Genomic DNA, 254,395 nt, shown 5'->3' with positions numbered 1-254,395 from the left:
CACCCATCCCCTCATCCCCCCACCCATCCCATCATCCATCCCTCATCCGTCCCCCACCCATCCCATCATCCATCCCCTCATCCGTCCCCCCACCCGTCCCCCACCCATCCCCTCATCCGTCCCCCCACCCATCCCATCATCCATCCCCTCATCCGTCCCCCCACCCATCCCATCATCCATCCCCTCATCCGTCCCCCCACCCGTCCCCCCACCCATCCCCTCATCCGTCCCCCCATCCATCCCCTCATCCGTCCCCCCACCCGTCCCCGCACTCGTCCCCGCACCCATCCCATCATCCGTCCCCCCACCCATCCCATCATCCGTCCCCCCACCCATCCCCTCATCCGTCCCCCATCCATCCCCTCATCTGTCCCCCCACCCGTCCCCGCACCCATCCCATCATCCGTCCCCCCACCCATCCCATCATCCGTCCCCCCACCCGTCCCCGCACCCATCCCATCATCCGTCCCCCCACCCATCACCTCATCCGTCCCCCACCCATCCCATCATCATTCCCCCCACCCATCCCATCATCCGTCCCCCCATCCATCCCCTCATTCGTCCCCCCACCCGTCCCCGCACCCATCCCATCATCCGTCCCCCCACCCGTCCCCGCACCCATCCCATCATCCGTCCCCCCACCCATCACCTCATCCGTCCCCCCACCCATCCCATCATCATTCCCCCACCCATCCCATCATCCGTCCCCCCATCCATCCCCTCATCCGTCCCCCACCCGTCCCCGCACCCATCCCATCATCCGTCCCCCCACCCGTCCCGCGCCCATCCCCGCACCCATCCCATCATCCGTCCCCCCACCCATCCCATCATCCGTCCCCCACCCATCCCATCATCCGTCTCCCCAGTCATCCCCCCGAAAAAAGCTGGATATGCCACTGATATCAGATAATCATGTTGCGTTCAACATCTTCTGCAAGTCATAAATTTCATAAGGTGGGGGTTTGAGTGGCGAGGATTGACGGCTGAAGAACCAGGTTCATGAAATTAAAACGATTGTTTTAATGAGGAATGTACCGGATGAGCAGCCAGGTCAGCAGAGGTCAGGGACTTTTGCTCCTAAAAGTTAGGAGCAAAAAGAAAATAATTAGGCCACATGACAGGAGAGACTAGGATCCGACAAGGAGCAGGGAACACAGGTGAGACTAAATACACACATAGTAATCAGGGACCATGAGACACAGCTGGGAGTAATCAAGGGCAGACCAGAAACACAGGAACTAAACTGACACAGAAAACCAAATCCAGAAAAAATTTAATCCTCAAAAATAATAAGTTACTATATATAGGATCTTATATATATATATAGTATCTTATGTATGTGTGTGTGTGTGTGTTTGCATGTGTGACAGCTTCCCCATTGCCCGTCCCATCATGCACACTGAGGAGGCCAGTTGGTTGAATTTTCTGGAATGAGTGGTTAATATAAATCAGAACAGTGAGCTTCCCTCTGCTCCACTAGTTCTCTGCATACTGTAATAAAACTCCACGTCAGTTTTTGAGCACACCCACTATGACCGTTCAGAAAAGAACTGGATTTGGTGACTTACCGCAGTAGAGCGCTGAACAGACTGTGTGGAATTTACAGTTTCTCCTCCTATTTATAGGCAACCAGTAGGGGGCGCCAAAAAGCACTCATCACATGGCAATTACAAAACATATTTTAGTGAGAATTTCACTTGTATCCATTATGAGTAGTGGATACCCGTTACACATGTATGTGCGGAGGTGTGTATGTATGTCCCCATATCCACACTCCTAAACCTTGAGGACAGCCTTCCCAGAAGCGCTGGAGCTGTTCTAGCTACAACGTCACATGGAACTCTATGGATTAGGAAAGTGATATTACTCATAAAACTCTTCTATTTGACATGGAGCATTTATATTTTTCTTCAGTGTGTATGTATATACTGAATGTGTGTGAATATGTGTGTGCAAAGTTGTTTGAAAGAAAGGCAATAAGAGATTGGATGTCAGTTTGTTCTTCTTTTTCCTTTGAAAAGATCTCACCAGTATGTTTCTTCATCATGACAAATCTGAGGCCTCAGTCCTCGACACAGACGTTGCGGGTTCGACTCCCGGTCCCCGCGACCTTTGTCGCATGTCTTCCCCACTTTTCCTCGTCCTCCTTCCTGTCTGCCTACTGTTGAGAATACAAGCACTGCAAAAACTCTTCGGAGAAAAAAAATGATCGAAAAAAAATTTAAAATTTCTGAAACATTTTAAATATCTTTCCATAGAGTTAAAGTTCCCACAAGTTCCCCACTGGACATATTTATGAAGCCCATATATAAACTACAGATTTTGAAAAATTCCTGTCGTCTTATTAGGCTGATGTTGTACAGAAATAAATTCTCTGTTATGGTACATCAATAAAGCATAATTGTTTCTTGTTTTTTTTTTTTTTTGCTATGTTGGACAATAACATACAGAACATCTGTAAATTTTCCAGGAATTATTGAATGCAGTTTAAGATTCCTGGAATTGCTCCTAAAAGTTAGGAGCAAAGTTTCTGATATTTATATAAGAAAGTTACAGTAAAGTTCTTTGGAGCCCTAAACACTCAATGTATGAAATGAACATAATTTTGATACATTGTATTTCAAAAGACATGAGAACAGTGGTGTTATCATGACATATGAGGGGTTAAATAATTCTAAAGATGAGTCTGAATTAATGCCCTGTGACAGCCTGGCGACCTGTCCAGAGTGACCCCAGTGTGACCCCAGAGTGACCCCACAGTGACCCCAGCATGACCCCCGGGTGACCCCACCTCTCGCCCGGAACGTAGCTGGAGATGGACACCGGCAACTCCTGACCCCACGAGGGACAAGGGTGAACAGAAAATGGATGGATGGAATAACAAAAATAAGTCCATCACAATTTTGTCATTGTGATGGACCCAAAAGTTTTGTTAAACCAAATAAGGTGAAGTGCATTTGAGACACATGAATTAACATGTCCAGGATTCATGTCCAGCTAAAGAACGAGTTTATCTCTGTAATCATCAGAGCATGAACATTGATCATTAAGCTAAAGATAATCAGTAATAATGGTGCTTGGAGGTTTTTGCCATGCTAACTAATTCCTATTTCACAAAAGTGCAGACTTTTGTTTTCATTTCCCCCTTTCAACAAGCTGAAAGATGTCCTGATTATCTGGATGGTTCTTAAGAATCTTAAGAACTATTCCTGCTATGTGTGCTATGTTAAGAGTGATGTGGTCCACTCGGAAGGACAGTGGGACGGACCGCTGCCATCTAGAATCAAGGTATCAGTTGAATTATCTTGGCCTGATATGAAAGCATGTGTGGTGTTCCCTGAGGACAAAGGCAGCCTGTTAAAGGTGACACAAACTGAAGGGGAATCCAAAATAAACACAAGTTAAAACAACTGCCATGACACCAGAAACTCTGGTGGATGTAGCAGTCCTTTGTAAAGTTTTTATTCTTCTTCTTCTTATTATTATTAAATATAGTCCACAAACTGTGGCCATTACTTCTTACTAATCAGTTAAGTTTGGTCTTGAGCAGGGCTGCTGCTGTGGAGTTGGTTGTCCACTTTTGGAAGTGTTTTGAATGACATTTTACTGTAAAAATTAAGGGAGTTTTTAAGCTTTTGCTCTGCACAAATCAGTGCACAGCAAAACTGATTTGAAATCACCATATCTATGGAACCATTTCCTGAAGAAAACAGTCTGAGTCCTAATGAACAAGTAAAAAAGATATATACTTAAAGTGTGGATGGCTTTGTAGGAGGTTCCTGTCCAGAGGAAAGGGATGATATGATATATTTCTTACATTTTTTTTTAGATCTGATTGTAGCAAATGTTTTTCTTTGATAGGCATTAGTGGTAGTTTGGATGTATTAGACATGTCTTCATTGCATTGCATTTTTAACTAAATGAAAACACTCGGCTGCCTTAATAAATACCGATAAAATGTTTTATGAGAATATATTTTTTCTCAAGAAATAGGATATTTTAGTGATAAGGTCTGAATCTGGATTTGCTGCACAGGGTTCCAGTTTCGTCCCACCGGACACTTGAGTCCCCTTGGTGGTGTCACTTTACCGACAGATGGCGGCTGGTGTTTCCAGGGGGGAATCCCCCCCTATTCGACCTGCTGGCAGAAACAGCCAAACAAAGGCAACAGGATTCTTATCAAAGATAAAGAGAGAGGAGAGAGAAAGATGCTGCTTCATCTAATGCCGTCATCATAGTCTTCTTCTTTTATGTACAAAACACAAGTCCTGATGGAGGTTAGGCTGACAGACAGTGTTCCCCAGATGTTGAGAGACTAACAGTTATGATCATAATAGCTGTGTACATTTCACCTGTTGCCAATGGAAACACGACTCTCTCTCTCTCTCTCTCTCTCTCTCTCCCTCTCTCTCTCTCTCTCTCTGTCCTTCTAAAAACCATTAAAGAATAGCAGCAGGGGGCCTGAGTGCATCACTGGCAGAGTCCCACTTTGAAACCCATCAGTAGCACTCTTCTGCTCTTGCAGGCCTGCACCTGGTTCCTGGTTCCTGGTTCCTGGTTCCTGGTTCCTGCACCACTTCATTCATTGCACAGGAGCATGATGTCAGATCGGTGCTCCTGGCATTGAACCCCAAGAAAGCGATCAAGATGTCCAAAGAAAGGCAGTTTAAATAAAACTGTCAACATTCCATAACTTTTGGGATGTCAGTTGCTAGAAACTTAGCAGTAAAAACTTCTTCCAGTTTCCCTCTTTTGCCTTCAGGCCTTTAATTCCTCCACTTTCCCCACATCAAGACCGAGACTAAAAACAACGCAATGTGCTCCTTTTCATCTAATTTCCACATCCTTTGAAACAGTCAGTAGATCAACATCTCTGATCCCATGTGGTTATAAACAAAGCAAAAAGGCCTCTTGACATATTTCCACTATTAAAGAGACCAAATTGCAGGCCTCGCAGCAGAGCCTTATATAGTCACAGCAAACTCATCCTCATGCTGCAGTGGCCCGAGGCAACCTCTCCAAAGCTCTGCAAAAAGCCAAAACAGCTGATGAGTTTTAGAAGAAAAAAGAAAAACAATGTTCAGACTCCTGAGCTCAAAAGGGAAATATGTGAAGAACAGCAGACTTCACTGTTTGTGAACAAAAAGATTTGAGAAAGAGATGTAGTGGGAATGTGACATGACACAGAAACTGAAAGCTCAGGGAGCAGTAGACAGAAAGCACTACTTAAAAATAACATTCAAATCCAAAAGTCAAAATGTGGTCGACTTGGTAATCTGCTTGTAAACTGAGAGGAATCTGGGCAAATGTGATGATTTGCTGGCTTAGCTTTTCAAGTTCTATATCCAGGCCTACATGTCCCATGACTTCATGGGAAGTACTGCTATGAAATGCAGGCCTGTATGACCTGCACTCTTCTGGCATTTTTGTTTCTTTTTTGGACAGGATGTGGTTAGTGACATTTATTTTAGTACAGTTTTTATGTGACAGATCATCTAAGTACAGCACTTTTGTAAAATAAAAAGAAAAACATTAATTCTTTTGAAAATGTTTGGAGAATAAAATCTGAGAAAAAGACATCTGATGCTCATGAAGTAACTCTGTGGAGACAAATGAATTGAAAAGTTCTCAGAACGTTTGCTGAAACTTGAAGTTGGGTTTTGCAACTATAGTTGAGATGCAGCAGTTTTATCCTCTAATGTAAGTAAGTCTTGCCCAGAAAAGATTACACTGCAGTGATCCAGCTCTTCCATCATGAAGTTAGGAAGACTTCACTAACAGAGCTTCTTCTGATGCTCTTAAGCACCACAAGTCTCTCATGCAAACTGTTTGTCCTCCTTGAAAACGTATTACAGTGTCCTTTCCTCCTTGTTTTTCCTAAGTCACACACACACACACACGCATGCACACACAACCACACAGCCCAACAGGGGGCTCTCTCATGGTTCTATAAATGCAGTTGTGGTTTGCTGGAGCCAGCTGCTTCCTCCATGTTCTGTTAAGCATCATACTCACCCCATGGCAGTGGACAGACGTCCTCGTGGTTCTACCATAGGAGTTTTCCTCCTGAGAGGTCTCCTCACTGTTTTCCCTCACTTTAGTTGCTTCCTTATCTGGAACTTTACAAAGTTTTCTAAATAATTGAAATGTGCTTCAGGTAGGCAGAGGAACCAGACTCATGCTGGGAATCTCTCGGTGTCTGTGGTTCTACCTCAGTTCCCTTCATTAATCTGTGCTTTCCCCTCAGCTCTCCTCCTCCTCCTCTGTAGCTGGGAGACTGCTGGCCTCCAGGAAGGCTGTCCACTCTCAGACCCTCTCCTCCCCTTCTCCCCAGGAGCAGGAATATGGTGGTAGCTAACATTTTTCAAAAACCAAATCTAATTACTGACAGACAACAATGAATTGTAGAAAATATCTGTTATTGTGAAATAACTGCATACCAATAGTCCTAGAAATTGCAGGATGATCAAGAATTGCAGACTCCTGTTTATTCACAGATTTGTCTGTAGAATGTGACTCCCAAGACATTTAGAGTTTATTTGCCAATTTGTGACATCTTTGTAGATTATATCTGAAATATCTGAAATAAAATGCAGCTTGGGATAAGGAAGTACTTTGGCGCAATGCTGCTTGACTTGCTATTGGCTGCTGTTTGCAAAGCAGCCAATCCAGAGGCCTCATTCATTTTGTTTGGCGCTGATTGGCTGTGTCCCCAAAGGTGGAGATAAGGACAAGTGTGGATGTTAGCATATCTGGTAGTGCTAAGATGTTTTCCACTGTGTGTATTAATGTATATAAAGGTATATTTGGTGTAAACTAAACTATAAAAAATATTCAACTGACATGACGCCACCTCCATGTGATTGTAGAGCAAAACTCAGACTAACAAACTGTGTTATAGTGATGGAGGTAGTTGAATTCAATGCGCTACTTGAGAAATTTTTTGACCAATTTTTGCCTTATAAGCTCACACTGTACCAAAGATAACATTCAAATGTTATCAGGCAAAAAAATTTTCCAAGAAGTCATACATCAGGTCTGTAAGGCTATTTGTGGGAATGTTGTGTGTTTGGGCACATTATAATTATTAATAATTTCTTTTATTTTTATTAATATTTGAATACTTAAAAGCAGCTGAACAAAAGAAAGTTTCAAGAAAATGTCTTTAAATAAAAAGAATGCTTGAACTGTCACTCATATATCAGTGTCCTCAAATATGTTGTGCCCTTTTTTAGACCTAACAGGGAAACAATAGAGAAATCACATTTTCAGTCACAGAAAGAAGGAGGGACAGTCTTGCTGGATGTGAGTGAACATTTTGTTGGATGCATTTTGCATGTACAAAGTATACTTTTATTGATCGAGTTTGGTGTAATGAAGTGACATCAGCTGGCATCTGGTGTGCCCTCCCCCTACTTCATTTGACTGATTGTTAGCTCCCCCCCCCCTGCCCCCCTCCCACACACACACATACTTGTAACTGCAATATTAAAATAAATAAAGAAATTGATCCTCAAGCATGTAATTTCATCCCCAAGTCAAGTTCCTGATAATAACCTCTAAACCAGAGTGCAAATCTCCAATTAGCTGTCTTCAGTCCTTGATTGTTTCATAAAATATCTCTGCAGAAGGAAAAAACACACAACACTACGAACAAGAAGATTTCTCCTATATTGACAGAAATTACAGCCTATTTGTTTAGCAGTACAACTATTTGCTCCTCTCTTTACAAAATGGAGGATTTATTACCATTTCTAGTGGCAAATCCTAAACAGTTGTATTTCAGAAGATTTCACACAGTCACAATCCTATTCTATTGACTTTCTATCTTTGAAGAGATTGGGATGACAACCTGTGGACTGAAAGACAACAGCTGTGTGCAGCTTTACCAGCAGTCAATACTCCATTAACTTTACAATGGTCACTTTAGTAGCCATCTTATTCTAAGTTGTCCCCATCTTGTTTCTCTTCCCTTTGGCATCATCTGCTAGTTTCCTTGGAGGTTAGCCTAGCTTCACACACTGTCACAAACACACGTACCAATAACCAACGCTTAACATTATCGTAACTAGCTTTGTAATTGAAATAACATCCATGTGTTTGGATGTTGTTTTGTTTGAAGCAATGTTTTGTGATAGTGAGTTTGTGTGTTTGCATAATTCATGTTTCTAATACAAGCGCTCCATTTGTTGTATATTTGGCAGGTGTGCTTGTTCAGACAGTGACCACCTGCAGTACTCTGTCTTTGATAACAGGAGATTAAAGCACAGCAAACAACACCTGCTGCAAACGGTCACTGATGGATTCAAAGAACATCTGAAAGGAAATGTTTTATCTCAGGCTCTCATCTGTCTTTTTTATGAAACAACAACTTCTGTTGAGACACATTAAGACAGAAACTCCTGAACCGCATCTATTTTATTCATTACCAAAACTATGTGTTTTTGGTAATATATAAGAAATGTATTTTTATTTTCAATATCCTTGTTAATCATTGTTTCATGTTTTCATATCAGAACAACCATAAAAAAGAATATAACATGTTTGTTTTCCAAATCTGCTTTACTTTAGGCATATAACAGTGAAGTCAGTTTGAATAATGTTTTCAATAACCAAATAATTCAACATTTACTAATGTCATACTAAAACTTTTTCAAAGAGCATTGCTTAAAGCAAAGTGTTGAGTTTTTGAAGCACTACAAAAAACCTTCAGTGAAATACATTGTAAGTAGTGAACACTTTGTCACTCGGAGCATCATGAGTGAAGACAGGTCTGCTTTATATGATGTCATCAGGACACTCCAATATAAAAACTGCTGGGTCAGTTTTTAGATTTTATTCTAATTCACCATGTAGTTAGTAATGTCTAATTCTAAATAACTAGAGTTATGTATTACTAGGGTTAGCTATTACTTGCTGTAGACATGCAGACATTTTACACACAGATTACATTGAGGAGGTATCCAAATCAATCAATAAAAAATTTCCATCTAAGTATCATCTCTGACATGAACACTGAACTAAGACATCTCTCACGAGTCAGGAGCTGACAGCGCATTGAAGAGTTATGGACGGGATGCTGTCAGAAAGCAGAAGGGACCAGAAAACATCAATTCAGTTCATTCCACTGGGGTCGCAGTCAGGAGTGGAGAAGAAATTACAGGTTTTCATCTGGTTGATGTCTGATGGCACAATGTTGATTCTCTGTTCAGCTTGTTGACTATTCATTAATCTGAATAGAAAATTAATGTAATTACATTTGTCATTATTTTTACTTATTTAGTGACAGATAACAACAGATTATGATAGAATTTTTTGAGGTCGTCAGTCAAAATGACAGAAGGAGGTTATGATATGTATCGGCTTGCAGATTTTCTTGTTATTGGTTGATTTATTTTCCTTTTTTGCTGGGTTCATGAAGGTTTTTGGGATCAATCTTATTTCATTTTGTGATATAGTTTTGAATACATAGAAATTCTCCTGAAGACAGTTTTTCAACACCTTTTGGATTTTATTGTCACTCACAGCTTTATTGTGCCTGAGGCAGTAGAAGTCAATGACAGTGCAAAGCTGCTCTGTGTGGTTGGCCCACCTACGTTGAAGCATTCTTCCTGTTGCCGCCAACTAAACACAAGTCTTTGAGAAAAGACAGAAAGCAAACCTGAGGAGTAAACACACACACTTCCTGCAGAACAAGTACAAGAACAGGATTTGTGTTCACCTGTATAAGAACAGCTTTACTGATTTACAACAGCAGCTAAAATAATATTCATTTGTAACAGTTTGAAAAGATATTCAACAAACAGTTTCATTTTTGTGATCTCAAAAATGTTTTTCCTGTACATTTAAAAAGGTATAGAAACATAAATCTGACAGAAATTCTCTTTTATGTTCAGCTTACCGTATTTTTCAGACTATAAGCTGTTACTTTTTTTTCCCCATGCTTTGAACCTTGTGGCCGCTGTGGCTATTCTGTGGATTTTTAATTGATGCTCTGTTGTAGGAAGTGAATCATTGGAAGTCAAAATTGGAAATCAAAGACAAGAGCACTAATTTTCATTTAGCACATGCTAACAGCAGGCATGATTGAGAAAATTCTTCAAACTCATACCCCCTCATGAAAAAGTTCACATAATGCTGCTTCTAAGTTCAGGGCTAATTTTTCCTTGTCTTTCTCCCAAGACATGGGAAAAATGTCTTGTTATAAGTGAAATAATCTGCCAGTGGAACTAGTAATTGATCAATGTTAAGGAATTTTTGACAAAAACAAGCTTGCTGAAAAGATCTTTGTAAGTTAGTTTTGTCTTATTTCAAGTGTAATGAGATACTTGCATTAGAAAGTAGACAAAAATACAAGATTTCATTACACTAGAAGTGTAATGAAATCTTGTGTGCTTTTGTTACTGCAATTTAAAACTGAGTTTTCCAGCTGAAACATTCAATTAACTTCAACAAGGTATCAGAATAGGGCCCAGCATTCGCTAGTATATTGTTTTACTGTTCAAATCAAATTTAATTTGTTAAAAGACTTGATTTGTATCTAAACAAAGGCCTGGATGGGGGGATTTGTATTTATCAAACCACTGAACTGTTCTTTTCATTGGTTAAAGAGGAACACTTCTTCTGTCATCACTAAAAGCAGCTCTTTAGATCTCCCCTTTTCCTTAAACTGTGTTACTTTCTTCTGTTTTGATGTTTCAATATAAAATCTGCTACTGTTGAAGTGAAAAAAGTCCAATATTTGACATTTCACTGAATGGCTTGGGGCTGATTTTTAAAATGATTCTAGGGGGCGCTGATGAAGAATTAGCCCACGCCCACCAAATATTTGACCAGATTCCTGTTGGTGGGTGAACAAGGATCGATCTCAGCTAGTTTGGTGCAGCTGAGATCTTACATGGGAAAGTTATTCCACCTTCATGTTTCATGGCAAATAGCCAGATTTGAGGCTTGGCCACGCCTACATGCTTTGATGGACGAAAATTGCTTTGACAACTATTGACCCTCAATGCCTCAAGACTGTGCTTACTGAGTTTGAAGCCTACATACTTCAAAGTCACTCAGCATACTCTTCAATCAAACCATGTGGGTGTGGCTAAGTGTCAAACTTTGACTATTCGCCATAAAACATCAAGGTGCAAAAACTTCCACATACTGCATCAGACTTCCTATGTCTCACTACAGACTAGTCCTCATCACATTCACGGGGTCAACTGATGACATGAGAACAGGAAGTGTCATGTTTTACTATGAACGGTCTCTATCTGACCCCTTTGAACATGAAACAGTATCCAGAGACAGAAGACATGTTGGATTCCAACCCTGTCTGGTTTCAATGGAGCAGGTGGGCGTGGCAGCGTGGCGAAGTGACCTGTAATGCCGTTGCCATACGTTTGGCTCTAAATTCCAGTTTCTAGCCCAACTGGATCAAACTCAGTAGGATGAATCCTTATGCAACCCCAAAAAGGAATCCATAACAGTCGTTGATGGGTATGGCCGAATTTCTCTACAACACCCAATATATAAAAAAAAAAAATTAGTCTCAAGTCATGCTTTAACCTACAAAAATGACACTTGGTACACGTGTATCGAGTAAGAACCTACAAAAAAATCTCTTGGAGCCATGATCCAAACCCAACAGGAAGTCGACCATTTTGGATCAAAGTTGACATGTTCCTTTTTACTGATGTCGTATCCGATCGAACTCGACCTACAGCGTTGGACATACAGACTTCAAAATCACTAAGCACACTCTTGAGGCATAATAGCTTAAAAGTTATCCTACAATTTTTTTGTACATCAAAGAATGTGGGCGTGGCTAAGTGTCAAACTATTCGCCATAAAACATCAAGGTGCAATAACTTCCACAGGAAAAGTCAGAACTGCATCATACTTTCCATGTTTCATTATAGACCAGCCCTGATCACGTTCACTTGGTCAAGTGGTGACATCGCCTAAACCCCGCCCTCTTCCTACAGAAAGTAACCTGCTTTGTTCTGCTGGATGTTTTACTTTCACTGTATGATTCAAAGGGGTTTAATCCTGTGCCAACTGACATAAAATGAAGTAATGATGAACTCTGTCAGTACTGGCTGCTGACTGAGCCATGTGGGCGTGGCAGAACCGTGAATTTCAGTCCCTCGCTGTTTGCATACGATTGTCTCTAAATCACACATGCATCATCCGATTTATACCCAAATTGTGATTGACTCTTGTGAATTTCTAGAGCTCATTAGCATTGCATTGTAATTTGACTCTAATGCGCCCCCTAGGTTAATGCATCAGCTAGCTATATCTCCTCACCACATCAGCTGATCTGCACCAGATCATCTCAGATGCAAGAGCATCGAAGGAGGTGAGACCTGGCACCACCCTCGGTGCCAGGTCTCACCTCCCTGGCACTGAGGGCGGTGCCAGGTCGCCAATAGGGCTGTGTGGCGCTGAGCTACGAGGGCCGTTCGAGGCTTTCAGCTTTAATTCTTGTTATGGTTTCTATACTTAGGTTCATTTTACTGTTCAAATCTAATCAAATTTATGTGATTAGCACATTTCAGCAACAAGGCAGTTCAAAATGTTTTATATCATAAAACACAAAAATCAATAAAACATTTTCCAAGTACCAACATTACACATCAAAATGATGGTCAATGTTTCATTTTTTATGATTCAAAAGCAACTCTAAGCAGGAGGGGTTTTAGTCTAGCTTTAAAGTAAGTCAGTGTTTCAGCTGTTTTGCAGTTTTCTGGAAGTTTGTTCCAAGTTTGTGGTGCATAGAAGCTGAATGGTACTTCTCCATGTTTGGTTCTGGGGATGCAGAGCAGAACCAGAAGAGCTGAGAGGTCTGGAAGGATATAAATATATGGATGCATGCATTTGGCTGTGACTATGTATGTATGCATGTAAGTGTATATATGTGTATGTTTTTTCACTATTAATTTTCTTTCACTATGTTTTGCTATTGGAGATGTTCTGCTTGTTTGTGTTCAGGAACAAACATGTTTGGAAGTTAGTTCAAAAACATATTTGTTCCTGAAAACATGCATCTTAAAGTCAATGATGTAAACAATTTGTTTATGGGAAACAATTTTGTATTAAAATATACTTGGTAAATGTTTTGGTTTTTGCAGTGTACCATACCTGCTCCAGCTGGCTAGTTACTGGTGCCTGTCTATCATTAAGTAACAGCCCTCACTGGGTTAACAATATTCTTAATTTTGGTGGTGAAATTGCACCATATTCCATTAATTTCTTGCACATTATATATAGCACTGACTCAATCCCAATCAGATTTACAAAAATAGGCCTAGGGTGAAAACAGCAATATAAATTTGATCATTTTTCCCCTGACCGCACATCACACACTGCTATTTAGAAAGTACAAAGTGATCAGCGAAAAAAACAATATAAGAGCAAGTCTTTCTTTATTGCACTCAAACATGGAAATTTTTAACAACAACCTTTTATTTATAGTTTAAAAAGTACCTATTCTTTTCATTTTAAGTATCACATCCCGATAAAAATGGTTTGGGGTTCAAAAGATTCTAAAATTATTATTATTACTGTATGTCATGAAGTGGTGAAGTGGAGATGGTGAGGCAGACGCTGGAGACCCAGGTAGGTGAATGGTGAATATTTAATGATGAAAAATAGTCCAATAACAACAACAAACAGTCAAAGACGTAGTCCGCGGCCAGGCAGCACGACTGAGCGGAAGCCAGGGCTCAACGCCGGTAGCAACTGGTCTTACAGGCGGCTAAACAACACAAAACGGCAGACAAAGGCAAAAGTACGACAAACAACGACAAACTGACAAACAACGACAAGGACCCGACGAGGAACAAAGGACACAGGAGGGACTAAATACACTGAGGGTAATCAGGAGAACAAGACACACCTGGGAACAATCAAGGGGAAGACAGGACAACTAGGAGAACTCAGGACACAGAAACTCAGAATTAAACACAGAAAAACACAGAACCTGACACTGTAGGACAATTGTCCTGAAAAGATTGGCTTCTCGTCTCTGAAATCAATATAGCAGCACAACTTAAATTCTGACACAATGTCGTTTTGACAGATGACAGCAAAAATGAGAGGTCTGACCATGTCAAGACGAAAAGAAAAAGAGCATTTCAGCAGAAACATCTCATACTAATGATCATGTTTATCTGCAGGCACAAGACTTGAATATCCTTTGTACACCAAAGTGTTTTAGTTAGTCCCTAGTCCATCTGTCCAACAGCTGGATCTGGTCATCAAGGGAACAATAATCCCCAACACAGCGGCTAATCAACAACAGAATGACTGGAGAAAAGTTCAGTTGTTTCAATGAAGAAGTCAAAGCCCAGATATCAGCCTGATTTAAATGTGGTGGGACCAATCACTGATGGGGTTCTACAATATCCAGTCAACTAGTTTTTCACAAACCTTATCCAACTTGGTTTCATCTTTGTTTTATAAAAGTACAGGTAAATCAATTCTATGTTTTTCCACACACATGGTTAGTTTCTAACAATGTTTGAAGCTGGTAAAGATTCAGTACGCATCATTAGTAGGAAATAGGTTTTTTACATATTTGTAAAAATTATCTTTGTAACAGTATAACATAAGACAGGTCATGTGTGAAAAAAATTGAGCTCCTCTGTCTTCTCCCAGTGTTTCCAGTACTAATGGCAAAATTACACCACTTTGTCAGACACAACCAATCAGAGCCAGGGGGAGGGTCTTAGCACTGTCAATCAGGTTAGTTACCATAAAAACAAGTAATAAATTGGTGGTGTTTCTCCACCATTAGCACATGAAGCAGCATGTACACAAGATTGATTGACAGCTTTAAGACCCACCTCCTGGCTCTCAAAGGTTGTTTTTGACTAGGAATGGTGCATTTCACAGATCATCTCTCATATTACTTTGTCAAGACACGGTGTCAGTTTTAACAAATATGGAAAGAATATATTTTTGTAAAAGTTACAAAAATAACGAGTTCACAGAGCATGAGCAATTCTTTTCTTTGCTCTCTTTGCTGCTCCACTTCTTTTTGGCTCCAGGCTTCGCTAGATATCAGGAAGCCTTCTTGCCTAGACTCTTAGCTTTAGGCCCAAAACTAAGAGAAGGAAAGAAAAACACACACATGTGCATACACACAGATATATTGAGACAAGTTCAAATGCTCCATACTCAATTCTCTGTAGGTGAAGAAAAATATGTAACCCCTTCCATGATGTGATGTGGCTTACCTGTTCTTCCTCCCCTTATCTCTGAGAGGACAGGCCTTCCGTCGGTGCTCCAGGCTGCCGCAGCTGAAACAGCCGTTACGCCCATCAGCCTGCTGACAGGGGTGGTCCGGCAGAGCGCAGCGGCCGCAGGATGCGCAGTGGCTCCAGGCTGATGTTGGAAAAGGTTTTTTTATTCTCAACATCCAGCACAAAAAAATTAGCAATATTAAAATATCTCATGTCTTACTTGGTTTTACACATTTCCCACATGCTGAGCAGTGCTTCCATTCACGGCCATCCTCAAATCACCAACAGAAAACAGACGTTTTATTATAGACTTTAAGAAACTATTGCATTTTTAGAATACATTTATGAAGAACATATGATACCTTGGATGGACAAAGATTGCATTTAGTGCAGTGTTTGTTCAGGGAGCACACATATCTCTGACACATGGAGCAAAATCTGCAGAAATAAATACATTATGGGAAACTCTGTATGAAACACAGAGTTTAATGATGTATAACAAATACAGTGGAAATCAGAAGTTTATGTACATTTTCTCAGTATTTGGTAGCATCGTTTTTGAACTACATGACGTGGATCAAGCACTTTGGGTTTCCTTTTAGAAATATTAGAAATTCTCTACAGGATTGAGATCAGGGCTTTGTGATAGCCACCAAAACATTGACTTTGTTGTCCTTTGTAACCACTGCTCATTGTCAATTTAACTTCCAGGTTGATGTCTTTTTATGTTGCTTCAATATTTCTACATGTTCTTTTCCCTCACGATTCCATGTGTTTTATGAAATGGACCAGTTCCTCCTGTGGCAAAACGGTATCCACATGAGACTGACACCTCCATTCTTTACACTTAGGATGGTACAAGCATCCCAGTTTTTCCTCCAAATGTAATGACGGTCATTATGATCAAACAGTTCTGCTTTCAGCCAATCATTTCTTTTGGTGTAATTATGTCTTCCTCTCTGAGTGGTCTTTCAACCCATGTCAGTACAGAGCATGTTTTATTGAGATAATGGCACTGCTTCAGCCAGTTCATCTCTAGGACATAGAGCATGTCTCCTTCCTGACCGCGGTATGATGGGTGGACATTCCCATCACGTCTATGCTTGCATATAATTGTTTGAAGAGGTGAACATGGCTCCAGTCTGTCAAGCATTGGTGAATTGTTCCCATGCATGAACTGGACTAGTGCAGCTGTACTAATTCGCTTCCTGATTTCTTTTGACCTTCCCCATTGTGTCAAACCAAAGTGCAGTGAGTTCTAGGTTTTTGGTTAGTTTCCAAAGCCATGACATCATTATTGTCCTTTCTCCTCATTGCTTGGAGAGATAGTAAGAGATGTAAACTTCTTATTTTGAAAACATTAAAAAATAAATTTCTGAAATATTCTGTATTGTTGAATTTAGCAAACAGAAATAGTTTTGGCAAGTGTATGTAAACGTCTCGTGTCAACGGCAGATGTAAAACAAAACTCTTTTGTATTCGGAGTCAATGACAAGTCGATACCTGTAGCCCTCCTCCTGGGGCAGAACAATGTGTTTGGGTAGAATATTAGTAAAGAGTCTGACAGGAGACTGCCTTCTGCCCGCCTTCCCGTGTTTATAGAGAGGATGGTTGTCATAGTCCACCTTGTAAAAAAAAAAAAAAAAAAAATACATAAATAAATACAGTAAATAAAGAGAAATGATGGGTGGTGACAGATGTACAGTTTGTCCAAATATTCCTGAGAAAGGGTCAAAAACAGACTACCAATATCCACATCGCTTTGGACAAGTCCAGAATGTGTAAAAGTGTGGCTGGTGTTTATTTGCATTGATCACATGTTGGGTCCAAGTTCTTTCGAAACGTACAATATGTTTTTGGACCAATGTACTACCTTAAATTGAGCAATAACATGCCTCAGACATTTTGAGGAATAATAAATATTTGAACTGAGTCTGATATGGATTCCTCCAAGTCCATCTGCATTTCAGAGAATCCAAGTTGGTATCCAAGAGCAATGGATAAATTCTAAACATTTATTCTAATCATTTTGTGTCGAACCTACATGCCAGAATCTTATCCACAAGGGAAGTGAAAGGACCCAGAGGAAAGCAAAATGTCAATAGCAAATGCCTGAAGAACTGTGATTTATGGATATCACATTTCTGTACCAGCTATTCCTGTGAACTGCTGTCTACATAGAGATCATATAATAAATGTATTCCTTTTAGGTACCGAAGATTGAAATCTGTATCTGCTAAAAGGGGAGCAAGTATGACAATTTGATACTGGAACAGATGATAATAACTGTACTTTTAAAGGACCTTGCCCTGTGTATTTTCAGTTCATTTTTTTGTTTGAAATGAAAAACCAAAAATTTTTTGTTTATCACAACAAAATTGGATAAAATCGGCTCAGCTCGTCATCATGTTTCCCATTTAGTGCACAAAATGGAAAAAACAAATGGCGAGTGCTCAATTTTGATTTTTGACACGTGGTCTGACCCAGAAGCTCCCTTTTACTTGCACACTTTGTACACTTGTCCAAAGCAGCGTGATACCTTCACAGAGCTTATATTCTAACTTTGTTTTGTATTTAAAGCTAAAGTTGGCTTCTGAATGTAGCCTTCAATTCAGCAAATGGCTAAAGGGCTAGTCCACTCAAATTTTTCCAACTGACTCGAACTAGAGTCTTTAAACTGCTCTAGTTTAAAAACTATCAATCAATCAATCAAATTTTATTTGTATAGCACATTTCAGCAGCAAGGCATTTATTTCAAAGTGCTTTACATCATAAACACAAAAACACAAAGTCATGCAATGACTACAATTCAAGATGCTCAAACCGTGACAAGAACATTCTGCAAGCCAAACAAACCCTACAGTTTTTTAAATTTTTTATGAATAGCATAGCAGTTGTAAGATACACATGAATTAAATAAGTAACTATTGATGTGACCGATGATCACGTGGCTTTAATACTTAGGTGGTGGGTGTGTCGGTGTCCGTCACTAGACTGAATGGCTGGTTACTGGTGCACATTTGTGTCAGGAAGTTGGGTTCACAGGCTCGTCATGATTTCTGTTGACTGTGTTATGTTCCCTTATCAAATTAGCTCTAACGCATTACTGGCCTGGTCAGTCTGTGTCTCAGTCCTTGTCTCAACATCCACAGCAAGAAAATCTAAAACTAAATTGATTGATTGAACAAAGAAGTGACCTGGAGTTGGTTTGAAACTGTGTCAGACAGTTAACATTTCCTGAGTTTAACCCGCTCCGGTCCTCTTCCACCACTAACATTTATCGATTATGAAATGTTATGTCACAAACACATATGGAGAAAAGTATGATTATCCAAAAGATACAATAAAAATGTAGCTTTTTCCCCATATCTACCAAGCAGGAAAAGTTTGAAATAATGCACTAAAGATATGAGATTATTAAAAGCTAAATAAATAATAATCTAGGAAGAGGATTAGGGCCACGGATGAAAGTCAGAATTCTGACTTTAATCTAAAAAAAAAAATTATAATGCTGGTGTTAGCTAAATGTTAAGGGGCTCTAATCCTCTGCCGTGGTTTATCACCACATGATACTTTTTCACACTTTTACCAGTGAAGTATAGCTATCCAACAAAATATGAAAACCTTTGTCCCCTTCATCAGATTTGCTTATAAATTATTGGTCTCAAATGACTAAACATAATTAACTACTTTTGAGTTGATTCTCTCCATTGTTCCGTCGCTCTGGATAAGCAAGACACAAAATAATTATTGGGGCCTGCCCATAGCAATGCATTGGGAGAGGAGTGACTGACGCGTCATTGCCTCCATGCACTGGAGGGAATGACGTCTCTGTCTTTATTGGGACCTGCCATAAAAATGTATGGCAGGCACCTATTGTTCTTCACCTCCTGCCACTTCCTAGTGCCATTAATGTGGCCTGCACCGCTGCGTGGTCCCTGACAATATATATATCAAAAGCTGCAGCTCGGTCCCGTGAGGGGAGTTATTACTTTTGTTGGCATTTTGAGTAACTATGGTAACATAATTAAGAAAAAAACGAGCCAAAAACAAAAAACTAACTGACCCAAAACAGTGTCAGTTACACTCAAAATGGATAGAATTTTGTCTCCCTCTGAGCTGCTCTTTAGAACTGCAGTGATGGCAGAATGTCAGAATTACATTGTCTGGGGTTAGAATTAGCAATAGCTTTTTATCTTAAATAAAAATTTAGTTTTATCTAAACTAATAAAATGGTTATTATAACTGGCTTTAGAGGGAGTCAACTATTTGCATATATAGCTATTTGTAGGCAGTTGTGATCACAAAGCCCATAATACTGGGGGTCTGCTTTACTTCAGGTACAGGATAACATTAAAACACATCTCCTGGGAATGAAAAGGTATATTTTTCAATAAGCTGGTACCTGGTAGTCCAGCATGGTCAGTCCAGGGAGACACTCCAGGATGCGAGGCTCAAAGAAGTACGGAAAGATCCAAATGATGGGAATGTCAATGTTAGAGTCACCTGAACACATAGAGGTCAGAGTTCAACACAGGAGTTCCTGCTTTTAAATCAGATTGAATCTGGCTAACATCCATTTCAATGTTGAATGACATTTCAATGCATGAGAGGTTAAAGCAACTTTTCCTCTTTCTGTAGGCATTAGATCAAAAATGTGTCTATATTCAGTTGACAAGGGGAGCTCAAACTTTTTGAGACCAAGATCTACTTTTTCTCTCACCAGCAGACTGAGATCTACCTCATGACATAAAGACATGAAAATTAAATATTAAACCCTATTGATTCATTTTCTATGCAAATATACTATACATCAGTTATATCAGAAATGATAAAGTGATAGAAAATCGAATGCAGTTTCTTCCTCAGTGAGATTCTGACACTGGGAGCAGGTTACTGGTTTCTCAGTCAACCTGAGGTCAGCGAGTATCAGTCAGTTATGGTAAATCTGAAATTTGGTTTGACGTCAATATGAGAAACTACAGACTGATAGGAGGAACCAAAGACCTCTGCAAAGACAAATCTTCTGAATATGGGATATAATTCATTTAATTTCACATAATTATTGAGGTAGAAGCCATTTGTTTGCTAAAACTTAATCAAATATATTTGTCCTATTTGATGTTTATTTATGGCACGTTTACTGCAAGGTAATTAGTCCAAGTTTGTCATTTATTGAACGTTCAGAAACTCCAGCGGCTGTGATGAACCACAGCAAAGGTCAATAAAGGTGAAACAACTTGAACAGGTGATCAACTCAAAACCACTCGCACCTTTTTACTCTCCATCTCTCTTTATCGTTCAAGCACACCCGTTGACATGGCAACCGCATGCACCACACAAGCCGAGCAGAGATTACATTTAAAATATGACATTCAGCCCGTTACAATATCAGGTTTCCAGGCTTGATTATTAACATACTCTTGTTGTGAGAAATAAACATGTGGCAAGGAACTAAAAAACTGCTAACCAGAGTTCTGCAGCTTCCTCCACGTTTGAGAAATCAAGGAGAAACTGTTGGCCAGAGGTTTGACCAGTCCGCCGAATGGAGGGTCTGCTACCATCACCACCTGCTCCCCATCCGCCTCTGTCAGAAATGCATCCAAAATAGCTCTGGAGGCCTGAAAGAACAACACTCCATCAGTCAGAGCTGAAAACTGCCTTAAGCTAGATCTGCAAACTCAACTCTTACCTCTCCGCCAAAGAAGTGATGATTAAACATGTTGTAGTGACAGAACTCGCCCTGACTGTAGAACTGAGCATATCTGAAACACACAAATAGTTCTGAGGCATCATGGAACCCTTCTAGACTTGTCTGTGTCTGACTGTGTTCTAGGGAATGCACACATAAAAACAGAATCACTGAATGTACCTAGGAAACCCGTGCTAGAGGCTGAAGCTTGAAACAACACAACCCACTCGGTCCACAATTCTTTAGAGAAACGCCAGAAACGAGGTGCTGTGATCCAGGTAAAGCCCAGTTCACACTACACGACTTTTTGACCCCATTTTGCCCTTACAACAATCTTAGAACATTCTGAGTTCTAAGATTGTCACTTCCTGTAGTGTGTGGTGTGTTACGACTGATCGGGTCCAGTCGGTAGAACGTCTTTACCACTTTGATCTAAAATCGGGGATATTCAACATGTTTGATCGTCTTGGCTCGTTCATCGCAGTGTCTGTGGCGTTCCCCCGACTGGGAGCGAGAAGGCAGCCTGGTGAATGTGACACACAGCCAATCAGAAAACGCTGTGACGTAAGAGCAAGATGTTAAACATTATTTTTTACTGACGGGCTCTCTGAAGAGTCAAAAGCTTAGCTTTACGGTGGTGAATTACAATGCCCTTGATGAATGAAATTGTCATAAATTTGTGGAGTGAGTGGTGGTGAGGCAGACGCTCACAGACCCAGGATATGGTGAATGACAAAGATTTAATGACAAAACAGTCCAACAAACCTGGCAGCACGGCTGAACGGAAGCCAGGGCTCACACCGGTAGCACAAGTCTAACGAATGGACAAGGCGACGACAATGACAAACAGTGACAAGGACCCGACGAGGAACAAAGGACACAGGAGGGATTAAATACACTGAGGTAATCAAGGGAACACGACTCACTTGTTCCCTTCCTGTCTTCCCAAGGGAAGACAAGATAACGAGGAGACTCAGGACACTGAAAACTCAAAATAAACACACGAGAAAACTCTGAACATGACAGTAATGTGCTTTAAAGGTAATTAGATCTCATCAAACCAGAAGTAAAGCTTTATCCTTGTTCGGAGCGGCATGCTATTGGATCGTTTCTTTTTAAATAAAGGACAGAAAAATGATCAAATTAATGCACAGAGTACATCTGGTTTAGAAGCGCATTCTAACCTCTGGTTGAAATGGCGCATTTGATTTCATTCTGTAGTAATAACACAACAGAGAAAAATACAGAAATTGTTATGCTGTGTCATTCTCTTTGTAGTCTAAATACAGGAGCAAATAGAGAAAAAGATATAAGTGCAGAAAACTGACCAGCGCAGAGCTGCAAAAATACTGTGCGGCTTCAGGAGCGATGATAGAATAATTACCATTAACTCCCCATTTGGGTTTCAATTAAAGGAGCTGGAATACGTTAACCTTTCACTGTCAGTTGGAGGGAAAAAAGGATAACTGCCATCTGATTTTCTAAAAACGAATAAACAGGAATTGCTTTCTTCTAGTTTAAGCTACTCTGATGTTTCAGTCATTGAGTTTCTGAAACAAGATCCAGTATACGCAAATATTCTACAACAACTTCAATACAGCCATAGATTATAACATTATAAGTAAACGGTAACGGTTAATTGAACGACAGAACCGAAAAAATTGAATAAAATTAAAAACAGTATTTGTTATGAGGAAAAAAAAACCTTCCACATTGTGGTACAACAGTTACAGTTCTTGCTCTCGATGTCTCCAGTTCTTAATCAACGCTTTGATTTTTGGTTACGTCCCTTTTGGGTTAAAATAAGTCCACAAACTAAAGTTACAGCTTCAACGTCGTTGCCCATGTTGGTTTACTCTAAATTCAAGTATGCAGAATTTTAAGGGATTTCGTAACTGGAAGTGGAATGTCCTTGAAATGGCTTGTAGCTGAAATGTGCTATACAAATAAAATTTGATTGATTGATTGATTGAGTGAAACCTCACATTCTACCATCGAACCCTACGATTTTAAATCGGCTCGTGTGTGTTCTCTCACGTTTTAAGAATCGGCCGACTATTCTAAAATCATGTAGTGTGAACTGGACTTAAGAGTTCTTTAAAGTACATTACTTTTTATTTTTTTAGAAGCAGCTTTTACCGTCTCCAATACTGAAGAGAAGCTTAATGGTCAGCTTGAAATGAAAGGAAAAGAATAGTAGTAGTCTAGAGATTAGAAGTCTAACACGATTACACAAGTTTTATGAAACGGGAAGTGATTTACAGTCCCAGGAAAAAAGAGTTCACAAAGACCTTTTCATTTTTTTTTTCACATTAACAACCTAAATTCTGTTTATTTTTTCAGTATTTGACAAGACAAACAAACACAATGTAATGCAGAATAATTACTTTTTACAGATCAAAATTAGGAACGTTTAACATGCATTGTTAATGAACCCTCTTTATTCTGATATCCCAAATAAAACCCTAGAGCAAATGATTGCTTTCCAGTTCACCTATGTATGATTTAATCCAAGTTTACTTTTTTTTTCTAAGAAGGTTACTCATTTCCCACAATTGTGCATAACAGACTTAATTTCAAGTTCCATGCAGATTACAGATATAAAAAATCAAGATGACTCTCTTTTGAGGGAACTGAGAGGGTAATTGCAGGTTAACACACATTGACCATGGTTTGAGACTTAGAATGACATCTCAATTTCACAAATGACATGATGGATCCCTGCATAAGAAACCCACTCAGTCCAGACAGAGTGGACCGGTCTGGACCACTCAGTCCAGACAGAGTGGACCGGTCTGGACAGAGTGTTTCAGTAGATGAAATCTGGTATAAGACTTAAAAGTATCACCAGGAATGTTTTAAACAAGAAAATACTAACATATTAATATTGACATTAATATAATCAAAGAATGAATTTAACATTTTTGACATATTTTGGTTAATTTTCAACTAGCTGCAGTTCCTGAGAAATGGCTGAAAACAAAGCATTTGTCAGTAATGGACAGCCCATTCAGGCAATTTAAGGTGAGCTTTTGGCTCCCTCTGCTGGCCTATTTGGCTTGCTGCAGGATGGAGCGAGCTTCACTCTACTGGAAATCCAGCCTGTTCAGCCTTTTCTACAATCACCCAAACGACAGTGGAAAGCGGCCAAAGATGTCCAGCCCTCTCAGGTAAATATGTGTCCGAGTTCCTTCAGGCTCTAAAACCTGGGTGGTGATTTGAAGATTTGGTTGTGTTCAGTGGCGCAAAAAGTGGGTATGCGCCCCGATGTGTGCAATGCATCGGGGCGCTGCACTAGAGGCGGCGCCAAAATGATGAGGAAATTTTTTTCTAGTCAGCATTTTCTGTATTAAACAGCTGTTTGAGCATGCATGAAATGATCTGAAATAGAGGAACGGCACTGATTAGGCGACCCCCCTCCTCATACCCTGTTCTTTCACCACTCCTCTAGTCACCCCAGCTGCCTCTCCCTATACACCCATACATAACAGGTAGCTTGGGCACGCGTCCCTTAGAGATCACACCAAGGCACGTTTTTTTTTCTTTAAAATTGTTATGGTAATGCATTTGACAACATGGATCTAAAGATGGGGCGGCAGGAAAAAAAAAAACTGGGGAGCAAAGTCAAATAAGGAAGAGAGAGAGGGATAAAGATGTTGGAGGGATGAAGAAAAGCTTTTCAAAGTGGTTGACAGACAGAAAGAAAATAATGTTAGTGTATCAAAAGGAGGGTTGTAAATATTCAGGTTAGCTTAAGCTAGCTAAGATGACAGGCGGCTGTTGTTGTCTTGTTAGGGTTGACTGTTAATTGTTGTGTCCCATATTGAACCGATACCGGGCACAATTTGTTCCGTATTTTTATACATGTCTGACAGATGCACCTGTCACACAGACCTCAACAATTATGACCAAAACAAAACACAAGAAATACTAGTCAGCTAAATTGTCGTGGCAGGAGCTGAATAGGACCTCCACATGCTGTTGTCATGGTTGCCTAGAGACGGACACTACGCAGCCGCGGTGAGCTGCTATTAACCCAGGATGGTGTAGTATCCGCCCGACACTATACCGTCCTTGAAGCAAAACCTCTGGAAAAAATACAGATGTGAGGAGGAAGACAGACATTCCAGGCTGAGTGAAAGTGGTGAAAGTCTTCCACCATGTCTTGGATCTTTCTCTTGAATATCCTCACCAGAAAACCTCAGCAGTGTGGAATTCTCTGGTGAGAACACCCCACTAGAGATATGAAGATCTCTAGTGAGAACACCTCACTAGAGATATGAAGATCTCTAGTGAGAACACCCCACTAGAGATATGAAGATCTCTAGTGAGAACACCCCACTAGAGATATGAAGAGATATCTATGGAATAACAACTAGATATGGTGCCTGATGCCCCATATCTAGTGCATCAGGCACTAGACATGGATTATCCCTCTAGTTGCTGGGGAGAGGGAAGATTGGCATTCTCTGCTAATGCCTCAAGATTTTAAAATTGTAAACATATTAAAATATACCAGGTGCAAAACTAATAACCGACTGAGCTGACTTGTCTGCAGGAGCTGCTATCCCAACTTCTCGACGAGCTAAAAGATGACAGAGCCAAGACAGACGTGCACATCCAGTCTCTGAAAAAACGCAAAACAGATCTCTGTGAGTATGGGACAGAACACTGGCAGAACTTAAACATATGATCTGCTTGCATTTCAACCACAGAACTATAACATCTGTCTGTAAGTCGTTTCCCCATCAAGCGGAACACAGAGGTAATGAAACACCAGGTGCAGGAGCACTTCAAAAACATGCTGTGTGTCCTAAAGCAGGATGAGAAGGCTGTAGTCAACTCTCTGGATATGGAGCAGAAACGGACCAGAACCAGGTTGGACCATATACTGAAGAACTGGGTGAACCATCAGGAGCAAGTCAACTGATGTCTTACTTCCACATGTCCTTCTTCTCAAGTGTCAGTCAGAGATTGTCAGGTAAGTTAATCATGTTAACTTAGAAGGTTTTATTTCATATCACCCATTGTGACGTTCCTCCGGATAATCACACATACAGTCCTAAAAGGCCCGATGCCGCAGAGAAGGATATCAAACTTAATGACAAGAGATCTGAGAAGCTTCTGAAAATCCTTTCCTCCATCTCCAAAACCTCAAGCCCTAACTTCAGAGGAAGACTATTCTGTTAGGTATTTCAAAAAAGCTTCCTTGCCCATTTTGATGCAATTAGTTTAAAATAAATTGGAAAGTGACAGGGTTATGGGTCTCCTGCGCTCTGGGGTCATCTCCTGTCACCGAAGGTGTGAGGTACTGCGAAATTGACGTCTGTTGTTGCTCCACCTGGGCAGTGGGTGTGGCCTACGGAAGCCTGCAGATGAAGGGCCAGGACAAAGGTGCCAAGCTGGGTCGGAATAGGAACTCCTGATGCATGGAGTTCAAGAAAGACAATCTAACATCATGACACAACGACCGACATGTGGTGTGTCAGGGTGCCGGGCAGAGCCCACCAGGGAGAGTGGGAGTGTGGATGAATTATGATAATGGTCAGTTGATGTTTTATGATGCATATAGTATGGTTTTACTGCAAAGGCTTTCAGCAGCCTTGTCTCCAGTGTTTGACAGGGCGCATCACCAGTTCCCAGAGCCATTGTTCCAATATTGAAACCAGCAGAGAACCAGAATTGCCCAAACCATCTAGAGTTCTGTTATTCCCTTTAAATCTACAAGTCCATTGTGAATCGTCACGAGGATTCACCAATTAACAGTTTCTCCCTCCCTCCTTTTGAGATCTCTGCGGCACAGTTGATTTTTCTTGAAATGAACATGATAATGGTCAGCTATGTTTTTGAGATTCATATAAACTTCAAGTGTTAATGCTGTTGTAATTACCTTTTTTCATGCGTTTGTCAAACCTTTTTTGGCCTGGGTTTAGTGTTCTCAAAGATCTCCACACAGTATCCAACAATACTCAAGACAAAAACTATTTTTAATAAAGATGTGTTTTTTTTAAATGCTACTTGTTTGTTAATCCAGTCTTTCACAAATATTCCCACCCATTGTGTGTATTTTATCCCATGCTTTGTGATGCTGGATGGACATCAAAGATAGACAGACACTTCAGATGCTGCCGCCACAATGCTGCACCACTGTGAAGGCACTTTCTCATGGTGTTTCCTAGGTTAGCAGCAGACCCTAACTCCTTACCCTGACTTTTTATACTTTTCATATAATAGCATTACCCTAACCCATTTGCTCTAGAGCACAGATGTCAAACTTCAGTCCTCAAGGGCTAATGTCCTGCAGTTTTTAGATGTTCCACAGGTACAAAACATTGGAATGAAATGGCTTAATTACATCCTTGTGTAGATCAGTTCTCCAGAGTCTTAGTGACCTAGTTATTCTATTCAAGTGTTGTGCAGTAGAGGTACATGTAAAACGTGCTGGACACCGTCCCTTAAGGACTGGAGTTTGACACCCCTGTTCTCCAGCTTTTTGACAAGATCACAAATATGTTTTTTTTGTATTGAACGGTCTAAATAATTTCCACCAGGGGTCACAATAACAGAATATTTTCCCACTTTTGACTGGGGTTTCTTAAACGGAGAAATCTGAATGACTGAACTTATGAACAGGAAGGTTTAAATAATAGGGGCCACAGATACTGGCTGTTAGGGGTTAGGTTTGCCTATTGAGTTTTGAAGTCTACATTGTTATTATAATTGACATTTTCTGTTCTTCAGTGAATTATTAAAATTAATTCATTGTCTAGTACTAAAATATAATATATTTCAAAATATTCCAAGAGAAAAGTTGAAATGTGAGTAACTCTCTCAAAGCAGCCTATTCCAACAGTAAAGTATAGGAGGGTTAATGATTTGGGCTTCTAGTGCAGCAATAAGACATGGGGAGCTTGCTCCCATTGACAAAACACTCGAAAAAATGAACAAATAAAGAATATAGTCAAACCTACCTGAAATCAATGTCCAGCAATAAACTCTTCATTGGCTCCAGCTTTCTCAGCTTGATCAGTTCCTGTAGTCTGGCACAAACCGCCACAACTGTTATTAACAATGTAAGATTAAGATTTCCATAGTCAAATTTTTGTAGCATGTACAGTGGCCCAGAAGGATCAAAAACCCAGTAAAAGTCACAACAGAAGTTGTGGTATTCATTGTTTTATTGTGGTTTTTACATTTTGCTGACACTCCTGGCCCACCATAGATAGTATAATACAAATTTATACTATCTATATAAATTTGTTATGACATATGAGTTATGACATATGATATGAGTTATGACATATGATATGACACATGCTCATAACCACCCTGTTTAATTTGTAATGAAAACAACATAGGGCCAGGAATGGAACCTTTCGGAACTCCTGATTCCCTGTCAAATCACAACCTGTGAAGGCAACTCGAAGCCTTGAGTCATTTTGTGATTTCAATAAAATTACTCAAAGAAAAGGTGTGCCTGCCTAATGCGGTGAGACCCTTAAATGTAATCTGTCTCACCTAGGTGTTCCCACACACAGCACCTTTTTAAATCCCAGACCAGCTAAAGTATCCAGCAGGAAGTGTGCACTGCGATCGGTGAACAGGTACTGGGCGTTGCTCTTCTTATTGGCTAGCGGACGCAGCAGGATGCTGGGCCTCCTCAGCTGGGCCGCAGTGACCACTGTGGTCCTGTGGGCAGAGTGAGCGCTGTGCTCTGCAGGCAGGAGAAGGATCTGACAATCCTCACAGAACTTCTTCTCAATAAATGGGAGCAAAGCAAACTGCAGAAACCTGAGGAGACAAGCTTTGGTCAGTTAATATTCTCATTCATTTGTTCATTCATAAAGTATCAAAGACAAGACCAGTTCGGAGCTTATGAGAACAACTCTTACCTGCTACAACATTCCTGCTGAGTGAACCGAGGCCTCTTTGACAGCATCTCTGCTTCTCTGGACAGCATCCTGGCTTTTGACACCTTTAATTGAAATGTATCAAAGTCATTTACCTGCAACACTTAATATCCAAACATTACAAGTAACTTTTACATACCTTTTCATCTTCCCACTGAAAAAAGCCGCAGTCTTTCCTGTCACGACAGGCTGAGCATGCATAAAACCGCCTGCCCTTATTGCCTCCATTGCCAACCTTCTCAAAAAGTAAAGTAGGACCTGTTGAAACACAGGATGTGATGTCACTATCATTTTATCTCTTAGGTACCTGGCTAATGTTACGAGTGGAAAACCAATGTAATTGAATCAAGCTGCACTGAGCAGGTACTAGGCTACCAATACATGCACCACTAGTAAAGTCAATACTATTGTCATTATTCTGCTGAGAATCATGACAAGAGATTTGCTAAAGAAAACCAGCAGATCACGGAACAGCATCTTTAAATATTCTAGATTTGCATCTTGAGAAATAAGCCTAGACTCTTTAAAGTTCACTGATTTCAAAACGTTTTTTAAATATGAACACAAAGTTAATCACTCAGAGCTATTGATTTAACACGTGCAGTTTTCGAAACGGCCTGTTTTGCTGTTTTTGCAGCTCTCCTGTCCACTCACCATGCGGACAACGAGGCGCTGTTTTTCCCTCCTCTGGAAGAATCACTTCTATTCCACAGCTGTCGATATTTGCCTCGGTAACCTCCATGTCTGACTTGTTCCGGTTCCTAGCTTCTCCCCACAACTTCAAATACAACAGCGAAAATACCAGAATCAAAGTTCTAAGTCGCGCCCATTTTACGTTCTTCCTGTCGGAGATGTCATTGGAACAACACGTAAATCTGGCCGCCATATTGAAAAGGGAGACAGAGACCATGTAACATTAAAAAAACGGGGCTTTTTGATAGCAGCGGCAAGATATGAGCACTTTATTTCTGACCAGTTTTCCTGTTCCTGTAGGTAGAGTGAACTAGAAACACGGTGCAAACTTGGTTTTAAATAGAATTGCTTTCTCTTTATAACATTCATTCATGTTTGTCTTCTCATGATGTAAAGACAGTTTTCATCATCAGCGTTGATTGGTCCTAATAGGAATCTTTGACATGAAAACGTGGTTGTTATACACAGTTCTGACGAAAATAACAGACAATTAATATGACATTCTCTGTTATTGAACAGACAATATCTGCATTTTTAACATTTTTCGATTTGTATGAGCGTTATGAGATACATTAATCTCCATAATTCATATGAAACTATGAACACAATGGTTTGCCAAATGGAAGGATGAGGAACAAAATATCAACATGCGTACAAAGACTTTGACGGATGGACGGACGGACGGATGGACGGATGGACGGATGGATGATGGAAATTGATGGATGGATGGATGGATGGATGATGGATGGGCGGACGGATGGATGGATGGATGGATGGAAACACACAGTATAAAATACAAAGGGATCTGAAATAAAGTTTTCACGCCCTCAGATGTTTTACTCATTTTACTGCTTGTACAATTTCATCAGAATCAACCAAATTTGTTGGAGTTTTTCTTTTCTACATAAAAAGGACTGCTGGAGCCAATTGGTTGTATCTCAACTGAATTGAGATACAACCAATTAGTTGAGAATTATTTGAGACAAAAGGGGTAAACATTTATGTAATCTCATACATTTATTTAACTGTGTCTCAGTATGTTGTAGAAGTCAGTTTTCATTTGACATTAATCGGTTCTTTGTAATTATTTTTTCTCAGTTAAACATTTTTTTGACCTTGAGTGTTTTGTAAAATAAATGTTAAAATTGGGGGTTGCGGCCTGCAGAGAGAAATCAAAATTCAATCCAGGTCAAATAAAGTAACATAAAAACAAATGTGTCAATGAAATTAAATAAACCCTTTATCATTTTTTATAGACTACATCTCCCATGTTTTCTATCGCCAGCAGCAGAATGGCGCTGGATCCTCTATCAGATCGCTTTCTGTTACCAACACGAAACCGGAAGCTTGGTGATATGTTGCCTCCAAAATAAAATTCAGAGACTGACGAGCGGTTAGAATGTTTGGAGGAAAAAGAGGACAAAAACAAAAGTTAGGTCAGTATGGAGGACCAAAACTGACATATTAAAAATGATAGCAGAAATAGCACAATAAATAAATTATATATATATATATATATTTTTTTATTTTATATATATATATATATATATATATATATATATATATATATATATATATATATATATATATATATATAATATATATATATATATATATATATATATATGGATGGATGGATGGATGGATGGATGATAGATAGATAGATAGATGATAGATAGATAGATAGATAGATAGATAGAGATAGATAGATAGATAGATAGATAGATAGATAGATAGATAGATAGATAGATAGATAGATAGATAGATAGATAGATAGATAGATTAATGTGAAAGGTCATGGCGGAAGCGACTACATCGATGGCAGTCTAACTTGACTCCAGCGGCGCTGCCCCACGGTGCACCCACACCCAGCCTGCGCCTTGTGCTGATCGCGGGGGGAAACCGGAGCAGCTCCGCAGTGGATCCCACGCAGGACATTGTGTTGTTGATGCGGCTGTTGGTGGAGGTCTGAGCGGCCTCAGCAGACAGGGACACCCCGGAGTCATCCCCCTCTCGTCCCCATCACTGCAGACTGCTGTCTAAGGCTGCTGCTGCTGCTGCTGCTGCTGCTGCTGGCATCATCCATGTAGGCTCATTGTGGACGGAGTTGTTTACTAAGCATCATCTGATTGACGAAAACATCTGACTGCTATCATGAGCAGCACTGGTAAGAAAGTCATTGCTAAAGGGTTTGACTGCTGGTAGAATGAGGGGAATTTCATTGCTATTTCCATCAGATCTGGTGTTGTGTTGATCAGCACTTCGTGTGTTGTTGCTCTGTCATTGTTTATGCTATTTTTCGTTTCTTGAGTAAACATTTTGTCACACTTATGCACAAACATATTGTTTGTTAATCATATTTCTTTGACAAATCAATCATGTTTGCTCATTACAGAGGATGTGGTGTACAGAGCTTTTTCTCTAATGGGACACTGCAGTCACTCCTTGTTCAGACTGAACCCCGGCAGGTCTCTGTCCTGGTGGGCTGCTGCTGCTGCTGCTGCTGTCACAGCTGCTTTTGTCTCTGTCGATCCTAATGGAACAAATAAAGGGAACCTTCATCTAAACCCTGCCCCACTGCAGTTCTGAAAGTGCACAGTAATAAAAATGCACGTTTTAGTCAATGCTGCAACTTCCACAATATACACATGACAAGAAAAAAATCTAAACATTTTGTCACATTAGAAGCACAAATGTTGATATATTTGATTGTATTTTATTTGACAGACTAAGACATGCAAAAGTAAGGTGAGAGGAAGATGTTTTTTCTCAATAAAATTTGAAAAGTGCAGCACTCATATGTGTTCCTTTTATCTGGCACTCCTAAATAAAATCCATCCTATCCAGTTTCATTTATAAGTCTGAGAATGACCAAATACACAGAGTTGACTCTGTGTGGAGTATATTGACCTGTTTTGGGATCCATTCTCAGTCTTGGGCCACTTGCTACATGACTTCCCTTTTTCCTGTTATTCTACTTTTCATTAATGGCCACTAGTGGCAAAAAAAAGAAAGTTCAAAATGGAGGTCACATCTATCCATTTTAGCTTCCCTTTATTGACTCCTTGTTTAATCCAGAGTAGAATTTCAAAGTCTTCTTCTCACATATAAAACACATAATTATCAAGCTCTGTTATATATCAGATTGTTCCAGATGTTCCATCACTTTGCTCTCAGACTTTATGTTTACTGGTGGTTCCTAGAGTTTCTGAAAGTAGAATGGCTCCCAGTTATAGTCCATGAGGTAGATATCCTGTCTACCTTCATTATAAAGCCTATACTGGCTTAGCTAAACTGTCTCTGAAGTTACACTACAGGAGGACATGATGGCCCCTTTTCCTAACTGCTACTTTCTCCTACTGCTCTCCAGTCTTGCATTATTAGTTGTTATTCCAGTTTTTAACTTCATATTCTGTGTTTTTTCTTTTCATTGAAGCTATGTCTGCTGTAGTGTTTAGCTGTGAATCCTTCCTGGGTTAACATAGAAAGTACTCCTAGATCAATGGCTTTGTTTTTATTGTGTACCTGCTTTGTCTCTTTTCCACATTCTACATGAGAGAATACTACAAACATCTCAATGTAATCTACTGTCCACTTTCTCAGAGCTGCAAGTCACTGGAAAGCTGGAATAAAAAACTGAAAGTGAATACATTGTTTCACAACAATAAAACTGGAGTATATATCAGATAGTGTAGTGCCGTATGACAAGGTATGAAAACATTAGATATTTAACCTAAACTGAAGCGTTACGGTACTGTGAAGAGATTTGAGGCTGATTCAGAAAAAAGATGATTTGTACAGATAAAGGCATAATGAAGAAGGTTTCTGTTAGACAAATTCATGGGATTAAGAGAGCAGCTGTTAAAATGTCCATACAAAGCAGCAAACAGTTATTTGAAGCTGCTGCTGCCTCCAGAGCCTCAAGGTGGAGGATCCTCCAGAGGCTTGTGGTGCATCAACCTACTATTGGGCCTCTAACCAGCTCACAAGCAGAAACAGTCGCAGTAGATTAAACAGACATGTAGATCAATTTTCAAACAGACTTGTTCACTAATGACTGCTGTGCAACCCTGGATGGTCCAGAGGGACGCAGTAGTGGATTGGTGGTGGACGGCCACCACGTTCCAACACAGCTGTGATGTCAGCAAGGAGGAGGTGGAGTCATGCTTTGGGCCCAAATCATGGGGAGAGAGAGAGAGATGGTCGGCCCCTTCAGAGCCCTGAAGGTGTTAAAATGACCTCAGCAAAGAATATGGATTTTCTGACTGATCATGGTTTAAAAAGAAGAGCCGTACCTTCCGTAGCAAAATCATCTTCATGCATGACAATGAATAAAGCAAGGAATATCACTGTGTCACTGGCTGCTATGGGCATAAAAGAGGAGAAACTCATGGTGTGGTCACTATCCTCCTCTGACCTCTGACCCTATTGAGAACCTTTGGAGTTTCCTCAAGCAGAAGATCTGAGGGTTGATGCAGTTCATATCAAACAGCAGCTCTCGGAAGATATTCTGACATCCTGCAAAGAATTTCAAGCAGAAACTTTCCACAAACTCACAAGTTCAATGGATCAAGAATTGTTCAGATGATATCAAAGAAGGTCCAATGTTAATATGTAACTTGGTATGTTAAGATGTTTTTGATTGAAATAGCTTTTGATTTTAATACAAGTGACCACTTAATGCTGCACATTCAAAGAATGACCGTTTGCAGTTCTTTATAATCCCTAAAATATTTTGAAAATTTCCTGTGCATAATAATTTTCGCATTTTGAGTTTTTTATTTTTGAAATGGGGAGCTTTGTTCAGTAAAATTTGATTTATATTGTAATAGTTCTTGACATGAAAATTATACTAACCATCATTTGCATTGGCCATTTAATAAAATCTGAGAAAATATCACTTGCATAATAATTTGGAACACAGTGTGTATTTTTATGAATCTCTGCTGTAAAGCAGAGATTCATGTTCTGCAAGAATTTGATTGAATATATGTATGTGCACACCAGTTTCCAAAATTGTATAGCCTCATTGTATTGTTCCAGTCTTCTCCTTCATGCTGTCCTGATTCTCAATCTCATTTTGTTTGAGCCAATAGATTCACAGAAATCTATTGGCTGAAGAATATCTAACCTAGTACAAACAGTGCACTGTAGCCTGATCCTCTAGGAATCCTGTCCTGATCCTTTCTTGGTGTTTCCTCAAGTCTTCACAAAGCGTTACATCCTGTCTTGAGCTTTCCATCTACGCCTGTTTCGATGTGTTTGTTTCACCTGAATGTGAAACACTTCACCTGATAAGTCTGCATAAAACAGACTTGGCTGGATGATGGTACCCACAGCTAAACCCTGTAGTGATCTTATGACTTTCTGTGGGCATTCTGTCAGGTCCTACAGTCTAAAAAGTGTTTTTGACTGTCGTTCATTTTATGGACCAATTTACATTAATCTTATTTAATTCATTTGGTTTAGTGATGACAACTTTCCTAAGTCGACCAACTCCATTTACAACTCAATTTATTGAGTTGGATGATCAATTTACCTATTTGTTTAACTTAATTTCTTTAGCATTTTTAATATGACAAATACAAGTCACTCTTTCTTAAATCAATTATTTTTTCCAATAATTCAAATCTATGACTAAATTATACAGAAAGTGAACTCAAACTTTTAAGTCATTTCAAACTAAACTAAACTATCCAAAATTACATTATCACTCATGTTGTACTTAAAATACAACTTGAATTTAAATCATTTTAAATGCATGTTTTAACATGTTATTTTAGTTTTTCAAAGATCTTGTACATTGAATAAAGAAAATAGCTGAACCAACTTCATTGTATGGCTTCAATTGGTAATGAGTACCATATTTTCCGGACTATAAGTCACAGTTTTTTTTTCATAGTTTGGCCGGGGGTGCAACTATACTCCGGAGCGACTTATGTCTGAAATTATGAACACATTATTATTTCATATCACATGTTGTTTTCACACTCAACCACAAGATGTCACCTGGTTTTCCTGTTATATGTGTGTTAAAAGTTCGTCCGTTTGTGTAGCCTTACATTTCAGATGGTACATCTGTTCATTTTGTAGTTCCACTTTTATGTAGCTTAATCCCGTGTGTATGAAATGTGTGTGCATTTTTACTATGCAAGTGTACATTTTCATGTCCGATATTTGCATTTATATCAGTTATTAGACCAGGAGGTGAAATCATCCTCATGTTTCTCGAGCTACCGATAATCCAAGAGTTTACTTACAATATCTGAAGTCCTATAATATACTTGCCAGATATATATTGTCATTATAGTTGTATGTGAGTAGATGTACCGTTAATTCATATTTTTTGACAGCTTTTGTCACTTGCATGTTTATTGCATTTGACCGATAATTCATATGAGGTGTTATGGTGCCCTCCAGTGGATTTCTGTGATACTACAGGACATTTTCATCCTGCATCTATGTGTAGCCAGTTTTGGCTATTAATATGCACCTTTATTGTTTCTTCTGTTTCAGATAACCACACACACATATATACACACACCCATGTTAGAGGGCATGTTAGTCTTCTACAAAGTATTAGTTTTGCTCTATTATTTAAACAGTTTTAATCATGTGCAGACTGACATGAAATGATAAGATGATGAACTCTGTCAATGCTGGCTGCTGGCTGAACCATGGCAAAATGACGACTATCAGTCCCTCGCCATATTGATACGATTGTCTGTAAGTCACACATGGATCATCTGATTGGCACCAAACTCCTTGGTTCACCTCTAAAGAGTCCAATAGCATTGAAATGGGATTTAGCTCCACTGCGCCCCCTAGGTTAATTCTTCAGCTATATGTCCTCACTACATTGACCGATCTGCACCAGATTTTTTGTGCATCGTTGGGGAGCGCTGCCGAATGCGTCAGTGAGTATCGCGTGGCGGACAGGCACAGAAACTGCATGAGAACTCCCGCGATGGCGAGCGGGCGGCGGCGCTGGAACCCCTGTGGAGGCCAATAAGCCCGAGCGACGCTATTTATTTTTTTATTTTATTTATTAATTTATTTTGTTACTCAAATTCAAAAATACATTAATCCCAAAGGGAAATTAAATGTTGTTTTTACTCAGTAATTTTTCAGAGCTATTGTTGATGGTGATGGTTGTTGAAAGGAAAGATTTATTGCAGCAGTCTGTATTACAGTGAATCTGAAGAAGCCTCTGACTGAAGACTATTAATATCACACTATGAGCCACTACGAAGCAATAACAGGCAGCGGGAAACGACAGAAACTTGCCGAGATCAGGCTGTGTTTAGCGGGGAAGACACATCAAATGTGACCCAATGTCCAGGTTGCATTCATCTAACCTGAACGTCACTGATACTGGACAAATATTCCTATCCTGCATCCTGATACACTCAAGCAGGAATGAAAACCACAATCAATGAGTATCAAGTTGCTAAGATGCTCCTCCGGTCAGACAACAAATTCAAAATCGTAAGCTTTGCTCCACCGTTAGCATCCATGTTTACTTCTGCAAACACTGAGCACTTCTTCTTTTTGTGGCAGTTGGCAGAACACTGAGAACGCTGATGTTATTGCGCCCTCTACGGCGCATGTAGGACACGTTCAGGTGGTTTGCCTGTTCACTCTGGAGAACACATACAGGTCGCGTATATTTGGAAGTGTGAATGGCCCTGGCAAAAATAAAATCTGATTTGACAAAAAAATCAAAATCAGGTCACTTCAGGCTGCAGTCTGAACGTAGCCTTAGATTCCTCAGGAAATACAGTCTGCTCTGTGTCTTCTAATAGATGCTTCACTGTCCAGTCTGTTGTCCAGATGGACACTGTGGTATTTAAATTCCTCAAATGCCTCCAGTTCGTCTCTCAGGATGGATATAGAATTTAACCTAATCCTGTTTTCCTGAAATCAACAATTATTTCCTTTGTTTTGTTCACATTCAAGATGAGATGATTGTTTCTGACACAAAGCGCTCCACCAACTTTCTGTACTCAGCTTCTCGTACACCTGACAACTGCAGAGTCATCTGGAGATTTCTGGAGATGACAGAAGTCAGACTTGTGCTGGAAGTCTGAAGTGTCCAGAGTGAAAATGAATGGTGAGAAGCCTCCCTCTGTTTCTTCTGGACTTTCTGAAAGAACAGACCAGACTGATTAGTGTTAAATGCTTTAGAAAAATCAAAGAACTCGATCCTCACAGTGCTGCCTGCTTTGTCCAGATCACAGAGGGTTTGTTGGAGGAGGTGTACGATGGCATCATCAACTCCAAATCCACAGCAATGAGTAAACTGCAGGGGGTCTTTATATTTACTTGTCTGCTTAGTCAGGTGGGCCAAAACAAGACCTTCATGATGCGGGTTGTCAGGGCAACAGGTCTGTATTGATGACAGCTTCAGGACTCTGGGTTGACACCATCTAGACCTTGTTCCGGTTCAGTCTCTCCAGCTGCTCTTCATCTGACTTCTAGACACAGAAAAGTGGGATGGGGAGGTAAAGGGAGCAGCAGCATGTTCTGAAGTCAAACTTGTGGAAGCAAAAGAGTCCATGACTGAGGTGGAAGATGAAACACCTGAGGTTTGACAGGAAAGCTGTGGTTCAGAGGAGGGTGGGATGTCTGTATGGATGGGGACAGGAGAGGATGATGATGATGAATTTGTTCCTGAGCTGAACCTGTTTAAAAATGTGTTCAGCTCATTTGCTCTGTCAAGACTTCATCTATCTGATCCTCCTTTTGCTTGAAGCTTGTAATTTTCTTCATCCCTGACCACACATGTCTAATGTTGTTCTTCTGCAGTTTCTTTAGACTCAGAGGACAGTATTTCCTGCTCCTCTGTGGTCCTCTCTGGTTTTTTCTTGTGTAACCTTCCTGGTATCTGTGGCATTTTCAAGGCTGGCCTCAGCTCCAACCACTCACCTACAATCTGTTAGTTCATCAGCAGAGGGCTTTGTCTTCTTTGCAACCTTCTCTAGTTTTTAAGCTTCTGTATCTCACTCAGTAGTAGTCAGTCCATCTTGTCACTTTCATCATCTACCTACATCTCATCTCTCCTCTCATGTCCTTGGTATTCTCCTCTTGTCTCTGTATTTGGAGTAATTTGGTTTTTTGCAGTTTCCCCTGGACTTTCCCATTTTTGTAAGTTTTTGTTCTTCATATTTGTATGAAATTTTCAACAACACCTGACATCTCTTGCCTGCTGCATTTGGGTCCCCACTTCTCCCACACATCATGAAACAGCACAACACCATCTTGGATATTTTCTAAAGCAAACGTGGAGCGTGTGACATAAGTTTTTATGCAAATATGTCACAAATTACGGCAATGGATATTTGAAAATCCAAGTAATTGAACTACTGAGAAACAGTTTTGTACAAGAACCGGTTCTCGATTCCCATCCCTATTTTTGCATTATAATTTGTGCAGTGCAGAGCAGTGAGACTGAACTGTGCAAATGTCTGTGTGAGCGAACAAAGATCTGAGATGTGTGACTTTAAATCTCACAAACACTCACTCAATAGAGTTCTGATACACACTCAACTTTGACAACTCCTGTTCTGCCACATACCTGTCAAATTCAGATGCCTTGTTGGCTTCATTTATGAGAAGCTAGGCGAGTTCTGTCCAAACCTGAAACTGAAACATAATTGAACAAACCATCAGGACTGGAGAAAGGGAGATCTGTTTTTTTCTTGACTAAAAATGTATTTTTGCTGAAATGTATTTTTACTCAATAGCGTGCTTTAAATGTCTTTATATTTATTATGTTATTATGATTTTTATAACTATTATGATTTTTCACTACTCTGATTTTTTGGTGTCCCTACTGCCCTTAGTTCCCTCAGTGTAGTGTGTCATGCATGTGAGCAGCAACTGGAACTGGACTTAAGGGTGTAAATTATGTTCATAGCTGTAAAATTTGTTCTTGGGTTTCTCATAGAAAAAGCTGCAGTCTTACAACTAGCATAGCTAGTCAAATATAGTTAAACATTTAGGATATGATGATAAAATACTGTGTATGACTATTTGCTGGTCTTATTTCTAATCTAACAAGTTAAAAAATTCATTCTGAAATAAAATCCAACATACTACAGTTAAAAGACAAATTTGACTGGATTATTTCTGCAGTTCATACCCACCAACGCCAAGTGAAAAAGCAATGGACACAGCTCCTGTGCATACGCAGAGAGGATGTCACAACCTTTTTACTGGGTAAATACGAACTGAGCTCACTGGTACAAACCCCTAAGCTGGTGTTTCTCACAAACACACTCAGAGCAGTAATTAGACCTGGAGTCTGGTGTTGGTTCGTGACATTTCCCTTCACCCTGCTGTTTTACACAGGCCTTTGATGATGTGGGGAATGGCATGTTGTTTACCCTCTCACTAGCAGTTTGTCCACATGTGACTTTTCAGAGGTGCGAAACATATACTCACCAATAATCACCAATAAAATCAATTTTGACTCAACACGTCAATAAATCAACCAATATTTGTATTTTTTATGAAGATTTTGGTAATCAAGTCACTTCAATGATTTTCTGCACAGCAAAGTTTGTTCAAATTCATAAATACTTCATTAATCCCAAAGGAAAATTAAATTAGTTAGCACTAATTTAGCTAGGAATATTTTATGACTGGGAATGGGTCACAGAGTGACAAAAATAGAAATATAGGCTTGCCTTCACACACATGCAAACTTGTGTTATTCCATATATCCAGGGTTTAGAATGGATACCCACAGCACAGCTAGTACAGCTTCAACTTTTCTGACAAAACCTTCCACAGGATTTAGGTGTTTTTAGGAATTTTGATATTTCAGATCACATCTGCTAGGTCAGATACTAATGATGGTCGAGAAGGCCTGGCTTACAGTCTCTGCTCCAATTTATCCTGTGTTGTTCTGTGAGGTTCTGTTCAGACTAGAGAAGCTCCTCTACACCAAACTTGTTCATCCATGTTTCTCTAAACTGTGTAGCTCATTAATCTATCAAAATCTATAATCTATCGAGTTACTGTAGACAGTGATAGCTGTTGGCAGGAATACAGACGCTTGTAGAAATTTGTATCACAGTGAATCTGAAGAAGATTCTGAGTGAAGATACTCACAGCCTTCCCCAGCTTTTTTACCCTCTGTGGCATGACTTTTTGATTTTTTGGGAAAAAAGTATATTCCTGTATTCTTTAGGAGCTTAGTGGTCCCTAATTATATTTCAATCATAAAATCAGACCCTGACACCTCCCAGAATCAGATTTGGGTTTGTTGCCTCAGGGCAACATTGTGCTACCAGAAGTCTGGCAGAGTTAGCATCACGGAAGATGTTGCCATCCGTCTTTCTCCCCTATTATGTGTAAAACATCAGGAAGAAATTGCTTCCTGATGTGAAAAAGTGTCAATCACTCTTCTGGTACTTGATTATTGACATACCTGTGAATCACCATCTGTTTATGTGATTATCTATGGGTTGTAGTAACCAGATTCACAACTTGTCGTTTGGGCTCCAAGTTCTTTTTTTATTTTTTTTAAAAGAATTTGTAGTTCTGATATATATATATATATATATATATATAATATATATATATATATATATATATATATATATATATATATATATATATATATATATATATATATATATATATATATATATATATAGGGTTTTTTTTGTTTTTGTTTTTTTTGTAGAATTTGAGCCAAACAGGAACATTTCCACCAGCTCCCATTTCTGATAGATTTGGTTGTGGCATGACTTGCCCTGTGTAGATTTTCTAGTTGTATGGAACACTATCTGCACTAATAATCCATATAAAGTACCCTGCGGCCCCATTTCAGCCTTTGCCTGCCTTGGAATAGGGCCATTTGTTCATTGATGAGCAGCTTATCACCCTTTTGGACTGAAGTTAGTTTTGAGGATAAACAAACAATGAAATAATGGTTGTACAGTGGATCCTCATGTTTTCATCGGAAAAGACCCCCAACTTATGAACCATGCACCTTTTGTCCATTAAATGATCTTGCATCCATCTCCTCTTGCTGTTACTTATTAATAAAGTTAAAAAATTGGCTGTGATAGGTATTTTGTAATCAACTGCAAATCAGTGCACTAGAATAATATTGTCTGAACAAAAGGGCCTCAACTGTGCAATGTTGCCCTGAGGCAACAAACAAAAAAACACAGTTTTAGCATATAAATTATACATTTTTTTAAAATGATCTACAAAGCTTCTTCACATACTCACAGTAAAGAGTATTTTAGTTAGTTACCCAAAATTTAAACATGAAGAAAAGTGACGTATAACTTACAAGTAGGAGTTAAGGTGTACCATGCAACTCTGCTTCATAAAAAGGACTGCCCCTCTTCCAAGTAAATGGTCACATGAACCTCAATGCCTCTTTTAATTGGACAAAAATATGTCTGGTGGTACTTTAACCCCCCCACGAAAAAAAAATTATAATAGGAATGGCAATGTGAAGGTATGTGGTTTGTTGCCTGAGGGCAACGCCATGCCATCGAGGGTTAAGCCTCTGTGTCTCACCCACTAGTCAACAATAGTAGCCACACAGGCACACCTGCTAGAAAGAAACAAACTCTCCCAGTACAACAGTTTCATTCTATTATCTGAGAGATTACCAGGCGACTGTGCTAAAAGGTGTTTCCAAAAGTGAGTAGAGAGTCCGAGCAGAGAGACGTTTTGAGTACAATCATTACAAGTTTTGAGAAGAAAGATATGAAGTCCTGCTTTTGAAATGAAAATGTAAGCAAAAGTATGAGTTTTGAAAGCAAAAGACATGAAATCCTTCTTTCAGACTGAAAATGTATATTCTTGGATTGCAGCAAAAAAAAAAAAATTCCCCCATACAACTTCCTGTTTGGTGTAGGGCATGGGAGCAAGAGACTTTTCTGTAGACCTTGAGGTGTATTAGAAGTGTACCAATTATCATGTTTCTACAATGAAGTAAGGTCAATGCATATAGTGTTTCGAAAGTTGCCAGGCAGCTTGTTAACCTGTTTCTGTTGTGATTTTTCCAAATTCCCTTAAAATACGTAAATTTCACACAAGCGTAATGACTGCCAAGTTTGGCGAATTTTCACATATGTTAAGGCCTCCAAAAAGTCAATTAATTTGAAGGAAGGTGAAAAGAAAAACATTATGGTTTCAATTGGCCTTCACTGCACTCAGCTGCTCAGACCTAATGAATGGTGCTTCCTGGCTGGCTGCTTTGCTAACACCAGCGCAGAGTGTGTCAAGTAGCATTGTGCGTATGGTTTTCATCTGTTTAAATTTATGATTATTTTTCTGTTGTTTAGTCATACCAGCATATTGTCTTATCATTTCATGTCTGCATTTAGTTTCAGTATTTCTTCAATTTGGTTCTTTGTGTATCATGCATGAGTTTTGTTCACTCTCAAAGTAATATGCCAACTACATTCTACACTACAAAACATATTTAACAAGGTCACGCACTTGAGGATCAATCATAAGACCAGTCAGTAATGGTGACGGTCCACTCCTTCAGGACATGTGATTCAGTCTTGTCTGGCTCCCTGCCTAATGAGTTGGAGTGGGTAGTTTACTGTTATAGAGGTGGCCATTGTTCTGTTGGAGACTTGAACCTGGTCCAACGTCATCATTGTTACCCTAAGGTGACCCTGTACCAGCTGAATGAAGAATGAAGTCATTGTTTTCCCACTCTGTATACAGTATTGTCATGTTAGGATAAAACATGTAATTGCTCTCTTCAAGAGCAATTGAAGAGAACCTAATCATCTTCCATTTCTTCTTTAAAAGCAGAACTGTTATGGCCGTGTTTTTCTGTGGGCTTATTTTGAGTTTCTGTGTCTCTGAGTCTCCATGTTGTTCTGTCTCCCCCTTAATTATTCCCAGGTGTGTCTTGTTCCATGATTACCCTCTGTGTATTTAATCCCACCTGGTTCCTTTGCTCCTCGTTGGGTCCTTGTCGTTGTTTGTGTTCAGTCGTATGTGTTTCTGCAGTCCATTGGTATACCAGTTGCTACCGCCGTTGAGCTCTGGCTTCCGCTCAGTCGTGCTGCCTGGAGTTTTGTATTTTGTATTTTCTTCATTAAAACATCATTTCATTTCACATCAACCTGGGTCTACAGCATCTGCCTCACCACTTCACACCACACCATATGACTAAAACACTGGGTTCTTTTGTGCTAATACACAAAAGTTTCAATGGAATGTTGCTGGGATGCCTGACTTGCTTTTGTCTACTTCAAGTGTTGGTTGTTTTATAGATGTTGACTGAAGATAGTATGTCCATATTTCATCAAGAATGGCACATGCGTGTCATTTAAAGTGCAGTTTAGAGAAGTTTTTGACTTGCTTCCTGTCATGTTGGCTCCAAGTTTTTTAACCCACATGCAAGAACACAATCAGGTGAGGCATTTAAGAACAATAATAATTTATTGAGTCCGGGGAAAAAGGAAAGGGGAATGGGTTCTGGAACTGATGACCGGTTCGTCTGACTGCCAATGAGATGATACAGGTTAGTAAGAGGGTTTGAGAGAGTCTGAGAGGTTTGAGAGGGTTTGAGGATAAACAGATTAAGTCTTACTTGGAGGGTGTGAGTATGATAGCTGGCAGAGCGCTGGAGAAGATGGCTGGGTTGGAGGGCGGACAGGTAGTAAGTGGTCAGAGCGGGATCCGCCAAGGTCCAGGTCAAAGAACCTCCAGGTGGAGTCGGGCTCGGTCAGAAAATCCGGTGGTTTCTCGGAGAGGCGTCCGAAGCAACGGAGTAGCATAAGTTGCTCAGAATTCCGGGGCAGACGGCCCACTTGGGGAACAACTAGGAGACGGCGGGTTCACCTGACGTGAGAGAAACAGGAAGTTAGCTCAGAGTAGATCTCAGAAACGATCGTTACCGAGGTAAACAAAACACTCAGGCGGAGAGGAGTCGTTCCACCGCTCCTATATACACCCAGGCACATGAAGCCCCAGACAGCATCGCTCTTAGGATCATTGGGGCACTCAAACCCCTCCACCACGATAAGGTGGCAGCCCGAGGAGGAGCTAAACCGTTCAGTAATTTATAAACTAACAACAATATTTTAAAGTCTATTCTTTGAGCTACAGGGAGCCAGTGGAGGGACTTTAAAACTGCTGTTATGTCTCTATCTTCCTGGTTTTAGTGAGAACAGGAGCAGCAGCTTCTGGATCAGCTGCAGCTGGAGGATTGATTTGTTGGACAGGCCTGTGAAGACGCTGTTGCAATAATCAATGTGACTAAAGATAAACGCATGAATGAGTTTCTCTAGATCTGGCTGAGACATTACTCCTCTAATCTTGGATGATGATAGAAGGCCGACTTTGTAATCGTCTTTATTTGGTTCGCAAGGTTCAAGTCCGAGTCCATCACTACTCCCAGGTTTCAGGTCTGATCTCTAGGTTTTAGTTGTAATAACTGAAGCTGTGCATTGACTTTAGATCTGTAGCTCTAGTTCTATAGCTCTAGATCATTCCTCTTTAGGTCCAAAAATAATGACTTCAGTTTTGTTTTTGTTCAGCGGAGAAAGTTTTGGCACATCCACACATTTATCTGTTCTAAGCATTTATTCAGTGATTGGATGGGGTCAAAGGTCACCTGGTGACATCGTAATGTAGAGCTGTGTGTCATCTGCATAGTTATGGTATCTAATATCATTTTCTGTTATAACTTGAGCTAGTGGGAGAATATAAATATTGTATAAGAGGGGTCCTAGGATTGAACCTTGGGGTACCCCACATGTGACCTTTGACCTCTTTGATGAGAAGTTTCCAATTGACACAAGTAACAACCATATCTATTGAACTGCTAATTGTACATAAAGTAATATACTAATTTCTGATGATTGTCCCCAGCTATATTATTAGATCTCTCCCCTCCTGGCAACTTAATGCAAGCCTTCTTATTGACAACAACTTTGCTAAAAATGTAACTTCAAAATGAAGGAACTTTGTAGAAATAAATTACAATAAAGTATCTGATTCCATCTTATTGGAAGCAATAAAGACCATTTAGTGTGGTGATATCATTTTCTACACCTCTGTTCTTAAAAACGAAGGAGAAAAATGCCTGTTTTGAATTCAGCAGTGTTCCCACCAGTTTGGAAAGGAATTCCAAATTTCTAAATCACCATGCATAAAGCCTGCTTGCGCACAAAAATGTGTGGCGTCATATTTTACACACAAGTCGGCATGTACAAAAATTTACTGTGCGTCAAAGTTTGCGTAAATATACGCACACTTTCGCTGGCAAGAAAATGAGCAGCAGCCACGCAAACTTTTTCTGTGGAAAATGTCAAACTACATAATGTAAAAACTCATCTAAATAGCCTAAAATTTGACCTGATGGTCTTTTAATAGTTTTCATATTTATTGTATGAATGTAAATGTAATGAAGGTCTTCATTAATTCAATGAAAACACTTTAAATGTGTGGTGAAGGATAAAAGACAGATACGGATTGAAGTATTTTATTGTTTGAATTTTTATGCAGTGGCATCTCAGCTGGAACTGAGGGTGTCCTGTTAAAATGAAACAAACAAAAGAAAATGTGGTAACTGTTGAAATGCATTAAAAGGCGTATGTAGATTGTGGCTGACCTCGTTCTTACCCTGCAGGGTGTTCAGGCTAAAAGATTCCCCAGGAGCTTGAGCACTTCATAAAGGTTCCAGAAGAGACCAAATATAGAGGGGACCAAAGTACTATGCATTTTAGAAGTTTAATGATTGGATTTATATTTATAGAAGGGTACTTTTAGAAAAGAAATGACTGCTAAAAAATGAAGAGTGGGTGGTAATATTATGTTGAAGATTTACTTGTTTTGTTAAGTTTATTTGGTGGATATGTATTTTGTCCTACCCTGTTTCTTGGTGGGTTTGTTAATTGGTGCAGCCAGGGGCTATAAAAGCCTGCATGTTGGCCACATTGGGGTTAGTAGGTCTGGTTGCTGCTGAGATCCATGACCATTGTAAGCAGGAATGTCTGTTTGTTAAATGTTGGAGATTAAACACCTGGTTGGTCTGCACTATTTCTCTGCCTCAAGACTCTTCTTTAAACCTGCCGCTAAGGGCCATTCTTACAATGATATTATCCTAAGACAATAACATAACGCACACAAAATAAATAATATAAAAATAAATATATTTGAAAACCTCACTCGAATGTAAAGTAAATTTCTTCAGTTTTTGTCACACAAAGATGTAACACGTTGGACACGGAGTTGGATGAGCAGATTAACTCTAAACAGGTATTTTTACTGGGTTCTGTATGGGTGGCTACAGTGCAGACCAGCCGCTGCGCTCCATTTACCCCAAATTGGGATTTATAAAGGAAAGGTGCATACACATGGTTTTATACATTTGAATTTTTTTGTGCATGACACTTTTCTAAATTTGTCCATACATCAAGTTTTAGTGTGAAAGCTGTGAACTCTGTTATACATGAGGCCCCTGATGAGTATAGGGAAATACTGAAACTTAAATTTGAATTCAGGGGTGTTGGTTAGTACAGGTTAGTAACTTGCTTTGGAAATTATGACAAAAGAATTTTGAGTTTGGGGATAAGCCTGGGAAGCTGCTGGCACAACAACATAAAAATATCCAAACCACATGATGGGTTTGTATCATCAAATCTAAAACCAGAACTCTTTTAACCAACCCTGCTGACATAAAATTGAAGATTCAAAGTTATACTTCTGAGAATAATGTGACACAATCTAAACTGAATAAACTTGATAGGAACTGTCTTGAGTCTGAATTAACTCTTCAAGAGGTCAAAGTCACAATAAACTCTTTACTTTTCCTTTAATGTGATTAATGCGATGACCCAGTTCACAAACCTCTACAAAAGAAGAAGCCAGTTCGACTTGACCATGTCGGATAATGAACATATAGTCTAGAACCAGTAAGAGCCATAAAAAAGCACCAGCCTCATACTGTGATCTTATGAGAGACATTTAAATAAACAGCTTAGGCATTCCTACCTAACTTGTCATTTGCCATCGATATGTTCACTGACTATCTTTCAGTGGCACTTTTCAGAATGGCCAATATTTGATATTTGTCAATTCAAGTTGATGATTTTCCTTTTTTTTCTGGCATTCTTAATGGTTAGGTTATCAGTGAGCTGTCAAAGTTGAGTGCTGTGTGGACCAGGAAGACTGGGGCACACCCAGTCGGAGCTCATCAGGAGGAGGTGACATTCTCTTTGAGCTCTGCATGCTTCTATTTATAACAAATATTTGCCATAACTCAGAGAGGTGGGAGAGAGAGACAGTCACATGACCTCCAGCTCATTCCAGAGATAGTGGTGGACAGAAAGCTCAGTCTGTGCTTTTCATGACACCAGAGCTTTGCTGCATGCAGAGGATGTGTTCCAACACTGTCAGTGGACTCTGAAAAGATTTCTGGGATTTCACCTGTAATTCTTCTTCTTGAAATACAAAAACTGTTTTTAGAATTTGGAGCAGCTGCTGAGTGACAATGCCAGAAGAGAAAGGTAGAAATGACTTTCATTAACCTTCAAAGATCTACTCTCACAGGGAAAGAGGGTTAAAGGAAGACTTTTCTTTTTGCAAATAAGCAAAAAAAAAAAAGTCCTTAACCTTATAGTAATGTTGCTTTTGTTTTTGTTCTAAGACACAGTTTACACAGGAGCATCATTCTATACCTTAATGATTAAAGTTTGTGTGGAGCACTGACTCAAAACAGTTTGCCTTGAAATGCTGCTCAATGTGTTTGTGTGTTGCGTAATTCCAGCCTAAAGCTTAAAGTGCTTTCCATGTGGATGAGACAGTGGTAGAAACCTTAATGTCTTTGCTAGAATCTTATCCTGGTCCCTAACCTGCATCCCTAATTCTGGAATATTAAAGTACAAAGCTAAATGTTGCTCTACAGAAATAAGTACTCCACAAGTTATAATCTCACAGGAGAGTCTTGATTAGTGAGGTATAAAACTAAATGTTGGTTCTTGATGTTTGATTGTTGTTCAGTGTTGCTATTAATAAGTTTAAAACCAAAGGTTGTTCCCAATTGTTCTGGTTTGTTAAATAGATGCTATTTTCTACATTTGTTCTATATTTGTAGCTTGTTAGTTTCTTACATGTACAATATAGCTTTAGTTAGTTATAGTTTTTCCCTCATTAATTACTATTTTTCATTTATTTCAGTTAACAAAAATGCTTTCTGAATTTCAGTTTTTGTTATTTCATTGGTAATAATATATCTGTAACTGTATAACCTTATATAAACTGTCCAGGCCAGGTTATTATGTTATACATAAATGGTTTATAATTTTTCTGCACCAAAACATTAACCAAAGGAAGACAAAACTAAAACAAAACAATATTTAAATAATAATAACTAATAAAAACTAGCAAACACATTATATTAACATATAATAACATTGGTTTGCAGGAAAAATGTTTTCATTATTAGCTATGAGAATAAATCTGACTTGGTGACCATACTTACTTCCTTCTCTTATCCCCAATCATTTTGCTTGCACTGGTAACCTCGATTGTTTACTACCGTCTTCATAAAGGGACTTACGTTACTTTTGTATAGTGCAAAGTGTGTCTCTGTTCACCACAATGGCACAAAACCTGCTTGCTGGTGAGCACACACTCTATATTAACTGTAAGCATCTGATTTGATTTATTTCTTGTGTAGAATTGAAATACTTTTCTGCAATGAAAGTGAACACAACACTATGTGAGAAGTGGCTTGTGAGAAGATCCGAGGTGCCGACACAGAGACGCCCTGCACTATTTCAGACCAAACTGTAAACAGACCATCTACCCATCTGTTTACTACCAGCAAGGGCACTGCCTTGCTAAAGTGTTGACACCCTCTACTCCAACTATTAATGGCAACAGAGTGACAAGACATGAACAGTATTTAAAGTATTCAACCCTCTTTATATTTTTCACTTCTTGTTTAATCAATTAGCTAAAATCCAAAAAGTTGACATTATTGCTCATGTGTGTACACTCAGCATCCCATCGTCACAGAAAAAAACAAAAATGTAGACATTTTTGCAAATTTATTAAAAAGGAAAAAGTGAAACATCACATGGTCGTAAGTTTTCAGACCCTTTGCTGTGACACTCATCTTGAACTCATGCTGTTCAGTTCTTCTGATCCTCCTTGAGATGGCTTTACTCCTTCATTGGAGTCCAGCTGTTTAATTCATCTGAATGGACTTGATTAGGAAAAGCACACACCTGTCAATATAAGACCTCACAGCTCACAGCGCAGGAGAATGAGAATCAGGAGGTGGAAGAAACTACCCAAGGAGCTCAGAGACAGGACTGGATCAGACTGGATCAGGCCAAGGTCACTAAAGAATCTTTGCAGCCCTCAAGGTTCCTGAGGGCACAGTGGCCTCCATTATCCTTAATGGAAGAAGTTTGGGACGAGCAGAACTCTTCCTCAACCTGGCTGTCCAGCTAAACGGAGCAATCGTGGGAGAGCCTTGGTGAGCGAGATAAAGAAGAATCCAAAGATCACTGCTGAGCTCCAGAGATGCAGTAGGAAGATGGTCAACAATCACTCCAGCTCTCAGTCGGGGCTTCATGGCTCGACGGAAGCCAAGACATAGGAAGGCCTGCATAGAGTTTGCCAAAAAACTCATGAAAGACTCCCAGACTATGAGAAATAAGATTTTCTGGACTGATGAGACAAAGATAGAATTTTTTGGTGTTAATATATATATATTTTATATTTCTTTCTCCAAGGTTTTTGTTGGCTCTAGTGGACCTTATTTGAAAGTAGACTGACAGTACAGAGGGTAAGGAGAGAGGGGAAGACATCCAGCAAATGTCGCCGGGTTCAGGAGTCAAACCTGCGACGGCCACGTCGAGGACTAAGACCTCCAAATGTGGGCCGTGCTAAACCCCAATTCGGCGTTCATTTTAAGCAATATGTGTGGAGGAAACCAGGCACTGCTCATCACCTGCCCAATACAATCCCAACAGCTGCAGGACAGGATGATCTGTTACAGTTGAAGCAAAGATGAATGTGGCCAAATACAGAGATATCCTGGAAGAAAACCTCTTCCAGAGCTCAGGACCTCAAATGGGTCAAAGGTTCACTTTCCAACAAGATAATGACCCGAAGCACACAGCTAAAATAACAAAGGAGTGGCTTCGGAACATCTCTGAACATACTGGACTGGCCCAGACGGAGCCCTAACCTAAACCTAATTGAAATAATATGAATTTAGTAAATGCCTGCAATGAAACAAAGAGTGAAAAATTTAAAGGGGTCTGAATACTTTTGGTATCCACTCCAAGTTATTCAAACACTGAAAGAGGCAGAAAGCATCGTTATAACTGAAGGGTGGACATCTCAGGTACATTGAGCTAAAAAACAGTCACAGCACACCATCTATGGCTGCTGGGACATGTGCTGCAGAATACTCATAGTTGAAGCACTCTCCTGAGGTCTGAAATAAAAATAGGTAAAAAAACATAATTTTTTTTGAGTTTGTGGCAAAATGAAGACCTAAAAGAAATACCTTTATGAAACATAAATTAGATTTTTTAAGTTTTCTTTTAAGCAATTTAAAAATTTCATCTGACTTGTATTATAATTGATCACCTCAAGGAAGCGGCAGTGGCGTGTTGAAGGCGCTCTGCTCTCAGAGGACGTCATCCAAGTATGGTGTCTTGTGTTGTGAGCTGTGTTGTGAGCTTTAGGTATCATAAATCCCCTTATGTTTAGTTTTCACCTCATATGTCAACCTGTATCTACCTCCAATGATTTTGATGTGATCTCATGTGATCAGAGCATCTCTTTCTACATGTGTATATACAACACATGTAGACATTTTCTGCATTTTTTGTAATATTGTATTAAATATTATTCTAGGAAGTGACATAAGCATGAGTTTAGTGCAGTGTTGCCATGTCCTTCACAGCATCACCAACTAGTACTTCTGGTTCAGTTCATTGTGTTTTTCAGTGGGTGGGCTGTTACAGTTCTGAATGTTCAGGTTGAAGCTCTGAGTGTTAAGTTGATGAGTGAAAACAGCTGGCAACATAGAGTATCAAGGTGAAAATAACCCACTTAACAGTTAAAACGGAAGTATGATGTGTTCCTTCATAACACAAGACTTCCATGACTTACGATTGGTATATTGTTATGCAGCCAACAGTTTAGTAAATTGTTGGCTGCTTACATAACCTATCGAAACACAACAATGGAACATCTGCTACAATGGATGTGTTCTTACAACTTTTCAGAATTATGGGCGTCTTCCTTCTGATTTGTAGGTTTGCAGTTGTTGCACACTCTGTTCATCCAGAGAGTCAACAGTGCTTTAAACATCCCGGATCTTTCTGCTTTACTTCTCGTCTTTATGGTGCTTTTTCTTCTTGAACAAAAGTGCAACACCTGACGACATAAGTGATGACTTCAAAAGGTGGAGCAATGTGTTTCAAGTATTTGACATTTGAGTGTTGGACTATCAGTAAACATATGAGGGAATGTGACAGAGGCAATGAGATTACATCAAAGTCAATACTTGATGGAGGTTGACTTAAGTTCCTTTGTGTTTTTGGCTTGTTGGTACTGGGGGAACATTTGGTGACCAACAGCTTCTGCACCATGACTGTTTCAGCAACCCAAGCCAGAACACACTAAAACAATAACTGGATGTGAGCTCCTGGGTTTCCTTACACAGAACTTGTTTAACTGATTAAAATAAAAACCAGAACTTGACTGCATTGTTTGACACCAGGATCACTTGGAATGTTTGCAGTGATTTGGACTCTGTCTGTATGATTGAATGTTTTTGACTTTATTGTAATTTGCCTTGCTTGTTACTATATATTGTTATTATATTAGTTGAGAATTGGCACAGTTTATAGAAACTGACTTCAATTGATAAGTAGGTCAATCAATCTGACAGAATATTTGTTCTGTTGGTACCCACCTGGTACCTGTTATTGAGGGATAATTAATAGAGCCTCAATATAATGCTTGCTATGCATCATTGCTAAAGTTTAGATTTAATGACTCTGCAGTGTTAAAAAGACTTTATTTACTTTTCCACATGCATTTTTGAAAGATATAAATTGCCTGTTTATGAGAACCCTGAACCTTTCCACCTTACATTTACAGTGTCTTATAAAATTCTTGAATCAGATTTATTAATTTCCAGCCAGTTTAAGTGCATTTTTATTGTTCTGACATCTAACACAACAGAGAAAAACTATGTAGAATTTACATTTGCTTGCAAAGACTACAAGGTGACAAAGAAATAATAAATTTAACTTAATAATACATGTGGGCCAAAAACTAAAGTACAGACACAAAAACATTGAACTTTTTTGCTGAATTTCAAACTTGCACAAAGAATGATTAATCAAAGCAAACAAAGGGACTAATGTATTAGAAGTGTCAGAATATCTTAATGTTATCCTAATGTTAGCTTAAGAGTCAGGCCTTTTTTGCTTGCAAGTTTAATGATGAAGCCTGGGAAGTCATAGGTTCTAAGTACAATGAAAACTGATGAAAGATTTCAGATTAACATTTAAATCAGATGTTTATATTGCAACCTGCTTATCGTAAACATTCCTAGTGTTTTCCTTTCTGCATTGAATTATTGCGTCTGATTACTATGCGCACCTGGAAAATCTCTGAGCTTTGAGCCTGGACTGAAAAGTCAGTGTGTCAAAGCTGCTAGATAACAGCACCATAATAATGTCTTATAAAATGAATTTGACAACAACATACATTTTTATAAAATTGTACAAACAATTTTTTTTATAATCTGATGTTTTTATTATGATCCACTAATCAGTTTGTTCATTACTGTCCAAGTTTGGTTTAATATTTACTGTAAGAAGCAACATAAGCTCTGATTTTCATTTCATGTTGAAATTTCCTTCCTGTTGCTGGTTGTTTTGGCAAACTAAATCATATTTTTGACTTGATTAAAATTTTCAGCTTTTTATTTATGTGATTAAACGACATTGTGTGAAATGACTTGGGCATCAACTCAACTTGGGACTTGATGCAAGACATTGCTGGAGAAGCTTGAGACTTACTTGTAAGTTGCAATGACTTGATCCCACCTCTGCTGCTCACTGTCCCGTCTCCCTCAGAGGTGCTGAAGCCTCTTGGTCTGAGATTGTCCATCAAACAGCTGATAATGGTTTCCACAGAGCCTCTATTCATAAGACATGTGGTTTCACTGTGGGCTGAAACACACGACCTGCAAAATAGACAAATCTCTGCCACCATTTTACTTCAACTCTTTCATTCCTGCTAATCCTGACCTGCTATGTGTGGTAGCTAAAGACAGAGTTTCACTAGTGTGTTCATATCTCATAAAATGTCTCACATTTTACAACCATAAAGATATAGGTCTCTTACTAAATGCACAGTTTGGGCAATCAAAGAAGTCACAATTGTCTTGGATGAGCTGCAGTGATGCAAAAAGCAAAGCTCTTGACTTACTGCTCTGTCTTAGTGCAGAGCCTTCCCAAAGCTAAAAGCAACTTTTAGCTACTCTTAGTTATGTTGTATTATTCTTACAATTGTGGTTTTGAGGATAAGATCCTTTAAGGAGTCACATGAGAAATATTTTAGTATTACATTTTTCATTGAAATTTTGGAGCTCTACACTGTTCTGAAAGCATGTCGACTTCCTGTCCTGTAGTTTTCTGTAGTTTTTACTACAAAGAACTTGAAAAGTCTTTGAACACTTAACATAAAATGAAGCAAAAACATTATTTTTTGAAAATGTAAATAACATTGGTTAAGTTGGGCCAAATACTTTGAGAAGATTCATGTTGTCTTGTGTCTTCATAAAAGCCGATTAAGTTAAGTTGTTAAAAGCAAATTAACAGCTCAAACATGATGTCAAAAAAATAAAGCAATGTCACTTTGTTTATTGAGTATTATTATGCTGCATTATGGTGAAAGGCGTGTAGGGGAACCATTCAACAATGAATAAGACTGCTTTTGATGACAATAAATTAATAATGTCATATTATGCTATGAAATTTAGACAGCCTTTGCTTGTGCCATTTTTCCAGCCTAACTTTTAACATATTAATGGAGATAGAAAAGGTCAGTGTTCTGCATTGTTTGAAGAGATGGTAGTTTGGCATGGTTGATAAATCTGGAAAGGAAAGAGAACAGGTTGTTTAAACGTTTGCTTGAGGTATCTGATAGCAAAATGATATCCCAGAAATTAAGCCACAATGCACTGTTCTGACTAGATTCGCTTAATGCTAAAAGGTGCAACATGCAACAATGATTAAGCATCATTTCTGACAACAGTTATGTCAGAAAAATCAAAAGAATTCAACTACAACACCAGTTAAAATTTCTACGACGGTGTATTAGAGCCAGTGTTGATAGAAAAAAGTCAAAAAATTTGCTAGAAATAAAAAAAGTTCAGACTGTTTTTCTCACAACTTTTTATCTTTTGGAGCTCAGAAATTTCCCCATGTTTTCTTTTTTAACCCCAAAATTTTAGAGTTTTTTGTTATTTTTCTATCTCCAATGGCCCTAATATCCTGTCGTAAATTTTCACCAAATTTTCACCGGAAAGGCAAACATGCTCTCTCAACTGTCCAGTCCAAAAAAGTAAGTCTTTATCTCCTGAATCTTATCCAGGTGTATGTTGGTTATTTTTATCTTCACGGTCACATAAAACTTGCTCAGGCTTAAGACAGTGAAAGACCTCAAGTTAAAGTTTGGACATCCTAAAGTTCTGATCCTTGGTAATGTCATCGTCTTGATGCTCATCCACTAGAATGCTGCCAACCACCATGCAATGCCTGTGAGTTAAAGGAGCTATTTTTAGTAGGCTTACAAGTATGGCTTCCTGAAAAGGCATTTGACATATAGATATTTGAGCCTTGCACAGAGCGGTGGCCTGTGGTATAAATGTCATGATGAGATGCCCCCAAGCAGTTGTATGGTCATGTTATGTTTGAAAATACCTCTGAAAATACCAGATGTGTTGCCTACATTTCCAGGTAGTAAGCCTGTGTGGCCAGTGTGGTGCTTCAGAGGCTTCTGGTGGTGTTACTATACTGTATGTAATTCTGACATGCAGTACTGGATTACTCAGATGGCCGTGTGCCTTTTAGCCTGAACCACCAGCCCACTGGCTGAAAGATGATATGTATACTGGCAACAAACCATGAGATAAAATAGGTCTGATTAATGAATATAGAAATATTAATTGGGAAGAATAATTTAACCAATTCTTATGTAAACAGACATTGTAGTTTACCTTTATTCTTTACAAGTAAAAATATGGTGATGTAAATTCCATTAGGAAAAAGATAGAAGTATTATGATAGGTAATATGATATGAATATTACCTAAATATGAATTTAGGTTTTAAAAAATAACTTTTGTTGAACTTCAACCATCTGAATCAAATGTGTTGAAGAAAGGAAACTTATAAAACATGCATCAAGAAGACTATTGGAAGTAAAATACCGGTCAAAGAAGACCAAAGGTCCTCTGGGAAATGTCTCAGCAAATGCAAGACTGCATTTCCACCAATTCCCATTTTGAACTTGAGTGAAGGTATCTATTCAATGTAGATTTCAAAATCCAGCACAAAGCCATCTGGACTTGGAAGAACAAACACCATCAGTCCTGTTGGATTTAGCTTCCCAGATAAGAATGGAACAATACAGAACTATGTTGGTCTTGGCAGGTGGTGGCAACCTTGGAGAATTTCTATCAGGAGTTGGTTTGACTTTCCACAAAATAGTTTTTTTCATCTAGTTCATGAGCCAATTTCAATGAAGAACCAATCTTGTAAAACGATGACGTATCACTGAATCAACTACACTCAAAAAAATGAACTTTGGGGGTTATTACATTAACAAAAGAATATCATGTACTTTTAACACAATAACTGTGCTATTCTCTAGCTCTTTGTCCACAGGAAATGTGGACTCATGACATTTGAGTTTACTGACAAGAAAGGGAAAACTTTGAAGGCAAGGCTCTTCATTGTGCACAGAACATCCACTGATCCTAATTTTGTTCTCTTTTAGAACTAGAATGAATGACTGTACCATCAGTGAAGTACCATCAGAAAGTCTCATTGAGAATGTGAATGCAGCATTGAGAACGATCCCTACCAACACCATGACAGAAACCAATGAGCTGATCTACAACTCAGCATCAGTGATCCTTGAGATACTTGGCTATAAGAGCAACCATGAGACCCAATACCCACCATGGAAAAGACGGTTAGAGGCTAAAATCAAGGTAACAAGGAGGGAAGTGAGCCAACTGTCAGAGTCCACAAGGGTACAATGAAAAGACCAGTACCAGAAAGTACAGCCAGATGCCCATACCTGAAGCACTCGAGACTGCCAAACAGAGGCTCCAAGCCTTGGCCAGCCGCCTAAAGAGATACACAAGGGAGAATGAATCCAGAAGGATTAACCGGCTCTTCTCCACTCAACCAGCTAAGGTGTACTCTCAATGGCAGGGTAATAACAACAGAGAAGAACCACCAAGGCTGGAGACTGAACAATACTGGAAAGGCATATGGGAAAGGGAGGCGTCCCACAACAGCAATGCACAAGAAAGAGTCTCAGGTATGAAAAACTGGACAGCACCAGGGCCTGACATGATCCATGCCTACTGGCTGAAGAAACTCACTGCCCTCCATGAGCGACTGGCAGCCCAAATGAACCAGCTGCTACAAAGTGGGACTCACCCTGAATGGTTAACTGAAGGGCGGACAATCCTAATCCAGAAGGATCCATCAAAGGGTCCAGTCCCACCCAACTACCGACCAATAACCTGCCTCTCCACAACCTGGAAGCTCATGTCAGGCATCATAGCGGCCAAGTTAAGCAAACACATGGATAAACACATGAGCACGGCACAGAAGGGTATCGTGTAAATACCAGAGGAGCCAAACACCAACTCCTCGTAGACCGCACAGTTGCCCGAGACTGCAAAACCCGACACACCAACCTGTGCATGGCTTGGATTGATTACAAGAAAGCCTATGACTCAATGCCTCATACTTGAATGCCTAGAGATGTATAACATCAACAGGATTCTGAGAGCCTTCATTGCAAACTCGATGAGGCTGTGGAAAACCACCCTTGAAGCCAACTGCAAACCACTTGGACAAGTGTCCATCAAATGTGGCATATACCAAGGAGATGCTCTGTCCCCGCTACTGTTCTGCATAGGCCTGAACCCCCTCAGCCAAGTTATCAACAAGACTGGCTACGGATACCGACTCAAAAATGGGGCCAACATCAGTCACCTTCTCTACATGGATGACATCAAGCTGTACGCCAAGAGTGAGCGAGACATCGACTCACTGATCCACACCACCAGGATCTACAGCAAGGACACTGGAATGTTATTCGGACTAGAGAAGTGTGGTCGGCTGATCACAAAGAGGGCTAATGTGATCCGCACAGAAGGAGTCTCACTCCCAGAAGGAACAATAGCAGACATAGAGGACAGTTACAAGTATCTAGGTATACCACAAGCAAATGGCAACCTCGATGAGGCCACAAGGAAAGGAGCCACAGCTAAATACCTCCAACGAATAAGGCAAGTCCTGAGAAGCCAGCTCAATGGCAAGAACAAAATCCGTGCGATAAACAGCTATGCCTTGCCAGTAATCAGATACCCTGCTGGAATAATTAGCTGGCCAAAGGAGGAGATAAAAGCCACAGATATTAAGACTCAAAAACTACTAACCATGCTTGGAGGGTTCCATCCCAAATCCAGCACCCTGAGACTGTACACGAGCCGCAAGGAAGGAGGCAGAGGACTAGTGAGTGTGAGAACCACTGTCCAGGACGAAACAACTAAGATCCATAAATACATCAGGGACAAAGCCTCAACAGACAATGTGCTCAATGAATATGGACTGGAAACCCTGAGATCAAAGTGGGAAACACCCCCAAAGGTGGTGGAGAACACCAGAGCTAAGATCCTGTGGGACTTCCAGATCCAGACAGACAAAATGGTAATGGCGAACCAACCAGACATTGTCGTAGTGGATTAACAACAGAGGAAAGCCGTTGTGGTAGATGTAGCAATACCAAGAGATTGCAACATCAGGAAAAAGGAGCACGAGAAACTGGAGAAATACCAGAGCCTCAGGGAAGAACTGGAGAGGGCCTGGAAGGTGAAGACCACAGTGGTGCATGTGGTCATCGGGGCCCTCGGGGCAGTAACCCCCAAACTGGAGCAGTGGCTACAACAGATCCCAGGAACAACATCAGACATCTCAGTCCAGAAATGTGCAGCAGTCCTTGGCACAGCCAAGATACTGCAGGACCCTCAAGCTCCCAGGCCTCTGGTAGAGGACCCGAGCTCAGAGGATAAGAACCACCCGCGGTGGGTGAGAAGGGAATATATATATTGCTCGTTATTTATCCACTGCTCCAGTTCGGCCCATTGAGGGCCCCGATGAACTCAGGCACCATTGTGGTCTTCACCTTCCAGATCTTTTCTAGTTCCTCTCTGAGGAACTGGTATTTCTCCAGTTTGTCATATTCATATATATAAAGAAAATATATTTACTGTATTTTAAAGGACTGTATTTTCAAGAGCGGCTGCGACTGAAGATCCTTCCAGCCCACAGTATGATTCTCTGAACACACTGAAGCAAATGAAGATTCAGATTTAGATTCATTAAGTTGAACAGACATTACTTTAAAAGAATTATTCATACCCCTTGAACCCTGTCAGTTTTCAATATTGTCAGGCCTCTGTGCATTACTGTGAAGTAAATGGAAAATAAGTAGTTATATAATTGTTTGCCAATAAAATGAGGAAACAGTAGAGTACATTTGTGGCCTTTACTCTGATACTGTCAAAAAAGGGTTTTATAATCAGAACATAACTTCAATTGCTAAATCCAGTTTAATTCTGTTTGTGGACTCAGAAGTTTGTTAGCAAACACTGGGGGACAAACACTGGGGGACAAACACCGGGGGACAAACACCAGGGGACAAACACTGGGGGACAAACACCGGGGGACAAACACTGGGGGACAAACAGCATCTTGGAAACCAGGGAACCATCAGGAAGGTCTGGGAGAAAGTTGTGGAGAAGTTTCAAACAGAGCCAGGTTTGTTAAATGTCCAGCATGTTCAAACCCCAAAGACGTTTTAGCTGGACCTGCAGAAAACTATTTCTTTCTATCTCACAAAGATACATCACTCTGTGTTGGAGTATGACATATTTGTCATGAATATTTCTGCTTGTCATACTGGACTGTTGTCCACACCATTGGTATGAGGCAAATATACAGCGTTGTGCAAACTGTGGACCAAAACGGGATGGTGATTGAAAATAAGAGAATCTGCACTTGGCAGATGGTGTTGTTGAATCATTATATTTAATGAGGAGAAATGTGTTTTACAATATGATATGGTTTAATATTCAGCACCTCATCATGGTGCTCAAATCGTACGTTATTTATTCACTGTCATGATTGTTATATATGCTAGTGCTGCATAAACCTTACAACATGAGCTGTATGTAACTATTCCTGTGTTCTGTGTCTGGTGCAGTGTTTCAACAGCAGGCTGTACACAGCACTCTGGAGCAACACAAGCAGAAGATGAAACAGGAAGGAGGCGGCGCCGTCGCCTGTCACAACTGTGGGAATCCCTGCAAGGGGGAGGCTCTCCGTGTTCAGAACAAACACTTTCACTTAAAGTGTTTTGTCTGCAAACGTATGTAACTCCTGCTTCCTACTGTTCCCTCCAGTCTGTTTCCACACAAACAAAAGGCCAAGCTAATCCATCTCAATGCTGACTGTGTGCCATGAAATAGAATTTGGGTTGAAGGGTTAGGGTGTGTGTGTTGTTAACTGGAGTTACTGTGTGTGCCATTCCCTGCACTGACTCTCACCATAAAGTCTGTGTTAGACAATTGTTTTCAATATACACTGTGGTTGCTAAGCAACAGAGGGGATCTTAAAAATAATGACAGCTTCATAACCCGATACTGGCCAGCAGGCCCCACCATCTTTGAGCCTATGACTACAGCATGAAGCAGCAGCATTACCCATGATGCAATTTATAGCAATAATATTTGAAACAATATAGCAATAATTTGGGTGCTTAAAAGATAGAAAATGATGTTATTCATATTATTTATTCATGTGTAGTTGTTGGTTTCAACTAAATATTTAATTAGTAAGCTAAACAGAGGCATAGTTTTTCTCCAGTTTGTCATATTCATATATATAAAGAAAATATATTTACTGTATTTTAAAGGACTGTATTTTCAAGAGGCATAGTTTTTCTAACTATGCCTCTGTTCCTGCTTTTCTATAGCCAGGCTTCACAAAAATAAGAAGGTTGATTTAATAGTTTTGCAAACTAATATTTGATGTTAGTTACCAAATATTTTATTTGCTCACTAAATATTAAAGTTGGAGCCAAATGCCTCTAACTAAATGTTTAGTGAGCAAGCTAATTTAGTGTAACTCTAAATAACTGATGGAATCTTGGTTTATAAAGGAGAAATATTTGCTTTAGTTTTTACATTTTACCATTATTTTTATGCCTTGGGATTCCCCTGGAGGAGCTGGAAGAAGTGGCTGGGGAGAGGGAAGTCTGGGCCTCCCTTCTTAGGCTGCTATTCCTGCGACCCGACTGGGATAAACGGAAGAAAATGGATTGATGGATGGACTTAATAGAATCAATATGATGCAGCTAACAATACATTTTATATGGGTTCCAGCTCATCATGAGGTTGAGGGAAATGAAACCGCAGGCGAGATGGCTATGGAGAGTACCAATCGGGTAAGGTTAGATATTAATGTTACTTTTAGTATCACAGAAATTCAACCTGGAAAGACTCACACACACAGAAAGAGAGAGTAGAATTAGAAAGTTTAATTGCCAAATGAAAGTCTATGGCACTCAGATCCAGGAGGAAGACATTGTACTGGTAATCGCTGTCAGAGAGAATGAGCTGCTGTGTATGAAGATTAGAGACATCTTCCCTCCTTGGCCCCTGACACTGGTGGTGGTGGAAAGAATGCTGAAGACTGAATGGATATTGAAGAAGTCTTGAGCTGAAGGCAGAGGAGGGGTGGAGGAAGGTTGAAACTCGGCCAAGGAGTGGAAGCACATGCACAGCTGGACCTCATCAAGGGAGCGATGCTTGATGACTGGAGGAGCAGACGTCACTGATAGGTTGGAATCGAGGCACATGAGGAGATGTTTAGCTGAGCAGGAAAGATAAATAGTCTTCCAGTTTGATTTTCCCCCAAAGCTTCAATAAAAGGTATAATTAAACACAAAATTAAAGAAACGTGACAAAAGTTATGGGGAGAAGAAAGGAAACATAATTTCAACCTAATCCTACATACATTTCAACTGAATTTACCTAGAAAACAAGTAAAGAAACCCAACAGACTGCAGCAAGTCGTGGACTTGAAGATTTACTGCTCCTGGAAGTAAATGTTCCAGGACATTTACTTGTCCTGGAACATGTCCTGTTAAAGGGGACATTTACTTCCCCTTTAACAGGAGGAAAAATCCTCCAGCAGAACCAGAACCTGGCTCTGTCCGAGTGGCCATCTACTGCGACTGACTGGGGGTTTAAGAAGACCGAGCAGAAACACAAAAAGAAATAAAAATACAGGTGTAGCAATACTTTCTATATCAAAATGGGTACCAAATTTTCTCTAAATTGGCTATCTGTTTTAGGTGCTTGATTTGATGTAAGTGTGTTTTTCAAGGAGGTGTGAAAGCAAAACAAATTTTTTGCAACTCACTGGTCATGATTTCATTTCATAGAACCAGGGGAAGGTACTTTTTTATGCCCAAAAAATGTAAAAGATTTAAATGATCCTTATTCAAGTTCTATAAATGATTTTCCATAGTATTTTTTTTTTTGACGTGAGGGCAATTTCTTCTGATAAGGGCCATTTACCTAATTGAAATTTTTTCCTATAATAAATATCTTATTGCAGCAAAACGAATAAAATGTTATCTTTGTCCACTAATCATTTACATACAGTAATGATTATCACTGCCTGATGTTTTTGATGAGTGCTGATTGCTATTTTCATGGTAGTTGTTGACACAATGATGTCTGATGTAAGAAAGTTAATTTTATGTGCCAACTGTGGCTCTCTAACTATGTTATGTCTGCTAATCAGGCATATTTTAAGTGACATGAGACATTGTTAGGAGCACACAGCTGCAGACAAACAGTTCAGGCACAATTTCTTCCATAATCTGCTTTAGCTCCCAGTAGGCAAACATATTTGTATACTTTGGGGAATACTAAAATATGAAAACATAAGTCCACTCCCTAATGCACGGTAGACTGTCTGAAAACTGATAAATGTCTGACTGGATAAGGTTTAATCTTCATTTCTATAGACTGAAGTCGTTGTAAAATACTGCTCATGTCCTTGAGGTCAGGTTTAACTTGGAGATAAAGAAAAGTAAAGTAAAAATAAAAGTAAGAAAATCCCCCAGGCCTTAGGTTTGGAGTAATCCAGTTAAGATGTCAATAATGTAAATATAACTATAAAAACTGTCGCTTTAAAAATAATTCACAGGCAGAGTTATCAGTAAGGACGAGAGAGAGCGGTATGAGCTGTTCCTCCTTCGGCAGTCAGCTGTAGTTTCACTTCGCACCCCTATGCCATGTGGGTTGCAGTAAAATTGTCAAGCCTTGACCAGTCCGTAGCGGTAAAAAGGTTGGGGACCATTCCGTTAGTGGACCGGGGTTTGAGCCAGTGGAGGAGCTTTTGGACTCGCCTTGTGACTAGCACAGCACATTGGTTTGTTTTTAGTTTGTTTTATTTTTTGCGGCGATACAATGCATATCAGTTGCTTTGACTTCTTGAAGTCAGGTAACAACTCATCCCATAAAGTCCTTGCAACTAAAACATGAGTTTTGGCACTAAAGTTTTTGTCATAAACACAAATTCAAGGGGTTTTCATATATTTTATCTGACAAACACAAAGGAGCATACGGTTGTGAAGTAGAAGAAACAAAAATCTATCCATTTATGCAACCACTGTGTTTACCCAATTAGCCTTAAGCATTATCTCATTCTAGACAGATTGTCCATACGGATGTTTCCGGGCCGGCTACAGCCGTCAGAAAGTATGTCATCCACTTCCTGTGTAAACATTTCCGCTTGTATTGTTGTGGTTGTTTAAAAAAGTTGGCTGTATTCCCAGGTGATGAAATAAAAAAGGAAAGGTTTCTGGGGAAAGGTTTTCCAACATGTTTGTCCAAATTTTACAGGGGATTAAAGTGAAGAACCTGTTTGGATGTGTAGCTTGCATGATGCTGCATGTTTGGTCCATGGCAGTGAACATCAGTTTAACCACTGTGGTCACAAGCATGACCCCTCGTGTGCATTTAACTGTGTATTATGAGCTACGACTGAGAATGAAGCATTCTTTGTTTTCTCAGTTAAAATAAACTAAATCTGATATTCGATTTGTTGACATTTTATACTATTACACTAAATTTCCTCGTAATTATTGAACTACTTAATTAAATGATTTGGTGTTATTATTGGATCAAATTAGAATTGCATTCATTTCACCTCTAATGTTTAAAGGTTGTTATTTTCAAAGATGTTTTATTTATATAGCACTTTTTCAGCAACAAGGCAGTTTGAAAAGTCCTTTTAATCTGACAGATGAGCCTGTTTATTATTTTTGAATATGACTGTGTCGTAGATTTACCAGACCATAAATACAGACTATAGGAGAACCACAGTGCTGGTTCTGTTGGACCTCAGTGCAGCTTTTGACATTTTACTGAATCGACTGGAGAGTTGGGTTGGACTCTCTGGTTCGGTGCTCGACTGGTTTGAATCTTACTTAAAGAACAGGGATTTCTTTGTTTCAATTGGAAACTTCTCATCAAAGAGGTCAAAGGTCACAATCCTAGGACCCCTCTTATTCAATATTTATATTATCCCACTAGCTCAGGTGATAACAGGAAATATTAATAGCTACCATAACTATGCAGATGACACACAGCTCTACATTACGATGTCACCAGGTGACCTTTGACCCCATCCAATCACTGAATAAATGTTTAGAACAGATAAATGTGTGGATGTGTCAAAACTTTCTCCAGCTGAACAGAAACAAAACTGAAGTCATTATTTTTGGACCTAAAGAGGAACGATCTAGAGCTATAGATCTACAGTTATAGATCTAGAGCTATAGATCTACAGTTATAGATCTAGAGCTATAGATCTAGAGCTATAGATCTAGAGCTACAGATCTAGAGTCAATGCACAGCTTCAGTTATTACAACTAAAAACTAGCGATCAGCCCGAAACCTGGGAGTCGTGATGGACTCAGACCTGAACCTTGCAAGTCACATAAAGACGATTACAAAGTCGGCCTTCTATCACCTGAAGAACATCTCCAGGATTAGAGGACTAATGTCTCAGCCAGATCTAGAGAAACTCATCATGTATTTATCTTTAGTCTCATTGATTATTGTAACAGCGTCTTCACAGGCCTGTCCAACAAATCAATCCTCCAGCTGCAGCTGATCCAGAAGCTGCTGCTCCTGTTCTCACTAAAACCAGGAAGATAGAGACATAACAGCAGTTTTAAAGTCCCTCCACTGGCTCCCTGTAGCTCAAAGAATAGATTTTAAAATACTGTTGTTAGTTTATAAATCACTGAACGGTTTAGCACCACAATACATTAAAGATCTGCTGTTGTTGTATCAACCTTCCCGACCTCGCAGGTGTTCTGGTTCTGGTTCTGGTCTGCTTTGATTAAATTAAATTCTCTTGGCTGTAATTACAATAGATACAAATTTAATTTATCCCAGGTGAGTCTTTCTCAGTTGAGAATGTGGATCAGTACTGGGTTGATTCTGTGCCTTCAAACAATTTTAATTGGAGAAATTTCACATAACTTAGAAGTTGATGTAAAATTTTTTGTTGTATAAATTCTCAGCAACAAACAACATTTCCAACTGCAGCTTAGAGTAGCTCATTGATATATTAATGCAGTAGCCATGTAGCTAGATCAAATTTTATTTTATCTAGCAAAAATCATTTTGCTTGATAATATCAAAACAGTTTTAATTATTGTTGTCAAACATTATGAAACATGATGTTTTGAAGCCAACCATGAGCATCAACTCATCTAAAGTTAAAAGTGAGCTTCACACAAATGCAAACATTTGCACCATCAAGCAAAGTTACAATTAGCAGCTCCAATAAATCTTTCCGTTTAACATTACATCACGAAGATACATTAAAACATACCTCCATCTTGACTTTTTCCTTTATTCTTCCTCTTTCATTTCTCTCTGAATGATATCTGATCAAATAATGAAACAATTTTTTATGACATTGTTTTGATAATTTTTCTCTATCGATGCCTTGGAGGCCACCAGGTGGGGCCACAGAGCAATTTATTTATTTCTTTATCTTTTTGCAAATAAAAGAAAGATTTCTACATACATTATGAAATGTATGTAGAAATGTATTTACAATGTATTATTGTAAAAAAGAAAATCACAACTTTAGGATGAATTTATGTGTTTTATATAATAACATCCATCCATCCATTTTCTGATCACCCTTCTCCCTAACGTGGTTGGGAGGAGCTGCTGCCTCTCCAGCTGCGTTCTGGGTGAGAGGCGGGGTCACCTGGACAGGTCGCCAGTCTGTCGCAGGGCAACACAAAGACAAACAGGACACACACACACACACACACACACACACACACACACACACACACACACACACACACACACACACACACACACACACACACACACACCTTGGTAGAATTTGGGAAGGCCAGTTAACCTGACAGTCATGTGTTTGGACTGTGGGAGGAAGCCAGAGAACCCGGAGAGAACCCACCATGCACAGGGAGAACATGCAAACTCCATGCAGAAAGAGCCCGGGCCGGGAATCGAACCCAGGACCTTCTTGCTGCAAGGCAACAGTGTTACCAACTGCACCACTGTGCAGCCAATATAATATAAAAATAAAAAAAAATTCTGTTCCACTTAGGGGGGCCCCATTGTGTCCCGGGGCCCTAAGCAGCCACTTAGTTTGCTTATGCCTTGGGTCGGCCCTCAATGCACAGATCAATGGGTTACATCTTTTTGAGACAAAAACTGAGGAAACATTGGAGTGAGGTTTTCACATCCTTTTATTTTTATTTTCTTTATTTTGTGTGCTGTTAGATTACTGCACGAGAATAAATGTGCTTCACTTTCATTTCATTTAAACAATGAAAAGATTAAAATCATGAAAACATCACGTCTGATGTTGTTTTCAATATATTCAATTATTCTTGGTCTTAATAACTGAATGTAGTCAGATTTCAGTGTATTTAGGTGAGTTTTGATGCTTTATAGTTTGACAGTCACTGAAAAAATTTGCGTGGCTGCAGTGCTTTTTCACAGTAGGGAAAAACTGCGTATTAATATACAAAGAGTGATGCAAAGTTTATTTTTATACATGCCGTCAAAACCTCTGCTGAGATGGTCAGGTGTTGCACTGACTCCGTGACCTGTGACCCACCTGCCCTGCCTGATGCTCCATGCACATGGCTTCCTCTTCTTACTGCCTGTCACTTTTTGTGTGATTTCCTCATTGCAGCCCATGGATTTCATGTCAGAACTCTTTGGAGGAAGGGCTGCATGACACAGCAGAGAGTGAGTGGGCGGGGCTTGTTAAAATTTTCAGGCCAATTACAGCAGGTTTAATGTATGTATATATATATATATATATATATATATATATATATATATATATATATATATATATATATATATATATATATATATATATATATATATACTATATATACACAGTACAGACCAAAAGTTTGGACAAACTTTTCATTCAATGAGTTTCCTTTATTTTCATGACTATTGACATTGTAGATTCACATTGAAGGCATCAAACTATGAATTAACACGTGTGGAAATATGTACTAAACAATAAAGTGTAAAACAACTGAATATATGCTTTATATTGTAGTTTCTTCAAAGTAGCAACCTTTTGCTTTGATCACTGCTTTGCAAACACTCTGCATTCTCTTGATGAGCTTCAAGAGGTCGTCACCTGAAATGGTTTTCACTTCACAGGTGTGACCTGTCAGGTTAATAAGTGGGCTTTCTTGCTTTATAAATAGTCATAAAAATAAAGGAAACCCATTGAATGAGAAGTCTGTGTCCAAACTTTTGGTCTGTACTGTATATAGATATGCCTTTTTGCAAACTTCAGTGTATTTGATTTGAGTTTTATGTGAGTAACACATATAATGCATAGTTCCAAACTGCTCAGTTGAACTACAATAATATATACAGTTAAAGATTGGCTGGGTGTTTAGAGGTCATCTAATTAGTAAACTCAGAACCAAGAAATTAAAGCCATTTCTCTTCTTATAACGTATGGAGGATAAAAACACAACAAAGACAACAAAATTCAATCTTTAATCCACCCATTTTATCACAGTTTATTAATGAAAAGGAATAAAAATTATTCCAATGTGGGTGTTATTAGTTCCAAATATCAGCAACTCTTTCTCCTTACATTTTTCTCTTTCTCCTGTGCTTTTTTCCCCCCAGTATGTGGTTGTGAACTTGCCCAAGGAGGCTTTTTTGTGCGCCAAGGTGAATACATCTGTACTCTGGACTACCAGAGGATGTACGGGACTCGCTGCTTCAGCTGCCAGGACTTCATTGAGGGGGAGGTGGTGTCAGCTCTGGGGAAGACCTATCATCCCCGTTGCTTTGTCTGCACCTCATGCAAGTAAGAGCAAAAGTTGGGAAGTAGAATGTCAATTAAAGAAATTCTAAAGTGAAAACAATTTGGAGCAAGACTACCCTTCTAATCTCAAGCCTACAGCTTCCTGAACCATTCAGGGCATGTTTTTCATGTTGCACTTTGCCTTTGCTGAATCTGATGTGAATATTCCAATGTGGCATTCAAGGTTCATAATGTGATCATATAACCTGAGTGCATTCATTTTTAAACAAGTTTCCCTTTTTTGGAGGGAAAACACTTGTGCTTATTGTGAGGAACATGAATAGAAGTCAGAGTTTGAAAGGAAGCGATAGGCTTCACTTTCTGTCTGCGCTGATGGGAACGCTCTACTGATCATCAATAATTCAGTTGTTTATTCTCATTGTTCAGTTTCCTTGATTTCATAATGATTTTATTTTCTAGTATATGGGTAACTAAATGACATAGCGGTTTATATATGGGCTGATCAAACCAATTAAGATGCAATAGACGTAACTAAACAGGATACAATTATAAATAACACAAAAACAAATAGCATTACAGCTAAGTTTAGCTAAACTAAAGACCCAAGAATAAAAATCAAAAACTTTATATACTAATATTTACTTCAATACAAAACTTAAAGAAAGAAACAACAAATTCCCCCTGCTAGCAGGAACCGGTGGTGCAGTCCAATCAGCACTTAAGCCTGCTGAGCCTTGGGCCCCATCTTTTGTCTGGCAACTCCAAGGCAGGTAAGCATCAGCAGGAAAACAAATTTTAAGCAAAGAAAATTAACTTTAAGTTGATATAAATACATATGTTAACTAAATGTGCTTGCTAACAAATAGAACAAATGTGTCCAAATCAACTAATAAATGTTTTTTTATTGAAACTAAAGTGTTGGGTTTGTATAAAACAATTAATTGTGGATAAAAAGAGTTACTGACATAGGAGAGTAGCCATGGATTTGCTCATCACAAGCAGAAAGGTGACCTTCAACATTCCCGCTGCCTCCCATGAAGGTGGAATATGGAAAAAACAGATTTGTACTTTCAAGAAGTTGTCGAACTCTGTTTAGAAGCAACAAACATTACATAACGATGGTCTTCACACACTATTTTGTGTAGTGGAAGCAATCATAAATGATCGTCCTTTGAGTGCTGCGTCAGATTATCCAAATGACAAGGAGGTTTTGATCCCAAACAGAACAGGAACATTTAGTTTTTATTAGTACTTAGAAATTATGGAGTACTCATTACAAATTACAAATTTAGAAAGTCCAGTGAATACTTATACTTATCTAGCATCCCAGAAGTCCAGAGGATACTTACTTACATTTATTGAGCAACCCTGAACAGGGATTAGAACTTGGAACCCAGAAAAACTACATTAGCAACTACTTTTCAGACTCCTATTCTTCCAAACCAGAAAAGGAATTAGACCAGAGGATAATTACTTATACTTACTTAGCAACCCTGAATAGGAGTATGTAGTTTATTGACTCTGGATCAACATTACGAGCTTTTGATTCTTTTGTTCTTTCCTTTGGTTTGTTATTTTGTTTGTATTTCCATTTAATTCCCGTAAAGCACTTTGTATTCCCTTGTTGCTGATAATGTGCTACATAAATGAAGTTACCTTAATCTTTACCTTTGAGGTGTAAGTGGTATGCATCCTCCCTATACAATTAGAGGCCAGAATGTTAGAATCTTAAATAAGAAATATTTAAATTATTTGTACCATGCTTTGGTTTTTAATTTAGTCATATTTAGTAAATAAGGCTAATATTTGTTCAGGTTGGTTATACTTTTATTAATATGTCAGAAAAACACTGACGGCAGAAAAATTGCATAGACAAGGAGCAATCCAATTTTTGACTGTGTATGCTGTATATTTTCTGGGACAAAAGAAAAAGGAATTGTATAACTGATTTTGTGTTGTCATTTTTGTATTTGCATTTTTATAGATAAAGAATTTTTTGTTAAATTCACAGTTTTGCACGCATCCTTTACTTTTGTACAGTGTCTATGGAATGAGACAGATATTGCACCTGTTGCCATAACAGTATTCATGTACATATTGATGCAGACTAGTTCAAGCAAAATATCAACATTGCCACTTGAGCACATTTCTGGATAAAAACAACAATTGAAAAAATCTGTGGAAAATAGTTTGACTCAAGCCTGGTTGCTGAAAGGAAAGGATTCCTCCCTGAAAGCAAACTGACACAATTTCCTCCATGTGACTACCGGTACGTAACTCAGAGCCAATTTCAACACTTTGGAGGAAGTGTGGTAGAGTCTTAAGGCATGAATGTGCTTTGAGCTAAACTAGCGGTCTCAAGCTGCAGTCCTTGATGACCAGAGTCCTGCAACTTTTAGATGTGTCCCTTGTCCTACACTCTTGAATTTAATGGTGAAACTTCCTCACTAGCTTGCAGTCCAGCTCTACATAGCTCTGCTGTACTGGAGCCAGGTGTACTGATGCAGAGACATGTAAAAGTTGCTGGACACTGGCCTTGAGGACCAGAGTCCTGCTACAGTGGAATCTATACCCTCCCACTGTCGCTCTGGTGGGATGTTCAAGGCAGTTTTTATGCTGGAAGGTGAATCTCCATCTTAGTCTCAGCCTCTGTAGTGTTTTGCTTGTAAGCCATTAATGTCAGTTCTTTTTATTCTTGAAGCAGAACATCTTCTTCCTCGTGTTTGTTGCATTCCCTACATGCTATACGGATCTCTTTTAGCTTTCTTCTTCTTCCCTCTCTTCCATAAAGAGCAAACTTGCAGGGTGTATGAGTTGATGGTCAGATTCTTTCATCAGAAGGGTGGACCTCTGCAACTCTGAAGGGACGATGGGTCTCTTTCTGGGGCTATCTGGGTGAAGGAGGCTTAATACAAATGTTTACTCCACACAGGACACCATGCTTTTCAGATTGTTTAGGACTTCATATTTGTATTTTGCACAAAACTCCTTGAAAAGCCTTGAAAATCCAATAAGGAACAATATTGAATGTTCATGCATTCAATAATGTTTGAACAATATTGATTGGACACTTTATGTAAGGAAGATCCCAAAATCTCATTAAAACCTCTCTTCTGCTTCTAAATGATAAACTCATAATCAGTCTCCCTCTGCCCGCCTGGAGGTATTTCTCATCACCTGATGGTGTCACATTTCTGAGCTCAGGAAAGCAGCACAAGGCAGCCAGTTGGAGCCTTGCTTTACCAAGTGATCATCATCCTATCTGTGCTCTGTGGCAGTAACTTTGTGAAAAGAAAATTCATAACCAGCTACTATCAGTAACATCAAATTATTTTCATTGCACTTGGAATGTGTCTCCAGCTGCATGATGCATTTTGTCTCTGAAGAGACCATTTTTTCCTGGTGAATGAAGGTAACTTTTAATTGATTCCAGTTCAAAGTTACTTCCTCCAAAATGATTGCGGCTCCACTAAGTAGTTCAAACCTAGGCGACTCCTTCAGACATGCCTTTCAGCTATTATAGCTGTTCAACCCTCACAGGTTTGGGAAGGAGCTTCTTCTCTCAAATTATGAATCAGTGTCTTTCACATCTTCCCATTCACTGACACTGAAGGAGACAGAGAGTCGTCCACCAATCCTCCTACAAAAACACCAATCCCTTGATGCTCATGAACATTCTGCTACACTATGGCTGAATGGATGAATAGCTGGACGTGTGCATAGATTGAAATATACTGTAAAAATATGAAAAGTGCCTATTTTCTTTCCAGCACCAGAACGAAACAATGAGAAGATTTTAAAGAAGTAAACCAAATCTTTTTGTATGGTTGGTGACAGTTGGACCTTTTTATAATCATACATTCAATGTGTCATCATATTTCCATGTAGACCTCTCATTAGCAGCTGATAGATGTCAGTGAGGGTTCAGGGTTTGTTCAGCTAACTTCAAACTTAACTCTTGTCACATGGCACAGCCTCAGTGAAATCTTACATCTGATATTACATGTCTTGCTTGTTTTCAGACAGGCATTCCCAGCTGGTGATCGGGTGACATTTAATGGAAAAGAGTGTATCTGCCAGAAGTGTACCCAGCCTCTGCCTGCCAACAGCCCAGCACCCATCCAGGCTGTTCACAGTTAGTACTGATTCCAGTTCCTGTCCCAAACCTGAACTCTGTGTTCCATCCCCATGAACTTGAATTTTCCCATAATGTCCGATGTCACTTTTACTCCATGATGAAGCTAACTTCCTCTAGCTTCATCTACATGTGCTCTGTGCAGACTGCTGTGGTTGTGGGAGGGAGTTCAAGAATGAACAGTCTCTTGTTGCTCTGGACAAGCACTGGCACCTGGGCTGCTTCAAGTGTAAAGTGTGCAACAAGGTGCTCAATGCTGAGTACATAAGCAAGTAAGTTACTCTGGCTATCAACAGAGGTCCAGTGATCCTCTTTTTAATTGACTCTTTTTAATTGACTTACACATGTTTGTGTGCTCAACCAAAAGTTGGTGTCAAGATTCTCTGGAGCTGGAAAGTTTTGGGAACCACTGCAGATTTCCAGAAATAAAATAAATCAAGGTTTTCTGGCATCTCCACGTCAAACATATCCCATGACAGTCAGACTGTAAACTAAATACAATGCAACATCTCAAGTTTGCTGTAATATGTTCCTTCTAACTGCTATTTGCTGAGCTTGACTAGGAAAGACTTAGCTCCTTCACCAGATTGACAAAATTGCTTCAAAAAGGGTTCATACAGATGTTTGGTGGCAAACAACTCCTTTGTGTTCATGAAAAACACAAAGGAGTTTTGTGTTTGCTATAGAACCACACACACACACACACACACATTATTTGACTTCATCTTTACCAGGACTTTGTTACCAGCCTAACCCTAACCCAAAAACAACACTTCTCCTGTGGATCAGGCTGTAATCCTCACATGGATCAGTGTGTCCCCAAAACGTATTTCGTGTTTGGAAAATGGTCCTTACAATGTGTCAAGTACACGGCAACACACGCAAACACACTCTCTCACAAATCCAATAATCTGTATGCTTAAAGCTTGTACATATACAGGTTATTTCATGAAGTTTACTTTGATGCCAGATCCAGTCTTGATTCAATCAAGTAATCTCTATCCATCTCCACCTTTTTTGAAATGTTGCCTTGTTACATGTAGGGAACTATTTCTGTATGTGGTATTCCTGAAATGCCAAGATAGGACACTTGGCAACGTGTGAAGACAAAGTGTCCTGGTTGGATATGTTAAACTTGAGATTATCTGTGTGATGTCTATTGCTCTGTGCTGTCTCTAGATCATTTCTGATGTGTTGTCCAAACAGAGATGGGATCCCCTACTGTGAGATGGATTACCATGCTATGTTTGGCATCCAGTGTGAGAGCTGTAAGAAGTACATCACTGGCAAAGTCCTGGAGGTATGCTGTTTTCGTATATGGGGGAAATTTTGTGCAAGGTGTGTCCCACTCCTTTTTATGGAGTGTCAAAGTTATATGATTAAAAAAAATGAGTGACTTGTTATATATTTATGTATAATGAGTCACTGGTTAAATGCATATATTTATGTATGCATATCATAAATATATAACGTGAATAAATAAGCACATAAATAAATATATTATAGTGGATAAACAAATAAAGGTATTTATACACGAGAAAGAACATGTTCAGAAGAAACTTATGACAGAAATGTCATTATTTTTAATACATTCATTAATTACAATTGAATTCATTACATCTCTTAAAGGCATGTATCAATATTTCAGTAATCATAAAATAGAATTTATTTGTTTAGTTTGTTCTATAAAAGGGCAGACTGATATAAATATATAAATCATTAAATGGATCATAAAATAACTCAAAATAGTGATGAGTACTATAAATCTATTATTTAATTATTGAAAAAATATTTACTATATGGATAACAATTATTTAGCCATTCATTTAATTTTACTATAGTTCCATACCATGCTTTGGATGCATCAAAAATGAAATAATATCTATATTTTTACCTGGAGATTGGTATACCTAAAGATTGGTGTGGACACGTCCCCACCAACAGTGCGCCACATGGGCTACTGCTTCGCATTGAGTCAGGAATATCGGTGGTCAGGACATGAACAAACAAAGAATCGGAAAAGGGAATGCAATGTTTTATTATTAGCTGTCAACGTTACAACAGGAGGATAACAAGAGTCAAGCAAATCACATTTTGTATGTCAGTTAAAAGTTTGAATTACAACAAATAATCATAAAAAGTGGGGAGCAGGTTAACTGCTTGGGGACGGTGGACATGTAGTCATGTCCACAAAAGCACATACAGAATGAGCAGTAATCTGTCACAAAGATAATTATTTAGCTGAACTTTGACAAACTTAACAAACACAAGCTGCATAGTTCAGTCTGTTTCAGTTCAGTTGGCACAAAAATAAGGCGATCCACACATCTACTTTATGACAGATTATCAGTAGCTAATCAACGGTCATAAGTGTTCAGGCAATTACTTTTTTATTGATCGCAAAATAAACATCAAGCCTGAAAATTCAAAAAACAGAAACCTGTAGCAGACTTATTGTTCTGTTTTGGTATATTTACATATTTCTGTGTTTTTTGACTGTAATTTTTGCCTTTTCTACTCCTGGAGCTGTTGCATGTTGGTTGCCATGGGAATGGTTCTGCACGTCATATTAAGTAAAAAAAAGAATTGGTTTCAAGTTGTTCTGGGTTTCTCCGTCCCTGGAAGCAATTATAAAATAGCATGAAATATTATACTAAGCATAAGAGTCAAAGTTTGTTCACCTTTTCTCCTAGTGCAGCAATTAGGAAAAATGTAATTATCGGCCATTATAAAAGAAAAATGTATTTAACCCTCTACTGCATGTTGACAGAACTGACAGAATCTGTCTGTCTTTATCCAGAGAGAATACATATCCAAACATCGGCACTTTTCACATATTTAACTTAAGACACATATTTAGATCAGCAATATGGGGGCTATTACTATTCTTTGTGACAGATTACTGCTCATTCTGTATGTGCTTTTGTGGACATGACTACATACAATGGTGTCCACCGTCCCCAAGTGCCTGTCACTCGCCATGGCGGCCAATAGGCGATGTCCAATCCATATTGACGGTCCCTCTACATCCCAAACAAACATGATGGAAATCATGACGAGCTGAGACACAGATGTTTTCTGATGTAGACCGTCACCCCAACACTGGATTTTGCAACTGTTTTCAAATGTAGGCAAACATTGAGTAAATATACACACTAATTCCATAAATCAGAGTATGAATGAAAAGTTGATTTTTTTTTAGTAATTCCATCACTAAATGACATATATTTTATAGATTTATTGGATGACTTATGTTTGAACATCTTTACCTTTCTTAGTATGCGTAATCTGTGCTAAAATGTTTCTATTTTCAAAAAGTATTATTGATATGATAAGAGTCATCAGGATGTAAACCCTGACTTATTAAACAAGACTGTACTCACATTTAAGTTTTGGCCTTATTCTTAACTCCCCCACTCACTCTTCCTTACAATGCGTCCGCACTAATTTGCAACACAAAGTTACACCCTTGGATTCACCTCACTTTACTTAAACATGTTTTGTTCATATGGATTGAATGTTGGAAAGGATGCTCCACACTGTAGCTCCACTCTGCTTCATTAGTTTAAGTGAGTCTCTTCCCTCTGGAGATTCGTACAGGTGTAGTGAGCATTGTGCTAGGAAATAATAAAGAGATGGACTCAGATATGCCTGCCTCTTATCTCAGGCCACACAGAAAAAAAATTACTCTTTGGATGAACATAAAAAAATTATGGAAAGGATTTCCACCTGATGACTTTGCTTTTCTGTTACTCCAATTTAAAGCAATTGTGTTGGCTCAACTTAACTTTTAAGGTTGATTCAATTCATTTACTATAGTTGGACCAATGTAATTTAATAGAACAAGCCCAAGTACTTTGCAATGTTTTGTACCAAATAATTGACTTTACTTGATTAAGATGAATACAAATTTAGTTGAAACCACCTTATTTTTCAGTGTTACCTTCACACTACTTCATTAAGTTGATTCAACTCATGAAAATTAAATTAGCTAAACAAACATGCTTCATGCTGAAAGAAATCCTTTCCATGATTGAATGATGTTATTTCAAAGACATTTTTTAAGTGCTATTAACTTAAGTGTTTTAAGGCAGCACTGGGTGAAAGGGTAGAAAGAACACTCAACAATTAGAGAAGGTAGAACACAATTGTATTTTCATAATTGTTATCCATTTTCTTTTCCATATGCAGTGCAGGCACTTTACTACCAAAAGTATAAACTCTTGCCATATGCCAACCCATCTGAACATGCATTTAAGCTAGTTGAAATTAATAGTTTAAACAAAGCCTTTGAAGTCAGTGTTTAATTAGTAACAGGAAACTTCAAAATACTTCAGCCGACCACACACTGTAAAAAAGTAACTTACTGGCAGCAGGGTTTCCAGCCAGTTACTGTAATTTTTGCAGTAAAGAAATTACTGTAACTTTACAGTAACCTTATGGTAATTTTTGGACGGTATCCTTACTGTAATTCTATTACAGTTTTACTGTGATTTTATTGCACTTTTTCCTGTAATTGTCATTACTATATTACTGTAATTTGATTAGTTTAACTGTAATTTCTTTTAAATAGCACAATAATTATATAACATGGTTACTGTAATTACATCACATTTTTATTATTATAAAATTACAGTAGTCCTGTAGTAGAATTACAAAATGTTGTCATTTTACAGGAGTTCATAAAATTGTGAACTTGCAACTTAATTTAACAAACTCTCAAAAAAAAAAAAAAATTCTAATTCAAAAAATATACATCTACTATGTACTGTATTTTCCAGACTACAAGTCCCACCAGCCATACAATGCATAATAAGGAATAAAAATACATATATAAGTTTCATTTTTGGGGTAAATTTATTTGATAAAATCCAGCACCAGGAACAGACATGTCGTCTTGAAAGGCAATTTAAAATAAAAATAGAATAGAGGCAACAACAGGCTGAATAATTGTACAGTATGCTGACGTTATATGACAAACAACGAACTGAGAACGTGCCTGGTACGTTAACATATTAAGATATGTTATTGATGCTATAGTTATTGATGCTATAGTTATAGCATCAATAACATGCTAACAAGTTTACCAAGCAATCCGTGTCACTCCAAATCAATAAATCTTCGCTGTCGCTTGTAAACAACTCCGTAACTCCAGAGGTAGAAGAACACAGGCCTAGAGCGCCCTCTTGCGGTTTAGTGTGAAAACAACATGTGTTATATATAATAATGTGTTCATAATTTCAGACATAAACTGCTCCAGAGTATAAGTTGTACCCTCAGCCAAACTATGACAAAAACTGCGACTTATAGTCCGGAAAATACAGTATATTTTAAAATCACTGATTTATTGTCAATTTAAATATGATAAAACAAAATACAGTATTTTGCAACAGCGATATTTGCTTGTTACAGAAGTCAGAGTATTGCAACCAAGGGGAAAATACTCTGATCTCAAAATAAAACTGATACATTTATAATCATGGTAACATGACATTGAATACAATGGATTAAATAATCTTTAATAAAACAAAAGTACCCAAATATCAAAGTTTCCAAACTGCATTTATGTCAGTTAAAGACAGAAAGGGTGAAAAGGACGGATTTAGTGACAGACACGCTGACCTTCCTTCATTGTAGCTGTCCTCCTGTCTGTCTGATAGAAATGGACAGGACAGACAGAGACAGGCGGAGAAAAGACAGACAGGGAGAGAGATGGAGTAAAAGAACCGATTGTGTGTAAATGTGTAATTTTACCATTTTAAAAGTTCCACTGGTCCATGAAGGAGGAGAATGGAGGCCTGCGGTTTCACTGCTGAGTTTTGCATCAGTCGTCCTGTTGGTTTTGATGTCACTTTTCCATTTGCAGCCTTTGCTCTTCTTTCTGGATTGAGGCTTATGAATCACCTAGAAATTGTGGCCTTGATACTGTTTCCTGAAAAATAACAATGTTCAGTGATATTAGTTTTAGTTTGAACTTAATACTCAGGCACACAGACATTTTCATAGAAAGATTCATTCCTCTGTCTCTATCCATATACAAAGTTTGCAGACAGTATCTGTAGGCCTAAGGATGGCAGATCCAGTGAGATGGCAATATCTCATTAGTCTATGGACAGAAGGATGAAAGTTACAATGAGACACAGACAATTGGAGAATATAGAAATCTGCAATATTCTAGGTAAACTAACTAAAAAGCCCTTGTGTTGCACATAATGCTAACTGAGAGATAACCGAAGTTAGCTTACCAAAGAAGCAAGAGTAGCTCAATATAATCACATATATTTTCGAACACAAACAAAACTCTGCAATGCAGTGATTGTTTTAAAAAGTACTTACCCGGTGGAAGTCATTGTTGACCCGCCCTCTAGCCTGTGAAAGCTCCTCCGACTGTAAATATCCCACAATGCAACATTGAAAATGGACATTAAAAATTGACAGTACAGCTGAAAATTTCCGTACATGATTCAACGGTCCAACCACGTCCCATATATTTCCAGACGCATTTCAGATCACAGTAAAGAGCTGAATTTTCATGCTGTGGCTTTTACAGCCATTTGTTACAGTGCAGCTCTTAAACGATTCTCAAATGACCTCGTGTGATTTCCCATGATCTCGCTCGTTGTCTTCAGCACAATATCAGTCTGACTATAATGAATCACATCATCTCAACATGATTACATTAATGTAACAACCCCAATGTTCATTTGTTTGAGTGCATACTGAGTAACATCATGCCACATTTGCTTTTAGTTTCACATTTCTACTTTTACTTGAAAGATCAGCCCTTCAGGACTGCTTGGATTTCAAAGGAAGGATTTGATAATGGTAGTATCTACTTTCCTGTCCTCTCATATGTTCCATGGTTAAAACTGAATCCTTTTCCATCCATCGCAGTGTTCCAAAGTTAACATCCCCTCTTCTTACGCCCTGTCCATCATTCAGTCTTAATCTAGTTCAAATATGAACTCTTTGCATGGCCTCCTGTACCTTCTGAGGATTTTCAAGTACCAAGCCTTTTGACCCAATTCCACTTTGACCTACAGTCTCTTTGCTCAATTAATTTCAGCACATATCTGTCCCCAAGTCCCTTCACTGTCCATCTGCTATCCATTTGCACTGAACAGTATGCTACCCAGGAAACAGGGCATTGGCATTCCTGATTTCCAACTTGTTTTTTCCAACTCAGATGACGCAGCAAAGCAGAGTAACTCCTGATAGATTTATTGAGTTCACTGCAAGGGTTGTCTATATGGAGTTGTTGAAATTATGGGTGAGATCAGAGAGCAAGAAAATTTGTCAAGAATGACATAAATTTACTTAGTTTTATGATGCACTGATTTATTATGAAGTGTTTCTTTTTGCAACAGAAAACATTACAAAAGAAAGTGTAGTGTACTGCTAGTATTTGTAAAGTTTTGGGACAAAACGGTTTATACTTTTACCTCCAGAACACCTAACAGTCAGAGAACATACGCACACATACGGAACATAACATAACATAACATAACATAGAACCCAGTGGAGCACTTAGATATCTCCAAGTCTGAATATAACTGACAAATCCATCATATCCAAAGCAATTCTCCTCAGACCCATGATACAATATTTCCTATTAGCTTGTAGATGTGAAGCCAGCACATGACAACCCTGAGCTAAACATATGAGTCATGAGAAAGGCTGTTGAGATGATCTACTAAGGACCTTGCTGGAAAGTTTGAACATTTAGTAGAAGTCATGCAGCCAAAGAAAGTTTTTACTTTCTTGCTTCTGCTATCATAACACTGGTACATTGCTGTCTTTGTTGTACAATAGCTCCACCTTGTGACTGATAAAACACATTGAACAAATCTCTAGTTTTGATTCTATGAGTTTACTTTGGTTACTGAAATAAATCTATTTTAAATAGCACAGTGCACCTCAACTTGGCAGTCAAAGATAATGCCTTGATATCTATATATATATATTGGAATTTAGAAAATAAGAATGCTGTACAAGTTATAATTGGTGCAGCAGGATATTCAGAGAAAGCATGAATGGAATGCTACTGTATCCGTCTAAAGTCATTTTTTTGATCAACAGGCGGGAGAGAAGCATTACCACCCCACATGTGCCCGATGCGCTCGCTGTGAGCAGATGTTTGGAGAAGGAGAAGAAATGTATCTGCAAGGTGAGAGGCGGCTGGACTCATATTTTTGAATCTGTTTTTATCATTTTATTTTCCTCTTCTTCCCACAAACAGTAAAACACAGTGGTGAGTGATTTCAAGGAATCTGCCATAGCAGAGACTATTCTTCTGGGGGTCCACACCACCAATATAACACACACACAATAAAAAAACCTCAGAACAATATGGACAAAGGGAGTCATCTTCTCTGAGTCCTGTCCAGTCTAACCCAGCTATTTATATTAATCTAGAGCACTCAGTCATTGCTGATTTTCCATATATTCCTGTCCTCTTAAACTGGCACTTAGAAAACTATTTGTCGCTTTCTAAAGCATCTGGGTCCCCCTTCTGGATTCAAATGTTTCTATGTCTACAGGAGGTAGAAAAATTGAATTGTTGATGCCCTTTGGACTAATTCTGTCTGGGCTGCCACTATGTGGATAATGATTCTCAATGTGGTTCTCTGGAGTCCCAAAGCCTTAGAGATGGTTACACAGCCCTTCCTGACTGATGGGTGTTAGGGATTTACTTTCTCATTTGTTCTTCGATTTCTTTGTCATGGCATAATGTGTTGATCTTTGAGATCATTATACCAACATCACCACGTTCAGATAAGTTCCACTTTATTTAAAAAGTCATTAACTAAAGACTAAAAAGTCTTTAGTTAATGACTTTTTGACACTAACTAAAGTGTCAAAAGGTCCTTCACTCTGCCTGGAGGATCCAACCAAAGATTCCTCTTTTGCTCTCACCTTTTATTGGGTTTATCCAGCCTTTTGGTGCATTTGCATTGGCTAACACTGTTGCTGTGCTTGTTTCATTGGTTGACTGATTGGACAGATGGTCTCATATCCATCACTGTCTTAGAGACATTTTGTCCTCATGTCTGTGCTAATGTCTCAGGGTTGCTCAACATTCCTCTCTTGGCTTTTCCTTGAAACGTTTAAGTTGTTCAACCATCTATCTCCAAATAACGCATTGATCTCTCTGCTCTCCTGTTAGTTCCCCTTTTACCCTTGACCTTTCACCTTTCACCTACTATCTGCCTCCAACACATCATCAGATCTTTAATAGCAGTTACACGTTTTACACCATTTCAAGTTCAATGTCAAAATCACATTCATAACCCTTTTAGTTTCTTTGATTTAGCATTCATTTATAATTCTCAGCTGCTGTTTGAATCAGAATCAAATCAGCATCAAACTCTGAAAACTACTCTGAAAACATTTTAGACTAAATGAAATGTGTAACAGTTGCTGGGTTTGTCTGCTTGTGTCTTCAGGATCATCTATCTGGCATCCCCCATGCAGACAAGCTGCCAAGCAGGAGGAGAAAAGCAAGGTGGGTTGAAGACACTTGCAGCTGAGAGAGATGGCGCATAAACAGTCAGAAAAAAAACATTTTTAGTTGTAGAATCTACAATTAAAAATTGTTGTAGAAAGCAAAACTAGGCTGTTTATATGGCATGAAAATATCTGCTGAACATCTGTACGTGTTACCCTCATTGAGGCAACTGGAAATATCTGCTGTTTTCTTTCAAGGTATTATGTAGCATCTACCTGTATTTTATTTCATTAAATTTTAAACAATCAGTTGACAAGGAAAGATATCTCAAGGCACTTTACACCAAAAAATTACATACATTGAAATTTGACTGTGATATTGGCAGAATAGACATAAAAACATAGTTGCACAGTGCAGTAGCATTCTGAAGCCATTGTAGATATAAAGAAATTATACAAACTGGCAAAAAGTCTATTTAAGCTGTCGTTCATTTTATGGATTTATTACATTTATCTCAATCATTTTGGTTTAGTGATGACAACTTACTTTAATGTGTTCAGTTAGCTTCAAAAGTTACAAATCTTTAACTTAAAGGAACATTTCACTTTGACTTTACTTTAAACAATTTACTCATTGCAAACTGAGTCAGTTTATCCAACTCAATATATTATAATCATCTATCTCAATTAATTAAGAGTTTACAACTGAATTCATTATGTGTGTTTAAAATGCCAAATTTAAGTCAGTCTTACTCAAATCCTTTAGTTTACTTCAAATAAAGAAGGAAACTAATAAATAATCTCTTTTTTACCAGGGATTTTTGGCTCAGGTATTCTGTAAAATACACTGTTGAGTATTCTCTAAAAAGAGTATTTTTAGACTACACTTCTTAAAGTGCACTCTCAGAAGTGTATTTGAAACAATTAAGTTCACTTCTGTGTTCGTATCCTAACTCTGATGTTATGGCAGAAGCTTCAGCAGGAACAGATCCTGTACCTGCTGTGGTGATGGAAGGACAGAGCACAACCCCCGTGAGGAGACCGTAGTCCTCAACGTGGCCGTCGCTGGTTCAATTCCAGCCTCATGATCTTTGCTGATCATCAGGCAAATATGACACGTGAAAAGCAAACGATGAGCTAGCACCTGTGGGGCCCAGCACCCCTCAGTTTATGAGAAAAAACAAAAAAACAAAAATAAAAAGATTGAAGAGGAAAAAATAAAAATAAAAAAAATATATAAACTTAAATTTGAACTTAAATCTGTCATTTTAAATACACTTGGAGAATTCAGTTAAAAACACTTAAATTGAGTTGGGTGAACTTATTGAACTGAGTGAATGATAATATATCGAGTTGGATAAACTTAATGAACTGTGACAGATTTCTTTAGATTACTGCATGTCTCTCACAGTGGACATGCACACAAGATGAAAATTTCAGACCCCTTTATGATTTCTAAGTGGGAGCACTTGGAAAGTTGCAGGGTGTTCAAATATTTAATTTCCTCATAAGTAAAAGACATTAATAAAAAAAAAGCAAAAAAAAAAAAAAAGCAAACTTAAAACTATGACATCTTTTGACATTTGCAGCAAAAAGTAACAAATGTCCTCTAAGCTTGTAATAAATTTAGGAGACGTTCATCTAGATTTAAAGTGTAAGTTGAAGACTCGGGGTATTTTCTGATATAACACCTCTCGGGTGCAGACTTGCCATGGAATGGGATCCAGAATGCCTGAGACAGAGAAGAAGAAGCTGCAACAAGATTGTATCAAATCTGCTCCCAGGAGATGTCTGGGGAAAGAAAATGAGCACAGATCTACGTCTTGTAATTTGAAATGTATCCAGAAGCATTTCCCCTGCTTCTACCACCTCAATCTTAGAAGATATTTGGCATTTTTTGTTGCAAATTATTTTCAAAGGTCTGAGTTTTTTGATTCCTTGGTGGTCATTTTGTTTCTTTCATCTACAATGACCCTAATATTCCATCATAGTCTTATCATGACTTACTGAGTGTAAAAATTACAAACTGTTTATTGTCTAAAGGTATCAATAGTTGAGATTGGTCAGTAACTTTGATAAAAATCCTTAAAAAAACATTTACTGGGACTTTGAGCTGAGAAACACATAATCAGAATGGGATTTCTCAAGTAAAATGCAAACAAATATTGGCACAAAACTGTTTATGTGTAATCAGTTGATCTATTGACATTCAACCAGTAAAAAAAGATGTAGGGACATTTTCCCTCTCTTGTATAATTCTCTAGAAAAACCCTGAAGTTATGAGTGTTTATTAAATAAAATAATTTATTAAGTTAATTTTGTGGAAAGCAATCACAACTGATATGCAAAACTGTTCTGTATTTGTTATTTTGTAGTAACATTCAAATGCTGTTGAAATAGTGTCATATCATCAGCAAACCATGTGACTTTAGTCGTCCACCCTGTGATCCACCTCTTTTCTATATTCCTTATGACCTCTCCTTCTCAGAAGCAGGTCCGGATACAGCTCAGTGATGCCCCTAATAAGCAGGTGGGTGCGCTTGTCCTTGCAAGCCCATCTCCAAACGACCCACTTCCTCCCTCGTGCCACAGTCATTAGCTGCATGGGTTGGTTCTAACTGTTTGAAACTGCTAGGTTGACCTTCCTGCCATTAACTATCAGTGTCCATTTCTCGTGATTCCTGCTGCGGTCAACAGCCCGCAGATGTAAGCAGAGTGAAAATGATCGGCCTGTGCATGGCCACTGATTATGTCAGTCAGTGCTGTTTGAACAGCCTGATTGTTGGTTGAACTGACCCAGCCATAGGAAAATGTCAACACAACAGATTGGAGGAGAGGATAGATTATATTTGACAAATATTTGTGTCATGAAATGGGTTTGTAGTGAAGATAGGAGCAGTCAGAACCATGGTGTAATGCAGAAGTGAGTTTAATGATGACCTCAAGGTTCACAAAACCAGGAAGCAAAAGTGAGCAATGAGACATGAACAGAGACTAAGGAAGGGGAATGAAGACTGTCACACAGGCAAGGATCCGGCCCGGCACAAGAGACACAATTGAGCTTAAAAACACAAGGAGGAATGAGGGAAACAAGAAAATCAGGGGATAGACACGACAACACAGGGACTAAATTAACTGAAAAACACACAAATCCACATCCTCACAGTTTGCTCATGCTAATGATTTATTTCAACATAACTTTGACTCTCTACTTGCTTGTGTGCTCTAGCTGGTATCTAGTTTTAATGGCCCACCTCACACTGCTTTGCAATTAGAAACAATGGATTGCATGTGATATGCTCACAGTATGTCCTATTAAACTTCTTGAATATATCCAAAGATCTATAGAATCTGAAAATGATAAATATCACCCTTGATGAAAGATGATATTTATGAGATGAACTGGCAATGTTCATCTCATCTCTTAGTGAGACGAACAATCTCTATATCGACACTTGCCGACTAAACACACCAAAAATACATTAACACAGTGTTGTCTGACTCACTTTGTTTTATTGTCAGAAAAATCTGATCCCACGAGATGAGATGGAGAATGAGATTCTTTGGCAGGTTTTCTTGTGTCTGAAACTAGAAAACCTGAGACAAATCGTATATCTACATGGAAAGAGCTGTAAAATATGGAGAGCCATTTCTGCCAAAATTGAATGAATGAATAAATAAACAAATAAATAAATAGCCTATTTATAATTATTCATTTATTTATTTATTTATTCATTCCCGCATTAATTTTTGTCTGTCCTTTTCATTTCCTTGTTTCCTTTATTCTTTTATCTTTTCCGTCTTCATTCATTCAGTTTCCTTATTTCTGTCGTGATGGTATCAAGTTGATTTACCCACAGGAGAATCAAAATCAGTGAAAGGATGTTTATTTAAACATAGAGACGAGGGGTAGAAACACAGGTCCTTGGAACTGGCTCACGGAGTTGTCTGCACACCTGGGGACAGCAAAGGGAGATGGTGAGTTCATGGGAGTCGGGAAAATAGAGGTACAAGATGAATTAGACTGATCTTACTTGTGAGGATAATAATTTGCGGCAAGAGGAGAGTTGACTGTGGGTTCAGGGCTCCAGTTGCTTATGTGAGTCCTTGGAGGTGTCCAGGTTCCAGAGGGAGTAGATGGTTGAGCTGACTCCCAATGGAGAGGCGGAGGCTACAGAGGAGCAATCCGTCTGCCAGCTGAGGAATCCAGGAAACACTTGTGATCAAACGGAGGAGGTGGTGGTGGAACTCGAGCAGCCAGTGGATAATGTTCCACAGTGTCACGAGGGGAGATTGTCCAGAGAGCCAGAGCAGAATCTGCACTGGAAAATCCAGAGTATCGTAACAGGCTAACACTCAGGCGACAAAGTGCTGGCAGTCGGTTCCTATTAAAGTCCAGGAATTCTGAGGAGATGAAACTCAGGTGCGCTGAATCCATGGCACGCCCTACCACAATGGCAGCCTGTGATGCCCTCTTGTGGATGACAAGGTGCAGCAGCAGCCAAATCCAAAAACGCACAAAGAAACTAAAACCCTGTTCCCAACAATTTCATCCATCCATCCATTTTCTTCCGCTTATCCAGGGTCGGGTCACGGGGGTAGCGGCTTAGGAAGGGAGGCCCAGACTTCTGTCTCCACAGCCACTTGTTCCAGGGGAATCCCAAAGCATTCCCAGGCCAGCCAAGAAACATCGTCCCTCCAGCGTGTCCTGGGTCTTTCCTGGGCCTCCTCCCGGTGGGACGTGCCTGGAACACCTAACCTGAGTCTGCCAATCCAGGGGTACTGCCCCCAATGTCCAAGCAATATTGCAGAGTCGTGTCAGCCAACACAACCCTACAACATCCAGAGCCTTAAGGAACCCAGGACAAATCTCATCCACACTGTGGCTCTGTCACCGAGGAGCTTTTTAACCACCTCTGTAACCTCATCCCCAGAGATTGGAGAGCTTGACCCAGAGTCCCCAGGCTCAACTTCCTCAATGGAAGGCATGTTGGTGGGATTGAGGAGGTCTTTGAAGACAAAGTTGATCATCGAATTGCAGCCAACGGTGTCCTGGTGCCAAGTGCACAATATGGACTCCCATATTCCTGAACATGGTTTTTGTTATGGACAATCCGGGATGAGCACAGAAGTCCAACAACAGAACACCACTCGATTCAGATCGGGGGGGCATTTCTCCCAACCACATCCCTGCAGGTCTCTCTGACTTTGCCCACATGAGCGTTGAAATCCCCCAGTAGAACCAAGGAGGGGCACTTTCCAGTTCCACCTTCAAGAACTCCAAGAAGGGTGGGTAATCTGAACTGTTTGACCTGCAAGCACAAACAGTCAGAACCCGTCACCCACCCATAGGCGGAAGGAGGCTAGCCTCTCATTCACCGGTGTAAAACCCTAACGTACAGGCACCTAGATGGGGTGGAATATCCCCATCTTGGTGCCTGATGTCCAATCCTGCCTGGTGCCTCTTACCATGGGCAACTCCAGAGTGGAAATATATCCAGCCGCACTCATAGAGTCTGGTTCCAGAACCAGAGCCATGTGTCGAGGTGAGACTGACTATTTCTAGCCAGAACCTCTCAGCTTCACACACCAGCTCCGGCTCCTTCCCCACAAGAGAGGTGACATTCCACGTTCCAAGAGCCAGCTTCTGCAACAGAGGATCGGACCCCTCCTTTGTCCACCACCCATCCCGTACTGCCCCTGACCCCTGTTGCCCCTCCCGCAGGTGGTGAGCCCATGGGAAGGGGGACCAATGTCTCCTCTAGGGGCCGGGCCCGGCTAGGCTCCATGGGAAAAGTCCGGTCACCAGGCACTCGCCATCATGCTTCACCTTCAGGCCTGGCTCCCGAGTGGGGCCCCCCGTGACCTGCATCCGGGCGAGGGAACACTAGATCCATTGTTATTGATCATCATAAAGGGTCTTTAGGCTGCGCTTTGTCTGGTTCCTTATCAATTTATAATAATTTATAATAATTTATAAATTTATAAAAATATTTGTTTCTGCTTTATTATGATGAGGAGGAGGAGGGGCAGTGTCTTCAGGCTACAGCTTCTCCCAATTGGTTGGTTAGCATCACACTGCGTTGCTTCAAGAAAGATGGCAACCTACCAACAATTTATCAGTGAGCTGGTGCTTATTAGAAAACGGTGTTATAACTCCTGACTTTCTTATTTTTCGTGTGGAAGCTCAGACAGAACATGTGTTTCAGTTAGCGGCTCTCATGGACTTCACCAATAGAAATTAGCCTCATTCTTTTTAAATTGTTGACATAGCAACAGCTGCAGATTTAAGATAAAAATTTGATTACCTTAAAAATTGCAATTAAACATTGCAGTTGTTTCTCAAAGGAAGAGTTTTAACCCTTCTGTGGTCTTAAGAGACAGGGTTATTTAGACCTCATGAGCACGCGCCCCTTAGTGGTCTACCCAGCAGAAGAAGACAACAGAGCTCTTCTTGTGTTTCTCCTTTTGCTCATTTTCACCCCAGGAAGAAGGACATGAAAACACTGAAACTAAAACTGAATTGACGTCCAGATGACTTTGTGCTTTCAAACCCTTAATGAAGCCATTGTTGACAGTGATTCCACTGAGTGTCTGAATGTGCTACCTTTCTTGGCCGTTTAGGCTGCAGTAGGTTTAAACAGTGAGTGTGTGTGTTTCAGGTGACCCGAACTTCCTCTGAGAGCATCACTTCAGTTCCTGCATCCAGTGCCTCTGGCTCACCCAGCAGAGTCATCTATGTAAGACTGCTCACAGACTGTAGCTTTAATATGTTCTAAAAAGTTATTTTTGTTTTGTTTGAACAAAATAAGAGCTGGTTAAAAACATTTCCTTGTTTTCTGGTTGCCAGGCCAAACTAGGAGAAGAGATGCTAGACTACAAGGACCTGGCAGCACTTCCAAAGACAAAGGCTATCTATAACATCGACAGGCCTGACATGCTTTCCTACTCTCCTTATATCAGCTACCCATCAGAGGAGAGGCACTATGGAGAGGTACGATACTTTCTTTCAACTCACCGATCATTTTTGGAGACTGGGCCTATTGAATTAAAAGGCCCCAGTCTTCAACAGCAGGTACAGGGTTGATGCAGAGAACTTTAGGCCTCTTAATTTTGTAGAACTGTTGCAACATGTTGGTACATTTGAGGGCTTTGCAATTTTAAGATCTTCACAGAGCAACTGTATTTATACTCAGATTAAATTAAGCACAGATGGACAATCAAATATCAAATGAAATTTTATTTGTATAGCACTTTTCAGTTCAAGGAATTTCAAAGTGCTTTAGATCACAAAAACACAAAGTCATTAACACAGAGTCAAAATTACATTTTGCCATCATTACACTTCAGATTATTGATTGTTTCAGAATTATGTTTCAAAAGCAACTCAAAACAGGTGGGTTTTTAGTCTAGAGGAACTCAGTGTGTCGGCAGTTTTCCAGAAGTTTGTCCCAAATTTGTGGTACAGAGAAGAGAAGATGAAAACTGCTCCACAGCAGCAACAGAAGGACGGTTACACCGTGACCCTGCTCCCCCTTCCTTCACTCTCTCCTCTCTCAGTCACGACTTCCTCTTCTGAGAGGGGAGATGTGCTACCAGCTCTCCATCTAACAGGTGAATTGAGTTTCCTAAATCAGCTGGGATTCCCCCTGTCCAGAACTGAAGTAAACTCTGTTTAAGCTGACATGGAGAAAGGATTCGCCTGGTTACTGACGGCCTACATCAGATGTCCCACCCTTCTTCCCCCTGAGAATTAGCCAGACTGAACAGCCTGCAGCCAACTGGTTTCACAGAGCACATCTGTTGACGGTCGCTCCTTCTCTTTATCACAACTTGCACTTGTTACTGAACCAGGCTGGTTTTAGTGACCCAAGGATGTTGTTTTAAATGTTTTAAATTACTTTTTCTTCCCTAGAATCAAACATCATAGCTATTTTATGACCATCAAAGAACTTTGAGATGACTTGTTAATTGAATGTCCACAACATCTTTTAGATTTTCTTTATGCTAAATATTTTCTCAGTGAAGCAATTTTGCAAGGGTCACTACAGCTTAATTAAGTAGCAGAAATAATCAAATAAGTAAAATTAATCATCTAGCCTATCTTTCCCTAACGCTGATACTAAGAACTAAAAAGGGAACCTTTGAGATGAAGTTTGGTGTTACTTATAAAATGTATATTTATTGAAAAATAAATGTGTTAAAATCAAATAATTTGTCCTTTTGTTCTTTCATTCTCTCTTTCTTTCATTCTTCAGGAGTATTTCATTGATGGAATTTTCCCTACATCCTTGGCTTCTTTTGCAGCTGAGAACAAAGGCAGTTCAATGACTTTCTCTTGTCTGTTTGTGCATCCAGGGTGATGGGGAGAAATCCCCCCGTCAGCGGAGGCCCTCAAGCCCCAGTTCCAACAGCTCTCTTGGGGGGTATGGACGGTACACCCCGTCCCGTTCCCCTCAGAACTACAGCAGAGCAGGTAAGAACCACATTGTGCTGCGATTCTTTGACCTGTGAAAGAGTAAACTTGATTAGTAAAACAGAGATTCTGCCTAGAAATGGGCAGAATCGCCATGGATGTTCATCGCTGCTGATGATAGTTTTTTCTTTCAATGCATCTGCTTCAAATAAGTAACAATAGTAACAATATCTAAACACTTTCATTTTAAACTGCCAGTTTCGAATTAAAGTGCCATTAGAGATTACTTAGATGTCTAATGGCACCTTGTTGCTGGTTTTTTTTTCTTTTTTAGGAAACTGTAATTATATGACTTGAAACAGATTTGTGAAAACGCTTTGAGTTCTTTGGACTGAAGACTTGGACAAGTATATAGGATTTTGACGAATATTTCCACGTTTCTTATGTAATTGGACATCCAGGACCAGAAGTACACATGGGTGTTAAATACAGCAGCCTGGCCCGTGATTCCAGTTCCCTCCCTTCACCTAAACCCTTCCTGTGTGGTGTAAGGAACCCCTCCACCTTGGCAAGGGATGCCTCCTCTCTCCCTGCACACTACTCTGGCAGGGCTGAAGGGAGTGGGGGTGATGTAGGCATTGGCAAGTACTCACCAACACCACTAAGGGGCAGTGCAAGCTTGTCTTTACAGCTAAACCCTACAACCCTGGCAATGCTCCAGCAGCATAACTACATCCCTTATTTCAGAGGTATCAAAGCATGTTTGAGAGAGTGACTGGAGGAGTTGCTGGTATTGTTGCTGCTGTCAGCCTTAAGGATGGAGAACAAACTAGCAAAAGCTGTAATGTGATATACCTAAAAACTGTCAAACCTTTCAATTTAGTAGTAAAGCTATAAATCTCTTGGAAAGATGTTGGATTTCAACAAAGCAGCAACATGCCTTCCAACTCTGTTTTTTGTCTTATCACCAATGTCCTCATGGATGGGAGTGCTGTTAAAGACTTTGTGAATTAACTTTCAACCATGGGTTGTGGTTTAACATGGATTCATTGAGTGTTGGAAGCTCTTTATCTGTGGATTCTTTAACTATAGATTGATGGCCTTCCATTGGAAACAGAATATCTTGTTTGGTGTGTATTTTACATGGTGCTATACTCACTGTTTTTAAGCCATGAAGATTCATTTTCTTTATTTTTTTATTAACTCAAGCCATGAAACTGATAATGCTGTACACGATATCTCACACTCAAAATCAACATCACAAACCAGCACTGTAACCAGTCACACTCTGCAACCCCTGCTGAAAGGCTTGTCCAACAATTTTCCTGGGCTTCATCTTCTCCCCATTGCTTGATGTCCCTCACGCCTCAGGGTTCAAACAGGACCCCGTTCCTGGTCCTAAGCCTAGGACATCCCTGCACCTCAATTTACCACCTCCCAACGGTAAAGACACCATTAATTAGTCTTTCTCTTGTTTGTGTCTCTTCTCCCCCTTGTGGAGTAGTTGGGAGATTTTGTGATGTTGTTGTTTGGTATCGTGGTGTTGCTGAGTTTCATGGGATTCCTCAAAGCATATTCACAGGACCATTGACTTCTTGTATTCTGCTTGCTCTGTTCACTTGTGTTTGTGGACGTGGTGTTGTGGTGCATGGTTTAACTCAATGTAGAAGTTCTAATTGTAATGCTTTCTCATTTGACATTTGTCTTTATTAAGGTTGGGGATTTCATTTTGTGTCCATCTGTTTAGGTTACTGTCCCGGTTATTTGCCAGCCTTTGACATCTTATCAACTGTTAATCTGAATAATCCATAGTTATGTGTCATATGACCTTATCTTCTTGATCTTCAACTCTACATGTTTTCATATGAATGTCTTGTTATATTATCTTTGAGCATGTCATCAGATACCTGGTTCAATTTGAAATTTAGTTTATGTTATTCACAAATGTTGAATCAGCCAATCACATGACAGCAACTTAATGCATTTAGGCAAGTAGTCATGGCCAAGACGATCTGCTGCAGTTCACTTTTGATTCAAGATTCTTGTTTCTCTTAGGTTCAAATTGCAACCTGTACTTTTTCTATCTTTTTCAAATATTATCTTGCAACTTCAGTCCAGTAATCTAAAATGCAACTCTAGAGTTTGAAACAGTTTGTTACATTTTTTGAAAATAAACCCTATAACCAGCAACCAGCTTCCATAAATTACTTGCAGTAATTTTTCTCATTTCAGTTTCACCTTAATGGGGCAGTGTCATTCCAAATTGACTTTGGAATAACACTTCTGTGATGGTCCGACCAGCAAACTCAAGGACAAAGGCATAAAAAAAATAACTATTTAATTTTTCAAAGAGTTAAAGATTTTTTTACAACAAATTTCAAAAAGAAATATAAGAAAAATGGGCCCAAAAATAATCAACTAAAGCATACCAACTCAAACAAAACTAACTGACTCTTCTCAATGAACACACAGGGGAATTTATATACAAAGGCTAGCCTACACACACACACACAAGGAGGGGTGGGGGAACAAACAAAACAACCAATACATAAACATAAATAAATTCAAATCACAACATTTTACTTTAAACACAACTATAAACAAAACAACCTAACACCATAAATATTATAACAATAGAGTGAGAGGAAGATGTCAATAGGGCGAGAGGAGGAGTCTTCCACATCAAATTCCCTGCTTCCCGCAGCCTGATGGTTGGTTCCAATTACTGGTTTGAGACAATCAACTCCTCCCAGCCAGTCCTTCAACTCAACCAAAAACAAAATAATTAATATTCTAAATAAACCAAGCGTTTACTAAAATGTGTGCACCCAATCTAGTAAACAACTTAATACCAAAACCCACCAAAGAAAAAGTGATATAACCAATATAAATATTATCAATATAAAACATTAACTAAATACTAACACTAAAGAAAAGAACACTTAACACTGAGAAGATGGAGGAACCTCCACAACTTCACAACATGATATAATTGTAATGACGCGAACACTGCTGCTGTATTACCGCCAAACAGTGTTTATTAGAATAAGTACGAGCTGCTATTCCTGAGACTGCAGCTCACTCCTCAAACAAACTGGTACACTCAATGGACAAACTGGTCAATAGACAAAATGGATTTGGGTTAGCTTCACTGCTAACCCAACTTTGGTTTACACACTTCTACACTTCCGGTCCTACTGCTGCCGCTCCACCGATCCCCCGCCCACATGACCGACCCATCACATGTGAGTGGGAGTTAGCAGCGTTAGACAGGGGAAGCCCGTAACACTCTACACATAACAATAAGGACCACAATGCAACTTATAACAAATACACATAACCATTTGGACCCCTGTTACAGCAGAAATACTTTTTACGGAGTTGTTTTTGTAGGAAAAGATTGCTGGCGTCAGCAATCTTTTCGCCAGCATATATGGTAATCATGCAGCGTCTTGGACCGGCTGCATGATTACCGTATTTTCCAGACTATAGAGCACACCACAGTATAAGCCGCACCCACAAAATAAAAAAAAACAAAAAACTGGAAACGTACATATATAAGCCATAATGGGCTACAAGCCGCTGTTATCTCTGCCGCTCTTGGTTTTTCACAAGGATGCAGCCCTACATGTCCATTTAACCATGGATTCATTCACGCTGAGCTTACATGCAGCAGCTCTATTTCTGTCCTGTACTACCTGATATTTAGCCCTCTTTTTAAAAGCAGCATCATTTGAACTTCTTCGTGTGGTTTCCATGATGAGTGGGTAATAGTTGGAAGAAAGTTCTCTGCTGTGCCTGCTGCTAGCATGTGCTTGTTCTAAATGAAAATTAGAAAAAGCGCATTATGTGCTGTTTATACACCAGACACCATGCAGGTGTTATCAAGGGCAAGGGATGAGTTCATCGCTTTCTTAGATGTCCTCTCTCTGTACTTTCCCTGTGTACAAACAATACATGTGTTCATTTCATACAGAAACATTTTACTCAAGAAAGTGGGACCAAAGTTTATCAGCTTTCTGTGTTTCTTATTTCAAACTGCCTCAAACTGTTTCCTGAACCACACAGAGCTCTCCTGACCTCTCCTCTGACCCAGGACATCAAACAGCAGATTCTGATTACAAAAATGATCATGTTTCATATAATATCTTCAAACGCCTATAAAACAGACATGAGCAGTTTCAATACCAAAACATCTGCTACATTCAATATTTTCTGATTAGTTTTCTATCTATTGGGTTACAATGAACTTGTTAAAATTTTCAGGCCAAGTCCATGGTTTCAAAAAAGTTACATACTGCAGCTTTAAGAGGGCATTTATTTAGTCTGCTTTAATCAAACTCCAGTTTATTATTTAAATTGTTTTATATTGTTTTACATTTGTGCATATGTATTAATTAATATATTAGAAAACAATATATTTATTACTGACAGAAATTGAAGCAATTTGTATATAATGATAACTAAAAACAGCCTTCTGTTTGGACGAGAGTTAGTCCAAACAGTTTCACTATAACTTGCATTTAAATTACAGATATCTTTTTTTTTATGGAACCCAAGACTCCTGGCGGCGCCCAAGGTGCAGTGTGAAAGTGAACTGTGCCAGATGAAATGTAACAGTCTTTCAATTTTGTTCCCCATTTGAATCAAGTCCATTGGACTGTGTGAAAACACCCTAGAGCAGGGGTGTCAAACGTACGGCCCGCGGGCCGAAACCGGCCCGCTGAACGATTTAGTCCGGCCCGGGGTCTAAATGCCCCAGCCGGACCATTATGATTGAAAAAAAAACAACATACACTTCGTTTAATTGAAAATCTGCAATTCCTATATTGTCCACGAGGGGCGCAGTTTTTCAGAGCAGACATCGGATTTAACAGCAGATGGCAGCACTGAGCTTCAGGTTCTGTAAACAGCTTTGATTCTATCGCTTTATCAGCGTTTTATTTTGGTCCCGGCAGCCTCATCAAAGACATGTCTTTCTCAAAAAATGGAAAGGTAGACAGACACAGTGTCGGATTTTTCAAGAAAAATTTACTTCTTCTTATTTGTTCACGGAGGTGAATGGAAAACCCGTGTGCCTTGTGTGCCTGCAGCAAGTTTCGGTGCTTAAGGAATACAATATTCGCCGCCACTATGAAACTCAATATGGTGAAAAATACAAGCACTTGCAAGGAGAACTGAGAATCAGAAGATAAATGAAATGTTGACGGTCTGAGGAAACAGCAATCTGTTTTCACCCGGAGTCGAGAGGCCAGTGATGCTGCGGTGAAAGCCAGCTAGCTAACTGCTAGCCAAATAGCGTTAGCATCAAAGCCTTCCTGTGGGGGAACTGCATGCTGAAGCTGTTCAAGTTGTGTGTCCTGAGAAGCGACAAGCTTTTGCCAAGATTAGCTTGACTAGAAATACCGTCGCAGACAGGATTTCGGAACTATCTGCAGATTTGGACAACCAGCTTAAACGCAAAACGGAGTCATTTCTGGCATTTTCTGTTGCCAGTGATGAGAGAGAGTACTGACGTTGCTGATGTCGCTCAACTGTTGATGAGACGTTCACTGTCACAGAGGAGTTTCTAGAGTTGGTGCCCATGACCGACACCATGACATCTGAAGACATTTTCCGCTCCGTTGTTGGAGCGCCGGACCGAGTCGGGGTGGACCGGTCCCTCTCCGGGTGGACCGGTCCCGCTCCGGGTGGACCGGTCCCGCACCGTAAGCCTAGCTACTGATGGTGCGCCGTCAATGCTTGGGACAAAGACAGGTGTTGTGACAAAGTTCAGAGAGAAAGTCCAAGCTGCAAATAAAGGGAGGGGAGTTTTTGGACATTTCATTGTATTTTGCATCAGGAAGCATTATGCTGCAAGTCGCTAAAATGCACCATGTCATGAAGGTGGTTCTCCGAACTGTTAATTTCATCCGAGCCAGAGCTCTCAGTCATTGTCAGTTCGTTGAGTGAAATATTTCTCATGCATGCAATACATGTTATGTATGAAAGTTTTTCTATATGTATATATTTTATGCATCAACAAGAAAGGCGACAAATGTACTTAATCAAATGTCTGTTTAAAACACTTAACATTTCAAATGTGTGAAGCTCGCTAATTTGTTTAAATTGCTTCCCAGATGTAGAAAATTGATTTTAAATCATTTCTTAATTTTTATCTGTTTGATGTATTTTTGTCATGCAGGACAGTGTTTGAAGTTCCAAAAACTGTCAATAAATGTTTTGCAACTTTGTAGAATCACTGCGATCAGTTCTTACGCATAATGCACTTAAATAAATGTTTAACTGAGTAAAATTATTGTTGAAATTGTATATTAAAAAGTCTGAAGTTATTCATAATATATTTTTGTAAAAGTGAAATTTGTTTAATATAAAAATCAACGAGTCCACTTTCATTAGTTCTATTTAATCTTGCAATGAGTTAATTTGTGCGGCCCCTGGAGATCAGATTAAGCTGAATGTGGCCCCTAAACCAAAATGAGTTTGACACCCCTGCCCTAGAGTAACTGACAAAAATACCTTCTCTTGTGTTGTGACCTTTTTTTAAAATAAAATTGTAGAATCGACATGTGTAACTGTCAGCAAAATGTAGAAAATAGTTCCTCGAGGCAGCAGGTATAGTAGAAAGTGAAGAGGTTTAAATTTGAGCCATGTGGTACCATGATAGTTTAGAAGATAATATAACTAGTTCAGATACACAGGGTGGACTGTGATGTAATTTAATATCTGTTGCTGGGTCATGCTTTTTAATGCTAACCCAATTCCTTCTTCATTCTTCAGTAGGAGATGTAACACAGTGCCCGATGCGTTCCCTCTGGTCATTATATCTTAATGCATATCATTAAGTGTATTATCTTTGTGAAGAGGATCTGTTCTACGTTTCGGCTGACACTAGCAGCTTTCTGCACTTCATGTGTGGAATTCTCAGCATGTGTGTAATGGTGTAAATCAGATCACTTACATGACACTGACATGTGTGTTGGTGATCTCATCTACTTGCATCCAGATTACTGCCAATGAGTTGTTTCCCTCTGTGGAAGAGACTGCATACAGTCAGCTGACACTCTCTCATACTCAGTCACATGTTCCAACGTTCTCTGTGTTGATTTCACATATCTCTGGATGTAGAGCATAAAGTGGCTCACCAGCCACTTTATTAGGTACACCTGTCCAACTGCTCATTAACACAAATGTTGAATTAGCCAATCACATGATTGGCTAACTTAATGAATTTAGGCAAGTAGACATGGCCAAGACGATCTGCTGCAGTTCAAATTGAGTGTCAAAATGGAGAAGACAGGTGATTTAAGTGACTTTGAATGTGGCTTGGTTGTTGGTGGTCTGAGTATTTCAGAAACTGCTGATCTACTGGAATTTTTACGCACAACCATCTCTAGAGTTTACAGAGAGTGGTCCAAAAAAGAGAACAGTTGTGGCAGTGGCAGTTCTGGGGCGCAAATGCCTTGTTGATGCCAGAGGTCAGAGGAGAATGGCTAGATTGGTTAGAGCTGATAGAACTGTAGCTCAAATAGCCACTCGTTACAACCGAGGTATGCAGAAGAACATCTGTGAACGCACAATACGTTGAACCTTGAGGTGGATGGGCTACAGCAGCAGAAGACCACACCGGGTGCCACTCCTGTCAGCTAAGAATCGAAAACTGAGGCTATAATTCACACAGGCTCACCAAAAGTGGGCAATAGAAGATTGGAAAAACGTTGCCTGATCTGATGAGTCTCGATTTCTGCTGCAACATTCGGATAGTAGGGTCCGAATTTGGCGTCAGCATCATGAAAGCATGGATCTGTCATGCCTTGCATCAACAGTTCAGGCTGCTGGTGGTGTAATGGTGTAGCGGACATTTTCCTGGCACATTTTGGGCCCATTAGTACCAAATGAGCATTGTGTCAACGCCACAGCCTACCTGAGTATTGTTGCTGACCATGTCCATCCCTTTATGACCACAGTGTTCTGATCTTCTGATGGCTACTTCCAGCAGAATACTGCACTATGACATGAAGTGTGAATCATCTCAGCCTGGTTTCCTGAACATGACAATGTACTTGATTCTGTAAGGACAGTGATCAAAATGTAAGCCACCATTTGTACTCCCGTTGGTAACATACTGGATGTGTACAAGCTTGAAAAAGGCTGCTTTAAAGTGCCCATCAACATTCAGTAAAGTGTTGCTTTTCTATTTTTGGCTTTCTTTTGCAATAAAACAGTAGTTCTACAAGAATCCACAACACTTGTTCAGTACAGAGATTAAGTGAACTGTACATAATAAGTTTGGGTATCAAATCACTAACATAAGTGTTTGTAGCCAGACTTTCTCATTTGACTTTTGCAAATATGCTTTCCATAAAACTACATTTGTTGCCCTTCCTCCACAACCTTTGTAACCTCCATTTCCCTTTTCCCTTTGTCTCCAACATCCGTAATCCAATGGAGGTAGTGAAAGTGGTCGGAGTACTCCCAGCTTATCCACCTTCTCTGATGGCAAATCTCCCTCATCTACTTCGACATATGTGGCTGCTCCCCGGCATTTCCACATACCAGGTAGGCCACAGCTGTGCTGTTCATTTTTGAGTGAGTTCTGGATTCTTTACTAAACAATTTGATGAAAACTAATTTCATCATATTTAGTAATTATAACCATTTCTGATCGATTTGATTGGTAATGGTTTAATATTGAAATTTGGTTAGATTCACATGCTAGCAACCAAGAGCAAACAGTGTTACGATTCATATCTGTGTTGAAGGTGGTAGTATCTCTAACTTTGATGGTGGATTAACTGACAAGAGTCCCAATACAAGAATTACAAAGAGTTGATTGATGAAGATCAGTTAACCCAAAACATTGATTTTAAATAAATCTGCTGCTGTCATATTTAAAAATACTTGTGATTTTGGTACAGGTGTGAGAAAATGAAGTTGATTTTGTGATTCATGAAGTCATGTCTTTGAAGTGAGTGTCGATTTTGATGCCCTCCCCTTTTCAATAGAGCATGTTCATTGGGTCTCAGAATGTGAAATTTAATGTTATGCTACAAAGTAGAACAAGCTGTCAGTTTCACTTTCAATTACAAGCATTTGGCAGCCTAGAGTGACAGGACAAAAATTATCACAGACTTTATAGTGCAGTGTGAGTTATGTAGCATTGGTCCAGTTTACATTGTGTATTCAAGTTGCTACATGTTTTGACTTGTATACGAGTCTTCTGATAGGCTGGCTTATCTTGTGACCACTCCACCATAATGGACATCAAAACAACCGATGTGCTCCCTAAAATCTAAATGGACATCTAGTAGCATCTTGCTTTGACTTAGTTGAATTGATTTTAAAAATTGTCATAAGGTGCTTTACTGTCGTCTACACAAACAGACAACGTTGCAAACTAATCTTGTCATTTTATTGAACAACTGTAAATTAGGCTTGACTCAGACAAATAGAAGCCATGAATGAATTGGCAAAAACAAATTGGGAAAACAATTTCAGTCGGTTTGTTCAATACTCCAGTCCCTCACTTCCGATGTCCATCATAGCACCTTCAATGATTAAGTGACAAAGTTGCAAACTGTCAAACATGTAGTAGTCCAATGCTAGAGGGTTATTTGGCATTGTGTCTTCCTACCTTAGTGAAGTGGAACAGATATGCAAGACTGTTACACAGGTATTAGTTCTTGAATTATTTCTATTTTTAAAATGTTTCATTAGCTCTAGTGGCCTGGATAGTGAATCGACTGAAAAGTGGGTAATGAGAGAGCAGGAAGACATGAAGCAAAGGTCATTAGGCCAGGATTCAAACCTGTGATGGCTGTGTCAAGGACTAAGTCCTCCATTTATGGGTTCTGCTTTACCCATCTGCTACCACAGCACCACGTTCTCCATTTAATTCTAAAACGATTCATTTGGATAGTAAATTATACATTTCTACTTCTGATTCAATCCTGTTTGCTAGCTTAAAAGAAATTCTCTACATCAAAGTGATTCAACAGCAGACATCATCTCCTACAATGAAACGGTAATTTATTTGAATAAGAGCTGATTTTAAACACTACATTCTTTGATTCAGTATGTTGTGCCTATAGATGAAAACATTGTTTACTCTTACAAAAGCGGAAAAAGGAAATCGAAAGCAAGCCAAGTGAAAAAACACAGAATGTAATTATCCATTTAATTGCTTTCATAGCAATTGTCCTGATTGTTTTTATATGGAAATTGTTTCAGACGCTGGTAGACACTGAAACAAAACCATGTTGTTTTATTGTAACCTATCTTACGTTTGTGGTTTTAATGTGCAACAGTGACAGCATGAGTCATGCAGGTTTGTGAGTGATCTGTGGATTTGTCTGCGATGTTCATGAATGTCTACATAGCTAACAACATAAGAGTGTTTTGCTATAGCTGGCGCACATCTACCGGCCCAATATATTCACAGAACCAGAACATGTCAATTTGAGGTAAAGTGCCAGGAAGATCTGGCACCTGGTAGTAAGGGGAACAGGTAGTTCCTGGAAGAGCTTGAGAATGATTAAGAGAAGCATTATTAGCATACAGAGTGCAGGGAACAAGCACAGATTTAAAATATGAATGGGTATTTTGCTCAAAAATGTAGGAGTGTGACCCATTACTCTACCCTTTGAGTTAGAATAACAGTCAAATTTGACCTTAGGTGGAATATGAACAGGGCCAATGAAGAGTTCCTCAATGGATGTGTGGTTGACCTGAAGGAGCTTTGTGAAGCCTCTGGAACCCTCAAGAGTTGGACGTGGAGGAGCAACTCCTGTGTGTGTGTTGACAGGTTGCAAACCCTGAAAGGGAAAAAGCAAAATGTCTGGGAACAAGTCAGAGCTGTTTGGATAAGGATGTGGAATCACCATTGGTGAGTGGCCAGCTAAAGGCATGTGTGAGCAAACATAGCAATTTGACCTGTCGTGAGCAAAATACTTAGCATAGCGGTACCACAATTTTAGGTGTAAGGAGTGAAGTGTTTAAGTTGCAAGTCCATGGTAGACGGCCATTTAATATCCCGCATTTTATATAAAGAATTCTCCACCTTATCGGAGAAAAATGAACCCCACCACATGAGTGACACAAACAAACAATGCAACATTAAAATAGGCAACACAAATGGGGACGAGATGAAGGCGTGATCGCTGTCATAATGAAATCCAGTTTCCTCTTTCTTTCTCTTTTCCCTGGAACTCTTTTCATATTTAATTTAATCTTCACTCCCAGTTTGACCACTCGCCAATGGACCAGCAATAGTTCTTTGGTTCTATTTAGTTTTTGATGTATGAGGGCGAGTGTTTGTTGTTACTTTGTCTCTTTTATGTTGCTTTGATTCTTCTGTTTTCCTTTCCTGAATGTCGGCCTTTAGGGTATTGCAGGTTACTATCACTTAACACCAGCAGCATTAATTTATTCTCATTCAGAAAGTTGTGCTCCTTCATTTGTGGTTCTGTGGACTGCTGGACAGATTTCTCCTCACCAGGATGAGTGTCTCCTTGAAGCTACGATACTTTTTTACAGTGACTGGAGTGAAAAGGCAAGGCAGAGACCACACATGAGTTTTATTCCAAATATAAAGGATCCAAAACAAGAGGCGAGACAGTCTGGTTCTCATGGAGCTGAAGGAAACAACCCCCAATCTTGTACATGTAACCCAAATAGCTTTATCCAGTGGATATATGCAATAATTTAGAATAAACATATCGCAGTATAACTAGCAGGTATTACCTTATAATAATTTATAAGAATTTATCAGCCATAAAGGAGATCATTGTCTTATTTTCCTTCAGGCACTTCATCCAGTGTTACAATTGTTACATCACTTTCAACATGGATGTGGATTTTTCTAAAAACTGATGGTACCATGTATTTCTTAAAATGTCCTACTTCAAATAACCATCTTTATATTCATTCATAATACAGACCAATGAATAATTATATCTTTATTTTGTTGCATGTACACTATTACAAACCCAATGCTCTTGGTGTGCTACAATTGAAGCTATACCGTCCCCAGTATGTTCATTCTTCAATATAATGCTGACTCATGCTTCTTTTTCTCCATTCTCTCTTTTCCCTTCTTTCTTTCTCCTACCCGTTTTGGCTTCTTCCATTTTCTCTGCTCTGTATCCATCTTCAGAGGCTACAGTCAAAGATAATATCTATAGAAAACCCCCCATCTACAAACAGCATGGTACAGTCAACTTTGCCTTTAACACTTAATTCTCTGGTCTGGTCTCTGCATGATGTGTTGCATGTCAGCCATCTTGTTTTTTCCCCCCAGTTCTTACCTCTGGTTTTTTTGGCCTGCAATTTTGATAGTTTAGGGATCTACCTGCACTATTCTACATGTATTGTTTTAAAAGAAATAGGAAAATGTAAACCGTTGATTTAAAAAAAAAAGTTAAACCAAAGAATAATGACAATATCTACTGCATTTGCTTCTAACAATTCAGTCAATCTGAAGTCAAGCTAACCTCTACTAGTCCCAGCTGACAATTAGCTGTGTACATTTCCATGTGTGAAATTATGTCACACACGGAATAAAATATGGCAATCCTTTATTGTAATTCTGATAATGAAAATCCATAAATCATTGAATGAATGAAACAGCACAACATATACGTGTTTTGCAGAAAACCTGAGACCAGTCGAGTGTTTAACAAATGTGAACTGGATCCACAATGGAACGGTTCAGATCAAAGTGCATGTTTTAGACTGGTCTAGTCAAGGTCCAGAGTTAAATCTGACTGAAAAACTCTTACAAGATTTATAAACTGGTGTTCATAGATGCTCTTCATCTAATCTGACTCAGCGTTAGCTCTTTATTGAAAAAATATTGCTTAAAATATCTCACATGAAATCCTAACATAATACTAGTTTGTAGATAGAATGACACAAAATGTGTCAAGATGTCTGGATATTTTTGCACAATAATTAATTCAGTGCCCCATTAATTTATGTCTTGTTGTAAGGTTTGTAGGTGTGTGTTAATGGTATTCAGATTAAAATGTTCCCATTCTGCCTCCATAAAAGGTTATTTTCTTGGAAGCATCTGCTTCAACTAACGTTATTTTATAACTTCTAAGTTATAAAAGTTATAGCTAAAAAGTTATAGCTAAAAATCAATTTCAACAATGATATATACCTTCTCAGAAGGAGCATATGAAAGGATATATTTCAGATTCAGGAGGTAAATCGTATCTTCATTAACTTCAGAATGTGGTGAAGCAAAGCTGTGGCCTGCAGCTGATTTAGCAGGAGGCTCCGTTGTTCACCTCAGTCAAGCATGCTGGCATTCATGTCACCAGCTCATCTGTTGGTAATGCCTTAGCAGAGTGTGAACTCAGAATAACTTTGGATGTTGACATTAGTGTTGTGTTGTCACACTCATGTTCACTGTGTCTTCAGGTTTTTTTTTTGTCCCATAAGCAAACATATGTAATTTTCAACAGACTTGTGAATTTAGGAAAATCTTCCTAAGACTGTTAACCTGTTTGCTTTTTTATGTAACAAATGAGTAAATGGGCTGAATTTGTTTTCCATTTTTCATAGCTTTCTTGCTTTCTAGAAAACTTCTCTGGTTTTGAAAACAGTTTGTAAGATGGCCCACTATCCTATATTTTTTGCTAAAGAATAATTGGCCGACCAATAGAGAGAGTTTATCATGTAAAAACAGTTTGGGTGACATCATACCATTAGATGTTGTAAGACAGATCAAAGACAACTATCTATTGCCTACATGTAATGTGGTTGAAGCATTATTCATCATTGTAATAGGAATACAACCAAAGTTCCCAAGTAACTAGGTTTGCTGTTGCCCTGCTTTGATGTATGTCTACATAAACACCAATAGTTGTCTTTGCAGTTCTTCAAATCTGGTGTTAGTTTATAATATGTAGGTGATTAACACTTTTTTAAAACTGTAAATGTCACAAAACTCCCTCTAAATCTGCAGCTGTAGATATCATGTTCCAGGTTTGACTTGGACTCACCCTGGAGGACAGGTTAACTCAAAGTAAGGTGATCCAGCACACTGACTGTGACATGCTGTAACATTTGACTGTTTTACAGCTTCTAGAACATCCTGGCAGGAGGGTGATGATAGCAAGGTGGGTCTGTGTGGACACTTATTTTGAATTTCCAAATCTGTTCTCACCATCAATAAACTAATTATCTAATTATTTTTGCCATATTCCATCACTCCTGTCAATCATTCTGTCCCTTTTCTGTTTTCTCTGTCCTTTGATTTCTTTCTGTAGAGAACAAGTTGGATAATCTTAAAAAGTGAGACTGACGGTGAGATAGCTCCAGAAGACCTCAATCCCTGTAAATCCACATGCAGTCTCCCCATGGACACTTCCCAGCCAAGTGAGAAACTATTTACATCTCCAGATTGATGTTGAATCTTTCAAAAGTGCAAAAAAAGGAAAAATATTTAAATCCTTACATCTCTGTAGATTTCCCCTACAATAAATCTGCATCATTACCTGGATATGGAAGGAATGGCATCTATAAGGTGAGCAGCCAGTTTTTGATTAAACAGCCTATAAATACCCAAGTGATGAATAAAATCAGTTTACACTGTTGGCACAACAGGTCTTATTTGTGTTGCTGAGATAAAATCCCTGAAAGATTTAAAGAATTTAATACTCATGTACCACACTGACTCATAAAAAGAATAATAAAGTGGCTGAGTAGAAATCATTGTTTCCAGAATGGTTCAGACTTGCATCTGTTGGCAGAAGTGCAAATAAATATATTGGCGACATATTATCCTGTAGTGTGGATTTTACCTTTACCCAGTTTCTATCCAAAGAAAACTCAAAGAAATGTTTGAACTTGGAGCTCTATGAAGGGATTCTTGTGACAGCAATCTTCAATTATACTAAAGGGAGTGGCATAACTACAAGATTTGTAGTTATTGTCTTGTAGTTATGGCACATTGCCAGAGTAAAAAGGCTCTAACCTACACTTACATCACAGCCACAAACTCCAATGTATTTTATTGCTATTCAAGTGGAAATGCAATCACATTTTTGGTTGCATTTCTCTTCGGTGGAAAAGACCTCCGTTAATGATGGCAGTTTGTCTTAAATGTGTATATTCCTACAGGCTGCTGATATGGTGGAGGATGATGTGGATCCTGACTCCCACAGCTGGGGAGGCATGAGAGGTGAGACGAAATATCAACTTGAGAATCTTAACTTCAGTTCCTGTCTTCTGGAGCATAAATCTGCTCCACTTATTTTAATACAAACTGTTTAGACCTCTGCCTGCAGGTCGGCCTGACAGACACTTTCATCCCTAATGTTGTTTTTCTGATGGACACAATGAACAACAGCCAGAGTAGTCAGCTACTGTGAAACAAACTATTACTGTTACACCTGGAGTTTGGGGAAAAGTTGATAGTGTGGTCAGACATACATTATCAGTGGTGAGCACTAACTAAAAATGTGGTTGCATTAATCATTAAACACTCATCCTAAACATTAGTTATGCTAAAGCTAAAGCGCTACACCAACATGGTACCTATGTAGTGGAATCTAGAGATAATATTAAATCACTAAATTCAACCATTGTGTGTGACCCTAAACAGGGTCACATGTGTTATTTCACACCTACCTGTACAGTTTGTGCTTCAGGAAATGATTGTTTGGATCAGGCATTTTATTTATGACTCCAGCTTTATAGCTATTGGGTATCACCAAGTCTGTTGCAGATTTTCCCTAGTTGACCACATTTTGAGCACTTTTAAAGAAATTAAAATGAAAAACCTGTGCTCTAGAAAAGCCTGCATCTCTAGTAATGTAAACTTTAGGTTGTATGGCGTCATACACCAAGTCTTCCATCAGGAACATTGGGGTAAAATTTGACTTTGCTTTTTCCATAGAATCTCGTTTGCTCATATATTTTTCTAACACAATTTTGCTAAGCCATCTTTGCATTTGTTTGTGTGAGATTGCATTGTTGTAACTCATCAGTCACCTACCTAAACAAAGTGTATTGGACTGTCTGCAGAATAGGTCTATGGACCTGAAACTTTTTGAACTTGATTTTAATTGCACATGATGATGTTTAAGCTTGTCCACATGAAAATCACAATGTGTGGCAGAAAACTTAACACTTTACATCATCTGAACACACCTCCTCTTCAGCAAGCAGACAAAGGTTCCATAGAACGGTTTACATCAGTGCACATCCATGTTTTAGTCTTAACTGCAACTTAAAACTCTGACAAGATGAGAAAACTATAAACAGTCTAAGCTTGAGCTGTTTTGCAAAGAAGATAAAATTCAGTTTGTAGATGTTGAAAAAATACTTTCACAAGAGTCTGGATGAGAATAAATAAGAAATCTATAAAAACAATGAAAGGTGAGGACAAAAATACAGAGTCAAGGGAGTCTGTCGAGTCTGCTCTAGCTAACATTTGATCCTGGCTGCCTTTTCTAGGTTCTGATCAGCTGATCTTGTAACAGCACTTTGTCATCAACAGTTGTGAAGATTTGGTTGTTATGCTCCAAGGATTCTTGTGGAGCCGCAGGAGGAACACTGTGACAGCAAATGCAGGGCCGCAACGCAGAACCGGGTTGCTGGGGCAGAGAGGGGTGGGAGGTCTAAAATCCTATTTAGAGTTTAGTGGAGAATAGTGGAACACATATATACATGCAGAAATTACTAAAGGTTCTTTTTTTTTTTTTTGTAACAATTAAACGATCTTCCCTTCAGTTCAACCTTATAAGTGGAGATACATGGTTGACGTCACTATTCTAAAATAGCTTGTTATAAATAACTCGTGTTTATTATAAAATAAACACGAGCTGCCTTGTTTTTAAGTATTGGCAAAGCTCAATGTAATTTTCACAGGTTGTTGTTAGCAGCTGCTGAAAGTAACTAAAACATTCACTTTCAATGGAACTCAGTTTCTTTCCAAATCAAGTAATCAGTAATGTCACTAAGTTACTTTTTCAAAGTAACTATGCCATCACAGCTCTCAACTCTGGTGACCTAAGGTGACATCATGGAGAGGTGATGTCCTGTTTTCATGTGTACATGCACACCGTCTTTAGTGTATCTGCCAAGGAAAGAGTCTCAAGTCTCTAGCATGATAACCTGTCATGTTTTTGCACAACAAAATAAAAGTCAGTTCACCAGATTTACTTTAATATGTTTCTCTCTCTTTTCTCCTCTTTAGATTACAAGGTAAGAGATATTCTTGCTTTATGATGAAATTAGCTGATTACTAATATTGCTCACTGTCAAATCTCTCTCAATCCCTTTTCTATGCCAGATCTACCCCTATGAAATACTAGCAGTGACACATAAAGTGAAAGTGAAGCTTCCCAGAGATGTAGATCGCACCAGACTGGAGGTGAGTCCTGATCTGTTCCTCCCTCCTTCTTTCTGTAAGCTGGAGAAAATGTTCAAACATGGCTGTGAAATTATTCAGGATTTCAAATTGCAGTAGAAAAGACCGGTTAACTGTTTGGAATGAGCTTCCTTTGACGATTTAGTCTATGTTAAGATACAACTTACATGGATGAAAACAAAATGAGTTTCAATATGATCAATTACATTTAAGGCACAGAATTATGTAAAATAGATTTTGTTTTCTTAGCTGTATATCATGTTATGTTATTCCTTCATCAAAAGCATACCTGGAATGTTTCCTTGATTCTTTCATGCATGTTTGAGCAATTGTTTAATCTCCATGGCAACCATTCAACTGTGCAAAAGACCAACTATAAAATGATCCGATTTTCTTATTGGGGTTTTGTAAATTAGTCCTTTAGGATTGATCTGGATAAACATATTTAGGGGAAGCAAAGTGCGTTCAAAGTCTTTAAAGTTAGTAAAAACACTAATGAGCTAAATAAAAAATGAACTCTGCTATTAGTGAATTAGCTGTGAACAACAGATTTTTATGTAATCTGAAATATGGAAAACTTTTCTGAATATTACCAAGTCAAGATGTGGGATGAATTGATGCTTAGTTTAATGGTGGGCACACCATGCTTTTGGCTTTTACCTTTCTTTTGAACCAATTTGTTGGTTTTTCAGTTGAATTATACTGAATAAATGATACCATCATATGTAGAAAAAGTGGTAGAGTTGGTCAGTTCTTCCAATACCTCCCTGTTAACTCTGGGAGTTGAGCAGTTAGCTCTAATAAAACAAGGAGTTTGAAAATATGAAGCAGTGTTTTTCTTTCGAGTAATATAGCTTTCAAACATTGTGTTAAGTCAGTTGTGTTTACTGTCAAGTAAAAATCTCTCCAATCTGTCCTCCATTTCCAGAGGCATTTATCTCCAGACGAGTTTCAGCAGGTTTTTGGAATGACTCTGGAACAGTTTGACCGGATGGCCCTGTGGAAGAGGAACGACATGAAGAAGAAGGCCCGTCTGTTTTAGACCGTCATTATATAATCACTGCAACAACTGCAATCTTTAAGGAAGCAAAAGATAACGCCTGAAATATCAGTATGCACCTCCTCTGACTTTCCGCTTGTAAATCTCCATGTATTCTGCCTGTGCAGCTACATAGAGGCGCCCTGTGTGGGAATGTTTTCACATAATCGGGGGCAATAATGGAATGGTTGGCTTTTTGTATGCAGTTTGGTGTGAATGATTGAAAATCTCACAGAAGAGGAGATGTCTTTGCATGGTTTGTGTTTTTCTCCTTGCTTCCTGTGAAGTTCTGTGTCCTCCCCAGTTTTCTCCTGGTGAATTCATAAAATCTGATTTAAAAAAAATGAAGAACTTCTCTTTATCATTCTAGTTGTGGGCCTTCCCCCAGGCTTTCTGGGGTTCTGGATGTTTCATATGCACCAAACTTACATTTTCAAACACGAGCCGTCTTGTTTTTCTGCCTGTCGTTTGTTCTCTCTCTGTTCATCTTGTCTCCCACTTCAAAATGTTTTTGCTGCAATGCCCTTTTCTGTCTCTTTGTCCTCTGCCTCCTAACTCACTGGCTGCGTCTCCATCTCCATTGACCACATAATTGACATCTTAAAAATAAATTTGCTTAATCAAAACATTAATTTTGAAAAAACTTGATAAGAAGTTTGGCACCAGGATAAGGTGGTTCTTTTAGCCATACTGAAATTAATTTATTCTGCAAAACTGCAATGGAAACACTTTTTTCACAACACACAAGTCACATGATCATGAACATGATGTTGCTGCTGGCCCAAACTATGAAGAAGTCAACAGGAAGTAGTTAGTTGGAATATTATGGCAAAGCATGTTTTTAGTGACTTATTGCGTGAGCAAATATATTCATGTGTGATTTAATTGTGTTTCTTATTTAATGGAAACACTGCAAGTGTGAAATTGAGTTTTTTCAACATTAGTGTAATATCAACAGAGTTTTGCAGAAAAACATATTTTACATGAAGCCACACAGCTCTGCTCTGTGATGAGGAGAAAATGCTTGCATACATAGTTTTGTAATGGAAATACAAATACATTGACAAACAAGTTGATTTGGTTTACGCCATTGCCATTACGTTTAGGCATGGAAGACAAAGACGGAGTTCAAACCTGCCTGCGGTGATGATGTACTTCTTCAGCATCATATGCTTCCATGTTTCATTTTACTCATCTTCTAGTCTGAGAGTTTGATTGGTTCTGATGCATGCTCTGAACATTTCCAAGTTCCTTCTCTTTCTAACCCTTCAATTAACATCAGGCAGGAAGTGGATAGCAACCACATGAGACAGGAAATGGTCACATGACCAGGAATATTGGAAGGATCTTTAAACTTGTATTGAGGTGGATTGAAGTAAATTTAAATTGGACTGATTTAAAATCCAACACTCTGATACTCTGATGTTGTATTGTGTCCTCAGCTGGTTTGACATGAATTCCTGCATAGAGTCAAACTTCTATATTTTAAATGAATGCCATCAACTTGCTTGATTTTAATGGACTGTCAGCTAAGGCCACATCGCATCATATACAGAATGTGTGTTTAAACTGGACATATACCAGATTTATCTATCTCTATACAAGCCTTGTTGTATCTCTAAGCATGCATGAGGATGGAGAAATTGAGTTTCTCTACTGACCTCGTCTCAGAAATGTATGAAAACATCATCAGTGTTGTTTGAATATTTTATAGTCATAATGCTTGAATTCACTGTTTACTTTTGCTTCTGTAAGGTATTTATTTCTGGAAGTTATTTTATTTTAAAATAATTAGGGTGTAGTGTCAAATGCATAAGCATCACGTGATAAAGCTGATGACAAGAGCCATATCACATTTTGAGTTTCATTTTAATAAATTTTAATGTATGATCAAATGTTACACTAACTCCTGTTATTATCTTAACACTGAATTTCTAATATCCATCTGCTATTAAAGTGCTTTAACCAGACAGTGTTACTGTTGGTTTCAGTGCTTGTGCTTGGTGAATGTGAGTGTTATCCACAATCACGCCACACCTGAGCAGACTGCACACTTTAGTGTCACACAACTGTAAGCATCAGAGTTGAGTTCAAATTCAGAAGTTCTTCAATAATCCCAGAGGGAAATTAAATGTTGCTTCAACTCATGTGACCCAAGTTTCTTCAAAGAGTTGTAGATTCTGATGTCTGTGGGCAAGATGGATCTCCTGTAGCAATCGGTGTTACTGCAATTCTGAAGAAGCACCTGACTGAAGACACTGTTAGTAACCATGTTTCCACTGACTATATAATTGTGCAATTGACACTTTGAAATTAGATTTGCTTAATGGAAATTTAGTGTGAGTTGGCCTTTTTGGCCATATCCAAGTTTTTTTGTGCAGCACATTACAGCGACAAGGCACTTCAAAGTGCTTTGCATCATTAAAACGCAGAAATACAAAGTCATAGAACACACAGTCAATAATTGAAGCATTACATTTTCAAGTATCATCGTTAAATATCAGAATATTGATTGTTTTATTGATTTTGTTTCAAAAGCAACTCTAAACTGGTGGGCTTTCAGTCTAGATTTTAAGAAGCTCAGTGGTTCAGCTGTTTTGCAGTTGATGAAACAACGGCAGGTTTTTAATGTAATGTGCTAAACCATTGTGTGATTTATGAACAGTATTTTATAAAATACTTTAGCCTTTTACCTTAAATAAGGTATTTGCTATTTCTCTTACATATTAGCCATGCTTAGCATACTGAATGGAGTAAGTCAATTATTGACAACATGCTAGTGATGCCCCACGTGTCACGTATTCACGCTAACATTAGCATTTTGGCTAATTTTGGCCAAAATGCAAAACCATTCAGTTTTAACATACTGAATGGTGCAAGTCCATGCTAGTCAACATGCTTGTGACTCTCCACAGGCTATTGAATACATTACAGCTTTCTTTAGCATTGATGCTAATTCTGATGCTAATGTTTAGCATCAGAACGCTGGGTCCAAACCGTCGGGCACACTTTGGCAGGCCCCGGTTAAATTTCTTCAGGAATTTTGTAGTTGGCTAGTACTACACAATGGCACCATGTGTATGTATGAAAAATACCCTTATTAGAATGATATACATGAATATTGATATTTATGTCGTAGAGAATTTGTTTACATCTCATTTGTCTATGCAGGCCAATGCTGTGCTATGATAGACCTTATTTAATGAAAATGTTAACAACTGGTGTCTCTAAATCAGTTCTTTAGAATGGGTTTATGTGCAGTAATTCTCCTTCATGGTTATCTTTTGCTGCAGCCCAACAAATCTATACTGAGCCACAAACACAAAATGCATATCTATCTTGGATATTCTATTCTTTGTTTTCATTCTTTTCAAAGCAGCAACAGATCTGCTGCTTTGTTGCTTTATTTTCATCCCCTGAACACAAGGGCTTCCAAACAGGACCCACCTCCCCCGCTCATGGCCTCTGATTGGTTGCTGGTTCTGTCGGTCATTCATGATCAGTGCCCCCTGCCCATTCTTTATTGTTGCCGTCCACAAAGCAATATTAAAGTCTAACATGGAAACAAAGGAGCACAGCGACAGAGGTAAGACTGACTACTGCTTTAAAACAGTGTCATTCATAGGTTGGATGTGCATTGTTGGCTTTGGTGTGAAGTGGCTGTCAGAGGCCATGCAGCTGCTCTGTCTGTGTGAATGTGAGGCTCAGATCATACAGTGAACCATCTGAACCGTCAGTGTGTTTCTGTCTCTCAGTTTTCTTATGTCTTCTTTATTTTGGAAGTTTTCTGCCTGTAACATTTGAAACATTTTCTACATACATGTTTACCAGTCAGTTATTTCTACAACTAGAATGCTGTGTGTTTATCTTAAGTTGAGCTTATAATAATTTAAACTATTGTAGTGGCTTATTTGACAAATAAATAAATAAATAAAATAATGAAAGCTGCTCATAAATGCACTTTATCAGACAAGCAAAGTGTGTGTTGAACACAGTGCAGTGAATAGGAGTGTATACAAAGAGCCATGTGGTGAAGTAGGCAGAATGAGATGAGGTAAAGCAGGAGGAGGAGGAGGATAAGGAGGAAGAGGAAGAAGAGAAGGCAGGGTGGTTCCAGCATCACCAACCCAGAAGGAGGGAGCAGAATGGGGGAGGAGAAGAGAGCAGCTGGGACCCCATTCTCCCTTCTGTCTGTCTCAGGCCAGAAGACATTATTGAGTAGCTAAAAGCAGGACTTACTTTATCCATAATTTGCATGATTTGGTTTTATTGTAGCTTTAGACTTATTTTAATTTTAGTAAAATATTATTTTTCACAATGTCTGTATTATCAGGAGGAATCACAGACATAAGTTGATGTTCCTCCCGACTCACTTACCTACAGATAATGCAGCTCAGGCCTGTGGGATAAATCCAATTCATCAAACACAGAAGCACAACCTTCAGACCAAACCTGGCATCAATATTAATTTGGCTGAAATTAATGAGAACATCTGCTGGCTTAGAAAATGGAGTTTAATTAGACCTGCAGAAATCATGAGATATTACTTGTTGGCTAATTTAAATGTATTTACACATTTTTTGAAAGACATGTTGCCAAAAGACTTGTTAAATAAATACATGAGACATAAACATGAGCATGCATGGAGAAATGTGGCTGTGAGTTTTCATGCCCTTTCTACTTTTCAAAATTTTTGTCCCATTTGAACTGCAAACTTTAATACATCATTGGGAATTTATGTGAGTGACCAAAATAATGTAAGGGAAAATTGTGAAGAGGAAGAAAACGGTGTTAAAAAATTTTGTACAAACAAATACCAGAAAAGTGTAATGTGCATATGGATTAAGCGGTCATTACGCTGCTACTCCTAATTAAAATGCAGTGTAAGGAATTGCCTTGAAAAGTCATCTAATTAGTAGAGCTCATTACGCCTTAAAATTGCAATGCAGTTAATCTTTCATTTTTTAAAATACAAAAGTCCAGAGTTGAAAAATTGATATTCCATAAATCTGATGCACAAGTGATGTACATAAACTACAGAGATGGATGACAAAGCTTGGCCCACCCCAAGCGTCTTCTCTTTAATCCAACTTAAATCCAACTGTTTTGAAGCTGCGATGTCAGAATGCTTGTTGAAGATTGAGAATTTCTGTGTGAAATTATGGGGAGCATAAATTAACATGATCATAGCTTTGGGAGGAGAAGACTGCATCAGCATCGTCAAAAACTCTGTCTTGGCTCAGGTTAGCTGAGTCCCCATCAGCCCTGGTTTAGTCAACTTTAATCAAACTCTACTTAATTTACCTAGAAAGTAGGTAAATGACATTCATACCTTCATTTGTGGAGGTGCAAATGCCCCCAAACAGATCCACATCAAACTCTGATGTTTTTTTTATCTTTCTGCCACAAAAAAACAATCTGATTAGACACTGGAAAAGACTATTGTGTTCAAGTTGTGCTAAAAGGATTTGGCCTATCCAGGATTATACTGGATTTAGCTGCTTCATCCATCTTCTCAGCAGCTCTGATCAGCTTCCCTGCTCTGTAACAGCATGGTGGTAACAGCATGGTGTAACAGTATGGTGTAATAGCATGGTGGTAACAGCATGGTGTAACAGCATGGTGGTAACAGCATGGTGGTAACAGCATGGTGGTAACAGCATGGTGGTAACAGCATGGTGTAACAGTATGGTGTAACAGTATGGTGTAACAGCATGGTGGTAACAGCATGGTGGTAACAGCATGGTGTAACAGCATGGTGTAACAGTATGGTGTAACAGTATGGTGTAACAGCATGGTGGTAACAGCATGGTGTAACAGTATGGTGGTAACAGCATGGTGTAACAGCATGGTGGTAACAGCATGGTGTAACAGCATGGTGGTAACAGCATGGTGTAACAGCATGGTGGTAACAGCATGGTGTAACAGCATGGTGGTAACAGCATGGTGTAACAGTATGGTGTAACAGCATGGTGGTAACAGCATGGTGTAACAGTATGGTGGTAACAGCATGGTGTAACAGCATGGTGGTAACAGCATGGTGGTAACAGCATGGTGTAACAGCATGGTGTAACAGCATGGTGGTAACAGCATGGTGTAACAGTATGGTGTAACAGCATGGTGGTAACAGCATGGTGTAACAGGATGGTGGTAACAGCATGGTGTAACAGCATGGTGGTAACAGCATGGTGTAACAGCATGGTGGTAACAGCATGGTGTAACAGTATGGTGTAACAGTATGGTGTAACAGCATGGTATAACAGCATGGTGTAACAGCATGGTGGTAACAGCATGGTGTAACAGTATGGTGTAATAGCATGGTGGTAACAGCATGGTGTAACAGCATGGTGGTAACAGCATGGTGGTAACAGCATGGTGTAACAGCATGGTGTAACAGCATGGTGGTAACAGCATGGTGGTAACAGCATGGTGTAACAGTATGGTGTAACAGCATGGTGTAACAGTATGGTGTAACAGCATGGTGGTAACAGCATGGTGTAACAGCATGGTGGTAACAGCATGGTGTAACAGCATGGTGGTAACAGCATGGTGGTAACAGCATGGTGTAACAGCATGGTGTAACAGCATGGTGGTAACAGCATGGTGTAACAGTATGGTGTAACAGCATGGTGGTAACAGCATGGTGTAACAGCATGGTGTAACAGCATGGTGTAACAGCATGGTGGTAACAGCATGGTGTAACAGTATGGTGTAACAGTATGGTGTAACAGCATGGTATAACAGCATGGTGTAACAGCATGGTGGTAACAGTATGGTGTAACAGTATGGTGTAACAGCATGGTGTAACAGCATGGTGGTAACAGCATGGTGTAACAGTATGGTGTAACAGCATGGTGGTAACAGCATGGTGTAACAGTATGGTGTAACAGCATGGTGGTAACAGCATGGTGGTAACAGCATGGTGTAACAGCATGGTGGTAACAGCATGGTGTAACAGCATGGTGGTAACAGCATGGTGTAACAGCATGGTGGTAACAGCATGGTGTAACAGTATGGTGTAACAGTATGGTGTAACAGCATGGTGTAACAGCATGGTGTAACAGCATGGTGGTAACAGCATGGTGTAACAGTATGGTGTAACAGTATGGTGTAACAGCATGGTGTAACAGCATGGTGTAACAGTATGGTGTAACAGTATGGTGTAACAGTATGGTGTAACAGTATGGTGTAACAGCATGGTGGTAACAGCATGGTGTAACAGCATGGTGTAACAGCATGGTGGTAACAGCATGGTGTAACAGCATGGTGGTAACAGCATGGTGTAACAGCATGGTGTTACACCATGTGTCATGTGGAGCACAAATTATCACACCTGCGCTTTGAATCTCTGCAACTGTTCCAGTCAAAATACTCTTTGGAACCTGACGAATTTTGACTAAATTATTTTTGTCCAGACATCTATGAATTCTAACAGATTCTGAACATTTCAAATAAATATATAAAGTGAAACTATTTTTTAAATAGTTTTTCACTTTTATTTTGTATTAGATTCTCCATGTGAATACTGTAAAGAGACACAAATAATCCAACGTTTTTTCAGAACCCTAAACATTTGGTCAGCTACTAATGGGACTGCTGATTAATATTCTACTCTACAACATTGACAGACACATGTTGGATGTTTTTTGTGAATGCTGACACATTTCAAACTTCACAAGGCTCATAAGAGATCACTTTTTTTGTGTGGCCAGATTCATACGTCAGCTGACCTGGCTACTGTGGTCAAATTGAATTCCCAGACTTCTTCAGACATGCAACTGTTTGCTCCTTTTCCTTCAACCTTTTCCATATTAGTTTGTTTGTGTGTGTGTGTAACGTGTGTATGTGTCTTGGTATTTTGTTATTTGTGTGAAAGGCCAGCACAGTTTCTCTACAAGCTGAATCCAGCTATTCAACAATAGACAATGGCAGGTAGACGAACTGTAAACATCCTGTGAACTTCTGCACAGGATGGGTGTCAACGACAGGGTCTTAACTTTTTATCTTGTTTGGTCTTTCATGTTTAAACATGTTCTGGAGTTTTGATCCAAAATTACATCCTGGATTTTCTTTGTTTCTTTAAAAAAACCACATGTTGTGTTGGATTTTTGGAATGGTTGTTGAAGGTTAAGGATTTTACTGTAAAATTGTGGGGAGCATGAATTACAGAACATGGCTATAGGAGCAGACTGAATTAGCATTGTGGGAGTCGTGGCTCAGTAACAGAATATCTCCAGTTTGTTAGTTGAAATTTAGTAAACTTTAATCAAACTCTACTTCATTTCCCTAGAAAGTCTGTTTCGTTTGGGGAGGTGTGAATGTGTAATCAAACTGATGTGAACTCTGGTCCATCTACAAACCTCAGTCTAGAAACTGTATCTCAGATTCCCATACTGCCTCCAAATAAACTCCCCCACATGGACGGCTGCTCGCGCCAGTGTGCTCATTCTCTTGGCATTGACTTGTGCAAGAAGGGATTAAATCATCTGGACCGAGGGAGTCTCAGCACAGCAGACAGATGGCTGACCTCTGACCCTGCTTCTTCTTACCGTAACACAGTTTTATTTGTGTTCAAATGTTGCCCTTTAACACTGAAGCATCAAGCACGGAAGGTGATAGTGGTTCCCTATTAAATTTCCATATTTGGGATTCTTGAATAAAATGTAAAAAAGAAAAGAAAGATTTATTTATTTTTTACAGTTCACAATTAATCACAAGGCAATAAATGTAAATTTCTTTGGAGAACACATTTCAGCAACAAAGTCATTCAAAGTGCTTTCCATGATAAAAAATATAACAATAAACAAACAAATAAACATTGGATTGCAGTCGCAAAATAAAGAGGAGTAATAAAAAATTAAATTCAGAGTAAAATTAATGATGTTCACGTTATTATTAATTGAAGGCAAACAGAGCCTGGTTACTGTTTACAATGAGATGGAAGCTAATCATCAAAAGCATTTGCATATTCAATGACATTCTAATGTCACAACACCGCCTAGTGGCCTTTAATGACAACTACAGCTGACTCAAGGTGTGGTGGTGCCCTTCGAAACTGGGAACTTTTCCCAGGCATTGTCTCGTAGAAACATTGTCTTAGACACAAGGCAGAAACTGAAACTTTATTGCACTTACTATATCCAGATGTTCAGGTTTTGACTTGTTATTATAGACAGGTTTAATGTAATTGTCCTGAGCAGAACATACATTTCCATATTCTGCTCATTGACTTTAGAAAGGACGATGATGGGACTTCCAGATTTGGACATAAGAGCTGGCAACTGTGACACTCTGCCACATGAGATTTGCAGCAGCTTGACATCATTTCCTGTACGTTTTCCATAGTGAAAAGTGAGACTGTGGTATTAGCTTCCGTGGAATCACCCCATTTCCTCGGCTGCCTCAGCCATGTGATGGCTGACTGACGCTGATTTACCTGCATCTCAGCGAGTCCACTTTTACTGCCAAGTGTGTTCTGGGCTCTTGCAAAAGTATGAACTGGCATGTGTATATTTGTTTAACAAAGGGTAATGTGAAGCATCTGGACATTTCATGAATATTTGCAAGATTTTACTAAGAAATAATGCATCGTTTCAGACAGACTCAAACAGAACCAGATGAAAAATAACTCATCTTAGCTGCCTCTTTTCCAAAGAACAGAGATCAGAAAACAAAATCCACATTTTTTATACATCCTTGTTGTGGAGCATGTTGGTGTGATGGAAAGCTAACACGGGGATTTCCTATTCTCTGCTAATGCAATATCACTGGATTGTGTTAGTTCCTCATGGAAAACAGGCACAAAGCTCACACAGATTACTCAGTGATATTGCTTCTACTTGATTTATTGCTGTGTTTCATACTAACACTGGAACACAGCTAGTAACTCTGGGATCTACAGAGGGAATCTCTTTATCACGAGTAGGGTTTTGACTAATCTGAGTGAAGTTGACCCCTCCCCTCCACCTTCTTCAAATCAGACAAAATTGGTGTCAATTGTTTGTGCCGCTATCATTTTAAAGATATGAACCAGCACAAACGTAGTCGAGTTGATTGACACTAATTTCTTCTGATTTGAAGAAGGTGGGAGGGCTTGTTGACCTTTGATGACCTCTAAAAACATTTCTTTATATCTTTAAAATGATAGCGGCACAAACAAAAATTTTTGCTGCTCATACGTTTGAAGAAGGTGGGGGGGGCCAACTTCACTGAGGTTTTGGACCTCTATGATGATGATCGCAGACTGTGTACTGGTTACATGTCTCAATGACACCAAAGCAAATGCAGGTGATTATTTTCTGGTTGTTTAATAGGCAGTCAGATAAACACTTGCATGGGTGTGTTTAGGCCAGCGTTTCTCAAAACATTTCAGGCTGAGGACCACTTACTAAGGGTTGCACAACATGTTGACTACAACATGACAAAAGTTGAGTCAACATCGACTAGTCGCAGTGACGTCATAGCAACATAAGTGGAAATACGTCACAATAACTTGCAGGCTTTATTGGACATATTCACGGCAAATATTGACAAAAAACCCGATTATACTAAGTCTGTTATGAATTAAAGGAACAAGAAGCAGAGCAGAGGTGGTCCAAAAAGTTGCACAAAGTTGGTCTGATTTATTTATTTTTTTAACCATTAATAATGGCCTTTCAATGGGCAGATAACATTTGAAGCGAGTGCTGATGATCGGGATATTTTAGAACATCTTTAAACTTATTATGAACGGATCCCTTTTGATTAGTTAAAATCAGCAGAGCCACCCTCCCCCTGATCTGCGGGATGATCTGACAGACAGACAGTGGCAGAAAGAGCCTTTCTCAAATCCTCAGAATGCAGCTTGAACTTCATTTCCAGATGTTGTCAAACAGTATTTTTATAAGAGCATAAAGCTGCCAGTTCAAAGCTTCAACATGGTTGATGCTGATCAGTTGGATGCATGAAAAGCACAACATCATGACGCATTGCAGCACAATATTCCGGCCCTTTTGTTTTTTAATTGTTTCAACAGTAGTTGCCTTTATTTGACAGAAATCCAACAAAAGAGGGAGAGACAGGAGGGGAGAAGTTAAGGGGAGAGCAGCATGGACCAAGGAAACTGACGATGGGAGTCAAATTCTGAACTGCCGTGGTATACAGCCTGGGCTCTTTTCTTAGGAGGGGATCGTCTCGAATGACCATGAAAACGGAGGTAAAATCATCAGTCCAATTTATAAAAGCCAAATAAGTGGTAATATTGTTTTGGAACAACAGAGAAATACTTGACCTCCTCAATCCCACCGACATCAGGAAGCTGACCCTGGGGATGCTGGTTTGGGCTCTCCAATGTCTGGGGATGAGGTCGCAGAGGTGGTTAAAAAGCTCCTCGGTGGCAGGGCCTCGGGGGTGGAGGAGATTCGCCCGGAATATCTTAGGGCTGTGGATGTTGTAGGGTTGTGTTGGTTAACGCGACTCTGCAGTATTGCATGGACATCAGGGGCAGTACCACTGGATTGGCAGACCGGGGTGGTGGTCCCCCTGTTTAAAAAGGGGGATTGGAGAGTGTGCTCCAATTATAGAGGGATCACACTCTTAATCAATCAATCAATCAAATTTTATTTGTATAGCACATTTCAGCAAGGCATTACAAAGTGCTTTACATCATAAATACAAGAACACAAAGTCATGCAACATATAATAGACAATACATTGTTACATATTACATTTCAAAAGCAATTCTAAACAGGTGTGTTGCGATTTAAAAGAAGTCAGGGTTTCTGCTGTTTTACAGTTTTCTGGAAGTTTGTTCCAAAGTTTTGGTGCATAGATGCTGAAAGCTGCTTCTCCTCTCTTGGTTCTGATTCTGGGGATGCAGAGCAGAACCAGAACCAGAACACCTGAGAGGTCGGGAAGGTTGATACAACAACAGCAGATCTTTGATGTATTGTGGTGCTAAACCGTTCAGTGATTTATAAACTAACAACAGTATTTTAAAATCTATTCTTTGAGCTACAGGGAGCCAGTGGAGGGACTTTAAAACTGCTGTTATGTTTCTATCTTCCTGGTTTTAGTGAGAACAGGAGCAGCAGCTTCTGGATCAGCTGCAGCTGGAGGATTGATTTGTTGGACAGACCTGTGAAGACGCTATTACAATAATCAATGCGACTAAAGATAAACGCATGGATGAGTTTCTCTAGATCTTGCTGAGACATTAGTCCTCTAATCCTGGAGATGTTCTTCAGGTGATAGAAGGCCGACTTTGTTACTGTCTTTATGTGGCTCGCAAGGTTCAAGTCCGAGTCCATCACGACTCCCAGGTTTCGGGCCTGATCGCTAGTTTTTAGTTGTAATAACTGAAGCTGTGCATTGACTCTAGATCTATAGCTCTAGATCTATAGCTCTAGATCGTTCCTCTTTAGGTCCAAAAATGACTTCAGTTTTGTTTCTGTTCAGCTGGAGAAAGTTTTGGCACATCCACACATTTATCTGTTCTAAGCATTGATCAGTGATTGAATGGGTTCAGAGCCACCTGGTGACATCGTAATGTAGAGCTGAGTATCATCTGCATAGTTATGGTAGCTAATATTATTTCCTGTTATAACCTGAGCTAGTGGGAGAATATAAATATTAAATAAGAGGGGTCCTAACATTGAACCTTGGGGTACCCCACATGTGACCTTTGACCTCTTTGATAAGAAGTTTCCAATTGAAACAAAGAAATCCCTGTTCTTTATGTAGGATTCAAACCAGTCGAGTACCGAACCGGAGAGTCCAACCCAACCCTCCAGTCGATTCAGTAAAATGTCAAAAGCTGCACTCAGGTCCAACAGAACCAGCACTGTGGTTCTCCTATAGTCTGTATTTATATGGATATCATTGAATACTTTGACTAGGCCAGTCTCCGTGCTGTGGTGAGCACGAAAGAGTTTAAAGCAGTTGGTCATCATGAGGAAACTAATTGTTTACACACAGTTTTTTCAATAACTTTGCTGATGAATGGGAGGTCAGAGGTCAGCCTGTAATTCTGCAGTAGTGATTTGTCCAGATTGTTCTATTTTAGCAGTGGTTTGATAACTGCTGTTTTCAAAGCCTGGGGGAAAACACCTGATGTAAGCGATGAGTTACTATTTGGATCAGAGTAACAATAACAGGCAGGACTTTCTTCAAGAAATGTGTGGGAAGGACATCCAGACAGCAGGAGCTTGAACTTAATTGACTTATAATTTCTTCTAGGGTTTTATAATTAAGTAGTTCTGTAACATAACCGCTATGTTTGTTTTTCTCAGTGTCTATAATAAATGTTTAAAATTCCAAGCTGTCTAGTGGAACAGTTGGGGAGTTCATTATTAAAAGTAAAAAATGTCGAAGTTCCACTGTTAAAAAAACTGATGGTGGGTAAATCATGTTTGGGGCCAGGTGTGTGGGAATTAGTGATAAAAAGGGGGCGTGTGCGCCGGAAGACGCGGCGCAATCAGTAAGAAAGACGCTCATGTGTCGATCTGTGCAGCGGGAGTTCTGGCCTTATTGTCTGTTTAAACGAAAGAAAAGTAACGAAAAAGATAAAACATCGATTAAGGTTCGTCCCAGCGCCGCAGATCGCGCCCGAAAGCCTGGACCGGAGTTTGCACCGAGGAAACGCCGCCCGGTGCAGAAGGAGACGCCAGTGCATGGAGGAAGCCACCGGGGGGGGAAAGGGACGCTCCCGGTGAGATCTGGACTTTATTATCTTTTGGGGGATTTTGGGTGGTACCACTCTTATTTTTTCTAATCTTTTTTAGGTTTTTTTGACCTTTCGACCTTTTGGATTTTATTCTTTCGGGATTGAAGACGGGGATTAATACGGAGCGACGCTTCCAGGACGTTGTTTGATTTGGAGTTTATGGGACTCTTTTATGGAAAAAATGTAAAAAAGGAACAGGACTATTTGGACTTTCAAATTTTTTTAAAGTGTGGTTGATGAATCAGCCCGAACAAGACGAATCAGACCCTTCATTATTTTGGTGGGTTTTGGAGTAATGACGTAGGTTTATTAACTATTCAAATTTTGGGTTTCTGAATAAATTATTTCTGGTGCAAACCTATTAATTTCATACAGAGTGGGTGAACATTTGTTTTTTATCAAATTGACCTGGTAACACTTTCAACCTTTACCTGGAACAAGATCCCCCTTGTGTGTGTTTTTGTTTTTTTTTTTTTTTTTTTTTTTTTTTTGTGAGTTCCGCTTTAATCAAGCTGAATATTAGTTGAAAATGGGTCATTTTTTCTGTATTTGTTTTGTTTGGTTACAGCAATGGTTCTGGCTTTGAAGTTGATGTGCAGATTAATCCTCTGATTTTTTTGAATTTTCTCTGAAAAGAAGCTGGAAAACTTGTTCCATCAGCATTAGATTGGAGTTCAGGTATTAACGTCACAGGAGGGTTTGTGAGCCTGTCAACTGTTGCAAATAAACTTCGAGCATTATTGATGTTTTTGTTTATGACATCTGCAAAGAAAGCCTCCCTTGCATGTTTTAGTGTTAAGTGATAGTTACGTAGTCTTTCTTAAGCCCCCCAAATACACCCCCGAAAGTCTATTCGGGGGTCCTGGAGAGGAGAGTCCGTCAGATAGTCAAACCTCGGATTCAGGAAGAGCAGTGTGGTTTTCTTCCTGGTTGTGGAACACTGGAACAGCTCTACACCCTCAGCAGGGTCCTGGAGGGTGCATGGGAGTTTGCCCAATCGGTCTTCATGTGTTTTGTGGACTTGGAGAAGGCGTTCGATCGTGGGGGGTTCTATGGGGTACCGGGCCCTTTGATACGGGCTGTCAGGTCCCTGTATGACCGGTGTCAGAGTCTAGTCCGCATTGCCCGAAATAAGTTGGGCTCGTTCCCGGTGAGGGTTGGACTCCGCCAGGGCTGCCCTTTGTCACCGATTTTGTTCATGACTTTCATGGACAGAATTTCTAGGTGCAGCCAGGGTGTTGAGGGGATCCGATTTGGTGGCCTTAGGATTGCATGTCTGCTTTTTGCGGATGATGTGGTCCTGTTGGCTCCATCGGGACATGATCTGCAGCTCTCGCTGGAGCGGTCCGCAGCCGAGTGTGAAGCGGCTGGGATGAGGATCAGTGTCTCCAAGTCCGAGGCCATCGTCTTGAGCCGGAACAGGGTAGAGTGCCTTCTCTGGGTCGAGGGGAATGTCCTGCCCCAAATAGAGGAGTTCAAGTATCTTGGGATCTTGTTCACGAATGAGGGAAGAAGGGAGCGGGAGATTGACAGGCGGATTGGCGCGGCGTCTGCTGTGAAGCGGGTGCTGTTTGGTAAAGATTTGTTGTCCATATTCAATTGTATTATTACATTGAATACAATGAATTAGATAATCTTTACTCAAACCAAAATGCCCACGTCAAAATTTCCGACCGAACTGCATGTCAAAGTCATAAAAACAATGTTTTACCAGCTTTTTATGTAAAATTTGCAGTAAAAATTCTAAATTCCTGTCATTTTCTTCCATTGAAGGAAGAAAACGCAATGTCAAATATTTCAGTTGCATGTTTTTCAACACTATTGGAAACCCAACAGTACATCTTAAACATTTGGCCAAGTTTAAGAGTTAGTGAACAGCCTAACTAAACCAACACGGATGAGTTCTGAGTTGGTCTCTGTCCTCTCCAGAAATCATCCAAGGGTTGCTGGATGATTTCAGCAACTCTTGGATGCTGAAATCTTTCAAGAGTGATTTTAATGTATCAAAATGGTAAACATTTTGATACATTTTGTATCAAAATGTGTATCAAAATGATAAACATTTTGATACATTTTGTATCAAAATGTGTATCAAAACACATTTTGATACATGAAAGAAACAGCACATGAAACTGCATTTATGTCAGTTAAAGACAGACAGGATGAAAAGGACAGATTTAGTGGGCAGGCACTCTCTGACTCTCCTTTATTGTAGCTGTCCTCCTATCCTCCAAAATGTTTTGTTGTCTCAAACCAACCATGTCTGAAGATTCTTAGTTTTCCAGGTTTTTACATACAGGAAGGTTTATAGAAAGTCAATTTGTTTGTTTTTTAAACGTGCTCTCACATCAAAAAACATCCAGAATATTTTTTTTTCCAACACCCAACTTGTCATTCTTCATAAACTAGGTTGGAACATTTAAGAGCAACTCTTATTGCATACCCGTTAAACGAAAAAACAAACAAAGAACAAAAAGAACAATACATTTTCATGCTCCCAATCCTAAACCCCCTAGGAATAAGAAACAATTACAATAATAATGCTTTCTCTATTTCTCAAGGATTAGCCCATATATTTCAGCATTATACATGATTCAAATATACAATCCTAAGTAATCAAGTAAACTAATGAAGATTATCTTGGAGCACCGCAGGGGACCAGCCACAACTATAATTCACCCCCAGCACCCTCTATGTTTTCTATATATTCCAAAACAGGACCCCAAATGTCTTGAAACAACAAGAGTTTCCCTTTTATAAAAAAAATAGTTGAGGCGTTCTGTCCTCAAACAACTTCCGCAAAATACCAGAATATACCAATCTGCATACTCTAGGTAAACTAACTAAAAAGCACTTGTGTTGCACATAATGCTAACTGAGAGATAACCGAAGTTAGCTTACCAAAGAAGCAAGAGTAGCTCAATATAATCACATATATTTTTGAACACAAACAAAACTCTGCAATGCAAGCATACAGTGCAATTCCACAGACATTGCCACATGCAATGGAAAAGAGTACCTTTATCTACATTACATTTAACACACACATTAGGAATATTTGAATTGAAATGAAGTTTTGCAGGAGTGATATATATTCCAAATAACCAATTATATTGTAGTAATCTAAACCTTGTGTTAATAGTACCAATAGACATGAGTTACTCCATTCATCCTCAGGGATTTTTGTTTGCAGATCAGTTTTCCATGCTTGAAAGTATGAGAGACTATTTTCTTTCAAGGCTAAAATCAAAATATTATAAAATTGGCCTCTACATACCTTTGGCCTCTACTCTGATGGTGAACAGCTATATACTGTGTGGTAGAAAGTGGAGGTTCAGCAGTAAAATTCAGTGAGGCAGTGAAGTACTAATCTGTAAGTACTTAAAAAAGTGCTATAGGAGCAGACTGCATTTGTTCAAAGGACATCAAGACTCCTTCACTATAAAGGTCCCCTATTTTATTTCATTTGACTCCACTGCACCCCTTGAGTTATTCCCAATGTGCATCATCAGGGAGCAATGCTGAGCAGATCAAAGTGTATCGCCTAGTGGACAGATGCAGTAACTGCGTGAGTGCGTCAACGTGGCAAGAAAGCGGTGCTGCTTGAACTCAAGCAGTCCACATAAGGCCAGAGCAGTGCTTAGCAGTGAGGTCCTCCAACACGGATTTCAGCTTTAATTTGCTTTTATATTTCTTGTACATATCTATTGGGAGTCTGTCTAGCCCTGTCATCTGATATTTTGGACATTTCTTATTTGCTTAAAAAGCAACAAACATGTCTCTCTTGAAAGTTAGATTGTGTATTATATGTCTTTATAGGATTCCTTAAAAGCCACATTAATGTTCTCTGGATTTGTGAGGGCATGTCCATCTTTACTATTGTTGTGCTTGGTAATTTATATAATTTTTTTATTTGCCATGCTACTATTTTACCAGCTTCTTTTTAGCCTTGCTCGTAGAATGTCTGCTTGAGTCTGAGTACATTAGACGTGGCGTTGGAGGCGTTATGCTGGAGAGCATATTCTCCAGTATAACGAGTTATTGCATATTTGTCGTTTGCATAGAGCTTGCAGAACAAGCACTTTTTAACTTGATGCTTACCTTACAGAAGAATTCTCAAAATAAAAATGTCTTTTTTTGAAAGAAAAGCATCGCTTAGCCTGGTGGCGGGGCAGGCTTGTAATGCACTGGGGGAAACCCTTATAGAGCTGGTGTTGATTTTGAACAACAAACATGCATTCAAGGACAACACTGCAGAGACTTGAAGCAATGTAACAAGAGGTAAAAGTAAATACACCCTTTGTCACTTCAAATATTTTGTTTTCACATCCAAATGGAAGATCTTCCTAGATTTAATGGTCAGGCAAAGACTTCAGCTGAACAGTAGAGTCTAATAGTACGCAACTGTCCAGCTCAATCAGGTTGGATGTTAGACATCAATGAAGCTATATTCAGTTTTCTCCAGAGATGTTCAGTCAGATCAGTTGGAGTCAGAACTGTAACTTTGCCATTCCAGGACACTAACACTGAAGTTACACCTGAGACCTTAGCCTTGTGCTTTGGTGTTTTTGTCTTGCTGAAAATTGAACCGTTGCCCCCGCCTGAGATCAATTGCTCATTCTGGAGCAAGTTTACATCCTGGATGTATGTGTACATTGCTGCATTCATCCTTTCCTCTGTCCTGATTGGTCTGGCAGTTCCTGCTGCTGCAAGACATCCCCGTTGCCACGTGCCTCTTATTAAGAAGTAGCTTTCTTTTGGTCACTCTACCATACAAGAAGGCCGGGCAGCATGGGTGAAGACCAGGGCTCACCGCCGGTAGCGATCAGGGTACACGATTGGACACAACGTGGAGATGACTTACGACAAGGACCTGTCCTTAAATAACAAACACAAGTTACACTAAATACACAGGAGGTAATAAGGGAACAAGACACACCTGGGAGCAATCAAGGGGGAGACGGGGACAACATGGAGAACTCAGGAAATGCAGAAACTCAAAATGAACACAGAGAAACACAGAACATGACACCCACACACCCTTATGTGTTACAATCACAGCAGAACTTGTCACATTTTTCCAAACAAACCAAAAGAATGTAGTTTTACTGCACTGTCATTTTACATTTACTTAAGTGATATTCTGAACTACTGTTACTCTTACATAAATAGACTTTTGCATTTAAAGAAATAGACTTATGAGATTGGAAACAAATTCTTAGATTTCTGCAACGTATGAGATAATGTTTATACTAATTATACCATAATTACTCAGCATTTTCTACATTGTTTATATCAGTTTTATTTATTTTGTTTTAATAATCGTTATTTTATTTGAAGGTTAAATTAATATTTGTTTATATAAATTTATTAAATTAAAAGCCTGATAACTGTGCTCCCCCAAAATAAGACATTACCCACCCCAGCTAAATTCCTGTAGAGCAGGGTCTGCATACAGGCCAGGCTGGTGGATTGTTGCAGATATGGTTGTCCTGCTGGAAGGTTGTCCTTTCTCACAATTAAGATCAGGATCTCTTCATTCATTTTGTAATGACTTTGGCTGTACTTGGGTTTATTATTATTGGTGCTGCCCATAGCAATGAATAGGGAGAGCGGCCTCCATGCATTGCATGGCAGGCACCTATTGTTCTACACCCAATAGAATGTCTCTTTATTTATATATTTGGGGGCTGCCCATGCATAATATTAGCACAAACATTAGCATTTCACTGCCCCACCACAATAAGATTAGCCAGCATTATCTTTTTCAGTTGAGTTAGGGCTCTGCCTTGCTAGGCAGATGCTAGGCTAATGCTAATGCTATGCAAGGCAGAGCATTAGCATTAGCCTTTTACCTTAAATAAGCTTTTAGCTATTTTTCCTACTTGTTAGCAATTTTTAGTATACTTAATGGAGTAAGTCAATTACAGACAAGATGCTAGTGATGCTCCACATGCTACTGACAGTAGCGAGTGTATGAGCTAAAATTAGCCAAAATGCTAATGCTGCTGCATTAGCATTTTGGCTAATTTTAGCTCATACACTTGCTTTAACGTACTGAATGGTGCGAGTCCATGTTAGTAAACATGCTTGTGATTCTCCACATGATATTGTGTAATTCTTTAGTCAAGCTCGGTAATGATGCTAATTTTTAGCATCAGAATACTGGGTCCAAACCGACGGGCACACTTTGGCAGGCCCCGCTTAAAGTTCTTCAGGAATTTTGTAGTTATTATTGTTATTATTATTATTATTGTAATTATTCATTGGAAAAAGACAAAAAACCTTGGCAGAATTTTTTTGGGATTAGCATTGCAACCTTGTGGCCAATCACTTATATTTAAGCGTGTGATTGTGTGTATCTGGAAAGTGCAAAATGCTTTTTTTATGTTTCTTTGGCATAATAATTTTGTCTTTGCTTATTACCCTTTCAGTCCATTTTGGTACGCAACATTTTTCCCTGCAGATAATGATTGTCTTTCTTGATTCAGCAGCACCTTCACAAGGTCTTTGACTTTTGATCTGAGGTCATCTTACAGCATTTCAGACTTTGATCTCTGGAACACGGAACTCATCTCTATGATGATGTGTTATTCCCATCATGTCTATATTTGTGTAATTGTTTAACAGATCAATGAGGCACCTTTTGGAAATTGTTCCTAAGGGTGAACCGGACCTGTGCACCATTCTCTTCCTTGGCTGATTTCTTTTGACATTTCCATCAAGTCAAACCAGGTTAACCCACACTCGTGAGTTAACCTGTCAAAAATGTACAAAGCTATGACATCATCATTTGCGCTTTCCCCTCATTGTTTGAGTCATTTTGCATGTTAACTTTGATTTTGCCTGGAGTCATGGCATTTTAGTAAACAGAAGTTTTGTCTGATTCAGCTTTAGACAATGAGGAAAAAATGATGGGTGTGCCTTTTTGTTAACTTGTGGTGTATCATATTGGTCCCAAAGCAGACCTTCTAATTTTAAAATTATTCAAAGAGAAAAAAATCTACCCTCTACATTTTTTCCAGTACAAATCCCAGAATTTTCAGCTTTTCAGATGTTATTCAATATTCTTAATCCCTGGCAATCTGTTTGTCAGGTAAACAGACCAAGAAGAGATTCATGAATTTTGTTAGATGCATAAGTTCTCTGTCCATGCAGGCAGTTCGTGGGAGTGGGATGTGATGGGAGGGGATGTGATGGAGGGCAGGGGAGGAGGAACAGAGGGAGGGATCAGAAAGATCCGGAGAAAAAGTTTGAAAGGAACAAGAAAACTCCTGCAGCCGGCGGTTCGACGGAAAAAGAGCGAGAAAGAGGGAACCGACCCGGACCGAGAGGATTTTTATTGCTGGCTCTCGAGCCACTGGGCGCGAGCCTCCTGCCTGCTGTTCTACGTCATCTCGCGGATTTAATGAGTTTGAACTCGCGATGAGGAGCGAGCCCATTCTCTTCGCTTGCAGCAGGGGTGAGTAGCCGCTTTTCAGTCTAGAAATACAGGAAAACGCTTTATTTTCACTTTTCGGCGTCACTGTCGGCCATTTTTCTCTTCTGGGCTGATATTGCTGCGGCTTCATCCACTTAAACCGAGAGGAAGAAAAGTCACTTTTGCAGTTGGCCTCGGGCTGCTACGCGCACGCGCTCACGTTGAGGGCGTCGTGCTGGTGAAAGGTTAGGGTTAGGGTTAGGGTTAGGGTTCGGCTGGCTGGCTGGTTGGCTGGGGGACAAACAGCTGGCTCCTCCTTCAGGTCTGGGCCAGAATGATCTCAGTCTGGTTTGGGTTCGGGTTTATCTTTCCTGTGTGTCACAGTGAAGTGTTGATGCTGTTGCCTTTCACCTCAGGTTTCTCATCATATTTCTTCAGTGCTTCACTTTTATGTGTCCCAGATTTCATAAAAATAATTTCACAGAACCACTGCTGAAGCACAACAGAAGCATTGTTTTACCACATTTTCACACTTGGTGAAACAAAACAAATATTTGATGTATTTATTTGAAAACTGAAATAAATACATAAAATACTTTTTCATACAGAATTTTCTCTGATGTTTTAAATTTAAATATTAAAAAATATATTCTCTACACATATTTAATAGTTATTCCAAAAATGAAAAAAAAAGCATGGATGGTTTTCAAACGGATGGTAAATAAACAGGTCTGAACTTTGACTAGTTCATTCTAACCCATGAATATGTAATGATCCAAATCATTCAGATTTGTTGTGCTAATGGAAGCTGAATGTCTGCCTTAATTATTTTACACCTGGGCCGGCTCAAGGCACAAGCAAACTAAGCAGCCACTTAGGGCCACTGAGGGGCCCCCCTCAGTAGTGCTATTTTTTTAGTTTTTGTAATAATTTCGATGTCATCGTTGTATCAAAAACACACATTTTCACTATGAAGTTATTTGTTTTTATGATAAAAACAACATACATCTGATAATGTGTGTAGAAATTATTTTATTGTTAAAAAGATGGGCTGCACAGTGACACAGTTGGTAGCACTGTTGCCTTGCAGCAAGAAGGTCCTGGGTTCAATTCTCAGCCTGGGGTCTTCCTACATGCAGTTTTCCTGTGTGTGTGTGGGTTCTCTCTGGGTTCTCCGGCTTCCTCCCACAGTCCAAAAACATGACTGCCTAAATTTTCCCTAGGTGTGAGTGTGTGTTGTTCTGTCTGTTTCTGTGTTGCCCTGTGACAGACTGGTGACCTGCCAAGATTACCCCACCTCTCGCCCAAAACCTGGGCAAGTCAGGCACCAGCAACTCCCGACCCCGTTAGGGACAAGGGTGATCAGAAAATGGATGGATGGATATTGATAAAGGGGAAAAAAATGCTCTTGTGTACTGCATGCTTTGCCGGTAACATGAGCTATGTAAGTAAGCAAACAATGTCTCAAAAAAGGTCTTATCCTTCAGGGAAGGAGAAAAGAAAGAGGAAAAATAGAAAAAAGCCAAGATAAAAGTTTGTTCTAATGTGTCTTGGTCATGAAACGTAAAAGATCTGTAAAGCTGCTAATAGAAAATTAGCTTGATAGCTGGATTAGCTGGAACGGTCCAGTTCAACAGCCAAACATTTATGCTAGGGTCTTTGTGTGAAACTGAGTTTTAACTTGAAATCAATTGATTCTGGTGGTTGGCTCTGTATATTTCGGAGGTGTTTTTGACTTCAAAATGCCGTGTTTGATAACAATAATTAAAACTTCTCAATGTTTGATATTGTCTAGTAAATAGTTTTTACGTCAGGCCACATAGCTGCTACATCAATGATCTACTCTGTGCTGTAGTTGGGATATGTTGCTTGCTGCTGAGCAAAATCATTTTGTGGCTAAAACAGACATTATTTTTACGTCAACTTCTAAAGTTATGAGAACCGTTTGTTCAAATCATCAGTCCAGAACCGGTACCGATCCACATTCTCAGGGGAGAAAGACTCAACTGGTATAAGTGACATTTTTAGCTTTTGGAGTAATGCTTAAGAGAAATGTATTAAATCAAAGAATGTCATGAATATGTGTGTAGACCTGCACCACTGCAGTTTTCTGGCTGATCCCTTGTTACCCATCTTTAAAAAGACTGACCTTTCATTTAAGATTTTGGCTGATATAATTTTTTTTGTCTGAAATGTTGCTAAATATCTGAGTTGGCAACAGTGGGTGAATATTATCAACTGTAAATGTTCAGACCTGATCTGGTCTGTTAGTCAAACCTCTGGCTGCACAGCAGAAGAGCACAGAGGCTGATTTTTAACCCTTTGCTAAAGAAAAAGAAATAAGGGTCTAAGATCAGCTTCACATGTAAGTATCAGCAGATCACGATCCCCCAAAATTAAGAAAATCAGCACCCAGAAATCAACTGGTTGATAAATCAGTTGGTCAATAACCGTATCCTATTATGTGTGCAGGTGTGTGAATACCCTAATTATAGGGCTGCTGACTGCAGTCAGTTCACATTGTTAGCAGAACTAGAGGGCCCCAAAACCAAATTCTGCTTAAGGCCTGTAATGAAGAGACCTTCATTACTGAGTCATTTATTCAATATATTGTATAGCACTAAAAAACATTTGCACTTTGTCACTATGCGTTTTATTTAGCACTGCACTTTAAAAGTAGATCTGTAAATGAATAACAATTTGCACACAGGAAATTTTAATTGCATTTATTGAGCATTTTAGTGATTAGTATGTAGCCTTTGTTCTGGGCTCTGCACAGCTGCTCCTCATTGGCCAGTTGAGGTAGTTGCCTGTGAAGGGAGGATAATTGTTACTCAGAGCAATGAACTACTGGTGGGTAAAACTAAGCAAATGTTGTGCATAATTTGTTAGGTGTGGAGTGCTAATATAGAGTGAGTCACCTGTCTTTTCTGTGTCCTCTCAGGGTGTTGGACAAATACTGTCGTCTTCTTCTTCTTCTTGTTGTGTTTATTGGCGGTTGGCAACAAACTCAGAGTAGCATTACCGCCACTTACTGGTATGGAGTGTGGCTCGTGTTGGTCTAACGCTCTCTCTGTATATATATACCTATATATATTCATACATACACCTACACAAAAAAGAAAAAAACATATTTATATTTATACCTACACATACATACTTACATCCATATTTATATTCTACTCATCACTATCATCCATACATTAACTCTTATGTCTACTCTATCAAATTCTACTGAATATCTTAGTTTTCTTTAAAAATCGAATAACTATTTGTATATGTTTGCTCTCAAAACTCTTCCTCAAAATATCTATTAAATTAAATTTTTCCTTAATACTTTCAAACTCTTTTTCATATATCTCCTCTCTTTCATATTTATCACATTCTAGAATAACATGTTCTACTGTTTCCCATTCTCCACAATACTCACATTTACCAGTTGCATGCTTTTGAATTCTAAAAGTGAGTAATTAAGTCCTGTATGCCCAAATCTTATCCTTGTTATCACTCTTTCCTCTTTTCTATTTCTTCTCCCCTTTCTTCTTTCTCCTACCATCTTCTGAATCTTATAAAACATCTTCCTGTTATTTCTTCATCCCACCTTTCCTGCCACTTTTCCGTCAGTTTTTCCTTAACTATACTCTTTCCTTCAGCTTTACTTGTTTTAACTTTAATGCTAATTGGATTTTGAATTGCCCCTTTTGCTAATTTATCTGCCCTCTCATTTCCTTCTATTCCAATATGTGCTGGAACCCATACAAAATTAACTATCACCCCCATATTTTTTATTCTATATAATGTGTGAAATATTTCTAATAAATGTCCATTCTACTATCCGATTGCTTGTTTTTAATACTTAATAATGCAGATCTTGAATCTGAACAGATTATTGTTTTTAATGGTTTATCTCTTCTATCCATTGTAAAGACAATAGAATTGCCATCATTTCTCCTGTGTACACTGATAATCCGTCTGTAATTCGTTTTCCTATTCTTATATTGAATTCTGGTACTACAAACGCTATTCCTACTTTTCCAGTTATTTTTGATGCATCTGTATAGATTTGAATATAGTGATAGTAATTGTTTAAAAGTACCTGCACTGAACTACTATCAATGATGAAAGATTTATCCTGTTTCTTTTCCATTATTGTCATATCTACTGTTGCTTCTGGTAGAATCCATGGTGGTTTTACTGATGTTGGTGTTGTATGACTAATTTCCAGACTACTCATGTTAAATTCTTTTATTTGTTTTCAATTGTCCATCCAAGACTCCCCATTTCTTTTGTTTCTTTTTCCCAACATGGTTTTAAAATTTCCTAGCCGGATGATCAATATTATTGCTTTGCAAATTTAACCAATAATTTAATTCCAACCTTAATCTTCTTAATTCTAATGGCATTTCTCCCATCTCTACTTCCATTGCTGCTCTTGGTGTGGTTTTAAATGCTCCAGAACATAATCTTAATGCTTGATGTTGTATTACATCTAATTTAACCAAATGTACTTTCGCTGCTGAACCGTAAACAATACAACCAAAATCTATGTTAGCTCTTATCATACCTGTATAAAACTGTCTCAAAGATTGCCTATCTGCTCCCCAATCATTGCAGCATTGCAAGCATCTCAAAATATTTAAGATTTTCTTACTTTTATCGACAACTTTCTGAATATGTACATTCCATTTTAGTTTATCATCAAACCATACTCCTAAAATTTTATACACTTTACTTGCTCTAATTCTTGACTATATAATTTTAATTTTACTTCCCTGTTTATTTTTTTCCTAGTAAATACCATTACTTTTGTTTTTCAACTGAAAACTTAAATCCCATTGACATGCCCATCTCTAGCTCATTAATAACATCTTGTAATTTTTTAAATAAAACCTAAATTTTTCCCTCTTTTCCAAACCGCTCCATCATCCGCAAAGAGTGAACATCACATTTCTTTATCAATTCCTTTAAAAATATCATTTATCATAATAGAGAACAATAACGAACTTATTATACTCCCCTGTGGTGTTCCATTTTCTACTCTATATACTCCTGATGTTACTTCACCGATTCTAACTTGAATTTTCCTATTTAGTAAAAAGTCTTTAATCCATTGAAATATCTTTCCTTTAATGCCCAACCTATATAATTTAATTAATAATCCCTCTACCCACATCATATCATACGCTTTTTCTATATCAAAAAATATTGCCACCACATTTTCTTTATTTACTTGTGCCTTTCTAATTTCATGCTCTAGACATATTGTTGGATCATTAGTACTCCTCCCTTTTCGAAATCCACTTTGATAATTTACTATATACCCCTTACTATTTAAATAATATACTAGTCTATTGTTAATCATTTTTCCATTATTTTACATAAGTTTGATGTTAAAGCTATTGGCCTATAATTTTCTGGTTTTGATTTACTTTCCCTGGTTTAGCTATTGGTACTATAATTGATTCTTTCCATTCCATTGGTAATTTCCCCTCCTCCCAAATTTTATTATATAATTTCAATATTATCTCTTTAGATTTTCACTGAGCTGACTTATCATTCTATACCATATTTTATCTTTACCTGTATTTTTAAGTTTTGTAAATGAAGAGTTCAATTCAGCTTTTGTAAATTCAACATTTAACAAGTTATTTGCTTCTTCTTCATTCTGCAACACATCTTTATATTTGAGTTTTGTATTTTCTTCCTTTTTCTACCCCTCACTAATATTATCTGAACTGTAGATTTTACTGAATGTTCTTGCCAATATTTCTGCTTTATCTTCATCTTTAATTATATTTATATTATCTACTTTTAATATAGGATATTCAAATTCTCTTTTAATGCCATTCATTCTTCTAATCATTCTCCAAATTTTTTCTATTTTTGTTTCCTTCCCTATTGTGCTACAAAATTTTTTCCAATATTCTCTTTTTGCATTCTTAATTATTCTCCTTACTATTGCTTGCTTTCTTTTATAATCAATTAAATTCTCATATTTTGAATTACCTCTTAATACCTTAAATGCTTTGTTTACTTTTATTGCTTCTTTACATTCATTTGTCCACCATGGTACTATTTTCTTATAATTTTTACACCCTATTTTCTTCGTAGATTTATCTGCTGCTTCCAAGATTATCTCAAATTTTTAAATTTATTTCATCTATATTCATTTCCATATCCACTTTTTCTAATTTTATTTGACTTAAAAATCTGAATTTAATCCAATCTGCTTTATTAAAATCCCATTTTTTATTGACCTTTATATTTTTATTTATATTTAATCCTACTTTTATTGTAATGGGATAATGATCACTACCTATTGTTGTATTTTTATCAATGATCCATTCACAAATACTCGCTAAACCATTTGAAACTATTGTTCAATCAATAACTGATTCCATTCCTGTTCTTACATTAAGTCTAGTTCCCCTCCCATCATTAATACATACAAGATTTTTACTTTCTATTAATTCTTCTATTATTTTCCCATTTCTATCGTTACATTTACCTCATAATGTACTATTAGCATTAAAATCCCCACACCAAATTACTTTTCCTTCCAAAATATTCAGTTAATCATCCATTATTTCAATTGATAATAATTTACATGGATTATAAAAATTTATTATTTTAACTTTACCACCTTGTTCCCAAATTTCAATTATTATATATTCAAGTTCTTCCCTTTCCCTAAAACCTGATATTGTATTCCTTTTTTTTTTACAAATATTCCACATCCACCTCCTCCTCCCTCCTGCCTATCTCTTCTTACACTACCATATCCGTTAATCACAAAATCTAACGTTGCTTTTAGCCATGTTTCCTGAATACAAATAATTTCTGGTTTTTCCTCAAGACTATCAATATATCCTTTAAGTTCCTGTCCGTTAGCAATCAAACTTCTTGCATTCCATTGTAATATTAACATGAATTATTTCCACCAGATGTTCCTGGCTTCCTGTCTACCTCCAATTTTTTCTTTATGTTCTCCCATGATCCTCTTTAAACCCCAAAAACTTTTCCGCTCCCCTCACTATAATTTTAATCTTCTCCGTTTTATTCTTGGCTTGGTCAGTACAGTTGATAACATATGCCATAAATAATATTAGTTTTTTCTACTGATATCACAACCATTTCCTCTGACTATATCTCACTTTGCAGTGGAATTTGCCTCGTTTTTTCAATCTCTTATTTTCTGTTCTTTCACATTTTTAGCTGCCTCTGCATAGCTTATATTTTTAGTCATTTTAATCTGTGTGACTTCTTTTGCTTTCTTCCTGACTTCACATCCTCCATATGTAACTCTATGATTCCCTCCACAATTACAACATTTTTCTTGTACTTCTTCTTTACATTCTTCTAATTTGTGATCTTCTCCACATTTTGGACATCTCTGCTTTCCTTTGCAAACTGCTGCTATGTGTCCATATCTTTGACATTTAAAGCAACGAAGCGGTGGAGGGATATAAGGCCTGACCTGAAAACTGAGATAACCTATTTTGATGTTTAGTGGTAATTCTTTCTCTTCGAATTCCATGAGTATTGACAGACTCCCCACTCTCTCCCCGTTTATTGTTTTGGACAATCTCTTTAAGTTATTCACTTTTGCACCAACTACACTTTTCTTGATTTTATCAAGATCTTCATCTAGAGGGATCCCATAAATCACTCCTCTAGTTTTTTTATTTTCTCCAATGATTCTTTTCTCCAACACATTCTTTTTACAAATATTCTCCACGTTTAGAGCCTTGTTCTTTTTCTTCGTTTTACAAACCACCAACAGATTCCCATCTCTCAACATTTTTACCATTTCAACATCTCCAATTTTCTTTTTTATTTCTCTTGACACCACAATGGGGCTAATGTTATCTTGTCCTTCCTCATTTTTAAGTTTTAATATTATTTTAAATTCCTCCCGCACAACTTTCCTCCTAACTATCCTTTCTTCCTCTGAGCTACTTTCTTCCAGTTCTCGTTTACTTCCTTGACTTTCACCAATTTCTTTTCTTTCATCTATTTTGTTTTCTTCTCCCTCTTCCTCTCCCCACTGGCGTCCACCCATCAAAATCCATATCTTCCTCATCTCCTAACTCCATTACCAACCGAACCATTCACATACCAGTTTATGCTCAATCCGCCTTTTACAATTTCAATTTGTAATTTGTTTTTCCGCCTTCTTCCTCCAACCGTCTCCTCCGACCTCGACCAGCTCTACTTTCAATTTTGGAAACCACACCGACAAATACTGTCCTAAGGGGCTGGACAATGTTATAGGTCCTGGGAGAGACCATTGAGAAGAATGGGAGAGGGGTGTATTGTTTTATGGTGTACTGTTTTATGGTGTTTTAGTAAGGGTAAGGATAAAACATAAAAAATATTTATAAAAAGGAAGTTGATGTGTTTGTAGTAAAATGCATTTTATTCAATTTAGTGGAACAAGGTAAAATGGGATTACCTTATGAATTTACAGATTGTTTGATCTGTCACAGCTGGGACTATTTAAGATTGTATTTTTCACCTGTGATACAGATTGAGACAAAGACACTGAGATTTTGTGAGACTGAGATTGTGATGCTGTGAGGAATAAACAACTTGCTGTTCCACCTAACTCTGCCTCATCGCATCTATCTGCACTGAAAAATCCAGCCGAAAAAGGCCAACCTGTTAAAGGGCCCCATGAAGGCTTGGGGCCCTAACAGTTTTTTCATGTCTCCAAGATTTGTATTTAGCTTCATCCATCTTAAACTGGCCTCAATTTTTTTTGCTGAATTCACAGTAACGTGTCCTGAATGAGTCCATCAGTTTTTGACATGCACTGCTAATTCACCTGATTAGCTTTTGCTGCTCCTCTTTATGTTTATGCCTGCTGTATGGTTAGAAAGCTAGGCAAATAGATGTTGGAGTTTGTGTAAGAAATTTTTTTAAATTTCTTCCTCCATGAAACTTCCTTTTTAATTTGTTTGGAATTTGGGGTTATAGTTCAGGTAGAAAATAAATCAATAACAAATCAGATTTTTTTGTCCACATTTCCAAATGTGAGCTCCAGTGTGAACTGTAAGCAAGGGGGCGCTGTTAGATCACATGTAGAGCTCATACTAATTGTTTGAGGAAGTAAACATGGATGCTAATGGTGGAGCACATCTTGTGAATTTAAAGAGTCAGCTGTTTCTCCCCCTTCCATACATCAGGATGCAGAATAGTGACGTTTGTTGAGTTTCAATGACGTTCAGATCAGATGAATGCGACCTGGCCGTACAGACACAGGTCACATTTTAAAAGATCAGAAACGTGTCAGATTTAGGACCAAATATCCAAGTTGACTGTGTTGCATTAAAAAAAAAAATCAGATTTGTTTTGTTCACTAATCATCAATAATCTATCAACAATTTCTGACATCAACTGATATGAAACACTTGCATCATAAGTTTTTCAGCCATATCATCCAGCCCTAAGTTCAGGCATTATTTGACCTCTGGAGGTGCTAATCAGCTGCTTGCTGTTGCAAAAACGATTCACATAGTTCACATGGTTACACATCATAATCATCCAAAATTTGAAACAGTAATAGCTATCAGGATGAAAGGGTCGAATGGAAATGTGCACCCTATTTTTCCGATCATCACTGGAAAGAACGCTGAATACCATTGTCGCTAGTAGCCTAGCACAGCTCTGTCCCGCATTCCAGGTGGGCTATTCTAATATTTGCTAGCCCCACTCTGTCCCCAAAAGCTACCCAATATGATCCTGGCATGAAAAGCTGCCCACTGGTTTTGATTTCTCCTGTTGTGGTCATGGTAATAGAGAAAGGTGCAGGGTATCGGGTGACTCAGGTGGCGCTTCTCTTCCAGATGTTTGGTGCAGCAGCGGTGTAGAATCTAACCCCAGTGTCCTGTAAGAGGAGCCTTTCTATGCTCCCGAGGTCTATTGTTTGCATACAAGCTTCATCTGAAGAAACTCATTGCATGTATAGTCATTGCTGAAGGTTTTAGATGCATTTTGTATTTAAATATTGCACGTTTTAAATTTTTTAGTCCCAGCTGTTTGATCTTTGAGTAAAGATCATTCTTCCTCCTAACTTTGGTTGACTCTTAAACTGTCAGTTTGTGGCTGAAGTCCTGGGAGATGGTGGCAAGATCTCAGACTCTCACACTGAGCATGAATGTAGAGATAGTGGAGAGGAAAACCTCCCCTATAACAAGAAGAAACCTTAAGCAGAACCAGAACCTGGTTGTGAATGAATGAATAAACAGAAGATTATTTACAGATTTCTGAAGCAGTCTTCAAATGGATTAAGTTGTGTGTTCTCCTTGTATCCCATAATGTTGAGCGCTTTCTCCATTGGCCATCTTCTGACAATTTGATGCCAGACACACAAGAGTCTTTATATACAATTCTTAATTCAGATGTCTAGAAATATAATTCAGACTTGGAGTAATTACATTTGACATAACTTAAATTTTAACGACAGATGTGTGACTGATCAAATGTGAAATCTTGTTGTCACAACCTGCTTGCTGCACAAAACTGCTTGCACTATTTAGTGCTCTCTCTTTGCCTCTCCCCTCCTGTGACGCTTTCAGACATGATCATGGCCACTCGTCCTGTGAACTCACCTCATTGGTTCACTGTTCAAGGGTTCTCTTTCTCATTTGAAAGATGGTAGTTTCCCTCCATCCCTTGACATAGCAACAACCATGCCACCATTCTGCCAATGTTGTGTCCCTTCCTGTAACTATTAAAATCATTCAGTGGTTTTGTAGTGCCAGATCTGTTCCAAATTACATCACTGTCATGGTAGTGGCTGCAATCACCACGGACAGATAAAAAACAAACCAATAGCAAAAAAATAGGTCAACTCCTGGGCGGCTGCCTCTCAGACGTCGCAAGCCAGAAAACAAAGGAAGGGCGTGATGCCACCTACATAAAATTTACGCACAAGTTCTAGAATTAAACATTTAATATTACTAAAAACTATTCAGTTATGTTCTGTAATGATATAAAAAACTTTACATTTGTCCAATGCAGATGAATGGACAAAGATGAAAAAAGAATGAATTCCTGGTTCTGATTTGTGAGAGGTGACCTGTAAGTCTGTTTGGGTTTTTTTATGTTTGAGCATTTTAATAGTATATGGGCTCATATATATGTTTTATCCATAGCTCTTGTCCTGATTGAAAACAAGACAATAATTACAAACACTTTTATTTTGTGGAGAAGGGATTTGTGTTTATTTTTCTTATGGTCATTTAAAATACAAAACTGAAAAAAATGTAATTACATCAAGGAACTTTTGTTTTTTTCTGTGTAGTAGAGTAAGAAAAATATCGTTTTTGTTATTCATTGTACTAGAGGGTCAACACCCTAAAGTGTATTGTCCTTGTGTGACCAGTTATAAATAAATACAAAAGTAACTTTAAAAATCCTAGTTGCAGGGATAGTTAGAAGAATCAAATTTTATATTACAAAGTCCAGCCATTTGCAGAAACTGTACAACTATGTTGGTCTCTGGTATTGGCTTGATGAGCTAGAATCTTTCCAAAATTATTGATCAGAGAATAATTTTAGTGAGCCTTTCATTTCTCTCTCACCGAAGCAGTTCAAAGTTCAGTCAGAGAAACAACATTCCCCCAGCAGAAGATACAACCTCAAAGCAGGAGCTTCTCTTCAGTCTCCATCATCCTCTTCTCTACAATTATCTTTTAAAGAGATGCCACAATGAGTATCATCACTCTGCCCAAGTCTGCCTTTAACTTGCTTGTGAACAAACCCCCTATCACCTAAGGATCACCTCTAATATCATCTGAAAGTGTTTGCCAGTGCCATGGACTATCTCTCGATATCTCCAGCCCTTCCTTCTGTCCCTTTTTACTTCACATCAGGAATTTGCATATGGATATTTGTGGTCTGGAAAACATCTGCTCCTATGGTAAACCACCTGCTCTGTTTGATGGCAATCAGTTCCCTCTCTATCATGTTTGCTTGGCATACCCAAACCCAAAAACTACAAAATGAAGGGGAGGGGATAACAAACCTCATAATTACAGTCCTGAGGAAGAGGGAAAGAGCTACCTAGCATGCCTTTCATCATAAACTAATGCTGCAGCATCTTCCAGATCTGCTCATAACTCTCTCATTTCCCTTGATGCTCATTGAAGTTCAAACTTTATGAAACATTTTATGTTACAGAGCTTTCACCAGCAAGTCAGATCAATTGTAAAACCTCTCAGTTCAAAGACTTTCTCCTAAAGTTTTGAAGTTCTTCTAGCTTTGGTAAGTTTGCGTAAAACTCATAATTAACGAGAAAATACTCATACATAAAAGAAAATGTTATGATTACAAGATCCTGATTTTCTAATTATGAAAATAGATCTCGCAATTACAAGGTCCTGATCTTGCATAAAATTCATATCACAATAAACATTGTATAGTTGGCGGTAACAATATATAGCGCAATATGTTTCTGTATAAAACTTAGAATAGAATAAAAAAAAAATCACCCTAATTGAGAGAAATGTACATTCTTGTATGTGCTAAAACATTTTTAGATACTTTTTGTGTATGTTATGTGTATGAAATGTTTAGTTTTATGGTTTTATTTTCCTTAAAATGAGATTTTTTAAGGGAGACTTGGTAAGCAGCAGCATAATCTTGATGGTGACTATCTGCTTAAATCAAAGTTAGATAAATAGAATAACTGAAAAATACATCTGCATTGAAACTAGGGATGCCTCGATCAGGTTTTTTGCTGTCGATTGCGATCACCCATGAGGGCTAATCACTGCCAATCACCTGGAATTGATGTTAATTTTACGCTTCAGGTAAAAATGCTATAATATTATCTAGCAAAGTGGAAGAATGGCCAGGTAATAAAGTCACCTAATTTCGACATAAAACATGCAAAATACTTGCAGTTTCAACACAGAAAGTATTTAGTCAAAACGACAACTAAATAGCCTGCAGTCAGTAAAATAATATCAACAAGATTCATAACAGCCTAAATCATATGAGTCAAATACATCTTGCAACATTGTTTATATCAAATATAGTCAAGTAAAAAGGAAACATCCATTCATAGTCAAATGCAGGTTGCCTCAAAATAAACAAGAGTGAGTTAAATCAAAACTTCCTGAGAGCATGTCTAGCTGATTAATGCTGGTTCTGATTGACTGTTTCTGACTGAGCTGAGTAATTCTGCAAACAGAGAGGAGAGATCAATCGATTATTGTTTCAGAGATTATCTGTCTTATGTTCAACATAGTAAAAGTATGGAAGCCAATTTCCGCCAGTCTGGTGAAAACAAAGTAATTATCTCAAAATAATGAGATATTACCGTTCTGCCCAACATGTGTTAGGTGAAGTTGTCAATTTTTTTTCACACTTTTGCAAATGTGCTCTCAGACACACACTGTTGTGGCCTTCTAGGTTCCAAAACCTAAGATCTCCAACAAAAGCCCTGGGTGGTAACAGGTGGTTTGATTCTTGCACGTATTCCAACTTCACTGTTTGAAAAAATATATATGTAATATTTCTTGAAAAAATAATTACTAAAAATGTCTTACAACTTAGTTAAAAACAAAAGTTAACTTAATCTGACATTTCAAGTTCAAAGATTGGTCAAAAAAATGATTTGATAAAAATCTACCGTCGTCACACCGGTCATTTGCCCAAAACAACAAATCTCCATCAAGCACCCGGTGTGTTTTTAGTTACTCAAATTAATGGGAGGGTCTAACGGTTACCAAAGTAGTCTAAAGAAACGTGTTAACGGAATATTTTCCGTATTTGACTGCTTGTTTTTTTTCTAAACGACAGGAATATTTGAAGCCTGTTGGTCATTTTGACAGATTATGATTAATACCCTTGACTTGTATACATGGGCAGACATTATCAATATTATAGTCAAGTGCTTGTTTTTTAAATGTCATATTTAACTCTAAATAAACACACATAAAACTCAAATCCTCAACGTAACCTGCCCCTTCCACCCTTTTAGGGTGGCTCCACAATGCCCAAAAAGACAAAGGTTCAAAACAAACAAAACAAAATAACCCAACCAGGGTGGGCAGAAGGGTGCAGGAAGTGTATGAAGGCCACTAATGCAAGCAAACTGAGTACAGACCTATACTGATTTATAGGAGTGGCATGGCTTTGTTACAGAGTCTGTAGCATGTGATGGTTTGTAATGAGAATTTTTGGAAAGATTTTCCTGAGGGAAAATCCCAGAACTTTACTCGGTGAGTGAAACCAAAGCCATACCTTTGCTGATATTTGATTCTGTGCCCCTTCCCCCCCCAAGCAGATCTCTCTGTATTCAGATCTCATCCTGAACAGATGCCAAGCACCGAGACTGAACACATCCCAAAATTGTTAAAGGCACGGTTTGGCTCACTGGGATGGCATGTATGCCATCCAGTACTAACAGCTGTATTCTGGGAAGAAGGAACAATTTCTTCCCTCTAACCTGGTCAGACATTCCAAAACAACAGAGCTGCAGCAGTTCACGTTTCCAGCAAGACCCAAAAATGACCCCACACACACACTTGTGTGCACGCACACATGCAGACGGTGGTGCCTCAACCAGGAGAAACAACATCTTTTTCTGCTGAGCTGTGGGAAGTTTGAATACCTGGCAGGGAAACACTTTTCCTGACTTGCCCAGGTGTTGTAGGCTGTACGGAATAATTGCTGTGTTTGGAATATGCTTCTGATATTTCTCAAGCAGGCATTGTGTTGACACTGTAAATGAGTCCAGATGGAAAAGGATACTTGGCAATATCTGGACCATTTAAGGCTTACTTTTAGAGGATGTTTCTACTATAAGGCAATGTGTTTGAAAAATATTCTGCTACTTAAGAATTTTCTTTTTCTTTTTTTTAACCCAAAATAGCTTTATCTTGTTAATCTGAATACATTAAAAAACATGGTGTCATCAGAGTGTATTTTTTCTTCGGTTTGCAGGTTTGCTTGAGCATAAATTTCTGAGGATGTTCTGAACATTAACATTTATCTTGATTTAACTTAATTTTTTAAGTAGTAGGAGAAGAATATTTTGACCAGTGTACTTCAAATCTTTGCTGGTATGTTGGTGCTTGCGAACTCTGGCTTATGGGTAGCATGTGATGTTTTGAAATACTGAATGAAACATAGTAAAGACAATATTGTTTTTTGTTGTGTGTATGAACTTAAAAAAATAGGCTCTTGTTACTTAATTTATTTTTGGAAAAATGAATGCAATGGCTTGTTTCTTGAACAACATTTTGATCTCAATACTAAATATACTTGTGTAAAGATACTAATTTTAATTTTAATTGTTAATTTCACAATCTTAGGTTAAATTTACTTCACTACATATTAATTTTTCTCAGTGTAGGTTCCTTCACTTCCCTTTTTCTTAGTGAAAAGGGGAATGAATTGAAGTACATGAAGTGTTGCAAAAAGCTTCAATGAATTACTGACCTCTCCATACATGAGGTCTCCAATGCATGGAGACCTCATGAACAAAAGGAAGAAGTTGATTAATATTATATTTTCTTTTAACATTTTTTTGCTAGCAGAATTTTCTTGTTTTTGCCCCCAGGCCTTGTTTGAGGGTGGCCCTGTTGCACTTTGTTTTCATAGTCGTCTGTGAAGAGCTGACTTAGTGTTGTTAATGATACACAGACACACGCACATGCATCAATGTAGCATTCCAACCACCCATTTGGAGCATTGCTCTGGTTGAAAGAAGCTTTGTGAGGCAGTAAACAGCAGTAAAGACTGCTTGACATTTCTGTGCATGGTGAAAACAGCACATTGTGAACATGACTCAGGTGCATCAGAATCAACTTTAATAAACAGTATCTTGTGTCAAAAGAATTTGACTTTCGTTTCAGGTGCTCAGAATATACAGTCTTCAAGTATATAACTTTCAGAGGAAAAGTAACAAAGTACGTAACAAAGAAATATACATATTTCAAGCTCTTAAAGGTTGTCTTTTGTGTTTTACAATAGATTATTTGACCACTGAGATGAACGTTCTCATTATGTTCACTAGCAGACTTCCTGTTAGCTGTTTGTATGCATTAGGTAAGAGGTTACTCTTGTGAGTAATGTGAGAAATAATGGAAAAAGCCGAAAGCTAAAGCTTTTTCGGAAGTGTCTTGTGTACATACATAAGTGTATTTTTGTTTGAGCAATGATCTCATTAGTTAGACTTATTGAATTTCCTATCCAGGCAAGTAGTTTAGATTAAGAAGGGACAAGTAAACTCAACAGAGGGAAAAAAGGGATAAGACGGAGGAGTAGTCCTGCAACTCACGTGGCAGAGGTCTGAAAGAAATTGGACTCGCGAAGCATCCTTGATGGAGAGGACGTCAGCTGAGCGAGCAGGTCCGAGTTATTTTTGGGTTTAAACGGAGAGAAGAGGATTGTCATAGCGACATCGCACCCAAGCTTCATCAGGCCTGCAACAAAAACTAACCCGTACTGGACTGTGTGTGTGTGTGTGGGTGTGGGTGTGGTGTGGGTGTGGGTGTGTGTGTGTGTGTGTGTGTGTGTGTTCGTGCGTGCGTGCGTGTATGTGTGAGAGAGAGTATAGGCCCAAGTGTGATATTCTGTTTAAAACTGCAAATTTTGGTGAATGTATGGAGTTCTGTTGGTGACAAAAGTTGAATTTTGGTTGTAGTAAAACAGCAGTTAAAAGTAAGTTGTTTTTTTGTTTTTTTAAACCATAAAGTAAAAGTGAGGAAAACATAAGGGACTGAAAAGAAAAGTGCCTTATTGGCTTTACTTTATTTTGGGAAACCTTTAGTGCTGGGAATTGATGACCTTCCTCTATATTTAGGTTTTTTGATTATGTCAGGGGCATCATGCAGCTAAGATCTTATTTCTTTAAGTTCTTATTAAAAGAAACTATTCAGTTAACTGGTTTATGTTACATCAAAAGTGTGTAAGGTGATTGGACGAGTAAGGATTTACTCAACATAAGGTTAGAGTGGTACCTTATTGTGTATTTTATCAGATACAATAATTTTTGCTCACATTATGTATTTCAAGTATTTGATATAATTAGTAATTCTGCACTGCAGTGCCTTAGCGTAAAGAACATCCAATGCATGGAGACCTCAGTCCTTGACGTGGCTGTCACAGGTTCGGGTCCTGACTGGATGACCTTTGCTGCATGTCTTCTCCCTCTCTCATTACCCATTACCCAGAAGCCAATAATTTTTTTGATTTAAAAAAAAGGAAAAATAAGTGGAATGGAGAAGGAAAAAGGACTCATTCAAGAAAATTGGTCTACTCTATATGAACTTGAAAAAGTAGTAAATTGCAAGTATTTAGTAATTCCAGGTGGGATTAAATTTTTATTAAACAGTCCACACAAATTAAAAAATAAGTTAACAACTCTGCAAAATAAGTTACATGAACATATTTTATTTTTGTTAGTTTTATTACATGATTTAGTACTGCTACTTTAAAGGATTGAGGTTTTCTTACTCTCTAATCTCAAGCTTACTTTGCTAATCTTTTTGAGGCAATGAGTTTGGTGAACTAATTAGATTTTTTTGCTCCACCTTTACTTTCTCCTGGCTGGCATATCTTTCTCCTTTTTTTTACAGTACAATAATCTCTGTTCCCTCCTCTTCCAGTGGATCATAAAATTACACAAGGAATTTGTGAATGATATGTATGCATCTTCTCTGCAAGCTCTGTGTAGGAACTTTTAGCTGCTTTGCAAATCTAGAAAATATATTTTCATGCATTTCTGCATCACTGCATATATGGTTTGAAATATTGGCATCAAAGTTTTCCATTGCTTGTGAGCTAGCAATGGTCCCAGCTCCTGGCAGTCCAAATGCTGACTCGGTTTCCATATGATTACATAATGATCATAGCATGCCTCACATGGCCCTTGGCAGGAGGGGAGTTCCTCTGCTTTACATTTGTGTTGCCTTTTGTCATCACTCCTGACCACATGTCATGCACCACAGCTGAGAGCTGCTTTCCTCTCAATCATTTCACTTTCCAGAGCCTTCATGACAGCTTGCTAGATAAAGTAAGCGCTGGAAAAGTTTGTGTTCCTGACATTTTAGCTAAGCTTTGGTAATGAAGCCTATCTATCATGAATGAGAGTGTTGCTGGAGCAAGAAAAAGATAGAAGCCCAGGGACTTAATGATGTAATCGTATGTGATATGATCTGGTGTTTACAAGAAGGTTGTGCCATATCCAAAGATTCATATCATAGCTTTGAGGATTAATAGGGGTTTGCGTCATGCACACTTCTCAGCTGCTAGCTTTGGTACTGCTGAACAAATGGTTACACTTCATGTAATCTTACAGCCCAATAAACAGTAGCTGTTACATTGATGTGTGTGTTAGATTGACTTTTCCATCATTGCACCTTCATAGTTGGATTAAGTATTTAGTAATTGGGTCGTAGCGATGGCGTAGGGTTAAAGAAAAACTTAGACTCACTTTATTGTCATTGCTCAAAGAAACATAAGTAGAATTGGCAATGAAATATCATCGCTTGGCAACCAGAGCACACACAGAAACACAAGTGTGCCTATAATTATATAATGAACAAATAGTGATGTGTTGTTAAATATATATTACTTAATATTTTCAAGCAGTCTTAGACAGTTTTAGTGATGGGATTGTTGAGCAGTCTGATGGCCGGTGGCAGACAGCTATTTCTCAGTCTGGCTGTTCTGCAGCAGATGCTGTTTGAATCTCCTGCCAGATGCCAACCGGATGATCAGACCATGGAGGGGACGGGCGGAGTCAGAGAGGATCTGGTTTGCTTTGGCAAAGCAGCCTCTGTGCGCAATGGTTTGGATTGGGGGGAGTGGAGTCCCAATAATCCTCTTCACTGTCTTCACCACACTTCACAGAGACTCTCAGTCTGAGGCCTTGCAGCTCCCAGACCAGATGGAGATACTGCTTGTCAGCAATGGTTCCTATGTAGAAGGTGGAGAGGATGGGAGGTGGGAGAGAAGCCCCTGCCAATCATCTCAGAAAGTGCAGGGGCTGCTGTGCTTTTTTCACCAGTGAAGTGATGTGAGGTGTCCAGCTGAGGTTGTTTATAATGTGAACCCCCAGGAACTTAGTGCTGCTAACGATCTCCACTACTCTGTCGTTAATGAGGAGAGGCGTGTGGTTATGTCGAGACCTTCTGAAGTCGACAATCTCTTTTGTCTTATCGACTTTCAGGAGCAGGTTGTTTATTCTGCACCAGTCCACTGGATGTTGTACCTCTTTTCTGTAGTTCACCTCATTGTTGTCCTGAATTAATCCCACAATTGTTGTTTCATCTGCATATTTCATGATGTGGTTTGTGTTAAACCACATCATGATGACCTGCGACTGGAACAACAGTCGTGGATCATCAGAGTGAACAAGCAGGGGGCTCAAGACACATCCTGGGGGGAACTGACAGACAGAGTTCTGTCAGTGAGGAAGTCCAGCAGCCAGTGGAGTGTTGAAGCCCAGGGAGACCAGTTTGCACAACAGATCCTGGGAAATGATCATATTAAATGCTGAGCTGATGTCCAAAAACAGCATCCATACGTGGGTGTTTGTTTTCTCCAAATGTACTAGGCTCAGATGAAGAGCAGTGGAAATGGCATCTTCAGTCGAGTGATTAGGTTTGTATGCAAACTGGAATGGGTCAAATGATGGAGTATTGAGATTATGTGACCCTTAACCACTCTTTCGAAGCACTTCATGATGATAGGTGTTAACGCAACTGGTCGGAAGCCATTAAGACGTGATGGTTGGTTTCTTGGGCAAAGGAATAATAATATCTGACTTAAAACATGAGGGGACAATGATCTGGTGCAAAGATGTAATGCAAATGTCCGTGAGCACCTAGGCTAGCTGATCTGCACATTATTTGATCAGCCTTGCTGGAATGTATGTTGACCTTCCCCAGCATGTTTCAAGTTCAACGGCCTATTTATCAGGTCCAGCGAGGGCTAATTTTTTTCCCCCTCGATGGCGTCCTCCTTGCACTGGTGGCGTCCTCCTTGAACCAGGCGGCTCCATTGTTCCCCCAACGACTCTGGTCTTTGTGTTGAGGCCAGTGATGGTCCTCACACCTTCCCAGACCTCCCTCATGTTGTTCTCTCTCAGCTTCTGCTCCACCTTTCTCCTGTAGCTGTCTTTTGCTTAAAGAAGTTTAAATAGATTTGTAATTACCTCTGGCTTTACACAGAATGAAGTCCTGGTTGAAATTTGCAAGAAGCCATGAATGGGATACATGGTGGTGGCTGCATTATGCTGTGGGAGTTTTTTCTTCTGAACACTGCACGAAAAGTGCTGTATAATCATCAGCCTGCACGTATAAAGTCACAGGAAGATTTCAGACTATTTTTTTCAACTGTTTTGTCTTTAATGTTATGTATGATTCAAAATGAGTAATTTTAAAATAAACCTCATGTTGTGTTTGTTCTGTAGCGATGGAGGAGCTAGTGACCGAGCTTCGCCTGTTCCTGGACCTGCTGGATAGAGAGTATCTGAGTTCTGGAGTCCGAGAGAAGAAGGTCCACCTCTCCCACATTCTGCACCGTGTGCTTGCAGACAAAGGTGAAATGAAGAGTCTTCATCTTATCTCAAACTTCATGTGGGAAGATTCTCCTTACCCAGTTGGAGTTGATAATTAGACAACTCTCCCTGTTATTCTTGTCATTACTAGTGCTAATGTGAGGTCTTTGATTTTTGCAGAACCTTCATTTAAGTCTGAGATCCACAGTGGTTTGCCAGCCCCACCTCAGATGCCACTGCCAGAGATTCCTCAGCCATGGCTGGTAAGTTTCACATCCTTCAAGTTTGACACTAAGGTTGCGTTCACACTGACACCTGAAGAGCCCTGTTTCAGATTTTATTTTATTTTTGCCAGGGCCATTCACACTTCCAAATATACGCGACCTGTATGTGTTCTCCAGAGTGAACAGGCAAACCACCTGAACGTGTCCTACATGCGCCGTAGAGGGCGCAATAACATCAGCGTTCTCAGTGTTCTGCCAACTGCCACAAAAAGAAGAAGTGCTCAGTGTTTGCAGAAGTAAACATGGATGCTAACGGTGGAGCAAAGCTTACGATTTTGAATTTGTTGTCTGACTGGAGGAGCATCTTAGCAACTTGATACTCATTGATTGTGGTTTTCATTCCTGCTTGAGTGTATCAGGATGCAGGATAGGAATATTTGTCCAGTATCATTGACGTTCAGCTCAGATGAATGCAACCTGGACATTGGGTCACTTTTGAATCGGATACATATCGGATACCCAAGTGGCCTATGTCACATTCGAAAAGAGTCTGACCTGTGCTGTAAAAAGATCAGATACAGGTGGCATTGCGTCAAAAAAATTAGAATTGGGTCTCTTCGGGATGCAGTGTGGACACAGCCTAAGTTCCCATTCTCACAGGAACAATTTTAGGTGTAAGTGCAAAAAATTTCTTGTGAATTACACATCAGTTTGATGTTTTGGAAAACCAGAAACAATCACTGTTGAAACGTGGTCCCATGGTGGATAAATTTCAAAATGCTAGTATTATGCTGTATCATTTTTGAAATGATGACAGCGCAGCTGTATTTCTCTCTATCCTGCATGCTCCTCTCTCACAAATAACAATCATGCTGTCGCTTGGTAGTGTTTACTGTTTTTTTGCATCATTCTGTGGTCATGTTACAGCACCATAGATTGGCCCATCATATCTTCTCCAGTGCTGTGCTGTGTTGTGTGGATGTCAAAAATGTTCTCAGTAGTTTACAAAAATCTATTGTGTGAATAGCTTTTGCTTTGCTTTTCATCTCCAGGATGTGCTTTGTTCAAATGACTTACCGGATGTCTTTCCAGTTAACTGGTTGACCAGTAAACTCTGCCATTTTGTTTTGTGTCGGTTGAACACTAACTTTCATGGTTACTCCGGCAACACTAAAACCATGATAGTTAGTTTTTGTTGCCGCAAATTAAGTTGAACAAATGTAAATGAGACTTTCCAAACTGCCAGAACACCCAAGCACAGGTTCACATACTTGTGAGACATCTCTACATGTTGACAGTGAAGTGGCAAAATTTATTTATATATTTTTTTTCTCCATTGGATGGAGAAAAAGCTGTTTGGACACAACCAAACAGCTGTTTTGTAAACTTATAGTCATATAAAGGATGCATGGATGCTATGATATACAGAAAAGTAGCTACTATTAATGATTAAAAAAAAAAATCATTGTTGTAAATCAAACAGGCCTAACTGTCCTAACCTGTGGGTTCCTCAGGGTTCAGTTCTGGGTACATCATCATTTGCTTTTTATATGCTTCTTTTAGCAGGCATCTTTAAATCTTTCAATTACATTTCTAATTGTTTTTATTCACTTGTATTTGTCATCAGCTTGATAAGCTGTGCAGCCTAGTTTACTGCTTAGTTCAAATTAGTGAGTGACTTTGAAGTAGTTACCTTATTTTTAGACCACAATTATATCTTCTCTTGAACTGCACCTATTTGTAAATTAGTTATGGAGTCACTTATTCACATTTTTTCTGTGGAAATTATTCATAGCAGTTTAATCTATTCACAAATCTTTTCTTCTTTTTTTCTTGTAAGGGATTTCAGAACATGCAGCTTGCAAAACTAAAATAGCTACTCTCAATCCTACTTGGCAAGCTGTCAGCTGGAGTTTGCGATGCAGCCTATCGAGGAGCGCTATTCATTTCTTTTACGGATTGGATGAGCCCCCAAGAGCAGAAATTAGGAAGATAGTAGATGTTAGCGTCTGTGGTGGTGCCAATAGATTCGGGTAGAGTCCAGGCCTTGAATGATCATTTGTGTTTTGAAAGCAAAATAGGAACAACACACAATTATGCAGGTGGTCATAATGTTGTGCTTGATTGATGAATATAACTTCTTGTCAACCTTAAACATAAAGGTTGTTTCCACAATGGACCAGTTCTGCTGGTCCAGAATAATCTCTAGAAATTGAACTTTTGTGATGGAAATAGTTTTTGCAGAAATAAAAGGATCCATCGAATCATACAAGAAAATTGAGATTCTTAGAGGAAGTTAATAGAGATATTATTTGTGAAAACACTGAATTTGATCCAGAAAACCACAAATCTTTAATTGGATAGCTTGTTTCACTTTACTGCGATACCAGTTCGTACTCCACCTACCTCAAATTCCCAGATGAATTGTTCTATTGATACTTCATGAGCATGGTGACAGATTTAACTGTGCTGCTCTGCATTGGCACCACGTGTGCTGTCTTTATATTCCTTTGTAAATCATTTGGTATGTTTTCCTGTCTGGCATCAGGAAAACATGCCAGACAGGCATGCATAATGATTTATGCATGATTATGCATAAATCATTATGCATAATCATGGCAGTGAGTGACAACATGAGGAGCATACATGACTGTATGCTGACTGACTGACATATATTGCAGATTGTAATTACAAACCAGTCTCCTCTGGTGACACTACTGAGTATGTCTGAGCTGAGCTGATCTGATCTGATCTGATCTGATTGTGATTTTCTTTTCAAACGTAAAAAAAAGTAAGAGAAAGAAAGCACATATTAAGCCATCTATCATGTTTGTTCCTTTAACATACTGATTGTGGTGAATAAACATGTAACATTAATTTGGTGTTAGACTAAAGTCTGGAAATGGAACACCCCAAATTTTCCCTTTCTGTCACTGTGTGTTTAAGGTAATTTCACACATGTGCAGAGTTCATGGAAAAATAGTTCTCCTAAATACTGTTGAATGGAAATCCTCTTCCTGCCAGTTCAGTCTTCTGCTTTGAAATGAGCCACCCTCATGTTTCCACACACAGTCTTGCATAAGCTGCTCTGGCAGAGATAGAACAGCCCTCCTCTCCCTTCCTCTCTTCTCATCCCCTATAGCAGGGGCGTCAAACTCCAGTCCTCAAGGGTCGGTGTCCTGCAACTTTTAGATGAGCCTCTGCTGCATCACCTGAGTAGAATAATTAGGTCATTAGCAAGGCACTGGAGAACTGATCTAGACAAGGAGGAGGTAATTAAGCCATTTCATTCCAGTGTTTTGTATCTGTGGCACATCAAAAAACTGCAGGACAGCGGCCCTTGAGGACTGGAGTTTGACACAGAAAGAGCTATTAAACTTTTTGCATGCTACATGTCCACAACCAGACAAACCATGCTTCAGTCATTGGCAGGATAAAAGCTTGGCATGGACATTGACCCCATTTACTCAGATAGGCTGAGACATTGAGTGGATTTTAGTAATTAATGACAAAAATATGAAAAACAAACTTACAAAAAACTCGGGGAACATAGGGAACCAGAGCTGAACAAAACAGGAATCCAGGGTAAAAAGACAGCAGGGTCACACAGAGAAAAAATGTGACTTAACAGGGAAAGCATGGGATTAATAACCAGCAAGGAGAGAGGGCAGCAGAGGTGTTTAAATTAGGGGTGCACCAATTTATTGGCCAGCCAATTTAGCCATGCTGATTTTCTTGATTTTGGTAATCATCCGATACTTGCATGTGAAGCCGAGCTCATGCCCCAATCTTATCTACCCCAGCAAAAGTCTAGAATTCAGCAACTGTCCTCTTCTGCTATCTTGTAAAAGAGGTTTGACTGACACACTGGCCCACTGGCTCATATCAGCATATTTTCAGTTAACAGTAGTCACCCCAGTGTTGCCAACTCAGCAACTTTCTTTCTACATTTACCAATGTTTCAGGCAAAAAAGATTGGTGTCAGATGAAATCAAAATCATCAGGTCATGCTTATTAAAGATCGGTAATTGGCAATCAGCCAGAAAACTGCAGTTAGTGAACCCCAAGTTTAAATACTGAGAGAGTGAATGCTGGAACAATATACCAGCATAACCCATTAGCTAATGTGTTGTGGGTGTGAGGAGATAGAGAGAGAAAATGGCACAGCATGCAAGGGAGAGTACACAACAGGGGAACCAAGAAAATTAATCTATAAGCAACAAAGAATAGCTAGACACAGATAGATAGGAATTGAACATTAAAGTAGAATCATTAAGAACTAAACTAAGGAAAAATGGAAACAAAGCTGATTTAATGAAAGTGACTAAGGAACACAAAATAATAATGACACTAGAAACCAATAAATCAAAACCCCAAAACATCCCACAGTCCCAACATTATTTTTAAATTCTTCTCTCCAAAAAAAACCTAGAGGCCTTAAAAAGATGCTGGCCAATACATTTAAGTTGTTCTGTTGATTGTTTTAGCTCTATTGGATGCTATAGTTCAGAGGTCGGCAACCCAACATGTTGAAAGAGCTGTATTGAACCCAAAAAACGAAAAACAAATCTGTTTGGAGCCGCAAAAAAGTAAAAGCCTTATATAAGGCTTATAATGAAGGCTAAACAGACTCTAGGTGTTTATATTAGCGTGTTATCAAAATGACTAAGTGTATACATAATTAGTATTCATGATTAAGTGTTTATTTTTCCCTGCAGTGCGTCCTGGAAGGAATGACGCATCACGTGACTCTTCTGTTGTACGATGGAGCTTTATGTTAACCTTCTGTTACAATATGAATGTATTTACAAAATTAAAGAAACGCAATAGAGAAATCAGATTTTTGATATCATTTTTATTATGAAGAGCGACAGGGAAAGTGTCTTTTAGTAACACGGAAAATCTGCCCCCGAAATGCAGTTTGCATAACGACGATCGCTCTTTGTGAATAATCACCGTCAAGCGTGTGATCAAAAAAACTACAAACGGAGTGTAATAAAATGGCAGCCTTTTGAAAACGTAAAGTATATAAAATTAAGATTTTAAGTTCAATTTCTGTGCAAATGCCAAGCAAGTCCATGCAACAGTAACACAAAGCAGCCATGAGCAACCCGACCTGAGGAACGACACAAAACAATATCGCTAAGTGTCATTCTAAATGTATACTGATGAAAATTACTGTATCGCTCATTTATGTATGTTTTCAGTTTTTAATTTTTTTCCAAGTTTCGGCTTTCATTGAGGTGCGCTCCGGAAAGTACGGTCCTCTTTTAGTTATTTGACAACTTGTCGCTGCAGAGCGAACATTCAGGCAACGAATGCAGATGATTCGGTCCAAGAATTGTAGAATTGAATGTTTCTTCTACACATTTTTATAGCATTGGAAAACGTTAAGAATGATTGTGTCGTGTTTGTCCTCCTACAGAAGCCATATTAAAACAAAAAATATATTTCCCAGCCCCATCTTTTCCCATTTTCAAATATTTTTGATGAAACTCCAAAGAGCCACTAGGGCGGTGCTAAAGAGCCGCAGGTTGCCGACCCCTGCTATAGTTGCTTCTAGCCAGTATTCCAGTCACACCGTCAGATGGGTCATTCAACATGGGGCATTCAAGGCTCTGCAGCACGCCTGCTCAAACAGAATGTATACCAGTCCTCATGCTAGCAGAAACACAAATTATTTCCATCTGTGTTGATTTTGGAGAGTACAGCGAACCTCCCCTACCTCATCCACCCTTTGCACCCTCCCCTCGTTCCCTGTCTTCGCCTAAACAGTCCTGGCCTAGCTCTGTAGAGTGTTGCTTCATACAAACATCACTTTAATCGTGTTCATTTTCTTTGCTGCACTTTGAACAGAAAAAGCTTTTGGATATGCAGTTGTAATTAATGTAGTGTACACAGTAATCTGGATGGTAGTCTCTGAACAAGATCTGTCTCCCCTTTCTGAGACAGATAACCCTCTCACCCTATCAGTATTCTGGCAAAACCCTGCTCCATTTCTGACGGTTTGGGGTAACCACAGAATGCAACAGAATGCATCCAGTACTGCAGAGGCATCTGCAGTACTGGATGCCTCGTCGCCCCTCCATGGACCTGACTCAGAAGCAGAGTGGCATTGCCTGGCAGCTTTCGTCATCGTGGCCGGCAAAACACTTCCATCCAAGTCTGATATCAGTATCTTTCACTCTATCTCCACAGCTCCAATCACCCCTTCATTTCCATTACCATCCCCAGCCTTTCCGCCAGCCACAGTACCCCTAGTCTTGGGGTTTCAAGAAGCACAACTGTCTCCTGGTCGACAGGTAGTGTGGCTGAAGGCGTGGTTGGTTCCCAGACTCCTGGCTGCCCAGTCGTCTCCAGAGCCTTCCGCAGTTTCCCAGTCCTCTGAACCCCGCTGGCCTTCACCCATCTGAACCCCATCTTGGTCTTATGTCACCAGCCACCGCAGTCTTCTCACCTCCAGCCCTAGTAAGCAGGTTAATTAATTCTCCGCCATCAGCAACTGTGTCCCTGACGTCCCCCAGTGCACCTGAGAGCGTCCCTGTTCTCAGTACCAGCCCTCCAGCGAGTCTCTCAGCACTCAGCTCGAATTCACTGAGCCAGTCCTGCCCAAGCTCACCGAGCCAAGTCTCCCCCAGCAGCCGAAGCTGCCACCTGGCTTACCTGTTCCTGGTCTTCCCCGCAGTCCCAGCCAGCCTCAGGGCCACCCGTCTCCGCCTCTTCGTGAGTCCCTGTGGCCACCTGGCCGCCTGCCTCCATCTTTTTGTGGATAAAGACTGCTCTACTGCCGACCGCCAGACTTGCCATGACTAGTCCTTTTCCTACGCCGTTGCTGGATTTGTTTTGTTTTCCTTGGGTTTTAATCCCACCTGTGTTTGTGTTTCTTCATCCGGTCCTGGTCTATGCTGTCACTTGTCTATTGTCATTGTCCTTGTCTGTCCTACTTGTTTTGAGTTCCTTGCCTCAGAGTTCACCATTGCTGCCTTGACTTCTGTTTACCTGTGAGAGCTTTGATTATATCATCCATTTTCATCAGAACCTGGATCCTCTGCTTCCATCCTCGCCATTTTCTAACCACAAATCATGACAGGCTTCTTCAAATTCACTGTAATGCAGACCTCTTCAAGATATCTTTCCTTTCAACAGCCATCACTATCTACAATAACTCTTTAAAGAATTTGAATGAATATGAACATGAACTACAGCATTTAATTTCCATTTAGGATGAATTTAAATTGAATATTTAAATACATATTTTTGAATTTGAATTTGAATGTGATGGTTCAGTTTATTTTTACGTCGCATTGGCCGAGAAGGGGCATGTGATTTCTGTTCAGCAAAGGGAAAGTGTGCAGCTCTGGTTAGTTTGAGAGCATATCATCTGCACATAATAACTGCTGTAAGGCTGTGGTACTTTGTTGGGGAATGAAAACAAGAAAAAACAATGCCTCTCTCTGAGCTTAGTCACTGCATAGCAAAGCAGTAGAGTCATTTTCTCTGGAGTAAAATGTAATGCATTATGTTGCAAGCATGAAAAATGCTTACCTAAACACTTAGTTTTTGAAAATTATTAATATTTATGTTTTAAAAAGAAAAAGTCTCTGTTGAGTAAGATATGGAGCAGCAGCTGTCTGTTCAACAGAGCATTTCAACCAATGTACAGGAGTTCCATTCGTTGAGCAGGCATTGTGGCCTCCTGTTTGACCCGTCAGGCTCAGTTCTTTTGTTCTTTTCACTTCTCTTCCTTCCTATCCTCCAATCTTCCTTTCCGGGTAAATATTTTTCTCCTGTTTCAGGCAGGAAAGAGGAGAATTCTGGAGAGAGGAGAGAACTCTAGCAGCAATGTAATTTGAGTTCAGTAAACTGCTGTTTCCCTTAAAGGATACCAGATAAGGTTTTTGCTAGAGGTCTGGTCCAACAATGAGAGAAGGGAGTGGAATATTAAGGGAGGGAATGGGGTTTACTGGCAAAAAAAACTAAATCTGGCTTAGCATGCTGAAAAAGAAATAGTCGCATGACAGAATTGTTAGCTATTTTCTCTGCAGAAAATTCAAATTTTTTCAGTTGTATTTCATGTAAGCTTCTAACCCTAGAGGTTACTTAGTAAAATATTCTTAACTCTGTTGATGACAGACAGTTGATTGGGAAGTGAGGCAAGAAATAATATGTAAATAAAAGTGAGCAGAGTTCTCCAGGAGGTTATGATGACATAATTGGGCCAGTGGAGTCTGCTCAAAAGCTCCCCATCAACATCACTTTCAGGGCTACGGAACAGATGAATATAAGGGTGACTGAAAAAAAAAAATCTGATTTTCATTTCAGAATTCTGACATTAAGGTCAGAATTCTTCTCTTTTTCTAGTGACACAGTACAGAGTTGAGAGCAGTTATGAAATAATTAATTGACTGACTTAAGTAATCTTAAAAATGTGACTATGGTGACTTTTAAGGGAAAAGGTGGTTCATAGGAAGTGATTCACTGAGAGATGATTTGCTGTGTGACTTGTTGTCGCAAACTTCTTACTTTTCCTTTGAAAGTTGTTATGAGTTGGAGCAGCTACAATCCCAAATGTTGTGCTTTAGTTCAGTGGTCCGCAACCTTTTTATCACCGTGAACCAGTCAAGGCTTGGCAATTTAGCATGACAAGCTAGATCAATTTGGATCGAAATTCAAATTCAATTTGAATCCCCAGGGGAATTGTGGGAGTGACAGGGAGGTGAAACATCAGACAAGGTTCCTGCACAATTTTCAGTTTTTGGCTCCTTAGGACAATCTGGATGCCCGCTTACTGAAGAAGACTGTGACAGCTGAAAACCACGATTGTTATTTGTGATAATTGTAGCCGAACAGCCTACAGTGTGTGGTGTGTTATGTAGAATGTGGGACTGCTTCAATCTAAAATTAGGTCTATCCGACATGTTAGATGTCTCAGCCCAGCTTATGGTTGACTGGGAGCGAGAACGCAGCCTGTTGAATGTGACAAGTAGCCAATCAGAAAGCATGGTAACTTAAGCCTTCTGGGAGTGATGGGAGACAATGACACCCAAAGTGTTGCTTATGCACGTGGTGAAGCAGTTTTGAAGCTTCATTGCTTCATTACCAAGCCAGTCGCTGCATGTCATGCATAGCGGGCTTAGAATGTGGAAATAACGTACCCGGATAAATCCATTCTCCTGTCTCTTCTCTGGGCCTTTTCCCTTCGCAAAGTAACTTTCCAAAGAATCTGATCTGTTTCTTACTCATTTTGCTGCTTGTAGGCTCACTGTTGGCGTGCATAGTGCAACTAAAAGAATTGGGTGAAATAATTTTCAAAATAAAAGGTTTTCTGGACTCATATAATACATAAAATGGAAATATTTAATTATTTCTTGTGTAGCCTTATACCAATTGGTCCATGGACCAGTACCGGTCTGTAGCCCGGGGCTTGGGGACAACTGCTTTAGCTCACTTCATTGTAATAGATGGGTTGTAATAATGTCGGTAAGTGAAAACTGAAAGGTGACCTATTATGCTTCCTTGAATAGGTTAGGACAGGTCTACAGGCTCTACTAAACATGTTTATTAAATTTTTTTTTTTTAATTCCTAGATAATGAGAATTTAGTTTGTTCAGTTCTTCCTTTTTTGAGCTCCAAAAAACCACCTGACCAAACATGCTGGAGCTCAGCTTGGGTTGCTATGTTGCTACAGAGCCTGGCTCTGTTGCATTGCTAAGTAATGGTGCAGTGCCCGGGTCTTAGGAGGCGACAGCATTTGGCTTCACAGGGAATTTCTCAAAAGCATTGCCACATTGTGCATATGGCGCCCCATACACATGAAAGGTTTGCTTTCTAAAATGGATTTCAGTTTTAAAAAAAAAACCTACAGAGGCCAAAATGCTATTTTTACTTTCATGCTGTATATTGCGCTAAGCATGGAATAGATAAGTATCAACCTTATGCAAGTTTTTTCAATAACTGCAGCATCATAATTACATTATGTTGCCAAAGTATTTGTTCACCTGCCTTGACTCACATTTGAGTCCTAATCAATTGTTGATTACAGTTCAGCCTTCAACACAACAATCCTAGTTTGCCTCATCTCAAAATTCACCAACCAGACTGTGAGATTTGGTCCTCATCTCTCCTCTACCGGCACACTGAGCATCGGTTCCCCATAGGGCTTTGTGCTGAGCCCCCTCTTGTATTGCCTCCACCCCCAAGACTACCCAAAAACAATTAACACCCTGAAATAACACATTCACTACTTATATGATAGTTTATGTGTATGTGTACATATAGAAATTTAACAGATTTATATTGTAACTATCACCATATTTCTGTGTATATTGTATAGATTGTCCTACGTTGTTTGCACTGTTTTTGACCCGGCTTTAATCTCATTTTTATTTGCAGGAACAAACAATAAATTCTAATTTTAATCAAAGAAAACTTGGTCACTTAATTGTGCTATAAAATTGCACTATGTGGCTGGAAAATACATTATAAATTCCCTTTAAGCAGATATTATACAATATTCTCATCGGAAACTTGTTCTGTTTGTAGACTCCAAACAGCGACCCTCCTCCTCTGCCCAGCTCCTCTCTTCCAGAAGGTTACTATGAGGAAGCAGTTCCCTTAAGTCCTGGAAAGGCTCCTGAGTACATTACCTCTAGTAAGTAATAAGCCAATATATATTTTTATTCATTAGTGTAATATGTGTCTTTATATATAGAAAACTACTAACCCTAACATAGTTAGCTTATTTCTGGTCAATGAAATTAAGAATAGATTATGTTTCCTCTCAGACTATGATTCAGATGCCATGAGCAGTTCCTACGAATCGTACGATGAAGAAGAGGAAGACGGGAAGAGTCAGAAGATGCGTCACCAGTGGCCATCTGAAGAGGCGTCCATGGACCTTGTGAAAGATGCCCGTATCTGTGCTTTTCTGTTGCGCAAGAAACGCTTCGGCCAGTGGACTAAGCTTCTGTGTGTCATCAAAGACAACAAACTACTGGTGAGAGATTGTCTAAAAGAAATACAGACAGAAATGGTTGAGCATAAACGTTACATGTGTGGATGACCGGCATCAGATCTTATTCGATCTACATGGGATGGAAATAATTACTTTTTTTAGGAAGATTTTGTTTCTCTTTATTTAACCAGGTAAAACCCCATTGAGATCTAGTTCTCATTTTCGAGAGGGACCTCTGCCGGAATCTGCAACACATAACAATGTGGTTCCACAAAAGTCAAACAAATTAAAACCAATGCACAAGTTTAAAACTAATTACAAAACAATTTAAAAACAATTACACTGGTTTCTTAGAAAAACGTTGCATGTTTTTAAGAACCATTCAAAATAAGCCCAATGAAATCCGATCTGACATCTTGAGTTCAGACTGGAGTTGATTCCATGCTGTTGGAGCCATCACACCGAATGCACTTTTCGGATGTAATTTTCAACATGGATGTGCAGCCGACAAATCTGAAGCAACTCTGTGATGCTGTCATGTCAATATGGGTTAGATTCTCTGAGGAATGTTTCCAGTACTTTGTTGAATCTATGCTGCCAAGGAGTAAGGCAGTTCTGAGGGCAAAAGGGGGTCCAACCTGGTACTGGCTAGGTGTACCTAATAAAGTGAGTGCATGTACAGTGACAAACAATAAATTATTTTCTGTTCTATCTTTTGCCCCTCTCTCACAACCCGCTTTTCTGTCTGACCACTCTCAAATTAAGGCCACTGGAACTAATAAAACATTATACAAATGGCAAGAATGAAGTTAGTGGGAAAGTTTAAAAAATTTACTAACTTCATTTGTGGATTTTAAAAAAAATCATTGTTAGTTTTCCAATTGTAAAGCTTTGTGAAAATGAACTTTTCTGGTTGTTATTCTTGCCTGTGGTATTTAAACATCTGGACCAACAGTCACATTTGCATCCACTAAGCAATAAGCCATCTGTTCCTACTACTTTTAGTGCTACAAATCTTCTAAAGACCAGACCCCACAGATGGAGCTCACTCTGTCAGGATGCAGCATCATGCACATCCCCAAAGATGGCAGGAAGAAGAAGCACGAACTGAAGATTGTCCACCAGGGAGCAGATGCCCTGGTGCTGGCAGTGCAGAGCAAAGAACAGGCCGAGGAGTGGCTCAAGGTAATTCAGTGAACCAAGACCCCACGTCAATAGTCCGTCGATATAAACAAAAATATCTGGCAGAGACTAAGTTTGAGTGTGAGGAAAAGTTAAGTGCAATTGTTACAAGTTTTGAGAAAAAAGTCATGTATGAGGGTCGGCTTTAACTAAACCAAAACACACCGAACTGTGACTACCGTATTTTCCTGACTATAAGTTGCAGTTTTTTCATAGTTTGGCCGGGGGTACAACTTATACTCCGGAGCGACTTGTGTCTGAAATTATGAACACATTATTATATCATATCACATGTTGTGTTCACACTAAACCGCAAGAGGGCGCTCTAGGCCTGTGTTAGCGGAGTTGTTTATAAGCGACAGCGAAGATCAAGATTTATTGATTTGGAGTGACACGGATTGCTTGGTAAACTTGTTAGCATGTTATTGATGCTATAGTTTTCTGAATAACTCTTAATTATTAACCATTCAGGACACTTATTTGATATTATGAGACCCAATATAATGTAAATTTAGTCTATTGTAGTTAGGGCTGGAACTTCAACATATTCATTTCTATTAGTTAATTACAAACATGTCACTCTGACACAGAGTCAATAGATTATTGATGTAATAATCAATAGATGGCACAGAAATTAATGTTTGTGTCAAAGACACAAACATTAATTTATATTAGCTGCTTCTCATACCTATAATATCAATCAGCAGGAGACGTGATTAGTTGTAACAATAGATTTTGGTGGAGAAATATTTATTTTAGATGTGAAAGCAATGCAGCAATTATACAGTGTGTATTGTCAGACGAACATCGCCATGTTGTTCATATTGCAATGCATTCTGGGTAAAAGACTAGAGCAGTAAGTCTGACTGCTCTAGCACCATCCAATCAAAACAGTGAAGCAGCTTAAAGTAACGCCTTTAAGCCTTTTTAAAACTGAACCAAAACGCATTGAAATTGATGGGAATGTAGAAATCACAGGAGGTAATGAAGATCAGGAGGATCAAAGAAAGGAAGAGCGCAGTTATCTGTAGGAGCCTTCAGCTTTATAAATGAAACTGAATGACATGTACCTCTGGTTGAACTTTGTGATCCACCAAGGACTTCTATAGTTCTCTGTCCAGTCCAGTAAGAGCTGTAACATACTGCCGCAGAGTTGCAGTATTTCACAGCGCTGTCTGTCTGACTTTTCTCCCAGCGGTTTTTTGCTCTCTAGTCAGGTGTTCTGTCATTTGTGAATAAAAATTGTGGGCATGCCATTTGTTCTTATCTTGTGAGTGTAACAATCACTTGTTAGAGCCTTGAACAGTTTTGCCCGTACAGTGACTCTTTGTTGTGTCACAAACAGCATTATTTTAGTTAATAGGAAAATTACAACACATTTAGCCCAACATGTGTAATTAATCTTGGATCCCTTGAATTAAAAGTCATATTTAGCACCCAAACTCTGACTCCAGTTTGCTCAGTAGTACAGCAGGCAGCCACGGTGGCTCCCTCTTTCCAATCGAAGAAATGCAGTCCGTTCCCACCCCCTCGGCCTCTGAGTCGCTCTCTTAGCCAGACCTATGGAGCCACAGTCTGTCATTTCCCCAACCAGACCCAATTATGCTTCCTGCAAGCCAAAACCCGACAAGTTGAGGACGCCAGTGCAGCCAGAGCCAGTCTAGAGTGCATGTGGACCGGCGCTTTTTAGTGTGTTAAAGAGTGTATTGACGAATTTTCACATTTCCCACTACCCACCATTTGGGTTATGCATGTAAATCCCTTTCACTGCCAAGCCAAGATTTGATATGTAGGGACCACCTACTTCCTCTACAGTTACTAGAACATTGGGTCTCCATTGCTTTTGATCCCCTAACTGCCATAGAGAAGGCTAATATATTAGAGACAGGGTAGAGACCATACATGTGGACCTCATTGGAAGGCTTTCTACATTGAGCTGCTTATTTTGATATGTTGCAAAAAAATTTCAGAAATTATAAAATGAGGAATCCACATATTTGTTATTGACCTTTCTTATTGGTTTATATTCTGCCAACGTGAGTTGACATGTTGATGAATAAACTGAATTCATTCTGCCCTCAGTCATCATATGGGTTTTTACATTGATACAATGTCCTCAGCAGTCTAATTAAAATAGCGTTCCTTCTGTTTTCAAGGTGATGAGGGAGGTGTGCATGAATGGAAGTGCAGACCTTGATGGAGCTGCATCTGGATTACCTGTCCTCAAAGCAGAACTGGAGAAGGTAAAATTAAAGCCCACAGGTTCTAAAGATTGCCAGCGTTGCAAAGTATGTCTGTTCTTTAAGAATGTTTTCCCACCTGATAGTCCTGTAGACTATCAAATCTACCTGAGGGAAACATTTTAAAAATTAAAAATAATTTTGCCTCAGTGTTTCAAATTTCCCAGGTTTATTTTCTTTTAAATAATTGTATAAGATATCCTCTGTCCTAGTTACTATTTTTGAACTATTTACTTGGTGACATACTTGATGGACAGGGCAGAATATGGTTTTCCACAAAAGGTGGGCAAAAGGTGGACAGTTAACCAAATTGGTTGTTAGTGCAATGGATGCAAAGGGTTAAAGCATAAAGTGCACATTTATCATGTGTGTTGATGTGTTTGCTGCAAATTAGAACTGTACTAGTAAGTTAACACTACAGATTGAGTCGGCCTTATCAGCCAGCTCAACCTTCTACAGAAATTCCTGGAATTTTTATGTTGTACATTACCTTTAGATAATTAAAAGTCATATTTCTTTTTTAGATAGCCACTTTTGAACTGTAGTGCCTTTTTAGTTTTGAGGAACTATGCTGTTTACTCTTTTAATTCACTTCTCTTCTGCTTTGGTGATTTTCTGTTGCCAGAGAACATCATCTGACCGGCCAAGCTCAGATGGTGAAGCAACCCATGAAAATGGACACAGTGATGGCAAAGACCAAGGTGAGAGTCATAGGAAGTAAACAATGTGGAACATTTCAGTTGATCTCAGCAGCATGTAAACATACAGTTCATGTCATCAGGGGGGAAATATAGGACAATTCCAATGGCCCCTGAGAGACAAGGGGCCCTCCAGAAAGAAGTTTGTTTTTTTTCTTCATAGAAATAGAAAAAAATGGGGCCCTGTCAATTACAAAATTAATTATATTGTGTTCTTTAAATTATTTTTATCAGTAAAAAAAATTCATGTCACCACTCAAAGACCAAAACACACACATCCATATTTGCACTGAAGCTCCCAATCCCCTCTGGACTGGCATAAAATGGTTCCTTCTTGGAGCACTTGATAATAAAGTCAAGTTTTCAAAAAGACAAGAGTCTCAATTTGTAGCTCAGTTTTTCTCCAAGAGAGGTGAGTTGACTGTGTGAGGTTATCAACCATTTAGCATAGTTAGCTTAGCTACAGACTGTTTGCCTCCATTTCACTAGCATTTAAAGAAAGAGGGGGAAAATAATCTACCAACATATTCATATATTTAAGTTGTACCTGTACCTTAAATATATGACGCACTTAACGGATGTGTCAGTCAGCAGCAGCTCTAACCCCAACATCAGAATAATCCCTCCTCCCTGTGTTTAGTAACGAGCTAGTTAGCTAGTTTCCACGGAGTCTATGTATATTTTTCATGTCTCACTGTTCCTTTTACAATTACACAATAGAACAAAATATTTATTAGTGACATAAATTCAAACACTCTATATAAAACACAGCCTCTTGTCAGTCCAGATAGTCCTGCCTTCGCTTGCATTTAAATGACAGATATCTGTTTCCACATCCCTCCTGACCCATCCCCTCCTAAGTGAAATTAAAGCTGCAGTATGCAACTTTCATTAACAAAAAGTACACATTTGTTAAGACTGTCAATGAATTGAAATTATCTGAGAATAATTTAGTTCCTCTGCCTTCTCCCAGTGTTCTCTAGAAACAACCAATCAGAGGCAGGAGGCGGATTTTAGCGCTGCAAATCACAATCTTTAGCTGTCAGTCGAAGGTCAGGGAGGAGCTGGAGGAGATTCATGTTTTCACAGATTATCTGTTTCATATCAAACTGTCATGACAAGAAAGCAAGGCGGTTGCATGCACTTAAAACTGTGCCACTTTTTATGGATTAGGTAGACTCAAAAAATTTGTAACAGCAGGGAGCCCAATCAAATTTTTTGTCATGGGGCCAAAGTTTCCTGGCTGCATGTCATTACTGGGTACACAAAGCTTTCCTGTAAAAGTTATACATTTGAGAAAAGATAATGACTGAAACCCTTCTGATCAACTTATAATAAAAATACATTTACACAAAAAATAAACAGTGACTGATGCACAGTGGTTTCTCCACACCAAAGCAGTGTGTGTTTGGTGTGTTTCTGTCAAAACACACCAAATATTTGCCATCAGCAGGCTAAATTCATGTGGAAACAAGTAGCACTTTGATTGTCTTTTCAATTATTTGGGTCATCAGCTGAATGTTAGGTCTGTGCTTTTGTTCCCTCTTCTTTTTTTCCTCTGTTTGCCAAATTATCCTCAGTTGGTTCAGCTTATCAGCCAGACTCATACAAAGCAAACATAACATTGCTCATTTTCTGTCAAATCCCATCATGATCAGCCATGTTCTTTTAGTAAGGTGTCACACAGAGTGCTCATCAACTAAAGTAAAAGTTTTTTCTCAATAGATTTTACGTCACCTAATAGCTGAAAAAACAGTTTATCACATGTCACCTGCATACAAAGCTATACACACAGTGTACACTTGTAACCAGAAGTTTATGTAAACTGACTAAAAAGACACATTAATCTTTTTTTTCACTTTCTGAAGTTACATCAGACCACACTTCTCTTGTTTTAGGTCTGTTAAGATTACTCAAATTCTATTTTTTAAATGCAACAATAAGAGAAAAACTATGTCAAAGATTTATTTACATATAAACATTGAAGAAAAACCAAGATGTTGTCAAGACTTTGGAAACTTCTATTAGGTTAAAGTGTCTGTATAATTTTGATGAATCTCTTGTTCATATTTGTTGAAACTGTCATGTTGTGACACTTTACTATGAGGTGGGTAATCTGTGAAAACATCAATTTCCTCCTCATCCTCCCTGACCTATGATTGCTGTCTGAAGAAATGCATTGCTCCCAACAACCAATCACAGGAGGAAGGTCTTGGCAATGCTGCTAAATTTACTAATGGTGGAGAAACACTTTACCATTTCAGGAAAACCATTTGTCCGCTGTCATTGGTGGTCATGCTAACTATCCTGAGCATTCACAAGATGGCATGCTAGCTCCAGTGTACCAGAAAGCAAGTGGGCCAGAGGAAGACAGGATGAGCAATGCCAAATGAGTTTGTGAAGTCTGGTTCATCCTTAGGAATAATTTACAGATTCTTGAAGGTCCCACTTTCTTCTTCCCAAATAAGAACGTGGCACAACATATATGATATATCAATTGAAGCAATATATATTTGGCCTGTAGTTGAGACCTGCAATCTACCAGCTAACACAGATTTAACAGCGGGAAGCAAGGGGTATAATCAGACACTGGGTCAGTGTGACCCTGCTGAGGGGCACACAGGGTTATATGGCATTTTGTTCTAATGCAGACACCGTTAAAGTAATGCACACGTAGTATCACAAACCCAGCACAAACCCCAGTTTTCACTAAACAAATAGACCATGCTGCACTCTAAAGACTTGGCTAACTAAATGTCTGCTGTCCCGCCAGCAGGATAAACCCAACTATGTTTTCTCTTCTCTCTTCATATAAAAACTAGAACAAACCAACTTGTTGCACTACTGGAGATTTTTGGATTTAAAATAAGCTAAACTCACAGATGATAGAGATTACCTTTTGATTATAAATTTGCTCCTTGTTTATAGTAATATTTGAGGTAGCTGTTTCTCCTCGTTATCTTTACTGTACTGATTTAGTAATCTACATAAGTGAGCAGGTAATATGTTATTCCCCAAGCTTGAATTATAGCAGTGAATGTTCTGCAGAGGTATTTCTACTGAAACAATGCAATGTTTTAATCACAAATTGTGAATTATGACACAAAAGCCTTGATTCTTTCAGGAAAAGCAAAAAAAACCTCCAAATCAGAGCAGAAAATTGGGACTGTTGGAAAGGGAGCCAGCAAGAAGATCACCAAGATCATCAGCCTGGGGAAGAAGAAGCCATCCACAGATGAACAGACTTCATCTGCAGAGGAAGATGTTCCCACCTGTGGTAAGACTGGGTTTCATTAATCAAATTTAGAAAATGTCTTCTCAAAGGCATGACTAATGACAATTCCTTGTTGGAAGGCCCTGCTCATCAATGCACTGATGACTTCTTGGTACCACATAAAACTTTCAATTTCCTATTATTTATAATCACATTTACTCTCAACATTCTACATTGGCTTTTGTTGGAACAAGGGACGTAAAAGTTAGGACAATTCCGAGGGCCAATGACCGACAGGGGGCCCTCCACAAAATATTTTTTTTTATTTCTCTTAAACTAAAACTGTTAACAATTACATACAGCTCTGGAAAAAATTAAGAGATCTCTAAATTTTGTTTGAAATTTTGGAGACATGTCAGTAATTCATAGAATAAAAGAACAATGTTAATTTCATGCACACATATGAAGTATAAAGAGTAAAATCAGAGATCTGGCCATTTTTTCTAGCATTGTATATACATGAAACAGAATCTCCCAAATACATCAGACCTGCCAACATCTGTTAACATTAATGAGAGACATGAGCAGCTGGGACACAGTCCCAATGGGGTCTGCTTCCCTGGAAATGAAAATACAATCTACTATGCATCATTTGAGAAACATTTTACTAAATCCATAGGGTTAATAAAACTAAAACCATTAATTATCAAGGCAGAAGGAGCTTAACTGAACTTTATTTGAAAATTATACTTAAATATTGCATTACCATAATTTTTATCTGAGCATTATGTGGCTGCTGGTCTTTTTCTTTAAACAAGAACGTTTGTCCATCTATGGAAAAGTGGAAATTATGAGTCAGGGTTTTACTATTTCAGTTCACAGTTCATGAAGTGGGTCTATCACAGTTACAGTACAAAACACCTTTCTGTTCACAGACACAGAAACATCCTGACCCTAAAGAACACTGCACTGTTCTTTAGTTTTACCTTATTTAAGTGACTCCAGGGAGGTTTGGGTAATTAATTACAAAACAACACAACAGTCACTAATCAAACTTCAAAAAGAGTAATTAGCAAGGCTAAGGACCGGGAACAGACAAACCCATTATTTATCCAACTATTTTGCATACATGCAACATTTTGTACTGAACAACTACAAAATACTCTTTCACAAAAATTATTCTAAATTAATTATGTACTGCATTACCACTTAAAATTGCTCATTACAAAAAAAAAAAAAAAAAAACAATAAAACACAAAGCATAATAGTTTGCATTGGAAATTGCTATCTAAAAGAAGGTGCTGATGATACAAGCCTGCCCCCTGATAGCTGGTTAAAAATATATATACAATGGTCTTTACTGGATTTTTGTTTGTTTTTTTTTTGGAGGCTGGTTCAAGACCAAACCTACCACAGTATCAAACATCTGGAGCACTTAAAAAAGAATGAAACAAAACAACAGAGCAATATTTCAAAGTTTGATATATTAAGTGAGCCAAAGAGCCACCTTAATATAGTGGCTTGTTTGCAGATCCTGATTTAGCAGATGGAAAATGTGATCCTATCTCAATACCACAGCTAAAAGTGCAGTTTTGTAACTGTTAACTGTTATTGTAACTGTTAACTGTTATTGTAACTGCTATCTCATAAAGTAAAATTGTGAAGTTTAAAAAAATTGACCAAAAGACATTTATTTAGTATAATTTCTTCAATAATCTTAGAACATTCCCAGTTCTAAGATTGTTGCTTGTAATCATGCTGCATTGTGTTTGATGAGAAGTTTCCAATTGAAACAAAGAAATCCCTGTTCTTTAAGTAAGATTCAAACCAGTCGAGCACCGAACCGGAGAGTCCAACCCAACTCTCCAGTCGATTCAGTAAAATGTCAAAAGCTGCACTGAGGTCCAACAGAACCAGCACTGTGGTTCTCCCACAGTCTGTATTTATATGGATATCATTGAATACTTTTATGAGGGCAGTCTCCGTGCTGAGCGCAAAAAACAGATTGGAAGGAGTCAAAATAGTTGGTCATCATGAGGAAACTAATTGTTTACACAGTTTTTTCAATAACTTTGCTGATGAATGGGAGGTCAGAGGTCAGCCTGTAATTCTGCAGTAGTGATTTGTCCAGATTGTTCTATTTTAGCAGTGGTTTGATAACTGCTGTTTTCAAAGCCTGGGGGAAAACACTTGATGTAAGCGATGAGTTACTATTTGGATCAGATCAGTAACAATAACAGGCAGGACTTTCTTCAAGAAATGTGTGGGAAGGACATCCAGACAGCAGGAGCTTGAACTTAATTGACTTATAATTTCTTCTAGGATTTTATAATTAAATAGTTGAAAGTGGGTCATTTTTCCTGTATTTGTTTTGTTTAGGTACAGCAATAATTAATCCTCTGATTTTTTGAATTTTCTCTGAAAAGAAGTTGGAAAGCTTGTTCCATCAGCATTAGATTGAATTCAGATGGTAACATCATGGGAGGGTTTGTGAGTCTGTCAACTGTTGCAAAAAGCTCCAAAGCATTGTTGCATCTCCAAAATGTTTTATGTTTTAGTGTTGCGTGATAGTTACTCTTTCTTTATAGATGTCATTATGAACGTGAAGTTGAGTTTACACCATTGTCGTTCTGCCCTGCGACAGAGTTGTCTTGCAGATCGAACTGTTTGTGCATTTTTCTGTGGAGATTTCTTCCTACCAGAAACAACCTTTCGTTTAATTGGAGCAATGGAATCAATGATATATGAAACTTCAGACTGAAAATCATCTACCAACTTATCTACATCATTACAGTTTAAGGGTGAGGAGGAAGAGATTTGATTAAATGTTTCTGCTGTGTTTTTGTGTGAAGGAACATTTGTGACAGCAGCTGTTTGTCCAAGTTGGTCAAAGAATAAAACTTTCAGATAACAGCAAAGTGATCCGACAGGGCTACATCAGTTACAGAGACATTGGAAATATTCACACCCTTACTGATAACCAGGTCCAGTGTGTGTCCTTGAGTGTGTGTTGCTTGTTTGACATTTTGTGTTAAACCAAAATTTTCTAAAATATTAGAGAGCTTTTTTTAATGTCTGCTGAGTATGTATTTATTCGCCACTCACCATTTCAGCCTCCTTACAATGGTCCATTCTGTGCTTTGGAGAAGGGACCTAAAATTTTTTTGGTGGAGTTGGGGGATAATCAGGAGAGTATTGCGGTGGACCGTTTGAAGCCAGCTGATGTGTTACCCGGGGACCCAGTTGAGTTGGCTCAGCCACCTCACCCTGGTCGTTCCTCAGTTTTTTCACCCATTTTTCCAGGTCCTCCCCTTCCAGCTGGTTTATCCCCCTCAGGTGGGCAGTTTGGTAACAGTCAATCTGGAGAGTTTTTCAATTTCAACCCCTATTCCTGTGAAAAGAAGCCATCGTGGCCGACTTACTAAACTCCCTCCCCATTACTGTTTGGTATTTCAATTGTTTTGTTTGTCGCTGCTGTTTAGTTTTTCCTTTGTGTGTTGTCTTTTTTGTACTTGTGATGTTGTTTCACATGTTTTTGTGTTTGGGACATTCTGTGTGTTCACTGGGGGCCTTTCTGCTGAATACATTGTATATATTTCACACCTGAATGTATACTTTTATTGTGAAGGGGAGAAGGTGACAGGAGAAGACATCGTTTGCACTTCATTCTATTTTTTTTGGTTTTGGTTGGAAGACATTGAGGAGAAATCAATACTCAAATAACTTTTTTTGTCTATTTCTGCTGACTTCCACATAGTCATTATTGTTACCCTTAGTATTGATATGAGTGTGATAGGAATGTCTATCGGCCAGTTATGTTACTATGTTAAATACGGAACACGACGTTTAACAGTCAAATATGAGACGACTCATATTTCAGGGGTGCTGAGGTACATGGCTCGATTCGCCACTAGCAACTATTGATTTTATAACCAGGCAAAGCCTTGGCATTATTAATGGTTCACTTATGTTTATTTGCACACCTGGTATCACTTTTGCAAATGGGCGCTGTAGAATGTGTTCTATGTTTTAGATGTTACAATTTTTAGTAGCCAGTATGATACAAGTTATTTTGGAAACTACATACCTGCTGAGTTTTGAATTTTAAAATAATGATGCTACTGTCAGAACTGGGTGACATAATTATGTTATAATACGGGAAATTTACAGAAAAATACTAATACAGGAGCACATCGGAATAGTTAGGTAAAATATTGTAGCTTACTGGTCAACATGGGACTACCGTTGACAGGTATGAATTCGGTTATTTACGGTGTTGTGAAAAAAGTATTTCAATTCTTATAGTTCTTTTACGTTTGATTATATTGACAGATTTCACTGGACAAAGATAACCTGAGCAAAAGCTCTGTTAAATGCTAATTCCATGGATGAAGGCAAAAAACAATCCAAACTGACCTGACCTATGCCAAACCCTAGTAGCCTACATTTTTTAAATTTAAAGGATAGGATGTCGATGGAGCATTCATCAGAATGTTCTACCCGTTTCACATTCACATCTTCATATGCTGAATTCCCTAATCAGAACATCCTACTTCTTTGAACATGGCAATGCACTAAATTATTTAGTCAAAATACCTGATAAATATAGTATGTGGGTAGCTTATATTGGTGCATTAAGACCCTCCCTCAGAAGAGCCTACCTTTTAAAAATATTTAAAATACAGAAGTTTTTGTAAGGACAAAACTGTGTCAGACAGGGAAAATAAGTTTTTATTGAAATTAAATTAAGCACAGATATCTACAAATACAGATCACCACAAAATCTTTTTTGCCCATTAATACATTGTATAGCAGTCTTCATCAAATGCAGCACAATAAAAATGTGTCCTCCGAACATTTCTGTTCTGTGCTTAAAATTCTGTGCTACGCTTAATATACACTATTACATCTTAGACATACACAGTTTCAGTCCCACATAATATCGCAATGCGCTTAGTATGTTTTTTTAAAAAAAGAAGTATTATTAAACTAAAATATTTCAAAGTATTTTTTTTTTTTTTACCAAAATATTTTATTGAGATTTTCCACTTTAGACATACAATCATGTAACTATCTGAACAGGTTCTCTTTGGAGTTGTTACATGACGGTAATTATTCTCACTCAACTCAGATAATCAAAAACCAAAGAAAGAAAAAGAAAGAGAACAAAAAACACAGCTTCTCAAAAACGGGGGTATTCAAGCAGATTACAAATTGGTTAGATATAAATGTACATATCTATACAGTATGACACACCGCAAGTTCTAGCAAATCAGAACTCAAACGAACCCTCTGACAAGTCTAAGTCCTTAATCAAATGAATGAAAGGCCCCCAAATCTTCTCAAAAAGATACTGTTTGGATTTCCTAATATATGTTAAACTTTCTAGCGGCAAATTAGACGACATCTGCTTTAACCACTGTGTGACACTGAGTCTACTGATAAGCAATACATGTTTTTGCAGCTAATGAGCTTATATTTATAAAAGTACATTCTTATTTACTAAAGTTACAGTATGTTTCTCATAGTATAAAGCTGACAGGAACAATTTAGGATCCAGTGAAATTTGCTTTAAGATCATTTTTTTTCAATTATCTTTCACCTCTGTCCAAAACGCTTTGATTTGTCTGCATTCCCACATGCAGTGTATTAGAGTCCCTTTAGAGTTACACTTTACATAAAGATCTGAGATGTTATTATTGTATTCATTTAAATGCACAGGCGTAACATAGATGCACATTAGCCATTTCAATTATAGAATTCTAAAACGGCTGTTTATGGACATTGTGTGAGTTTTAATGCAATTCCTTTCCCAATCCTGTTCACTGATAATTGATGATAGGTCCAAATTCCAGTTTATAAGCTTATTATTTGAGTTCTCTCAAATTATATTGTACTTTGAAATATTTTAAAGTAAAAATGTTTATTTTACTTTTTTTTACAGCAAAATAAAGTAAAAAATGTTTATTTTGTCACAAAATCTTTTTAAGTTTTTGTGACAAAAAGCTCACAAAAATGTATTTTGTCCTGATTAACATTAACACCAAGCAGTGACTTTCTGGTTTACAGTATACAGTACAGTAGCAACAATTCAGTTGGCAAACTAAAGTCAGTTCTAAATATGTTTCCAGGCTGCCTGTCAGGTAAACTTAAAACATAAAGTAAAACAGCAGCTTAATGAAAGCCAGACATAAAATAAATTAAATGGAGCTTACCTTAATCTTTGACTAATAAAACAAATGAAACAAAACTTCCACAGGTAGGATGTATCGATAAGAAATCTGGTGAGTAAGCAGTATGGAACATAGTGTGCGTATTACCACAAGGTAGGATGGATTGATGGGTAGCACAGGTAGTCAGAACATTGACCCTAGAGTACTGGAGTTTGACACGAGTGTTACATCAATGTAGCATGTCTACTTTGGAGCCAACATCTTGATTTAGTGAAGTCAATTGAGATTCCTTTTTAGGATATCCTTTTTGTAAAGCTGTCTACTATGTCAAGACAGGACACCTGAGAAGCAAATAAGAAATCTGTTATGGACTGCCTGTGTTTTGACTGACAGGTTATCTGAACGTGCTGTCCAATAACCGTTGGCGTGAACGCTGGTGCCGCCTGAAAGACAACCAGCTACTCCTCCACAAAGACCGTGACGACCTAAAGAGTCACATCGCTTCACTGCCCCTTCGAGGCTGTGAGGTCAACCCCGGCCTCGACCACAAACACCCTTTCGCTTTCCGCCTCCTTCGTAATGGCCAGGAGGTGGCAGTGCTGGAGGTGAACTACTGATAGGACTCTGGAAGACACTTACTAAAGAAGAGATTCATTGCACTCATGTATTATTACTGTGTTCTCTGGTTTTTCTTGAGGCCTCCTCCTCTGAGATGATGGGGCGTTGGTTGGGGGTGTTATTGGCCGAAACTGGCTCTACCACTGACCCAGCCACCCTGCACTATGACTACATAGATGTGGAGACCACCGCTAACGTCATTCAACTGGCCAAGCAGTCCTTTTGGTGAGCAGAACAGCATTTGCTTTCTGTTTTCAGCTTTGTTGCCTACCCCTTCATGAGCACTCACATAATGTTATGCTTCTATCTCTACAGTTTCACCAGTAAACGTGCTATCTCTCCCAATCCATACCTTGACAACCAAGTCAATGGCTATGCCTGTCCCTCCGGTATGGCTCTACACTATGATGATGTGCCTATAAATGGAATGGTAAGGACACCTGGGCACTTTTATTGCAATGTTTCATAAAATTTCTCTTAATCTTGAACGTTCAAGTTTTATTCTCCCCTTGCAACAACAAACTTCATTGTGTTTTACTGGAGCTAAAACACAAATATATAACTGTAAAGTCAAGGGAATTGCCTTGATGATTTGTTGTTTTCAACATTTTAAATTAATAAAAATAAAACAAATTGAGATGGATATTTGTGGTCATACCCTGTTTACCCTCAAAACCCTTAAATAAAATAGAGTACTACCAATTTCCATCCATCCATTTTCAAGCACCTTTGTCCCTAAAGGGGTCGGGAGTTGCTGGTGCCTCTCCAGCTATGTTCCGGGCGAGAGATGGAGTCAACCCGGATAGGGCACCAGTCTGTCGCAGGGCAACACAGAAACAGGACAAACAACCACACACCACACACACACACACACATGCACACACACTCACACCTAGGGAGAATTTGGAGACGTCAATTTACCTGACAGTCATGTTTTTGGACTGTGGGAGGAAGCCGGAGAACCCGGAGAGAACCCACCATGCACAGGCAGAACATGCAAACTCATTACCAATTTCCATCAGAAGCTATTTAATTAATAAGCACAGACACCTATTTGGTAATTAAATGAATGTTAATGCAGCTTTTCTTTGAAGGACTCAAAGGTTTGCTGAAGAACACTGGCCAGTTCCTCCAGGATTTCTCAATTGTTTTTGTGACTTTTTTTTTGGCAATCATAGACATCAATTTCTGCTTTAGAAACATTTGCAAGGAATTTTGTAATATTTCTAACTCATTAAACCCATTCCAAAATCTGCCATGTTAGACAAAAACATTTTTATTATATAAAAACATTTTTCTCTTTAACAATAGCTCAATTTTTGTTACTTGCCTCATATGTCATTGACATAATGTAAAGTTGATGCAATAGAGTAGTACAACTCATCACGTAAGCCCAATATTTTTGACTAAATTATCATTCTCCTACTTCTTCTTGCCATCTTCTTGGTTGTTTCCATTTCAGTTTTATGAAATAGATCTGTTTTGATGCAGCTGAAAAACCACCTTATCTTAGAGGAAAAATATTTGATCAAAAAATGTGAGTTGTTTTTGGATTGGTCAGATTCCATCAAGTGGATTTATTTTCATACTCTCAATTTGCGCAATTTTATGGTTCATGGAAGCACAGTCATGTTCATCAAATATCCAACACAAACTTACTGTAACTTCACCACGGTACTAAAACATTTAGGGAATGAGAAGGACTCTTCAACTAAATGTGATTTTAGTGTAGAGTGGGTGGGGTCATTGCCAATCCCTCTCCAATCTGCAGTCAGGGGTTTGTGCAAAACACTTAACATCCATCCATTCATTCAACCTCTAATTAATCTGGTAAGCTATTCTGGACATGTTCCTATTTACAATAACAACCTGGCAGGGAAGAAAAGGAAGTATTGAGAACAAACAACATTATACAGTTTTTAGTTATAAATCCACCAAGACACATGGGGCTGAATGCAAAGACTCAGATGATTGAAATAATCAGATGATTATTTGTGAAACATGTTCAAGACAATTATTCATTATGAAATCTTAAAAACTAGGAGTTTAAATACTTTTGCAATTGAATGTAACTTTTAGTAATATCTAACATTATCTGGATGGTTAATGTTACCAGGTATTATTATCCAGATAATGGTTAACATTGTCCATTAATGGGTAATGTTAGGGGTGGGTGGGTATCCAGATAACGTGACATATTGACTCTCTGCTTGTACTAACTGTGACCTCTTCTCCTTCCTGTCATCCTTATTTTGTTGCTGTTTTTCTTTTTTTCCATTCCTTTTCTTCACCTTGTTTGTTTGCTTTCCTTGTCTAACTCAAGGAACTTGAGTTGCAGTGCTCCACTCCCACCACACGGGGGGGGAGGCAGACGAAAGAGGAAGTGCAACAGAAGAGTAGAAATCTGTATGAAAATATGCCATCACCTCAACTTGTGATGCGCTATTCCTCCAAAGCTTCCTCTCCCACTTCCTCCTCCTCTTCTGCTGCTCACTACAAATTTCCTGTTTCTAAAATATCCTCTCGATTCCTCACTGATGACCATAAACCTTTGGACTCCACTCAGGTGACTAATTCATAAACTTGTCATACAAACTCTTCTGCATTTATTTCTTTTTTAATCGTCACTAACTTACTCCTTACCGATGACTTAGCTCTTGCATCCCTTCCATTATATTTTCTGTTTCCCTCAGATCAACTCCTAGATAATTTGCTTCTTACATTGTTTGCTCATTTAAACTACGTTTTAATATTTCTACATTGCCAGACTCCTTTTGCAACCAGATGAGGCACCACACAGGCTATTATAGAGGTCTACCTCTTACCCTTTGATGTATGCACTGTGTAATGTCGCCAGCAATTGTAACTTTGACCATAGACCACAAAGTGTTGCTCCTTTGAATAATGAAGGCTGTCGATGTGGACAAAGGTTTTTATCTCAGAAGGATTCACCTACTTTACTGCATTTCTAATATACTGTCATTCAAATGTTAATTTCAATCATAACTATAGTCATGGAAATCATGATTCATACAATAATTAAGGATCCTAAATATTTGGATAATATGGGTTACATGAAAGATCTCAGTCAGCCAGTCAGCTGACAGACCAGTATGGCGTTCCAGTTCCCTCGGCTGTGAGACGCTGTTGGTCTGGTTTTATTGTCCACTTACGTACATTTCTGGTTAATGTTAACTCCAATTAGTTGCAATTCACAGCAACAATGTTCTTAATAAAATGTTGCGATCATTTCATTTTTACAACACTGCACACATTGCATTGAGGTGGCGGATGCTGTGAAGCCCAGCATAAATGGGGAGAATCTACTTTGTGTTGTGAGTTTATGGAAGATGAAGCCTTGAAAAAAATTTGTATTACATTTTTTTTCTCAGTATTAAACACATGTATATCAAGATATATAATTAATTTTAGAAATGTTTTTAATGAACATTTAAAGGTTTTATGAACATTTTCATAGGTGTAAAGTATCAACTGTTGGACCTTTTAAATTATTGAACGGTGGCACTTGTGGCTTTCTCTACAACCTGTGGTCCAAAATTTGAAGTTACTGAGTTATAATTGCACTTTTAAATTCATAGTATTCACAAGTCAGGCAAGCAGTGTGGCTTTTGATAAGTCTGTTGGTGAAGTATTCTCCAAAATGAGCTCTCCATATAGAGTTTATAAATGCTGGTACAGGCAAACCTGACCTATAAAAAGGATCTGCAGTCTGGAAGTCACTTCCTGTTGATTTAAAGTCCGTAACCAGTTTTAGTACGTTAAAAAAAAAAAAAAAAAACTCTGGTTATGTCAAAAACAGAACTGTATCCATTTTTAATGATTTATGACACACTGTTTGTTTGTAGATGTTGTCATCATTATTGTTATGGCAACAGATCCAATATCTATGTCATTCCTTAGACACTGAGTAAAGGACGCATAAAAAGCATGAATTTAACAAAAATTCTTTAACTATAAAAATTATGCAAATATAAAAATGACAGCTACAGTTTACAATTCCTTTTTTCCTTCTTTCTAACTATACACAGTTTACACGGTCAAAAACTGTATTGCGCTGTGTCTGAATAATGTGAACAATCTGTCAATAAAATTTTTCTTTTACAACATATGCCCAACAGGAAATAAGCCTTTCAAAATGAAACTAAACTTCACAATAAAAATTTTCTGAACAAATAGTCTTCTTATCTAAGTGTGATAAAATAAAAAATTTCAAAGTGCTAGAAACAGCCAATCAGAAGCAGGAGGCGGGTCTTAGTGCTGTTAATCACAATCTCATTTAGCTTTACCTTCCTCCCGCTCGCTCTGTGCTAGCCTGCTGTAAATGCTCAGTCTAGCTAGCATAGCTACCAATGATGGAAGATAAACAGTTTTACTGTAATGATAAGTTGTTTCTCCGCCATTAGCACATTTAGCAGTGAGTGAATGAAGTTGATTGACAGCCATATTTAATAAATATGAAGAAACATATTTGTTATTAATGTTATACACTGCAGCCTGAGTAGAATGCAACTGCATAGTATTTTTTGATCTTGCCTATGACTGCTGCTCATGGGGAGAAATATTTCAACAATCTAAAACTAAAAGAAGAAATTTAAGCAGCCTACTTGCATACTGTTTGTGAACTGTTGCATGTAAAATTCATGAGCAGTAAATATTGTGCTAGTTATTAGTATTGGACCAAAGAAAACAAAGCAGTTGCAAGCCTTCAAAATTGTGACGCTTTTGATGGGTCAGATAGATTCAAAAAATTGTAACAGCAGCTGCTGCTTGGGGTGGGGGGCCCAATTTAATTTTTCTTTAGGGGCCCAAGATTCCAGTGTGTGTGGCCCTCTTTGGTACATACACCCTCGCACCTAGTTTAAGGTTTTCTCAACACAGATCGCACCCACCAGAAAAATAAATGACAAATAAGTCGTAGTTACTGCACTGTTCATACTTGATGCCTGACAAAAATCCCAAAGAAGGTTTTGTGTTTTAATATTAGAATTGCCATTTAAAAACCTTCCCTGGTCCTTTTTCTGTTTGCTCCAGTTCAAAGGAAAGAAGGGAGCCAGTATCAATGGAATGGCTTCCAAACAGAAGGCTGAGCCAAAGAGTCAGCCCAAGAAGAATGGAGTCAGTGGGACGGCATCTGTGAAACGCAACAACTCCAGTAAGTGTTGGGAGGACAGCAGCATCTCTGAATTCTCCTGTGGAGCATAAGGAACTCATGTTTTTGTGTGTCTGGCTCCATTGATCAATCAGTCCCTCCAGTTTTTGTGGAAATGTATACGAAATCAAAAGTATCCCTATTTTGCTCTAATGTACAGCAGAGGATTAGGAACAATAAAAACAGAAGAAAAAAAGAATTCTGACATTAATCTCAGAATTGTTATCCTTTCTCCATCTATGACAAAATCCAAATAAATATGAAGTATTTTGCTAACCTATAAAAATGGTGATATTACTGTTTCTTCCTTTGTAAAGCACTTGTAAACCTGAACTTTATCTAAACTGAAAGTATGTCCTAAATTTTGGAATTGAATCGAATTTTAGGACTAGATTTTGCCTGATGGTGTTTTCACAATTCAAAGAATTCTATTTCTGAGAAAAAAGTCAAATTCCTTTTTTCCCAGTGGCTCTAATCCTCTTCCATACTGATGCATAATTGTGAGTTTATAGCAAATTTTTCACAAAAATTGACTTTAAATGACTAACTCCTTCATCAAGGTAGCTGTATTTATTACTTTTACTATTCTGATGCTTCAGCCTTACTTTATGTCAAGTTATCAATAAAGCCAATAAGAAAAATCTAGATATTTAAGTTCTTTAAAAATACAAATGTTGTGTGTGTCCAATCTACCTGCTCGTTATGTTTTAATCATCTTTTTTGAATATGTTTAAGGACAAAAAATGTTGCAAAGTTCTTTGCAAATATTTCTAATGTAGCAAGACAAAATCAATCTGTTGTGTTTTCTTGTTCGGCACTCATCTTCACAATGAACCACACTTATTTTCGTTAGATAGCTGTGTTCTTTATTGTGGAACGGTCAGGCATAGAGAAAACTTCTTCGTCTGGTTCTTTCTAGAACAGTGCTGCCTATATATAATAACTCGCTCTCACTGCCCCCAGTGGCTAACAACAGTACAACATGCACATAAACGGAGAGTGACAGGATATAGAACATAAAGCTGTACCTTACAAAGTAAATAAGTAAACATGAACACATAACACAAGATAACTTAAAGACAGGTTAAGATGAGAACATATTCCAACACAATCATATCGATCACAAAAATAAAATAAAATAAAATAAACATCTTGAAATCCTGGATGTACTAACTGATGATTCTAGGAGAATATATTTGTAAAACTCACAAAACGTTATCCCAACATGTATGATGGACTCCAGGAAGATTTGAGTCTAGGATAGAAACTGAAAGATGGGAAGGTGGGTTCCCAGTTTTTTTTGTTCGATGTGATTGAGAGCGTTTGTAACCTTCATGTAACTCTGCAGAATGTACTTAAAGTAACACTTCAATTTCCCCTCCAAACAATTTGAGGAATGGGGAGTTTAGCTTTACGAATTCAGTAAGACTGATTTCTGCGGCTCCGTTGCCGTTTGGCTGACATCATGCAGCCTTCTCACTGTCTCCTTTATTAGATGCTTTAACAGCCAGTCTTTGTTTTGCAGATGCAGAGCAGTGCAAGTACGGCAAGAACCGTGTCGAGGCAGATGCCAAGCGGCTGCAGGCCAAAGAGGAGGAGCTGATGAAAAAGAAACAGGAGATTAGAAACCATCTGAACCAGCTGAAGAAGGAGAGGAGAGACCTGCGCTCTGCTGTGGAGAGTGCTGCAGGTAGGAAATCAGCCAAGAAGAAGGCTCATTTTAGCAGGATTTTCCAAAACTAGTAATTGTTTCTTCCGGAAACACCAGGCAAACGTTCACAGGCATCTCTGCTGGAGCGCTTGAAGAAGGTGGAAGATGAGTGCAAGCTGAAGGAGGAAGAGAGAGTGAACCTGGAGCTGGAGGCAATAGAGGTCAAGGAAAGTTTGAAGAAAGCTCTGAGTGGAGGAGTAACACTGGGCCTCACCATTGAACCCAAAGCTGCCTCCTCAGATCTGCAGGTTGGAACTCCACCTCTGTTTCCTCACTGATGGTTGGCCGAGGTGGCAGCCTAATTTTCTGTGTTTTGTCCCGTTAACAGTCTCCAGCCATGCTGCGGAGAACACAGGAGTCTTCTCCCTTCTCCAGCTGCGACACTAGCGACACAGAGTCCTGTACCCTGCCAGTCAACAGCGCATCCCTACTGCGCCGGCAGCAGAGCAGCCAGAAGCCATCAACAGTCAGAGGACATGTGTTGAGGAAGGCCAAGGTCAGAGTTCACTGTGCTGACAGATGTCACTGCTCATCTTACTGATGGTTACCAAATTACCCCTTTAGTGGTAATTTGAGGAAACAGCTTTCCCTCAAGCTATTTAGTTTGAGGAAAAAGAAGAGAATAAGCAACATGAAGTAACCGGAAGTATTTAAAATTATGCACTTTACAGACCTGTCCATGACACCAGAAATATTATTTGTAAGATTGGCCCAAAAGAAATAATTAACCAAGATAATAACATCATGTTATTTATTTCTGTTTTCACTGATATGCAATACACACACATACACACGTACACATGTAGATTCAGACTATATAGATCGCTACTATGTCCACATAGACATAAAATTGAACAGACATGATACACAACACAAAAACCTATAAAAGACTTTCATATCAGTGTTCCCACAAAGACGACTGGTGTTGTAGTCAGTCTTGTATAGTAACAAAGTAAAAATACTTCACTACTTTACTTAAGTATATTTTGGAGTACTTCATACTTTCCTTGAGTAAGAAAATTTTTGATAACTTTCACTTTTACTTCACTACATTTCCAAATTTAATTTCATACTTTTACTCTGATACATTTTCAGTGTGTGCTTTAGTTACTCGTTACAAAAAAGCGAGAGAAACGCAAATGTTTTGATCCCACCTACTGATCGACTGCAACAAAGCCTGCTTGCCTGGGCTTGTTCATCACCACCAATAGGATGCACAGGTTTCGCACCTCCCGACTATGTCAAAAAGTCCAGCAAACAGTCTGATTGGTCAGTGCTCCGTTTGTGTGGGTTTGTGCCGTTAAAATGGTCGATTGAGCAGCTTTGGTTTCCGAGATATTAAAATGATTTTTTAGGTCATCCAGAGTTACCATCTCCGCATTTTGCTCCAAAACAAAATCAAAGTGGGCTGGTTCATTAATGCTCCGTTTGTGCAGGTTTGTGCCGTTAAAACAAACACAGCAAAGTTTTCAATTTGGATTTTGGCTGTTCCAATGTCCGGTGTGAGCGGCGTCTAACTCGAGGTTGATTCGATTCATGAACGCTAATTTTGGCCAGCCGTTCTCTAGGTTTCCCCCTTCCTCAAGGTGTCGGAGTTTCACTCAGGGAGAGTCAACAAATTTTACATCCAAACTCTCCTGAGAAACTAAAGGAAATAGATTTCTTGCCTTGTGACCAACTGACACAAAATTCATGACACATTCCCAGTAATTGTAATCTTAAAAAGTATATATTCTGGATGGCCTAAAAAATCATTTTTAATATCTCGGAAACCAAAGCTGCACAAACGAACATTTAACAGCACAAATGGAGCACAAACGGAGCACTAACCAATCAGAGTATTTGCTGGATTATTTGAGTAGGTGGGGTGTCAGCTTCACTGAGGTCTGTTTCGCTTCTCCCATTAAACACCTAGTTAACAAAAAGCTCTCCCTCTTCAGATGTCAATAAGCTGCATTTCCCTCCCAATTCTTTTTTTCTTTTGCATAATGACCAGTTGTTGCACCTATAGTGTGTGAAGTAAAGTAATTGTAACAGGCTTTTTTCTTGGCTGCATTTTCTGTACTGACTATTTATTTTTCTCATTTTCAGCACTGACCTTACTGAAAGGGAAAACTTGAGGCTTATAGAAACTTTGTATTTTCTGTCCTGGAAGGTTTACTAAGAAGCTATTTCAGTTGTAAAGCCATGTTAAGTTAATCTTGTGGTTTAAGTAAAGTACCTAATTTTCTTAACTAAATGATGCTGCAGGTATATCTATTAGCAGGTTTCATTTTGCCTGCACTTGGTTGTGTACATTATTTTAAGTGTATTTGACAAGTTTACCAAAATATAAAAAATGTCATTCAAACTGCATTTGACTTGTTTTACTTTTTACTTGTACTTTTCATTACATTACTCGAGTACATCCATTTTTACAGTAATTTTCATACTTAAGTACAAGATGTTTCAGGTATTTTAATACTTTAACTCAAGTAACATTTCAATCAATGACTTTTACTTTTACCAAAGTCATATTTTGGAGCGGTATCTATACTTTTACTTGACTCCGAGATTTCAGTACTTTATACAACACTGGTTGTAGTGCACTGACAGGATGTGTCAACATTACAAAAAAACGGTTCTTCGTGCTGCACAAACAACACAAACTTGTATATCAAATTTCTCAAGAGTGTCTGGAAAGTCCTGACATGCGTTACAAAATGTCTCACTTCCACTACTGGACCTGGGTTTCTTAAGCAGAATTCTCATTGTCATAAGCAATTTTATGACAATAAACTTCTGCATGCTATTGCTTTTTTAAAATTTCCACCACAAAGAGGTTGTACAATCAGCTTTGATTAAACTTACCTTTATCTTGTCTGTGCACATATTTTTTTGGTTCTTCACAGATACTAGACTGAAACTCAAACACATACAAAACAATGCTTCCAAGTTGTTACAGATTGTGTTTTTGTTTCACAGGAATGGGAGCAGAAGAGTGGCTCATAAACCTCTGCAGTCTTCACATCGACCCTGCTTCCACTCCTTTCTGCTGCAGAAATTGTGTATATATTTATTTAAGACTGCTCATACAGACAGAGTGTGTGCCCAATAAGACACAGGGATATTATTATCACCATCTAAAACAAGAGACAATGTTTTATATGCCATACGTATCACTACACACAGCTTTTTAGCATAATTAGTGTACCAAGTGATCCTATCAAAAGCAGCCACATTTCTTACTAAAAACTTTTGATGCAGTTTTAAAGAAACAAAACTAAGTATTTATTTGTATATTTTAAAGGAAATACTGACTTTCCCATTTTTTATTTATGCTGAATATTTTAAGGGCTTTTTGTTGGGGTTTTTTGTGATTTAAAAAAAAAAAATTTTTGTGACGAGCAATTTTTTTGCATTGGTGGAGCTGTGTCAATCAGGGTCACAACAGAAGAACACATGAGATTATGAAACTTCCTTAAGAAGAATAATAAAAGAAGCTGTTGCTGTCACAACACTAAAGATTGGAAGACCTTTGACTGGGGTGCATTACTGTTAGTTTTACAACACAGAAGGGGCAGAAAATTTGATAAAAAGCATAATAGAATTTTGGGTTCACTTACTTCAACAGTTTCAAAACAAATCTGCCTCAATTGTGAGTAAACTTGAAAAAGCTAGCATGTCTAGAAAAGGCTGAGGTGGTGCACAATGCCTGAAGAGAGAGTTTTAGAAGCACTTATCACAGCATCAAACAACTAGCTGCTTTTCCAATATTCAGGAAATTGTGTAAACTGAAATTATGAAAATAAATATGCTTTATGGAAGCGCGCCAATTTTGAAAAAGCTCAGGTTTTCAATAGATTTTGCTTTACGGTAAGATGTTTTTTTAGCCGTATTGAAATAGTTGTGTCTTGCAGAACTGCAATGGAAAACTTGTTGCATCATATGAGTCAATTTATCAACAGCCTTATGTTGGCAAGTAATGACAAAAGTAGTAAGAGGATCTATTTGGCTTCTTCAGAGCTCTCACAACATCACACAGTCCATAAATACTTGTGTGTCATTCAAATGTGTTGAATCCATAACTCTTCTGGATTCACAGGAATGAAATTGCCAATGTCTGAAATATGAATATATTTTATGTTGTTGTATACATCTGTCACTGCTGTGATTTTTTTAATGATTTATCGTGTGAACAAGCTTATTCACTTGTGATTTTAATTTCATTTCTTGTTTAAAGGGAACATTGCAATCGAGACATTATTAACAGAATATGGACTAAGATTTGGTACATTTGTAATGGAAACGTAACTAGTCAATGAATGCATGCTTCAAAAAATATAAAAATTTAGGCTACCCTAACTATCACTGATCAGCTGTACTGATTGTACAGCTTATCTAGAACTATTGTTGTAAATGTAATATTAGCAGCATGCAATATACAGTTAGGGCCAGAAATATTTGGACAGTAACACAATATTTGTGAGTTGGGCTCTGCATGCCACCGCATTGGATTTGAAATGAAACCTCTACAACAGAATTCAAGTGCAGATTGTAACGTTTAATTTAAAGGGTTGAACAAAAATATCTGATAGAAAATGTAGGAATTGTACACATTTGTTTACAAACACTCCACATTTTAGGAGCTCAAAAGTAATTGGACATATAAACATAACCCAAACAAAAAAGTTTTTTCTCAATATTTTGTTGCGAATCCTTTGGAGGCAATCACTGCCTTAAGTCTGGAACCCATGGACATCACCAAACGCTGGGTTTCCTCCTTCTTAATGCTTTGCCAGGCCTTTACAGCCGCAGCCTTCAGGTCTTGCTTGTTAGTGGGTATTTCCGTCTGAAGTCTGGATTTGAGCGAGTGAAATGCATGCTCAATTGGGTTAAGATCTGGTGATTGACTTGGCCATTGCAGAATATTCCACCTTTTTGCTCTCATGAATTCCTGGGTAGCTTTGGCTGTATGCTTGGGGTCATTATCCATCTGTACTGTGAAGCGCCGTCTGATCAACTTTGCAGCATTGGCTGAATCTGGGCTGACAGTATATCCCGGTACACTTCAGAATTCATCCGGCTACTCTTGTCTGCTGTTATGTCATCAATAAACACAAGTGACCCAGTGCCATTGAAAGCCATGCATGCCCATGCCATTACGTTGCCTCCACCATGTTTTACAGAGGATGTGGTGTGCCTTGGATCATGTGCCGTTCCCTTTCTTCTCCAAACTTTTTTCTTCCCATCATTCTGGTACAGGTTGATCTTTGTCTCATCTGTCCATAGAATACTTTTCCAGAACTGGGCTGGCTTCTTGAGGTGTTTTTGGGCAAATTTAACTCTGGCCTGTCTATTTTGGAATTGATGAATGGTTTGCATCTACATGTGAACCCTTTGTATTTGCTTTCATGGAGTCTTCTCTTTACTGTTGACTTAGAGACAGATACACCTACTTCTCTGAGAGTGTTCTGGACCTCAGTTGATGTTGTGAACGGGTTCTTCTTCACCAAAGAAAGTATGCGTCGATCATCCACCACTGTTGTCTTCCGTGGACGCCCAGGCCTTTTTGAGTTCCCAAGCTCACCAGTCAATTCCTTTTCCTCAGAATGTACCAGACTGTTGATTTTGCTACTCCAAGCATGTCTGCTATCTCTCTGATGGATTTTTTCCTTTTTTTCAGCCTCAGGATGTTCTGCTTCACCTCAATTGAGAGCTCCTTTGACCGCATGTTGTCTGGTCACAGCAACAGCTTCCAAATGCAAAACCACACACCTGGAAACAACCCCAGACCTTTTAACTACTTACTTGATTACAGGTTAACGAGGGAAAGGCCTTTTGAGTTACTTGCAGCCTTTAGAGTCCATTGTCCAATTACTTTTGGTCCCTTGAAAAAGAGGAGGCTCTGCATTACAGAGCTATGATTCCTAAACCCTTTCTCCGATTTGGATGTGGAAACTCTCATATTGCAGCTGGGAGTGTGCACTTTCAGCCCATATTATATATAAATTGTATTTCTGAACATATTTTTGTCAACAGCTAAAATAACAAAACCTGTGTCACTGTCCAAATATTTCTGGCCCTAACTGTAATTCCGGGCTCACAACCATGTGGTCAGATGTTAAAATGATATGGACTCTCCAGTAACTGCCTGTATTGCCACCACTAATGCTCTTTGGTAGCTTTTCTTCATGGACTAATATATGTTTAATGGGAAAGATTCAATCTCAGTTTTTTACTATTTGCTTTGACCAAACTTGTCTTTTTGGTGAAATTGTATTCTAGAGAGGCTGGACTACATGGAGTGGTCAAATGTTTCATTCATTGTGTTATTATCAAAAACTTTGAAAATAACTTCTTTACCTGAAATACCCCAAAGATGTGGTAAAACCACAATGATCAGGTGGATCCAGGTGGAAAAGCAGTCGGTAAATCCATGTTTAATGCTGAGTAGAACAGAGTCTGAAGTGAAACCAGACCAAAACAGATTCTTAGTTATCTGCTTCAGGAGAAACCTTCACATGATTCATTTTTATCAGCTTGTATTCACGTAGATACTAAGCCTTCTAAAACAGGAACTCTGTTTCCTTGATGTTACATTATGTATTGATGGATGGCAGCCATGTTGCATGTGTCGGAGCTGGAAGAATCAAGCAGAGCTGCTTTTAGATCTGAAAACTGGTCAGATTTCTCCCTGTTCATTGTTTGCCCAGATTTCTATGAGCCACATCCCAAAGCATCAGCACACAGAGTCAAACACAGACTGACTTCCATCCTCACTCCCTTGCATTCATAATGACCTATCTCAGACTGAAATGGTGAATTTACTGATACTGACTTTACTGCTTCTAATGTACAAGGTGATGTAGTGAAACTTCAGTTGGTGCATCCACAGAGTTCAGCTCTTCAAAAATACACAAGAAAATTGTTTGGGGTTTTTTCAAGTACCTGGTTGCTTCAAAATGTGTGTTTTGCATAACAAATGGTTTTTAATAAAGATATTAATAAGTAAGTTATCAAAGGTCTGGCAGGCACCCTAAAATATTCAAATAGAAATGGTCTCAGCGGTTTCCAAATCCAACCATAGAAAAGGAGGCAGTTAATCTTTTGTTTGGTTTCTTTTTGGGGGGGAGGAGGTTATTTTGCACTTTAATGTATTTATTAAAATATGACAGCAACACAAAATATTTTTGCAGCACAAAGAGTGCACAAACCACACCTTTTGTGTGAGAATTGGACAACATGGAGAGACCTGGTTTGACCTTTGACACTGATCCATAAAAGTTTTTTGATGTCACTAACATTATAGCAGTATAAGTAATGTCTAACATAAAGACAGCAGCATATAGGGACTTTAATCTTCAACTAGTAGGTTGGGTTCTCCAGTGAGACCCAGTGCCAATCTGTGGGGGAGGGTTGATGTAGGAGGTAGATTGGAAGTGTGGGGGGTAAGTTGATGGAGACTAGATTTATTCATCTGTGTTTTTCTAGCACCTTATGCATTTTCTTTTTTGTTGTATATCTCAGACAGTCTCCAACTCGGTGACGCATGCTTGTACATAAGAGTAAACACCTCCTTACCATCACATGTGACTTTGTGTTTTTATTCTTTATAAACCCATACATCATCCACAGCATGACACTACATGACAAACACTGGTAGTAAAGTAATCATACTGCCCTAAATACATGTATTTAGAGTAGAGATCGAGAGACTGATGTCACTGGGAGTATTAATACCCTCTGAACTTTTCAATCATAAACTTAATTTTGAAGGGATCAGGAAGAGGACTGAAGTTAGTACGACAGAGTCCTGCTATGAAAGCTAAAGTCAGATCACCACCTATGCAATAGAACCATCTGCCTTCTGCCACAAGAATCCATCTCCTATTTAAAGGGACCTCCTGATTCCCATTGGTAGGTGGACTAATGCAAGTTGACTTGACCTGCCTGACCTCCAGGAGAAAAGCACTTAGATCAGCAGAAATGACACCAAAGCATTTTAAGATTAAATGAAGTTGGATGTTTTTGCGTTACTTCATAATTCAAGAGGTTTCTGATCAAGTCAAAAATTCTGAATGTGATGAACACAATTGATGTATTTTTATGCACTTAAAAACTCAACGGGTAAGTGGCAACCCCAACACCATAGGAAGGTCAATTATTTCTTTGTCTGAAATATAATGAGACAGGACACCATGTGTATTCAGAACAAACATTTCATTTTTATTCGTCTCTCTCTGGTCATAATAATATAACGTCACCGTCACAGTGCCACCTGCGACACCAAGTTATTAGATTATTTCTCAATATGTATACACTATTTTGGTTCATTTTCTTTTAGTGGTCTGCTGGAGGGCCAGATACATCCGGAGTAAGGCTGGTGCAAAGCTACTGGATAGATAGTTTTAACATTCCTCCAGGAAGTTTGTTTTCCTCCTGACTTGCACAGTTCACATTTCTGTTATTGAACCTGGTTACTATCAGCTGTAGTTCTGATAGTAATTAGAATTCAGACAAAAATATCAATCAGATTCTTCATATAGTTTTATTCGGCAGCCCCTCCATAGTAAGAGATATGCTGCAACAATGTTTCTTCTTTTTCTTGAAATTTATTGGCGGTTGGCAAAAAAAACTAGGTGAAAATTACTGCCAACTGATAAGAAGTGTGAACAACATGACCCAAAACAAAACTATATTCTATTATACAACATAAATTGTTTCAAAAGATCAAATATAGCTTGATATCCTCAACATTTTTTTATTCCACTGTTTTCTTACATTGTTAAAAAAAAAACATTACTTTCAAAACTGCGTCTTGAAAATGCTTTGATTGTGAAAAAGTCTAACCTGGGGTGGCTTCGGCAGGAAAAGACAAAACACATATAAACACAAGAAATAAAAAAGAAAATTGGAGACGTTGAAATGATTAAGATTTTGAGAGATGGAAACCTATTGATAGTTTTAAAAATGAAGAACAAAAGAATAAGTCTTTAAATGTGGATAATATATGTAAAAAAAATGTGTTGGAGAAAAACATCATGGGAGAAAATAAAAAAATTAGAGGAGTGATTTATGGGATTCCTCTATATGAAGATCTTTATAAAACTAAGAAGTATTGGAGGTGCAAAAGTGAATAACGAAGAGATTGTGAAAAACTATAAATGGAGAAAAAGTAGAAAGCTTGTCAATTCTCACTGAATTTGAAGAAAAGGAGTTGCCACAAAAACATCAAAATAGGTTATCTCAGTTTTCAGACTAGACCTTATATTCCACTTTGTAGTTTTGAAATGTCAAAGGTCACAAAGGAGACATGGCAGCAGTTTGTAAATGTCCAAAATGTGGTGAAGATCACAAGTTAGAAGAATGTAAAGAAGTACAAGACAAATGTAACTGTGGAGGGAAACATGTAGTTCCTCCAAAAAATTGTTCCTCCAATTTAGATACTTGAGTCAAATAAACTTAGAAAAAGCACATATGAGAATGGATATAAATGATATAAATTTAAAAATTTGTAAGATAATTATGGAAGCAGCAGATAATTCTATAAAGAAAGCAGGGTGTAGAAATGATAAGAAAATGGTACCACAGTGGACAAATTAATGTAAAGAATTTAATTGATTATCAAAGAAAGCAAGAAGCGGTAGGGAGAACAATTAAGAATGCAAAAAGAGAATGTTGGAGAAATTTTTTAACCACAATAGGGAAAGAAAATAAAATAGAAAAAAAAGGAAAATAGTTAAAAGAATGTTGGGATTCTCTGTCCCCTCAGTGCCTAACTAGATGTCCTCAGGGAGCTGAGCCTCTCTGAGGCTCTCCCACACACCTGTAAGTAATCCCCTTTCATTCAGCGATGCTTAAGAAGAACCGACGGCTAAACCAGAAAAAGATCATTCAAATCCAGAAAATCACAGACCAAAAGCTTTAACATCAAATCTATGTAAAATAATGGAAACAAATGATTAATAAGAGACAAGCATATTATTTAAATAATAAAGGATATATGTCAAAATATCAAAGTGGTTTTTGAAAAGAGAGGAGTACTAATGATCCAACGCTGTCCAGAGCATGAAATTAGAAGAGCACAAGTAAATAGAGAAAGTGTAGTGGCAGATTTTTTTGATACAGAAAAAGCATATGATGTGATGTGGGTTGAGGGATTATTAATTAAATTATACACATTGGGCATTAAAGGGAAAATATTTAAATGGATTGAAGACTTTTTAACAAATAGGAAAACACAAGTTAGAATTGGTAAAGTAATATCAGGAGTATATTGAGTAGAAAATGGGACTCCACAGGGAAGTGTTATAAGTCTGTTAGTGTTCTCCATTATGATAAATGATATTTATCATAATACGACATCATATTAGAAAAGAAATGGGATGTTCACTTTTTGCAGATGATGGAGCTGTTTGAAAGAGAGGGAAAAATGTAGATTTCATTGTACAGAAATTACAAGACGTTATTGTTGAAATAGAGAAATGGGTGTTGCAATGGGGATTGAAATTTTCAGTTGAAAAAACAAAAGTAATGATATTTACTCAGAAAAAAAATTATTATATAACTAAGAATTAGAGCAAGTAAAGTGAATAAAATTTTTAGGACTATGGTTTGATGAAAAATTAAAATTGAATATAGATATTCAAAAAGTTGTAGATAAATGTAAGAAAATCTTAAATATTTTAAGATGCTTGACTAGCAGTGACTGGGGAGCAGATTGGCAATCACTAAAAGGGATTTATTTATAAGATCTATTATTGACTTTGGTTGTAGAGTTTATGCTTCAGCAGCTAAAACTCAACTGGTTAAATTAGACATTATCCAACATCAACCACACCAAGAGCAGCAGTAGAAATAGAAATGGGAGAAATGCTGTTAGATTTAAGAAGAACAAAAGTAGAAATATATTATTGGTTAAATTTGCAAAACAATAACTTTGATCATCCAACGTGAGAAATTTAAAATCTCCCACGTTGAAAAGAAAGAAATGAGGAATTTTGCATGGAAAACTAAAAAGAAAATTAAAATGAGTGATTTAGAAATGTATTTTATTTTTTTATTTTATTTCCTTTATTTAACCAGGAAAACCTCATTGAGATCTGAACCTCATTTTCAAGAGGGACCTGGGCAGAAGTCTGCAATACACAGCAATCTGGTTACAAAATAAAACCAGCATTTTGTAATCAATTTTACTCAAACAACACCAATATCAATTATACCACCATGGATTCTACCAAAAGCAACAGTAGATATGTCAATAATGGAAAAGAAGCAAGATAAATCTTACATCATAGAGTTATTTAGTAGAGGTACATTTAAACAATTATTAGCAATATATTCAAATGTATAGAGATGCATCAAAATAACTGCAAAAGTAGGAATAGCTTTTGTAGTACCAGAATTCAATATGAAAGTAGGAAAAATTACAGATGGATTATCAGTTTACACAGGAGAAATGTTGGCAACATTATTAGCTTTACAATGTGAAGAAGATATAAAATCATTAAAAACAGGAATATGTTCAGATTCAAACTCTGCATTATTAAATGTAAAATGTAATCAATCAGATACTAGGATGGAGATTTTATTACAAATATCTCATACATTTTTCAGAATACAAAATGTGGGTTTGATAGTTACATTTGTGTTTCAGCACATATTGGAGTAGAAGAGGGCAGATAAAAGGGCAAAGAGGGCAATTCAGAATAATATTAGTTTCACAGTTAAGACAAGAAAATCTGAGGGAAAGAGAAAAACTGATGGAAAAATTACAAAAAAGGTGGGATGACGAAAAAACAGGAAGATGGTTTTATAAAATTCAGAAGATGGTAGGAGAAAGAAGAAATGGAAAACGAAATAGAAAGGAGAAAAGCAAGGTTAAGATTTGGGCATACAGGACTTAATTTTACACTTTTCAACATTCAAAAGCATTCTACTGGCAAATCTGATTACTGTAGAAAATATGAAACAATAGAACATGTTATTTTAGAATATCATTAATATGAAAAAGAGATAAGAAATATGAGGAGAGAGTTTGAATGTATTACGGAAAAGATTAAGTCATGAGATATATTAGGGAATAAACATACAAATAGTTATTTGATTTTTAAAGAAAACTAAATTCTTTCATATAATTTGATTTTAGTAGGTGAATGGAGGATAATATAGATGGTGTTAAGAATTAAAAAGAGGAATAACTTGATTTAGCTCGTTAATTTATTCCTCTGTCCTAGATTCTTTCTAGATTCTTGTGTCTGTATACGTGTGCAGGGAGAAAGAGCAATCATACGACATCAGACTTCAGATATCCAGAGTTTTATCCAGAGAAAATCAATGCAAGAAGAATGTTACAATAAGCATCTCACCTAGATCATCAAAAGTCCAAGACATGAAAAAACAGAAACAATTAACTGAGTAAAAAGGGAAATAAAAACACAAACAAAAGATGCATCTTCTGGGAAACTCTCACTCAGCACAAAGAGATTCAGACTTCTGCTGCAAAACAAACCATTTTATACGAATGTGTATTCTCCTCATTTAAATATATGCATTAGGAGGTGTTTTTTCCTTTGTGTGGGCTGTCTTAAATGTTAATTTTATTACCTCTGAGACCCACTGAAACACCCAGCTCTTCTCGTACCAGCCGCCTTTAGGCGATCTGATTTATAGCGTGGGTCTGGAACGTTATCTCTGCCTCAAAATGATTCAACAAGAAACCAGTTGGTGTTTTTAACCAAGCTTGCACAAAATGTATTGCTAAATAATGACTATAAGTTGGATCTAAAACTAACTAATTAAAAACATGCTTTTTAATGCTTAAATAAATATACCAATATATTTGATTATATGTTGTAACAGACTTCTATAGTTTTTAATGTTTATCTGAACTATTCAACCCTAAGTAAAGAATTTATTGCCCTGATAGCCAATACACTCCCTGTCTGAAATGTTTAGGGAGTATAAGACTGCTTTCTGATTAGACATTTATTTAAGTTCAGAGAGTCACCAGTTGTCTTAGTTTGGATTTGTATCTAAGTTTATCTTAGATACAAATACTATTGTGTACTATTGTGCTACTTTAAAATTCAACAATGGGTAGAAAACAAATTTATGTATGAGTATGTATTTTTAAATATATATGTGTGTGGGGGGGGGGGGTGGGGGGTGTGGGTGTGTGTGTGTGTGTGTGTGTGTGTATGAAGCGATACACCATCACAAACCACACTCCATACCAGTAAGTGGTGGTAATGCTACTAAACGTTTGTTGCCAACCGCCAGTAAATCCAAGAAGAAGAAGAAGAAAGGAAAAAAAAAAAAAAAAAAAAAAAAAAAAAGACGATGATGATGATGAAGAAGAAAGTCCAACCGGAAGTTGAGCCGACCACTGTGGAACGGAGCTGTCATAGTGGAGTCGTGGGTTTTGTTTCGGGTTGTCGCCTCTGCTACAGATTGAAGTAAGTAGTTTCTACCTATCAACAGTTATTAACTAAAGGGTTAACTATGTTCAGGAAGGCATGTCGTGAGTTACTTTTATTACTAATAAGGTGTTTTAACTCATCGTTGCATTAGATGTGCAACCAAGTTAGCTAACATTTCCTTTCCAATACCAATTTATGCTCATTGTGAAGCAAAAAATAAAATTTGCAGTGATGTCTGTGTGATTAATACTTTCACGCCATGTTCTGAGACCAACAGTGTTTGACAACAATGTCCTGCTAAGGAGCTTAGCTAATGCTAAGTGACGCAAGAGGCTCAGTGGAATAGAAGTACTGGAAGCATGAATGAAAATCCCATAATGGAGCTTTCTGGGAAATGACAGCGTTAATGTAATAACATATTCATTTTAGTGACTACTGAGCCAATACTAAGCAACTGCCTGTCACTGTTAAAACATTTATTTGTATTACTTATGCTGTGTTGTGTGTCACCCAGCAGACATTCAGGCTGTGCAGCAGCAACGTTTTTTCTCTCCTATCAGTTGAACTCTGCCAGATCAAGGCTTGAACAAGGAAATCGTGTGGCAGAACTTGTGTTTTGAATCACACACATCCACTGCTTGTAAAAGAAGAGATGACTTGTCTCATATTTACCTGTGCTCTTTTTCTCCTGGACATTTTCACAGATTGGCAAAGAATTTGGGTTATGTAAGGTTTCATTGGCCACTTGTTTCACCTTTGTATGCTCTGCAGTGTTGGCTAATCCATTTAATCTTTATTAAGGACAGTGCACATTAAATCAACACTACTGTATAGATTGTAAATGAGCCAGATTATAGCATAATTGCTAATTTCCATCTGTAGTCCTAGACAAGGAGACCCAAACAACAAAAAGACATTATAAACATACAATCAAGAATTAACAAACATTTAACAAACATTCACAAAAAACACAGTAAAAAGTTAGTTAAAATGATGACATGTCTGGGAAGTTTTAATAATCAGTTTCAGGTGTTTTTTAAAAACGCTATAGGTGGAAGACTCTGATCCTAGCCGGCACACTGTTCACTGAGGAAGTTCACACGCTCTGTCTGTGGATTAGCCCACCATCCTTTGCTCTCTCTCTGCACATGTAATAATTGTAAGAGGCTTATAAACATTTCTCTATTCATTTAGCTGTCTTCATACCTAAAGAACAGGATGCTTACCGCAGGAAGCAATCCCTTCCAACATATAGTGGAGCCTCTTAGCCCTGAGGTACCAGAGCAGAGGTTTTTCAATCTTCTTAAACTTGGAGATCCCAGATATGGTAACAACAAAATGAATCTTTCTGAAACTTGTTCTAATCATCATATGTACTGAATGTTTGTTGCCACTATATATCTGCTCTTCAGACAGGCTGCCGTTCTCCATCCGGGTCCTGTTGGAATCAGCCATCAGAAACTGTGATGAGTTTCTAGTGAAGAGCTTAGATGTGGAAAACATCCTAAACTGGCAGCAAACCCAGACTCAAAGTGTGGAGGTACCATTCAGGCCGGCTCGTGTCATCCTCCAAGACTTCACGTGGGTTCTTTCATTTTTACTTTTACCAACTCTGCAGCCTGACAAAAAATGAAAAATTATGCTGACACTTGGTAACTGCTGATACCTTTGTTCCAACATTATGATGACTGCTGTTAAAAAAATATTACAAACATATTAAATTCTCAATCATTTTAATGTGTCAAATAACTAATACTTATTATGCATGTTGTGCATAATAAGTACTCTTTTTCACCACAAAATGTCAGCCCTGCAAAAGGGAATAATAAAACAGACACAGACACGAAGTTACTCCTTTTGCTTCCAGTGTTGTAATGTATTTTCAAGAACAGTTTTAAACATTACATAGTCACATACTGAGTACTGAACATTGTACACAAACATTTTGGTTATCTTCATACAGTAATAAGAAATGTAGCACTGGTCACAGCTAGCCAGAAAGCTAATGTGAGTATAACTCTTAATAAAACTCAAGTTACTGCAAAGAACACAAACACTCCCTGTTCATTCAGCAAACATAATAAACCTAAATAAAAATGTAAACCTTATAAGTCTGAATTTTACCTGCAAAAGGGAATAATGAAAACAGATACGGACACAACGTTACTCCTTTCGCTTCCAGTGTTGTAATGGAGGAATGCATTCCACCACCCCATGTCAGACGAAACCAATCGAGACACAATCAGTAAATGAACTCTCAAACTTTTAGATCTGATATTAACAAAATTAAGAGTATTATACCCTGTAACAAAAGCTCTACCTCAGCTGTTATCTGTGTCCCACCCAAACTCTTCTTTAGTTGTTAGACAAACTTTTGAACTTTTCTTCTGCTCTTCAACATTCTGTTCTTTGTTGAAAGAAAATGGAAACCATTCCACCATTATAGAACTGTAAACATTTATGCTGTAATAAAAAAGAGTGCAGGGTTTCCCCCGGAAAACTTGCTAAACAGTGCACTACCTGCCCACCGTGTTTTTGTATTAAAAATTTTACATTGACAGGAAAGGTCAAATATTTCCTATGTTACTCGAAGACACTGGCGACATTAATTGAGTCCACAACTATAGTGTCTTAAAAACAACAAATAAAAAATACATAATTTAAATAAATATCAATAATTTGCACTTCTTTCAAATCCAAATTAAGTCAGCAGTTAGTGGATCTAAGAGCACTATGTAATGCTGACAACCACATTTACAACCAGCCTAAGGCATAAATGAACTAAGCAGCTGCTTTAGGCCCTCCAGGCCTTTAAATGCTGTCATTTTAACACAGAGCACAAATATAGAAATTTTATATTTGCTTATTAAGATTATCAATGCTGTTACTTTTGATTTTGTTGTCTCAGCATAGATAAAGTATTTAAAATGGTTTAACATTTGAATTGAAAATTTTAAGGAGCTGGCAAGTTAACTTAAAAGTGCAAAGAACAATATTCATAATTAGATTGTTTTGTTACAATCTAATAATGTGAGTTTAATCTTTGAGTTTGTGCTCTTTTTGTTCACAAATATCGTATTTTTCGGACTATAAGCCCTACTTTTTTCCCATGCTTTGAACTATGCGGCTTGTAGCTCAGTGCAGCTTTTCTGTTGACTTTTCTTCAACCGCCACAGGGCTCTTTAGCAGGAAGTGAATCATTGGAAGTCAAAATTGGAAATCAAAGAAGAAAGTGCTAATTTTTATTTAAAACAAGCAAAATGAAATGAGAAATGTTTTCAAACTCACACCCCACACGAAGAAGTTCGTATGATGCAGCTTTTAAGTTGAGATCTAAAGATCTGGTGCTACAGTACGGAAATAGAGCCACTGCACTTAAGCTCGGATCCATGATTCGTCGAGATGCAGGACTGTGTCCTTAGTTGCAGATTTATTAAGGACACAATTTACAGAGACCAATTAACCTGACAGTTATGTTTTTGAACTGTGGGAAGAAGCCGGATGCACAGGGAGAACATAAATACTCCATGCAGAACCCAGGACCTTTTTGCTGAAAGGCAACAGTGTTACCAACTGCGCCACTGCAGTGGCTGAGAATCGAATCTGTGATACTGAGGATGCTGACAATGAGTTTAAACAGCTGATGAAACAGCTAAAAGGTGACAGCGAGTTCCTTAAAAAGAAAATCGACCAGCTGGAAAATCATACCAGGAGAAATAATATTTGAGTGTTGGGTGTAAAAATAGGCTCTGTGCCCTGTGAAATTCTTCACAGCTTGGATACCAGAGATGTTGGGAGATGGCGGCCCATATGCAGCAGCTCAGAGGCTGGCGGTGGAAATTGAACAAGCACACAGGACCGTGACTAGGGAGCCCAGACCAGGTGAACCACCTCGTACCACCCCAAGACCTGTCCTGATTCGTCTCCTGTGATTTCAAGATCGAAAGAAAATTTAGGCTTTGGCTAAAGAGATTGCTTCGACAACATGACAATAAACTTTTTTCCCTGATATGAGTCCAGAATTAGCCAGATGCCACAAACATCTTGTCCCCGCAAGCAATTTAAGCAAGAAACACCCCCTGCTATGTGCAATCCTTCCTGCACACCTCAAGGTCCAATCGGACGTCAGAGGAACCCACTTTTTTCACACCGCAGACGAAGCCTTTACATTAATCAACTCCCTGGCACAACGGGAGCAGCAGGCGTCCATGACCAGTGATCACTGACTATTAACACCGAGTCAGAAAGTGGCACAGAATGAATTGTTAAGATGCCTGACACTTTTGGTCACCATCAGGTCTATTTCTCCAGAGACAGTGAATAGGATCCATACTGGCTCCTCGACAACTGGCGGTACAATGATCCATCTTGATCCTTCTAATTACATATGGCTTATCGTTATTTCTTTTCCAGTCTTTTCCATTTTATTAGTGAATACCATTATGTGGAGGTACACTGGTTAATGATATTTAATCTTTTAAAAGTTTGGAATGTTATTGCTTACAGTTCATTGGTGTGCCAATATTTCATTACAATGGATAATTGTCCTTATATCTGGGTGAACAAGAAATGTTTCTCTGATGGTTAAAATGTATATTCCAAGGTTGCTATGACAGTGTTTGTTTTTGCAATTATAAATTTTAAGAGAAATTGCATGTTGAATTCATATGTTAGTTTAGAAAGATGGAGAGGTGAGCAATCCTTCAAGTGCTCACCTCTTGAAGCACTTGAAGAGGTGAGCACTTGAAGGTTTATGTTTGGTTGCCAGGAAGTTGAGCTGGCAATCAAGAAGAGTGGGGAATATTAAATGTTATTGTCCTTCTCTTTTGTATCCTCCTCCCTTCCTCCCAAAAAAGAAAAATACTTTCAACTATCAGAGAGACATAATGGAGCAGCCAATGTTAATATTAAGTCAGTTGAAATTTGTAAGATTTACTGTCAAAAAATTAATAGCTCTACAAAAAGAGAAAGAGTCCATACTTACCTGAAAAAAAGTTAACCTGATATTTATTTCTAAGAAACATATTTATCTCACAGTAAGCATAAAAAGCTAAAAAGAGATTGGGTGGGTCCAGTTTTTTTTCTTTTTTTTTTCTTCGTTTAGTTCAAAGTCCAGATGAATATTAATTTTGCTGCATAAAAACCTTCCTTTTGTTGAAGTGATATCTGACGCTTTGGGTAGATTTATTTTGACACAAGGATTGACTGAGCTTCCTGTAATCAAGCTGGACTCGACAGGATCTATGAGTGATACTCTGTCACTCATCCAATGTCTGATTCATATACATTTTTATTTAATCCTTATTGATTACCCCTTGCCCCCATCTTGCCCTTCTTGTATTATATTATCGTAAATGTATTTTACTTCAGGTATGTCTTATTGTTTGAATTTTACTTGATACTGAACCAATTTTGTCCTGTCAATTAATAATAGTGACATTGTTACTACAAAAATCCCAAATAAAGTATTCAAAATAAATGTCCTTACATGGGAGACTGTGTCCAATTTTAGTCTCCCATGTCAGGACATGGGAGAGATCAAACTGCAATAACACGTTAGGGGGCCAAAGCGCAGGGGCCCCAGCGGTGTGATTGGTGCACACTTCCACCTTAATGCCCTGTTCAATTCATCAACTATAAACCCATCTTTCAGGAACAATTCTGCCCAGCCAGTTATATTCTCAGTGCAGAAGAGGTGCTGTAGTCCAGCTTATTTAAAAAGAATATGTATATATGTATATTTTTTCATTTTCTACATAAAAAACAAGCAACATGTAACTTGGCCCCCCACCAATTAGGCAAGTAAAGCCTAGCAGTCTGCCAGGCTTTACACTAGGAGAAACCCTGGAGTATGTTTTATTAGAAATAGTTTGTTGCACTGTCCTAGTTAATGTACCTTTTGTATTTTCAGTTAAAATAGAAGTTTAGATAGTCCAAATAAAATTACATTTACACATTTTTCCTTCATTATCTTAAGTAAAACAATGAGAAAAAGGATATGTCAGACATTTAAATATTAATATTTTCAAGATTTGAAATTTACATAGGAGTCCATGCTAATTTTCGGGGTGATGATTTTTGTCTATTTAACTTCCTGGCTGATGCCTTCAGGTGTGACTTCAATATTCCTGCATAATGTTCTTTCCTCATGATTTGGTCTGTTTTATGAAGTGTACCAGTTACTACTGCAGCAAAACAGCCCCAAAACATGACGCAGCCACTCACACTTCATAGACAGAAAGTATGAGGATGGGTTGTTCCCAAGCATCCCAGTTTTTCCTCCATTGTAGTTATGCTCATTATGGCCAAATATTTTCATCTCAGGCTTATTAAACCACAGGACATGTCTCCAAAAATGAGTAACTTTGTCCGTGTGTCTTTGCAAACTACAGTCTGGCTTTTTTATATTTATTTTTGGAGTCATGACTTCCTCCTCACTCCTCAGCTCAAACTGTCTTACCAGCTTCAGTCACATCTTCAAAAGCTCTGGCTTTTTCTGGGGTCTAATTGTCTTTATTAGTACCAGCCTATTCTTGTCCTGTTCAATGAAAGTATAAAACACAAAATGTTCCAAAACAGGTTTTCTCAAATATATAGCTGTACATTATTGTAATTGTCAGAAAACCTGTAAAAAATGTGTTTGTATTTGAAAAGTTTCAAAATAAGTTTTAAGTGCATGTCTGTCTATTGACATTGTCTGTCTTTGCAGTGGTGTTCCTGCTGTGGTAGACTTCGCTGCCATGCGGGATGCCGTGATGAAGTTGGGCGGTGACCCAGAAAAGATTAATCCAGTTTGTCCTGCTGACCTCGTTATTGATCACTCCATCCAAGTGGACTTCAACAGGAAGTAAGACCTTGGAGTTCTCACCATCGTTGAATCATTCTGTAGATGGTGTGTTATCCTGCTGTCTGATCTCTTGATGGGTCTTGTTTCTTCCTCCAGGTCTGACAGCCTTCAAAAAAACCAGGATTTAGAGTTTGACCGCAATAGAGAAAGATTTCAGTTTTTGAAGGTATATATTAAAAACAACTTCTTTGTCCATACTGTTTGAAGTAACTAGATTGTTAACATGATGCCTGTTTTTCCCAGTGGGGGTCCAAAGCCTTCAAGAACATGCGGATCATTCCTCCCGGTTCAGGAATTGTTCACCAGGTCAACCTGGAGTATTTGGCCCGGGTAGTGTTTAATTACAATGGCTTCTTCTACCCAGACAGTCTGGTGGGCACAGACTCCCACACCACCATGATTGACGGGCTGGGTGTTCTTGGCTGGGGTGAGACCATAACGCAAACAACCCTCATCTTATTCTAATCTATTTGGTTTGTCTGAACCACAGCAAGTACGAAGTCAATTATATTCTTGATGTTTGACTTTACAGTGTTACCTGCAGATTATCATGTTGTCAGACTTTTACAAAATTTTTATCTCACAAAGCCATATTTTAATTGGAAGGCAAGCATCTGATTTCTATTTTGTTGCGTACATTTCTTTGCAACTGCCAGAAGGACTTCTGTAATAAGGCAGCGACTCTTCTTACAGAGAAAGAAGAGTAATAACTAATGGTAGTTATTGCTTGACCATTATAGCTGTTAGTCCAGCAATAATGGAAGTTATTGCTGGACTTGTGTTAGAGCCGTAGTCCACCTGTAGGTTCCTCTGTATCACTGAATACCTCTGCACTGCTTAAAGATAAACTTTATCTTTAAGCTACTGCTGACAAAAATGTCAGCAGTAGTTGTAATATAAGTGGTGACATCACTGTCAAGTTGTCATAACGAAGACATTTTGAATCATGTCAACTTTGTATTAAAAGTGTCATGATTTACCGAATGTTTATAACAGTCATAGATATTCATGAAGACTTACTCATGTTCATGACAGTCTTATTCATAACCCATCAAATAAAACTAGCCTACTTTTAAAGGGCCGATGTCCTGCATGTTCCACATGTTCCTGCTGAAAGACTCCTGCTGAAATAGCCGACCTATTTTCTGTCTGTCAGAAGTTCTGCTGAAACCTCCTAGTGACTGGTTCCAGTGGTCCCTTTGTGTTCTAGTAGAGAAACATTTAAAGCATGATCAGGGACGCTAACTCTGGCCCTAAAATAAGGTTGATATCAGTTCAACTATCCAGAAAACAAAACCCTGGAGATAAATAATGTACATTCATAGCATGTCATCTTTGAAGGTACTGATTAGCTGTTGAATTAAAGTCAGCCTTTGCTGTTCAGGTGTTGGAGGCATTGAAGCAGAAGCTGTTATGCTGGGGCAGCCAATAAGCATGGTGCTTCCTGAGGTGGTGGGATACAAACTGCATGGGACACCAGACAAGCTCATCACCTCCACTGACATCGTCCTCACTGTGACTAAGGTAATTAGTCAGAGGTTATCTGCAGAAATGACAACAAAATGGTCCTGTGTCCCTGACATTTTGTCCTCCTCCACTTCTTGGACCTGAAGCACCTCCGTCAGGTGGGTGTTGTGGGGAAGTTTGTGGAATTTTTCGGCCCAGGTGTGGCCCAGCTATCTATTGCTGACAGAGCCACCATTGCTAATATGTGTCCGGAGTATGGAGCCACAGCAGCTTTCTTCCCAGTGGATGACATCAGTGTGAAGTACCTGGAGCAGACTGGTGAGAGTCCAGCTGTGTGAATTAGAGTTCTCTTATTTCTGAAGACTTTTAAGATTGCTAGATTTACTCAGTCGAAAATATGTGATTTTCAGCAGCTACTGCTCTTTGTGCTCTGTCAGTTTGAAGCTATGGATAGTGGACGTTTTTCCTCATTCATCAAAAGTAATGATAGTGTCTTGTTTTAGGACGAGAACCAGAAACTCTGGCCTACATTACCAAGTATCTGAAGGCAACAGGCATGTTCAGAGACTACAATAATACTGCCCAGGATCCAGATTTCACTCAGGTAATTAAGCTCATCTTTGTCAAAACATTAATCAGGCAAATCTTGCATGATTTGTTTCAAAACTGAAAAAATAAATCATTAAGACTGATCGAAGATTTAAGAATCTGTGTTTTTCGTTTCTCTTTAAGGTAGTGCAGTTAGACCTTGGCACAGTGGTTCCTTGCTGCAGTGGTCCCAAAAGGCCGCAGGACAGGATTCCCGTTTCTGACATGAAAATGGATTTTGAATCTTGTTTAGGAGCAAAGGTTGGTTCAGTTTGCGTTGGGTTAGTTTTATACAATAGAAGGGTCAACAAAAGGCACAACACAGTACCGAAAGTTATATTAAGCATTTCAACTTTTGAGCTTATTCAACTTTATACTGTATTTTACCATGATTTATTATGTCTGTGAAATCCAGTGGTGAATACCATTAAATAGTGACTCTTCTATTTTTTATTGCTATACAGAGCTTTATAATGAACCTATTTAATTTGACCATTCAATTCTGATCTTAGCAAGGATTTAAGGGTTTCCAGGTGGCACCTGAACGCCATGACGCTGCGGTCCCCTTCCAGTTCGGTGGGAAGGAGTATACTCTGGGCCACGGCTCAGTAGTCATTGCTGCTATCACCAGCTGCACCAACACCAGCAACCCGTCTGTCATGCTTGGAGCAGGTAGATGTACTTATGTCCATGGCTTTAATGCTGAAATGACCCATTGTCCCAATCAAAACTGACTGCTAGCATGTGTTGTTCCAGGGCTTCTTGCTAAGAAAGCAATAGAGTATGGTCTAAGTGTGAAGCCATACATAAAGACCAGCCTGTCACCTGGCAGTGGAGTGGTGACCTACTACCTGAAGAAGAGTGGCGTCATGGACTGCATGTCTCAACTGGGGTAAGCTGCTCAATAGTTATGTCTGAGTTTATAGACTCTTGATGTACTCACTCATGTCGGCTGGCTTAGACAACTAACTAGAGAAACATTATTTACATTTTAAGTTATACTTTGGGTCAATATCTTAGGTGTTTTCAATAATTTGCTTAATTGGAATAATATATATTTTAAAATGTCTATTTTTAGAAAATTGCGACATTGGTGGTCCTTGTATTTTCAGCCTGGCAGTTCATTTTTTCGTTTGAAATGAAAAAACAAAAATAGACTTGTTTATTTGTTGATCAAACCAAAATCGGAAATCAGATAACTGCTACGACAACTACATATGACTATTCGGTTCGTGTATTTTCAGGCAGTTTGTTTTTCCATTAGAAGTGAAAAATTAAAAAACAAAAATAGACTTGGTTTTTGTTTTATTCATTAAACCAAAATCAGAAATCAGATAACGGCTCAGCTTGGTTCTTTATCTGATTCCCTCTGACAAAATATAGGCGTGAGAGGGAAGACAGACATACCAGGCTGATCAATTTCAGTGAAGTGGGATGCGGCCAATTAAAAATAAATAAATAAATGTGCCGACGATGTTCAGTGGAGCACAGTGTGCTGTATGATAATGATAACAGACAGAATGGATCAGGAGAGGAAGACTGCAGACCCGTCAGAACCTGAAGAACCAGGCATCATTTATTATTATTTATTCTTTATTTAAAGATGAGTTGTATACGTTTATATGTGTATCAAACCAATTAGTCCTCAGTGTCCCTACAGCCCTTAGACTCAAAATGGTTAGTGATTCTTGTTCTAGGACTTGGCAGGGGGACACTTGAGTTCAAATGTCTTTACTCAATATTACTACAGTGGTGTTCTGATGTATATGATAAGTCAGATCAGATGCAGTGTCCAGTCAGTAACTATTATGCAACAAGAACAATTAAATTAAAGTTTCATTTCTATTGTGGTTTGACTGCTGTATTTTTAAACCTACTTAACACAAAATTAATGTTATTCAGCTGTGAGGATGGAGAGACAGAAGAGAAGATGACAGGGGAAGGCAGCAGGTTGGTCTAATATGAGGTGGAAATGAGGGAACAGCTACTTAAGCCCAAGCAATATTTTTTAAACTTTATTTTGAAAAACTATTAAGAGCTGTAATTTTTACATCTAATATATAATGCTCTTTTTGACCATATGACTTAGTGGAGAACACTAAAGATGAGGGGTGAAGGAGACAGACATGAGGTCAGTGATAGAGGAGACAAGTGATGACATCAGGTGGGAATAATAACATTAGGGAGGCAACAAAAAACTAACTTGAATTTTTCTTTTTTTTCATTTCAAACAAAAAATCGAACTGCCTGAAAATACATGGACTTACATTCTACTTTAACAGTTGTTTTTTGTCTCATGTCAGCTTTGAGGTTGTTGGCTATGGTTGCATGACGTGTATTGGAAACAGTGGTCCACTCCCTGATTCAGTGGTGGAGGCCATATCTAAGGTATGTTTAACACACAATGTCTTCTATACTTAGTCTTCTTGGATGGGATATAGATTTAGTAAAATGTGTGCTCCTGGAGGACATCAATGTCCATATGGGAGATGATGCTGTTTCTCCTGTGTGACAACATTTTTTATTTTCCTGAAAGTAAAAGTACAGTTTAGACCATTGAAACAGCATTCTAGGAAGTACAGCTTCTTCCTGGAATGCTGGAAGTACAAACATCTATGATTGTAAATCTACAATTATCTCCTTTGTTTTGTTCACATTCTATACAATAACACAAAGCGCTCCACCAACTCTCTGTCCTCAGCTTCTTGTCCATCTCTGATACACTTGTCAACCGCAGAGTCATCTGAAGATTTCTGGAGATGACAGAAGTCAGACTTGTGGTGGAAGTTTGACGTGTACAGAGTGAAAAGGAAACTGGTTAAACACACAGTCCTTCAGTTTCACAAACTGTGGTCTGTTTGTGATGTAGAAATAGATCCGAGTGATTGTTGAGGCCTCCATCTGTGTCTTCTGGAGTTTCTGAAAGAGCAGATCAGACTGAATTGTGCTAAATGTTATGGAGAAATCAAAGAACATAATCCTCACAGGACTGCCTGCTTTGTCCAGATGACAGTGGGTTTGTTGAAGCTGGTAAATGATCGCGTCTTCATCTCTATGGTAATATGTAAACTACAGGGGGGGGCCCTGATAGCTTTTTTGTTTTGGTTAGTCTATAGTCTTTGATGAGTGATTGGTGACTTTTCTTTTGGTACCAGAACAAGGCAGTATGTCTTCTCTCCGGTTAGGCTAAACTTGAAAGGTTGTTGTAGAGTCTCAAATAACTACTGCTCACCTCAACTTTTGGGTTCTCTAGCCTGAAACACAGTTGTGGACGTCAGGGCCTGCGAGTTCTTCACTGCAAGCCTTAGCATTATCGTAATCACTAATATATATCGACAACCTCATTTAAAAAAGTTAGTTAAGTTAAATGTTACTGATATACTTCAGTTGTCTATTCTATTCTTTTACAACATTCTCTTGCCTTCTCTGTTTCTTTTATATGCCTATGTGGCTTATTGGTGTCTCGTCCAATCAGATTTCAGTATCTATGTGTTGCCAGCGTCAACCTAATCTGGCCAGGGCCTTCAGAATCGGTGTTGGAGGCCTACACTAACTAAACAATATAGCACCAGAACTGTGGCAAGCCGTTTTAACATAAATTCGGTTTTGTCTGACTGTCCGTAATTACATTCTAGATATCTAAAAATGCATTTTGAGTAGACAAAACTATATTTTGACTCTCCAGAATGGTAATTTAATATATCTGCATTTGCATTCTGACTAAGAATAATCAAGATATTTTTAATTACATTTTGACAAGTCAAAATTACTGGGTCTGACATTTGACGGGTTAACCCTAACCCAGTATATGCACATATTCTACAACATCAACACAACCAAAAATTATAAAACTATAAGTAAATCGTAACGATTAATTAAACGAGAAAACCGAAAAAATAGAATAAAATTAAAAACAGTATTTGTTATGAGAAAAAAAAAAAACCTCTTCCATTTTGTGGTACAACAGATACAGTTCTTGCTCACGATGTCTCCAGTTTTTAATCCAACACTTTGATTTTTGGTTATGTCCCTTTTGGATTAAAATAAGTCCACAAACTAAAGTTACAGCTTCAACGTCGTTGCCCATGTTTGTTTACTCTAAATTCAAGTATGCAGAATTTTAAGGGATTTCGTAACTGGGAGTGGAATGTCCTTGAGTGAAACCTCACATTCTACCATCGAACCCATCATACCTACGATTTTAAATCGGCTCGTGTGTGGTCTCTCACGTTTTAAGAATCGGCCGACTATTCTAAAATCATGTAGTGTGAACTGGACTTTAGCATGCATTCACTAAAGACTCATTTGAAAGAAGCAGGGCTGGAAAGACAAGGCAACTACTCTCGACTTCCTGATGTGAGGCGTGCCATTATGATGGAGCTGAGAAGACCAGGGCAATTATTTGGCTATCGAACCATGTGGCAAGTTCTCAAACAAAAACACAACCTGTGTGTCAAACGTGATGCTGTAATGAGACTGCTGCGGCAGCTGAATCCTCAAGGCATTGCTCTGAGGACTCGCAGGAGGTTTACCAGACGCACGCATCACTCTATGGGGCTCAATTACATATGGCATGTAGATGGCTACGACAAACTGAAGCCATTCGTCAAGATGGTTTTTCGAGAAGAATAATGTGGCTTGTTTATGGGGCAACAACAATTCCTCTGTCATTGCCCAGCACTATATAAACATGTCAAGAGTCTTGGCGTAATACCAATGAGACTGCAAACAGACCTCGGCACAGAGAACGGGACTGTGGCAACAATACAATGTACCCTTCGCCATGTGGATACAGATTATTATGCTGGGTCATCAAGCCACAGTTACGGGTCATCAAGCCACAGTTACGGATCTTCCACAGGGAAGCAACTCATCGAGTCATGGTGGTCTTTTTTTCAGAAGAGGAAGGTGGGTACATCTGAGTTTTTCAGATATGAAGTACAGCGAAAGTTGATCACAGTCTGAAGTCCATGGAGGCATACAGTCTGAGTTTAAACGAATTTGTAAAGTACGTCCAAACCCTGTGAAAAACAAGGTTCTGGTGACTATAGTAACAGACATGTAAGCTAGGTGTTAGTTAAGCAAATTTAGCTAGATCGGCAGTAAGTACTAGAATACATATCTGTGATATTAATTTTTGTTTCACACAGAGTTGGGTAGAGTACTCGAAAATCATAATAGATGTAACATACTTTTACAGTTTATAAATTAGGAATGAGGTGAAAGCTGGTTCTAAGCTTGTGGTTAGTTTATTGTTGTCATGGTAACTTCATAGGAAGTTCCTATGGAGTTGACAGTCACATGGCTATCGTTTTTTGATATTGAATTTGTTTAAAACATTTATTTTCATAAGGCTTTAGCTATTTTTTTCCAAATTAGAATTGTTCATTGTTTGGTGACAGATGTTATACAAAGTTTTAGTTTGCACGTGGAAAAGTCGGACGCGATATTCAGTTTGAGATACATTTATAGCATGCTGTCAATATTATGGACAGAATCTTTTTAATTATTTTAATATGAAAAAGAACAGAACCGCTTCTAATTCAATCCTCAGGTCTCAGTTTTGGATGGACTTTATTTGGAAGTTTTTAGAGACTCCGGAAACTTCAATTGAAGCCATGAGCACCACTGCTTGCTCAGATTCTGCTTCACCAGAAAGACCTGGATGAATGCAAAGATCTCTGTAATAACCCCAGGATCCAGCCAATCAGACTTACATCATGTTCTGGGGGGATTCCAAATGAACTCTTATCTCTTGCCTCACAGGTAATTGACATCTTCACAAATAGAAATAATGCTAGACATTTCATGATAATGCAGAAGTGTTGTTAGCACAAGTTAGGACACTTATTATCTATGTACAAGTAACCTATAGCTGTTAATGTACAGTATATCACAAAAGTAAGTACACCCTTCACATTTCTTCAGGTATTCAAGTTTAATATTTTCATGGGATAAGACCAACAAAAAGACACAATTACACAATGAAAAGTAGTCTGAGTACAGCTTATTTATATCTGAAGGGTGTACTTACTTTTGTGATACACTGTATAAGCTGTCACTGATAGTGCTCACTTATACTGGGTCACAAGACCCAGTATAAGTACTTGTACTAAATATAGAAAATATCTATCACAATTCTATCATTAATTATTTTCTGACTTTGCAGATATGGATCAAGAGATTGTCGATTTCCTGTTGAGGACAGCGATTTCTGGATGTTTTCCCAGAAGCAAGTCAGGTGACAGAGTTGTGTGGTGATAAAGACATCGAGGAAAATGTACAGCAAGCCATGCAACAACTTGGACAACAGCAGTCACAAGACTGGGAGTCAGCTATGGAATTGTATTTATTGCTAAAACACATAGCGAGGCTGTAAACACAAACAACCAGCATCAAATCTTTTAATATTTTGTCTTCTGTTCATTTTGCCAATATGGAGTGGAAGCCTCATTGTTATTCAGAACAGCAACAAATTGTGCATCTATTCCGAACTATGAAGACAAAATCTGCACATTACACTCTTAATACAATTCCAATAAAGTTTTGAGTATTTGTTTTAATTTAATTTTGTTTTAACTTGCTTATAGCTGTAAGAAAGAAAAGAACAGGAAAAAAGTTTTGCAAAACAAACTAGGTTTTTTGTAACACATTTAACATTTTTGTCTTTTGCCACCTAGACATAGATTTCTTGTAATAAGTCCTTCTTATTACAACGTCATATGAAATTATTTTTCGATAATATTTTCATATGATAGCCATTCTTATGTGGCAGTTTATTCATAATTATCAGCTCATGAAGTCAACAATCCCTTTGAGCAAATACTGTTAGTTTAGACTGGTGTATGTCTGGTTTAGGCTCAGGATACGGGCATTTATCAAAGTTCTAAAATATAAACATTTCCATCTGACTAAACAGTCTGAGTATTTCAGTTGTCGCGTCTTGTGTCGCTAATGTCCCTGGATACCACTGGACTAAAAACAATGTATCTCGGTTGTAGTGTTTTCGCTCATGTTGACTTCATGTGCTCATAGCCCTTTCAAAGCTATCACTTTGGAAGGGACATCATATGATCAAATTTTCCCAAAATTATGGCAAGGCTTTACCCTCCTTTTGCTTTCTACTGGGCTGAGATCTGGTTTGAACAAGGTCTCCAAGTCTGAAGCAGTCAGGGCCTTGGCAGAAAAACATAGGACTGGGGACAGGACACTGGAATGCTGCTGCAGTGCAGCAAAAAACCCAAGACTTACCAGTCCATCTTTGAATCTGTTAAGGATAGAAACATAAGCAATGTACTTTATTCATAGCATAAATATGAAGTATTCTGTGTAAGTCCTGTGTAAATGTGAACCACACTGTAGTTGACTATGTGAAAAAAAAAGAAAAACAAAACTAAATATACAAAGTAAAGCTAATTTTCCACAGTGCTCAAAAGTCATCATTAACTGATATATAATATTTTAAATATTATATACATAAATAATAATATACATTGTTTACTTTTAATACATAAAAGTACAATAAAATTTCAACTTTAAAAAAAAATGTTTTCACTGTGCAAAAAACCAAAATTTTCATGCAACAGTATATTTTTATTAATCACATTGAAAAAATTTTCATGTGCCATTCCATGTATTCATGTATATTCCAACATTTCACACAATTTTTCAGAACGACACAAAAACATGTGTTACCAACTAAAGATGAAAAAAAAAAAAACAAGGAAAGAAGCTGGTTAAATTTGATATCTGATCAAGTAATGTCATATCTCTAATTTGATCACAATTGTTCATACTTAATTAGTTTTTCATAGTTAATTACAGTGTCATGATGTCAGTGACACTTGTTCACAGTATTGATCTTGAGTATTGATATTCAAGAGCGATACTCATTGATCTCTGAAAGCTCCTCTGAAAGCCCCTTTTGTAAACGACTACGCTCATCCATAGGTTTCCATGGCTGAAGAAAATGAAACACAATTTAACATCTACATAGTCCTATGAAGCTTAGGTAAAATAAAAACGACAGACCAAATACATTTGAACTTGGACTTATCAGTGTGTTAGCAAGATCAAAGTCGGATGATTTTCTAATGACAATCTCTGGGTCAGAATCGGACAAGCAAGAGAATTTTCCAACTGCAAAACAAGGGGGAAAAAAACAAGCCAAACTAACTTCTACTAAGTATTCGGTCAACTATATTACATTGTATCAGAAAGCACAAACACAGCACTGGTAAAAACTAATAATTGAGTGTCTACCTATCAAGTTTTCAGGAAGTAACTTGACATGTAGGAGCCAATCTATGATTTACTGTTTTGACTGATCATTAATTGAAAGTTTGTTGTTAAACAATTAGTCTGTATATCTGTGCTATGCAGAAGTCTAAATTGAGTGGGCGTTCCTTCCGAAAAGGCAGCCAGCCTGATCGCAGTGCAACAGAACCGGAACGACACAAATTTCTTGTGCCATTGCCAAAGATACATTTCCATTTTATGTAAGTTTAATGGACAATAAAGGAGTCTAAAGAACATTGTGGAGTATCTTCCAAACAAATTTCTTGAGTCCTCTTGCCACAATTGCTACAAAAGTTCGGTGAAGGCTCAACCAGCTCTTTTCCACAGTTTTGGCAATACATGGCGAAGTGACCACATTACCACTTGCTTTGGTTCTCATTGAAATGAACCACACCAGAATGACTTCTGGTTCAAAAGTAAAACAATTTTTAGTCCAATCAGAAATGTTTTAGGTCTCCCACTGGGACATACCTCTACCGTTTTTCTAAAAGTTGTCGCGTTCTTCTTAATGTTGTAGCATTATCCTCAATGTTGTCGCGTTTTCCTCAACGTTGTCGCATTGTCCTCAACGTTGTTGCGTTTCCTCAATGTTGTCCTGTTGTCCTCAACGTTGTTGCGTTGTCCTCAACGTTGCTTAAGGTTGTAGCGCTTTCTTCAACGTTGTAGCATTTTGCTAAACTTTGTCGCATTGTCTTCAACGTTGTTGCGTTGTCTTCAACGTTGTCGCGTTTTCCTCAACGTTGTAGCATTTTGCTCAACTTTGTCGCGTTGTCCTCAATGTTGTAGCATTTTCCTCAACGTTGTCACGTTTTTTTCCTCAACTTTGTGGCATTGTCCTCAATGTTGTAGCGTTTTCCTCAAAGTTGTTGCGTTTCCTCAATGTTGTCCCTGTTGTCCTCCACGTTGTCACGTTTTCCTCAACGGTGTCGCGTTGTCCTCAACATTGTCACGTTTTCCTCAATGTTGTAGCGTTTTCCTCAACTTTGTCGCATTGTCCTCAGAGTTGTCGCGTTGTCCTCAACGTTGTCGCGTTGTCCTCAACGTTGTAGCGTTTTCCTCAACGTTGTAGCATTTTTCTCAACGTTGTAGCATTTTTCTCAACATTGTCGCGTTGTCCTCAACGTTGTCGCGTTGTCCTCGACGTTGTCGCGTTTTCCTCAAAGTTGTCGCGTTGTCCTCAAAGTTGTCGCGTTGTCCTCAACGTTGTCGCGTTGTCCTCAACGTTGTCGCGTTCTCCTCAACGTTGTCGCGTTTTCCTCAACGTTGTCGCGTTGTCCTCAAAGTTGTCACGTTTTCCTCAACGTTGTCGCATTTTCCTCAACGTTGTAGCTTTTTCCTCAACGTTGTTGCGTTTTCCTCAACGTTGTTGCGTTGTCCTCAAAGTTGTCACGTTGTCCTCAATGTTGTAGCGTTTTCCTCAACGTCGCATTGTCCTCAATGTTGCGTTTTCCTCAAGGTTGTCGCGTTTTCCTCAACGTTCTAGCATTTTTCTCAAGGTTGTCGATTTTTCCTCACATTGTTGCATTGTCTTCAACGTAGTGTTTTCCTCAACGTTGTCGCGTTTTTCTCAACGTTGTCGCATTTTCCTCAATGTTGTCGCTTTTTCCTCAAGGTTGTCACTTTTTCCTCCACGTTGTTGCATAGTCCTCAACGTTGTAGTGTTTTTCTCAACGTTGTCGCATTTTCCTCAACTTGTTGCGTTTTCCTCAAAGTTGTCGTGTTGTCCTCAACGTTGTCACGTTTTCCTCAACGTTGTAGCATTTTTCCTCAACGTTGTTGCGTTGTCCTCAACGTTGATGCGTTTTCCTCAACGTTGTTGCGTTGTCCTCAAAGTTGTCGCGTTATCCTCAATGTTGTAGCGTTTTCATCAACGTCGCATTGTCCTCAATGTTGTTGCGTTTTCCTCAAGGTTGTCGCGTTTTCCTCAAGGTTGTCGCGTTTTCCTCAACGTTGTCGCATTTTCCTCAAGGTTGTCGCTTTTTCCTCAACGTTGTTGCATTGTCTTCAATGTTGTAGTGTTTTTCTCAACGTTGTTGCGTTTTCCTCAACTTGTTGCGTTTTCCTCAACGTTGTCGCGTTTTCCTCAACGTAGTGTTTTCATCAACGTTGTCGCGTTTTCCTCAACGTTGTAGCATTTTCCTCAACATCGCATTGTCCTCAAGTTGTTGCGTTTTCCCAATGTTGTCGCATTTTCCTCAACATTGTCGCATTTTCCTCAACGTTGTAGCATTTTCCTCAACGTTGTTGCATTGTCCTCAAAGTTGTCGCGTTGTCCTCAATGTTGTAGCGTTTTCTTCAACGTTCTAGCATTTTCCTCAAGGTTGTCGCTTTTTCCTCGACATTGTTGCATTGTCTTCAACGTAGTGTTTTCCTCAACGTTGTCGCGTTTTCCTCAACGTTGTCGCATTTTCCTCAAGGTTGTCGCTTTTTCCTCAAAGTTGTTGCATTGTCCTCAACGTTGTAGTGTTTTTCTCAACGTTGTCGCATTTTCCTCAACTTGTTGCGTTTTCCTCAAAGTTGTCGTGTTGTCCTCAACGTAGTGTTTTCCTCAACGTAGTGTTTTCCTCAAGGTTATCGCTTTTTCCTCAACGTTGTCGCATTTTCCTCAAGGTTGTCGCTTTTTCCTCAACGTTGTTGCATTGTCTTCAACGTTGTAGTGTTTTTCTCAACGTTGTTGCGTTTTCCTCAACTTGTTGTGTTTTCCTCAACGTTGTCGCGTTTTCCTCAACGTAGTGTTTTCATCAACGTTGTCGCGTTTTCCTCAACGTTGTAGCATTTTCCTCAACATCGCATTGTCCTCAAAGTTGTTGCGTTTTCCCCAATGTTGTCGCATTTTCCTCAACATTGTCGCATTTTCCTCAACGTTGTAGCATTTTCCTCAACGTTGTTGCATTGTCCTCAAAGTTGTCGCGTTGTCCTCAATGTTGTAGCGTTTTCTTCAACGTTCTAGCATTTTCCTCAAGGTTGTCGCTTTTTCCTCGACATTGTTGCATTGTCTTCAACGTAGTGTTTTCCTCAACGTTGTCGCGTTTTCCTCAACGTTGTCGCATTTTCCTCAAGGTTGTCGCTTTTTCCTCAAAGTTGTTGCATTGTCCTCAACGTTGTAGTGTTTTTCTCAACGTTGTCGCATTTTCCTCAACTTGTTGCGTTTTCCTCAAAGTTGTCGTGTTGTCCTCAACGTAGTGTTTTCCTCAACGTAGTGTTTTCCTCAAGGTTATCGCTTTTTCCTCAACGTTGTTGCATTGTCTTCAACGTTGTAGTGTTTTTCTCAACATTGTTGCGTTTTCCTCAACGTTGTTGCGTTGTCCTCAACGTTGTCGCGTTTTCCTCAACGTAGTGTTTTCATCAACGTTGTCGCGTTTTCCTCAACGTTGTAGCATTTTCCTCAACATCGCATTGTCCTCAAAGTTGTTGCGTTTTCCCCAATGTTGTCGCATTTTCCTCAACATTGTCGCATTTTCCTCAACGTTGTAGCATTTTCCTCAACGTTGTTGTGTTTTCCTCAACGTTGTTGCGTTGTCCTCAAAGTTGTCGCGTTGTCCTCACTGTTGTAGCGTTTTCCTCAACGTTCTAGCATTTTCCTCAAGGTTGTCGCTTTTTCCTCGACATTGTTGCATTGTCTTCAACGTAGTGTTTTCCTCAATGTTGTCACGTTTTCCTCAACGTTGTCGCATTTTCCTCAAGGTTGTCGCTTTTTCCTCAACGTTGTTGCATTGTCCTCAACGTTGTAGTGTTTTTCTCAACGTTGTCGCATTTTCCTCAACTTGTTGCGTTTTCCTCAAAGTTGTCGTGTTGTCCTCAACGTAGTGTTTTCCTCAACGTAGTGTTTTCCTCAACGTAGTGTTTTCCTCAACGTAGTGTTTTCCTCAACGCTGTAGCGTTTTCCTCAACGTTGTTGCGTTGTCCTCAACGTTGTTGCGTTGTCCTCATAGTTGTCGCGTTGTCCTCAATGTTGTAGCGTTTTTCTCAACGTCGCATTGTCCTCAATGTTGTTGGTTTTCCTCAAGGTTGTCGCGTTTTCCTCAACGTTCTAGCATTTTCCTCAAGGTTGTCGCTTTTTCGCGTTTTCCTCAACGTTCTAGCATTTTCCTCAAGGTTGTCGCTTTTTCCTCGACATTGTTGCATTGTCTTCAAGGTAGTGTTTTCCTCAACGTCGCATTGTCCTCAATGTTGTTGGTTTTCCTCAAGGTTGTCGCGTTTTCCTCAACGTTCTAGCATTTTCCTCAAGGTTGTCGCTTTTTCTTCGACATTGTTGCATTGTCTTCAAGGTAGTGTTTTCCTCAACGTTGTCGCGTTTTCCTCAACTTCTCGCGTTTTCCTCAACGTTGTCGCATTTTCCTCAAGGTTGTCGCTTTTTCCTCAACGTTGTTGCATTGTCCTCAACGTTGTAGTGTTTTTCTCTACGTTGTCGCATTTTCCTCAACTTGTTTCGTTTTCCTCAAAGTTGTCGTGTTGTCCTCAACGTAGTGTTTTCCTCAATGTTGTCGCGTTTTCCTCAACGTTCTCACGTTTTCCTCAACTTGTCGCGTTTTTCTCAATGTTGTCGCGTTGTCCTCAAAGTTGTCGCGTTTTCCTCAACGTTGTCGCGTTTTCCTCAACGTTGTAGCATTTTCCTCAATGTTGTCCCGTTGTCCTCAACGTTGCTCAACGTTTTAGCGCTTTCCTGAACATTGTAGCATTTTGCTCAACTTTGTCGCATTGTCCTTTGCGTTTTCCTCAACCTTGTCCTAAACGTTGTCGCATTGTCCTCAACATTCTAGCGTTTTCCTTGATGTTGTCGCACTGTCCTCAACGTTCTAGCGTTTTCCTCGACGTTGTAGCATTTTGCTCAACTTTGTCACGTTGTCCTCAATGTTGTAGCATTTTCCTCAACGTTGTCACGTTTTCCCCAAAGGTGTCGCGTTTTTGTCAACGTTGTCGCATTTTCCTCAAAGTTGTCGCGTTGTCCTCAACATTGTCGCGTTGTCCTCAACGTTGTCCTCAATGTTGTCGCGTTTTACTCAACGTTGTCGCATTTTCCTCAACGTTGTCGCATTTTCCTCAACGTTGTAGCATTTTCCTCAATGTTGTCCCGTTGTCCTCAACGTTGTCGCGTTGTCCTCAACGTTGCTCAACGTTTTAGCGCTTTCCTCAACGTTGTAGCATTTTGCTCAACTTTGTCGCGTTGTCCTTAGCGTTTTCCTCAACGTTGTCACATTGTCCTCAACGTTCTAGCGTTTTCCTCGACGTTGTAGCATTTTGCTCAACTTTGTCACGTTGTCCTCAATGTTGTAGCATTTTCCTCAACGTTGTCACGTTTTCCCCAACGGTGTCGCGTTTTTCTCAACGTTGTCACATTTTCCTCAAAGTTGTCGCGTTGTCTTCAACATTGTCGCGTTGTCCTCAACATTGTCGCGTTTTCCTCAACGTTGTCACGTTTTTCTCAACTTGTCGCGTTTTCCTCAACGTTGTCGCGTTGTCCTCAAAGTTGTCGCGTTTTCCTCAATGTAGCGTTTTCCTCAATGTAGCGTTTTCCTCAACTTTGTCGCATTGTCCTCAGAGTTGTCGCGTTGTCCTTAACGTTGTTGCTTTTTCCTCGACTTTGTTGGATTGTCCTCAATGTTGTAGTGTTGTCCTCAACGTTGTAGTGTTGTCCTCAACGTTGTCGCGTTTTCCTCAACGTTGTAGCATTTTCCTGAAGGTTGTCGCTTTTTCCTCAACGTTGCTTTGTCCTCAACGTTGTAGTGTTTTCCTCAATGTTGTGTTGTCCTCAATGTTGTATTGCTTTCGTAATTTGTATTTGTGCTTTCAAATTGCTGAAGTGCTTTACACCTCAGGGCCAACAGACTAGTAGGTATTTTGTCTCGTCAAAATATAATTAAAGATATCTTAAATCGCAGAACGTCTGATCATAAAATAATTTGAGATACCTGGAATGTAATAATGGTTAAAACAAATGTATGTTAAAACTGCTTGCCATAGAGAACTGTTCTTTAAACCAATCAGCTTTTAGATTCTCCTTTCATGGCCTGCTGAAATCCTGGTACACCTCACTGGAGCAAGCAGAAACAGGTGGGATGGACCACTGTCAGTCATATACCTTATACCATTCCACTCTGGAAGTGAAGGGGTGCTATTTTCTATATTATCTGTGGTCTCTTGTTTTTGGTTTCCCCACTATTTTACCTGCTACTTTTCCCGCCATTGAAAGTATTCTTAAAAGTTTGTCTGTTAATCTGCTGCTCATGTGACCAAACAAGACGAGGAGATGAAAAGTTCAAACACTCAACATTGCACACAACCTCTACTTGGGTAACCCCAAGATCAGTGAGTCTTCTTAAAAGATAGATTCTCTGAGAACAGTTCTTAAAAATATAGCTACTATTTTCAGCAAATTTGAGCTGACTGTCCAGGAACGACCCGAGGTTTTTAAAATTAGCCACAGTTTCAACAGGTCAGCCATTGAGAGAAATTGGATCCACTTTCAAGTCTTGTTTATGTCCTTTAAATAGCTTTATTTCCTTAAGAAAATGAAAAGGTATGGTGTTTTGTGACAGAATTGATCTTTTATGGTTCCAAGGATGCCAGAATTAATAATAAATAATAAAGACTTAATGGTATTCTGATTAGTAATGTAATTATATTAGTTGTGCTATGCCTCTACAGGCAGTAGCATGCCCAAAAAGATGTGACTAAGGAGCAGAATTAGAAGTACACCGAAAGCTACATAATTTTTTAAAAACTGAGTTGCGCTTCATAAAGATGAAGATATAGCACAGATTTCAAAAGATAACAAAAACTTGAGACCGCGGATAACATAATAGCACCCCCTTCACTTCCAGAGTGTAATGAGACTGACAGTGGTCCGTCCTGCCCCTTTCTGATTGCTGCAGCGAGGTCCTTCTCAGTAGATCTGATTGGAGGGTGAGAGCAAAATTCTCAACCCAAAGTTTTGTTAGCAAAGCAGCACTCATCAGCAGCCTTCACTTCTCATATTAATATGAATGAAGTTGATTTTAATTGACATACCATGGCTGACGGAGATGGAGAAGCTGATATGATTTCAGAAGTGATTAAAAATCCATTTATAAGACATCTATATTTTTAAGACATCTATACAATGCATAGATCGGAAATTTTAACACAATGTGCCACTATGATGCACTACACACAGGAAAGTACACTGGATTTGGAATTTGGTCCTCAAAAAAAAAAAAAAAAAAAAGAGATAGATAAGTAATAGAAAACGAACACCGATACTTCACTAAATCTATATCTAAAGGGCTGGACATTGTATAGACTGGAGAATCTTTGTCATGAACAGTACTATTACGGCTTCTCAGAAGCATTGCAGAGGAAATGGCTGGGATTTGCCAAGAATACAACAAAGAATAGACTGTTTAAGGACTTATTGGTGGAACTGAAATGAAGAGATCAGCTCTGTGATGGTCATATAAGTTTTCATGTGTAAAAAGAGGTGGATGGAGTTTGTGTATAAAGAAATAATTAGCAGCTGAGTGAGTGTGATGTGGGCCACTGTTGGTTTTAGTGTAAAGGTTTGAAGTTGAAGGCATGAAATCTGATCTCTAAATACTGATGTTGATACCAGGGCTTCCTTTATAATACCAGATCTTGTTACATTGCATTTTTGGTTTACTGTAGTATTGTCAATGTCAAATTTATTTATATAGCACTTTAAAACAGGTATAAAACTGCACCAAAGTGCTGCACAGGAACGACAGTAACATAAATAGATAAAAACAGAATATCAAAAAATTGCTTCAGTTAAAAGCCAACGAATAAAGATGAGTTTTGTGAAGCGATTTAAAATGATCCAGGCTGCTAGCAGATCTAATCTGAAAAGGCAAATTGTTCCATAAATTAGAAGCAACAACAGAAAAAGCCCGATCTCCTTTCCTTAGTCGGGTCCGATGGACTGTAAGTAAAAGCTGATTGTTTGATCTGAGAGTTCTGGACACAGACTGAAATTTTAAAAGGTCCTGAAGATAAGGGGGAACTAACCCATTTAAAACATTATAAGTTAAAAGAATCTTAAAATCTATTCTATACATAACAGGCAGCTAGTGTAAATTGACCCGCATAGGCCTTATATGGTCATGCTTCCTGGTTCCTGTAAGAAGCCGTGCCGCTGCATTCTGGATCAATCTGTGATTTAACCATGCCACTATATAAAGAATTACAATAATCCAGACGAGTGGTAATGAAGGCATGGATCAGTCCTTCAAAGTCCTTAAAACAAAAATAAGATTAGATTTTTGCTAAAATCCGTAGGTGATAAAAACTCGATTTGACGACAGAACTAACTTGTTTATCGAGCTTTAAACAGCTATCAAAAGTAAAGCCAAGATTCCTAACTGAGGTCTCACAAAATTGAGCTGATCTAGTTTTGTAGTGTAAAGACTTTGGCCAAATAATATAACTTGAGTTTTTCTTTAATTTAGGTGAAGAAAGTTTTGTCCCATCCAAAATTTAACTTCAGCCAAACAATCTGTCAATAACTGAAGAGATTCGTTATTTCCATTTTTTAGTTTAAGGGGCATATAAATCTGGATGTCATCTGCAAAGCAATGAAAGGAAACGTTAAATTTATGGAAAATCTGACCTAGAGGTAATAAATATAAAATGAACAAAATGGGACCTAAAATTGAGCCTTGAGGGACGCCATAGTTTAAAGGTTTGGCCCCAGAATAGCATTGGTCAAGATTAACTGTGAAAGTTCTGTTTATTGGTGGGTTGCATACTTGTAACATTATAATGGTGAATTAAATCGGTGAGCTCCCACTGAAGGTCCAGGTACCAAATGCACAGCTGCCACCAGTGTTTGGACAAGAAGTAAAAATGGGTCAAAATTTAACGTATCAGAAAAAAAAAATTTCCTTTGTGGAGGGGGCCCTGTCGCAGCATTGAAATAATTTCTGTCCGGTTGACAGCGTGCATCCCAGTCACCAGCCTAAAAAACGAAACTGAACTTTTTCAGCTTCCTTTGATTGTTTTTTTTTTCATAGTTTTTATTTTCATTTGTTGGAAGTGTAGGAGACAGGTGATTGTAAATATTGCCTTAATACATTGTGTCTGCAGCTTAGGAACAACTGACCTCGTGGCATCCCATGCAGTGTTGGCAACAGCTGATGGCGGGTTAAGATAACACAAGTGGCTAACCCTTGGAGGCTAATATGGATGAAAACTTACTGCGATCAGCTCAATTCATGCTGCAGAGTTGACACTTGACAGTAACATAATCTGGTTTACACCATGTTACTCACAAGCACTGCCATTCCACTCTCTTTGCTTTTGTAGCTCTTCTTCAGATCTATATCTTCCATCACCTTTTATTATGGTAGATACAATTTTTCAGTTTTTTCTTTGTAATGTGAGATCCAACACTTGTTTGTGTTTCAGGGGGATCTGGTTGTTGCAGGAGTACTGTCTGGAAACAGAAACTTTGAAGGGCGAGTCCACCCCAACACCAGAGCCAACTATCTGGCTTCGCCACCACTCGTCATAGCTTATGCAATAGCTGGCACGGTGAGGATAGACTTCGAGAAGGAACCTATTGGTGAGTTATGCTGCTATATAGCAGCAAAACAAAATGTTAGGTAGGGTCTCTTTAGTTTCTGGGTATTTAGATCAGCATCAGGATAAAAGATAAGATCATCTGTAAAGAAATATTAGCTTCCAGTCTCATCCCTTGCTCATCACAGAGTATAGTTTTATGATGAGATAACAGCATACCTGCTTCTTTAAAATGGCTATAGTCTCTTGAAGATTTTAGATGACTGTCCAAAACGTAACTTTAAAGTTAACATTTTGGACAGCAGTATGGGATAGCTGTTCTTTTTGACCTCGTGGCATCCCATGCAGTGTTGGCAACAGCTGATGGCGGGTTAAGATAAAACAATGGACATAATGCTGCTGGACCTATTGAAAATGCCTGAGTTAAAAGGTCTAGTGGTTCAAAGCTGTGATGAAATGGATTTTAAGCCAGTGGAGATCTGGCTTCCTGTCAGTGAATTTGATAGAAACTACAGTGTGTAGCCAATATTTATCAGAATTTGCACTGATAAGCAGACCTACTGGCTTGCATGAGACTGCAGTACTCAACCACTTCATCCAGGTCACATAATGACCACAACTAATAATTAATTTTATTGAACTTTTACGTAATAGAACAACATAAAGCTGTACGTAATTGTAGCATACCCTCTGTCAAGTAAATTTGTAGTCCTATTTGATTTTATTGATATTCAATATTCTATTGATATTAATCAAATTGAAAACTATGGGTGTTGATTTTGTTCATTTTGGGAGATCGGCTGATACTTAGATGAGAACCCAATCTTATCCACTGATATCATTTCCCTCCACAAAGATCTGAAAACCAGCCGCTGTCCTCTTCCGCTCTACAATGAGAGGACTGACTGGGAAAACAATAGTTGTCAGTTGTCATAGTGAGTCACTGTTGCCGACTTAGCAACTTTTCAGACAACACAATCAGTATCGGCAGGTCAGGTTCTTTAAAGGTTGATTAGCCAGAAAACTGCAATTGGTGCACTTGTATTGAAAACTTTTACTTTTCAATGCACTGGACCTGAATTACACTTTAGTTTCACATTTAGTAAGGTTTGGTGGATTTAAAAAATGAAGATGTACAATTATTAGTATCATGATGTAACAGAATTAACCTTTAAAAAGATAATACTAAATGACTATTCCAAATTACTCATCAGTGAGCTGGAATTGGAATGTCATAGTTCATCCCGATATACCAAAAATAAGCCAATATACAGCTCAACATTACTGGGTTTTTGTCAATTGACCTCAGAGATTTTTACCTTTATCATAGAAATAGCTAAAACATCAAATTCAAATTCTCTAAATGTCATCCTTCCTCTTTTCCAATGCAGCTGTTAACTCAGAAGGCAGACAAATCTTCCTCAGGGATATCTGGCCCACTCGAGATGAGATCCAGGCAGTGGAGAGAACATTTGTCACTGCATCAATGTTCAAAGAAGTCTATGACAAAATTGAGGTGCTATCAAATGAATATCTAGTAAATACACTGTAAAAAAAAACAATGCAAAACTTTAGGGTCTGAAGGTATTTTTTATTGCAGAAAGTGAATGATCGTTGGAACTCTCTGGTGGCTCCTTCTGATAAGCTGTACACCTGGGATGATAAATCAACTTATATCAAGTCACCACCGTTCTTTGATGGATTGGTAAGGAAGCTTAACTCTGCACCTCTTCAAATATAGACACATAGAGTAAATTGCATTAGCCTTTTGGTGCTACAAAGACATGGAAACAAACTGTCTCTCAGTGACATGGAGAACTCTGTAGTTCTCTGCTGTAGTGCAGGAAAAAGTTTTGCCCAGAATTTGTTGCAAAAAAAACAGCCACTACAACATTATAATCACCAACAGAATTTAATTTAAATTTGAATTGAATCCACTGAATTTTTTTCCTTCTAGAAGTGGAACACATTTTAATTCGGTAAATGTGCAACTGTTATGTGATGTGCAAAAATGCCTAACAAAGAGTCAGATTCACTTTGGCAAAGATTCACCTTTCACCATGAGACCCTGACACTCCTGACATCACTGCTCTGCTGCTGTACAAAACCTCTTTGGAACATATTGTGTCAAATTTACATTTTGCACATTTTCTATTTCCATTTGGGTTTCTACAGCTTTTAAAAGCAGCACAAATGCTCAAAACCACCCTGGTGGTCTTTAGCAATAAGTTTATTTTGGTGTCTGGAAATGAGCCATTTCAAAAACCTCCAGAAAATAACATCACAAATTATCAGGCAGTGCTGGGCTGACACCGTTGGGTCCATACTGTAAATACAGAAAGGCTAACTTTATCTGAGTAGTTGTTTATCATATTGTGTTTGCCTGTTGTAATTTTAGATAATGCCACACTGTGTCACCGTTTGCTATAATAATAAAAAACAACAAAAGGAGTTTGGATGATTTCCTACATGAAAAAAAGAAAGCAGTGCAAGAGAGCCGGAGGCAAACACAGTGCAGTCAGACCTAGAGACAACATTTACCCAGCATGCGTTGCACCATGAACAACATGGCAATGTTTGTGTGACAATATTTTATTAAAATGTGTAAAACCTAAACAGCCTACAGTATTGTATTAACAATACTGTACTGTTTTTACATAAACAATAAATATTTGTCAAATAAAGTCTATTGTTACAACTAATCATGGATCCCCTTAAGGAAGCATAAGTCACGTTTAAAACGTCAGGTGTTACTGTGTGGTTTGAGCTCTTATCTGTATCTCCTGGGCTTGATTCAGACCATGAAGCTGCCGACTCCTGATTCCATAAAAGACGCCTACGTTCTGCTGAACCTGGGTGACTCTGTGACAACAGACCACATATCTCCTGCAGGAAACATTGCCAGGAACAGCGCTGCAGCACGATACCTCACTGAGAGAGGGTGGGTTATCTGCAAACTGTCATGTTTGCACTTTTAAAATCCTAAAATTATCAGCGTGATCTCATTAGCTCTTTTAATCTTTGTCCTGCTTTGGATTGAGTTCTCTGGTTTCTAGTACGTCTGTTCGTGTTTTGACAGTCTGACTCCTAGAGAGTACAACTCGTATGGCTCTCGGAGAGGTAACGATGCAGTCATGGCCAGAGGGACGTTTGCCAACATCCGCCTCTTTAACAAGTTCCTTGACAAGCAGGCACCCCAAACCATTCACCTTCCTACTGGAGACACGGTCTGACACTAAACCAGTTCTATACTAAAATTACAACAGAACTCATTTGTTACATGTCTTTTTTACACTAAAAGTATCAAATTGAACAAAATCATCTCTGATTTTGTGATGGTTCCATTTTTCTTGCAGCTTGACGTGTTTGATGCAGCTGAGAGATACAAGCAGTCCGGTGTGCCGCTGCTGATTCTAGCTGGGAAGGAGTATGGCTCAGGGAGCTCCAGGGACTGGGCTGCAAAGGGCCCGTTTCTCCTGGTGAGCTGCACATCCCACACCTTTTTTTATAAAACAGAGGGATGTGGATATGTAGTGAAAATGCCATTCTCTGCTCCAATCAAGACAAGAAATTCTAGAAATTTAACAACTTGTTGAGGCCTATTGGTCTATTTCTTCAACAGTGTTTCTGAGATAACATTATGTTGTCACTTAAGAGAAAGTAGAGGTGTGTGATTTGATAAAAGTTTATATTAACAGTTAAACCAGAATTTCATTGAAACATAAAAGCATATTTTTTGAAGAATGAGACTATTTCTAACCACATTTTAGGAATCTGAGCCACACTTGTGTTGGAAACTAAAGTATTTTAGACTTGACTTAAATTTGTGCCCCAAGTACTTGACTTGGACTCCTGGTCTGAAACTTTAGTTTCAGGAGTAGTTTTTATAAAAGTGAATAGAAGCTGGTGTGTGAGCTCCACACTGCAGCTGCGCTGCAGATTATTTGATCTAAAGACTGGTCTCGACCTTTTGATGTCTCGGTCTCCTCGGGCTCAACTGCATTTGGTTTCAGTCTTGACTCGGTCTTTGGGCATTGAGGACTCAAGAGCACAACTGTGGAAATATCACAAAATTGCCGGCATATTTCCCAGTTAAAGTCCGCAGTGCAGATGGTGAATGGAAAGAGGGCCAAGGGCCAGCACAGTTCCCTGGGGAGCTCCAATGTTACATATTATACAGTCTGACTTACAGCTCTGTCACCTCACAAACTGAGGTCTGGCTTTCAGATAATCAATGATCTATCATTGATGGATGCCAAAATGTACATCCATTTTAACCAGATTTTTGCATAATAATCCTGGCTGGATAGTGTTGAGGATTGGTGAAATGTCCAAGAAAAGAATGCAGACAATGGTGTCAGAATGCAGAGGAAGGAACAGTGCAAAAATGTATACATTTTCTAGTTGTAAAACTGCCTTGTCTTAAGTGAGAAATTCTGCCAGTGGAACTAGTACTTTCTATCAATATTCAAGAATTACTGACTTAAACAAGCTCCTATATCTTGCTGAAAGGTTTCTTGTCTTGTTTCTAATGAACTAAGATATTTGCTCTGAAAACTCTACAAAAATACTTGGTCAGATTTAGTGTTTTTGCAGAGTTTGACTTATTGAGCTAGCCAGTTTCTTGGTAGAACTCAACCCAACGCTGTAAGAATAAAATCTATATCTACATCCAGTCTAGTTCCAGGAACTAGGAAGAAACTCTAAATTTGCCTGATTTAGCGTCGTTGTTATTTTTTTGTTGTTTTGTTTTTCTCTTTTTAGCAAAAATTGTAAGTAATATAATTATAAGTCTTCATTCTGATTCTTTGGGCTCAACTAGTACAATGGGGCTGAGAGCAGAATCCGTGGGAGTGGGCGAGAGCAGTGTAACCAAAACAGGCATGGGCGATGGGCGATCAGCATTAGACAAAAGGGCAAGGCAAAAGGGGCAAATCCGGGAAACGAGCGTGGTTGCACTGATGAGGGCGAAATAGGAGTGCTGGAAAACTACTTGCTGAGAGAGTTCGATAATCTGGCAGCGTGGTTATGACTGAGAGAGGCTTAAGAAGGGAAACAATCAGGAAGTGACACGAGTTCAAGGAATAACGGAAATGAGGGACATGACATGGATCAGCTCAGAACAAAAAACACAGAGCACCATGTGAACATCACACCATTTCCATAATACTACTTTAAAATGGTCTCAAAACAACATGATTGTTTATCCTAATAACTTTGGGATTATTTATTGTACAGTAAAATTTGTTATTGTTACAAACCTAGTTTTATAACAAGTTTTGACAAAGCCTGGCACAGTCCATTATATTTTTTGGTGATGGGAGACAATATAAAACTAATGGCATAATAAAGCACAGTCTCCCTCTTCAAGAGAAATAATGTTTAATTTTGTAAAGAACACTTGACACTGGAACTGGAACATATTATAAATAAACACAAGAAAACAATAAATAAATTGGAAATAAAAACTACACATCACCAAAACCATAAATAAAATGGATTTTGATGTCTCTATAAACAAAATTTATCTTCCAAATTAATATTCAAAAAGGACATCATTGAGCTAATTTTAATTTATCATATGATTGATTGATTGATTTGTTAATCGCATATTGTGACAGAATTATTTAATGCACCTTTTTATTTGAACAGAATCAGATAAAAGTTAATGAACATGTGCTCTGAGCATAAATGAGACTAATCTCTTTGACAGGGTGTGCATAAGACTGACATGACACTGTCATAAACATGAATAAGTCTTTGTGAATATTTGTGACTGTCAGTCTCATTTGGTAAATAATGACACATTAAAAGCAATGTTGATAATTATTCAAAATATCTTTATAACAACTCTTCATTAACCAAGAATCATCATCTGTCACAAATATGTCATGATAGTTAATTATCATAATTTTTAATGTAATGTATCTTTGTGTGTTGCATTACCATGTCATTTGTTGCTTGTTTTAACTGTGGCAGTTATGAGATCATTATAATTATGTGATTAATATTTCCTCCTAAACATCGGGCGAGTTACAGATGTTAAGTGTTATTACACTGTCGAAAGCTTTAGCAACACAATCATTAATCAATCAGTCAGTCAAATTTTATTTGCATAGCACATTTCAGCAGCAAGGCATTTCAAAAGTGCTTTACATCATAAACACAAAGTTATGCAACATAGAATAAACAATTCATTGTTCCATCATTAAATTTTTAATTGATTACATTTCAAATCAAACTCTAAGCAGGTGTGTTTTTAGTTGAGATTTAAAGGAAGTCAGGGTTTCTGCTGTTTTACAGTTTTCTGGAAGTTTGTTCCAAATTTTTGGTGCATAGATGCTGAAAGCTGCTTCTCCTCTCTTGGTTCTGGTTCTGGGGATGCAGAGCAGAACCAGAACCAGAACCTGAGAGTCTGGAAGGTTGATACAACAACAGCAGATCTTTAATGTATTGTGGTGCTAAACTGTTCAGTGATTTATAAACTAACAACAGTATTTTAAAATCTATTCTTTGAGCTACAGGGAGCCATTGGAGGGACTTTAAAACTGCTGTTAATATTTCCCCTAACCAGAAATAAAGTGGAACAAGTTGGAGCAATAATAAAGATGCCATTAAGTTTTATTACATTGTCAAATGATTTAATAACAAAGTCATTAATAATTAATCTTCCATCAAGTAAAATGGAAAAAGCAGAACCAGTTATTACAGTGTCATTAATATCAACTCTTAGCTCAAGTAAAGTGAAACAAGTAGCAACAGGTTTGAAGATGTCATGTTACTGCAGAGACACAACTGTTACTGCAGTGTCAAATGGTATATTGACAAAGTCATTAATATTAAGTCTGACCACAAGTAAATTTGAACACTCTGGACTATTTATAACTACCATCATAGCTACAGAACAAGCCCTTTGTACGTTGAAATAAAGGAAAGGATAACTTGAATTTCTTCAATCAAAGGGTTCAACTTTTGGTCAGCATATTGTACCTAAATACAGATTAAAAAACTAAAACAGAATTACTTATTCTTTAACTTAAGAAAAACGATACTTGGGGGTGCTGTGGAACCACGAGCCAAGATGGCAGCTTAAAGTGGATGCTCCATGTGGCCTGCATCTCAAAAACAGGAACAGGATTAGAAACGTAAACTGGATCTGAAAATGTCAAAATTGACCACTCTCAAGGACTGTGATATTTTCGCACAAAAATTCGTTTTGGTAACAGATCAAGACAAAGAGGAGACCGCTAGCACTGATAGCATGCGTGACGTGCTAGCTGAAATTCATTCGTTGCATTCAGAGTTTGGTGGATTTGGAAACAAACTGGACAGCATAGATAACGTCATGGGTGAAAAGACAAAGTCCATCGCCTCTTTGGAGAAAAACATAGCAGAGGTGAAGCAAAATGTTGCTGCTAATGCTACTAGACTGGAGGAAGCTGAAAACTGAATCATGTCAATGGAGGAACTTTTAGAAACTAGTACGGCTCATCTTACCAAAACCCCGAAGCGAATATCCTACTTGGAAGCCAAGATCGACGACCTGGAGAATTGAGGCTGAAAGAAGAACCTACACCTTTTTGACCTCTCAGAGAGCGCTGAGGGTCAACAGTCATTGCTGGAGTTTATATGGGGGAAGCTGCTGCGCTAGCTGGAGACCGATAGATCTATGTTAGTGAGGACAACTTATTCTTCACAAACACACTGCGATATCAATTTTTGATTTGAGTGGTCCAATGTTCTACCGATTGAATCCAATCAGTCATAGCACACCACACAGGCAGGATGATCAGTATCACAAGTGAGTTGACAACCTTAGAACTAGGAAGGGTCCAATATTGTCGAAAGGGGAAAATCGGGGCAAAACATTTTTAAATTGTGGCATGTGAACTGGGCTTTAGAACAGGGGTGGGCAACTCCAGGCCTCAAGGGCCGCTCTCCTGCACCTTTTAGTTGTGTCTCTACTTCAACACACCTGACTGCACTTAAAAGATGCAGTCAAGTTTACCTATGAAGTGAACTTGACTTAGAAGATGTGTTGGACCAGGGAGACATCTAAGAGTTGCAGGACACCTGCCCTTGAGGGCCAGGATTAGCCACCTCTGCTTTAGTGGGCACACCAACATGCAAAAGCCTTGTCTGACAGCTCATCACCCTACCACCCCCGGGCCGTTCTCAAGCCTTGACCGGTCCAAGGTGATAAAAAGGCTGGGCACCTACATGCTATAGCATAAACTTGAAAATATTTTTTTCTTTCAAACTAAGGTCTGCCTTGTTCTTTTTTGTCCTTGGAAAAAAATTATTTCAATCCGAAAGAAAACCAGGCGTGAGTGTTTGAATGCTTGCTTGTTCCTATAGGGCATTAAGGCCGTTCTAGCAGAGAGCTATGAGAGGATCCACCGCAGTAACCTGGTTGGAATGGGAGTGATCCCTCTGGAGTATCTGCCTGGAGACACAGCTGCCACCCTGGGGCTGAGTGGCCGAGAGCGCTACTCCATCATCATCCCTCAGAAGCTCATCCCCCGCATGACCGTGGATGTGAAGGTAGGCACCAGACAAGGCTTTCCTGCTGACACCTAATTAGCTCTGAACGTGGCACCTGTTTGTTTGGCTCTACTGCTTTCACAGCTGGACACAGGAATGACGTTCAAAGTGCGCATGAGATTTGACACCGACGTGGAGCTGACTTACTTCCAACACGGAGGAATTCTCAACTATATGATCCGCAAGATGTCACAAACTAATCTGTTGGAAGATTCTCAACTGTAAGCTCACCTGGAGAACAACCCTGTCTGAAGGTGATCTGATCAGTTGGCCAGAGTTGAAGTTAGCTAATATTCCTTTGCTTGGTTCTGATCGGAGAGCAGCAAGCGAAATACAGAAAAATCTATCCTTATTTTTAATTATCATTTCTAGTTTTTAAATGCAACAATATTCAAAATATCCATCATTTTAAATATGTAAATGCACCGAGTCATAATGTGAACTTTGTTTCGAGTACAAATCGGAGGAAACATTGCAAGCATAAATATAATAAACTGTTATTACCCAAGAACTACGGTCTGTCTCCATTGAGCATTTTTCATGGTTGTTTATTGGGACCAAGCTAAGCACTGTTGAAAGATGGATGTAATGTGAGCAGGATAGATGCTATCCTGATGCTAACAGAAGGATGGAATGTGATAAACACTGTTGATCTTAGAACTCCCTGTCAGACATTCCTCTTCCTCAGTAATTGCCTTACTCTCTTATTGATGCTTTGTTCTTGTGCCTCTGTGAAATTGTTTCTATGGTTACATCATTGTACTTCAGTGTAATGACTCCTGATAAAAGTAAAACCTGAAGTGACTTATTTGGGGCAGTTTTATTGTCGTTTGTTCCTTCTATATCTTCAGGGTCACTTTTTCAGATATCAAATAATAAGAAATGACAAGATGATGTGGGGATGTTTTCCAGGCAGAATAAAATGATCCCTAAAAGCTCGGGAAATAGCGTCCCTGCTGGTGGAATGCTGTTCTCACGAGAACCGAACCAGAAAGCTGCTGTCGCTGCTCTGCTGATATGAAGACAGGAAGGAAGAGCTTTATCTCTGATGCTCCTTCCTGTTACCCAGTAAAGTGTGAACGGAGCTTCCAGGTCACATCATGTACAAACAGAAGATTTGTTCTGATGCATCAAGACTTGATGAAGTTTTTGAGAGCCATATTTAGCATCAACATACTTCTGATCCTTTGATAATAAACAATAGTTTGTTGGTTTGTCGAAAACATTTGGTTCTCTAGATAAGAGGTTCCCAGAGTGCCAGTCCGGAACCCCAGGGCGATCACGAGACACTGAGGGCGGAGGTTGTAAAATGGATTTCAGAATCATAGTGATGTGACTCCTTAAGAGTATGTTGCACCAAAAGGGGTAAAATTAAATAAATGTATAATGAAATAAATAAATGTACCATTATTTATGTATTATGAATTAATACAGTAATATACCTTTCATTTTATAAGACATTCATTTAAAAATATGTATTTGATCTCTGTTTAAATAGCGTAAAATAATTATAAGTATTTTAGTGGGCTTCTGTGCCAGTCATAACCTTTAGTCAAAAATGTTTCTGTAACCAGTGACCTGGTTATTGATCTGATCTGATGTTTGAATTATCCAGCAGGACGATGATCTCAGATGCATCAAAACAAAGCAGTATATTAACAGCTACCATAGGTGTTCATTAAATATGGATTTACCGTCTGTAGTAGAAAAACGTTGGATATTAATGAGCTCCATTGTTTCTGATTAGAGGAGCAGTTATTAGCTCCTCACATCAGCAGAGAGGAAGTTAAAGTGAAAAAATATTTATTTTTCAAGACATACTTGTAGCGCAACCAAAATCAATAATTCATAAGTGTGGCAAAGTGGCCTTTTAGAATTCTTTTTGTTCTCAAAGCGGGATTGCAATGCATGCACTGATCCAGGAGCCACTCAAGTCAATTATTTGAATTTCTTTCTTAGACAGGAACCCAGTTCCTCCATTATTATTATTATTATTATTGTTATTATCATCATCATCGTTCTGTTAACAGACACTCTCAGTGAGTGCCGGTTGGAGACATCCTCAAAGTAAGCGGATCCAAGTGGAAAAACATTTGGACCAGTGGATGCACACGGCATTTGTAAAGGACAGAGTGCTGGCGAGAGGACCATGTCCCCCACCCGCCTTCCCTTTTCTGCTTTTCCCTAGACTTTTATTGACTGCTGCTTTTATATTTGCCACTGCATTTTGACTCATTGACTTTAATGTAATAAACTATTGTTCACTTCATCTGGCTTGTTTTTAAAGCATTGCTCACTCCTGCGATTACTGTTGGGTCTCATTCTTAGTTTAACCAGGTGGAGTTGCTGATTGTCCCATTTTCCATTCATTTCAATTGCTATCACCATTAGGTGGCCCCATAAGTTAATATAACATAACACTACAGCTCTAAACTGAACAAATTAAAAGTCATGAAAGTACAGCTTGAAGTGTTGTTCATAAGTGATACAGTTGAGATCAAAATAATAGCAGTCCCACATCACTAGAAAAACTTTGTTTGAATTTCAACTTTACACTGCAAGTAAGTTTCTAGGGGTTTGAGTAAAGTTATAGAAAACCAGCAGACTCAATAGGCATTATATATATTCTGCGAAACTGAATAACTTAATGAAAGACTTACTCAGCAGTGCTGAGTTCAATTAGTGAGGTCTTTGATTATGTGAAAAAAACAGGAGTTAAACAGGTGACCCTTATATTAGGATGCATTAGTAACAGGATTTGGAGTTTGCACCCAAGAGGACGCCACCAGTGCAAGGAGGACGCCACCAGTGCAAGGAGGACGCCACCAGTGCAAGGAGGACGCCACCAGTGCAAGGAGGACGCCACCAGTGCAAGGAGGATGCCACCAGTGCAAGGAGGACGCCACCAGTGCAAGGAGGACACCACCAGTGCAAGGAGGACGCCACCAATGCAAGGAGGACACCACCAATGCAAGGAGGACGCCACCAATGCAAGGAGGACGCCACCAATGCAAGGAGGATGCCACCAATGCAAGGACGCCACCAATGCAAGGAGGACGCCACCAGTGCAAGGAGGACGCCACCAATGCAAGGAGGACGCCACCAATGCAAGGACGCCACCAATGCAAGGAGGACGCCACCAATGCAAGGAGGACGCCACCAATGCAAGGAGGACGCCACCAATGCAAGGAGGACGCCACCAATGCAAGGAGGACGCCACCAATGCAAGGAGGACGCCACCAATGCAAGGAGGACGCCACCAATGCAAGGAGGACGCCACCAGTGCAAGGAGGACGCCACCAATGCAAGGAGGACGCCACCAATGCAAGGAGGACGCCACGAGGGGGAAAAAAGATGTTATTGATACTACTGAATGCTGCAACTGCAACCACACAGAACCATTCTTTCCATGAGAATGGTTTATGACCCCAAAGCAACCTACATGTACAGAAGACTGACTTTACGTTTGTAAGCAATAATGGACGGAGCTGTCGGAAGACCAACTTTAAAGTTTATTCAGCAATGAGAGTTGACAGCATTGTCACAAAATCAAAACGAGATGAAAGAAGCTGATAAAAAGCCCAATATTAATTAAACTTTAGGTTTAATAACATAAAGCTACATAATTTTTAAAGTCTAATCAGTAATACTTTTATGACAAATTTATATCAGATCACAATTTCTTGGTTAATATCAAGACATTTTGAATAATGTCATCTTTGTATTAAAAGTGTCATGATTTACCGAATGACACTTTGTGACAACAGTCATAAATATTCATAAAGACTAACTCATGTTCATGCCAGTCTTATTCACACCCTGTTAAATATCTCAGCATCATTATGCTTTTTGAAAGGTTGGCTCTGTGATATGACTGCAAAGTTAAAACATAAGTTGCTGTTGATTGCTTAGAGTGAGCAAATAATTTCACCTTTAACATGTTACCATAGTTTCTGGTGAAATAATGAACTGTTCATCTACAATGAATATCTTGGTCTGTCCAAAAATGACACATTGTTCATTAGCCAAATTCTTGGCTGTCTACCTGCTTTGTTGATATGCATCTTTCTACTAGTGAGATTTTCAGATTTGCTTGACGTCGAGTCTGATCCGGTTTAAAAAATACAAAAGAAAAGGAGACCTAACATTGTGCAGGTGACTTTTTACAAGTTGTAACAGAAGACTTTATTTGAAAAAACTTGAGAACTCTCCAGAGAAAACCGCATTAAGAATGAAGTTTAGTGTTTCTCTGCTTGCACAATGTGAACTGCAAATATAGTCAAACTTTTAGAGGTGTGTGTTGAGCAAGCAGTGAGAATGAAATATCTTAGTGAACAGAAAATGGGTCCACGATGAGTTGAACAATAAGCCTAAATATGTTCTAATATTCCAATTAACAAAAAAAAATGTTTGTGACACACAAAAAACTTTGCTTCCCAAATTTTATCTTATATTTTTCACCCCTTGAGGTCGCCATATTTACATGTGCAATATGCATCACGCATTACATATAATACTGTAGATTCCAGAACAAAACCTGCAGTACTGAGTTACGATGTATCATAAACAGTATTTTTTTAGTCAATATAAAAATTAAAACATATTTAGGCCAACATGTTCAACTAATCGTGGATCCATTTAAAAAACGAAAATGACAAATTGAATCATTAATGTTAAGGCGTTTAGGTTGTGTGGTGTCAGGTCCCCATTTTATCCAATAACACCAGTCCAGAAGAGGAACTGGGTAAGCTGTTAGAGACAGTTTTATTTTTTAAAGAAGTGTTTCTTCTCATTGTTCTACAGTTTTTTATGTTTCTCACTGAATTCTGGTTGATTTGACTTTTATAGTTTAGTCCAGCTGTGTATTTTAGTCCCATTTATCACATATTCACTAAAAGCAAGTTTTTTTGTCCTGCCAGCATCCATATTTATCTCCCAATGACAGCAGCAAAAGTTATTTGGTTGAGGATCTTCTCTCTCGCCAGACGGATGGAAAAAGCCAGTGTGAGGGAAGGAGTGGAGGTTGCCATAAAAAACAAGCTGCATGTGATTCACACATGCATGACTCTGCTCAAGGTCCAGCACACCTACAGGACATATCCAGAAATCAATAATCCACCAGACTGAGGGCAGAGAAGGAAGGACTGCTCTTGCAAATCAACACAAAAAATGTACTTTCATGTCGACATTTGAATTATTCAAAGCAATGTACCTACTGCTTTGAAAGCAGTGTGTGGTGTCAGGTCACCATGAGCAGCAGTGCAGAAAAGGAAGCGGCACAAACTGCTTCCCTTTTCTGTTCAGTGCATTCAGCTGCTGCTCTGCAAAACAACACAAAATTTGTAAAGGGTTCTGTGAAGCCACTGATAATCCTGTAGCTCTCTTATCACTCAATTTTGACAGGAAGACCTGATACAATCAAGTTCTTCTTAAGAAAATAAGTAGATCCTGGTAGGCGTATCCGTCTGCCTCACAACTGGTTTGGTTTGGTGAATTTGTCTGGATCTATTTCAAACTACTATAAAGCAACAGGAGTAAACCAACGTCAGTGTTTCTAAAAAAAAAGTCCAATAGTGATGCAGAAGTCAGATGTTCCTGAATAGCACAAAATTGTTAATATCCACTAACCATGCTGGATGTCAACATTTTCAGTTTGAGTTCATTTAAACTGCTGAAGTCAGCTTGAACCTGTCATAATACTGAGTGTTAAAGAGGTAAATGATGCTAGCTAATAGAGCTACTATTGCTGTCTGAAGAAATGCATGGCTCCATCAGAAACAACCAGTTAAAGCACAGTCCAGTCCTGGAGGGCCACCTCCATGAGACTTTTAGATGTGCCCCAGCGGCACCATCTGAATAGGTCATTAGCAAGGGTCTGGAGAACTGATCGACACAGCAAGGAGGTAACTGAGCCATTTCATTCCAGTATTTTGTACCTCTGGCACATCTAAAAACTGCAGTACAGTGGACCTTGAGTTAGAGCCAGGATGAGGGCCTTAGGGTTGTCAATGACTCTCATGTAGATGCTTCTCAGTGTGATAGGAGCAAAGAAACAACTTCCTGTTACAGGAAAACTGTTTATCAGCTGTCAGATAAACAGTGAGCAAGTGGTCATGTTAACTTGCCATAGCATTCATGGCAGACTTTGGTGTGGTGAACCAGCTCTAGCGTAGCAGAGAGAGGAGGCTGTGATCGGCACATACACCTGGGTGATCCTTAGAGGTTCTAATTGGTTGATTCTGATGGAATTCTATATTTCTGTAGCTAGAACCAAATGGTAGCTATTAGTGGTGGGTCTCCCACAAAAACAGCATTTGGCTGCACTTTAAAGACATTATTATCATGCAATGTTTTGTTCATGTGTTTTTTAAGTTTGATGAAAATATGCAAACATGAGAATGCCTGTTTCTGTAACAGAACAAACAATGGCACATGAAAAAGCACAGTTTCTTAAAAAATCATAAAATGGAATTATTCAAAGCAATGTACCTACTGCTTTGAAACTTAGTATGTTAAAAGGATTTAACATACTAAGTTTTCATATTTCCTTAGTATGTTAACTATATAACATACTAAGTAAGTCTCATCATCTAAGATATGAGACTGCTGATGATAATAGATTAAGTGCCACTTAGTAGCAGAAAGAGCCAACTCTTCCTTGGGAGCCAGTTCTCTAGAAAGGACCAAACTTCCCATCACTAAGAACTATGCAGGTAGGTCAGACATAATATATATAAAAAATTCCCTTCTCACCCACCGCGGGTGGTTCTTATCCTCTGAACTCGGGTCCTCTACCAGAGGCCTGAGAGCTTGAGGGTCCTGCAGTATCTTGGCTGTGCCAAGGACTGCACATTTCTGGACTGAGATGTCTGATGTTGTTCCTGGGATCTGTTGTAGCCACTGCTCCAGTTTGGGGGTTACTGCCCCGAGGGCCCCGATGACCACAGGCACCACTGTGGTCTTCACCTTCCAGGCCCTCTCCAGTTCTTCCCTGAGGCCCTGGTATTTCTCCAGTTTCTCGTGCTCCTTTTTCCTGATGTTGCAGTCACTTGGTATTGCTACATCTACCACAACGGCTTTCCTCTGATGTTTATCCACTACGACAATGTCTGGTTGGTTCGCCATTACCATTCTGTCTGTCTGGATCTGGAAGTCCCACAGGATCTTAGCTCTGGCGTTCTCCACCACCTTTGGGGGTGTTTCCCACTTTGATCTCGGGGTTTCCAGTCCATATTCTGCACAGATGTTTCTGTACACTATGCCTGCCACTTGGTTATGTCGCTCCATGTACGCTTTCCCTGCCAGTATCTTGCACCCTGCTGTGATGTGCTGGACTGTCTCAGGGGCCTCCTTGCACAACCTATCCATGTTGTGCAATATATATATATATATATATATATATATATATATATATATATATATATATATATATATATATTTGCCATCAATAGTACAAGCACAAGAAAAATGAAATAAACAATGGTTATTTGTATGATTTATTTCAAACAATTTAAATGATAATAGTGCTATTTAATAAAACAAGACGATTTTTACAGCAGCAACATTGTGCTGCTGTATTGCAGCATTATGTCCTCCTTCTCAAGTACTTAATAATTAAAAGCATGTCTAAATAATGCATTTGATTCCCTCTTGAGTCAACCCTGAGTACATCACTAAGTTAGATAAAGTAGCCTGATGCTAACATTCACATAAACATTGATGGATTCAGTGAAGAGGCAGAAACAAAGTCTGTTTCAGTTACGCTTTTTCTCAGTCACACAATGATTGACACAGATGTTTAGAGGTAGAAACATCACTTCATCAGCTGGAGACCTGATGAATACCTATGACTGTTACAGTCAAAGAAAGTAGAGCTAACCTGATATGTGTCGGTGTAATACAGTCCCACTCGTATCGTCCATGCCAGTTTGCAACCACTTGATTTTGTTTCCTACGTTCACCCAGCATCAACAACTGATTAAATTAACCTGGTTGATTCACTTCAAGCTACAAGATGGAAACACAAAATTCACATTTTACATTGTTTTTTGCAACATTTTAAATGATCACTTAGAATTGGAAACATAATTATTGTCAGTTAGCATAGCTTCCAACAAAAGTGAATAAAATGACTACTGAAATTAATAAGCTTGATTATCAATCATATACAAACTTAGCAGCCTTCTGGGAAACACTGTGGTGGATGGGAGACACTTTGGACCATTATTGCTACCTTGTGTTGTTCAAGCAGTGTTGCTGCCAGGTGACAAAGGAAACAAGGTTGTTATATAAAGTGCTTGATATTCTGACTCTTAAGATGTTCAAACAATCCACATGTATTTTATACAAGCACAAAAACAAGGTATAAAACCTTTTTTCTCAGCTTTGGAGAAGCTTTAAAGTGCTTTATAACACATTTTTTTTAATGAACAGCGTCCACTTCTCATTTTCTCATGTGCAAGTGATTGTAAGTAAATGTGCAGAATATAATTTTTATATTTAAACAAAAATCAATCAACTATGTTGTAAGATATTAATATGATACATTATTAAGAATTAGCCATCATGTCACAGCTGTGAATATAGCAGAAAACACATCTATAACCATGCAGACAGTTCTATTGTTTGGTTGTGTTTTGTGAAATAATGGAATGGATCCAACTTTCACTTCCTGTGTTAGAGTGTTCTTGAATGCATCGGCAGGATCACAGGATGGATGGAGAACATTCCAAGCCAACAGATTTTTTCTAAATGGCAAAACATGGAATTTACTACACAGATGCAGACATGCAGTCAAAGAAGACATCCAAAAAAATACAACTAGTTTTCTGTTGTGTTTCTATTCTGTAAATAGTCTGTTTTTAAACGTTAATGTAAGGCTTTGTTTTATTCAGAAGAACCATGGTAGTTGTTAGCTTCCAGAGCTAACTCTATACTTTTGCTCTTTTTCCAGCTTCATCATCAACACAAACTGATGCAGTTTAAAACCAATCCTAAACCAGGCAATAATGCAATAAATTAAAACTGTTTAATGTTTAAAAACCAGATTAACTCATAACCTCGCAATAGAGGAAAAGGCCTCACCTGTTTCATTGCAGTTCCATAAAGGTGCCTTCAGTGTGTGCTAAAATGAAGTTAGCATTCTATTTTCCTAATATCACAGTCTCAGATCACACCAGTGTCATTTGCAAACCATGGAGGTAAAGATCAGCCCAAGAATACGAGTCAGGCCGCTAACAAACACGTCCACTCATTTTGTCTGAGCTACAGTATTAAGACATGAAGATTGGTGAAATGTGCTGTCTTTAAAATACTGTTAAAATGGCATACAGTGTGGCTATGTGGAGAGAATATCACTGCAGTAGTTAACCTCTTAAATGACTTCAGTTGGGATAAAAACAAAGATTAACCATTCTGTGGATGCCTACCATTGTAAAACAGCACCAGAAGATTTCATGCTAAGGCTACATTTGCAATGGAGGTTAATTTACATAGAAATGTAGAATTATTTACAATAAAGGTCAATATGGCCTACAGACTATAACAGAGAGAAACTTGTTTTGCTAAATGGAATGTAAAGTTCAATGCGATTTAATAGTGTCTTGGAATGGGAAAGTTGAGTGTTAGATTCCAGGTTCCTACTGCCACATATTGATGTACCTTAACCCCTACTTATATACCTATGAATGACAGTGTGGTTATAGTGTAAAGTGCTTTAAATCATCAGTATTACTAGATCAATGTTCATTTAACATAAGGAGTTGGAATATTTTTACATTTGTTTTTGCACACCAGATTGTCAAGCCAGATAGCCTCCTCACAATCTTTTTTTTCTGGGAATGTCATTGTTCAAGACTGGGACCTCCACAGTCTTTAACAAGAATTAGTCTTCCTGTAAAAAGACAAATTATTTGTATCTAACTTTATTAAAGAGATAAATGTTGAACCACCATAAAATATTAACCTCTGTTCTACAGTGGTAGACATCTGTTTTGATCCAGACCCAATCAATTCAATAAAATCTCAATAAAGAAAACATCTACTGAATCTAAGTGTTGCTAAATAAAACAGGTGAAACAAACCCTGTACACTAAACTGTCCCTTCAGATTCCAGCAAATGAAGGACAACAAATGCAGCCATTTCCAGAAACCAGTTCTAAACTAAAGATTGCTCTACATCCAAAGGCAAGAAAAAGTTCAGAGAGCAGCTAACCCCCCAAGTAAAAAACAACCTTAGCTTCATTCTTAATAACCTAAAAGAGTGGTATATAAGTAAAAGAGAAGAAGATGCCAGGACAAAGATACTGAGTGGTGTCAAAGGCTGGACACAACCGAAGCAACAACTGCATCAAATGTACCCTGAATGAGTTTCACATCTAAATAAACTAGAAAATCTAAATAAGCTAGCTGCAGTACATCATAACATGTTTGTCAAACAAATTTCACCCTTTCAGATTCAAAGATGAGCATGGCTTTTCTAAAAGGTAGGGTAAGTCTGACTGGCTCCCTGAAAGTGCTTCATTGTAAGACTCATACAAAGTTTCAGCTGTTGAGCTGATGCTCTTAAAACTGTGCAACTTCCTGCTGTAGGGTTAAGAAAGAGAAAATACTTCCTGGTTACTTCCTGGAGTAGCTAACCAAGGCCGTAAAAGGAAATAACAAAGCAAGACAATGTGGGTGTCGTTAATTTCAAAGCTGAGGAAAATCAAATACATAGCAGAGCATGAAATGGAAAAAAAACAACAAAAAAAAACAGTGCTACAAAAAGTTGGACAGGATGAGGACAATTGGGCGAAAAAACCATAATCTCTAGAGTTTCTGCAGACTCATAATCAAATATCAACCTCTATTCTCAAGTGTCCAACCCACAGAGGTAGCTTTTATCCTCACTTTTTAGATATTCCATGATGAAGCTGTTCTTGGGGGCAGGGGGCCAATGACTTTAAATATCCACTCAACAAGACAGCTTCCATGGAGCGAGCCCAGACATAATCCTGTCATCTCCTACAGTCTCCCTAAGCATCATAATGGGCCCAGATGGGCTCAGAATGCCTGAGAGACTTTAAATCACATGGACAATAATGTTTTCATGAGCAGTTCTTATGGCATGGCAGGGGTGCACCAATTGTAGTTTTATAGTGAATCACCAATCTTTAAAAAACCTGACCTGTCAATTCTGATTTAGGCTGATTGTTTGAAAAGTCTCAAAATAAAGCGACAAACCCACTAAGTAGGTAAAAGTAGGGTGACTATTGTTAATTTTGCAGAAGTGACCTGTAGGGTGGTGTGTCAGTCAGGCCCCTCACTGCAGAACGAAAGAGGATAATGGTTAATTCTCAGATCTTTGTGGAATTAGTTAAGATAGGTAGTTAAGAATGATTTTTCATGTTAGCAGATCACTGATCTCACCAAAATTAAGAAAATCTGACCCGACTTATTGGTGCACCCTTACCTTTTAGGCATGTGCAAATCATCTTTCACAGTAATAAACAAAGATGTCTCTTGGGTTACTCAACTTTCATTTGTTTCTTTAGCTGATCCCTTTGAGGGCCGTAGATACAGTTTGCATGCCAGGAGAAACACACAATGATTGAGACAATGGTAGTCTGGAGGAGGAGCATCACTCCGTAGGTGGAAGCAATGGTTGGTCCAGGTAGGCGGGAGAGCGCAGTAGGGGGTAAGAGAAAATCAGGATTGAGCAGGATGGCTCTGACCTCAGCCTGGATCATGTGAAGTTCATCGAGGATGGACAAAAATGTGCAGCAGTGGAACCACTGGTGGCTGTGGCCCCAGATGTCGAATCGACCTGGGGCCAGTCTCTCTGGGAACTTGCTGATGTTGAAAAGGGCCGACACCAGCAGCCACAGAGAGTGGCGATAGAAGAAGTTGGGCATGGTGATGGAGGCAGCAAAGGAAGGCGTGGTGGTGGAGTAAGGTGATCTGGTGAGGACACGGTAGAAGACCGGTGTGGAGGAAATTAGGAATGGCAGTAGGAAAACCAGGGTTCGTATGATGTATCGATGCTCCCTCCACCTCTGACGAGTGTTACAGCAAGATAAAACACATATGATTGCTATAACACATGCACATGGCATGTAGTAGGTCTCAAAGAACAGGTTGAATTCTGGCATGGCATTAGGAGATAAAAATCCTTTATGCTTGTGGTTTAGGTCCAAATAGGAGCCGTTCCTGTCTTCTCTCTCTACTATCCCTGCCCGAGGATGGATGTAGAAGTAGTACGCCAATGATGAGCCAACTGTGTAAGCGCTGATTGTGCCATAATCAACGAAGAAGCAAACCTCCCTTACGACCAGAGACATTGAGTTCAGCAGATGGGCCATGCTGCTGGCCAGGAGCAGACAAAACACCCCAATAAAGTAGTTCCACATTGGGTAAAAGAAGGGGGCGTCGGCATCAGGTGCACCATCCCAACTGAACATCTGTAGAAAGTAGTAAGCAAAAATAAAGATAGGTAGGAAGTGTGTCCAGAAGTTTCCTGTTTCATTGGTAGGCCTGAATGCCGACAACAAGCAGTCCCTCAGGCTGTAGTTTGGGAACCGGTAGCCTGACAGGATGAAGTTTTCTGTAACACGAGGGGGTACATCCTTGTCACTCAGCAGAGGCAACGGTTGACCACAGTTCAGAAACATGATGAGCTAAGAATTCTTTTATCCCAGAAAAAAGGTTGAAAACGTTTATCCTGCACTGTTAGGTTGTTCTTGGTACATGATCACAGCATGTCAGGTGATATAATCCGTTGGTTATAAACTGGTTATAAACATCCAAAACCTACCAAGGTTCTCAGTCCATCTCCTTTCGGATCACTGATTCCAGCATCCAATCCAGGCCTCAAAAGTTCAAGGAAATTCAAGCAGCAGTGCAAGTATTAGCCCAGAGAGTGGGGAACCGATCTAGTCCTGTAGATCGGTTCTTTGTCTCCCTTTTGGTCTTGTCCTTGACCCCTCAGAATATCAAAGGTCATAAAAGATCCAGTTTCTGTAAAGCTTGTTGCTCTTATCCTGTTGCATAGGACTTCTACTTATGAGTTTTGTTTTGTGTCTTCTATCAGGTGCTATGCATAGTTTTTGCAGCAGCTGGTGAAGACAAAGCTTCCTTACCGCAGCACTGTCCTTCAAAGTTGAACAGCATGCCAGCAGCCGTCTGATGCAGTTATGTCCCAGAGATCCATCCATAGAGTTGTGCAATATAAAACTGTAAAACAGATACAACTTCTTCTTCTCATTGGTCCTTGAAATTATGTCTACATCCGACTTTTACTTCATTCAACCCACTTGTCGTCGCAGCGCACAGTGTTGCATAGGGAAATAAACGCATGGTTGCAAAAGAAGACGCGGTGTTCCGGTGAGCAGGGAACCTCCTGGAAGAGCCGTTTACACGGAGACTGAACCCGGAGACTGAACCCGGAGACTGAACCCGGAGACTGAACCCGGAGACTGAACCCGGAGACTGAACCCGGAGGCAGCTGTCAGCTGAGCCCAGCGCACTAACCCGAGAGGATGACGGCAGCCGGCATTTTACTGAAGATTTGACAGATACTAGCATCAAGTCTTAAAGGCGCAAATGCACTTCCTGGGAGATTTTCAAAATAAAACAATTACCTGTAACGAGAAAATGGTGCAAACGGATCATTTGCACGCCCTCCTGGCCCAAATGGTCATGTTAATTCCACAGATAATTCCATAGAAAGCTATAAAGCTATGTTTCCTAATCAAGACATAAATATCCAACCATTATCATATATGCTTGTCCCAAGTGGAGTCAGGAGGGGTGCTGGTGCCCATGTCCAGGGGTCAACGGGTGAGAGGCGGGATCACCCTGGAGCGGCAACCTGTCACTGGGCAACAAGGAAACAAACAGGACAAACAACCAGGCAAACAAACACACACACACACACACACACACACACACACACACACACACACACACACACACTCACACACACACACGCACACACACACATGCACACACACCTAAAGAGGATTCAGAGAAATCAGTTCATCAATCCAGGATCTTCTTCCTGCTATGCAGTGGTTGGTGTGCATGTAATAACGTGTCCAATATCTAAAACAGTTTGTTTTCTGCCTTTCAGTTGGAATAATATACTTTCACTGACAGCCTTGAATAACAGAAATTGAATAAATCACTCTCACCTTTTTAATGTCTTAATAATCAGTTTAGAACTGTTTAATACATTTTGTGCTGATATATCCACCATATTGTTTCTTGTATGGTTTTTGTAATTCGTAAAGATTACTTGTGTATTATTATTATTGTTTTTTTTTTTTTTGTAAACGTTGATTTTGAAAGGAGTTTGTTGAGCTTCCGGTGTGCTGCTGGTACACTCAGTTCCTTTGGGCAACTCGGTGGAGTCCAAACTAATTCTTAAAGAATCTGATTGTTGTGTTGCGTCTCCCTCCTGGACTGAATGAACTGACCCCGCGACGTGTTCGAGGCAGATTGAACGTGACCATAGAGAGAAGGAAACACTAAACTGTAATCTCTGTAATCTGCTTGAAACGCGCGCGCCCGCTGCTCCAGTTAGGTAATCCCGTTACTCAGCATCTGCAGCAGCTCGCGCTCGGTGACACGATCCGTGGTGAACGTTCTTCATCTCTGGCAGCTTTTCTAACACTAGCGCCAAAGGTTTCAATTACATTTTGGAGAAAACAATTCTATATTTGTTGCAGTTCACAATTTTCAGGAATTGATCAATCTGACACAAATCAAAACTATTTTAATCTGTTGTCATTTTAAAGTAATTTGGGATTAACCTGACTGTATAACCTATTTGAATTTCAACACTAGCAGGTTCTCTGGAGCCCCTTTGGGAAAGCTAGCTATTGATTTGCTGTTGCTATAAAATCCATATAACTGTGGTGTTAAAGCTGGATGCAGTCAAAATGTATTTGAAGTACAGACATGAGATACTGACTGTGTAGCTGCTCCAATTAACACACATTGCCTTGTAAAAATAAACATACTCCTTGAATTTTTACAGCTTTGGATCATGTTGAAACACAGACTATAATTCAATCTGACTGTTAACATACAGTCAGATTGTATGTTAACAATCTGATACATTATGTATACATTATGTACATTATATATGTTACCAGTCATAACACAAGACCAATCGGTCTTGCTTTAACACAAATGACCATGAAAGCTCACATCTCTACTATTACACTGCTCAAAACAATAAAGGGAACACTCAAATGACACATCCTAGATCTGAATGAATGAAATAAATATGAAAATAATTTCCACCTGTTATCTATTTCATTTGCACAACAGCAGCTGATATTGATTGTCAATCAGTGTTGCTTTCTAAGTGGACACTTTGATTTCACACAAGTTTGATTTACTTGGAGTTATATTGTGTTGTTTGAGTGTTCCCTTTATTTTTTTTGAGCAGTATATTTTGGATATATTCATTTGTGCCCATTGAGTTTTAAGTGCTGAATTGTAAAGTGTAGAAAAAAATAATTTAAGAGATATGTTCCACTGCATTCAACTTTTACTTTGTGGAATAGTAAAGGAGTTGGGATATGACACTTGCCCATTATGATGGATGGAAGAGATGCTTTAAATGTTGTCTTCATCTCTGCTTTTTAGTCCTGCTCTGCAACATGAAGCCTCCCTTTGAAATCCTCTGGGATTTTGGAGTCACAGTTCGGATGCTGCTCCTAGAGCAATACCTTGTTGACTTGGTTATGCATCATAATTGCACAGCATCCAAAACCAGAGGGAATAACTGACCAAACATGCAGTAGCTTTACCAAAAATGTATTAACTAAAGTCCATAAAAACTACAAATCAGATCTAATATCAGATCTGTTCCAACATGTTGCAACCATGAATGGCGACATTCTAGTAAATATGAACTACTTTCTGCAGTTTGACCCAGAAGTTTTTGGTTAAGTGAAGGAATGGGTTAAAGGTCAAAGGATATGGCTGTGGCTCATTAGAGGAACACATGCTGTTGTTGGTCTAGTGAGACGTGTCTGTTAAGATTAAAGGCTTATGCCTAATGAAGTTCTGCATGACAATAAGTGTTAATCAAGAAAAATATATAGTATATACTAGACTTAGAGAGAGACTTAGACTTGACTTTATTGATCCCTTGGGAAGACTCCCTCAGGAAATTATAGTTACCAGCAGCTCACAGGCAAAAATGTGGCACACAGTAAGCATACACAAAAGAATACAAAAAAATACAAATTAAATACAAAACAAAGAATATAAATACAACACAAAAGGAAATTATAGCAATTTGGTGGATAGATTGACCAGTGATATGGTATTGCACTGTATGGTTTGGCCTGATAAATATGGAGTTCACATTTGTAGAAAAACTACTCCTTCTTCCCTCTGTCCTGTGTCACCTCCGACCCCCCAGTGAGGAGTTGTACAGTCTGAAGGCGTGGGGGACAAAGGAGTTCTTGAATCTTGGGGAGCAGCAGTCTGTCACTGAACAGGCTCCTCTGGCTGCTGATGACGGCATGTAGAGGGTGGCTGCTATCGTCCATGATGTCCAGCAGTTTGTTCAGTGTCCTCGCCTCTGCCACCGTCACCAGAGAGTCCAGCTTCATGCCGACCACAAAGCCGGCACGCCTGATCAGTTTGTCCAGTCTGGACGTGTCCTTCTTGGATGTGCTGCCTCCCCAGCACACCACGGTGTAGAAGAGGACACTGGCGATCACTGACTGGTAGAACATCCACAGCAGTTTGCTGCAGATGTTAAAGGACCGCAGTCTCCTCAGGAAGTACATCCTGCTCTGCACCTTCCCGTACAGGTGGCTGCTGTGTTTTGACCAATCCAGTTTACTGTCCAGCCACAGCCCGAGGTACTTGTAGGAGCCCACGACTTCAACCTCCGTTCCCTCTAGCACGACTGGTCTCGGCTTTGGTCTGGACCTCCCAAAGTCTATAACCAGCTCCTTCGTCTTAGCGGTGTTGAGTTCCAGGTGGTTTGTGTGGCACCAGAGAGCAAAGTCCCTCACCAGACAGCGATATTCCTCCTCTCTGTCGTCCCTGATACATCCGACTATGGCTGTGTCATCAGCATACTTCTGTATGTGACACAGCTCCGAGTTGTAGTGGAAGTCAGAGGAGTACAGGGTGAAGAGAAGAGGGGCCAGCACTGTGCCCTGAGGGGCTCCTGTGCTGCTGACCACAGTGTCAGACACGGTGTCCTTTAGCCTGACATACTGCGGCCTGTTGGTGAGGTAACTATGGATCCAGGTGACCAGGTGCTGGTCCACTCCCATGCTGTTTAGTTTGTCCTGGAGCAGAAGGGGCTGGATTGTATTAAAGGCACTGGAGAAGTCCAAGAAAAGGATCCTCACTGTGCCACTGCCCTTATCCAGGTGGGAGTGGGCCCGGTGCAGCAGGTAGAGGATGGCATCCTCCACACCAACATCTGCCTGGTAGGCGAATTGCAGGAGATCCTGGGCATGTTCCACCTGAGGTCTGAGGAGGCCGAGGAAGAGCCGCTCCAACGTCTTCATCAGGTGTGAAGTGAGTGCCACGGGCCGAAAGTCATTCAGCTCGCTGGGCCTGTTCTTCTTGGGCCCTGGGACGATGCAGGATGTCTTCCAGAGGGTGGGCACTTCCCTTAGCTGCAGGCTGAGGTTGAAGATCCGCTGTAGTGGCTCTCCCAGTTCAGCAGCGCAGGTCTTCAGCAGACTTGGACACACCTGGTCCGGCCCTGCTGCTTTCCTGGGCTTGAGCTTCCTCAGCTGTTCTCTGACCTGGTCTGTGGTGATGTGGGGTGGAGGTTGTGCTGAGGTGTGTGGGGGGGTTGTCAGTGTTTTGTTGTCTGTGGGGAGGTGTGTGGTAAGGAGCAGAGGTGGCTGCAGTGAGAGAGGGGGTTGGGGGGGCACAGACTGGTTGAACCTGTTGAAGAAGTTGTTCAGGTCGTTTGCCCTCTCCATTGTTCCCCCAACGACTCTGGTCTTTGTGTTGAGGCCAGTGATGGTCCTCACACCTTCCCAGACCTCCCTCATGTTGTTCTCTCTCAGCTTCTGCTCCACCTTTCTCCTGTAGCTGTCTTTTGCTTAAAGAAGTTTCAATAGATTTGTAATTACCTCTGGCTTTACACAGAATGCCTTCCTGATATACAGGATGAAGGAGGGGTCCACAGAGTGAAAATAGTCTCAAAATACCTGTGTGTGTAATCCGTGTAAACATCTTTTTGTGTGACTTTGGATTGTTGTATCAGTAAAACATAATTTGTAAACCATAAAAAGAAAATGTGCTTATAATTATGTCGCCAAATACACAATTATGAAGAAATTCATTCATCCATCTTCTTCTGCTTATCCGGTAAGGAGGAAGGCCCAAACTTCCCTCTCCCTAGCCACTTGTTCTAGCTCCTCCGAGGGAATCCCAAGGCGTTCCCAGGCCAGCTGAGAAACATAGTCCCTCCAGAGTCCTGGGGTCATGCCCAGAACACCTCAGGGGGCGGGGTCCTAGCCCAAGTGAAGAAATTACAAATACAAAATAAAAGTACACACACATTTAAAATTTATACAAACATTAAATTTTGACACGCTTTTAACGTTTTTAACTTCAACCTCACAAATCTGATAACTACGTATTCAGTTATCAGAATGTTAAATAAGTATGCACAAGTCGCCTGATACACACAGACAAAACAGTATGGGGTTCCATTTGTGTGAAAAATAAGTAGGAGTCATATGTGTAGATGTTGTTGGTCTATCTTGCTGATATGTGTCTGGTTGATGTCCATGGTCTTAATGCTTTATGGATATGTCAATGTTTCATGTAGATGTTGCATATGTAGGTGATTCATTTGTTAGATCAGGGGTGTTAAACTCCAGTCCTCCAGGGCCGCTGTCTTGCAGTTTTTAGAAGTGCCACAAGTACAAAACACTGGAATGAAATGGCTTATTTACCTCCTCTTTGTGTAGATCAGTTCTCCAGAGCCTTGCTAATGACCTAATTATTCTATTCAGAGGCACATTTAAAAGCATTAGCATTAGAAATAGCTAAAACTTCATTTAAGTGTATAAGGTATTTGCTATTTCTCTTACTGATTACCCATGTTTAGTATACTTAATGGAGTAAGTCAATTACAGACTAGATGCTAGTGATGCTCCACATGCTACTGACAGTATTCATGCTAACATTAGAATTTTGGCAAATTTTGCTGATACACTCATTTTAACATACTGAATGGTGCAAGTCCATGTTAGTGAGCATTCTTGTGATTCTCCACATGATACTTTGTAATTTTTTTGCCAAGCTTAGCATTGATGCTAAGTTTTATCATCAGAACGCTGGGTCCAAACCGACGGGTACACTTTGGCAGGCCCCGGTTAAATTACTTCAGGAATTTTCTAGTTAAATCATGAACTCTAACTGTTATGCTCAATAACCAATATTATCATTTAGTGATATCAAGCCCTACTGAACACACAAATCTGATGATGTCTACTGTTCCTGGTTTCTGAGTAAAATTGAGTCCAAATGTTGGTGTTTACCTTTGAGTAAATCACTTTCTATTCTGGAAATGAAAAAAAAACATTGATCTAGGATAATTTCTTTACTGTGAAATATTTTAATAGGCTGTACTAATTCGTTCATGAAACTATATAATACCTGAGTGACCCAGTTTATCATGCATGACATGATAAACTGGTCCAGGTTGGGACGTGTGTAGAATAAATTGGCACCAAAGCTTTGGAGTTACAAGTATTCTTCTGATAACTCTGTAACATTGAGGCAGTTCAGTTGGTTCAGTAGTTTTCTGATGACCTGTTGAAGAGCCAAACATGTGATCTAGCAGGGTCTGCATCTGTTTGTTCCTCTGTGACTGAGCAGCTGCTTAGAAACACTTGTTTGGGGAAACTCTGCATCAAAGCTGTGCAGACACAGAGTCAGGTCTTTAGAAACAGAGGATGGGGGAGAAAGACAAGGATTGACTCACAAATGATCCTGTGGAGGAAGGAACTGAACTGCAGATAACAAAGAGCAAGGGGATAAGTTCCACAGAAGATTGTAGAAAAAAGCTTTCTGTCTGAATAAACTCTGTGGTGTGAAACTGACATGTGTCAACAGGCCAAACAACAGGATAGAAATAGCTAAACTTACTCAGAACATGCAGGCTTTGAGTTGCAGGCTTTTGAGTTGCAGACTTTGAGTTGCAGACTTTGAGTTGCAGTCTTTGAGTTGCAGACTGAGTTGCAGGCTTTGAGTTGCAGGCTTTGAGTTGCAGACTTTGAGTGGCAGGCTTTGAGTTGCAGTCTTTGAGTTGCAGACTGAGTTGCAGACTTTGAGTTGCAGGCTTTGAGAGTTGAGGCTTTGAGTTGCAGTCTTTGAGTTGCAGACTTTGAGTTGCAGGCTTTGAGTTGCAGGCTTTGAGTTGCAGGCTTTGAGTTGCAGGCTTTGAGTTGCAGACTTTGAGTGGCAGGCTTTGAGTTGCAGTCTTTGAGTTGCAGGCTTTGAGTTGCAGGCTTTGAGTTGCAGGCTTTGAGTTGCAGGCTTTGAGTTGCAGGCTTTGAGTTGCAGACTTGAGTTGCAGACTTTGAGTTGCAGGCTTTGAGTTGCAGGCTTTGAGTTGCAGGCTTTGAGTTGCAGACTTTGAGTTGCAGACTTTGAGTTGCAGGCTTTGAGTTGCAGGCTTTGAGTTGCAGACTTTGAGTTGCAGACTTTGAGTTGCAGGCTTTGAGTTGCAGGCTTTGAGTTGCAGGCTTTGAGTTGCAGACTTTGAGTTGCAGACTTTGAGTTGCAGGCTTTGAGTTGCAGGCTTTGAGTTGCAGGCTTTGAGTTGCAGTCTTTGAGTTGCAGACTTTGAGTTGCAGGCTTTGAGTTGCAGGCTTTGAGTTGCAGACCTTGAGTGGCAGGCTTTGAGTTGCAGTCTTTGAATTGCAGACTTTGAGTTGCAGGCTTTGAGTTGCAGACTTTGAGCTGCAGTCTTTGAGTTGCAGACTTTGAGTTGCAGTCTTTGAGTTGCAGACTGAGTTGCAGACTTTGAGTTGCAGGCTTTGAGTTGCAGGCTTTGAGTTGCAGACTTTGAGTTGCAGTCTTTGAGTTGCAGGCTTTGAGTTGCAGGCTTTGAGTTGCAGGCTTTGAGTTGTTAGGCTTTGAGTTGCAGACTTTGAGTTGCAGACTTTGAGTTGCAGGCTTTGAGTTGCAGACTTTGAGCTGCAGACTTTGAGTTGCAGGCTTTGAGTTGCAGACTGAGTTGCAGACTTTGAGTTGCAGGCTTTGAGTTGCAGGCTTTGAGTTGCAGGCTTTGAGTTGCAGACTTTGAGCTGCAGACTTTGAGTTGCAGGCTTTGAGTTGCAGACTTTGAGTTGCAGGCTTTGAGTTGCAGGCTTTGAGTTGCAGGCTTTGAGTTGCAGACTTTGAGTTGCAGACTTTGAGTTGCAGACTTTGAGTTGCAGGCTTTGAGTTGCAGGCTTTGAGTTGCAGACTTTGAGTTGCAGGCTTTGAGTTGTTAGGCTTTGAGTTGCAGGCTTTGAGTTGAAGACTTTGAGTTGCAGACTTTGAGTTGCAGACTTTGAGTTGTTAGGCTTTGAGTTGCAGGCTTTGAGTTGCAGGCTTTGAGTTGCAGACTTTGAGTTGCAGACTTTGAGTTGCAGACTTTGAGTTGCAGGCTTTGAGTTGTTAGGCTTTGAGTTGCAGACTTTGAGTTGCAGACTTTAAGTTGTTGGGCTTTGAGTTGCAGGCTTTGAGTTGAAGACTTTGAGTTGTTAGGCTTTGAGTTGCAGACTTTGAGTTGCAGACTTTGAGTTGCAGACTTTGAGTTGCAGGCTTTGAGTTGTTAGGCTTTGAGTTGCAGGCTTTGAGTTGAAGACTTTGAGTTGCAGTCTTTGAGTTGCAGACTTTGAGTTGCAGGCTTTGAGTTGCAGGCTTTGAGTTGCAGGCTTTGAGTTGCAGGCTTTGAGTTGCAGACTTTGAGTTGGCAGGCTTTGAGTTGCAGTCTTTGAGTTGCAGGCTTTGAGTTGCAGGCTTTGAGTTGCAGGCTTTGAGTTGCAGTCTTTGAGTTGCAGGCTTTGAGTTGCAGGCTTTGAGTTGCAGACTTTGAGTTGCAGTCTTTGAGTTGCAGACTTTGAGTTGCAGGCTTTGAGTTGCAGTCTTTGAGTTGCAGACTTTGAGTTGCAGGCTTTGAGTTGCAGGCTTTGAGTTGCAGACTTTGAGTGGCAGGCTTTGAGTTGCAGTCTTTGAGTTGCAGACTTTGAGTTGCAGACTTTGAGTTGTTGGGCTTTGAGTTGCAGGCTTTGAGTTGCAGGCTTTGAGTTGTTAGGCTTTGAGTTGCAGGCTTTGAGTTGCAGGCTTTGAGTTGTTAGACTTTGAGTTGCAGACTTTGAGTTGCAGACTTTGAGTTGTTAGATTTTGAGTTGCAGACTTTGAGTTGCAGACTTTGAGTTGTTAGACTTTGAGTTGCAGACTTTGAGTTGCAGACTTTGAGTTGTTAGACTTTGAGTTGCACGCTTTGAGTTGTTAGGCTTTGAGTTGCAGACTTTGAGCTGCAGACTTTGAGTTGCAGACTTTGAGTTGCAGACTTTGAGTTGCAGACTTTGAGTTGCAGGCTTTGAGTTGCAGGCTTTGAGTTGCAGGCTTTGAGTTGTTAGACTTTGAGTTGCAGACTTTGAGTTGTTAGACTTTGAGTTGCACGCTTTGAGTTGTTAGGCTTTGAGTTGCAGACATTGAGCTGCAGACTTTGAGTTGCAGACTTTGAGTTGCAGACTTTGAGTTGCAGACTTTGAGTTGCAGACTTTGAGTTGCAGACTTTGAGTTGCAGGCTTTGAGTTGTTAGGCTTTGAGTTGCAGGCTTTGAGTTGCAGGCTTTGAGTTGCAGGCTTTCAGTTGCAGGCTTTGAGTTGCAGTCTTTGAGTTGCAGTCTTTGAGTTGCAGGCTTTCAGTTGCAGGCTTTGAGTTGCAGTCTTTGAGTTGCAGTCTTTGAGTTGCAGGCTTTGAGTTCCAGACTTTGAGTTGCAGACTTTGAGTTGCAGGCTTTGAGTTGCAGTCTTTGAGTTGCAGTCTTTGAGTTGCAGGCTTTGAGTTCCAGACTTTGAGTTGCAGACTTTGAGTTGCAGACTTTGAGTTGCAGGCTTTGAGTTGTTAGGCTTTGAGTTGCAGGCTTTGAGTTGCAGGCTTTGAGTTGCAGGCTTTCAGTTGCAGGCTTTCAGTTGCAGGCTTTGA

At 38.9% G+C, this 254,395-nt stretch overlaps 5 protein-coding genes across 19 annotated transcripts; 3 read left to right on the top strand and 2 right to left on the bottom strand.

Annotated features, from left to right (window-relative positions):
- Positions 1 to 13,615: 13,615 nt before the first annotated feature.
- zcchc4 (zinc finger, CCHC domain containing 4) lies at positions 13,616 to 29,658 on the bottom strand. The gene is made up of 13 exons (XM_055056645.1): positions 29,499 to 29,658; positions 28,984 to 29,102; positions 28,827 to 28,909; positions 28,453 to 28,725; positions 27,906 to 27,974; positions 20,935 to 21,007; positions 20,713 to 20,863; positions 19,648 to 19,748; positions 16,746 to 16,867; positions 15,605 to 15,680; positions 15,463 to 15,514; positions 15,237 to 15,384; positions 13,616 to 15,103 (listed from the first exon to the last, which is right to left on the bottom strand). Exons 1-13 carry the CDS (start codon positions 29,584 to 29,586, stop codon positions 15,061 to 15,063), a joined length of 1,398 nt encoding a protein of 465 aa, XP_054912620.1. The 5' UTR covers positions 29,587 to 29,658; the 3' UTR covers positions 13,616 to 15,060.
- ablim2 (actin binding LIM protein family, member 2) lies at positions 25,867 to 110,679 on the top strand. 11 transcript variants are annotated; one of them, XM_055056644.1, is made up of 21 exons: positions 25,867 to 25,915; positions 60,101 to 60,265; positions 68,148 to 68,331; positions 72,312 to 72,424; positions 72,570 to 72,696; positions 73,631 to 73,724; positions 80,504 to 80,591; positions 81,871 to 81,929; positions 88,534 to 88,611; positions 88,722 to 88,865; positions 90,230 to 90,347; positions 90,749 to 91,036; positions 98,739 to 98,846; positions 102,442 to 102,495; positions 104,376 to 104,413; positions 104,564 to 104,672; positions 104,762 to 104,820; positions 105,417 to 105,477; positions 107,497 to 107,504; positions 107,593 to 107,673; positions 108,599 to 110,679. In XM_055056644.1, the coding sequence occupies exons 1-21, from the start codon at positions 25,879 to 25,881 to the stop codon at positions 108,710 to 108,712; spliced, it is 2,127 nt and encodes a 708-aa protein (XP_054912619.1). In that variant the 5' UTR covers positions 25,867 to 25,878; the 3' UTR covers positions 108,713 to 110,679. The 11 variants fall into 11 exon arrangements, with proteins under 11 accessions (XP_054912619.1, XP_054912609.1, XP_054912608.1 ...); XM_055056634.1 differs by lacking the exons at positions 107,497 to 107,504; positions 107,593 to 107,673; positions 108,599 to 110,679 and adding exons at positions 84,363 to 84,401; positions 91,659 to 91,730 and having other exon boundaries at positions 105,417 to 106,257; XM_055056633.1 differs by lacking the exons at positions 107,497 to 107,504; positions 107,593 to 107,673; positions 108,599 to 110,679 and adding exons at positions 84,360 to 84,401; positions 91,659 to 91,730 and having other exon boundaries at positions 105,417 to 106,256.
- Positions 110,680 to 111,453: 774 nt separating this feature from the next.
- afap1 (actin filament associated protein 1) lies at positions 111,454 to 190,107 on the top strand. Of its 2 annotated transcripts, XM_055056528.1 has the most exons (18): positions 129,665 to 129,873; positions 150,269 to 150,397; positions 150,536 to 150,618; positions 161,122 to 161,230; positions 161,364 to 161,575; positions 162,539 to 162,718; positions 164,872 to 164,958; positions 165,581 to 165,656; positions 168,778 to 168,930; positions 175,434 to 175,645; positions 175,738 to 175,883; positions 175,974 to 176,088; positions 177,982 to 178,224; positions 180,711 to 180,831; positions 182,354 to 182,518; positions 182,597 to 182,787; positions 182,868 to 183,035; positions 185,504 to 190,107. In XM_055056528.1, the coding sequence occupies exons 1-18, from the start codon at positions 129,837 to 129,839 to the stop codon at positions 185,528 to 185,530; spliced, it is 2,454 nt and encodes an 817-aa protein (XP_054912503.1). In that variant the 5' UTR covers positions 129,665 to 129,836; the 3' UTR covers positions 185,531 to 190,107. The 2 variants fall into 2 exon arrangements, with proteins under 2 accessions (XP_054912504.1, XP_054912503.1); XM_055056529.1 differs by lacking the exons at positions 129,665 to 129,873; positions 177,982 to 178,224 and adding an exon at positions 111,454 to 112,295.
- Positions 190,108 to 195,844: 5,737 nt separating this feature from the next.
- Positions 195,845 to 232,007, top strand: aco1 (aconitase 1, soluble). 3 transcript variants are annotated; one of them, XM_055056382.1, is made up of 21 exons: positions 195,845 to 195,978; positions 197,137 to 197,269; positions 197,355 to 197,523; positions 202,652 to 202,789; positions 202,886 to 202,955; positions 203,033 to 203,216; positions 204,174 to 204,313; positions 204,403 to 204,574; positions 204,760 to 204,860; positions 204,989 to 205,105; positions 205,357 to 205,516; positions 205,601 to 205,736; positions 207,148 to 207,232; positions 222,542 to 222,698; positions 224,047 to 224,171; positions 224,256 to 224,360; positions 225,454 to 225,596; positions 225,735 to 225,882; positions 226,012 to 226,134; positions 231,014 to 231,199; positions 231,284 to 232,007. In XM_055056382.1, exons 2-21 carry the CDS (start codon positions 197,161 to 197,163, stop codon positions 231,422 to 231,424), a joined length of 2,709 nt encoding a protein of 902 aa, XP_054912357.1. In that variant the 5' UTR covers positions 195,845 to 195,978; positions 197,137 to 197,160; the 3' UTR covers positions 231,425 to 232,007. The 3 variants fall into 3 exon arrangements, with proteins under 3 accessions (XP_054912357.1, XP_054912360.1, XP_054912359.1); XM_055056385.1 differs by lacking the exon at positions 197,137 to 197,269 and adding an exon at positions 199,717 to 199,824 and having other exon boundaries at positions 195,850 to 195,978; XM_055056384.1 differs by lacking the exon at positions 197,137 to 197,269 and having other exon boundaries at positions 195,850 to 195,978.
- Positions 232,008 to 238,679: 6,672 nt separating this feature from the next.
- On the bottom strand, positions 238,680 to 244,806 carry paqr9 (progestin and adipoQ receptor family member 9). Of its 2 annotated transcripts, none has more exons than XM_055056387.1 (2): positions 240,284 to 244,806; positions 238,680 to 239,946 (listed from the first exon to the last, which is right to left on the bottom strand). In XM_055056387.1, the coding sequence occupies exon 1, from the start codon at positions 243,847 to 243,849 to the stop codon at positions 242,707 to 242,709; it is 1,143 nt and encodes a 380-aa protein (XP_054912362.1). In that variant the 5' UTR covers positions 243,850 to 244,806; the 3' UTR covers positions 238,680 to 239,946; positions 240,284 to 242,706. The 2 variants fall into 2 exon arrangements, with proteins under 2 accessions (XP_054912362.1, XP_054912361.1); XM_055056386.1 differs by having other exon boundaries at positions 238,680 to 242,504; positions 242,652 to 244,806.
- Between the last annotated feature and the right edge of the window lie 9,589 nt (positions 244,807 to 254,395).

The sequence above is a fragment of the Poeciliopsis prolifica genome, unplaced genomic scaffold (assembly GCF_027474105.1).
Source record: "Poeciliopsis prolifica strain line A6 unplaced genomic scaffold, Auburn_PproV2 SCAFFOLD045, whole genome shotgun sequence".
Taxonomy (NCBI): domain Eukaryota; kingdom Metazoa; phylum Chordata; class Actinopteri; order Cyprinodontiformes; family Poeciliidae; genus Poeciliopsis; species Poeciliopsis prolifica.
This window is presented reverse-complemented; position numbering and strand designations above follow the sequence as displayed.

Excerpts from the sequence above, each read along its gene's own strand:
- ablim2 (XM_055056633.1), top strand. The coding sequence starts at position 25,879 with ATGTCCTTCTTCTCAAGTGTCAGTCAGAGATTGTCAG. Across the intron at positions 60,266-68,147 it reads AAAGTGTTTTGTCTGCAAAC|TATGTGGTTGTGAACTTGCC; the intron begins GTATGTAACTCC and ends TTTTCCCCCCAG. Across the intron at positions 98,847-102,441 it reads CCGGCATTTCCACATACCAG|AGGCTACAGTCAAAGATAAT; the intron begins GTAGGCCACAGC and ends ATCCATCTTCAG.
- zcchc4 (XM_055056645.1), bottom strand. The coding sequence starts at position 29,586 with ATGGAGGTTACCGAGGCAAATATCGACAGCTGTGGAATAGAAGTGATT. Across the intron at positions 28,910-28,983 it reads TTCAGTGGGAAGATGAAAAG|GTGTCAAAAGCCAGGATGCT; the intron begins GTATGTAAAAGT and ends TTTCAATTAAAG. Across the intron at positions 16,868-19,647 it reads TGACCATGCTGGACTACCAG|GTGGACTATGACAACCATCC; the intron begins GTACCAGCTTAT and ends TTTTTTTACAAG.
- afap1 (XM_055056528.1), top strand. The coding sequence starts at position 129,837 with ATGAGGAGCGAGCCCATTCTCTTCGCTTGCAGCAGGG. Across the intron at positions 150,619-161,121 it reads AGATTCCTCAGCCATGGCTG|ACTCCAAACAGCGACCCTCC; the intron begins GTAAGTTTCACA and ends TTCTGTTTGTAG. Across the intron at positions 183,036-185,503 it reads ATGTGTTGAGGAAGGCCAAG|GAATGGGAGCAGAAGAGTGG; the intron begins GTCAGAGTTCAC and ends TTTGTTTCACAG.
- aco1 (XM_055056382.1), top strand. The coding sequence starts at position 197,161 with ATGCTTACCGCAGGAAGCAATCCCTTCCAACATATAGTGGAGCCTCTT. Across the intron at positions 205,106-205,356 it reads AATCTTGTTTAGGAGCAAAG|CAAGGATTTAAGGGTTTCCA; the intron begins GTTGGTTCAGTT and ends TTCTGATCTTAG. Across the intron at positions 224,172-224,255 it reads AAGTCTATGACAAAATTGAG|AAAGTGAATGATCGTTGGAA; the intron begins GTGCTATCAAAT and ends TTTTTATTGCAG.
- paqr9 (XM_055056387.1), bottom strand. The coding sequence starts at position 243,849 with ATGTTTCTGAACTGTGGTCAACCGTTGCCTCTGCTGAGTGACAAGGAT.